We start from the raw sequence: 288,358 nt of genomic DNA, 5'->3' as shown, positions 1-288,358 counted from the left end.
ATAGATAGATAGATAGATAGATAGATAGATAGATAGATAGATAGATAGATAGATAGATAGATAGATAGATAGATAGATAGATAGATAGATAGATAGATAGATAGATAGATAGATAGATAGATAGATAGATAGATAGATAGATAGATAGATAGATAGATAGATAGATTATAAGTCGACTGCTTGGGGTTAGGGTTAATGTAAGTTGACATGTACATGCAAAGTTTATTATAGTCAGTTAAATGTTAAAGGAGCAGTATCAAAATATATTAAGCAGAAAGTCTATATATACTCAAATGAGAAGTAATTGGCATGTAGTTGCAATCCAATTTTTAGTCAAAATGTGCAATAGGGACCATCAAAATAAAATGTGCCTAATTAATAGCTTAAATGTGATATTACTGTTTGTATGTCTATAGTTGAAATTATCATTTTTAGGTTTACTTACAAATGAGAAATGCCAAAAACTTTCATTTCAAGAGGTCACATTTAGCTGATGATTGATTGTAAGCAAGTTTGGCATGCTGTCCCGGGAGAGAGCCCTGAGCTTAAAAGGTCCTTGAGCTCTGGGCTCCCTCTTGTTTGCAGGGTGAGAGGGGAGCTCTGAGCTCAGGTAGGTCTCGTGAACCCCCTTTTATTTTTGATAAGAGCTGATGACAGAAAATGATTGCCATGAAGAGATATGCTGCTGGATGAGAGTTTGACTGTAGTGCTAAATTTAACTTAATCAATTCACTTGTAGTGCATGTTTTTGGAACGTGGGAGGAAACCGACAAGCTAGGAGAAGAACAGGCTAACTTCGCTAAAAAACAACAGCCAGCCTGTTGGACTAGACTAGACTGGACTGGAACCGGTGACGTTCTTCCTGTGAGACAACAGTGTTACTCACTAATCCACCGTGCCACCCTATGAAGGGAAAGGTAGAGGAGAAGGATGACTAGTGAGAAACCATGGCTCTGTATAGTGGGTTCAGAATCCTCTGATTGGGGTTAATGCAGAACCAGCTGTGTTTAATCATAAGTCACGTGATCCTCTCGAAATTAGTTTGTAAATAAACTTCACTAAGATAACTGTTTACTTATGTTCGTTTTTCTTTGACAAAATTTATATTTAATATACTAATATATTTGATTTCATGGTTTTAGTTTAGTTTCCTTCGGCTTATTCCCTTTATTCATCAGGGGTCGCCACAATAGAATGAACCACCAACTTATCCAGCATATGTTTTACACAGCGGATGTCCTTCCAGCTGCAACCCATCACTGGGAAAATATAATATAATATAATATAATATAATATAATATAATATAATATAATATAATATAATATAATATAATATAATATATTAAATGACATGCTCAATTAAATATATAATTTTAAAGTAGAAAAAAATTAACTAGTATTTTTTAGTCAAATGAATCTACTGCATTAATAATAACATTGTAACAATAATAAAAGGGATAACTATGGGCTTTAAGAGTGGATGTGAAAGAGGATAATGATCTGACTCACCTGTGAGAGTATAAATAAGCAGGCAGAAAATCATAGAAGTGACTGAGATGAAAACCCAATGTGTGATCTTTTTGTTTTCCATGCTGCTGTATATAGCAATGGAAGCTTCGTGGCACTGTAATACGAATAAAGATAGCAGAACATCAACATGGTCAAACATAGAAAGTGCTCTAAAGTAAAATGTCAACGTTTTTCTTTTTTACAGAATCTAACCTGGAAACCGAAGCAGATGGTAGGAACCACACTGAACATGGAAGCCCATGAGCCCAATCTGTCACAGACACAAGAACACAAAATCAACCACAGATATAAAACTCCTGGACAACTTTACATCACACATACGCAAAACTCACCCTTGACTGTGCTCAGGTGTGAGGTCCGCTGTGTGTGTGTCTTTTAGGTAATATTTCGCAATGACAGCAACACTCAGGTAAGTCGCAGCCAGAGTTCCCATTACACTGATGAATGAACACAAAGAAATATTCAGAGAACAGACATAATGATACAGCAGCAGAAATAACATGGCATAGCCTCTAACACACCTGGTGTATTTCTGGATGCCGATCTCTTTGGGTATGGAGAGTGGAAGGATGATAATAAGACACATGAAAGAGAGGGCAAACCGGTAATCTGTGTACCAGTGATGTGGCATCTCTGCTTCGGTATTTCCAGTCACCGTCTCGTACAGAGACAGACACACTGAAACACACACAGCAGAAAATCTCTTTTAGTCATGCATAGTACATATACACACATTTATCTGGTACCCTTGCTCACAGTGAAACATAATGGCTCATATTAGAGATGTAACAATATGAAGGTTTCTTTTCACGATTATAGTGACCAAAATGATCACGACTGTTGATATTATGTGAATATTTTGTTAAAATGACCTGAAAATGTTCAGAAAATAAATCATTCATCAATTTTTGTATCTGAGAAACAAAAAATGTGCAGCTTCATGCCATTTTGTAACAAACAACATAAGCATATGTTTGCATTTCATATACATTGTGTTGTTGTTTTTATAGGCACATTTGATTTTCTTACTCAAGGTATTGTTTGGTAAACCTTCACTTGGAAAACTACCCCAGCATGCACAGGACACCAACATGACGTCAGATTGATACCCCAACGTTATGGGATGCTGCATTTTGTTTGGAGATGAAAATCGGGTTAACATCAGAACCCACGCAATCTAAAAACAACAAAATATCAACGTCTAATGATGTTACAGCTTGACGTTGTGTGGATGTTATCAATATGATGTCTATCAGAGAGATTTTGGTTGCCATAACTGACAAATAAATGTCAGAATTTGACGTCAATATGACGTTGGTTTAAGATGTCGGCTTGACGCTGAATTTTGTTCATTATCGAACACAAACTAAATTCAACCAAATATTAACCCCATTTCACGTTGTTATTGGACATCAAAATAACGTTGTCCTTAGAGGATGGCGACCTGAATCTAATCTAATATTAATAACACCTTATAATGTTGTGTGTCTGCTAGGACCTCTTAGGAATTCATGTTACCGTTGTTTTTCACAAAATTGCATAAAAGCTGCTTAATAAAAGACAAAAAGTGTTGTGCGGTTTGATGTACAAAATCTTTGATATTGTGACTTGATTTGGGATTAAATTTGGTTAATTTAAGCTTCAGCTCAGTATTCTCAAAAGTGTGCCGCACACGCTTCAAATCAAAGAAATACAACATTAATAACATTCATTCATTCATTTTCTTTTCGGCTTAGTCCCTTTATTAATCCGGGGTCACCACAGCGGAATGAACCTCCAACTTATCCAGCATGTTTTTTACGCAGAGTATGCCCTTCCAGCCGCAACCCATCTCTGGGAAACATCCACACACACATTCACACACACCCATACACTACGGACAATTTAGCTTACCCAATTCACCTGTACTGCATGTCTTTGGACTGTGGGGGAAACAGGAGCACCCATAGGAAACCCGGGGAGACACGCAAACTCCACACAGACATGACCTAGCCGAGACTCGAACCAGTGACCTTCTTGCTGTGAGACGACAGCACTACCTACTGCGCCACTGCATCGCCGAACATTAATAACAATTACCTACAATTAACATGTTAAATCACACCCACATGACCGATAATAACTTTTCCCCAACACACATAATAATTATAAAAAAATCTTTAGATTTAATTACAATTATAATATGGGAATGTTTAGGATGCCATGATGGACAGAGGCCAGTGGGCAGTTTGGCCAGGGTTAAACCCCTACTCTTTTTGAAGGACATCCTGAGATTTTTAACCACCAAATATATTGGACAACATATAAACACAGTACAAGCTACAAATATACACCCGTTAAAGAAAGAGTAAGGAAAGCGAAAGAATTGGATTGCGAATAGGAAGAACAAATTGAAATAATTACTGATAGATAATGGGGTCAACTTTCCATTAGGATATAGTAGCCCCTGTGTATTCAATGTAGGAATCAATATTTATTTATTAACTGTCAATATAAAGATGCATTATGCTGCAGCCTTTTGTAATTAGCCGATCAATATGTTTAAAATTGTGATAATCAATCATGGTTTTAATGATAATGGCAATTTGATATGGTAATTCTAACCATCAAAAAATGTACCCTGGTTTACCTTGAAACAGGTAATCTTGAATATCCTTGCTCATATTAAATCATACAAAATGCACACAACTTACACTTTTCTAGTTGATCCTGCACCACCACCAAAAAGGCCACCGAGATCATGAAGAGGTTGAAAACAAAGCAGATCTCACACAGATGACCGATCCTCCGCCCACACACATTCCGCACCACATCATGATACGTGTTCTGGCGACTGATCGATGAGGCATAACCAAGAATGACCAGCCCACTTATGAGGAACACCAGACTCACCTGAGAAAGAAAGAAAGATGTTAAACTGCTAGAATTTGTTTAGTTGCATCCACATTAGCACTGTTATGTGAGGCTTTACAAAGTTTGTTTCTTTGCAAAGGGGTTGCATGCACATTAAAAATTACTGACCACCTTTGATTTCATTAGTGCAAGGTTGTGAATAACAGCATTGCATTCTCACTCTAATGAGAAAGATGCAGGATCTAATGAGGTGACAGGAGACATACTATATATTAGAAATATATAAGAACATCTCAATAGATGGTTGATTGATTGAGAAATTACACAAATGCTTGTATTGTATTTATACAATACAAATAAACAGTATATGGATTCAGATAAGTTAACAGATAAGATAAAAATACAGTTAAGTTAGTTAACATCTATGACAGATGGTATAACATCAAGCAAAATTAAAACGAGCAATCAACATTCAGACTTTGGCTGCATCTAGAAGAATATATATATATATATATATGTATATATATATATATATATATATATATATATATATATATATATATATATATATATATTTACATACATACATACATATATATATATATATATATATATATATATATATATATATATATATATATATATATATATATATATAAAAGAAATTTTGTAGTTAAACCCAAGTAACCACACATTATGATTTTGCTACACTAATAATAGTTTTACCTGGCAGTTTGAAGCAAGCTGTGGTCATACAAATGGTAGGCTAATCAATACTCAAAATGTCTGCTACAATTTACAGTAATAAAGCTATAGTTTATTTTCAGTAAGGGTGGCCCCAGATTGATACTTTTTTGTTATTGTATCCAGCCAGCACATGACCACATAAGAAGTTGTTACAATTTTGCAACAATGTTGACACAATGTTTAATGTTGGATGGTTTAAAAACAGCATGTGCATGACCAACTTTCATCACCGAAAAAAAAGATTAAAAATGTCAGTTGTTGTTTCAACATTGAAACAATGTTTAAATAGCGTTATGTGATAAATGGTTAAAGGGTTAACAGAAACATTCATAAAAACGACGTTGACATTTCTTCTAGATCTGCAAACTCCAAAACAACTCAGACAACAAACATAAGTCGATTATTTGTATTTGCTTATACCTGCAAGGGTTAATGCCAGCCACCAATCAAATGTCAACCTCGAATGGATTATAAGGTTTACACCTGTGCACGTGCCCTACTTTAAAAATGAGTAATCTACACGTGTCAACACGCACCATCTCCACGCTGATCGCAGTGTTCACGCCGCCAGCCTTCTCAAAAGCCCACGGAAAGTTGAGCAGTCCCGCTCCGAGGGCAGATTTAAGCATGATGAAAATGGCCCCAAATGAGCCGAGTCGTGGGACGTCCGAACCCCGCGCAGGTTTTGAGAGCAGGCTGATGCTGCGTATACTCTCCCGGGCCAGTTCCTCCATCCTCAGCGCCTCAAGACCTAAAAAATGTGATTAAAATATACTTAATGGAAAAGTATTACGATTCTAAAGTCCCGCTGTGTTCTTGGACGAAACCAATGTGAGAACCTTCTGGCAATAACGGAACTCTTCAGGCCTGTGTCATACGCATCAGCACTTGTCTGGTATAAAACACTGTTCTGAATCGTATAGCAGGATTGTCTCAAGTAAGATCCCTTAAAATGTCATCGCAAGGTGTGAAATATTGTACAGACTTGCTAGCGCTTGTAACGGTTGGTTCCGAGTCAGAATGATTGCTTCTCTGAAGTTGCATGTTAGGAGGAATTGTCTTGATTTGACAGAGGAGCGGCTGCTTCTGTGGCGAATTTGTCTAGAACTGCAGGAATTCACGGCAGGACGGGGATATTTTTGTAAGGACGTGAAACGCTGTGGCTGAATTTAATTAGTTTTACGACCCTCTTCGAACCCTTTGAGCAAACTCTCGTTTGAAGAGCTCACTCGAGGCACGTGTCTCTCTCGATTACTGAAGTTGTTTGTGAATTTTCAGCTTGCTTTTTTATGGCATTTCTCAAATTTTAGAGTACGGATAAATAGAACTTTTATCACTTAATTCATACAATATGCATACAGTTTGCATTATAAACTAATATTAATTTAGGAATATGAAGTCTTAAAAAATAGATGGAAGGGTCAATAATTTGGCCTTCTCAACTCTTAGACCCTTTAGCCTATACTGAACTTTTAAGTACTTGCTGTAATGTTAAACCATGCTTGATTCATTCATTCATTTTCTTGTCAGCTTAGTCGCTTTATTAGTCTGGAGTCGCCACAGTGGAGTGAACCGCCAACTTATCCAGCAGGTTTTTACGCAGCGGATGCCCTTCCAGCCGCAACCCATCTCTGGGAAAACCATGCTTTATGATGCTGTGCAATATTTATACAATCTATTTTATTAAATGTATTGGTATTGGTGGCGGATGTGGTGTTGTCGCGAACTGAAGAGCGTAGTGGTGGACATTGGGGGACATTGTTTCACAGTAATGGGTTGCAGCTAGAAGGACATCCGCTGCATAAAACATACACTGAATAAGTTGGCAGTTCATTCCACTGTGGCGACCCCGGAATAATGAAGTGACTTGGCCTTTTTGCGCTGTGGCAACCCTGAATTGATATAGGGACTAAGCCAAAAAGAAAACACACATATGGGGGTGCTTGGGGTGTTTTTTGTTGCCAGTTTGATTGGGCCCCCAAATAGTAACTCTGGGGGTCCAAAAAGAGTGCATCTTCCCTGCATAGTTCTTAATCGTTCTAACCTTTTCCCCCTGGCGACGCCCCTGCATATAGCCAAGTTTCATGAGTTTCACTCATTGTGATTAAGTATTTTTATAAGATCCAGCTAGAGAGGCCCATGGACTGTACAATTGTAATTAGCCTAAACCTACAGTGCTCAGCTTATATAAGTACACCCCTCACAAATCTCTCTTTTAAATTCATATTTGTAATAGGAAGCTGTACAATATTATATTTGTGCATATACAATAGATTAGTCAGTTCTGAAGCCTATCCAACAAAATAACAAATTTTTTATGATACAGAAAAATATTAAATACAAATTTTAAAAAGAGGAAAAATCAAGAGAAGCAAAAAATAAATAAATTTTGTTGAAATTGTGTAGGTTGTAATTTAATTTTTTAATGTTTCACTTGAATTTAATTGTATAATATTTTAACTTCTAAATATGTTTTGTGACTAATATATTATTTTAATACATATTTCTGTTTATTAAATCTGTTTTGTTTAAAAGCACCAGGATTCATTGCCTATATTCACTGAGAAATGGATAAAATTACAAATTTTCAAATTGGGCTGTACTCAATTATGCTGAGCACTGTATATACTCAACTGCCACTCAAAAATTAAACGAGCTATTTACATACAGTAGAAAACTCAATGCATTTAGTCATGCCGACTTTGAGGGAAAGGGATGTGATGCATTGTTGATGGCAGAAGTCAGAGGACATTTACCTGTTTTGAGCTGAAAGGCAACAGTCAAATAACTCTCTTCAGGCAAGATATGCAGACCATCTCTGAATGAATACACAACATGTCAAACCTTGAAGCAGATGAGCTACAGCAGCAGAAGAGAACATGATGCTACTCCTGTCAGCAAAACAGCAAACTTAACCTAACACTAACATGGTTTACCGAAATTGGACAAAGGAAGCTTGAAAAACTGATTAGGTGAGTCTTGATTTCTGCTACAACTTTTGTGGAGTCAGATTTTTGATCTAAACAACATTAATGCATGGATCCATCCTGTCTCGCATCTTCAGTTTAGCCAGCTAGTAGTGTAATGGTGTGTGTGTGTGTGTGTGTGTGTGTGTGTGTGTGTGTGTGTGTGTTTGTTAATTTGTGCTGCTATGTTGCTTCTATATGCTGTATCGTGTAACTGCTATCATTTTGATTCTGTATTGGGCAAATGTCTTCTGTCCAACTTAATTATCTGTCTTGACTGTCTGACAATGGGAAATGACTGTTCGTTGTGTTGCTGCTATTGTAAAATGTCCACATTATTTCAACAGTTGGTATTTACATTATTAATGGTGTGAAGGATGTTTCTCTGCATACTTCAGGCCTATCAAAAGTAATAATACAAACAGCACCGTGTATTGAGCTATGGTTGCAGACTGCAAGTCACATCAGTGTTCGACTATCTACACTGCAGCAAAATAGTAATATCCAACGTGTTGAAAAATGGCTAAACTAGGTCTACATTACGTCTGTCAAATGAACTATTTCATTCCTGACTTTAAAACATGCACATCACATCTAACAAAGCATAATGTCTTTGCCACAGCACATTTGCCACGTTATCCCTATCCGGCAGAGGGCAGCAGCGCGCAAACAGCATTTGATTGCAGCATCCCGAAGCATTTGATTCCTCGAGGAAGACTGAGTAGTTTCACCGCTGCAAAGTAAGCTATGCTCTCGTAAACACGTGGGTTTATTAAAAATGCCGGTTGACACAAAACGTATTCGTGGACCGGAAGAGTCGCAGTCCCCGTTGCTCTTTCTGTCCCCGGACAAAGCCCCTAAAGCCCCCAGCAGCAGGCAGGGCGTCCGCGGGAACGGAGATGTGCGGCCGGTGTTTGCGCGCTGCGGGCTAGTCAGCCAGGCGAAAGGCTCCGCGTACATCGAGGCTGGAAACACCAAGATCATCTGCTCGGTGTACGGGCCGAAGGAAACGGAACGAAGGGACGAAACGGACATGAAAACCGGTCGGCTGGTTTGCGACTTCAGGCTCGCGCCGTTTTCCTGCGTGAAACGGGGAGCCTGGATCCAGGGCAGCGAGGAGAGAGACCTGTCCGCCACTCTGATGGAGAGCTTGCGGCCGGGAGTTTGCCTACACAGATACCCGCGCTCTCAGATTGACGTGAATGTCATGGTTTTGGAGAATGACGGCTCGGTTCTGGCGCACGCGGTGACCTGCGCTTCGATGGCCCTGGCGGACGCCGGTATCGAGATGTACGACATTGTTTTGGGTTGCACGCTGCGGCAGAGCGGAAACGCGTGTCTCGTTGACCCGTCATACGCCGAGGAGTGCGGGAGCTGGCAGGAGGGCTACGGAGACAACCAGGGGTGCGTCACCTTGGCTCTGCTTCCCAATCTGAATCAGGTGTCTGGCCTGAATGCGGACGGGGAGATGCGGGAGGACACTCTGACCGAGGCTATGAGAACCTGCATGGACGGCTGTCATAAACTCTACCCGGTGGTTCAACAAGCGCTGACGCGGGCTGTCAAGAAGAAAGCGCCTCCGCCTGAGAAATAGACTTTTGTTTGGCGCTTCTTTTTGAGAACAGTTAAAATGATTACAATTGTTGAAATTTTGTACATTTAAATGTGTAATAATGTCGAACCAACTAAATAAACTCCTCTGCAGTTTTATCTCCTCTATGATCTTGTATTTGTTCATTTCAGTGGTGTTGCTGATTTTGTATTCAGATTATTTCCCCCTAAACGAAAATCTCCTGTCGCACCCTCAATGCCATCCATGGTGTAGATCAGGGGTGCCCAAACTTTTTCTTATGAGGGGCCAAAAAAGTTGATTATAGGTGGTGAGCTGAAGTTAAATAAACCAAAGTATTACATTACAGTTGCCATGGTAATTACCTTATTTATTAATATTTAAAATAAATTGAAAGAATACTGAAATCATTAATAATTATATCTTTTTTGCATTTTATAATGAACATCTTACAATAAAAAAACAATCCTCTTTATAACAATAATGTTCACTGCTGAATATATTCAGGACACTTGATTTGCTCATCAAGGACTCTTACTTTTTTTTTTTTTAAATGTGATTCATGCACAACATTTAAGTGAAACTTTTAATTTCAGTTGCTTTTTTTGCAACCCAACAATTAAATGAACAAACAAAAGGTTACATTAAAATTAGAAATGACAAGCGCGCGGCATGGCACCAACCTTTTCATCATTCTCCCTCACTTCTCAGATAGGATGGCAGGCCGTAGTTTGGGCATCTCTGGTCTAGATGGCTTTTTCCTTTAGTAGAATATTTAAGATATTTAGATGAAGCCATTGCCCATGGTCAGTCGTAAAATGCAAGTCAGTAGCTTGCAGCACTTTCATAGTCTGAAAAACACAGGCAAAACAAGTTAATACCCGTGGTTCTTTGGGTTTCTATGAAATGAATCAACTGTTCTGTGCTAGAAAGTAAATGTTATAAGAATATTACCTTAATCTCTGCAAGATGCACAGACTCTGTGTTGGTGGCCGTGACTAGAACTATTATTTGAATCACCATAGGACATCTTTAATTAAGTAGACACCTACTTCTTGGATAACCCAAGTATGAGCAACCAGCACTTTTTTTATTTATGAGGTAACTGCCCCTTTAAACAGGGTTACCACGCTTCCTAAAAGTACTTGAATTTCAGACAAATAAATTCAAAACAGAACAAAACACTGAGAAATTTAAATTCTTTCATTTCAATATTGCACAATAAAACTGACAAATTAATGCACATTCAAGTTTTTTTCAACATCCAAATCAAATCACTTTTATTGTCACATAATGATTTGATTTGTTAAAAAAAAACATGACTGTTAAAAACGATTCATTTTTGAAAATTACTACATTTAAGCATAAATATCTAACAACAAGTCTAAGTGAAATACTAAGTACAGTTGGTGTATGATTTACAACAGCGATTTATTTAAAATTAATGGTGCTTTAAAAAGTACTTTAAAGTCTTTGAATTTGCTGTTTGTGGAAGTGTGGGAATCCTGTTTAAAGAACTGAAAATGAATCAGTAATAAAAAAAAAAAGGTTTAGATGTTACTATCGGTATGTTAGTCTTAATGATATCTGTAATCTAGTGTGCTCCAAAACAGTGACAAATTTGGCAATTAGAAAAAAACAAACAACCAAAAACGAACCTAAATGGATAAACATTTTTTTGACGTCACTTCAAACTCCAGTGTCTAATCGAGAGGGGTCTGGCTGCAGACCTGGTGCAGTGCAATCTGGGCTGCATCCAATGCTTATTAATGGGCTTACCTAACCCCACCCGTCACAGTGACTTCACTAGCTTCATTTGATTGCATTGTGTCTGAAATTGCATCGCTGAGTGATGCAGTCTCAGCTTGCATCATAAAGGCTGCATCCAGATACTGTTGGTCTAATCAAATCTTCTGACCAATCAAATGCTCTCTTGTATCTGACAAGGTCAGGAGCTACTCTATTTCCCACCTTGTCTTCATGGTTCAGTTAAAATGACATCACACAGCAAACAAAAACAGGACCTTCGAAGTTCACAATATGAAGGCATTTTAATTCTTACTGGACAAAAGTTTTTTGTTACAAACAGATGTTTGATGAAATCCCTGATTGACTCACATAAGTGTGATAGTCGAAACAGTGCCCTGAATTCTGATTGTTATGATCTGCAATTAAAATAAATGAAAAGGGCCTGGGTAAAACAGTACAAATACATATAAATTAATAAAAAATCTGGCACTTTTGGAATCTTAATATTCTCATTTTAAAGTGCTTGAGTTTCTGACTATTTTGGCAAACAAATTACAATACCACACTTATTGAAAAACCCAATTCACACAGTGCAGAGAAACGCACAAGATGAACAGATTACAACACGTCACTTCTCAGACATTACATCACCAGACCAACAATTCAGCATTTTTAACTGGCTCCGACTAGGCATGGGCTGGTGTAAGTTTCAGACGGTGTGATAACTTTGAATAAAAATATCACGGTATTGTGATTACTGCTCTAAAATAAGTTCTTTATAGATGTCTTAGCAAAAAAAACACACAACTTTTATCCCCTTTGAACACAATACGTTTCATTTTAATAAACACTTATAATATTTTGGAACAATAAACATGCCAAGCTAAATAATAGATAATAAATAATTGACTTCTGCTCTCTTCATTTGTTTTAAAACACAGATTTCTTTACAATACATGAAAAAAAAACACTTTAAAAAAACCTAACATATACCTTAGGAACGGCATATCATAATTTGTTTGCGGTTTTAATACCTTGACTTTTCCAAACCGCGGTAAACCTTGAAACCAGTTCTCGTCCCATGCCTAGCTCTGACAGACAGCAACAGGGGAAACAAACTCATCTGGCCAAACCGATCAAAATGTCTGTTGCTGGCTGTCAGTGCAGTGAATGAATTGGGCTTTTAAATAACACAATAACAACTAAAACTGTTACACATTCTGTATGTAATGAATCAGACCTGTTATGATATTGTGCTCAAGCAAATCATAGTGCAAACCTGAGCAGATAGTGGTGAATGAGACTGACATGTCAAATGATGATGCGTACATTACTATGCAATACATGAGTGCTTGTTTGTGTGGCAGCATGCAGGGGTAATAAACATATATGAATGAGAATGTGTGTCTGATCCCTGCACTGTACAGTGTGGGGGTTCTTAGGCCTGTTTCAGTACAATGTTTGTAATTTCTGAACGGCTTGCGATTCTCATTGGAATGCCATAATAACCGGTTCCAGGGGTCACGTAGACCATAGTGTGTTCAGAGACACGGTAGAGTCCGCAGAAAAATGGATTCATTAGGAATGCCAGGATGGTGAGGGGGAACAGCTGACCAGCGTGTGTGTGACCTACACAAAAGACAAAATTACATTCAGTAGATTTAGGGTGTGAACACACTTGGCGGGTTTAATTTGATAAAAAAAGCATCCTCTGGCGGGATTGCTCTGTTAGTGTGGTTCATTTGTGAATGTTGCCATCCAAACCCTAGTGTCCACTGCCCACCAAACATGCAAGACCCCTAAAACTAGAACTACCCATGCAGTCATTTAGACCATTTTTAACTCTAGCAATTTATTAGCTTAAAATGAAATCCATATAGTATAGTACCCTGACTTTACTAAATGTGTGTATATTTCCTTAAAACATTAGAGCATTAAAATGACAAAACACAAAATGAGCATATTATATATACCTTGAAACAAACAAATTAACCACATTCATTTCTGGTAAAGTCTAGATGTAGATACTCATCATTCATTCGTTCATTTTCTTTTTGGCTTAGTCCATTTATTAATCAGGGGTCGCCACAGCAGAATGAACCGCCAACTTTTCCAGCAAATTTTTACGCAACGGATGCCCTTCCAGCTGCAACCCATCACTGGGAAACACCCATACACTCCTGCATTCACACTCATACACTACAGACAATTTAGCTTAACCAATTCACCTATAGCGCATGTCTTTGGACTTGTGGGGGTAACCGGAGCAGCCAGAGGAAACCCACGTGAATACAGGGAGAACATGCAAACTCCACACAGAAATGCCAACTGATCCTGCCAAGGCTTGAACCAGACCTTATTGCGGTTAGGCAACAGCGCCACCCATATTCACATCAATACAACATAATTTTTGTGACACTGTACAACAATAATTAATATTTTTACATGACTGTGAGGGCTGGGGTAGAGGTAGACATTAATAAAATACAATTCAATCTGTAGTTTAATAAATAATATTAATAATTTTACTAAGTACTGCTTTTACATTACTGTGAGGGCGGGGGTAGAGGTAGAAATTAAAATAAAATTAATGGGTAATTTAATAAATAATATAAATAATTCTTGTTAACTTCCGGCCGCAGCTATATCCCTTAGTGGCAACAACCTGTATTTCTGCATCCACTACCTTTTCCTGTGCCTTTGAATATGTGTGCCTCTGTTGCCTAGCAAAACAAAAACATACCTTTCTGATAGCAAAACATAACTTTTCTTAAAAAGTTAAAAATCGGTCTTTCAAACTTTCAAAAACACTTTTTTACTGCAATAAAAAAATACATTTGCTCTTCCACTTGCTAGACAAAGTGAGCTGTGCTTCTTCGGGGACAGTCTAATAACTCATACACAATTACAGGCTATGTAGTACAAAACACATTGTATTTTCAGGGTACTGACTCCATATAATATGACGACAGACATTTAAAGTTTAAATCTAAAATCTAAGTAAAAGCTCCAAATGTAAACATGACCTGGCAAAAATACAATTCTGTAATAAGTCTTATATAAATTGTCACAATGGCTGCTATGGCTATTCTAATAGTAACAGTGCATGCGGAAAGTATTCATAGCGCTTCACTTTTTCCACATTTTTTTATGTTACAGCCTTATTCCAAAATGGATTGAATTCATTTATTTCCTTAAAATTCTACACACACAAAAATATTTTTTTAAATTGTTGCAAAATTATTAAAAATAAAAAACCTGAAAAATCACATGTACATCAGTATTCACAGCATTTGCCGTGAAGTTCTAAATTAAGCTCAGGTACATTCTGTTTCCACTGATCATTCTGGAGATGTTAATTGGGGTAACATCTCAGCAGCTTAATTGGAGTTCACCTGTGGTAAATTCAGTTGTTTGGAAATGATTTGAAAAGACATGCACCTGTCTATATAAGGTTCCAGGTTTGACAGTGCATGTCAAAGCACAAACCAAGCATGTAGACAAAGGAATTGTCTGTGGACCTCCGAGACAGAATTGTCTCGAGGCACATGGCTGGGGAAGGTTACAGAAAAATTTCTGCTGCTCTGAAAGTTCCAATGAGCACAGCTTATCATCCATGAGTTGAAGATGTTTAGAACCACCAGGACTCTTCCTAGAGCTGGCCGACCATCTAAGCTAGATGATCGGGGAGAAGGGCCTTAATCAGGGAGGTGATCATCAATAACCTGATGGTCACTCTGTCTGAGCTCCAGCGTTCTCCTGTGGAGAGAGGACAACTTTGCAGAAGGACAACCATCTGTCCTTGAGTGGCCCAGTCAGAGCCCAGACCTAAATCCTATTGAATATCTCTGGAGAGATCTGAAAATGGCTGTACACAGTCGCTTCCCATCCAACCTGACAGAGCTTGAGAGGTACTGCGAAGAGGAATGGGCAAAAATTCCCAAACACAGGTGTGCCAAGCTTGTGGCATCATATTCATAAAGACTTGAGGCTGTATTTGCTGCCAAATGTGCATCAACAAAGTATTGAGCAAAGACTCAATACTGATGTACATGTGATTTTTCAGATTTTTAATTTTTAATACATTTGCAACAATCCAAAAAAATATTTTTTTCAAATTGTCATTATGGGGAATTGTGTGTAGAATTGAGGAAATAAATGAATTTAATCTGTTTTGGAAAAAGGCTGTAACATAAAAAATGTGGAAAAAGTGAAGTGCTATTAATACAAAAGTGAAGTGCTATTAATATTTTCCGCATGCACTGTATATAGAATTTGGGAAGTTCCCATGTTAAATCAGTGGGTTTCAGTGCACGGTCAAATAAACTTTTTTTGTGGTTTGATTGAAATATGCAGACAAAGGGGACCAGAAACATCTAAACAAACTATTAAAAGGAGATGATGTCACAAGATGCAACCATAAAAAGGACAGAAGACTTTTCAAAAGTTCTTTATCTTAAAGTTCAAAATGACACTGTGAATGCTTTACTAACAAGGATGAAACATTTTATTTTTACTGCAGACCAAAGTAATCAAATGAAATGAACTATGAGTGTGAAGACTCCCTAATGCTTCAGCAATACACTCTTAATATTTCATTTGACAAACAAGAAAAAGCATCCAAAACACCACAATATTTGAATTGATCTTTACTTACCTGAGAGCACCAGGCTGATGTCTGGCCGCTGCTGGAGGGCCTGTTTGGCAGCATGAGGCTGATGTGCAAGAAGAATAATAGGGCTTTCTGTGGTGCAGCCGTTGAGAGCTTTCTCAACATCCATGCCATGGCCTGGGTACCTTTAAGCAAAGCAGCACCATTAACGCAGGCCCAGTGTAAGGCACACAATATGCACCAGATTTGTATGTATTCAAATAAGAGTGCTGATGACATCACCATGGACTTACCGTAGCATGCGGGCCTCGAGGTCATCGATACCAGCAAGGCAAATCCAGTCTTCAGTTCGCTCAGGGCGGAAGACTTTTGCATGGCTGTTGTGAAGAGCCTCGATGCCCATTGAGTGTAAGAGCTCAAACCATCCTTCCACATCAGCAGTGTAGTAGTCGTGATTGCCTGAAAGAAATTAAAATTTGACATTTAGTTAAACCCCGTTGATCATGCAACTATGGCCAGCTGCAATAATATGATACAATTTTTATTTTCAAGCGGGTATGGACTTGAACATTAATATCACCAGAAATTAATTATAATTTTTTTTCTGGAAAATGTCTTATTTGTTTTATTTCGGCTAGAATAAAAGCAGTTTTTAATTTCTTAAAAAAACATTTTTGGGACAAAATTATTAGCCCCTTTAAGCTAATTTTTTTTTGATAGTCTACAGAACAAACCATTGTTATACAATAACTTGCCTAGTTACCATAACCTGCCTAGTTCACCTTATTACCCTAGTTAAGCCTTTAAATTACACTTTAAGCTGTATAGAGTAAAATATTATTTACTGTCATCATGACAAAGATAAAATAAATCAGTTATTAGAAATAGGTTTTTAAAACTTTTATGCTTAGAAATATGCTGAAACAATCTTCCCTCCATTAAACAGAAATTGGGGAAAAAAATAAACAGGGGCGCTAATAATTCAGGGGGGCTAATAATTCTGACTTCAACTGTGTGTGTGTGTGTGTGTGTGTGTGTGTGTGTGTGTGTGTGTGTGTATATATATATATATATATATATATATATATATATATATATATAAGATGATTAAAAATACATAGGCCTACATGAAATATGTTTCACTTAAACAATTAATATATTAACAAAACAAATTTAAAAGAAATCCCAGAGGCAAGTATCTGGATGCCATTTAATTTTTAGCATTTAAGTTCAAAGAAACAGGCAAATGCTTTCTCTCTTTAACAAAGGGACAATGTTTTGTTAGATAAGAGTGAAATACTTACTGTTTTGAATCATGTTTTAATTTCATCAGTATGACTTAAGTCTGTTTTTAAATTACATTTTTAATGAATTAATAGTAGGTTTTTTTTTGCAAACAATATAATTTCAACACCAATAAACCCAGCATAGACCCTGCCTTCACTTCTGTGGGAGGCCATGCAGCTTGTGTCACTGATGGGTATGTCATGGAAATCATTAAAGCATGGATGAAGAAAATTAAAAAATGAATGAATGAATAAATGAATGAATGAATGAATTTATTTATTTATTTATTTATTTATTTATTTATTTATTTATTTATTTATTAATTTTAGCTGAGGTGAGAAACTGCACGTTTTGAAAACCGTTATCTTCTAAATGAGAATTTTGCAATCGGTCTGGATCACATTTATAGCAAACCCTAAAACTAACATATTGATACCAACACCCCCAAAAAACGTATATTTTGATTTCAGGGGGACTTTAAGACTGACCTGTAGCAAAATAGGAGCCCAGTCGAGGCTTCATTTGTCCCAGTGGTTCTGCAGCGCTCCTCAACCGAGACACCTGAGAGTCAGTCAGATCACCGACAATCACCACCACATCTATAGCAACAGAGTTACATTCAACGTCAGGTACATGTTAAAATAATTCATCCAAATATAAAAAAAAAGTCATCATTTGCTCACCTTTATTGTCATTCCAAACCTGTATAACTAATGTTTTATGAAAAAACTAAAAAATATAAAGAGGGATACTGGTTTCCTATGACTTTGGAAAAATAAATGCCACAGCTATATCAGCCTGCGGTTCAAGACTGTTTACTCACTGAAGCTAAGTAGGGCTGAGCCTGGTCAGGGCCTGGATGGGAGACCACATGAGAAAACGAAGTTAATGTTGGAAGTGGTGTAAGTGGTCAAGCTCGATCTGCAGTCTGTGTGAGTCCTAATGGCCCAGTAAAGTGAAGGGGACACAATACTGTAAGTGAGCTATGTCATTTTGGATGAGACATTAAACCGAGGTCCTAACTCTCTGTGGTCATTAAAAATCCCATGGCACTTCTCGTAAAGAGTAGTTGTTGTCCATCAAAGTGTATGCTGCACACTGGTGGTGGTGTGAAGAGAGCGCCCTGATGAAGCGCTTTGGGTGTATGGTCATACATGATAAATGTGCAATTTAAATACACATTACATTACATGACATTAAAAAACTTGAAAATAATAACATTAGCCTAATAGCACTGAAAGCCTACATCCCACTCTGCATCCCTACATCCCGCGTGCAGTTAGACAGCATAACTACAATACATCAGGTAAAATTCACCAGAAAGAAAACTTTATATTCACTAAGTAATCACAATGCCAGTCTTAAAAAGAAGGTAGGTTGTTGACTTTTGCCTGTAGCTACTTCTCGATCTGAACTGTGTCCGTGAACACTCAGATAAAGCAATCCTTTCTGCTTAAACAGGGTGCGCAGAAGTCCGCAGTTACATATTTTGACAGGCAGGTAGGGCAGCCTGTCATAACGTTCAGACTGAACATTTTGATAAGACGAACTTTTCTTGGTTCTACAGCTTCCACAGAATATTAAAAATACCTACATTTGAACGCGGTGGCGAAGTATGTAGTGCTGTCGCCTTACAGCTAGAAGGATGCTGGTTCCAGCCTCAGCTGGGTCAGTTGGCATTTCTGTGTGGAGTTTGCATGTTCTCCCCGTGTTCGCATGGGTTTCCTCCGGGTGCTCCGGTTTCCCCAACAGTCCAAAGACATGCGCTATAGGATAGAATTGAATAAGCTAAATTTTCTGTAGTGTATGAGTGTGATTGAGTGTGTATGGATGTTTCCCAGAGATGGGTTGCAGCTGAAAGGGCATCCGCTGCGTAAAACATGTGCTGGATACTTTAGCGGTTCATTCTGCTGTGGCAACCCCCTATTAAAAATAGGACTAAGCCGAAAAGAAAATGAACGAATGAATGAATACATTTGGACCACTGAATTGCTAGAAGGATGTGAAAATGTTTTGAAGGTAATAACCACTTGATACTTAAAGTTAAAAACATTCTTCTACATGTATTAAAATATATTATACATGAGAAAGTACATGACTTTGGGGAATGACATAAGGCTGAGTAAACGATGACAAAATGTCATCCCTTTAACACATCAAAACACTGATAGTTAAGCCTATAATGAGACATAATTACCTGGGTTGAGCTCATTCACCATAGACACAATGCGCTGCAGTTTGGAGCGGCCCACAGTAGGTCCCAGATGAATATCGGACAGAAGCACCAACCTGAGCCCGTTCAGAGACTCGGGGAGCTTCTCTACTGGGATCTCTACATCAACCACTTTAGGAGGCTGGGCTGCATTTACCAACCCATACACTGCCAGCACTGCAGTTATTATCAAAGCCAACACAGTCTGTCTGAATGATCCGCTCGCGACCGCATCCTCCGCACTTCTGCTGCGGGACAGAAGCTTGCCAAGGCGATTTAGGCAGCCAAAAACAAATAGGAAGAACAGCAGGATGACATAAACACCCAAACAGGAGAAACTCAGCAGCGAGAGCCAGTGTGGCTCGGTATCTACGAGGAAAAACATGCACAGGTAGCTGCCGTGCACGAGCGCGAGGAACAGCAGGACAATAATCCTCCAGCATCTCTGCGGGACGGAAGGCGCAGCTCGGGCTCCGCACAGCCGCTTCACCACGCGCTTCCAGAGGTACAGCGAGCCCAGCAGCAGCAGCGAGTTGATGAACAGCAGAAACTGCACGCGGAACAGCAACGCGCGCGTGCCTTTGTCGACCCGCTCCGAGATTAATGTTCTGGATATAAGCATAGAGAAAAACACGACCCCCGATGCGATTCCGACTTTGCCCTCGGCGGAGAGGCGTCCGAATCCGAACATACTGACCGGCATATGCGCCCCGGTCACTGACCCCGGTACAGTCCACAGCCAATATGCCGCATGCAGCCTTATGGCAGCACGCAATGACTTATGACAACAATAGAGAATTCTTCATACCTTCCGATAATAGTCGGTTACTTGTAAATAATAATAATGCGTTATCCTGTTAAGTGGGACAGCACAAAACTACTTCCGTAGACAAAGGCGTGATGGCCGCTGTGATGACAGCAGTACTGTTCGAGGTTCTCTGGTTAAAAAGCTCATAAAGACACTGCTGGAAACTCAAGCTACAAAATCGTCCACTACACAATTTGTAAACAAATTTGATACATACACGTCAGTCATTTGACAGCCTGGGTCTTCTGCGTGACAAGTGTGTGCGATAAAATCATTGGCTTGTCACGCAGCGGGGGCGTGGCTAAATGTGACGCTCTTAAACCAGGTTGGAGGAATTTGAGCAACGTAACGTCAGACCTGCAACATTTTACTACAATAAAACCTCCATTTCCTGCCATGGTTTGTAATATGGTGAAACCGTTGAGCGTTTGCCATTTTGCTCTGAAATATGATTTGGATACGATGAAAAATACATCTTTCCAACTTTTACTTAGGTAATGTTGGAGTAGGCCTACATTAATAAGATTTTTTACTTTAAATATTAAAAGATTTATTGACAAATACAATTTAGAACATCCGCCTCCTTAATTTCAGCCAGGACCCTATATAAAAAGGGCCTAAAGATTATAAGAAATTCTAGACGGTTTTCACCCAAAAACGAAGCCTCTGTCAACATTTACGCACCCTTTGCATGTTTAAAGGCTTTCGCCTTATTGTTTAACACGAAGATATTTTTAAAAATGGTTATCTATTAATTTCCATAATAATGTATTTTTTAATTCTTTACAGCATTTAAAAGTATCTTATGTTGTGTTCAAAAGAAGAAAGTTTTAAAGGTTTAAAACCACACAAGGAAGAATAAATGGTGAGATCATTCTCTTTTTGGGGGTGAACAATCCCTTTAAGCAAGGCACAGAGGTACAGCTAGTTTGTATTTTTCGTTTTTTCTTTATGTACATGTGTTTCTGTCTGTTTCTCAATTATAGTATGCATTATTGAGTATATTTCATTCTCTAAATCCTTATTGTTTATCTTTTGCTCAGCAATATTCTGTTAATGCACAAAAGGAATAAGAAAAAGTTTCCTTATTCCTTATTATTTTCTTGTTGGTTCTTAAGTATGTAATTCCCTTGTTATAATCCTCTAATTACAGCCTTTTTTTTTGTTTACTTTGCTAAAATTTGAAAGCTGTTTAAAGGATGTTTCTTTACTTGGAGGAAATACTTTATTTATTTATTTAGTGTTTACCGCAACAGCTGCACACATCAGGCTTCTGAAGGGCATTCATGTGAATGTCAAAGGGAACCAGCCAGGGGCTGTCTGCAAACATCCAAACTTTTAAAAATAAAGGTTATGTAGTAATAGCCTTAATATCCTATTACATAGGTCATTACCCTGATTTGCAAGTGTTTGCTGAAATGCTTAGGCACAGTTTTAAGGAATAGCCATGTCAACAAAGGCTTTTTAATATTTTTTCCACATTTTTAAGTGCCTTAAATTGACTTTTGCTGTTTATTCTGATGAATCTTTTACCCAAAGAGCATCGATACATTATTTAAGCTACCCCTGAGCACTTTTTGTTTGATTTTGGACTCTTAATAGTTATTTGTTGACTTGATGGTTCCATGAAGACACTTTAACATCTATGGAAACTTTTTATCCCACAAAATAATGTTATATACTATAAATAATTTTTCACACTATAAATGTTTTTCACACTATAAAAAAGTGTTCTTAGAACTTTTCACCAAAACTTTTCTCTGAGGAACCATTACTTTAAAAACACCCTATTGTAACCTTAATTTTTAAGCTGTAACTGGTCACCATAGAAAAAAAATACAGATTATTTTCCATAGATGCCACACAAAAGGATCATCATATCTAAAAGCTCTTGGCATATAAAGCCTGGTCTATGTAAATTAAAAGCATAATGCGCACCCCTCACTTGCATTTTAACCGTTTGCAATTGTAGGAAATAAAAACAGTTGAAAGTAATGTTTCTACATTTAACCACCTGCTCTACCAAACGTCTGACCATGTTTTGACTGTTTTAAATAATAAGTGTTAAACTCATTTAAAGACCGACTGTTTTAAATAATGGTTTAGGCACAGCATTGTTGGTTTAAAAGAAAATCAAACAAACATAATCCTGCTGCACTACTACACTCGGGGCTGGATTTAACCCATAAGCAAGGGAAGCAGCTGCTTAGGACCCCAGGAAATCTGAGGGTCCCCAAATAAATACCTATAAGTATAAATGATACTAAATTATATATATAACATCATATTTTGTACGGTGAGGGTAAACAATTTTTTTATTTAAATATAATTACTATATCTGCACAAATGTGTAACCCACCTTTAATCATATAGCAGTCTAGCAGTCAAATTAGTAAAGATTTCGTTTTAAAAATGATATAGTTCAATTATTATGTTTAGTTGTGAAGTTAATTTAAGAAAACAAATAGTTTTAAAAGGTGCTTTACAGGTTATTGTTTTGCATAAAGATGAAATGTAGACAATGAAATCAAATGTTGTAAAAAAAAAAAAAAACAGCAAAATAACAAAAAATTTTTACACAAGGTGCTTTTTAGAACTTTCGGGCCTCTTGACCGGTTGCTTAGGACCCCAAAATCACTAAATCTGCCCCTGACTACACTTGATTTTGGTTTTATTGTTAAAACAAAACAAGAAAACGTGTTAAATGAGATTCTGAAGTATTTTATAACATACTTAAAAAAATTAAGATGATTTAGTATTCAAAAATGTTTTTGTTTTTTTTAATATACAATTATTTTTCAGGGGTTTTTACCTTTATTAATAGGACAGTAGAGATTTACAGACAGGAAAGTGTAAGGAGCAGAATTAGGGGAAGGATTGGCAAAGGATCTCGAGCCTAGAATCAAACTCAGGTCACCGCAACCACCTTAGTGCTATGTGTCGACGCACTAACCACTAGGCTATTGGTTCCGATCAAAAATGTTTTTTGATTATGTTTTCAAATGAATTGGCCTTACATTTCATATTTTCTAATTTTTAAATTTTTGTATTAATTCAGGTATAAACGGACATATCTATCATTTGATAGAGGCTGATATTTTAGAAATGTTAAAAATTGCATTAAGTGTTTTAACTTGTGAAATTAGGAGTTAAGAAATACAATTCAAACATTTTATTCTTGGCGGGCAGTTAAAGGGTTAAGAACATAAAACATACATGAAAGCTTACTCTTAAAAATACAGGTTTCTTGATTGGTACATAAAGAAATTTTAGCATCAAAGTAGCATTCGATGCCAGATTTCTTATACTGAAAAAATGTTTTGTTTTCATTCTTTACACTAAGAACTAATATGATTCCTTTAATAATAGCCCACTGAAAGTTTTTAGAGGGGCAAAATAGTTCTTGTATAACGGCATCACTGCAAAAAATAAGATTAAAAAAACCTTAGGGCCTTTGGTGTGGTTTATTCCACAAACGCCTCTTTATATTGGAAAATGTTGTTTTTTTTCAGATTATAATGGTTCTTTAGAAGCGCTCACTGAAAGGTTCTTTGTTCTATGTGAACCCTTATGTGTGCAAGAGAAAGAATTTTCAACCAGCTCTGTTCTTGCGGATCATTTTGTCGTCTCAATCTGTTTTAAAAGTATCACCATGGTGCAAAATACCCCCCCCCCCCCCCAAAAAATAAATAAATAAATAAATAAATAAATAAATAAAATAAACAAGGATTGATTCCTTAAGGACGCCAGCAAAAGATGTATGGGAATCAGCCCTTTAATAGTGAGAAATAGTTTTCCCTGATCTGTATCTTCAATAATAATATAAATAATTAAAACTGAAAACACTGAAAACTTACATTTGTCATTAAATAAATATGATGTCATTTCAGTAAATCGATACATTTGATTCACTGAAAACTTACCAAAAATTGGACCCCCCTGATCACCAATGCATAAATCGCACCCTGAGTGCCACGCATGAATGAGAAATGCTGTTACAGCTCAAAAAGCACATTCATAAATAATCAAAACAACCGCGGGAGAACTAGACAGAATGGGTTTTAATATTAAAGGAGCACATGTGGTGTCACAGCGCATTACAGGGTCTTCATTTGCAGCAGTGTGTGGTGCAGGATTTCTCCTTGTCCTTGCACGCGCTCTCGCAGTCCTTCTTGCCCTTACTGCACTCAGACGGACAACTGCCGCAACCTGCCGGGACGAAAAGGGGGAAAACTGACTGAATTCTGCATAACTCTCTTTCAATGATTTAAAGCGTTAGTTAATCGGCTCACTTTTCTTGTCGTGTGCGCATGAGCAGTTAGTGCACTTGCAGTTGTCTCCGCAGTTACAAGATCCAGCTACAACACAGAGATGCAGTGATTACGGTTCATAAATATTTGCTCGTATTACTTATAAATGGCTCATATACTTACATTTGGAGCAGTCACACTGGTCCATCTTTACACCGTAGGTCCAACGATGTATGATGCTTTCGTGGAAGTCTTGTGGAATTAAATGGAATCGCTCCGTCGTGCGTCACAATCACGTGTGACCAATGACCATCATATGATGCGTGTGTGTGTGTGTGTGTGTGTGTGTGTGTGTGTGTGTGTGTGTGTGTGTGTGTGTGTGTGTGTGTGTGTGTGTGTGTGTGTGTGTGTGTGTGTGTGTGAGGCATGAACTGCAATCTCACTCAATAAATGGATTGTTCGCATAAACATAACTACTTGATCAACCTCAGGCCATTAAAGATGTAAGAATATTGAAGATTTTTAGCTTGGCGATATAAGAATGCAAGTCAATGTCGACAGGCTCTTGGCACCTGTCAGTGATGGATGCAGCAAGCTATATTGAAAGATGTTGTGAGTGCAATCTCAATTTGGAAGTCTTTTCACATATTTGAGATATATGTTTTTAATATATGATATGATATTGCCTGTGCTCTGACTATCCTGAAAGCATTAAGGAGCGTTTGCCAAGGCTTTGGATAATAAATCTGTAAAAGAATTGTTGCACAGACCGAGTGTTTCACTTCAAAAGAGCCCAGTGTATCGTCAGAAGCCACAGGTAATCATTTAATATGAACTGTATTTATCATTCATTCAATCATTTTTCCCTGGCTTAGTTCATTTATTAATCAGGTATGTACCGCCAACTTATCCAATTTGTTTTACGCAGCGGATGCCCTTCCAGCCGGAACTCAGGACTGGAAAACACCCATACACTATGGGCATTTTAGTTTATTCAATTCACCTACAGCGTCTTTGGACTGTGGGGGAAACCGGAGAACCCAAAGTAGAAGAAAATGCAAATTCCACAGATAAGCTAACTGGCCCAGTCGGAGCTCAAACCAGCAACCTTTTTACTGTGAGGCAACAGTGCTAACCACTGAGCCATCGTGCCACCCCAACGGTATATTTATTTATTATTATTAATATTTTGACTGAAAGTGGCAGTTAAAATGTTCATTTGTCACCTGTTCACCTGTCATGGGAAATTGACTTCAAATCTTAAACTTTTCCTAAATTTATGACTTTGATATTTTCACAATAAAAAAAATGTGTTTTGTAAATTGAAAATGTAATTTTTGTAGATTTTAGAATAATAAACTCAATAATTAAAAATAAAAATTAAACAATAAAATGGTCAGTGTTTTTTTTTAATAGACCCACATTTAACTTTTAGAGTAAATCTTAAAATGATTAGGGTCCTTGCTCAAAAACAGGAAATAAATAGATAGTGACCAATGCATAAATATAAATTGGCATCATAAGAAAATAAGCTAAATATTACTTAAAGTACTTATCTTAAAGGTGCAGTAGGTGATCTGCCAAAATGCTAATTCTTAACATAACATCTTTGAAACACAGTCCCTCCCTTGCCATCCAAAGCCACGCCTTCTGATGTCATGACAGCAGACAACTCACTAGATCAAGTCATTCGCCAGTAGGAAAACTTTATAATACTCCAATTCAGAACAAAAACCTATTTTATCTATCACGTTTTCAGTTGACAAGCAAAACTTGTCATAATGTGCAATATTTTATGCATGCAAGGATCGCTGCTCTCACTCTCAAACATGCTTTGTCCTTAAGCGACAACTGTATGCTTAATGCTTGGCATGCAGGAATTAAACTTATTACTAAGCCACACTTATATGCTGTTTCAGACCGATTACTAAGAGTAGCATGGTAAACAATGTAGGGAGCACATGAGAAGTGGTCATTGTTCAAAAATGAACCAAGGTGAATATAAACCATCTTCAGCTCATTTAATTTACTATTTACTAAATTTAAATTACTACTATTTACTGATGTTTTGTTGTTAAACTAAATAAAAATCGACATCGATGCTGTAATAGGCCCTTATGAAACTGAAAATAGTCACATCAAACTTTCACTGTAGATTTCAGTGGCTGAACAACACTTCTGTGCATATAACCCATTCATACCAACACAATCTACATCAGCTTTGCGTGACTAAATTAGTTTTAAAACAGAATATTATTTATAATAATTATTATTGTCTAACAGAAATACTTCAGCCATGGTGTGTCATCATTCCTCCAGCGTGCAAAAGTAACTGATATTGATTCAGGACTTTAGGAAGTTTTGATTTAGCTTTTGTATTTACCCTTGGCACTCGAAAGCCACAGAACGAGGCGCGCATTACGTGCAAATGGCGGATCTGCTTGAACGGGGGGCTGCAGATGTACAAATCTACATTTGTTGACAGACAGTTTGGGCTACTTTTCAGAATTAAGGGAATTGTCAGCCTGACAATGTTTATTTGGATGAACATTTTTTTGTCTTATGCCTTACCCAGAATATAAAAATACATATAAATACATTTACATTTAGTCATTTAGCAGACGCTTTTATCCAAAGCGACTTACAAATGAGGACAAGGAAGCAATTTACACAACTATAAGAGCAACAATGAATAAGTGCTATAGGCAAGTTTCAGGTCTGTAAAGTCTAAGAAGGAAAGTATTAGTAGTATTAGTATTTTTATTTTTTGTTTTTTGGTACAGTTAGTGGTATATCCAGAGAGGCAATTACAGATTAGGAAGTGAAGTGGAGACTAAATAGTTGAGTTTTTAGTCGTTTCTTGAAAATAGCGAGTGACTCTGCTGTTCTGATGCAGTTAGGGAGTTCATTCCACCAACGGGGCAGATTGAGCGCGAGCGTTCGCGAAAGTGATTTCTTCCCTCTTTGGGATGGAACCACGAGGCGACGTTCATTCACAGAACGCAAGTTTCTGGAGGGCACATAGATCTGCAGAAGTGAGAGTAGATAAGAAGGAGCAAGGCCAGAAGTCACTTTGTAGGCAAACATCAGAGCTTTGAATTTGATGCGAGCAGCAACTGGCAGCCAGTGCAAACGGACTAGCTAAATACCTTTAGATCACCTACTGCACCTTTATATATTTATAAAATGCAAATGTTCTAACTGCCAGTAAAAAAGCATCAGAGTGGTCTGGTAGTTATATGGGCATTAGACTAATTTAAAAGAAAAAAACCAACATATCTATTAGGGTTGCACGGTTTAATATGGTAGTATCGTGATACTATGTCTCCAAAATACTGCCGGTGCCACTGTTCTTTGTAAACAGTAGTATCGTCATTAACGGTCTATCTACAATACATAATGTTGCATGTGGACATGTCACTAAAATGCTCACACGTTTGTGTAACAATAGACTATTTTATTTGAATAGTCTGTGGAGCACATTAAGGTTGCAAAACTGTGTAGAATTCACGTCTTAATAGTAGCCTATTGCACGTTTTCTAATGCTTCAATTCGAATCTGAATCAGTTCAATTCTGTTCCTGTCAATATGATTTAGTAGCTATAACTACCGCGACAATCTCTTAAAAACAACCGCTCACAAAGTGAAATTTTGAATGACTTTGGTCTCTTACCTGATAAGACAATAGATACAGGACCACTTCATAAAGCCTAACTTGGTTGGGAAAATGCTCCATTTGTAACAAAATTTATTTGGTGTAATTTGTATATTTATTTTAATATAGTATTATATTTTATATAGACTATTTCAATATGCCGATATCGTTGAACCATGAACAGTTCCTGCTAGACATCAAACTATTTAAGAACTGTAACAAGAAGCAATACAGTCATAGCAAGAACGGTCTGGATGCAGACCTGGTGCAATGCAATCTGAGCTGCACCCAATGCTTTTTAATGCACTCACCTAACCCCACCCCTAACCCTACCCCTCACAGTGACGTCACTTGCTCCATTTGAGTGCATTGTGTCTGACATTGCATCACCGAGTGATGCATTCTCAGCTTGTATCATAAAGGCTGCATTCAGATACTATTGGTCATAGCTGATGTTAGCACAGTTGTTATAACATTTCTTTATCATTATGTGGACCTTTTTGGATTTCCGGAAGCTATGGAAATTAAATATCTAAAACAGGAAACACATTAGGAACATTGTTTTGTTTACATCCTTCAAAATGGTCTATGGTATTTCTGACTATATTCTTTATTTCATTGATTTGAGTTATGAATCACAGTTTTGCAATACTTTTGTGTTTCACCATACTTCAGCTGGTAAGTTTGTAACGTAAATTAATGGTATCACGACAACCCTAATATCTGTTTATAAAATCTATTTGTGTAAATCATTGTTAGCTGCATGTTAAAACACCCTCCCAATGTTAGAGGAAAAACAAATCAGTGCACAGCCAGTAGTTGGTGCTAAAGTGTTTTCTTTTTTAATGTAAACATTTCATTGGTCGGTCAGAAGACTAAACCCAGCAGTACAGTGCAGTATCACCCCAAGGGAGGAAAGAGAACATTCAGTGCACTGAACAAAAAAAATCCATCCACAGCAGAGAAAAAAAGAGGAGGAAAACGGGAAAAGAAATCTGGGTTAAGTAACAGGTCATGGTTGAATAAAAGAGTGTGCATGCACCACACACGCACACATCTGTACACACACTCTCGCACATGATCAGTTGAAGAGAGTGAGATAAAAAGAAGCGTTCAGTAATTCACTTATATATGAGTCAGAATTACTGTCTTATCGTTTACGCTCTACAGTCGGTAAGCTAGTTCATTTGTATTCATAGCCCAACATCGATAGGGTGCACAAAGTGTGGGGCGATACAAAAAGATGTAAATACATGCGCTTATTATTATATAAATAAATAAACTACATCATAATTTATACAGAAATGAAACGATTTGAACTATTTGTGCTCATGTTGAGTGAGAATGTTGTCAACGTCACAATTTGTCAAGAGGCTTCATTCGCTGAAAGGCATTTTTACGTCTCAGCCTGAAGCCAACGGACAACTTTGGCTTAAGACATTCAGTTTCTCAAATGACATTCAGCTCTGCTAAAGGATTCCTAGTGTAATGTGCTCTCGGTTTTTAGAAAAGCCTGCTTTTGAGATCATTTTCATTTAGGATCAAGTCAGCACTCACGCAGATGTAACCCTTCGTGCGATTTCACCCGACAAACACTCTCACTCGTCGTGACTGACACTCACACACATGCACTCATGCGTAAAGCATCTATGCCCGGCCGAACGCTCATTTTACACTATACATGCACACCCGTACGTTATTTACTCCAGCAATGTACTGACCAACTACAAAAGAAAACGGGGGATCAATAATCTGAACAAAAAATAAAAATAAAAATAAACTGACAGTGAAATGAAATTAGGGAGTGCCTTGGCCAAAGTCACAGGGGGTGTCAGTTCGGTCACTTGTTACCGTTTTATTTTTGCAGGGCAACAAGTGCATTGGGAGCTCAGTAGAGGCCACAGCCGCGCAGGTTGTTGGCGATGATGATGTCGGTCACAGCATCAAAAACCACCTGGATGTTTCCGGTGTCTGTGGCGCAGGTTAGATGACAGTAGATCTCTTTGTTAGGAGAGCGGTTCTTCGTTTCAAACTGACCCTGAATGTACGAGGCGGCCGCTTCGAATGTATTTGGGCCTGCAGAAGAGATTAAACATGATGTCAGAGTTTATAAATTTCTCATTTTACATCAATGTGAGGTAGGATTGGGCGATGTCGACCAATTTGGCATCGTACAATGTCTAATGTGAAATGAATGTGATAGATGCTGGCATCGTCGTCGTAGGAAGCGGTGAATTCATTCTTTATGATTAATTCATCAATTCATAACGAATTAATTATTTTGTATTTTGCTTACCATTTCAATACCTGATCACCTGATAAATAAAGATAAGTGACACACAAATTACCATCCGTTAATCACTATTTCCACGAGACTCTGGCATGAATAGGCAGAGTGGTCTGTATCGTTATAATGGCGTTGACAAACTTGGTTGGTAAAAAAGGTGCACAACCAACAGCAACCAACAGTATCTGAGGTTTTCACTAAAACTATTACAAAGTACAAGCATGAAAGTGAAAGATTGAAGCAGTGTACTGACGGTGTGACACGTTACCTGATACATTCAAAAGACCGAGGAGTTGTTAGATAGAGACCAGATTAATTAAATATTACGTTTAACAACTATAGTGAGAGGTAATCCAGCAGTACATCCTTAATAAACCGCTCGACGTGCACTGCCCACAGGAGTTTGTGCTCAAAGCACCCGCTGACTGCTGGAGCTCAGACGCATACATACGCTGCAGCTCATGAAAGAGGGTGTGTGTGTGGTCACGTGATCCTTCAGCGATATAGTGTGGAAGGAAGGCTTTTCAGAAATGCTGACGTGGATTGTTTTTGTTCTTAAATGGCATTTTAAAACTAAGACGTATTAGTGCAAACGAGGCCTGAGTGTGTGTTTTTCGTGAGTGGGTTGCTGCTGTGACGGCGTCGGAGGATCGCTCAGCATCGTGATGTCTAGCATCTGGCATCATCTATCAACCCAACCCTTTTGTGAGGTTGATGTACCTGTGTATTCCGGGAAGCAGATACTCAGAGGAGATTTGACAATCTTTTCACCAAAAAGGTCTTTTTTGTTGAGGAAGAGGATGATGGAGGTGTCGACAAAGAACTTATTGTTGCATATAGAGTCGAAGAGCATAAGAGACTCGTGCATACGGTTCTGCAGAGGAAGAGAAAGAAAAGAGGGCGAATCAAACATCTGCATTTGGAATCTGGATATAAACACATTGACTCTTAAAGGAACACTCCACCTTTTGTTTTGTTTTGTTTTTTGGAAAAAAGGCTCATTTTATAAGGAACCTAAATGGTTACATTTTACCATTTTTTAATCTATTCAGCCAATCTCTGGGTCTGGCAGTATCCCTATTATCTTAGCTTAGCATTGAATCGGATTAGACCATTAGCATCCAGAAAAAAAGTTCTGATAATTTTTTTATTAAAAGCTTGATTCTTCTGTAGTTACATCGTGTACTAAGAAAGTTGGAACTTAGTTAAATCATTGGTCATATGTGGCACATTTTTGCAATAATAGGCAAAAATGCACTATATACTTAAAATAAATCACAGAATAGATGATGATATTTAACTGTATCATTTGAAATAATTAAATCAAATGGGTAAAACATTTTATTTAAAGAAATAGTTTTTAATTAGTATTTAAAATGACTATTATCAGTATTTAGATTTTTGATCTCTAAATAGAATCTTTTAATGTAACCATGGACCACAAATTGAGTACATTGTTTGTCAGGAATGGGGATAAGACAATAAACAACCAAGGCTCATTATAGATACACACCCCTGTATATAATTCTGAAGAGAGCAAAATATGTCCCAGCAGGAGGTTCATTTTTTTTTTTGCAGTTTTTGTTTTCGTGAATCCACAAGAGGCCGCTGTTTATGCTTACCATGCTCTTACCCTGTTATTTACTTGTTTTATTTATTTATTTTATTTTTTTTGCCTTTTGATTTTGGTTTACCAGCTTTCTGGAACCGTCGTTGCAGTCAACTACTCTTTGTGTCTGAAGTCCGCCAATGTATGTGGCGAGGCACTGGACAAACTAGTAACAGCAGAAAAAGCCGTCCACATTGAAGTAAGTGGTCAACTGGTAGCATGAAAAGAATCGGTAGCCAGCGCCAAACTGCCCCGTAGCGTTTGTTTTAAAGACAAAATGCAGCCATGCATAGCTATGGCTACATGATTAGCACTCCAGATATGTATACAGGTATAAGTTTTAATGTATGAACGTTTTCACAGTCAGCCTGTGTTACAAATATTTGGCTGAGATACAATTATTAAAAATGTGAGTGTTCAAAAAAATCTCAAAAATTTTAAATGGTCTAAATTAAGCTGATGGCAACGCTCATTCCTAGAGAAAATGACGTTTTTAATTATTTACATTAGGATATTTACTAAATATCTCCATGGAAGATGATGTTTATTTAATAATACAATGATTTTTGACATAAAAGGAAATCAATCATTTTGACCCTTACAATGTATTTGTGTTTATTGCCAAATACCCATACAACATAAGACTGGATTCAATCAAATAATTCATTTTCTAAATGTACCTGACCAGACTTTTAGAATATACTGGTGAAGTCGGTAATTGAGCTAATTTAATAATTCAGATCAGTTTCAGCTTTTTGTCAATGTAAAATTAATTATTATTACAAACAGCAAATTAAAAGATAAAGATGTCTTTTTTTCAAATTAATTTACTGTGAAATGTCATAATGTGAGAAAACAAGTAGTGTAAAAGATCAGGCAAGTGTAGAGAGTGGTAGTTTTCACCGTGGTCTCATCTTCATGGAGCATTTGGTCGTATCCGCTCATTGCCACACAGAAGATAATGGCTGTCACATCCTCAAAGCAGTGAATCCATTTCTTCCTCTCTGATCTCTGTCCTCCCACATCAAACAGCCTGAGGACAAACATCACACACTCTCAGGACACATGTGAAGCCATATACACGCATGTGTGCACACACACAACACTCAAATCAAGCAGGTCAGAATGCATATTAATACACAAAGTAGGTCAACTAAACATGAAACCACACCGATGAAGGGAATTCAAATAAATCACCATATTTTCAGTTCCTTATTCACAAACACACTTTGATGTGATTCTACATCTAAGTCCTCTTTCAACTCAACGAGAGATTCATAATGATCTTTTGCAATGATTTATTTTCTAAAATGTCACTTTTCTACTTAAAATTCATATTAAAAATATAAGATACAAGTCAAAAATGTTTTGATACAAGTTTCAAAAAAGCTTTACATAAATTATATTATTTCAGAAAAACGACTTAATGTATAAGTGAGTGATATGACAATATAGTCTAATGGTGATTATTAAAATGATTCATTAGTAATTATGTAATAAAGGTCAAAGACAGAAATGGCCTTTTAAGCATTAAATGAGAAATGTGTAATAATATTTGCATGTTTAAGAATTCAATCTACAATACAATTTGATCAAAACATGATAAATATTAATATTTATAACTTATTCTTTAATATTTTTAATAAGTAGTAGCTAGGATAAGTATGTTTTTCATTTTTACACTGAATGATGCCGGATCACTGGATTATTCATTCATTCATTTATTTCCTTTTCGGCTTAGTCCCTTTATTGTCGCCACAGTGGAATGAACCGCCTACCTATGCACTATACACTCCAAAAAAACATAATTTTTTTGCTTGTACTTAATTAAAACGAGCTGAAACAACACAATTCTTGAGATTTCATTGAGACAACTTAATTTTTTATGTTCAATTCACATAAATTTGTTAAAAGTGTGAAGTTAACTTAATCCATTTGTGTTGGGTCAACATGAATGATTTATGTAAAACCCTGCATTTTTTACAGTGGATGTTTTACGCAGCGGATGACCTTCCAGCCGCAACCCAACGCTGGGAAACACCCATACACAGTTGCATTCACAAACATACACTACAGACAATTTAGCTTATTCAATTCTATCCTATAGCGCATGTCTTTGGACTGTGGGGGAAAACGGATCACCCGGAGAAAACCCACGCAAACACGGGGAGAACATGCAAACTCCACACTGAAATGCCAACTGACCTAGCCGGGGCTCGAATCAGCGACTTTCTTGCTGTGAGGAGATCGTGCAACCCACTGCGCCATCATGACGCCCCATCACTGGATTATTTCACCCATATTTTGAAATGTTTTGAACAAAAGTCATTTAAATCATTTGTTTAAATGTTTTCAACGTATATAAAATCACAAAGTTTGATACAGGTTTTACAAGGTGATATTAATGTGACATACATCAAGTCAATTTCTCCCTAAAAAATGCAATACTGAATAATAAGTAGTAATTATTATTCAGTATTATTCAAAGTTATTATCCATTTTCTATTAATATGAATTATTATTATTTATTATTAATTCTTCTTCTTACTGTTATTATTATTATCATCATTTTAGGATGCACAAAAAAATGCAATAATAATAATAAAAAAATATATTAAAAAGTTTAATTCACATAAGACAATCCAAACTCAACATACCTAAAGTTAAGATTCTTGAATGAAAAGTGTGTCTCGACAATGCCAGTAGTTTTGACTCGGGTTCGGAGAATGTCTTGTTCAGTGGGCAGGTAATCTGGAGAGCCGATGCGCTGCAAACTATCAAGGTAACTGAAACACAGAAGGTCCATGTGTTATTTAATGACATATAATAGGCCCACTCTTTGGATTATCATGATTGTATTTGTGTGTGTGTGTGTGTGTGTGTGTGTGTGTGTGTGTGTGTGTGTGCGTAGACTAATTCACCTAATTTCACCAAGTTGTTAATGGGACAACAACTGTCTTAGCCAATTAGCTCTTGTAATGTCATCACATTTAAAACAGCTTTGCAAAAGTACTGTTTAAAAATATACATTAATTACAATAGTTTGCTTCCATAGTTTATTATAGTAATAATAATGTGCATTTTGCTTTATGGCTTAGCTTTTTAACACAGCAAAAGAAAGGTCACTCTAGTTTGCCTGGATGAGATAGCCAAGGTGCTAACATTGATTGAGACCGGGTTGTTGTCATGAGTACATCTGTCACTGGTAAAACATTGGTCTAAGAACCTTAACCACTTAGTAATAATGTGACTACCATATATATATGTGTGTGTGTGTGTGTGTGTGTGTGTTTATGTGTGTAGAAACTGACTATTGTGCAGAGTCGTTAAGCTGATACTCTCGTGAGCGGTTGAAGCATGCTTGAGTTCCAGTATCAGTCCACAAACGAATCATTGCAGCCAGCAGCTCTGTGGAGTACGGCTCTGTGTCTTCCATACGACCCACCACATCAAAAACCATCTTAGCATCTGCCTGCAAACACATGGAGAGGTTTAAAAGGGCGAATTGCATCGGCAAGCACGATTTCATACACTAGGTGTCACTGTAGCTCAACGCATTATGCGAGAAAGAGGATTGGGGTAAAGCAAGGTGAGGTCAGTCACCGAGGAAAATCTAATGCAAACATTAAAGAACACTGAAAATCAAAACAAGTGTGCACTGGGAGATTAACAGTAAGAACATTAACTGTTGTGTTCTGCCACTTTGTATTGTTTTTACTTACTCCCACAGCCATTTATATTGAAGTTGATATTTAGCCGCACCACACATCTAGTTTTTATAAGGTGAGTTGCTAGCCAAACGCTCAAGCCCCAATCTGGAGGACCAGGACATACACACATACACTACAGACAATTTAGCTTTTCTATTGTTTTTACCAACTTTAAATTTATATTATTTATTAACTTATACTATTAATAAAAGTATGTGATTAATTATACTTCCATAATAGTACATATTTTAATTCTAATAAAAGTCTAAATATAAACTATTAATTATATTAAACTATTAATAAAAGTCATTATACTATAACAAAAATATATATTATACTATACTATTATACTAATCATAAAAGTCTATATATACTATTTCTATTTTATTATACTATTATAATAAAATATATACATTAGACTATACTATTTTAGAATAATACATACTGTTGTTAAAAGTCTATATATACTTTTAATTACCTTAAACTATTAATAAAATTCATATTATTATAATATTATGAATGTGTGTGTGTATATTATATATATATATATATATATATATATATATATATATATATATATATATATATATATATATATATATATATATATACTATTAATTTCCAATGCTGGGATGTGCTGGTAGGGCATCCGATGCCTAAAACATATGCTGGATAAGATGGAGGTTATTTCCGCTGTGGCGACCTCTGATTAATAAGGGGACTAAGCTGAAAATAAATGAATATACTAATAATAAAAATCTATATATACTATTTATTCTATTATACTCTCAATAAAAGTCATGAAACCCGAACAAAGTTTGTATGGAGTATTTGTATTTGGACATATGTCGATACTCAACAATTCAATATACTGTGATAATGAGTGTGCACAAAACCGATAATGTGGAAAATAAATATTTATTGTGTAAACCTTTGAGAACATTCGGATTGTTGGATTAGTGGTCTTTCATCACAGCAATTGCTTGAAGGCTTAATAGACTGTCTATTGTCAAACGGGAACATTTTCACATTATAATCTGGCCTACGACATAAAATTTCTGTCACTATTTTTAATTGTAATGCTGTTTATGTTAATTTCTTAGTCAATGCCTAATGGCAAACATCATAATTGTAATAAATGGAGGTAAAAGGTAAAAAAAATCCAGTTATTGCGAAATCTACAAAGATTTGCACTACTTTTTAAAATAAAAACTGTAATATGCCTTTTTCTCACTGTTGATTTTAACGCATTACCTAATGTTTACTAACAAGACTTTATTGTAAAGTGTTACCTATTGTACTTCTGCAATTTATTTTATTAAAAACATTTATTTTGAACATCTGAAGATGGCGGTTCATTCCACTGTGGTGACCCCTGATAAATAAGGGACTAAGCCGAAACAAAATGAACAAATGAATGAATTTTGCACTGAACATGTATAGACAATAAAGTATGTTTTGGTTATTAAATCTGTTAAAATAACCTTTGTTATTGCGACAATACTATATATCATGATAAAAACTATAATATTTTGATACATTTGGAGATTTATCAATAAAATTTGATTGCATACTTGGAATCTTCTTCTTTTGCCACACCACTTCATTAGTCAATTCGCAAGTGTGTGCATATATGTTCATGTGTGTATACATACTAATCTGTCCTTGTCTGAGTACTCTATTCCAAGAGTTTCCATGGCTCGCAAGATGGCGGAGAGGCTCTGAATGGTGTTGCTATAGACCACAGGTTTAAACTGCTTTACATCATCTCCAGAGAACCCATCTTCATGGATAATCCTGACGCAGACACACAACAGATGAAAGCCATTATAAACACACACACAACATGCAAACACGAAAGGTCAACGGCTATAATGCATGTATATATCCATATGGCTGGGATGTGTGGTAGCAAAAATAGTATGATTAGAGATTATGCAATGAAACTGCTGCGTTTCTGAAGACTCTATAGTAGTTGTTGGTTGTTTTAATATTTTTAACCACAAGTTAAACTGTAACCATGTAATAACTGCATAACAGTAATAAAAAGTTAAAGTGTAACTAGTGTGAGTGTATTTAAAACCTCAAAATATGCCTACGGTCGGAGATATAGTTGTGTGAGATTTGAATTACAAAAACTTTGTAGGTGGAGTGAAATGAGCTCATGTATGAAATAGATTATTTGTTTATTTAGAACACAATTAATTTGTTTTAAAATGCAGTCACTAGACACACACCCGCACACACACACTTTTAAAAAACAAGAGTTTTATATTTGTATCTTGTTAGTTAAAGTGATGTTAACTATTAATAGTTTTTTATGGTTATAAACAGCTTTTAAGCGAAATATTCTAACGTAAAGAACATTTTAATAATCTTTAAAATGGGTTTTTATTCTATGATAAGGACTTGCTTGTGCAATGACAAAGCTTTTACTGAAATAAAGGTTATAAGGATGGCATTGAGGATCAATCTTTGGTTCCAAAAATAATTTTTCAATGAAATGTTTTTTAAACAATCTTTTTTTTTTTTGTCTTAGTATGAAAACCAAATGCTAAATAATAAATGGAAAGGTTATTTGTATGTTAAACATCCATCATGGAATCACACTCTTAAAAAATAAAGGTTTTATTTTCATGAAGAACATTCAGCATTCACAGAACATCTTCATTTCACAGGTTTCTTAACCCTTTAACTGAATTTTTGGATTGCATTTCTTAACTCCTAATGTCGCTAGTTAACACACTCGATGGATATTTTTTTTATCCCATAATTTCTAAATATCAGCCTCTACCAAATGGTAGATATGTCAGTTCATGGTAAAAGTACTGGAATGATATACTATGAAAAATTAGGGGAAAAAAAAGAAAAGACCAATTGCTTTAAAAGCATAATAAAAATAAAACATTTTTAAATACGAAATCACCTTTATTTTTATGTATTTTTGAAGAAGTATGCCATAAAATATTTCAGATTCTCATTTAATGTTTTCTTTTTTGTAGAATAAAGCCAAAATCAAGTGTAACAGGGTTATATTTGTTGATTTTTTGTAAACCAATAATGCTGTGTGTAAACCATTATTTAAAACAGCCATTCTTTAAATGACTTTAACACTCATTATTTAAAACAGTCAAAAGATGGTCAACCATTTGGTAGAGCGGGCAGTCAAAGGGTTAATAGGGAAGTTTCTTTACATTATTAATATGTTCTTGACTCAAAAACAAAATGTGTCCTCTACTGCAATAAAAAAAAACAGTGATTTAATTTATAAAGCTGAATGGATATGTAAGGTTTGCCATGGAACCAAAGATGCCAATAAACAGTTTTAATATTTTTAAGGAGTGTATATGTGCATCCGTAGTTATGAAATGTAAGGTTAGGTGGCATAGTCCCGGTAAATCCGTTTAATGGGCGGATAACGCTAAACGAGACTGCAGGGATCAGGCACTAAAAGCCACCCATTAAGATTAATACAGAGAAAGATTCTAATGCCTCTCTCTCTCTCTCTCTTACACACACTCAACACAATACACAACACACACACACACACACACACTCATGAACTCTATGTCTCTCAAGCACACACAGAGGACAAAATGAACACAGGCCTTAATGCATAACATGCCACAGCACACAGATTAAATGCGCATGACGAAAACGTGAAACGTTAAGGAAGTTTAGAGCCCCGACCGTCAGAAACAACTGCAAGGTGCACGGGCGCTCTCGAGCTTCACTGCACACATGCGAATAACACACACACACACACACACACACACACTGAACAGCGCTGTCTCATGGGGAGAGCCTGTGTTTCAGCACTACCACACACAGAACAGCGCGAGACAAACACTTTCCGGTCTTCAACATCGCCACGAAGCGAGCAGAAAACACACAGCAGATGTAAAAATACGAGAAGCCGCACTTACTTCATCTGTTTGACGATGGTGCTCTTGCCCGACTCCCCTCCGCCTGCGGAGACACAGCCCGTGTCAGTGCCACACACACACACACACACGCTCACACACACCTGCAGGCAGCATCCTCATTCCCCGATCCCGCTCCACTTACCCAGCAGCAGTAATTTGACATCTTTGGCTGCGCTTATTCCGTCCTCCTTCAGGTTTTTCTCGATGGCTCTGCTGCGATCCAGAGCCGCGCGCTCCTCTGCACTTAACGTGCATCCCATTGCAAGACCGAGAGTCGGGACGCGCGACAGCTGTATCCCAAAAATCCGTCTCTGTCCCACACTCTCTCCTCTCGCGCTCGCCGAACAGTCTGCCGATCGTTGCTAAAGCATCCAAACCGAATCGAGGTCAGGGACAGGCTCGCGCTCCGGCCTCTGGATTGGGAGGAGGTCGTCCTGCTCGCGCTCCGGATCGCGGGTGTCTATTGGGCGGCGGCAGTGACAGCCTGCACGAGCTCGGCTCATCCTGTAGTTCCCTCCTAATGCGCGAGGGGCAAACCCCTCTCATCCTGACGTCACAGCAGAGCAGGGTATGGCGCGAGAACATCTGCTTTGTAGCAGCCGAAATATAAAACACTGAAGGGGTTTGATTTGCTTCTGGGTGAACTGGATATTTGGATGTTTGATTTATTCACAATTATTTTAACTTACTTAAGTGGAACTACTGTAGGATGATATATAATGTATATTTGTGTGTGTTAAGGGTTTCATATTTGTATGTTTCTGATATTTTTGCAGTTTCATAATAATAACAATATGAATTTATTCATCTTTTTTACACATTAACAGAGTATTCCACTCAGCATTTAATCTGGGGTTGTCCATATTTTATACCGTCCATATTAATTTGGTCAAAACCAGTTTGCGTTTCTTTTATTTACTGAATAAATTCATTCATTCATTCATTTTCTTTTCGGGCTTAGTTCCTTTATTAATCAGGGATCGCCACAGAGTAATGAACCCCCCACAGTGTAATGAACCGCCAACTTATCCTGCAGCGGATGCCCTTCCAGCTGCAACCCAGTATTGTGAAACACCCAAACACTTGTATTCACACTCGTACACTACAGACAATTTAGTTTATTTAATTCACCTACAGCGCATGTCTTTGGATTGTGGGGGAAACCCACACCAATATGGGGAGAACATGTAAACACAGATATGCCAACCGACCCAGCCGGGACTTGGACCAATGACCTTGCGGTAAGGCAACATCACTACCCACTGCTCCATCATGCCTCCCCTTAATACTAATAATGCACATTAATATTACTTTTGTACTAATTTACTAATCCTAATGATTAATATAACTTTAAAGAAAGCCGGAAACATGTAACCATTGACTTCTACAGTGTTTGTTTTTCCGATTAAAGACGTCAAAGGTTACTGTTTTCCAACTTGCTTTAATACCTTCCTTTTTGTGTTCAAGGGAATAAACTAAAACAGGTTTGAAAAGTGAAGGGTGAGAAAATGGTCCATTTTCATTTATGGGTGAACTATCCCTTTAAGCTACTAAAGACTGGCAAAAGATAGTCTTCCAATCTGATTGGCTGGCAGCAGGTTTCTCTAAGCAAATCTGATTGCTCCACTCACATACTCTGAATCACAGACCTGCTTCAAGTGTCACTTGCTGACATGAAAAAAAATGTAAATGCTTTAATTTTTTTTTTTTTGCTGGAAAATATGCATGGCCTTGTATGACAATGTTTTTATAATAAATTTTTGCATTAAATAACCCATGATTCCGATTTACATATATTCATGAAAAATACAAAACCCAACATTTCACACGCCAGGCCAATTGTTGGCAATGTCAATTGTAAAGAAACACTAACCGTGTGAGTCCTGTAACCTGTCATTGTTGTTTTGATTGTCAGGTACAATACTTGCTCATGTCTATAGGATCAACACATAATATGTATGCACACAGGTGGCTCTGTGACACAGTGGTTAGCACTGTCGCCTCACAGCAAAAAAGATGCTGGTTTGAGCCCCGGCTGGGACAGTTGGTATTTCTGTGTGGAGTTTGCATGTTTTCCCTGTGTTCACGTGGGTCCAAAGACAGAACCGAATAAACTAAATTGGGTGTAGTGTATGTGTGTGAATGAGTGTGTATTGATGTTTCCCAGTACTGATGCGGCTGGAAGAGCATTCGCTGCGTAATAACATATGCTGGAGAAGTTGGCGGTTCATTTCATTGTGGCGACCCCTGATTAATAAAGGAATTAGGCTGAAGGAAAATGAATATATGAATGAATGTATGCACACAGCGGCACTGTTTTCACTAATTCATATTTTGTAGTTTCCACAGAAAGTAACAGTATAGGCCTATAGTCTTTTAAAAACGTTCACTTTCAAACACGTGTAACCGTTCACATTTTCAAATCCCTGATACTCAGCTGTTGTGTAAATGAACAGCCAGTGCCCATAAACCATTTCCAGTTTTTAGATTTTTTTTACATGCATAAAATGTATCCTGTTTAATTTTTTTCTTTATTTTATAAAATAATGACGAATACTGTCATGTTTACGTAGATGCTTGTTGATTATCATCCCCATTTTCTTTTCCAGTCATTGCTTCAGCTGTTTAGTTGATGTAAAGTGAGTGACTGTGCTTTTGTTGGTCTCCATGGCAACCTATTATACCTGTATATCCTCATTTCTTTTTTTGTTCCTCCCTGTATATACACTGCCCTGACAAAAGTCTTATTGTCCATCCCAGCTGTAAGATCAACAAATAATAACTTGACTTCTCTAATCATTTGGAAAAGTTACAGAAAATAGATTTTCCTGATGAATTATGTTGAACTGCATCCTAATCATAACAAATACTGCAGAAGACCTACTGGAACTGACATAGACCCAAGATTCTCAAAGAAATCAGTCAAGTTTGGTTAAGGAAAAATCATGGTTTGGGGTTACATTCAGTGGGGGCGGTCTGCAGAGTGGATGGCAACATTAACAGCCTGAGGTATCAAGACATTTGTGCTGCCCATTACACTACAAACCACAGGAGAGGGCAAATTCTTCATCAGGATAGTGCTCCTTCTCATACTTTAGCCTCCACATTAAAGTTCCTGAAAGCAAGGAAAGTCAAAGTGCTCCAGGATTGGCCAGCCCAATCACCAGATTTAAACATATTGAGCATGTCTGGGGTAATATGAAGGAGGAGACATTGAAAATGAATCAAAAGAATCTTAATGAATTCTGGGAGTCCTGCAAGAAGGCTTTCTTTGCCATTCCAGATGACTTTAATAGTAAGTTATTTGAGTCAGTGCAGAGATGTATGGATGCAGTCCTCCAAGCTCATGGGAGTCAGACACAATATTAATTTATTTTTCCACTGCACCATGACTTTAAATGTTATACTGTACATTATTTATGTTAAGTGACAATACTTTTATCATAGCAAAGTCAGACTTTACTGTCCTAATTAGATAATTAAAAATCAAGGCATGATCATATTTTATTTTGATAAAATGAGCGTAATCTAGAGGCCTTTGCCTTTCATATAAGCCACTTGTGATACCAAATGATCAACTAGAAGTCAAGTTATTATTTGTTGTTCCTAAAACTTGGATAGGCGACCAGACTTTTGTCAGGTAGTGTATAGCCCTTAGCTTCATTTGCTTCTAGACATTTTTTTTGTCAGTCTAAGTGGGTTGTGTTTAGGTATTATTTAGCAGTTTGAAACAATATATTGTAAAGAAAATAGAAAAACAAAATACCATAACCATTTTCTGTTCATAATTAATTAGACCAACTCAGACAATGTACTGTTTTTTAATTCAACATGAAAAGTTGAAGCAGAGATCGATGTCCCATATTGCAGTTTAAAAGAGTAAATAAACAGAAGACACCCATCAATTATGAGGAACTATTACTTATCAGATATGATTTTACCGCATACTTTAAATCAGGGGTTCCCAAACTCTTCAGCCCATGGCTGCTAAAATAAGTGGCTCGCGACCCCCAAATTCCTGAGAGGTGGTTATAAATATAAAAACGTTGCTCACACAGGAATAGGCCTATATGAACACTAGCATTCTGACAATAAAAAAATGTGCAACAACCATATAGTGTTTATAGTCACTTAATAATTTGTTTAATACTAACCTCAACTAATGAAACTGGTGGGTACAATGTTTTCAGCACAAGTCTATTCTTGGTTTGATTTTGGACATCGCCACTCAGAGAACATCCTCAATATTCAGTTGTGGACTGTATTTATTTTGGATGTATTTGATTGCCATAAAGGTGTCAGAAAGTTTAACCTAGTGCTATAAAATCAATCCGCTGCAGCTGACGCTATTGCTGTGTTGTTAATATAACGTAAACACACCAATCCAAAAATAATTTACAGGCTGATGGATTTTCATTTGCATGTTGTCGTTTTTATACAAATAATTTTTTTTTTTATCTTCTGTGTGCTATTACCAAAATTACCAAGTGACCCTGTCATTGTCCCACAACCCCAACGTTGGAAACCACTGCTTTCAATCACTATTTGATTTTAATAATTCTCATATGCATTACATTACATCATACATTTTTTGCAATTGGCGAAAAAGTCCATTCAAATTTCTGGGAATCCAACGAATGACCTTGGTGCAGTAAGTTTAAATCTCAAACAGTCAAGTTACATGAACATCCATGGAGATAGAGCCCAGATATTCTAATATTCAACACAAATAACCCCCCCCCCCCTAATCCACTGCCAGTCTTACAGCTCTAAAAGATTCCTGTGGATTTCTCTAATGCGTAACCCCTGGCATACGAGCCAGATGTTCTGCTGCTGGATTTTTGACAGCAACACACATAATAACACTTTAAGAGTTTGTGCTTCAGCAACCGTTAAATGGGCGAGACGCTTTGAGGGATGAGATCACTCAGTGAGTTTTTAATATCTAGTAGTGCAAATCTCCGGAGATCTTAGAATATCCTTTAAAACACCACCACCGTTTCACACATAACAAACTGTCATTCTACAGGATTAGCATGCAGACGGCCAATGTTTGCACAGGAAAATAAAGCACATTTTAATATTGGAAATGTTTATGACACATGAACATGCACACATAGCCGGAAAAACCCAGAGAGCTCCAGGTAGAGATGACTATCTGACTGATTCTTTGAAATGTGACAATGGGGAGGGGAAATGTAATACATAACTTCAGCTTTGATTTTATGCCTAACCCAGCCCTGAATGCAAAGGACCCTTCGCTTTGTGAACACACACACACACACACACACACACACACACACACACACACACACACACACACACACACACACACACACACACACACACACACAAAACACACACACACACACAGGTCACTCTGATGGATTACTTTGCTAAGATAAGAGCAATATCGAGCCTGCTTAACATGCTTTTATCTTTATTACCAGGGTGGAGACAAAATCACAGACCCTCCTCCATAAGCTGGAACGTCACAAGTATGTTGAAATATCATTACATAATCACACGCAAGTGGCGTTTTCATTCCGAGCCGACTAAATTAAGAAGAATTTTAATGAAAAGAAACGTCAAGCGGCTGACCTAAGATGTTCGCGAACAGGTAACACAGGAGCTGTTGAGTAACATTTCCCCTGGTATTTAATCACCAGGTTTTTTCCTAATTGAAAATGTTAGATTTCACTCTAGAAAACGACTAGGAGCTTCTAAATCCCCATAACTAAAATGAATGTGATCTCTTAACCATGTAATACTTTAATGGCAGGTCGGCGTAATGCTTTAATGGAGAAAGGCCTCATCCATTTCATTAATCTGACCGCCCTCAATAGATACCATTAAGCTAAAATTAATTTCTAAGAATAATGGCATCTCATAGCGTATTAGAACACAATCAGATCCAGATGTTGACTTTTTTATTTTGCTCCCTCTCAACCCCCCAAATGATTATTTGACTAATGACACAACTTCATTAAATCTACACCTTTTTCCGCAGATCAGCAAACGGCAGACAAACACAAAACCGGAAATCCTCAATCTTTCCTCCAAATGTTTCAGCTTATCAAAAGTAATATCCAACTGTATGGTTGGAGTTTATTTATAAGACCTGCAAGTATTGATTTCAGGATTGAATTGCTAAAAGCACTACACATTCCACAATGGTTCTTTAATAACGCCTCATCTCATATTTATCCTGTGAAAAAAAATGAGATCAATATAGGTGACCTATACTCAGTGGACCGCTTTTATAATCAGATTAAGCATGCTTTTGGACTAGAAAGCAGTTTATTTAGTCACATTATTATGAAAGTAATCTATAGTTCTGTAATATCCTTAATATGCATGACAGGTATTTGGTGCGCACAATTTAATTTTTAAAGTGGTGTCAAGCTCTGTATTTCCAGTTGTCTTTAATGTATGAGTGATTTCATGTATTGTGCCGATTAAAAGTCAATCCATATTAGCTCTGCTGTAGCGAAAAGTGTTTTTTGTTCAGTTGTAAAAAACAGAGTAAGCTTTATAAGGAAAATGGCTTTTTTTAAAGGAAAACTGTGGATGAACTAGTACATCAGAAATACCACTAAAATTAACATTCATTCATTCACTTTCTTTTTGGTTTAGTCCCCTTATTAATCTGGGGTCTCCACAGCGGAATGAACCGCCAACTTATCCAGCACGTATTTAGGCAGCCGATGCCCTTCCAGCCGCAACCCATATCTGGGAAACAACCACATACACTCAATCTCACTCATACACTATGCACAATTTAGTCTACCCAATTCACCTGTACCACATGTCTTTGGACTGTGGGGGGAAACCAGAGCACCCACAGGAAACCCACACAAATGCAAGGAGGACATGCAAACTCCACACAGAAATGCCAACTGACCCAGCCGAGGCTCGAACCAGCGACATTCTTGCTGTGAGGCGACAGCACTACCTACTGCACCACCTCTAAAATTAACATTTGAAACATTAAATATTTAAATTAATTGACTCTAATGAAATATAAGAGAAAAAAAGACCAGCGATGAATTGAATTGAAATATCATTAAATAATCATATGCGAGTGCCGTTTTCATAACGAGGTGACTAAATTAAGGAGATCTTTTGCGAAAATAAACGCCAAACGGCTGACCTAAAATGTTTGCAGACAGGTAACAAGGGAGCTGTAAGAGCCATCATTTGATTTAATATAATTCAAGAGGGTAGATTTGCTCTTGCCATTGGTGGGGACATACAAAGCGCATGCATAAAACAGCACCAATTATTTTTCGTACTTTTAAAATTTAAATTAAGGCTTTAAGCACTTAATAATACAAATAACAATTAATGAAGCATGTTCCATGCTGCAAAAGTTAATTTACATGATTTGACTGCAATCTGGCTTTGAGGAGATATGAATCTAGAGATAAATTAGAGAGACATGACACAAATTAACCATTTCATATTATTGTTCATAATCATTTAGGACAAAATCTAAACTGAATTTAAATTAATTGCACAGCCTTGATTAATATTTCTATGGTGGACTACTAGCACACTTGACTTAAAGTGACTTGCAATTTTCTTTGAAAAGTAGCGCCTTATGTCTCAAATCCAAACAAAACTACAGAAAAAGGCCCAGCCAATCACACTGTCCTTGTTTTTGGGGAGAGGAAGGACCCAAAAAGGGAACATAATTTAACTCTTTCTCCACACCCAGGTTACTAAGGGTTGAGGGAGCTTTATTTTATATTAAAGATGATTAAATTGGTGGTGCATATGGACATTTTAGTAATTGGTTGGGACACGTCCCCTCAGTACATGCCAATTCTACTCTTAACATAATTTATTAATATTGCTGTAATTCATGTTTACACAGTTATATTGTATACATTTGTTGATTTCACCTCTTCTCTTATGTTTGTAATGGTTTGCTCTGCACTTATTAGACTTCATTGACAAAACTTTTTTTTGTCTCACGTTAGATAATAAATTTGAACACGATCATGCTAAACTATTTTCAACTAAAGATTGGTTGTTTTAAGGCCTCTAAATATACCTCATATATCTTTTCAAACAGGCCGAATAAAAGAAGAGAAATGAAGACTGCCGACCAAGGAACCTGTAAATTAAGACGTCCTTTGACAGAGCTTGATAATGTGGCAGCCTAGATATGCAGCCTAATTAGGATGCAACCTTCTAGACGAGAAGCACCCTGACAGTCACCTCACCAGCATGCTATACCTTTTTACATGCGGAAAAACTATCATCACACATATTGCATATTAAATAAATGTTTTAGTTTAACTTAAAGAGATTGTTAATGTACTAATGTTTTACAGTCAAATCAATAACAAATATTATTTAAAAATAATTACACAATTGTTCTTCCAATGTTATATACAGTTTAAGCCAAGATTATTAGCCCCCCTTTGAATTTTTTTTCTTTTTAAAATTTTTCCCAAATGATGTTTAACAGAGCAAGGAAATTTTCACAGTATATCTGATAATATTTTTTCTTCTAGAAAAAGTCTTATTAGTTTTATTTAGGCAAGAATAAAAGCAGTTTTTAATTTTTTTAAACCATTTTAAGGTTAAAATTATTAGCCCCTTTAAGCTATATATATATATATATATATATATATATATATATATATATATATATATATAATTAATAGTATTCAGAACAAACCACTGTTATACAATAACTTGCCTAATTACCCTAACCTGCTTAATTAACCTAATTAACCTAGTTAAGCCTTTAAATGTCACTTTAAGCTGTATTGAAGTGTCTTGAAAAATATCTAGTCAAATACTTTTTACTGTCATCATGGCAAAGATAAAATAAATCAGTTATTAGAAATAAGTTATTAAAACTATTATGTTTAAAATGGTGTTGAAAAAATCTTCTCTCTGTTAAACAGAAATTGGGGGAAAAATAAAGAGTGAATAGTAGTACAATAAGGTTTGCAAAAATTATGTCTTTGATAAACTGTTGATAATCTGTCATGTTAGTACTGCTATTAATCGTTCACTAAGTTGATATGCTAGAATCCTACCTATTGTAACAATTGAAGCTGTTAAATAAAAAAAAATATTTAATAATAATAATAACAATAATAAATGATTTCATAGGGCCACAGAGGTGCCTTTTCAGGAATGCACTGCTCCTTTCAGTGCTGAGGGCAATTCAACAGTTCTGGACATTATGACTCAACTGCAACTTTTCCTGGCCTGACAAGGACAATGTGGAGGACAAATCTGCATGAAAAATGCATGAAAACACTTTATTTAAAATGTGTTTCATTCTGGGCAGACGACAGGTGATTGTGAAACAATTTCAAGTAGGAGACAGAAATTACAAGGTCATGATGAAAAAACAAATTCACAAAAATCAGAGCGCATACTCTTCAAATGTATCTATATATATATAAACTGGAAACAATCACATGTACAACACACGCACACACACACATAATCACAGATATACACACACATACACTTCGGTCATTCATTGTCTTACAGTCTTAATCTCGTGGCTGGATCCCCAACATGATCTCTGCCATGCTGGTCATTTTTGTTTCCTCAAGTGCACTAATAAGACGACTCAGTTTGGCACTCCTGCCCTCTGATTGGATGAAACGTCCCAGCAGTTGATAGGCCTGTTCGTAAAGCCCTTCCCTCTCATACTCATAAGCGAGATTGTCGATAGCAGGGCCTTTCAGTGCACGGCAGTTCTTTTGTAAAGCCCGTCCCACCCGCTTCCAATCCCGTCCCACATGAGCAGCAAACCGCTGCTGGTCGGCAGGAGTCAAAGGCCTATCGTCTGAGAGCACAGAGGAGGATTATGGATATTACATTAGGAATGTACTGGTTGGTGATAACAGAGATACAAATGTAATAATGCTTTTACAAAACTTGTTTAACATGAATGGAAATTCATGTTCTTTTAAAATGCATATCATATGTGCCAATCTGTTTATTTTTTTATTAAAATAATTTTGTATGTCATGTCCTGTTATTTATTTGTTTTTTCTTTGTTTGATTATTTATTTAATTACAATTTATTTTACTGATTATTATAATTTTTGTTATGTTTTCATGTGGGGCTCAGGATTCAAATTATATGAATGATGGATATTATCTTATTATTCAATGACGTTTCTCACATGTTTTGCATTAAAAACTTTTAATAAAAATATATTTGTAAAATAAAAGCCTGTTATAATATTTTTGTTGATAATGTTATTTTGTTAAATGCTATTTAAATTTTGTTTTGTCATAAATTCTTCCTCAAAGTCAGGATAAAAAAACCTTTATCATGACTGGATATCACCGGTTATAAAATGCATGAACAAATGAATTAATTAAACTAAACTTCTGTGTTGAAATATTGTAAGTAAATGGATTTTGAATTGACTCAATACTCAGCAGCAGAAAAAAAAAACTGACTTTAAAGGTGCCACAGAGCACATTGATTCAGTAATTTACATTGTTTTCTAATATCTAATACATAGCAGGCATGTGGCTTAGGTAAATGTAAAAAAGTATCCAGATATAAATGTATATGCTCATTTATAAACACAGCAATTACACCTAGAATGAAAAGCTGGTTTTGACCATATTTGGAATGGTCATGAATATTAATGAGCTCTGGCTCTGAGCTTGTGTCAGTGCCTGACGCTCACACACACACCATGATTTACTTTAAAATACACGTGCAAAATAATAATATTTAGTTGTCAAGAAACATTTTGAATAGATACCTCGTTTTTCTTTTTAATTTTCAATCTGTTTAATTGAAGAAGCCGAGAGGTTTATTTTAGCTAGAGTTAGTAAGTAAATGATATTACCTGAAATTAAAGTTGCTCATGAGTTTTGTTATGGATGAAACAGCGTAATTTAATGTAATTATACTGTCAAAAGAGATGTATTTATAGTGGTATCTTGTAGTTTTAACATATATATAAATATATATAACATATATATATATATATATATATATATATATATATATATATATATATATTATATATTATATATATATATATATATATATATATATATATATATATATATATATATATATATATATATATATATATATATATATATGAAAATATAAGCAGCAATTAATATCAATCTCTGCATAAACGGATGAGTATGATTAAGTTTATTATTGGCTTCTTTTCACTTCAGAAAAAAAAAAATCACAGTAAGAGCTCTGTGATATGACACGATGCATAGACATGCATTAAACACTTATATTCAGCAGTCTACATGTGTTTGTTGCAAGATTAGAAACATACACAGCAAATTTGACAATATACAAGTTAAACTATCAAATAAATAAATTTATACTAGGTGATGAGATATTTTACATTACCTAAGAGGACTAAAATTGCATATTTTCAAAATAAGAGTCCCACATACATGGTAAGTATTTGTATTATATTTACTATGTATGTGTGGCTCTTTTAAAAGATATATAAAAATAGACAAACTTAAAAATAAGGGAAAAATATGAAATTGTTGTAATTTCATAAGGAAACATTGGGACAATCAAACGCTGCCTTTGGTGTGCATATTGATAATTCTGTGTGGATAATGGTGCTTTCACCGGGATTTTATACTGATTAACATGAGAACAACGTCGTTTGAGGCTCACAGTATGTCATAAACATTTACTGAACTGTTATTATTCAGTTATGCCTATATCCATATTTTCATTCGATGGCACCTTTACACTAAAAAGACACATCGATTTGTCATTCATTGTGATAACTGTGGATATCCACTGATAATAGTTTTTTGATTAATACTGTGAAGGCCTTAACAATCAAAAGCAGCTTTATTATACGCTGCACAACAGGAACACAATATGAGGCATTTTAACAGACAGAACTCACCAAATACTCTCTTCTGAAAGAGAAAGCAGTTTCTGGGCAGCTCTTGTGGAGGTTGACTGGGAGGTCCGTAGCTGTTCTGCAGCTGCTGCTCCAACTGTGTGACCTCATCATCTCTCAAACGCACAGGCTACAAAACAGCCACCCGTCAATTCAACTAAATGAACTGCATTCATTTAAAACAACTGAGGAATATATATATATACACACACAACCCCAGAAAGTAAAGCTCACCAAGCAGCTGTTTAGCTCAAAGAAAAGAGGTTTAAAGTAGTTCCACTGGGAGCCTCAAAATTATGATTTTCAGAGCAAGACTAGATTGGTGCAGATTTTACCTGTAGATCTGAAGAATTTGACCATAAGAAGATTGTGCCATGAGATTATTTAACCTAAAATCTGAAATCTGTCTCTAAACACATACATTTTTGATTTTTGGTGAGTAAATGTAGAGAGAAAAAGATTTGAAAAGGCTATAAAAGCTAATACTTTCTGTTCTGATGAGGTTATAGACAGCATTTAATATGCTTTATAAAACAAATAGGCTCAGTGCCTTTTAAAGGCAGAAGAGAATGCTGATTTTGTTGTTCAATTGTTGTGAATGTCAATCAAGCCAATGCATCCAATTAAACTCTACAGCACTAATTAAGCTTTTCAGATGCCAACATGTACAGGCGTGACAGTTGTGTGACATTCGCCCATCCTCCAAAACATTGCAATGAATTACTTGCTGCCAAGAGCAATACACATCAATTTAGAAAGCAAATCAGCACATAAGCATTATTGTTTTAACTACTATTAAAGTGCTGTAGGGAAAAAAAGTTAATCAATATTTGCAATACTGCAGATGCCAAATACACCACATTTTGTAACCACTGCAAAAAGAAACCATGTTTCAACATTACAAATGTCTCAGCATCTTGTGTGATTCTGTCCAAAAAAAACAAAAAAAAAAAACATGACAATCAACTGCAATTAACTTATCTTAGATCTACAAAATTGTAGTTTCTTCCAAGAGCTAAAAAATGCCACCCTGGACCACAAAACCAGTCATGAGCGCTTTTTTTTCCAACTTGAGAAGCTGAAAAAATGTGGTTTGTTAGAGGACAACATTTGGTTGAGATACAACTATTTGACAATCTGAAATCTGAGGGTCCAAAAACCTCTAAATACTCACTTAATACTTACTTTAAAGTCTTAACTGAAGCTTTTTTCCTGAGCTGAGCACTTTTTTTTCAGTTGTTGTCAATGAAAGTGTGCTTTTAAACGCCTACAGCATAGCCAGTGTGCACTTTACGCTCAGTGTGGAGTGATCCCTTTCAGAAGAGTGTCGGCTTTTTCAGTGTTTTGGTGGAAAGTGCCCTACAAGAAAGGCTTAGCAGTGCATGTTACTTATCAAAAATAAAGATTTAATATTGCAGCACAGCCAGGTTGCTAGTTCGAGTCCTAGGTGGGCCAGGTGTTATTCCTGTGTGGAGTTTGCATCTTCATACTCTGGTTTTCCCCACAGACATAAGACATGCAGATCAGATGAATTAAATGAACTAAATGTTATGAGTAGTGTATGAGAGTTTCCCAGCACTGAGGATTCACGAGTTTTGAACTCTGTGCTGGTTTGCGGATATATGTGCCAGAGAAATTGGTGTTTCATTTCAACTCCTATTCCAACCCCTGACAAATTAGATTCTAAACATGGGGTGTCAAACTCAGTTCCCGGAGGGCAGCTGCCCTGCACAGTTTAGTTCCAGCCCTGCTTCAACACACTAATGTCGCGGCCACAATAGAGTTTGAGCATGTGAAATTCTGTCGTACGGTGCAGCCGAAAGGGGCACAATTAAACAAGATGATTTCACATTTTAAAAAAATGAGCAATTGGTCCATATTTTACATCTCTGTCCAGAAAGGTCATGTTTTGATTTGTGATTGGTCTCATGCAATCACGTGATGTCAGACAGGTCAGAGTTCACAAAGCTTAAACTCTCCAACGCAGCAAACTGCAAAACTTGTTGAACGAGCTTGCATTTCCAGTCTACCGCATTCGCATGGGTATGAATGGAAGTCTATTGGGTGAAAAGTGCAGTGTGACCACAGCTTTAGCTGTAATTTTCAAACAAGTCTAAAGGACCCAATTAGGTCAGTCAGGTTTGTTTAATTAGGATTGGAACAAATCTGAGCAGAGTTGTGGCCCTCCAGGAACTGTGTTTGACACCTGTGACACCTGTGCCCTAAGCCGAATGAAAATGAGTTTTGATATAGTTAATCTTTACATGATTACATGCGTTTCAGCATATTAAGAGAAAGTGAAGCAGGAGAAAGACTGGGATGGGATCAGGAAAGATACACAAGTCAGGACGGGACTGCTGTTTTAGGATGCCTGCAGCGCTATATGTTGGCCCGCTGTCCACCAGGTTATCAATGCAACAATATTCTAATGATTATTGCCATAAAAAATCTATAATTTTGAAATTGCCAAAAACATACAAGTGTAAAGTAAGATTGCTTTTGTGGTCCAATGTCACAAATGTAAAAGAACATGTCCAATTAACATTATTATTTGTTACACTTGTTGAAGCTGTGAATATTCAATCAAAATCAGCAGACTTCCCAGCACCATTTACACCAATGACACTTGGGTTTAAAACTAAACTTCGCTTAATTATGAATCCTCATGAACTTTAAGGTCAGAAATAGCAGAATAGCAGCCTCTCTGAAGTAGTAGTAAAATGTGATTTATATCTGTTATCTGAGGTGTTATTAGCCACTCATAAATGTTGTCACATACCTGTGATTGGCGAATGTGATCCAAGCAGATCTCTATATCCTGAAGGCTGTGGTCCAACGTATGTACTCCTGCTTTGAGCTGCGTTTCTATTTCAACCCCATCAGGAAGCGCTAGAAGACGTGAGGCATGCTGGGATAGAAACTGAGTGAGTGAACCACATGCGTAGCTCTCCAGGAACCTCTGACAGGGAGGCATAGCCATGAATTTCAGTTCCACCCCAAGGTAGGGATCAGCATCGTGCAGTTTCAGGATTTCATACCCTTCCAGTCCACCAACAGAATCTGGATCAAAGACAGGGGAATTGTACAAGTGCAACACACTGATTTTGATAAATCTACAGTATCTGTATTCTTTGAAATGGTCAACCCAAGGGTCATCCCAAATTCCAATAAACTGAATCCTGGGTTATCTTGCTTCATGTTTAACATTGAACATACTTTAGCAGTGAATAACAATCCTAGGTATTGAAAAAAGGTAAATGATAATGTTTCACACTTTAGTTTAAACTTAATAATTTGGCACTGCATTGCTGGGTTAGCAGTTCAGGAGTGGTACTAAACATAGGTGCCAAACCCTCAAAAAAACACTGCATTATTCACTTATTGTGGAAAGAGTGTTTGTAGACATAATGAATTGGACAAGTGCAGCTCACTGACCGTGAAGAACAATGTACAGCTAAAAGAGGTGTGTAATTATTAGAAATATGAGCAGGGTAATTGTTATAAGTTGTCATTTGGAGGGCTGAATTTAAAACAAAGTTTAATGTAATAAAATGTGTATGTTTAAAGCCAGGTGTGTGTAGTTTCTTGTTTAAGCTAAAGATCTGGGAGCAATGTGAATCATTTGTTAGACTATTGAGGAAAAAATGTTAAATATTTGAAGTTACTATTTATGTATAGCTAAATAAAGCAATATTTGCAGGCTTATGCGCTTCTAGGCAATAATAAATTAAAGGTAATATACAGTTAAATTTTTAAATATTTGGACATTGACACAATTCTAACATTTTTGCCTCTACACACCAACACAATTGATTTGAAATAAAACTAACAAGATGTGCTTTAACTGCATACTGTCAGCTTTAATATGAGCTATAATAATGCTGTAGGAATTAAAACCATTTGCATATGTGCCTCCCACTTGTTAAGGGTCCAGTAATTGGACAATTGGCTTCTAAGCTGTTCCATGGCCAGGTGTGTGTTATTTCCTCATTATCCCAATTACAATGAGCAGATAAAAGGTCCAGAGTTCATTTCTAGTGTGCTGTTTGCATTCGGAATCTTTTAATGACTACGTTTACATGGACATCAGTATTCAAATTATTAACCTTAATCTAATTAAGACAATAATAAGATTAAGGCGTTTACATGAGCTGCTTTTTGAATGTTCCTTTTTATGATCCCGTTTTACATGTTACAGCCCATAATTCGATTAACGTCATTGCGTCACCATGCTATCTGCATTTCCTCTGGAGTTTCATGTAATTTCGGGTGTTTCATTTTTAATTTGTCGACTTAAACTGCAATTTGGCACTTTCATTTTCATTTGGGAACATTTTATGCATGCCCCTGTGACAAACAAGATATTGGATGCAACTATGAACTGCTGGAAGAGTGTTGTTTTAATGGAAGTTCATACCATGCTAAATGGAAGAAAAAAAAAAACTCTGCATTTCATAATGCAGGTGTCTGTGGTCTCCACTGACTCGGTTGTTGCAAAGAGTGTCAAACAGCTGTGTGTGTTTGTGGGTGGACTATTCTGTCGCAAAACGCGGCGAAAGTCCTACATGACAGTAATAGTTCAATTAAGGTGTTGACATGTCTGTACTGCACTTCAATAATACCAATAAGATTGGCATACTCCACATGTCTTAATTTCATTTCTCTTTAGTTCGATTATGACCTTAATCTGATTAAATTAATCAAAATTCACTGTTTATATGGTAGACTCTTAATCAAAGTATTGTCTTGATCACATTAAAATCGCATGATAGGTGTCCATGTAAATGGGGTAAAAAATGGAAACGTCATGATTTTGCCAAGTACGATGTGATCCAGGATTAACATCTATGTTGATCCTGGAACATAATTTTTGTTCAAAAATGTAATCCATAGCTATTCCCTACCCCTAAACCCAACCATAACTGTAAATTATACTCAAAATCAGTAGGGAATAATAGTTGGATAACAGTCATGTAAAGTGCATAAGCCTAAACTTGACACTAAACTGTTAACATATTCCTTTATTTTGATAGGCTGATTGGAATGTTGTTCCAGGATCATCATTGATGTTAATTCAGGAACATGTCCAGTCCTACTTGGTGAAATCAGGTTAGGGTAAAAAAAAGTGCTAACCCTGCTTTATATACCAAGTGTGAAATATTACATGCAGCGTTAAAACCAGTGCTACAACTTAACGTTAAGTGCAGTGGGAAAAGAACTGTATTTTCTGTATATTTTCTATGAAATCTTACCTGATAGGGTGAGTTTAATAACCTTAAACACACTGAATTTCCCTCTTTCATCTTTGTAAAGAGATAAAAAGTTGTGTTCTAGACTGCTACATCCCAAGAAAAGCACAGCACACCCTGACAACGCACGGTCACTGGCATTGCTGTCATTTAACCTCTGTAAATGAAGATGAAAGCATATACACTTTGTTAATTTGCATACAACAACAACATCTGGAGGGACAAAAATGTAAACACTGTACCTTTGTGTCTATACTGTCCATCTTCAGATCAGAATGCTCTCTCAAGTCCTGTGAACATAAACAAATGAGCAGATAAATACAAAGACAAATAAATCATGACATTTAAGTTATTGGAAGAGTTAAATAGGCTAGACAAAACAAACAAACAAACGTTATTTCTGTGTTTTCCCAACAAGTAGCCACTTCCTTTTAAAGCTGTGAGCTTAATGGTCGACAGTGTTATTAAATGGGGTCAGACGGCAGTTGTGATTGTTACAGATATGCGATGCACATGTTTACCGGTAATATGATGGTTCACATTTCAAAACGTTAACTTTTTTATATTTATGAGAGGTAAATCGATAAAAACAACAACAATCGCTCGCTCGAACAAGTCTCGTAGCTTTTATTTTTATACATTTTACGTTACTTCTCACGTGAACTTCTCAAAGTTTAACAAAACACAATTCTGCTTGCCCTTAAATCACATTACAGAAAATATGAATGACGCGTTTTGTTATATATTACATGTTACTTACACAACGATATGATGAACTCTGTCTGAATGATAAGGAGGTCTAAACAGGCCTACAAACTTGAAAGAAGGAAACTTTCCAGTTTCGAGGTGTCGAAGCACTTTCTTGGTTGCTACTAAAACACACCCACTACAATACCCAGGGATCTGATTGGCTAAGAGTCTCACTTATTCTACTGTGATTGGTTAAAAGCTCAGAACTAGTTGTCTTCGCTGCGTTTAACAACGGAACTAGTGACGCAGGAGGAAGTGCTGAAGTTTGAGAACGTATGTATGTTTTTTCCTGAAGTCTGACAGACTTACAGTCAGCAGAGTCACCACGAACTGCCCTGGATTAAGAGGTTTTCAGTTACTATATCAGATAACCTGCTTCAATCCTGTGTTTAACCTAACTTACTGCTGTCGACAGAAGATTGATCTGGAATGGAATGGATCTGCCAGAAGAGATCCTTGCACATATCTTTTCTTTCCTGCCTTTACAGGACAAATGCAATGCATTTATTGTTTGTAAGGCTTGGTCTAATATCATGACACATCCAAGTTCATGGAAAGATACTGAAGTCAGGTAGGAACTGTATGTTTCTGTTGTTTACATGATGAAATACAAAGAAACCCTCTCAGAGGAACATTTTTTTATCTGATCTTACCTTTTCTGTCTTGAGATATGAATTAATTGTGCATCCAAGTATTTAATTTTTTAATAAAAATTATAGGTAAAATAATTATACAGAGTACAATATAACTATATAATTGTAAATAAAAGAAACTCTGAACTCTAAAGATAACTTAATGAGAAATTTTATAAAGTTACATTGAGAGTGTTTTTTTAATTACAGACTTTTATCAGATCTAAGCACACTTTGAGACATTGTTGCGATTGTAGAGGAAACAATCTGAGATTTCTGGATTTGGAGAACTTTGATTCTCCAATTTGAAGCGTTTACTTTGCTTTACAATATTGTTACGATTCAGAAACGTTTAAGTATTGAAAGAGATTTGCCAAGCATTTTTTCTTCTCCGTGGCTTCTTTTGTGACCAAAGGTTGAGTTCTTATCAAGTGCCCTGTTAATCGCAAAGTTTATTATGCAATAAACCATAAAAAAGATGGACTATGCTTCTCCACTTTATTCCACTGTTGAAACGTGAAGCCAAAATTCCAACTCTAAGGCCACCGTCATCTTGTGCTGATGTTGTCATTTGGAGCCAGAGTCTGTGCAGTGGTGACCATGAAATGGGGTTGTGGTATTAAGGTATAGACCCTTTACACATTTCCGGGTTTCTTAAAAGCGGAAGGCGTCATGTTTGGGTAAACTCAGAGCACAGTGAATCGAATAGTACAACATATATTTATTTACAATCCTATTTGCTTAAACAATAAAAGAAAAACTCCAGAATGGTGTTATAAAGGCTTTCAGAAAAAGGAAAAAAAAATGAGCCTGATGACGGCAGCCAGGAGAATAATATCAAGTTTACTCTCAGCCCAATAGACCCTGCATTAGAAACATCTTGCATGCGCGGTAATTCGTTTTTTGTAATTTGACCCAAAGTTGATATAATACATACATAAATCCATATACATTCATAAGACTTAAAAAAAATCTAAATATTGAAAACTTTCAAGAATTTAGGATTATGGTCATTGTTAAATGCATCATAACAGTCTTGTTAAAAGGGTCCATTGCCCAAACTCTTAAAGACCAATTGAAGAGACCAATTCAATTCTTGAGCACACAATTTTTACAAAACACCCCGTTTTTATTTCAGCTAACAAAATGCAAACACTTAAACTTAACATACCTGTGATAAAAACTACCTAAAAGGATGAAATTTATTTTTTTTATTGATTTTAACTGTAAATAAAATACATTTAGTTAACATGGGTAGGGGAGGCTTCACAACTTATTCTGAAGCCAGCAACCATGAACAATGCAAATGTTTTGGCTCCACTTTTCAGGACCCTTGTCAGACTAATTTTATCCCACTCATTTGATGTCATAGGTCCAAACTCCAACCAACAATTTACCAATACATGTCTATATTTTGCTTAATTATCCAAATCATAACCTTTATATCCCAAAATCTCAGATGGGCAAATATGATTTAATATTTTATGATTCATAAAAATATAGGTGTGTACAATACAGTGAACATGCAGACTGTGATAGATACTGAGTTAATGAATGTGTGATCTGAACAGACAGTGCCAGAGCATTATGAGGGTCTGTTTTTAGACACTCACTTGGAAACTTCCCTAAGCACTAAGCACCTCCCCATGGGGGAATCCCTGCTGCTATTCTGAACTGCATTCTATTTTGTGAAGCAGACAAAGGAAGTTTAAAATGACTGCCCCTCTTTTTCTGTGTAGTTTTCCATGATGGTCAGTAGTGCCTGGGGGTGTCTTTTTTTGAAGTACCATTTTGGTTGGTCCAAGTGCCGTACCAATACAAAATTTAAAGTGTAAACAATGGAGAACGCTGATTGGTCAGAGGTAGGGCTAGACAGAATCTGCGGATATTTTCTGCTATTTCTGTGCAGAATATTGTTAAAAATCTGCAGATTTATGCAGAATGATTTTGGGAGTATCAGAACTAAAAGCTTAATATATGAAATTAAAAAGCAATACCTTTTTAACTGTTTACAATGCAAATCCAATTACATCCACTGTATTTGGTAAACAAAGCCAGTCTCTCAAATATCTCTACTAAAAGAAAGAAAATATTACTTTACAAACTGTAAAGTATTGTAAATAAATCATATAAACATTTTAACATTAATATCAATATTACTGAAATTAATTAAAAAACTTAATAAATATAAATGTTCACACATCTACACAAGTAAATAAACAGAAATATTCATTCATTCATTGGCTGTGTCCGAAACCGCCTACTACTCAGTAGGTACTGCATTTGAATTTACTACTCGGCCGTAAGTACAGTACGTTCTATACAGTATGAATGTGAAAAGTATGAATGGAATTCGGACGTACTACATCCGCCATTTTGTCATGGTCACGTGACCTACCTGCATCAGTTGCGTCGCCTCACTTCCATTCATGATTTCTCTCAAGGGGCATTATGGGATAGCGCAGCGTGCATGGAATGCGCACTTCAGAATCTCGCCGGAAGTAGTAAGTCATCTCGGTACTTCTTGCCTACTGATTTTCGAATTCTATGAATTCGGACATACTACTCGGCTCGCATACTGATTTTAGCGTACTATATAGTATGGAAGTATGCGGTTTCAGGCGCAGCCATTCATTTTCTTGTCAGCTTAGTCCCTTTATTAATCCGGGGTCGCCACAGTGGAATGAACCGCCAACTTATCCAGCAAGTTTTTACGCAGTGGATGCCCTTCCTGCCGCAACCCAGCTCTGGGAAACATCACACACATTCACACACACACACACACATGATAATTTATCCTGCCCAATTCACCTATACCGCATGTCTTTGGACTGTGGGGGAAACCGGAGCCCCCGGAGGAAACCCACGCAAAGGCAGGGAGAACATGCAAACTCCACACAGAAACGCCAACTGAGCCGAGGTTCGAACCAGCGACCTTCTTGCTGTGAGGCGACAGCACTACCTACAACACCGCTGCCTCGCCCTAAACAGAAATAATGATGGGATAAAAATCTGCACGTGCAGATTCCGTGTGGGCCTAGTCAGAGGCAATTGTCACTACCTGCTTCACTGGATTTGCGACATGAGACAACAAACCTGCTTATTTATTGTCTCAAAATTGTCAATGCTATACGACCTCATCTGGATAATTACAAAATAATAAGCGACAATAAGAAATGGTGTCAATCTTGCTACATTTTACTAATGTTATCTCCCTTTTAGGTGCGAGTCGGGAACCAGTGTCCCTGACAGATATTCTGATCTTCTCCCACTGGTCAGAAACTTGAAACTGAGGATAAGTCTGACAGATCCAGCCAATCGCAAAACTGCACTTTGGGTGCTGCAGCAGGCAGTTGCCGGAGGTGATGGGCGGCTGGAAGGACTTTCCATCTGTTGTGTGGCAAACACTCCCCTCTTTTATGCTGGTCAGGACCTGCAGCAAGGATTGGTGGACATATTGACCAATGGGTCATCCTTAACCATTTTTGACCTGAAGGGTGTGCCCTTCACCCTCAGCGACTCCTTCGTCAGGAGTGTAGCCATGCTGTGCCCTGCTCTGAAAAGTCTTTACATTAACAATCAGTCTCTGGTGTGTGGCGTCACATCTGAGACCCTGAGGCATGTGCTGAAGAGTTGCCCATCGCTCAACGTTCTTGGAGTTTTTCAGGCCAGCCTATCACAAGACGTCTTCCAAGATCTCATGTTGCCCGAGCGGCCAGCGCTCAAGAAACTGGAGCTGCGTTGCGAGCGCTCACTCAAATACACCGTGCCTCTTTGTGATCAGATATGGTTAGAGGTAAAGCGGAGACATCCACGTCTCTGTGTGGAACTTGAGCTGGACCACACCCTACCTGAACTGCACGTCCCCGGGGTTCTGCAGCCCAGCATCCCTGTGCGCTGTCTTCGGCTGCTCACCTGGACGCTTCTTCTGGATGAGGTTCGGATAGTCGGGCAGTGTTATGCAGACACGCTGGAGGTCCTGGAGCTGCAGACCGTCCCGTCTCCTGAACTCAACTCTGAGCTGATAGTCTTAGCACAGCGGTGTGTCCGGCTCCAGGAGGTTCACTGTTATTGTGTGGTCTCGCAAGAAGTGATAACAGCCTTCATCACAAACTGTCCTAATCTCTGCAGATACACACTCAAAACACATAAAGGGCCTCACCCCTGGACTTGTACTAAAGTTCACTAAACCTGATCTCAACCACGTATGGTTTGATAATGCAAGTCAGACACTATTTGATCTAGTTGTTGAGTTGAAGATCATTTTGTTGTCCAACATCGAAGTCTGGTTAACGTCGAAATCTCTTCCAGTACGTAATTAAAGTGGCTATATTATGCTACATTGAAGGTTGACACGTTTGGTTTGGAGGTCTCCTACAGTAGCTTAACAGCCATCCATGGTTAAATAAAAAAAGTTTTTTTCATAATATACATTTTACATCACATTTTGAAGATTCCTAAAAGGTTAGTTCACCCAAAATTTGCATTTCTGTCAAGATTTACTCAAATTTATGTCATTCCAAATTGACAAATCTTTTGATTTTTGAAAGATCTTTTACAGTGGAGGATTAGGGAGCTTTTGATTTCATCTAAAGACAGCAATGGTTATGGTCCAAAAAAGTCAATGTGTCTTCAATAGCTCAATCAGAACATTGTCGGGCTATGAAAATATGTTTGTGCGCACATAAATCCAAAATAAGTTGATTTAAAATCCGGGACTGAATTTTATTATAGATTTTTTCCATTATACTCTATTTATTTGGTTGATTCAAAATGTACACTGGAAATGTGGCACTGAAATGCCATCTATACTCAAGCTGTTTTAATGCTGTTCAGATATCACAAGTAGATTTGCACTAAAATCACAACTGTAACTGTAAACTTTGATACTTTTGACTGCAGTTGGTTACAGCAGACAATTTAATCTGGCTTTAATGTGGTATTCACCTTGAATTTAGAGCATCATTAACTCAGCTGTGTGAAGATGCTTTGATTATACCATTTGGGAGTTTTTTTTTGATTATTCAGTGTGAACACAATGCACACTGGGATATACATGTTTGAGAACACATTAATAATCTGTTTATAACCGGAAATAAAGGCTTATGGTTTTGAAAGCGTTTCAAACTAAGAACTATTTTCAGGCCTAATCAAATAAGTAGATTTGTGGCACTCATGTTGAATTCCTTTTAAAGACAGTTGAATGTTCTTGTTTCCATTTAAGCTCAAGATGCTCTTTGGATTATTTTAAAATAACACCGGAGAACATGTGACTTAAAAAGGAGACAAATAATACATTAAGAGATTCAGAAATGTTCATTTTTAATTTATAATTTTCTCAGAATGAAGAATGCACCATCCAAGAATAACAATTTTCCTATCGGTTCCTCACCATCTTGTCATTTAAAACCTGTAGACCAGGGGTGCTCAACCCTGTTCCTGGAGATCCACCTTCCTGCAGAGTTTAACTGCCACCCTGTTCAAACACAACTAACCAACTTAAGCTGCGGTCACACTGGACTTTTCTCCCTATAAACTTCCAATCATACACACGCGAATGCATCAGACCGGAAAGGCAAGCTCCTGCGGCAAGTTTTGCACGAGCAAAATGGTATCACTTGACTGCGTGAGACCAATCGAGGATCAAAACATGATCTCTCTATACAGAATTTTAAAATATGGACCAATCGCTGGCTTTTTTAAATGTCTAATCATCTTGTTTAATCCCCCCCTTTTTCGCAGCAATGTGCTACAGAATTCGCAAACTCAAACTCTAGTGTGACCGCAGCTTTAGTAGTATCTAAAGGAGTGCTTGGTAATTAAAGACAGGTGTGTCTGAGCAAGGTTGCAACTAAACTCTGCAGGATGGTAGATCTCCAGGAACCAGGTTGGGCACCTCTGCTGTAGACCCTATGAAATAATGTCATGAAGTGTTCATTCTTTAACATTTATTGACATACTGCAAGAGAACAGATGGTGTTTTTTTTACAACCAAATGATTACATTTCATTATGAGCAGATTTGACAATGTATTTTTGTGCTTGGAGGTGAACACCTTAAATATTGAAAAATGAAAGTGCCTTGTTTTTGTTTGTTTGTGTGTATAATGAGCTCACTGTGTTCCAGAAATGTATGGTCAACGCATGTTCCTTTCACAAGCTCGCATATGGCCAGTCAGCCAATTTGGTTCTCTCTCATGATTCGAAGTAGTTGAAAGAGAAGTCATAAAAGGCTGTGGTGTGGCTGGTGCTGCTGTTGTTGATATGTTTGATGAACTTGAGGGTGTCTTTGTCTCTGTAGACCAGAGCGAGGGAATTATCTTCAGGGTACACTGTCAAGAGCTACACAAAACACACAGTGTGTCAACAGAAGGAATGATGTGCACCGGTCTGCTGTTTGTTAATGTCATAATATAATAAATCACTGAATGTAAACAAACTAAGATGTTGTGTCATCATCACCTACCTCCTCATCTTCATCATGAGCAATATAGGATGTAAATCCTCCAAACTCTGCCTTCCACCCTGACAGAGAAGAAGAACATGCTGATTTCTAACTCTTTTATTGCTCATTTATAATTCAGGGTATTAGATGACTGTCTGTTTAATATCTGACATTGCTTTATTTGATGGTCTCCCGAAAGACATTATACAGACTATAAGTGGCTTTATAAAGTATGCCAGCTTCACTAAAGTTAAAAGTAAGCCCCATTTACACCCAGTAAATTGTGAGCAGATTGTATTACTATTAAATAATGGTCGCACTTTATTTTGATGGTCTGTTTGTTAAATTTAAATCATATTGCATCTACATGCCATCTAATTCTCATTAGATTATAGGTAGACTGATAGGTCGGGGTTAGGATTAGTGCAAGTTGACATGTACTTGCCAAGTTTCTTATGGTCAGTTACATGTCTGTTTAGCAGAAGTATTAGCAGATATTAAGCAGACAGTCTACTAATACCAAAATGGACCTTCAAAATAAAGTGTTACCGAAATAATTTTCCTTTTTATAGACAATTTTATTTTAAACCTGCATGAAATATGGTACGACAGTTTACTAATACTATGCTGAGAGTTATTATACATTGGCAACAGGATGTTTAAAAGGTAACATTCGAATAAAGTGTAACAGAGACCTTGGGGGCTTTAGTTACAGGAACTCACTGGGTAATTAAAGTCATAGGAACTAGCCACTAGACCCAGTGCCCCCGAGAATTTATTCCCTAGGATAATTTTCTTGGTTGCATTCACACCGTGACTACAGAAGGAACCAGATAGTAGCATAAATCACATTTGCTAAGCCTTGTGACAAAGCGGTAACTATTGACATCCATATTAGTAAAACTAAGTACTGGTCAGTGTTACTGGTTTCCAATGTTTTTTTAAAATACATATTTAAAAAACAACAACCTCAAACTGGTTTGAAACAAGTCAAGGGTGAGTAAATGATGGCAGAATTTTCATATTTGAGTGAAACATCACTTTAACTGCAGCAATCAACAAAATCAACAATTGGAAGATTCTGTGTTCAAAGCTGTGTTTCCATCGCATATTCCACGATAATGGGAATATCTATAAGGTATGTGATTGAAAGAGTAGAAAGGAAGACTAAATTACCTATGATGATTTAGGTGCTTTGGGCATCAGGTTAACGGCACAAATATTAGCTTGTACCAGTGTTCTATATCAGTGCACACTTACATCACTGTAGTTCCTATTGTGCTGGCTTAGACCCTGTTCATAAGTAGAAGCTAATATAGCTCCCCAAAATGGAGTGCCTTCTATAAAACTATTTGTGGCGGTTCTTCCACCAATCAGCTTGTTAAGTGCAACGTCACGCGAATGGCCTTCCGGGTCCAAGAGCCATTTCAAACTGTATGGGGAGACTCTACAAATAGTAATCATAAACATTTACAAAGTGATGTAATACTTTCGGAACTCACAATCGCAATATATATATATACACAATGCCTAATATCCAATGGCCAGAAAGTGAATTTTGTATAAATTGTTAAAATATTGATGTCTGTGATGCAGCAAGTCCAGAGACTGATGTGTACTGCCTGATTTTATATAGAATTCATATTTTATATAGAATGTGTGACTAAAAAAATGGTCCTAAACAAATATTTTCTCAATTCAAATGAGTAGCGTCCTTGACCCAGAAACAGTATTCCATACATCACGACTTAACAAGCGTATAGTTCTAGGAACCAAAAAAAAAAAGGTTCTCCTGTGCAAAAGCCCTAATTCAGTAACATCAATTTCAAATGACATACCCGCACAGCCCATGTGGAGCTGCAGATCTAATGCATACTCTCTTTTGACGGAGTCATGCAGCAGTGTATAGTCCCCATGCGCCCAGCGACGCACTTCTCCAACACAACTAGGAGGTCCTGCAAGAATTCAAATTTAATGATTGTAAATGTAAGAACTGATCTGAAAGCACACCACCCATACACACATGTACTCACCTTTGTCTTTCTTGTTCTCACGTGAGGAAGCATCAGCTTCAGTGCTGGAGCCCCCAGCTTGAGCATCTCCCTCTGTGTCTCTATTCTCCGTCTCGCTCTTTCCCTCTTCATTCTCGCCGTCATCCTCGTTGGTGCACAGATAGTGCAGACTGAGGCCGGTCAGGTTAGATAAGAGGATGAAGAATGCCTCAGACGAGAGGAGTTCCCAGCACTCCTGAACACAAGACGGGATGCTCTGCAGATCTGCACAGCTATAACACCTAAACACAATGATAATCTTTAACACACCAGAGCATAAACAAATCAGATGACAATTAACAGAATGAGGAAAAACATGCAAGTGCAGGAAGAGATTAACAGCTGAAAATGATCAAACCACATGACAGATGTTCGGATCTGACCTCTTATTTGGCGGCCCTCTCTTCTCCCACTGGATCTCAGAGGACTGCAGTGCGCTGCGCACCTGCCTCAGTTTCTCCTCCTGACAGCAAAAAGACACAATGCAGGATATCAGCAGTGTAACTGTGGATTTTTGAGGTTTATACAAATACACTTTACAATAAGGTTGAACTAACATTAATTAATGCAATAGGCACGCTATTTCCAGCATTATTAATCTAGATTCAAGACAATTTATGTATGGGTAAATAATGGCCAATTTAAAATCCTCTAATTTATACACTCAGTAGAAAGTACTAAGATAAAATTTGAAATGAAACAGAATTGCTGATATAACTTCTTTAGTGGAACACTTTTAAAAAATATTTTGTTTCAGATTCAATCACTCACTAAATCCCTGTTGCCTAAATAAAGATCTGAATGCGTACCTGTGGTTAGTCAAGTTTAAACTGGTGACATTTAATGATAAATTGCAACTAAATATGCACATATACCGTGTATACTATGCATGTAAAGTATAAATGCACACATATACATGTATATACTAAAGAAATATACACAGCGCTCACCTTATACACAAAAAAAGCTTGTACACTCCTCACAAATCTCTCTTTTAAATTCATATTTTTAATAGGAAGCTATACAATATTATATTTTTGCACTTAAATTATTAATTATTATTATTAAATTATTATTAGTTTGTACTGAAGCCAAACCTGGAGCTTATCTAACAAAATAACTTACAATGACAGTCCAAAAACTAGTACATCCAAATTTATATGTTATATATTTATATGGCAAAAAATGTTTCATTTGTTGAAATTTTGTAAAAAGTATTTTTTTTATTTTTTTTTGCAATATTTTGCTTGAATTTAATTGTATTATTTTTCCATTTCTAAATATGTTTGGGGACTAAAAAAAAAACTTAATATATATATATGGATGTGTGTATTTACACAATATACATTCATTAATTTTCCTTCCATGTCTTTGGACTGTGGGGGACACCTTAGCACCTGGAGAAAACCTAGGTGAATGCAGAGAGAACATGCAAACTCCACACAGAAATGCCAACTAGACCCAGCCGAGACTTGAACCAGCGACTTTCTTGCTGCGAGGTGACAGCGATACCCACTGCACCACCGTGCCGCATACAATATTCAAAAACATGTAAATACAAACTTTTATTTTGTATGCAATTAATCATTAAATCGCAGCAGATACATTGTTATTACTTCCTTTAATTGAAAGATAAGTGACTTATATACATAGAAAGTACATTAAATTCAAGTGTCTGTTGTTTCCAAAAAACTCTAAATATGATGATGTAATGTTTAGTTGAAATTCAGCATAACAGGTACTTTAAAAATGACAAAAAATTACTTTGCTGGCGAATAATAATAATAATATTAAATAAATAAATAAATAAATAAATATATATATATATATATATATATATATATATATATATATATATATATATATATATATATATATATATATATATATATATATATATATATATATATATATATATAAAAATAAATAAATATAAATATATATGAAGGTACTTTGACAATCTGTTTCACTGAAAGACATTTGAGTGAGTGTCATACAGTGCTCGGCATAGCTGAGTACACCTCATTTTGAAAATAAATATTTGTATCCATTTGTCAGTGAATATGGATCATACATATTGGTGCATTTGAACAAAACAGATTTATTAAACAGATATATTTATTAAAATAATAGTTTAGTCACAGAACATCTTTAGAAATGGAAAGATAATGCATTTAAAGTCATACAAAACATTGCAAAAAACAAATTACAAACTACAACAATTCAACTATATTTTGTATTTATTTTGCTTCTCTTGATGTTTGCTATTTTTGATAATGTTATTTAATATTATATTACAGATTTTTGAACTCTTATTGTGAGTTATTTTGCATCCTATAGAAAATATTCATTTAAATGAGAGATTTGTGAGGGGCGTACTCATATATGCTGAGCACTGCAAGTAAATCAAATATTCAGAATAAAAATAGTATTTAACAGAACACATAAATGCATAAATAAAAAGTGTTTCAGCATATTGACTGTAATTCTTATGTCATGTTATTGATCATACAGCAAGACAACAGCATATTCTTGCATGTGAAGTCAGCAAACGTGACTCTTTTATGCGCAAAAATGATAAATAAATAACTTGGACAATTAATTATTTACCACATACCCGGACTACATGCCTCTACTGTGGGCATGGGACATGTCACTAAATTTCACATCTACAGGAATTTCTCCTTTGCATCAATTATAGATGAAGCTCCACAACAGCGCAGACAGAAAAAGCCTCTTCTGGCAGAGTTTATTTTATCCAAGTACAAATCCTTCCAATTGTGACCCTGCGCTTTATAACAACATGCAAAAATGCACATTGTTGGTATACTACTGTGTGTACATTAAGCACAGTGTAAAAGATAATAATGATGACTAACCTGTAAGAAACTAGGCAAGCAAATCTCTGAACTGTCCTCGAATTCCTGTTGTACCCGCGCCTGATAGCGAGGATCCAGGTACATCTCGTTCACCCATTCGAAAAGCAAAGTCTCCTGTATAAAACACATAAATACGCAGGTCAGGTTATGGCCATTTGGTCATGACACACACTAAAAAATGTGCTGTCAGGCCAAGTTGACTTACGTCTCTGGGGATGTGAGCGTGTCGGGGAGCTGAGGGCTCAATGTAGCGTGAGGGTCTTGGTAAGGAAGGGCCATGAAACCAGCCGCTCAGAGATAAACGACACTTCTCCTCTGAAAGCACCTCCGCCACCTAGGTCAAGCTCACAGGTCAGATCATTCCCACGCATGTAAATACTTGCAAATAATCATACTAAAAACAACAAGAATTTTAATTTTTAGCTTAGTCTCTATTTCAGAGCTCGCCACATCGAAATGAACCACCAACTATTCTAGCATATATTTTATGCAGCGGATGCCCAAACAGTCGCAACCCAGTATTGGGAAACACCCAAACACACTCATTCACACACATACACTAATGTCAATTTAGTTTATCCAATTTACCTATAGCGCATGTCTTTGGTCTGTGGGGGAAACCGGAGCACCGGAGGAAATCCACGCCATTACAGGGAGAACATGCAAACTTCACACAGAAACGGCAACTGGCCCAGCCGCGACATACAATGAATAAATATGCTAATCCAGCAGGGGGCGCACAGTGTTGCCTTGGTTACTGCAGTAAACAAACCAGCATGAAGTCAAATCTAGCAGGATTTGATCAGTTTCCTAAACTACAAAAAAAATCCAGGCAAACTTTAGCATACATTTCAAAATCCATACAAAATTTTATACAAAGTAAACAAGCATTTTGGACATTTTAATACATTTTAAAGGCCTTAATTATCTCTAAATTGATTTACCAACTTTTAATACTTTAAGACCCCGCAGACATCCTGTTCTTGCTGTGAAACAACAGTGCTAACTACTGAGACACCATGCCGCCCATACATTAAATCTTTATAAACAAAACATATTAGTACAAAGGGGGTAGTTAGAAAAATTATACAAAAAAATGTAATCTTATAAATTTAAAATCGAATAAATTTATCACAATTTTTATACAAAAAATTTAATACAAAAAAGTAAAATAAAAAATCAAATAAGTTCAATTTCATAGAATTAAAATCTAATAAATTTAAAATACAAATAATTGATATATATATATATAAACATTTAAAATAATAAATGTTAGATTTAAATTAATAAATTCTGTTTTAATATTTCAAAGTAAAGAGTGTATCAAAAAGAATTTACAATAAATAAAAATGAACAAAATAACTTGTTAAATAGGTTGAAAATTTACACAAAAAACAATAATAAAAAAACAAAACAATAACCATAATAATAATAAAAATAACAAACCTACATTTAAACTAAAATAAAAAAAAATAAAAAATAAATAAAAATAAATGAATGTTAATAGCATAAAAGTACTAAAGATACTTGTTTAAAAGACGACAGCTTCTGATTACCTGATGGAAGGAGACAGGAGAGACTTCAAAAAACACCAGACTGTTGCAGCAAGGAAGCAGAGACTTGACAACACTCATTGGCTGACAATGTTCTGTGAAACATACAGAAGTACAAAGATTCAACTACTAAAAGAAACAGATAAAAGTGATCGCCGTGCACAATTCTTCAGTAAATATTACTACAAAGGTAAGCTGGGGCCAGTAGAATGGAACCAGATTAGCGGGATGGCTAGTAAAGCTTAGTTTAGTTGGCACCAATAGTTGGTTTTAGATCACTTTGTGATAGCTGATTATATACAACACAGGTAATGTGCTCCGAGACAGGTTATGTTCCGAGTTAGAAAAAGCAAACTTCGTTTCAACCGATCAGCTGTGAGCAAAGTGAAAAATATATGATGCAATAAAGCCACTGCTCTGGTTTCTCTTGCTCAAAATTAAAGGTCATCATTCAGTAAAACACTTTTAAAGATAAAAAAAAAAAGTCTGATTTGAATGAGGATTATTTATTATAATTATTTTAGACGATTTAAGCTCAACTATATCCAACTACAATTTACAGACATACACCATACATACATACAGCTGAGAGCAAAATTATTAGCCCTCCTGTGCAATATTTATTCTGTTTTTAATATTTCTCAAGTGACGTGTGTGTGTGTGTGTGTGTGTGTGTGTGTGTGTGTGTGTGTGTGTGTGTGTATATATATATATATATATATATATATATATATATATATATATATATATAAATAAAGGATAATTTTCACATTATTTCCAATAATATTTTTTCTTCTGGAGAAAGTCTTATTTGTTTTATTTAGGCTGGACTAAAAGCAGTTCCTTTTAAAAACTATTCAGGGTCAATATTATTAGCCCCCTTCAGCAATTTTGCTTTTCAATTGCCTACAGAACAAACCACTGTTATACAATGACTTGCCTAATGACCATAACTTACCTAATTAATTTAGTTAAGCCTTCAAATTACACTTTAAGCTGAACACTAGTATCTTAAGAGCCCTGAGCTCAGAAGATCCTCGAGGCCGGGGCTCCCTCTTGTTTGAAGGGCGATAGGGGACTTTGAGCTCAGGTAGGTCTCGAGAACTCCCCTGCTTGCTATGCAAACTCTGCACAGAAACATCGACTGGCCAGGTAAGGACTTGAACCAGTGACATTCTTGCTGTGAGGCAACAGTGCTAACCACTGGGGTGCTGTGCTGCCCTGTCTAGGAAAAAGACAGGAGGAGTAGGGGTAGAAGGTGGGATTCTTTAAGATGAAGATAACTGGGGTGAGAATTATGATTATTTATAGTGAGTTAGGAATCATCTGATTGGTGCATCTTGTGTTAGCTGATGAAGGACCAGCCGTGATCAATCATAAGCACGTGCTTATCTTGAAATTAGTTTAGAAATAAGCCACACTTACTGTCATCATGGCAAAGGTACTAAAATCAGTTATTAGAAATCAGTTATTAAAACTATTATGTTTAGAAATGTATTGAAAAAAAAATCTTCTCTCTGTTAAATAGAACTTGAGGACAATATATAAAAGAATTAAAATGTAACAGTAGGGTGAACAATTCGGACTCCAATTGTATATACAAAACTGCAATTCAAAGCTATTTTAAAACGATAGATAAAAGATGAAGATAAAAGATGAACATATGAGCTCAGAATCTGAGTCTCTGTATATCTAAACAGTACTCAACATTACAAATTTCACATCTTCACTTGCACAAAAAGCAAGCTTTTTCTTATAGCTCTCCTCTATCATACACAGCTGTTTTCAATTAGCTGTGCAAATGTTTTCAAATTATTCTTGTTTTTAAACCTTTCTCTTTGTCTGCAAATTGTTGAGTCTCTTTTGAGAAGTCAGTCACAGTATCTTTGTTTCAAGGCATGTGATTGGCTGTTTTCTACTGGTTATGGTACCTTTATCTACACTCACTCACAAACTCAGGATTAAAGCCAGGGTTAAGAGAGAAAGTTGATGAACAGCATCATGGAACCAACAAAGCCTGACAGCATTGGTTGGTGTTAACTCCAAACTAATCCTTTAATCCTGAGTTTGTTCAGCCACCATCATGGTACAGGCTCAAGATGTCCAACTATCTTGTTTGAGTATCTTGCTTGCAATAAAATGCACTTAGTGCCGATTGGATTGAAAGCATAACTGTAGACAGAGTAACACAATTTGGGGGATAAAACCAACTTATGCTGTTCTATCATTTAGGGGTGAATTGATGCTCTTCTATCACACACACCGTCAGTGTTGAACAGGTCGAGGGTCCCTCCATCTTTACATTCCCAGGGAGGAACCAGATAAAGGATAAATGCGACTCTTCGCCCCTCCAGCTCATCATCATGACACAGCAAAACATCTGGAAAGGAGCAGCAGAAAGAGAGAGACGTCAGGAAAACCACTGAGAGAAACACGTCATCTAAAACCCCGGTGAATGACTGCTCCAGATGCTTTACCCGTATGCTCATATTTGGCACAGGATATGTCCACAGTCGCCTCCAGATCCACCTGCAGCACTTCTGACAACCACACGCGAAACTCCCCGAAAATGATTGACCTGAGATCCAAACAAACAACACATCTATGAGACAAACAATCACAGAAATGCAGATGTTTAAATGAACTTTGACGCACCGTATTTGTGAGATATGATGCTCTTTTCTTTCTTTCAGATCATCTGACTGCAGAAAAAAGAAAGAGAAAAAGAAAGAGAACTCAGACCTTTCATCCATTTCATTTAAAACATATGCTGCAAAAAGTTTTTGTGGAGTTTTTGTCTTGTTTATAGTCTAAAGATTAATAAATGAAGAGCATTTTCTAGACAAGTAAAAATTATAGTCTTGTTTTCATTAAAAAAAATCTAAATTAAGTGACATTTTCCTTAAATCATGCAAAATAATCTGTCAGTTGGATAAATAAAATAATCTTGATGTTGGGTTGAAATACGATTTGTATACTTACCCCACTGGCAGATTATTTTGATTTAAGAAAAAAACAAGACAATAGATTTATTAGTCTAGTACAGAGATGCCCAAATCAGGGCCTGCAGGCCAAAGTTGGCCCATGGTAACCTTCGATTTGCCCCGCCATCCCATCTGAGAAGAACGGGAGAATGATGTAAGGTTGGGGCCGATGCCTTCAACATTGCTCATCATTTCTAATTTTAATGTAACCTTTTGTTTGTTTGTTTGTTTGTTTGTTTGTTGTGTTGCAAAAAAGCATGAATGTTGTGCATGAATCATATAAAAAGAAAAAAGTAAAGATCCTCAATGAGCAAATCAAGTGTATTGAATGTATTCAGCATCGAACACCATTGTGTTTTAAAGGGGATTGTTTGTTTTTATTCTAAAAAGTTCATAATAAAAATGCAATATATATATATATATATATATATATATATATATATATATATATATATATATATATATATATATATATATATATATATATATTTCAAGTTATTTTTAAATATTATTAAATCAGGTAATTACCATAGCAACTTTAATGCAATACTTTGCTTTATTTAACTTCGGCCCACTGTTTTTTGGACCCTGATAAGAAAAGGTTTGGGCACCCCTGGTCTAGAAAACTCTCCTTGGTTTAAGAATTTTGAGATATCTGGACTAGAAAGAAGACAAAACCTCCAAGTAACAAAAGCTTTTTTGTAGTGTACAGAACACAAACTATTCAACCCCTGAAACTGAAACGATTTGTCTTTTTTAACGGCATCTGTTACAATTTAGTGGCAAATGATAACGTAAGAATGTAAATGACATATTTTTTTGCTTTTTAATGTAGTTTTTACTTTTAGCAAGTTATTTATTTGGTTAATGCACAAATTGTGTTAGGCCTTTGGAAACTTTAAAGAAAAGTCATTAGTTTGAACTGATAACATGACGCATAAATAAATTTAGCCCGTGCATTAGGGCTGTAAAATCTGATATAGTGAAATTTTATTTTATTTTTCTGGAATAAATATTGCGATATGAAGAGTTTCACAAGACAGTTTGTATAGCTCTATTTGATGTTTTTCTGGGAAGTCTATCAGTACTAAGGTGTATATATATTGAATTATCACACTGCAAAAAAATGTTTTTAAATCAAGTAAAAATATTATTTTGTTTTCAGAAGAAATAAATCAGAATTAAGGAAAATATAATATTTTCCTTAAATAAAAAAAAGGTAAAATTTTTTGCCAGTGGGGTAAGTTAAACAATCTTGTTTTCGCTTTGAAATGTAGATATTTGGATTTAAAACAAGGCAAAAATTCTAAGGGAGAAATTTTTATTTTATTTTATAAATCATATGCATTCTATATGAATACAGTAACTAAACAAAATTCTGTAGCTCCTCGTCAACTATAATTCATATTGCGAATATGCACATTGTGATATCGATGCTGAAACGATATATTGTACAGCCCTACCATGCATGTCAAAACTGGTCTCATAAAAGCTCCAGATTGTTTTATTACATTAGATGGTCTATAGTAACAACAACACTTGATTTTCTTACTTAGAGGCTTTGTCTTGCTATCTTAAAGAAAGCTTAAAAATCAAGAAGCATTTTCTACAAAAGTAAAAAAAAAAGTCTTGATTTTATATATAAAAAAAAAAAAAACCTAATTTAATAATTTAAGTTTTTAGATAAATTTGCTTACCTCACTGATAGATTGTGTTGCTTGTTTTAAAAAGAATCTCGCTTAATTTTGACTTTTAAACTAAAAACAAGAATTTAGAGATATTTGGACTAGAAACAAGACAAAACCTTTTAAGATTTTTTTATTCCTTTTTTCCAGATAGGATTACACTAACAGTTTCTGGATGAACTCATTTATCATTCATAAATCATAATTAAAAATTATTATAAAATACAATTTTTTTCATTAAAAAAGTCAAAATTAAGTGAGATTTTCCTTAAATCCAGCAAAATAATTGGTCTGTTGGTAAATAAAATAATCTTGTTTCTGGGTTGAAATAAGATTTTTATACTTACCCCACTGGCAGATTATTTTGCCTATTTTAGGAAAAAACTAAAGCTTGTTATAATTATTCAACCCCTATTTAGCAGTAGCGCATTATTTATTTGTATAGTAGGACACAAACTGTGTTAAGCCTTTGGAAAATTTCTAGAGACATCATTAGATTGAATTAATACACAGACAAATTTAGCCCATGCATGTGTGTTGATGCAAAATTAAGATATGGCCTAATCAAAACAGGTCTCATAAAAGATATAGATTGTTTTATTACATCAGATGGTCTATGGCAACAACAACACTTGATTTTCTTACTTAGAGGTTTTGTCTGCTTTTCTAGTTTAAATATCTAAAAGAATTCTTAAATCAAGAAACATTTTCTAGAAAAGTCTTCATTTCATTAAAAAAATGCAATTTAATAGGTTAAGATAAACAAATGTGTTTTTAGATCATTTTACTCCTTGATTGAAGCACTATTTTAGATATTTAAACTAGGAAACCAGATACAAAAATAAAAATTAAAAATAGCTCGAGATTTTTGCAGAGATGATGAAACTAACAGTTTCTGGAGGCACTCATTTATCATTCATAAATCTGTGAATTGTGTTACCAGAAACCATTTGAGGAATTGAAAGAAAACACACAATATCATTAAGAATACAATATTTGATTTTAATAATAGTGATATAATAGTTTACTTGTTTCAGGTCAAGGCGGTTAAATAATTTTGACTGCTGTATAATTCACACTCATACCTGTTGAAACTTGTACAAATCATTGGACTTGCTGTTGAAGTTCAGCTGCAGGAGCTCAGCTTGCAGACCCTCCACAAAACTCGGACTCTGCAGGAAGTCTGTGATCTGACAGTGAGGAAAGGGCTCACAATCCAGTTGGACACAACCTGGACAGAAAACAGGAAGAGTTTACTGTTCTGACAAACACTCAAACCACTCTGCTTTATGTCTATAAACCAAATGAAAGCTGCATGCAGCCAGGAACTATGCTGAAGCCAGCTGAAGTAATGTAAACTCTGTGTCACATGGGTGAGCAAATGAACACACACATACCATTAGAGAAGCTCCGTTTCTTCTGCCAGGCGTCTCTCATACTCTTCAGGACAGAGTCTTCCTTCAAGTCCGCGTTTATCGCCGCGAGCTCACCTCTTTTCTCTTTTTTGTTCTTTTTGCCTGTTTCTGAATCATTTTGTCGCTTTTTAGCTGGCATGACAGGACCATGAGGGAAATAAACCCAGGGGGACTTTTGTTTTCTTTTCCTTTTGCTCTTCTTCGTTTGGTTTCAGTCGGAGGCGCGTCGGATCGTCACTGCTCCTGCAGGTGAGCTGAGGAACAGTTTCTCAAATTTTATTTATACCGTGAACAAAACTGTTATTAATGAGTCTAAATTCAATTATCTGAAATTGTTCTTTTAGTTAAGTTACATTACAACTTTGCCTGATGATTATAGTACTGTATTCATTCATTTACACTTCTTATTGTTTATTTTGTTTGTTTTAAGCAAAAATTAATTGTAAATATAAATTATAAATGTAAATTAATATTTTGAATATTAGTCAATATACTAAATCGTATACACACACACACACACACAAACATATTAGACATTTTTCAGATTTTTTATTTTAAAGATCATCCATTCATATAAATCTTTTACGCTTATTTGCTGCGTTTATGACCATAAATAAATAACTTTGTGGTTATGTTGACTTCATTATCCTAATAATATTAGACTTTATTATTCAGGCTCTCACATCCAGACTGTGAACAGTTTTTTTTTTTTTTTTTTACAAGCCATCAGACTTCTCAACATGAGAAATTGGATAGACACAAACACACACACACGCAAAACTTAAGACAACTACAGAAATATTTGCACAACTGCTATTTTTACACTTGTCTGTACAGCATTTCTACCTCAGTGACAAATGTTTACCTGTACAGTATTTATGTTTAATCCAATATTTGCAAAACATCCGTAGTGTACTGGTTAGCATTACTGTTTCTTGTCGGTCCTGTTTTGTTTGCACTAAATGTTGTACAAACCGCACTCTGCGCTCTTATTCTTATTTTATTCTTTTAAATTTTTAGCGTGTAGTCCTGTGTTATGTTGTCAATTTATGTTGTTTGATGTAGCACCTTTGTAGGAACATTTTTTTGTTTCACTGTGTACTGCACTCAGTGGTGTAAAGTAAAAAATTACAAACACTCAAACTACTGTAATTGAGCAGTTTTTCTCAGGAATTTTAATTAACTAAGTAGTTTTAATAATGTGTACTTTTACTTTCCCTTGAGTACATTTTTAGTGCAGCATTGGCACTTTTACTCCACGACTTCATTTTTTCCTTGCCTAAGGGGATTAGAAAAACTTGAAAAAATCAGTCTTGCGATTCCTGTCCAATCAAATTGCACATAGAAGGCAAATCACATCACAATGAACTACCTCAAGACATGAGCGCTTTATAATTATAATTGCAGCAAACTGTTTGGAAACATTAAAAGTGTCCAAGAAGATGTCCAAAATCTTTACACGCATTGACCCAGAGACTTTTAGATGCATGTCACTTATGAGATGACGACGATGTTTATTGTACTACGTTATTACTATGACGTCTATCAGATGTTGAAGTTTGGTTGCCATACCTGACGACGTCAATATTTGACGTCAATTTGTCATTGGCTTTAGATGTTGGCTCAACGTTGGATTCTGGTCACTTTCTAACACAACCTAAAATCAACCAAATATCAACATCATTTGACCTTGTTATTGGACATCAAAATAACGTTGTCCTTGGACGCTGGCTAGACATTGAATTTTGGTCCCCTAACATCACAACCTAACCTAATATTAACGTCTTATGGCGTTGTGTGCCTGCTGGGCAATAACTAAATGCACTACAGAATGTTACGTTTACACAAATTACATGTAAATGCCTCAGCTTTCACAGTGTAACTCTCACTACACTTGAGTACTTTTGAAAGGTCTACTTTTACTCATACTTTGAGTAATATTTACAACAGATACTTGCACCACACTTTTAAGCAGGTACTGGTACTTTTACTTGTGTAGGATTCTTTTAGTACTCTTTACATAACTGACTGCACTGTATATTGTTGAAATGAAAATAAAACCAACTTAACTTGCAAGACAAAACAGCAGCTGTTTCACTCGAATTGGTTGTTTAATCAATCTGAACAAAGAAAGTATAAAAGTAAATAATTAACCAATATGTTTTTTAGTCACACTGATTCACTATACATTACCAGTATATGTTGTGTATATTCATTCAGTCATTTCACCTCACCTTTATTTTGCCTTCATTCTTTTTTCAGTGACAAATCAAACTTTCTCTTCAGTAAAAAGCATTAATACCATGGCTTAAAACAGATAAACATGGTTATGCAAGTCAATTGTGATTACATTATACAAATTGCAACTCAGGTCACAGTATTTGGACGTTGACATTTATTACAATTACACACCCTTACTAAGGACAGCAGCATCCATGAACAAGGGAATTCATAAATATATATATTTTTATTTGGATTACATCCAAAACTTAAATACAATAACAAAAAACTGTTTTGTACAACAACAAAAGACTAAAATCATGGCATTTGAGGTAACAGATAATGGCTCATGAACCCGCTTCAGCATTGATATCTGCACAGTCAGAGGTCCCCAGATAACACACCGCCCATTGGATCAGATGCCCTGGGACCCTACACACACACACGCACGCACGCACACACACACACACACACACACACAAAGAAAGAGATCCTGAATGTAAGGTGTGTTGGAAACAGTGGTAAGGAAAAGACAATGGCTTGTTTCCCCTGGTGATGATTTGCTTGTACTGCGATTACGATACTGCTAATTTTACAAATGGTTTTTGAAATGAAGAAGTCTCATCTGTTAACCAAAGGCTGAATGTGTTGTGTGATTAAAAAAAGCAAAAATAAAAATAAAAAGCGAAAGTGTTATATGACTCTTCAGAAATTTTCCCAATATGCTGATTTGGTGCTAAGGAGACAGGTGTGCTGCTTAATATTAAGAGAAAACATAATTTTTAGGATAATTTAATAAAAAGAAAGTTTAAAATAACAGCCAATTGTGAATATTAAACTTATGTTAATCTGTAGATTTCAATTACAAAACATCTCCTTAAACAGGGTAGGTTTACAGGCTTCATCAAGTCAAATTTAAGACTCTTTAAGACCACAATGAATGAAATTTCAGACTTACACAAGACAAAACACTAAAGATTTGTTTATTGGCCAATTTAAAACAACATTAAAAACAAATGTTAAATCATTTTAATAACTAAATAGAGTTAATAAAAACATTTCTTAAAACCTTTATAGAAATATATTGTTAGTTTTTGGGTGGGTGTTGGGCCAATAGGGTATAGCTTTACATGGACAGGAAAATTAAGATCTGTTTAAAATGAATAAAGACCAACAACATAATAACACAATATGTCAGTAGATTTAAGACTTCAAGGCCTAAAATTTAGTTTTTGAAATTTAACACATAAAGGCCCAATCCCAATTCTATTTATTTTACCCCTAACCCTTCCCCTTGGTCCGTAAACCAAGTGTGAAGAGAAAGGGCTTTGAAATTTACCCCTAAGAATTGGGAGAGCACTACAGCACCTGCACACGTCATCGCGATCTCTTGCTTCATATGAGATCAGACGATCGCGACAGCTGTAGTTATTCCAGTTGTGCTATTATTTGGTATTTATCTTTAGGAAATCACTGAAGTCATATATTATGTCATCATAACGATCTAATGTGGCAATAAGATCGTAAGTGTACTCTGTATTTACACTGGGGCCATATTCATCTATGTAAACACACGAAAACAACATTAACATTATAGCAGACACTGCAAAAAGGTCATTCTCAGCCACTAGACTTTTCTGACAGGATATTCCAGTATCATCGAGTGTCAGAATGTTGTGGTACTGCTGTACAGGAGTTATAGAGAAATTTAGCGTTTTTTTTTTTTTTTTTTTTTAATGCATGATGGTAAACCATAAACGCCGTTATGAATATATTAAAATGTGTTTGTTTGTCGTAAAAATTTGTTATAATGACAAAAAATACTAATTTGTGGATCTCTTTACTTCCAAGTGCAGCTATGCTGACGTTGTGGCTGGTGTATTCTGGGAAATTTTCTTACCCCTTGGTTTTCGAGTGTGGTCCTGAAAAATCTTCGTTCAAAGGGGTATTCATCCCTTCTCCTTAGCCCTACACCTTCAAGCTAAAGGGAATTGGGACACCCCTACCCCTTGGCTTGAACGTGCAAAACGAGGGGTAGGGGTAAGGGGAAGGGCTAAGGGGTAGAATTGGGATTGGGCCTAAGACCCTGTTTAAAGACTACTTTCTCAAAATACGATTTCTTTTCTTCATTGAGTGTTGGAAAAAAGGAATTACAAAGGAATTTTTTAAACATATTTTTGTCTCTTTTTCTTTTCATTAAACAATTGTTTTTGTATTGCTTAAAGGTGACATATTACCTGAACTACTTCTCGAGTGTAATATGTTTTGCATACTAATGAAGCATTTTTGCACAAGTAGATGAAGCGTGTCTAAAATTAACTTCCTGTGGGTACAGAATCTGAGGTTGAGAAGTCTTGTACTTTTTAATGTTGTGCAGAGAATTAGTAGAAAAAGAGGACGTATGTATGGGTGCGGCTAATGGAGGACTAGAGAATGATCAACAATTGACGAATTTCACTTAACTCCAACTGTTAATATTAGGTAATGATAAAATGAAATCTGCACGCACCTCCTAAATGTATTTTTTGCATTGCATTAAAAGATACCAGAATTCTGTGAATTGAATTATTCATTTAATAAACTGCTAATATGTTAAAACCTTGTGTGTTAACATGTAAAAACTCTCCTGACCTTTTTATTGAACATGCTTGGAATTGAGTAAATATTCCAACATAAGCCATAAGTCTCCACTTCAGCAGCACTTACACACCAAACCTGACTGTTTTATTCCTCTCTGTATTTGGGAGGTTTTTACAGAGGGATTTGTTCATACTTAGTCTAAGATTGTGGCATTTTATTCTACTACAAGTTACATATTTAAACTAAATTTTTTTTTAAAACCTGTAATAAAAAGTTTATGCATTTTTTAATTATCAGCTGGATAAGCGAGTTTTTCAATTGTATTTATATTAAACTTGTCTTGATAATTTTTTTAGCAAAAAAGGATATACACATCATATTACAGCCCTTTTATAATCAGCACGTCTCAATAGGGAATTCCTCACACTCACTGGAAATGGCTGAGGGCTGAGGCGACCTGAGGCTTCGGATGATACAAATAGGAAAAAGGCGCTCCATCTGAGTGCACCTGCAAGAGGGAAGATCAGACGGTGTGACAACCTTTCTGATGCAATACACTAGTACACATATGTTTTAAGATAGACTAGATCTAACCAGATCATATAACATAAGAACACTACCAAAAATCAGTGATGTCACTGACACTCACTCTCCTGGTTTTGCTGGGTGCAGGTGTGGAAGGTTTTGTCCTGGGAGGTGGAGGTGCTGAGGGTGGGGCTGTGTTATGGATGAGCCACGAGGGAGGACTCTGTGCTGGCTCTTTGTCCTGCTCCTGACTGGGGTCTCTGATGGACCTTCCAATGGAGCGGGACAGGCTAAACTGGGTCGGCTTCGGTCTCTGGCTGAGTGTAATGCCATCCGCTGACGGCCCTGCTGAGACCTGCTTTGAGAATTGGGTGCTTGTTGCTATGAGCAACGGGGGGACTTCCTTTAAAAGAGATTGGCTTTCCGAATCTGGGTCTGTGTCAGCACGAAAGTTAAGTATAGCATTACTGTACATTCTGTCAAAGAGCACAAATGTGTCGTTGACATGAGGTCAAACATGAAGAGGTTTTTTTTTATTCTCAAGCATCAAAATATGTAGTTAGAATTATTAGCCCCCCTGAATTATTAGCCCCCCTGTTTTTTCTCTCCTAAATTTCTGTTTAACAGAGAGAAGATATTTTTAACACATTTCTAAACATGATAGTTTTAATAACTCATCTCTAATAGCTGATTTATTTTATATTTGCCATGATGACAGTAAATAATATTTTACTAGATGCTGGTCAAGACACTTCTATACAGCTTAAAGTGACATTTAAAGGCTTAACTAGGTTAATTAGGTTAACTAGTCAGGTTAATTAGGCAAGTTATTTTATAATGATGTTTGTTCTGTAGACTATTGGAAAATATTAACCCTAAAGGGGCTAATAATTTTGACCTTAAAATGTTTTTTAAAAAATTAAAAACTGCTTTTATTCCAGCCGAAATAAAATAAACAAGACTTTCTCTTGAAGAAAAAATATTATCAGACATTCTGTGAAAATTTCCTTGCTCTATTAAACATCATTTGGGAAATAAAAATAAATAAATAAAAAAAATCGAAGGGGGGTCTAATAATTCTGACTTCAACTGTATATGTATAAATATGTATGAAAATATGTTTATTTATATGTAATATATACATATAACACATAAAATACAGATGTAAAATCTAAGTTTAATATAGAATAATTATGTAAATTGGACTGTCCCATTAAAATTTTTTCCTGAGCAAACAAATATGACTAGCGTACCTTTTGTAATGATGTAGGTAAGTACCAACAACTGTAACAGTAGTTTATACTCCAAAAACATATTCTCAGGCATATTTACAACAGGAATAATATGAGGACACATTAAACAACAGTGCACACAATATACACATTATCATTTTAAATCCAAAATCAAACAAAAAGTGCTAAGAGGTACCTTAAATAACGTGTCAGTACTCTTTGAGCAAGGGATTCATCAGAATAAACAGCACAAATCAGTCCTAAAGGTATTTAATTTTCTTTTCCTGAGTGCCTCGGTCTGATTTTTGCTGTTTATAATGTTAAATGTTTATACTTGGCCTCTATTCTCCATACAACTATGCTTTATCCAGTTGTCAGTATGAAAGTTTACACTGTGTCCTAACAACATGCCACACAACAAGATTTTAGCAACAAGCAAACTGTTTGTCTGCGCCAAAATTGACATGACAGAAATATTTAAATACCAGCCACTGCTTGCCCAACAAAATGGTAAAGAGCTTTAATCTAATTAATACAAATGAATCCTCTTTAACATTATCAATAGGCTACTGAGTGGCTGATGTTGTTGGTTTGCAGTGTCAGTTCTGAATTTCGCCTGCTAGTTAATTTGTTTTTCAAGATCTGAGGTGAACTATCTGCTGCTGCTTTCAGTAGTATGGCAATAAATGTAAAGTAAACATGTATTTAAAATTATTTTGGGAGCATTTAAAACGGAATAAAGCACATAATCTTTACCTGAGGTGATTCGTCATTATTACAGTATATGCTTTTGTTCTGCTGTGACATTGCAGAAATAGAAACTGTCTCTAAAATATACACACATTTGCACATCACTGTCAATGATGGTTAGGACAAAAACTCCTCTTAACATGGAAAAGGCACCTTTTATTGTGGTGCAGCATGTAGTTAGGACACAGTGTTATTATGTGGCAAGTATGTAAGGCTGAAACATAATTGGTTTGGTGTTGTTTGCTACAGCTGTAATCTCAAGTGATTGAGAGGTCGTTCTATCCTCACACCAGTAAACGGGGAGGGGAAGTTATTAAGCACAAAAGTGATGTGCATGGATGAGTTCGTTATATTACGTGGCTCCCTTGAATACTTGATTCTGATTGGTTAGTCGGGCTGCACTTTGTGACTGTTTGGCACCATCTTGTGAATGAATAATACCAAAAATATTAGGTAGGATTTTCTTTCTGCCAGCTTTAAGTTTAATTAAAGAGCTAATATACTATTACAGCTTAAATCAATATTTTGTGTCTAATTATTTAGTTTTGTGGCAAGTAGCCATGTAATAAGTGGGATAACATACATTCAGCTGGATTCTCACACACACAAAAAACAAAGTCCTTCAGCTTATTCTGTAAGAAACTGACTGGATGTACACTACCGGTCAAAAGTTTGGGGTCAGTAGGATTTTTAAATGTTTTAAAATGAGCCTCTTCTCCTTGACAAGGCTGCATTTATTTAATCAAAAATACAGTACAAATTGTAAAACTGTGAAAAGTTATTGCGCTATAAAATAACTGTTCAAAAGTAGTTCATCATTTTAATTTAATAATTTATTTCAGTAATATTAAAGATGAATGTTCAGCTTTATCACTTCAATCACATGATCCTTCAGAAACCACTCTTATATTAATTACTATTGTTATTATTGTTATTTATGGTAATAGTAATAAAAGGTACACATTTTATTTTTAGATCAGGTATGGGAGATCTTTATATTGCCTTGTAAAATCCTTATCACCAAATGATTCATTGGAAATTGCTGCATAGGTTTTACTCGACTCCAAAGAAACATTTTTATATGAATCTCTCATCATCTTCTAACTGTAATCTCTGTTCAGAAGGTTCTTTAGCCACTTTTTTCATTTTTGAGGGGGAATGTCCCTCTCTCTCACCTTTCTGGACCTCTCACAGGATCTATTATATTTGTTGGGAACTGAGTTGTGTGACCCCATTGAATGTTTGACTCCATGCTATTTTTTCATTAATGTCTTTCGGGACCTCACTTTGTCTATTCAACAAAGATATCTTCTGTCTAAAAAAAGTTGCTGGTCAACCGCTGGAATCCTCTTCACACAATGGATAGACGAACCTTGACTGTGTATTTGTTGAACATTCTCTTAATGGAACTCTCAACTTCTTGTATACATGAAGCTAATGCAAAACTGTCAGTATGTGCCTTCCAGCTTTTAATGTTGGGTCATCCTTTTTAAAATACTTGTACACTTTTTTGTAAAAACTATTTTATTTATTTTTTTATTTTTTTTATCTTTTGAAGTCTACCAGGGGTGGGATGGCCGGGAGTGGGTTTTAAATTTGCACCTTTTTACCCTATATTATTGTTTCAGGAAAAACTCAAACAGTTGTTAACGAAAAAAAAAGGAATGAAAGCAGTAATGACTGGAGTAATAATTTCATTTGAAACTACATACAATACGAAATAATAATTATTTAAAATTTTAATAAATATTTCACAATTTTCCTACATTTAATAAATGCTGCTTTGATTAACAGAATAATTTTTAAAAATGAAGAAAAAGAAAAAAAAAAAGACCCAAAACTTTTGACCTGCAGTGTACATTATCATTTAAATAATAAATACTTCAATATTGTAATACAATAAGAATGCTAGACTTTGATTTCATGGGGACCAACAGTATGGTTGGTTGTCTCTGCTAAGATTTGAGGATTTCAGATTCACGTTACAATCTAATATTGCAATATTCTTTTGTGATATTAACATTTGAATGTGAAATGGAACATGATACAGAGAGCCGCCACTTTAGTTTCTGCTCTGCAAAACTATGCAGAATGTAATGGATTTGTGTTCGAATTGGGACTGGTGTGAGAACAGTTTTTCAAACCAAACTCAGACGGCAAATTTTAAATTCTGTCTGACATGTTTAAACATCCCATAATATTGATCAATCAAGTCAAGTAATTGGCTAAACAGAATGAATCAAGTTACATGCATTTTGATCATGAAATGTTCTAAACTGGACAAGCTAAAGTATTTCACACCAGTATTTAACATGGCCTACTTGTAATCAGTGCAAGTGAAGAGTTCAGATGCAAAAACCTCTAAGGGCCATCTGAAATACTCCAAAAATCTGATTTTTTCTTAGCCTCCAATGTTTTTGTTCAGTTATTTCACATTAAAGGGAATGAAAATAACTTGTCACTATAAAATTAAAATTACTGAGCCTACACACAGGAGTCGGTCAAAAATGATAATTTTAGAAGAAAATATCAAACAGCATTTAGAGGTTTTTGCATCTAAACTAAAGTGGACAATAATGGACATTAACACTGGTTGAAAACATGTTCTTAGACTGAAATGATTATTAAAATGTTGTGTGCACAGAAAACATCTGCATTACCATTTGAGCCAGAGGAAGTACTTCTACCTAACAGACCAGGCTCTTCTGTGAACATATCCCATGGGCTCGTTGTATCCCTAGACAGATCCCCTGTTCCACACAATACCTCTGGGAGACGAAGAGAGATAAGGTTTAGTGACACATCATCTACCTGGAACACCTCTGGCTTTCTTCTGCAACATCTCACCTGGTCGTGTTTGCACTAGAGTAGACGGCCCTTCATCCGGACACAAGTCACTTATAGCATCATCCTGGACGGCCACTGCTTGATTTGCACTCTGTGTGCTGATTGGATGAGGTTCTTCATAGGGCGGAGCCAAGCCAGTTGGCGTCTCACTGTCTGCACCTGCGCACATTTACGTACACGAGACAACAACACATAAGCACAGTGCGCCACATGCACTGCGAAATCTGCTCGAATGCCCAAAGGGTCTTTATAAAAAAAAAAAAAAGCAATTAATTAGTCGGCAGACAGTACCGGGATCAGCTGTCATCAGCTCCCTCTGTTCCTCCGGGATGAGAAGAAAAGGCACGGGGATAGCGAACTGCTCCTGTGCCTGGAAATAAAAACACACCCATACGCAATGATAATTTATTTTGTCAACAGCTGGTGCCTTTAGGTTGCCAAGGAAGCAGCCTTACCCTCCGCTGAAGCCTCTCTCTGTGCCAGTGAGTTGGTGTCGCCACACTTGGAGAATATGTTGCAGATACATTTATTTTCTCCATTGCATCATTCAGGATACTTACTATAATGTCACTGTGCCAAACATCCAATAGAGACGAGAGCGAGACACCTGGGAAATTAGGTACTATGCATGTTAGGCAGTTAGGCATAATGCATGTTTATTGTTAGGGCTGGGCATTTCATATTGTTATGAAAATCTCTGATCGCGATATAAGGCAGCTCATATCATGATAACGATATACACTCACCAGCCACTTCATAAGGTACACCTGTCCAACTGCTTGTTAATGCTAATTTCTAATCAGCCAATCACATGGCAGCAACTCAATGCATTTAGGCATGTAGACATGCTCAAGACAATCGGCTGCAGTTCAAACAGAGCATTAGAATGGGAAAGAAAGGTGATTTAAATGACATTGAACAAGGCATGTTTGTTGGTGCCAGATTGGCTGGTCTGAGTATTTCAGAAACTGCTGATCTACTTGGATTTTCACTCTCAACCATCTCTAGGGTTTACAGAGAATGGTTCTGTTGGTGCAAATGCCTTGTCAATAACATGAAAGCATGAATCCATCCTGCCTTGTATCAACGGGTCAGGCTGGTGGCGGTGGTGTAATGGTGTGGGGGATATTTTCTTGGCACACTTTTGGCCCATTAGTACTAATTGAGCATTGTGTCAATAACACAGCCTACCCGAGTATTTTTGCTGACCATGTCCATCCCTTTATGACCACAGTGTACCCATTTTCTGACGGCTACTTCCAGCAGAATAACTTGCCATGCCATAAAGCGTCGATCATCTCAGCTTTTTTGAACATGACAATGAGATCGCTGTACTCAAATGGCCACCACAGTCACCATATCTCAATCCAATAGAGCACCTTTGGGTTGTGGTGGAACGGGAGATTCGCATCATGGATCTGCAGCCGACAAATCTGCAGCAACTGCGTGATACTATCAGGTCAATATGGACCAAAATCTCAGGAATTTTTCAGTATCTTGTTAAATCTATGCCACAAAGGATTAAGGCAGTTCAAATGGCAAAAGGGGGTCCAACCCGATACTAGTAATGTGTACCTAATAAAATGGCCTGTGAGTTTAAATCATGATATAGTACCATTTCGATAAATTTAATCAATCAGTTTATATTTATTGACCACATGTAAAAGACTATAGTATGTACTAGAAATGTACTCAAATGTTTGATAAAAAAGCGCAAATTCAAAAGGATCATTAATAAAATGTAAAACACTTACGATTACAGGTCCAACATAAAAACAAAATTCAAATGTAAAAATAAAAATGTAAACTGTATTTTCAAGATTGCAACTTTCTCACAATGCTATTATTGATGTTTCTGTGTGCATCATGATAATGGCACGTTATATTACGCTTATTTAAATCATGAAAAAGTATTACTTTAAACAATGTATTTAGTAACTCAACTAAATAAAGGATAGAGCATAATATGAAATGATAGACTTTTTATTTTGTCTATACGATATATATTGTTATTTTGCACAGGCCTATTAAAACGATACATATATAGTATCTTCACTTTTTAAACCCAAACTGCAGGCGTTTACAGTTCAGTGCAAGTGTATAGAAGCTATTTAAAGAAGAAAAAAAGTGTGACACTTACCAGAGACTGAACTTTCTGAACCCCCCCCGCGGGATCTGACAGAGAGCAATGCAATTAACACTACCCGTTAAACGCATCATTATAAAAACACATTCTGTCCGAGATGTGTTCGCATGTTATAAATAGGGTTTACACACCTCCACGTCTTCTCAATCTGGTCTCTGACTGACTGGAGAGTTGTGCTGTAAGATGATTAGAGGTTAAGACAGGTTAACCAGCAGTGATTGAGTGCGATTAAGAGGCATCATTATGAAGGTTACAGCGATCAATGACTTGCCAGCTGGGAGGTTGTTGGCGCTTTAGGGCGATGCAAAAGGTGTTCATTTGATTAACTTTCAAGTAAAACTGACAGGATCCCTGAAAAAAATAAAACAAAAACAATAGATGAAACATACACTGCATAAATATTGGTCATTACTTTCTTTGGACCAGAGTTCCTTTTATTGATAAAAAATGTGTCAATTTTTGTGACGAAAAAGTTTCTGCCAATGAAAACTAAATAAAAAAATTGGGTGATGATGACGACAGCTGTTATAAAAATATACTGACATTTTCGTTGACTAAAAAAAAAACAAGACGAGAATGTGATTCAGGGATGTATTTTGGTAAATATCCATTCAGAATTAATCTTGGTGTGTCTGATGCATGACGCACATACACACATATTTGAAAAGTAACTGATCCACAGTAGACGCGGGGTGCGATTGCATCTGTCTGATTAAACTATTTATAATGAGATAGCAAGAGCTGAGAGAGAAATCCTGCATTTTCACTAGTCTACTGTGCTTGCTGACACATAATTTTACTTATTACTTATGATATAAATCATCAATGCATATCTAATTTTTGGTCTTCGTTGGAAACGCTACAGTATATTCCACATTTTAATGACACAGTTTTTTTCATTTTAGGTTAGAATATTTTGTATACAATATTTTCATTAAATTATACTTAAATTAAACCAAATATATTTTAGTCAACTAAATCTAAAATAGATTTAGTCAACTAAGATCTTATGAAATTCAGTCAACTAAAACTAAAATGATTCAGAAGACTAAAATATGACAAATTAAAAAGGAATTTTAGTTAAAAGACTAAGACTAAATTAAAATTTGCTGTCAACATTAACACTGGTTTGGACATCAACAACATTTAAATAAACTTTTCATTTGGTATTGTTAAATAAATATTTTCTTTATAACAAGCGATAATTCACCTAAAAACTAAAATTGTGTCACTCATCCAGTTTTTTCCAACTCTTCATCTGTTGAAGACAAAAGAAGATAATTTGAAGAAACTGCTAGCCATTGACTTCCATAGTAATTATAAAATAAATACTGTGGATGTCAGTGGCTACTGTTGTCCAGCATTCTTCAAAATACCTTCATTTGTAGTTAACAGGAAAAAAACTTTAAAAAAAAGTTTAAACCACTTGATGGTGAGTAAATGATGAGTACATTTTTATTTTGGGGTGAAACAAGTTGAGAACTACTTATTCAGATGCATTAAAGGGACAATTCACCCCAAAATGAACATTTACTTACTATTTACTGACCCTCAAATAGTTATAACCCTTTATTAGTTTATTAATTCTGTTAAAAACAGAAAATCATACATTGAAGAAAGCTGAAAACCTGTAACCATTGACTTCCATAGTAGGTTTTTGATATTTGCAATGCAGAATCGCCGAGTACATTTAAACCATCTCTTAAAACTTACTTTTTAGGGTAGCTTTTATTTAACTTTTAAAGGCGCTATATAAAAATAAAGTTTATTATTATTATTATTATTATTGTTATAAGTGAAGGGTAAGTAAACGACAGAACTTTAATTTTTGGGTGAACTATCTTTTCAATAGTGCTCTACATAAGTGTTATTACAGGTTAAAGCTGAAAATGTAACACTTAAACTGAAACATGCCAAAACATTTGATCTGTCATCCCATCCAAAGGCTGCCTGACCTTAAATAGACCCCTGCTTTACTGGCATGACATATTAAAGTCAAATCACCAAAATGAACAGTGCTCAAACAAACAAATGTTTAGGGAATGATACAGCAACATCACATACCAGATCAGGCTTCATGTCAAACTCCAGCTCAAAGCTACGAATAAATGCAACATGATTGAGCAGGGATGTAAAAGAATCCAAATCCTCCAACCTGAAGAGAGTATTAAACAGTGAATTACTGCCATCATTACATTTCTAACTTATTGGGGTAAAGTTGGTTTTATATTCGCACATTTATTCATTTTTTAAGTAACAATTTGGCCCATGCTGCTTTAAATATTTGATCTACTTGGTTTTAAAATGAAAAGAAAACACTGCTTTATATTAACAAATACAGTATTCTGTTTTACATTTTATAATGAAGTTATTAAAGTAAAAACAAAACATTTATAACAGAATTGAACTAGTTTTTGTCTTGATTTGCTTGCTGCTTATTACTTCTGCATTATCCTCTATGCATTGAGTGACAGTATTTCCATTTTGAAAAGTCAGATTCATTTACAAACTTTAATTTCAGTTTGCTTTTTTGTAGCTCAGCAATAAAACTAATAAAAAAGTTTGTTAAATTAGAAATGACGATACCTGTTAAAGGCATTCACCCCAACCCTCTCCATCATTCTCACTCTCCTCTCAGTTGATGGATGGTGGGCCAAATCAAAGGTTACAATGGGCCAACTCAAGGCATCTCTAGTGTAGACAAAGTTGTGTTTTGCTCATATATAAACTGCTCATATTTCCCTATTTAGGATTTGCAAGGAACACTTCTGAAATTATATTAAGAAGGTTAAAAAGTAAATATAAAACCAACTTTACCTCAATTTCTAACTTACAGCAGTGTCACATGTAGTCAGGTACCAAAATTACAATCAGGCCACAACACAAGTTCACAGACTTAAAACATAGATTGTGCTTATTTCAGCATGATTTTTCACCGGGCCCGATTATTCAGATGAGTAGGATAAAAACAGGGGCTCAGGTGTGCAGTGTGTGGTGACATAACAGAGGTTTAATGGGTCCCTCACTCCTGCAGACGCTCCCATGCGGCGTCGCTCAGCACTGCGGGAATCATCGCTATCCCGTCGGACAGGAACAGCATACAGGCATCTGTGCGATCCATCCGCTGCGAGTCCGAGATTTCACACGTCTAAAATACACATATAATTGCTGACACGACAGCTTAGAGATATAATATTCGCCAGTGACGAAACTAACGTTACTCACGCCAATAACGCTCGCTTTGACGACAGTTTCGGTTTGGTTTTGGCCGAAGTTCTGGATGAGCTTCTCGATCCAGGGCTCCAGCTCCGCCATTCGGCGACGTTTCATTTTAGGTGGATTCATTAATAAAGCTGTTCACTGGTGTAAATGCAGAAAAAGAGCTCATCTGCCTGTTCGCGCTCCCTTATTGAACATGGAAGCTTTATTTTCGTTCCGTGTAGAAAACAGACCGGACGTTTTGAGTTCCGTTATAAACCTTTACATTTGAGTCGACAATGCCCCCTTGCGGCAGCTGTGCACAATGAATAAACACGAGATAAGTTTTGAATGCAGATGTTTATTTTAGTAATGGTTGCTGCACAAAACAGTTGATTAAAAACATGGGAGAAAATATGAAAATAAACCCCCTTTTTAACATGAATATGGTCTTTCCTAAAATATAAACCTATAACAACAAACTTGTCAAAACCAAGAAATGTGTTTTGTTGTGTCAAATCCGAGAAATAATTTTTTGTATAAAAAATAGCTCTGAATTCACCCTTATAACTAAACATACCATCATTATTTCAAAAGAAAAAAAAAACATGAAACCATAACAAATAACAGTGATTCAAATCTAGAAGAGCAAACAAGCATGCAAAGTTTACACTGCAACTATAAAAACCACAATAAAAGCACTTTTAAAAACATAAAAGCCCTTTTAAACATTCCATAAAACGATCAAATCCAATTCCCACACCAGTTATCTCTCCTATGGTTTCACCTGTGAACAACAGAAAAAAAAAACATCAGACTTGAGATTTAAGCCAAATCAGCTTTTACCCACACCCCATGCACTGATCATGCAAGACGAGACACCAAACTGTAGTTAAAGCTATAAAGCAGAATTCAGTAGTTAGGTAAAACTAGGTGATGGGGGAAAGTTACTTTTGAAGATGCTCTACAACATTGAGTTACTCCCCCAAAAAGTAACTAGAGGAACTACTTAGTTACTTTTTATGGTAAGTAATGGGTTACATGTCATAACTTGCAGGATTTATTTTCATTGAAAAAACACAAAAAAATAATAATAATGTAGGATAATCTTATCTTCTGAGAACTTCCTGACCCTTAAGCTACAGTTTATGCCATATATACAGATTAATAAAAAGTGTGAAAGCAATGCGCTTCCCATTTTTTGTACGTTGTCTTAATAGTGAAGTAAAATCCCTGTCCACTGAGACGATCCTCTTTCTCCATTCTTTGATCTGTTCAAAATAAAGAAAATACTTCCACTGCAGAAATGTAAAGCTCTGCCATCTTGATTCCTGTCTGTTTCTACATTTTCTGATTGAGTACGGTATTCAATGTGACTACATTCATTATAGTTCAGCTGTTTATTTTTTATAAGCTAATTACTTAAACTAAAAGTAACTCTCATTACATTTTGAAAAAATAACTCAATAAATATTACTTCATTTTTAAAAGCAATTCCTTACTTAGTACTAACAAAAGTAATATTATTATGTAACTCGCTTGTAATGCGTTACCCTCAACACTGGGTGACTTAATGATATAAATTTATATGACTCAACCATCAACCATCCAACATTAAAGGAGATTTAAAAGAGCAAAAATTACATTATATATATATACATCAAACATAATAGTGATTTCATTTGAGTGAGTCATTTTGACAAAATCTTTCATTCGTCTCTTTTAGAGATATTGAAGTAAACACTGATAATAGGGGTTAGAAATGAAAGAACAGGTGACATTAAGCATCTGTGGCAAAAAAAAACAAAAAAAAAACTGAAAACAGACACGAGAATAAAAAAATAAAATAAAATCTATATCCTTAATTAAATCAGAGAAGCAGGCTGCAATTTATTTCAGTGTTACATCGAAACACAAAGATAAAATTAGACTAAAAAGGAAAAAAATAATGCAAATGACTGAAAAGTCACATTAAAATACCAAGTGTTCACATTTTTGCCTGACCTCTGAAAGCACAGCATGAAAGAAATTGTACAACTGATAATGAATTTTGTAGTGCAACGTTCAGATTAGAAATGATTTATTTAAGTCTTTTTAAATGTAGCTTCTGTGAACTAAAAGTGCCTCCTACCATCTAAATCGCAGAGTGTTTGTTAGGAAAAAGGTGTCTTTGATGTTGAATGTAAACATTCTTTAAAAGTGTCATTTTAACTAGAGACTTTACAGTAAATAAATAAAAATACTGTGGCAAAGCGGATAGTTTCAAGAGCCGTTGCTATCATCTATTTTCAAAACAGAGCTGATTTAATAGCAGTTGCACTTTTAAAGTCCTCCTCCTGACCTCAAAGCTGTTGAAAGTGTTACTCGTTTTGTAAGCACAATTAAAAAGAAAGATCTTCGCCAGAAAAAAAACCTATGAAGGCACAATATTGCGCAGACTGTATATATGAATATATGAGTTACCTGCCGGTTGAGTGATTATTTCAGACTGCCACCCATCTTCTGTAAGCTCTGCTGAAGTCCTCCTTTCAGAAGTGTGTAATCTGGTTTTTCGGTGTACTGCAGGGCCATGACGTTGCACAGGTATTCCTGCAATGCACCTAAATTGCACAAAAACACATTATATACACACGCCTTCACTAAAATAATACGTCTAATATGAGCATAGAAATGTGCAAGCTCACTTGAAGCTTTCTTCTGTTTGTAGCAGTAAGTCAAAAGTCCAGGGACGTCAGACATGTACCTGTAGACAGGCAGACGACATGTTAAACATTAAGGAATGTAACTAGTTTTATATTAATGAAAATAATACAATCATTAGCCATTCTTTATGGTAAAGGTATGTGGTGCATTAAAGTGGCAAAACTGAACTGTACACTCATCAGACGTACAGAAATTTTAAATTTCTTTCAATAAATTAAAATGATTCAAACAAAACTCAACAAAATCAGCTGTCCAATTTTCAGAGTAGCAGCTAGTTTCAATTAAACAATAAATAATTTTTAATTTCAATCTCACAATTATAAAGGCAACAACTTTTATATACATGTTTGATCAAAATGCACATAAAATTGTGAATAAGGCTCATCAGAGACTTTTTAATTTTTTTACTTTTTTATTGAGGAACTCAACTCATTTAATGTTGAGAGAGTTATTCTTAAGACCTTTTATAATTAGTTTGTTAGAAGTATTTTGGCCTTTTGCTTTATTGGCTGATTTTTCTCACCGTCTAAAAAAAAAAACAAGAATCATCTTCAATGAATTGTTCATTTGTGCTCCAAAATTTTAGGGGTTCCCCTGCGAAGTATTGCATCCGATTATGAACAGCAGGTGATATGGGTGACACATAAAATATTAGGAGATAGCACACAACCCTTAAACAAATATTTTGAGTGGATGACCCTTGGGTGACAATAAGATGTTCAACAAATCATTAGAAATTTACTTTTGTGCCTGAAGCAATTCGGTTACGTAATAAATGTAGTTAATCGATGAAATATTATTGTTTTATTATCATTTAATCATTTTTATTACTTATTTTTTATGTTAATAACAATTTTTCCTTCTTCAGTTTTTGTTTGTGTACTTGATGTTAAGTGTTGGTGTTTATTGTGTTATGCGAGTCATTTTTGTTATATGTGAAGCATCACCATGTCAGAATGAATTGCCCCAAGGAGAATAATAAAGCTTTAAACTAAACTAATACATTTTTTATTTTAAAAAAGTACAGATAATAATAATGCTTTATAATATCAATGTTTTAATGTTATTTATAATAACTTTTATTTAAAAGGCAATGCTCTTATAGGTGAGATTTTGTTCATGCCATTAGTTCAGTTGTGCTTCCACAAAATATTTTGAAATTAACAATAATTATTTTAAGATATCACTCTAAACATTTAAAAAAAAAAAAACTTAGAACATAAATGTCATTTATTTAACAGTAAATAAACATGTCTACTTTTGGTCTTAAAATAAATAAATACCTATACATACTGTAGATAGACAGACAGACACACCGACAGACAGATGAAGCTCATCAAGAGAATGCCAAAAGTGTGCAAAGCAGTAATCAAAGCAAAAGGTGGCTACTTTGAAGAACCTAGAATATGCCGTATTTTCAGTTGTTTCACGCTTTTTTGTTATGTAAATAATTTTACAAGTGTTAATTTATAGTTTTGATGCCTTCAGTGTGAATCTACAATTTTCATAATCATGAAAATAAAGAAAACTCTTTAAATGAGAAGGTGTGTCCAATCTTTTTGCCTGTATTGTAGATAGATAGATATAAATAAAGTTCCCACGTAACAGTTCAAAAGCCAGTTTTACAAATATCTGTATTAACAACTAGTCTGACCAAGTACAGTAGCAGTAAGAATGTAATCAGACTTTAGACAAATATGACCAAAAAATGACTAGGATTTAAGACTATATAATAATGAAGTTAGTTTATCATTATAAAAGAGGTTGGATGAAATAAGCTTATATTTCTGGACTAATTTATTGCATCCGATTATGAACAGCAGGTGATATGGGTGGCATATAAAATATTAGGAGATAGCACACAACCCTTAAACAAATATTTTGAGTGGATGACCCTTGGGTGACAATAAGATGTTCCACAAATCATTAGAAATTTACTTTTGTGCCTGAAGCAATTCGGTTACGTAATAAATGTAGTTAATCGATGGAATATTATTGTTTTATTATCATTTAAAAAATTTTATTATTTATTTTTTATGTTAATAACAATTTTTTCTTCAGTTTTTGTTTGTGTACTTGAGTGTTGGTGTTTATTGTGTTATGCGAGTCATTTTTGTTATATGTGAAGCATCACCATGTCAGAATGAATTGCCTCAAGGAGAATAATAAAGCTTTAAACTAAACTAAACTAATACATTTTTTATTTTAAAAAAAGTACAGATAATAATAATAATAATGATTTATTATATCAATGTTTTAATGTTATTTATAATAACTTTTATTTAAAAGGCAATGCTCTTATAGGTGAGATTTTGTTCATGCCATTTGTTCAGTTGTGTTTCCACAAAATATTTTGAAATAAACAATAATTATTTTGAGATATCACTCTAAACATTTAAAAAAAAAAACTTAGAACATAAATGTCATTTATTTAACAGTAAATAAACATGTCTACTTTTGGTCTTAAAATAAATAAATACCTATGCATACTGTAGATAGACAGACAGACACACCGACAGACAGATGAACCTCATCAAGAGAATGCCAAAAGTGTGCAAAGCAGTAATCAAAGCAAAAGGTGGCTACTTTGAAGAACCTAGAATATGCCGTATTTTCAGTTGTTTCACGCTTTTTTGTTATGTAAATAATTTTACAAGTGTTAATTTATAGTTTTGATGCCTTCAGTGTGAATCTACAATTTTCATAATCATGAAAATAAAGAAAACTCTTTAAATGAGAAGGTGTGTCCAAACTTTTTGCCTGTATTGTCGATAGATAGATATAAATAAAGTTTCCACGTAACAGTTCAAAAGCCAGTTTTACAAATATCTGTATTAACAACTAGTCTGACCAAGTACAGTAGCAGTAAGAATGTAATCAGACTTTAGCCAAATATGACCAAAAATGACTAGGATTTAAGACTATATAATAATGAAGTTAGTTTATCATTATAAAAGAGGTTGGATGAAATAAGCTTATATTTTTGGACTAATTTAACTTATTTTTGGACACGCATAACCTAATATAGTTCTGTTTTGTCTTGTTTATTAGTTTCCATTGCGTGATTTTTACAAGTTACAAAGTCAAAGACCAGTCCAAGCCATTTCTGCTAACAGCCGCTCTTGACTACAACCCTAATCAAGATGTTTGAGTATTTTTTGCTGACCTCTCCTTCTCTGCAGCAACAGAAGAGCTATTGTGCGAGAGGTGACTCCAGGGTAATGATCCTGTCATCCAGCACAGCATACAGTAACCCAGAGACTGCAGGTCACTACGTCGAGAGGGACCTGCCAGAACACACACATACACTTACTGTATATCACACGTCCATTTTTATTATATAGATAAAGCAAATGATGTGATGGATAACAGGCACTCACCAGCCCCCTTGTGAGAATCCAGACTGATGAAGCTGATGTTACCCTGATGAGCAGTGCGGCTTCCCTGTCGATACTCCACATGCTTCCCACCAGGACAAAACCTGAAGGCATGACCAAAGCCAGACAAGAACACCTGCAAACACAAACAAACATCTCAATACTCTGAATAATGTATACGTGGGGCTGTGGTGGAAATTTATTTTAATTATCTTATATGCCACTACAGGGGTAAAGTTGGGTTTATACAGTCAAGTGCAAAATTATTCATACCCCTGGCAAATTTGCACTTGAAACAAAACATTTTTGTTCAAATGTAAATAAAAGTTGAGAAATATATTTTCAAAAATTATCCCTATTGTACATAATCTTACTATTTTTTTTGGGAGAAGCTTCTGTCAAAAGAAACTTGCTGGTTTATTAGAAAGAGAGAGACATTTATTTATTTATTTAAAAATCTACAAAACTACATTTTATAAATATCACTTTTTTATAATTATAAAAATATTCTAACAAATAAAGGTCATCAACAGCAATAAATAATACACAAGATAAAATATAATAATAATAATAATAATAATAATAATAATAATAATAATAATAATAAAATATAAGATAAAAATCTAAAATAACTGAAGAAAGATTGATGTTTTAAAGAGCCCATATTATGGGTTTTTGAAAATTCCCCTCCATGTAGTGTGTAACACAGCTCTAAGTGAAGCGAAGTATCCAGCTAAGGCTTAAATCTGTAAGAATACAGTGTTTAAAACGGTTGATTCATCTATAAAAGAGTCGACTCATAGTGCTTCAAACGAGTCGCCTTGATACCGACTCATTAGGTGTTTCGCCATGACGTACGAACGAAACCAAGTTATTCACGTGCACGCGCAAACCCGGGAGATTTCAAACCTGAGGCCCCGCCCTCTGACGCAGAAACCCAGACACACACACACACCCACAAACACACGCACACCCACAAACACACGCACACAAACATGCCGGTCGATTGAAGTCACACTGCAGATGGATATATTGAGTCTCTACCCAAAGATGAAACCTCAGCATTATAACCAAGCAGTTGGAAACTTCTGGAAGCTACATGCTACAAAGAATACTTCATCTGAGTTTGTTAAAGGAAGGATCAGTAAAGAGTAACTGATGGACGTCAGGATGGGTTTCTTCCATTTCTCAAGTGTAAGTACGTGCGGTTAAAGTTGTTGCCTCGTTTACTCTTGCTTGCAAATGTATTTAGTTGTGATTTGTTACTTGTAACCGCGTGTACTGTATCAGGTTAACTGGATATTTTATCTTATCGCGTGCAAAGTCACGTTAAAAACGCGACGCGTGCTGTTTGTTTATGGAGCTCCGTGCTAGAGTTCTGCTCCCGCGATTTATTCGGAAATTTATTCCCGCGCCGCAGAAATCTGGCGCGGGGACAGCCGCGGGAATAAATTTCCGAATAAATCGTGGGAGCGGTCGGTAACGGGTTTAATTTGGGACGGGAGCGGGCTGTCTAGCAATATCACGGATATTGCTATGCGAATTAGAAAGAGAGAGTCTGCGTGGTGCTTGTGTGTGTGTTAGTGCGCGCACGCGCGCGTATGAGAGAGAGAGAGAGAGAGAGAGAGAGAGAGAGAGAGAGAGAGAGAGAGAGAGAGAGAGAGAGAGAGAGAGAGAGAGAGAGAGAGAGAGAGAGAGAGAGAGAGAGAGAGCGAGCGAACGAACGAACGACAGCTTGGCTGTCTGGACTGTATACTGGGTGATTTTTGGTTGTGTTCTCCGCTCTAGCGGGACCGGGCGCGGCGGGCAGAAAACGGAGCGGGTTCTCAGGCTAAAACCTGGCGGGTGCGGGCGGAAGCGGGAGCGTTGTCATCCGGAGGTGTGTGTGTGTTTTTGTGTGTGTGTGGTATGGCCAGTACACGACTGTCTCCTTCGTTCGGTTATCCGTGGCACTATCCACTCGCCATAGTGTGGCAGCTAAAATCCACGTCTGCACTATCGAGCGTGTATGAACTGTGATTACTTTTTAAATTGCTGATTAGCTATTGGCCATTTCCCTCTCTGACTGAAGGCAGTCGACCAATCGCGACAGACTGTCATCGGTCCAATCAGCGCAGATTGAATCACTGGACGATTCATACAGGAGTCGCTGGGATAATTAGGTAAAAATAAATGCAGATTATAAGACCATGAAAGTGTTTTTTGACCTTGCATGCATATTAGACTGTTGTTGGAGACCCTTACAACCAGGATATGACCCTATTTCATGTATAATATGGGCTCTTTAAAATATTTTCTTTAAAGTCTCTCCAGATAAGAATGGTTGTCTGATAACATTAAAAATAGGGCACTCCACAAGAATGTTTTGCCGGTTAAATAAAAGTGACTGAGTCAGAATTTGCCAGGGGTATGAATAATTTCAGGCTTGACTGTATATTCGCACATTTGGTCTTTCACCTTCCTAATATCATTTCAAATAAACATTGTTTGCAAATTCTGAATAGAGAAATCACATTAGCAGCCAATGACTATTAAAGTACAACATTGTTCACAGTCAATTAAATAGTGCTGATGCTTTTTTAAAGTCATACTTGCATGTGATTTCAAACCAAATATTGATAAACAATATAGGGACCAACCGTTGCATTTTAGACAAATACAGCTGTAAAAGCACATAGGACTCACATTACGCATTCATATGGGATGTTATTATTGAACACAATGTATTTGAAATTTAATTATAGTTTTAAAGAATATGTACAAATAATTTTTTTCTGATTGAAATAGCTAATTTGGAGATGGTTTCTCACATAACCGATGATGTCACAAACTTTTATAGACCTAAGCCTGTTTTATAATGCAGAGTTACAGTTTCAAATATAACGTATGTTGTGCTCATAAGAGTATGTTCTGATAATCTCCATTAGCCTTTTAAAGTTCTGCTTAATTATTTCATTGAATTTGAAAGTCTGAACGTGCAAATATAAACCCAGCCTTACCCCAATTAATGACATAAAACATCACTGACCTCTGTGTGACTGCTGGACTTGATGTAAATATTTCCTGCATGGATGTCAGCATGGGCATATTCCTTCTCATGGATAAATTCAAGTGAATCCAGCTACAAAACATGCAGAAATTAATTCTATGACTTATCAGCAATTGGTGGCACATTTAAATTATTTTCCATTCATTTTCTTTTAAACGGTAATGGCATACAAAATGTACCCGCAATTCTAGTATGATTCTAGTATTTTTTTTTTTTTAAAGAGAGAATGTCTATGGACATAGAAACAAGTGTGAGGGTAAAGCCATTAATTGGGATACTTACTAGTCTCAGTGCAAGCTGGAGAACATTTTTCTCGGATAGAGAACCGGTTCCTTCATCTAACTCGGTTTGTAGAGGTTGTCCCATGCAAGGAAAAACTAAAAACCTGCAGACAGTTGTATGTAGAGTTACAAACAAACTCTACAGTGGGGAAAACAAATTCACTTTTCTTTATATGTGCAAGATATACACAAAAACTAATAAAGTGTCAGTCTGTGCTAAGACCACCATAAAAAAGTAAACAAGGTGTTGTTGTCTGTGAATAATATATATATATATATATATATATATATATATATATATATATATATATATATATATATATATATATATATATATATATATATATATATATATATATATTGGCTTATTAACATTTTACACTGTCAGTTTACTTTATTATCTATGTGTCAAAATTTAATGTTAGGCATTATTTTTATTTGAAGCATTTTCCAGGCTTCTCCTGCTTTCATGTAAAGCAAATTCAGACTTTTTTAAGGACCATTCATTTTGAATCAAGCTATTTTGTAATTCATACCCCAGCATATGTAGCAGCATGAAAGTCCTTGCCATGCTCAACATTTTACTTACACTTAGTTTTTAGATTAAAAATGTCAGAGTAATTTTTACAAATTTACCATTTAAAAAAAAACATGTTGTCCAAAGAACTTTATTAAAATGGTTCATAAACTGTCCATTATTTGTCCGTGTTTTTTAACAAAAGTCAAATTAAAGATTTTTTTTAATATCTGTTTTAAACCATGGAGTACAACTGTTAAAATAAAACCATAAACAACTTCAATTTAAGCAGTTTCAAGGGCCTCTGTGTAATTTAAGTACTCTTCAGGCCTTGAATCCATTTGTCTGAAATTCAAGTACTTTAAAGAAGTGAGGGAACCCTGATTTACTTTTTATGTAGTGAAATCTGTGATTATAAACATTTGGGGTCAGTAAAACCTTATAAAATGCTTTTGAAAGAAAACTTTTCTTCAAATAACAGAATTTTTACAAAACAAAGCTCTTTGTCTTGTTGTTAAAAATATCTGAACTGTCATATTTTTATCAAATTAATGCATCTGGGGAGTGAAATAAGGTTAATTTCTTTTAAACAAATACTGACCGCAATTAACTGTTTGAACAGTTGTGCAGGTTTCTGATCAGAAAAATACAAATCCACATACCTATACGTTTCATGAAGACCAAAGCCTACACAGGATGGAATCCCAAGGAAGTCCAATTTGTGCAATTTCCCCCATTTCTCCACTATTGATACAGAAAAAAAAACTGTGATCACAAGCACAGATGCACTAAACTGGTCTATCATAGATTTTTATTAAGTTCTAATGGCTGACCTGCATCAGGTTTGGCTGCTCTTAGATGGAAGTTCTGCTCATTAAACAAATGTCCTTCTTTAGCACCCTATAGAAAAGATCCCAAAGCCATGAGGCCCTTTACTCACAGACACAAGTGCACACTGATAGACTATATTGTGAACACTCACCAGTCTCAACATGTACTTGCATTCATCAGATTCTGCGTGCTGATTTGCTTGGCACACTGGATAAAGTAAAACAAACATGATTTAATAGCAACATGTATTGTATTGCTATATCAAGGAACTAATACAAAATAAGAAAATGAGATTTGGGATGTGTAGATGACAGCATTCATCTTAATAATGGAGAAAGCATGATTTGATAGTCAAATATCTTACCTCCATATGTCACATCTAATTCAGTTTTCCACAGAAGTTCGATCAGCTTCCATTTTTTGCCTGACTGGTCACAAACCACCGTCCCCTCCAGAACAGGGTCAACACTGCTCACCCGCTTCTTACTTTTGCATTTAGCTTAAAAACAACAACATTCTGCCATTTAATACAAAGCACCACAAAAAATTCGATACAAATCACTTTTAAACTATATAAATATATATATATATATATATATATATAAATATATATATATATATATATATATATATATATATATATATATATATATATATATATAAAACTATATAAATATATATATATATATATATATATATATATATATATATATATATATATATATATATATATATATATATATATATATATATATATATATATATACATACAGTTGAAGTCAGAAATATTAGTCCCCTGTTTATTTTTTCCCCAATTTCTGTTTAACAGAGAGATTTTTTCAACAAATTTCTAAACACAATAGTTTAAATAACTAATTTCTAATAACTGATATATTTGATCTTTGTCATGATGACAGTAAATAATATTTGACTAGATATTTTTTCAGGACACTTCTCTACAGCTTAAAGTGACATTTAAATGCTTAACTTGGTTAATTAGGTGTACTAGGCAGGATAATGTAATAAGGCAAGTTATAAAAAATATATAGCTAAATATAGTTAAAAGTATATAGCTTAAACGTGGAAATAATTTTGACTAATAAGTGGGGCTAATAAGTTATTAAAAATTTAACACTGCTTTTTATTCTAGCTGAAATAAAACAAATAAGACTTTCTCCAGAAGAAAAAATATTATCAGACATACTGTGAAAATTTCATTGCTCTGTTAAACATTATTTAGGAAATATTTTAAAAAGAAACAAAAAATAAATACATAAATAAATAAATAAATAAAATCAAAGGGGGGTAATAATTCTGACTTCAACTGTGTGTGTGTGTGTGTGTGTGTGTGTGTGTATATGTATATACATACACACACACACACACACACACACACACACACACACACACACACACACACACACACACACACATATATATATATATATATATATATATATATATATATATATATATATATATATATATATATATATATATATGTGTTTTTTACAAAGATATGAGCAGTATTTGAGAAATAAAAAAGTACACTTATTAATTTTATTTGAGGAAATTGTAAAAAAAAAATAACGCATAGTGAGATTAGTAGTAGTGAGATAGCATCCTCATTATAAATGTATATATAGAGAGATATATAAATAGATATATGGAGCAGTTAATCCTCTGTGCAGTCTCTTACATGGGCTTTGAATAGCTGGAGATGTTTTCTTTGCCTCCTCGTCTTTAATCAGGGGAGAAGCCTTATACTTTTGAAGTGACATTGAAGACATCTTATCTGAAATAATGAATGAATACAACTTGTAATATTGTGTTTAAATGAGCACATTTGTTATAATGTGCTCGTATATGCTATTTGATTTATGACCCAAGATGAAAAATCTGCTTTAATCATCAAAGCTATCTAAAATATCAACTTAAAAATATATGCTTAAAATATCAACTCTTGTCTCCATCCACTGTATATCACCTGGAGTTTGAAGTGTAGACAAATTAGTTTGCTTTATCTCATCTTGTTCTTTAATCTGAGGGGACGCCTTTCCTTTTCGAGGAGGTGTAAAAGATGTCTTATCTGAAATAATAATAATAATAATAATTCAATATAATAACAGAGTTGATTAGCATTTAGCAACTTCTTTAAGTGAATGTGATCATTTTAAAAAGTAATGTTGGCTCTAATAAAATGGTATTTTATAAGTAATTGACTAGTGTTTTAGTAAAGCATCTCTACCTGGAGTTTGGCTTAAAATTGATTGGGTTTTCTTTGCCACTTCTTCCTCCTCTTTAACCAGCTGAGATGACTTTCTCTTTCGAGAAGACGGAACCGGCTTCTGTTCTGAAATAAAGCAGTTGACAAACACACATATTATTTCTGTCTCTCCTATAGGGACACAGAACAACTTCAGAGTCAGTCTCTCTCTACAATATGAACAGATAACAACCTCAGACTCACCTGTATATTCTGTGTTTGTGTTACTCAAGGTCTTTCGCCGAGTTGTACGTAAAGGTGGGCGACTCAGTGCAGATGGAGAGGAGTCCCCAGCACAATCCACTACAAAACAATGTGAATTAATGTGCTGCCATTACTCATTACAAAAGCAGGAACTGAGGACTGAAGCACAGTCAGGTCACATCAACAAATATTTGCATCAATTAAGTGTGCATCACTGTAATGCTTGGAATCGGAGTTTTTTATGCTGACTTTTTTTTTTTTTTTTGGAAACAGTGATGAGTCTTTTTCAGGACTCTTCAACAAAAGTTAAAATGAACCTCATGAAACTGAAAATAAATATTTCATCACAGTATTGAGCTCTTTATTCACACCTTCGATCAACTTAATGTGCCCTTGCTAAACAGAAATAACCTTTTACTTTATTTCAAATCATTTTTATTCATTTTCATCCGCTTTTCCGGAGCCTCAGACTGCCCTCTTCCCAGACACTTCCTCTAGCTCCTCCGGGGGGATCCCGAGACGTTCCCAGGCAAGCCAAGAGACATAGTCCCTCCATTGTGTACTGGGTCTTCCCCAAGGCTTCCTCCTCGTGAGACATGCCTTGAACACCTCCCTAGGTAGGCGTCGAGGAGGCATAGGAAACAGATGCCTGAGCCACCTCAGCTGACTTCTCTCGATGTGGAGAAACAGTGGCTCTACTTCGAGCTTTTCCCAGGTGACAAGAGCTCCAAAGCTCTATGAGGGTGCGCCCTGCCACGCTGCAAAGGAAACTCATTTTGGCTGCTTGTATCTGAGATCTTGTCTTTTGGTCATAACCCAAAGCTCATGACCATAGGTGAGAGTATGAACCTAGATTCACCAGTAAACTGAGAGCTTTGCCTTTCAGCTCAGCTTCACCTTTACAACAACAAACCAGTACATCGACCGCATTAGTGCTGCACCGATGCACCTGTTAATCTCACGTTCCATCCTTCCCTCACTCCAAAACAAAACCCTAATATACTTGAACTCCTCCACCTGGGGTAAGGACTTTCCTCCAACTTGGAGATGGCAAACCACCTACTTCCAATGGAGCACCATGGCCATATTAATTACGAACAGAATTGGTGACAAAGGGCAACCCTGCCAGAGTCCAACATCCACTTAAAACAAGTCTGAATTGTTGCAGGCAACAACAAAAAATGTACTGAGCAAAGTTTTAAATGGTTGGGTTTTTAAACCCTTCAGCCCACTGCACAAAACAAATACTTTATAAAGATGTAATTAAACAGTAATACCAAAAAAATACAGAACAAATAAGACACACTTCGTTATTCAATATCTCCTTTACAACTCAATTCTAACACGGCTGTCTGGTTAGGTGTTCAACTGAATGTAAAGTCTAGATGCTCTCCACAATCCGCGCATGGACGAGTAACGCGTTTTATTATAATCTGAATTTGAAGGATGAAACCAGTAAACATGTAGCCCATATTAAGGTGTTTAACGTAGCGTTAAGCCTATGTTATCTTTGACTTGCTGTGTAATGATCAAATATTGGATCTGTAGTCTGTATTTACCCTCCATTGCGCTCACAGAAGAAATCACAGCGTTTATATGTGATTCTTGTTGCGGTGAAGGTTCATCTTCATCTGTTGGGTTTTCTGGCAACTTTTCCCCACATGAGGGACAGAATCTGAACCCAGCCTGTAACTTTGAGCCACACTGTGGACAGAAATTCAGCATTTTGAGGCTCCGATAGACGCGGTGCTTGGAAATGTCCCTTTAGCAAAATACGCTGTGCAGTCAGGGACAGAAAGGAAAGCTCTTCCGACGATGTGCTGATTGAAAAATTAGATATGCATTGACATCTCAAATTGCTGTGCCCAGTGTTGTGGTTGAAACTGACGGAAATCACGTGATTCACTACACTAAAAACTTTTTACGGCAAGCGATGAGGGCCATAATATGCATAATATACGCGTACACTTTTTTTTACTCCTCCTTCTCTTCTTTTAAACCTGTTTGAGTTTCTTCTGCTGAACAGAAAAGAAGATAATATAACCATAAATTAAATAAACAAACTAAGAAATTACTTGTAAGTCTTCAGTGCCAACTCGGAAATCACTGTAATATGCTGGTTTTATTATTATAAATCACACAAATTAACTTTCCATGTCTCTGATTTATCAGGGGTCCCCACAGTGGAATGTACCTACAATAACTCTGACTTTAACCCAGTGCTAGGGGGAAACCCATACACGCTTTTATTCACACACAATCTCAAACACTACAACCAATTTGGTCTATTCATATCACCTGTTGTCCTTAGATTGTGGGGAGAGCACCTGAAGGAAACCTACACAAACATGGGAAGAACATGCAGGACTCCTGGAGGGATTTACAGGAAATCTGAAGCATTAGTGTACAGTTTTTAATAGGACTCTTTTTTATAGGAATCCTAATAAACTACCAAACTAGTACACGTATGTATACTACTAATCCTGTTGGACTGCTGAAGAGATCTATTGTAGTAGAATCAGAACCAGAATTAGCTTTATTGCCAAGTATGTTTACACATACGAGGAATTTGTAAAAATTCAAAAAAGGACAAAAAACTACGGTGACACATTGCTGCCACACACATATTTACATATTTACATACATAAAAAGTATGTGTGTGGCAGCAATGCGTCACTGTAAAAAACAGATAATAAATATATTTTAAAAATAGAAGCTATCAGTGAATGCAAATATACAAATTGACAAATGTATGTGCAGGTATATTACTATATACAAAGTTATATGCTCAGCTGTTATGTGCAAATTGACATGTAAAGTATGTTGTTAAATAAGTGTATATGTGTGTAAAAAGTGTATAGCAAGTAGTGATGTTTGTTAATTATTATCATCGAGTGTTTATGAGATGGATTGCCTGAGGGAAGAAAGTGGGAAGTTTCTTGGTCGGGATGTTCTGGTGCCCAGTGCCAGAAAACACCTTCTTAAAGAAATGTATGGGTCTCAAATTTTAATTCCAACCAATCAGTAAATTAATAAATTAATCAGACGTATAATGTTTATTATTAATCATTTATTAATCAAAACAGCTTAAAGTGACACAAAACTGAGACAAGTGAGAAGAAAATGATACACTGAACAGAACATGGACAGAACATTCTGCAGAAACCAAATACTCCAGACTCTGAAAAAAATATTAAACTTATAATAATACAAAAGTATAAATTTGGTATAAGTGTAAGCATGTTAATTGTTTTTCTCACCTCTTCCCTGAGTTTTACAACATATCAGTGTCCTTATGTTGCCTGAGAAATATAGATATACAGAACATATGTAAAAAAATTTAAATTAAATATACTGTAATTATATAAGAACAAATAAAAATAATCATCTTGCAGATTAGCTAATATGTAAAACTAAATATGCAAATAATCACATTTAAAATACAAAAGAAATAAAACTTGAATGTCCAACCTGTTGAGTTTATGTTCATCATTCATTTTTTTTCTCGTAAAGCAGCACGAAGAAACTTTCGAGAAGTTGTTGGAAAACTCTTTAGAATGGTGTCTGAAAGAGAAATATCAGTTTCACCTTCTACCACAAAACCACTGGTACAGTTAAGAAAAAAATAAAAAATAAATACATTGTACAGGACAATAACTGATTTTTGTTTTTATGTAAAAAATTATTAGTGTTTTAAGTAAAGATCATGTTTTATGAATATATTTATTCAATTTGCTACCTTATAAATGACAAAATGTATTTTTAATAGTAAGATGCATTGCTAAGAATTATGATATGGAGCATTTCAAAGACAATTTTCTTAATATTTCATGTATACTTTTAAATTCTCATATTCCAGATGTTCATATAGTTGTTTATATGCCAAATATTGTCCTATCCCAACAAACCATACATCAATGGAGAGCTTATTTATTCAGTTTGATAAATGAATGCAAGACTTATAAATTGCAATTGGTTTTGTGGTCAATGGGTCTGAACAATATATCGTTTGAGAATTGATATGGCAATGTGTGTATCCGCAATAGTCACACTGCACGATTTAAATGTGCTCTAAATTTATTAAAGATTAAAAAATACAGATATTATTAATTTAAAATACTTTTTACATCAATGACAATGTTATTATATGTTTGATTGTTCAATTTCTATACCTAAATTTTGCTAGACGCTCCATAAAGCACTGTTGATTGAACATTTATCTTTGCTCGGCTGTATTTGTATATGCTTGTAATTTATTATGAGTTATGCAAAAACACTTGATAGAAACAGACTTGATCATGAAATATTTCCAAATATAGCTATTGGATTCATCTGATGAAAGTATATTTATGTCAAAATATACAGTTATAGTCAGAATTATTAGATCCCCCGTTTATTTTTCCCCCCAATCTCTTTAACGAAGTAAAGATTTTTTCCACACATTTCTAATCATAATAGTTTTAAAAACTCATTTCTAACAACTGATTTAATTTATCTTTGCCATGATGACAGTAAATGATGTTTGACTAGATATTTTTCAAGCCACTTCTATACAGCTTAAAGTGACATTTAAAGGCTTAATTAGGTTTATTAGTTTAACTAGGCAGGTTGGGGTAATTAGGCAAGTTATTGTATAATGATGGTTTGTTCTGTAGATTATTGAAAATATATATTTAGCTTAAAGGGGCTAATAATTTTGTCCTTAAAATAGTTTAAAAAAAATGTAAAACTTTTTTTTCTGGGCCTTTAAGCTGCCGATTCTCTGCTCTAAAGGCCATTATTTCTTCTCTAAGATCGTGTAATGTGTCATTTTCCTCTAATCTTTTAAGCAGCAGCATGTCATTTTGTGCCTTTTCAACCTGAGTTAACAGACAAAACTGAAGTCACAGAACAGCAAAAACACACACGTTGTCAAAACGTTAGATTTGACCTTTTTAAATCTCTTCTGGACGTGATCTGGACTTTAAGATGGGCTGTTTTCTGGACTAACATTTTTGTTTTTTTATTGCTCTCTTTCAGCCAGCTTGCTCTCCTCTTTAGTTCTCTCTGACTCCATCTGATTTAGAAAGTTTAGTAGTTTTTCCTTGTTTTCTGTGTAGGAAGGGTTTATTACTTCAAATAAATAGTTCAATAAATAAATATTTAAATATTCATGCATTCATTATTAATCTCCCCATTAAACTTGAAAATAAGAACAGGGGAGCTTTTATCTTCATACTTGACCTCAACAACATCCTACTCAGATTGAAGAATGTTATCTCTCTTCACAATGTCCAGAGAAGTGTCCATTTCTGTCCCTTTATCTAATGCCCAAATATTGTCTGTAATACCAAAAATACATAAAAAATGAATAACCAAAAGTGTTTTGATAATGGCTAACGGAAATCGCGTTTTATGGCAAGCAAGGAGGCCCAGAATTCACCGGACGCGCATCTTTTCCTTTCACTTAAGGGGATACTTCACTCAGAAATGAAAAGTTCTGACATCATTTTTAGGTAAGCTATCACTTTCACCCTTTTGCATCTTTATGGATCATTTTTCAGTCTTTTTAATCTATTATGTGATTATTTTGGCTGTTAATGCAAACAGCATTTAACATTTCACCCTTATTACATTTTACAAAATCTATTTTCTTATAAATTAGGCATGACTTACAAGGACTTCCATTTTGTTAGTAAAACATCAAAGAATTCACGTTTTTTTAAAGTTTGTTTTATTTAAGCTTTTGAGCACTGCAGGCCAAATAATTACAAATGATGTAATTATAATACTAAACTAAGCACAAAAACAATATTTATGCAGTAAAATCATTAATCAAGAGCGTATTAAACAAAATCTGTTCAGCTTTAATTATATGGGAATTTAACTAACTGTAAAGAGCTAAATCAATTAATTAATTCATTTAGGTAGTTATCTGTTTGTGACATTGTCCCCTCTATGGACCTATGTGTAACTTTTTTTAAATGAACAAACAATGGTAACGGCTGATGAAAACTATTTAATGCAAATCAATTAAACTCCTTTTTAAAATAAATTATAATTCAAGTATTCTCATATTAAACATACAATTATAGATTTCTTTCTTTTGCAAAACATCGTTGGCTAGTTGCGACCAAACAGTTTTGGGTGGCTTTTGACTTTTACTGAAGTAATTTGATTAGTTTTTGTATTAAAGGCAGAAATAAAAAACTTAAACTTCCCAAGCACAGAGAAAGAAAAGGCTGAAAGTTTTCTTTTTATTCCCAGTGCAGAAATGTACAAAAACACTGAATACACTCACACACTGGTCAATTTTGTAACAACTTTGGAACAAACATGAATCTTTTTTTTAGTCCCGTGTTAACACTAACATAGATACATTTACATCATGAGAGTAAATTGGATGAAGCTGAAGTTCTAGTTATCTGACACGAAAAGCTTCTCATTACTAGTCTCTATTTTAAATGGCAGGTAATCTATTATTTGCATGCATGTACATGTTTGAATTCCTGGTAGGTTAAGTTAAACTTTAATTTAGCTAAACAAAATACAACATCCCCAGCATTTCCCCCGCTCCCACAGCCCCATCCCCCCGCAATTCCAAATCAATCTTGTAAAAATAAAAAGGGTAAAGAAATAACTATTTCCATAAAAAGGAAATCCTCATTTCCTTGTGAATTAGGCATACTGTAGTCTATCAACAACTGTAAAATCCAGAGGTCTGTCCCTGTGCGTGCGAATTTTTCCAGGTGTCAAGTTCCTGTTTCTGCTTCTCCAGCTCCTCTTTCTCCTTCTGAAACTCCTCTCGCTCCTTCTGGATCTCCTCTCGCTCTCGCTGAAGTTCGCTCTTCTCTTGCTGAAGGTCTTCTCTTTCCTTCCGCAATCTGGCGTGCTCCTGCTCTTGTTCACATTTCTGGTTTTGAAGCACTCTGCGCTCAGCATCCATTTCACGGAACTGCTGCAGTAATTCCTTCTGCAGCTGAATGCTGCGGCCCTCTTCCTGCTGCACGCGCCTCAACGCCTCCGTCAGCTCGCGCTCTCTTTCCAATATACGCACACCCTCAGACCACTTGGCACCTAAAGGGGGAAAAATTATAAATTAGAGCTTTTAAATCAAGCAACAAACTGCAGAAAAACAACAAAACACTAGGGATGACATTTTTGGTTGGATGAGAAAAATGGACAAAAATAGGAGGAGCTGAAAAATGAATATGCTGTGCTGCAGAGCTCAGTCAAGCTGTCAGTATTAGGTGGAGTTAAGCAGCCTTGATACCGGATGCAGAAAGCACTGCAATATGAACCCATTCATTTTATTGCACTATGCAAAGGCCAGTTTGTTGCTGCATTGAGCAAAGCGCTAGTGATGGGAAGTTCAGATCACTTTACAGACTCAAACCTTGAGCCTCCTTCGCAGAGATGAATGAATCTTTTTGAGCCATTTTGTTCCTTTCGTTCAATTTGCCAAAGTATAATTAAAATGGTGGAAGTTGCTTCCAAATTCCCCTACAATTACACCAAATGTTGATCACACTACAGACAAGTCATAACTAGAATGCTATGAGAAAGAGAAAATAATCATTTATTGTTTCCTGGACTTTTGTCTATGATTACGTCAGCTCACCTCTTCTGACAGGTCTTCAAATTTGAGTGGTTCGTTCACGCCACACTGACAGTCCCATTTAAGCTCAACCAATGGACACAGTCTGAGCTAAAAGGAGCCATGATTAGTTCAGCTTTCGAGTCTTCTTCTTTGTAAAGCGAGATGACTCAAACCCGAGGACTCGAGAGATGAACGGATCAAATCTTTTTCCTGCTCTAAATGCATGTGATTGGCTTCTGTCTTTCAAGTGATGAATGAACAACTCAAACCCGATAGGAGACTCTTCTATCTAATCTTCTACTCCATCTGCACAAATGTACGTGTGCACAAATGAAAGAAGCACTTTCTGAGAGGACTCATCGTTCTCAAGTCATACAAAAGATTTGTTCAAAATGAACAACCCATCACTACAAAGCGCATGAGCAGCAGAGTGCACACACGCCACAGTCAACGTTTAAAATAGCTCCATGGTCCACTCAGTGGATATTACGTTCATGAACTTGTATACTGATCAAAGCATGAACCACACATTCTCAGTGGAAAAGCAAAGTCGACTCAAATAACACAGGACATTTCTAATTTATTATACTTGTTCCTACTGCTTGCAGTAGAGCTACTGTGCTGTCATAGCAGCAGAGGTAAAATAACTCCTCTTGACTCTCGATGTAGTTATTTTATTGGGCTGTGTTTCTTGAAATGTGGTTAATCAAAGTGATTTTATAAAATTTTTAAAAGTCTAATATTATTATTTTAATAAAATGGTAAATAATTATTTTATAGCCTCTTTGGCGGTCAGCTTTTTAAGTGCATCCAGATTTTTACTATTTTGTTTTTGCATAGTAATTTAGCCATTTTTTTCATATAAACTTAAAAACCATATTTACCTTAACATCAAATAATTTTTATTACCTTACAATTATTTTTACATTAACATCAAGTAGTTTTACAATTATGTTGTGGCTTTGATAACCTTATTATTTTTGGCATAGGCATAGTTCACCTAAAAACAGACATCCAGTCATCATTTACTCATCATTCTCCTCTTGGTTCAAACCAGTTTGAGTTTCTTTTTTCTGTTGAACACAAAAGAAGATCCTATAAAGAATGTTGGAAAAACAGCCCTCTACTTGTATCCTATTTCAGAACCAGTAAGGCTGTACTCACACTAGGTACAGTTTCCTCGAACCGGGCCAAAGCATGCTTGTCCCCCCTCCCGTCTCCCCCGACGGCCCGCACTCACACCACAAATGGGCCTGGGCACGCTTACATCATCGCTGCGGCAATGTTCAGTGAGAAGCGCTTTCTCACTCAGCAGCACAGTGGAGATTTCTCTAGTTATATTGTTTCAGTCGTTTGTTATGCAGTGACATGCAGTCAAATATTTCGCCAAACAGTCCTTAGGGATACGGTGACACGCAGTCAGATATTTCGACGAACAGATCCGCCACTTTTGGCGCTCATAAACAATCCTAAAGCTATTGTGCTGCAGGAATGAGGAGGTCTGCTGAAGCCGCGCAGCTGTCGTGCTGTGAGAAGTTTGCGTTCACTGAACAGTAAGAAAGATTAATAAATCCATATGAAACAGCCCCTTAAAAGTCACGTCTCGCTTCCAGTTTCGGGCTTTGGTGCGTTTTGCACTCACTCACAAGCGTACCGCGCCAAAGCCTAAGTAAACCGCACTCAGGCACACCTCTTCCAACCGGGCCAGGGCCGGCCAAGTGAACTGTGCTTGAGCCTGATTCAGCGCACTCACACTTCTCAAACGATCCAGGAAACGGGCCTTGGCACGGTACGGATGGCATAGTGTGAGTACGGCCTAAGTAAATGAGAAAATGAGGAGAAATCAAATTTTAGGTGAACTTAAATTTTAGGTTAAAATAAATGAAAATGTTTAATTGTTGGAAAGGAAACAAGCTAAAAAGGAAGTACAGTTAATACAGGGTTTCTGCAAGACTTTTTAAGACCATTATGACTGAAATTTTAGACTCCAAGCGCTAAAGCCTAGGGAATTTTCAAATGGCCCAGATGGAAAAGATTTTTATTTGCCCTATCAAATTTTTTTATTATTATTTAATACATTTAATAATAGAATAATACATTTATAATTAAAAAAATTTATATTTTAAATTCTAAATATTTTACAAGCAACAAGCAAGCTCTACTTTTATCCATACACTTTTTTTTCAACATAAACTTTCGTTAAAATAAAATAAACAAATGTTTTAAGTTTTAAAAACTATAATAAACTAAATCTACATAGAGAACTTTTAAAGAAGTTTTAGGGAAAATAATTAAACCATTATAATAAATGGAGTTAAAAATGCCCTTTTTAATAAAAATTTTAAAGTTTTATGGAGATGGATTGTTGATGATTGTATGGGTTTTGGCCAGATTGCGTAGCAATTTCTGAACAAAGGAAACTTAAGCCCTGTTTAAAAAAAGATTTAAGACCTACAACACAATATTTCAGGTAATGTAAGACTTTTTAAAGGCCTAAAATTTGGATTTTGAGATTTAAGACATTTTAAGACTTTTTAAGACCCTGCAGAAACCCTGTAATACTTCCGCCGAGAGCGCACGGTATGTCCAGTGTAGCCTTCATAGTTATACAGTAGCACACACTTCGCAGTACACTGACCCTGCACCTCTCAAAAAATTGAACATGTAGCTGTGATGCAGAGTACAAGATCTGTGATTGGTCAGCTTGTTGCTGATGCATATGTGGGTGACTGGGGTTGAGAGTGAGTTTAACAAGTCTTAAGTCCTGTTGAGGAGGACACTTTTGTTTTGGGTTGACTTTTTACTTCCCGATCCCGCCTCTTTCTTCCTTGAACGAGCATGAGCTTGAGCTACTTCTACAGTAGCATCACATGGATATTAGGATTAAACTCACTAGCACATACGCTGGCAAAAAAACTCGGCACAGTGGTACTGTGTAAATGCAGAGCAGCACAGACATAATGCAGGAATGCTCGCAGCGATGGAGGACATGTGCAAGGTATGCACCGTGGGGTACCGAGATCACTTGACGCAGAAGTATATATCAGGCTGGACTCAACATCCTTTTCACATAAATAATGTTAATATGCACATTCCCGATAAGCAAACCGTACCTGAGTATCGGTCTAGGCTGGTACTGCAGGGTGTTCGCATGTCACGCTTTGGCGACACAATAAGTGATCTGGTTGGGTTACTGGATAGTGTGGGAGAGGAAGTGAGGCGTGTCGGATCGTCAGATTTACGCTTGTTTGGCCGCTTCTGCGGGTGATCCTCCAGCTGAGCGAACTCATTGGGATGCTTGTGCTGCAGATGTCTGATAAGGTTACTCGTGCTGCTCCGGTGCTGGATCTTCTCCATGCAGAGCAAGCACAGTGCTCGCGGCTCCTGGCCAAGCTTTCGATAGTGCACCCACACAGAGCTCCACTTACGAGTGTTACCCGGAGCTTCATCCTCCTGTATGTCTTTCCCATCTCCTTCATCAACAGGCCCCTCGACCTCCTCATCAACCACCTCTGCCTCAGTCGTACCTTCCCCTGCTGCAGCACGGAGGATCCCTTTGATGGCACCATCCATTTCTCCATCTTCACCCACAGACTCCACCTCCACCTGCTGCTCGTCCATCAACACCGTAACTTCACACAGAAAAGGAGAGAATTAGACACTTCTGGTATTTAAATGTGAACATTTGACACACTTGTGAACTGCATTGAGCAGAATATGCTAAATCCATAATAAACTCAATAAACCTGCAGATAACAGTACAATAACCTGCTGTAAAATCATCACAGCCCTAAACTTTTCATCTCAGACGTTTAGACAGCGATTCATTTGTTAAAGAATCATTAGGAACACAGCTTAAACAATCAGGTATGAATAAATAAGTGGTTATTAACAGGTATATTGAGTTTGTATTCTAAATTAATGCAAATCCTAAATTCAGGGTTTCTGCAGGTTAACAAGTCAAATTTAAGACTTTTAAAGACCCTTTTAAGACATTTAGAATTAAATGTTAGACTTCTGCAGGGCTAAAAACTAAGGATTTTTATTTTTATGGCCTGGTTGTTGTTGCTCTTTTAATACTATTTGATGTTTTTTATTAGCCAAATATTTTAATGTCAATCTAATGCATTTCTGTTATAAAACCTTTGCATGCCTATTTATAAATATCATGTCTACTTCCCCTTATTTCTGCACATCATTTTTGTATCAACTGGATGATTATGTAAAGGGAAACATTGCTCTGTTATCATGAGGAATTGTGTAATTGTTTTTAGTTTTTTTTCCCTGATTAGAGAATTAAATTTGGACAACTGTTGTTAATTGTATCTATTTCTGATACAAAAAAATATTGGATGGATATTGGACTGATTGGCTAGCTTTACTTAAACAGATGAAAATTAAGACTGGTTTAAAATGTTTTAAGACCTACAACACACAGTTTTAGTGAATTTAAGACTTTAATGACTAAAATTGTGCTTTTGAAAATAAGACTTAAGCGCCTGCAGATATTCTGTAAATTAGCAAGGCTTAAACCTGGAAACACTGTAGGGTGCATTAGGGCCTGTTCACTTTTACAGCAATGCGTCTTTTATTTTTCCAATATGGATTTTTTTTTAAATAAAATTATTATAATACATAAATCAAAATAATCAGATGTGAAGTGAGTCACAATGTTAGAAAAGTGAAGCAAATAAATGAAAATGAGACAAAAAGACAAAGGTACATACAACAGTGCACTTAAAGAAATAGTTTGTCCCAAAATAGAATTTTAATCATTTACTCAACCTCAAGTGGTTCCAAACCTTTACGAGTTTCTTTGTTCTGTTGAACACAAAAGAATATATTTTGAAGAAAGCTGAAACCCTTTGCACACTGACTTCTATGGAAGGAAAAACAAATACTATGGAAGTCAATCGTGACTGGTTTCCAGCATCCTTTAAAGCATGTTCTTTTGTGTTTGACAGAAATTAAACACATTTAGACGACAAGAAGGAGAGTAAATGATGACAGGATTTTCAGTTTTTGGTGAACCATCCCTTGAGAACATAATGAGAGACTGACTCATTCAAGGTGCTTCATGGGCGTGGACAGAGACAAATATACCTTTGATGCAGTTTGCTCACTTCTACTCTGACTGATCTGAATGATTTTGATGAAATTGAAAATGATTTTTTTAAATCACACAAATAGTTTTTTTTTTAAATTAGGCTGACAGGTGGATCAAAGTCTCTTTAAGCAAGTCATTTCACTCGGAGACCATCTTTGAAACGCCTCTAGGCATTCCGTTTGAATGGGGAAACATCAAATTCTCCAAAATTACCCGCCAAACTTACAATTACATTTCATATATGAATTACCATTCAAATTAAACAACAACTGTCTATTAAGTTTAATTTCTTGATGTTTGTATCACACAAAATCTGCAGAAACTCACGAAGGTCAGACCCTTCCCTGGAGAATTGTCAATCTATAACAACCGCTGATTGATTCCTGTACTAGAAGGCGGGCTTTGTTCGTCATAAAGCTACCGCTGATTGGCTCCTGTACTAGAAGGCGGGACTTCATTCACACTTTTGACAGTGACATTTTTCCCCATTCAAGTATTGTGTATTCTAGTCACCTTTAATATAATAATCTAATACAATATTTTGAACTCAAGACTATACTTTTTTAAATCTACTATTTACTGTATACTATGTTCTTTTTAATGTAAACTTTATAAATGCTTTGGCAATACATTACAACATTTGTCATGTCAATAAAGCAATTATTAAATTGACTATTCAGACGTTACTAACCAACAAATGTAGGAATTTTACGTGGAAGCGGAGTACTGACGTGAATAAAAGTGTTGTACACACAGCAGCTGCCTCCATGATCATCCTTTACAAAACATTTTAATGTGATTTTTCTTAAACATACATAACAAATAGCTCTAGCCAACTGCTTGCTAGTTTTATAATTTAAAAAACGCGCCAATACGGGAAACTGGCAGATGGTATATCACGTGACGGTTTCGGATCGAATACAGTTTAATACAATTCAAATTTCAGGAAAAGACAAACTACATAGAGCTTACTAACCATAGATCATCCGAATATGAAGATTTGACAGTTCATTCAGCTAGCGGTTGACACCGAAGGCTTTCTGCCCTGGTTATTCTGGACGAGAGGGGGCGGGGAAGCTCTTTCACTCAGAGCACCGTATATAGCTGATCCAAATCAGCGACACGATTCAAAAGATTCATTTGTTTGACTGAACGAGTCGAATCGAATCGACTCCAGTCGGAGAATTTCGCCTAACATGCTGCAAATTATGCAAAAACAGCCTTCTATCATTGAGCGATGTAATTTGACATTTGTTTAAAAAAACAACATGGCGTCGTTGCGACATCCACCCAAAACCATGGCCTAAGCGAAACTCTCGTCACTTTGACAAAAGACTCTGTCTGACGAACCCGTTCTCAACGAGGAGTCGATAGTGAATCACACAATCACAACGAGCACTGTTTTGAACGATAAAGCGCATTTGTATCGGCTCCTGAACACACTTTTTGTGAGATATAAGCACGTGTAAAGTAGGCCAAATGGAAGGAAAAAACGCCAGAAGCTAAAGACAAAAACACATCAGGTTTGCAAGTGTCATAGCCAGCCAGTTGTCAGTCAAAGATTATGGAGTGCATCATGTTAAACGCAAGAGTACAGTACTGTAGCCTCTCGTACCTTCCACACAACCGCTGTCGTTGCGTTTAGATACCGCATCTGTCGCGGGCTTCCTTTTGTCCAGCGAGGAAAAATCAGAGGGGTGTTTCGTTCGTAAATGGCGAAGCATGTTTGTCGTGTGACCAAAATACAAAACCGTCTTCATACAGAGAAGACACAATACTCTCCTGTCATCCTCCGCTTGGAAGAATGACCAGACTATACTTCGCTTTCGTGTCGCCATTTTCGAAAGAGTCGACTTTGAATACTGACTGACTGATTGCCTGATTCTGGATGGTAACCTTCTTTGAGTGAAATTCTCGCGCATGCGCGCTGTCAGTGATGCTTCGGTCTGTTGAACACAGAGTAAAAGGTTTTAAAAGGGAGTCGTGAACAATTCATCGTTTTGTTTTGTGTGAGTGACATTAATAATATGTTTTTATATTTTTGTGCTGTCCTGTACACTCCCTATGTTCTGGAGTGTTAAACTGTACGATATGAAACATTTAACCTACTTTGTTATTGGCTTCATTAATTTGTTTTGTTTATTGTTTTAATCGTAGTAATATTAAATATGACGTATTGAATACTGATTTATGTTCGCATGAACAACCAATAAAACAGAACAACCGACTAAACATACTATTATCCTATAAGAGTTATTTCTATATAAAATATGGTCGTGTTGAGTACATTATTACTTTTCTTAAACATTTAATAAATCCTAAAATTCAGCACATAATGACCAAATGTACGTTAAAAAATTATAATGAAATATTGTCAGAATAATCAAAGGTTTGTGATTCTTTTAAAAATGCTATAATACAGCTTTTGTCCTTTCCACTGATTTATAATAAAGAATATACCACATAGACTAGTGTATAGACTAGATAGGTCAGTGGCCCATAGTAATGATTTTCCTATGTAGCTAATGTAAATCTCGCGAGAATTTCAAACGAGGGTCAACATTAGCATGCAGACACGAACCTTTGGCGCCCTCTTTCGAAGGCCAGCACGTATTCGTGTCAAAGCCACATTTGAAATCATACAAGGTAAGTATTTATTGTTATTCAGCCGGTATTTGTGTAAAACTCAGATTAAAAAATGCTCAACTACATTAAGTAAATATTTATTAATAATATTTCAATGAATATAAAGCACCATTCAGACACAAACCCATCACTCTCACTTAAACAGTGCACAGACAAAAGTTTAGCAATAAAAATATAATTCAATAAACTTTTGTGCAGCTTTGTAGAACCGTTAAAAGTCTATAAGTCACGAGAGGTTTATTACAGTAAATGACATCTGGTGTCCAGCATAGTAAGTTCATCAGTGCCTTAAAAATCGTACATACATACAGAAAAAAATAACAAGCAAAACATAAGCTTATTATATCTACCACTCAAGTAAAAACAGCCTCACAATTAAACCCCAGTGACTCGCATAAAAACAGGGAAAGCACTGATAAAATTCACAGCTAAGCTTCACACATCCATTTTTTTTCTTACAGTAAATAAGCATTAAAACACTATTTCTCAACCATGTTCCTGGAAGACCACCAACACTGCATGTTTTGGATGTCTCCTTTGTCTGTCACACCCATTACAGGTCTTTCAGTCCCTGCTAATGAGCTGATGATCTGAATCAGGTGTGTTTGGTTAAGGAGAATGAAAAATGTGCAGAGCTGGTGGTCCTCCAGGAGCGTGGTTGAGAAACACTGCATTAAAACAACCCTGAAATGAGGATTCCTATCCAGTGACTCATCTCCAGTGTTTACAACTCCTTAAAATGTCAGTTAGTTTGCTTAAACATTCATTTAAATTAAGCATTTTCCTTCGCACTCTGTGTTTAAAATGAAAGCACGGCTTTAGTACTTGTAAAAGAAGCTGAGTGACATTAATAGGCATCTGGTCTTGAGATCGTATACATGTAGAATGTAACAGTGTGTGTAGTGTTAGTTTGGCAGGGTTCTGTGGTTATGATTTGGGTCAACCTCCTGAATCTTGACCTCCACTGACTCCCACTCTCCAGTGCGGTTTGAGCGTTTGATGGCATCCACAACTGTCTGTACATACAGTCCATCCTCAAACGAGGCTGCCATCGAAACAGGATGCCGTGCCCAAGAGCGCCTGTCCTCCTGTGCCTGGAAAGAGAGTCTGAGCTGCGTCACCATGCTATTCAATCCTCTGACCGACGGTCCTGTGGCTTCTCCACCATCACTTAGAAGTAGCTCCTCTGCTTGCATGTTAATTCGTTGGCCAAACAGCTCTGTTCCTCGAGCAACGAGTCGTCCTGATGATCCCACAAGCATGATCTCGTGCACATCTGTGCCAGGTAGATTGAAGTTCAATGTGACGCTGCAGACTGCGCCGCCGCTCATCAGCAGCTGAAAGCACGCATAGTCATCTGCGGTTACAGAACGAATGCCTCCAGCTGGGCCACCTTGACGTACGAATGTCCGGAGCATTCCATGCACGCGCACAGCCCGGCATCCTGTGAGGTGGCTGAGGAGGTCAATGATGCAGGAGCCGACTGTATGCAGGCCACCTCCACCCATGAGCTCCTCCCACGCCCATCCATACGACTGGCTGAGCAAAGAGCCACCGTAGACACGTGCTTCACATACCTTGAGGAAACAAGGTGAAAAAGCTTTAAGGCAGTGGGTTTGATATTGTCATACTGTAAGTGTGAGTTAAGCAAATATCAATATTTAGAAAGAAAAGATGTCTAAAAGTTTTGGATTTTAAAGTGGGCCTACTTTAAAGATTCCTAATTTTGGTTTGGAGATCTTCTTCAAAAGTTTACATCCATTCATTCATTCATTTTCTTTTTGGCTTAGTCCCTTTATTAATAAGGGGTCGCTACAGCGGAATGAACTGCCAACTATTCCAGCTTATGTTTCACTCAGCTGATACCCTTCCAGCCACAACCCAGTACTGGGAAACGCACATACACAATCATTCACACACATTCACTCATACACTATGGCCAATTTAGTTTATTTACATAAACATGGGGAGAACCTGCAAACTCCACACAGAAAACCAACTGGCCTAGGCAGGACTCAAACTAGTGACATTCTTGCTGTGAGGTGACAGTGCTAACCACTGATGCACCGTGCCGGCCTTTAGTTTAAATCTATTCACAGTAAATAAAAATATCATTTCCTCATAACACACATTGCAGCATCACCTCTTCCCTCACAGTTTGGTTTGTTCTTTAATTAAAAGCATGATGTTATAAACTCACACACACACACGTTTCTTACAGAAGAATGACTGGAAATACTGGTGACTCATATCAGATAAAATCGCATCTTTTTTTAGGGAGACAATGAATCGGTTTATCTTGGACTTTGATCTTTAAAACTTGGCAGATAATTTCCATTCACAAACAGCCTCAATACACACTACATGAAAGGTCATATATATGCAAATGTATTCTTGGAATTTACTGATTACAAAGTCTTAACATTATAAATGACTTGTCCTTTTTAGTATATAAATTTAAAATAATGTTAATGAATTAAAAGCATTTTTACAAAAAAAGACAACAACAAAACAACAAAAACGAATCACAATTAATTGCATCTAAAAATAAAAGTTGGTTTTGACATAATATATGTGTAGATAGATAGATAGATAGATAGAAAGATAGATAGATAGATATAAATATACACACACAACAATTCTACTACTCCGCCCACATAGAGTGTAATATAATATTATTATATAATATTTGACTAGATATTTTTCAAGACACTTCTATACAGCTTAAAGTGACATTTAAAGACTTAACTAGGTTAATAAGGTGAACTAGGCAGGTTATAGTAATTAGGCAAGTTATTGTATAATGATGGTTTGTGCAGTATAGCTTAAATGGGCTAATAATTTTGACCTTAAAGTTTTTTTTTAAATATTAAAAACTGCTTTTACTCTAGTCAAAATAAAACAAATAAGACTTTCTCCAGAAGAAAAAATATTATCAGACATACTTTGAAAATGTCCTTGCTCTGTTAAACATCATTTGGGAAAGTGTCTAGTTTAATGTTTTATGTAGTTTATTAATAAGACAGATAGCTGAATAAAATGTCAAATTATGGAACTATGAAATAAAAACAACTGTAATACCAACAACATTTAAGTGGGTGTAAATTATGATTCAAAACTTATCAAAAGTCACTATTTTATGCACATTATATTGTACCGAAAAAACAGATCTGTATTGTTTTGATTCTTGAACAACCCTCACCTGCAAGCTCCCACAATATCCCTCTCCAAGCAGACGTTTCATGTGGACAAAGGCAGGCAAGAAGCGCAAGGAATTTCCCATGATACTCATAAGCTGTGGGTAATATCTAGCCGCTGTCACCATCTTGCAGGCATCCGTCAGCGTGGCGGCTTGCTCGCTGATCACATTTTTACCTATACCTACCAACAAAGGGACAACAAACAAAATGAGTACACAATGGTGATCAAAACTGAAAACACTCTGTCAAACACATTTCTTTTTAAAGCAAGAGCTTTATCAGCAAATCTTAAAGTGTTCCCTGTGATCTGGGAACGTAACATTTGATCAGCCCTCTGTGGCCTGCGCCAAGTTGTAAAGTAAACATGAGCACAGTAAACACTCCAGTTGAGTTCAGGAAGGAACCCAACCCAATCCCCTGAGAGACCACATGGACAATCAAGATAACAAGCAAAAGAAAATGAATCTCACCTAGAGCTTTAACTGCAATCTGCCGCGTGTGTGGTGGCGGTGTCAGTATGCAAACAAGATGGACCTCCGGATGAAGCAGCACATCATCTGTCTGACTGGTGGAAAAGGGAATGTCCAACTCGCTGGCTAGTGATTCAGCTTCCTCTTGCGTACGACCCCAGACCGCCTGAACAGGGAAGCCTTCCTTTTGGAGTAAAGGCACCAAGGCTCGTACTGTCTGCCCTGTCCCAAACACACCCACGCCTGGCAACATTATTCCAACAGAAGACACTTAAACACAAGTCTGTCTCTCATTACAGTCTGAAAATCAGAAATGCCCAGCCTGAGGGAAAAAAAAGAGAGAAAAAAAGTGTTTTTTATTTGTTTTTATACAATTTTATTTATAAAGCACATTTAAATGTGGCCAAAGTGCTGTACAGACTAAAAGGATACATCATTAATAACACTTATAACAGAGAAACGTGTACTAAACTCAGACGACACTCATTATAACTTAAAAACAATAGAGGATAAATGAGTTTTAAGAGTTGAACACTAGAACAAAGTGTTCACCAATATTTAAACAGATAGATTATTATGATTATTATTATGCTTTAAACAACAGAACCCCCCCCCAACTCATGACTGTGAAGCACTTTGGGTGTAAGGCCATAAACCATAAATGCGCTTTATAAATACACATTACATTACACTGTAAAAATAATTTGATCAATTAGTCATGACAGCATGTTTTTTAGTTTTTTGTAACTTATTAAACTAAGTTAATAATGATCTAACATAATTGTATAAGTTACACAAACTGTTTTAAGTCAGGTTAACATAATATAAGTTCAATGGACTCATAAGGTTAATTTAATTCGGCTTAAAAATCTAAGGCAACCAGGATTTTTTACGGAGTACATTTCAACAGATACATGACAATAGAACAAACAATATAATGCCAGGGTAATAGAAGATAAATAACAATAATAAAAAATTAAATAAATAAGAGTATAAATAATTAAATAAAATTCTTACAATTACAAGCAGGCAGGACCTTTACATTAATCAACATTTTTTTTAATAGTGCACAAATGGACTGTTTTAATTGCCTTTCTATTTGCACTATGTTAAATATTACAAAGGTATTTTTAGTTCCTTATGAAACAGGGTAAAACCGTTTTTTTTTTTTGAAAATTCTACACTTCATTGCACTGTTGTACACTTCGCACTATTGTTTTTTTATTGCAATAACAGGCAGTTACAATGAAAATAGAAGTATAATTCAAAATATGTAAATATTACTTTTTGCACAACAACAGAATGACAAATTTTAAAGAAGTATTATAATGGTATGGCGAAGAGAAAGGTAGTGAGAAAGAAAAAAAGACATAAATAAAATTTGAAACATTTATACATTAATAATATTTTTGCCTCATTTTCAAACTTTTTTGAACATTTTCAAATTCAACCTCCCTCCTCCTTATTTCTTTAGGTACCTTTAGGTCAGAAACTATGTTCGTCTAAATATTCCAGATTTTGATGTTTTAACTTTAGAAGGCAAATTATTTGATTTATTTTTAAACACTCCAAATGCTAAGGGAATAACCTCTTTATTTGTTAATGCTTTAAAAAATAGATTTTTCTTATTTTCATTTAAAAAGTACTTGGGAGGAAGACCTATGGATTTCAATCTCTGAGACTGATTGGGATCAATGTCTTTTATCTGTTTATTCAAATATTCATGTTTATTCTCTAAATTCTAGACACAACCTTTTTCAGTACAAAGTATCACACAAAGTTCACTATTCTAAAACAAAGCTTAGTCAATTGTATCCTTCAGTTTCCCCCACATGCTACAGGTGTTAAACTGCTGAGAGTACCTTAGCACATCTTTTTTGGTCCTGTGTTCAAATTCAGATTTTTTGTTTAGAAATATTTCAGTTCTTTGCTAAGGTTTACAATTGTGTTTTACTCCCTGACCCCAATGATAGCAATTTTTGGCTGGTCAGATATTCAAGAGACTCTCGACCAAAATGTACGGTTACCTGTCCAGTGTGGCATGATCGTAGCTAAAAAGTTATTCTTTGTTTCTGGAAGAAAAATATTAGGCCTCTCTTTTCTGACTGGCTTCTTGGACTCACCTCCACTTTACATTTGGAAAGAATTAGGTATACTACTTCTGGGAACTTCAGTCTTTTTTCTAAAACCCCATAAAGACTAATGGTGTTGTTTAATTTCTGAAGATTTGTAAGTTTTTTCTCTCTCTCTGTACATCTACTGCTGAGTCTTTTTGCAGGTCATATACTGTGTGTCGCCATTTTCCCTTGTTTCATGTTTTATTTTACATTTTGCACAGATTATTGTTTTATGATGGGTTTGTCTTTCTGTTCATTGTTTTTCTATATCTGCAAAAACTATAAAAAAATAACATAAAAAAGTTTAAAGGAAAAAAGGCAAATTAAAGTAGAATATCAAATAAAGCACATGTTAAAAGTTTTAACTGTTTTCTTGTTATGGGACTGAAATGGTATTCAAGTACAGATCCAATTCTCGTCTAAATCGTTTTTATCTTCTTATACTTATCTTTTTTATGAAAGTTTATGTAAAGCACTAAGAATTACCATTGTGTACGAAATGTGCTATTTAAATAAACTTGCCTTATGAATATGAACTTAGTCAACAAAATGAATAGATTAATAACAAAAACTTCATTATTCAGATTATCAGAACTAAAATACCCCACAATTACATTTTCAAAATGCAAATTAAAATGAAAGAGTACCTTTTGTTTTTATTAAGACAGAGGCATCATACCAAAGCTTTTTAACATAACCACAGTGCCAAAAGATGTAGGCAGGCTCCAAATACAAAGAACAATTTACAACAATACCCTTTTTTAAATTCACCAAGGAAATGTTTAAATGGATAGAATTTATGAATTAGTTGAAAAGATATACATTTAAACAGAGATGCTTAATTATCTCCAGACACAACTGTATGCATGGAATGGAAAACATGTAGATGCTAGGCTCTGTTATAATTAACCACAAGGCCACTCCGGGCTATCACAATCAATAGACAATAGAGATAAGAAGCTGTTTGACCCCTCTGTTATCAGTGGCACGAGTGACAGCTGTCAGATACAAGGTCTGTGGTTGCTGCTGACCTGCCAGCTGGTTTGCAAATTCATTTACATCCCAAAGGCTGTGCACCTGCCCGGCAAAGGCAAATGAGAAGCATGCTTGTATTTCCTCTATGGATTAAACACAAGGTAGTTTCTATTTATATCTGTATTGAGAAACTGACATGGAGAAATTGGAAATGGGAAATAAAACTGGCATGGGGAGTAAATAATGGTGCTTTTACTAAACAAATGTCAAGTATATCAATTGTGTGGGCCATTTTAAAGGTATACTAATGTTAGCATCACTTCCCCTGATGGAGGTTTAATGATGGCATCGGATGCCTGTTGTTATAAAAGCAATATAAACCATTCCGATACACTTCAAAAACTAGATATGTCTATTATCAAATACACAAACGTTGTAGCTTAGCCGAACCACACACGGTCACAGACACACATATTCCTCCATACAGAGCTTTAACCTTTGTGCTAATTCAGTGCCTTTTATTTGTATTTCTCCACAGGAGGTTACTTACCGCAACACAAAGCTCCGGGTCGGGATGCGATGGCGCTGGTGCTGTGGAGAATGATGATGAACAGAGGATAGTGGACGGACACCTCCCTCCCTGCCTTTCTGATCAACACTAGACAGGACTCGGAGCTCTCATGTCAACCAAACGGCTTGAGGAAACACTGGGCAAACTCGTCACACCTTAAGCCCTCTCAACCTTACGTACGGAATATTCTTGGTCCGTGTTGAAATCACAGTGCGTTGTTGTTCCATCTACAAACCTACAGTTGTGTCTGCTGCTGCGCTCTTGCCTACTGCTGTGTAGGCTGATCTCCAATGCGAGACTTTCGGTAAACTGCGCATGCGCCACCCTGTCGTGTTCTTTTTCTGCCACGCCCATATGTTGAACTCTCACATTCCATTCAGTCCCTCCAGCTAGAGGCACAAACACGTGTTTTCGCTGTTAGGTATTGTTTTGCTAAACAAATATAGGACATGTTTGAGAACAGAGCAAAAAAAGTAGTTTGAAACACATTTCGGCATGCCACATACATCTAGTTAATATTCTTTTACTTGCAAACTTTCATAAACACAAATGTGAGTAAATCTGCAAGAGTATACTAATATTTTACACACACACACACACACACACACACACACACACACACACACACACACACACACACACACACACACACATATATATATATATATATATATATATATATATATATATATATATATATGTGTGTGTGTGTGTGTGTGTGTGTGTATATATATATTGACAAGTATCTGTTGGCTCGCCTCACAGCAAGAAGGACGCTGGTTTGAGCCTCGGCTGGGTCGGCTGGCATTTCTGTGTGGAGTTTGCATGTTCTCCCCGTGTGGCGATTTTCCCCACAAGTCCAAAGACATGCTGTACAGGTGAATTGGGTAAGCTAAAATTGTTTGTGAACGAGAGTGTAAGTATGGGTGTTTCCCAGTGATGGGTTGCAGCTGCATAAAAACACAGCTGGATTAGTTAGCGGTTCATTCCGCTGTGTCGACCACTGATTAATAAAGGGACTAAGCTGAAAATAAAATAAATGATCATACAAATCAGTTATTATTTTAAATGTTTCGGCAGTGTGGCTACAAATATTCAAAACATCACAGAAAGTTAAGGGAAAATTAAATATTTAATGTTATCATTTCTTTAAAAGGTTTTAATCTCTAAAAGAACATTCTGTTTATCTTATGTACAAACGCTTATTTACACTGTGTTTGGGGCTTATCGTGAAGATAAGCACCTTAGTTTGACCTTTGAGTGATGCTTTGGACCCTCTGTCTGTCATATGATCATAGGCTAAGGCTACATAATACTTTTGTGGGTTATGTCATTATGTGCAGCTGTTAAAGAATATGTCATAACTTCTTTGTGGCTTTTCTCTGTTGATCATGCTTTTGTGTCATGATGTCCTTATTTTCAGTCTCTGAAAAAGACTGAGACATTATTCACTATTATTATTAATTAACTATTACAGATGGGGGCGAGGCAGTGGTGCAGTAGGTAGTGCTGTCGCCTCAGCAAGAAGGTCGCTGGTTTGAACCTCGGCTCAGTTGGCGTTTCTGTGTGGAGTTTGCATGTTCTCCCTGCCTTCGGGTGGGTTTCCTCCGGGTGCTCTGGTTTCCCCCACAGTCCAAAGACATGCGGTAATGGTAAATTGGGTAGACTAAATTGTCCGTAGTGTATGAGAGTGCGTGTGTGAATGTTTCCCAGAAATGGGTTGCAGCTGGAAGAGCATCTGCTGTGTAAAAACTTGCTGGATAAGATGGCAGTTCATTCCGCTATGGCAACCCCAGATTAATAAAGCCGACAAAAAAATGAATGAATGAATGATTACAGATGGACTGTCTTGTTTATATTCCAGACTTACTGAGTCTCAGTATCAAAGTAAGCTGTGCTATTTCTTTAAACTGGCCCCCGTGTAAATGTTACATTACAGTAGCACGAGGATATGCTTTTAATGTTTTATATGCTTTATGTATTGTTATTAATTATGTTTTGTTTGTTTGTTTGGCTTTTTGGAGTCATTCTGTATAAAAGGTAGACTCTACATTTTATATTTAAACGTTGGAAGTGGTGATGGACGGTACACCATCGTACTTTACATTGATCAACACAATGTGGTGATAAAACTAGTTCGGTTTATTGCATAAACACGTCTCATTTTGATGCACACAGTGCACGTTAAAGACGTAAACACAGTATTGCGACACTGGTGTTTTTTTACACTGTGAAGTGCTCAAAAGGCGCCAATCTGCGCAGACGCGAGATCGACAAGCATTTGAAACCAAAACAGGAAGTTGTAAGTATTGTGGGACGTGTAGTTCCGCTTGTAGGCCGCTGGTCTGGATAACAGCACACGAAGGAACCAAACAAAACTAAAATAGGTACACTTGTAAGGCACTGCAGTATTACTGGTGCATCTTTTACACAATCATGCCCGGCTTCACTTGCTGCGTGCCCGGATGCTACAACAACTCACACCGGGACCGCGATCTGCGATTCTACACCTTTCCAAAGGATCCCACTCAGCGAGAGATATGGCTGAAGAACATTTCGCGGGCCGGGGTGAGCGGCTGCTTTAGCACTTTCCAGCCCACCACCGGTCACCGGGTCTGCAGCGTCCACTTCCCCGGCGGCAGAAAGACCTACACCATCCGCGTCCCGACGCTTTTCCCTCTGCGCGGGGTGAACGAGAGACGGAGCAGACGCGGCCGGAGCAGGAAGGTTTCTGCGGTCGTGCCCATCATCACCAGCGTCGTGTCCACCGCTAACGAGACCGCTCCGCTGGAGGAGGACGAGGAGGAGGGGGACATCGAAAACACCACCGTGGTGCAGATCGGCCAGAACGGCCAGTACATCGCGCCCGTGGACCTCACGTCGTCCGGGGACGGCTCGTGCATCACAGCGGTGGTGTCCGGCGGAGAGGAGTCCGCTGTCCACGAGTCGTGCTCCGTGGCCGATTTCGCGCTGTGCGGGGCGGATCATTCGTACTCGCTCACCACCGGCACAACGTCCACGGAGCTGCTGCGAAAGCTGAACGAGCAGCGGGACATAATCGCGCTGATGGAGATCAAAATGAAGGAGATGAAGAACACCATCCGGCAGCTGCGAGTCACCGAGGCACGGCTGCAGGACGAGCTGCGGCAGCGCGAGCAGGAGCGCGAACGGCTGATCTGCGCCAACACCATCATCAAGAGGAAACTCTGACGAACAACCGGGACCTAAGATGGACTGGAGACGCGTAGGACGGTCTGTGCTTCTGTGCGACGACAATTGAGCATCATCGTAGTTCTCATTGAAACTTCCTCCAGGACTCGGATAGGGCAGATGAGCTGTGTGTATGTGCGTGTTTGAGCGCAGAAGCACGAGCTGTCAGGCACAGCACTACACGGAGACTGACGGGAGATCAGCGGACGGGTCCTACTCATTTTATATTTAATGTCGTTTGTTTGTTTGTTTGTTTGTTTGTTTGTTTGTTTGTGCGAGGAAGGCGGCAGACTCGAGGTTTGCCTTCTGCCACACTTCATGACCATGTAACATGCGCGCGCACACAGAGACTGCTTCATGTTAGTGCGTAATAATCAAATGCTTCTCATTTGGTTTTTCTTTCCTTGTTTTTAATATCCGAGTGCATCAGAGCTTCTGGCACAGGTGAACTATTTCTATACATGCAGGTTAATGCAGTTAGAAAAGGTAAATGGTTTGAAGTAAACTGCTTTTGAACTATATGACACGTGAGAGTGAGACTCTTTTTTTTTTTGGTGTGATATTTAAGCAAACAATGATTGTTATATTTTTGTAAGACACTTTTCTTTTAGTTTTTATTCTTGTGGTAGCACATTTTCCATCACATTTATGAATTGTCTTCAGTAAAATAGAAGCTAATTGACCAATGATTCTAACATTTAAATATTGTGGGCAGATGATATTGACTCTTAAAAGTCATCATTTACTAATCCAGCATTTGTTTTAATATGTTTGAGGTTTCTTTCTTCTTTTGAACACTAAATATATTTTGAAGCATGTTGGAAACCAGTAGCCACTGACTTTAGTATTTCCATCCTATTATGGAAGTCAAAGGCTATATGTCAAAAACATTCTTCTTAATTTTATCAGAAAAAAAATCTCTAAAGGTAAGGACCATTTTACTTTTGGGGTTTTTGTTATTAGCAACACTGGTGGCTGTTAGGTGAACTGCAGCCACCCATTAACTTGTTGCTCATCTCTCTCTCTCTCTCTCACACACACACAATTAAAATGCAATTCAATGACCCAGCATACTCATGTCAAGGTTAATTTTCATTCTGTCTAGAAAAGGAAAAAATAACAATATATAAATAATATATATATATATATATATATATATATATATATATATATATATATATATATATATATATATATATATATATAAACAGAATATTAGGGCTGGGTTCTGATCCAGATTGCACATAGAAGGTAAATCGCATCATAACAAACTATCTAAAGACATGGGGGATTTATAATTATAATTGCAGTAAATTGTGGAAGCATTAAAAGTGTCCAAGATGTCCAAAATCTTTACACGCATTGACCCAAAGACTGTTTAGATGCATGTCACTGATGAGGAGATGACAAATGTTTACTGTATGATGATGTAAACAAAATGGCAGTAAAAAAACACCCAGCAGGCACAAGACGTCAACATGATGTCAGAATGACGTTGTGGCGACGCTGCATTTTGTTTGAAAATGAAAATCGGGTTGGCGTCAGAACTCAATGTCAGGCCGACGTCAATGTCCAACAACCAACTCAAAATCAACCAAATGTCAACGTGTAATGATGTTACAGCTTGACGTTGTGTGGAAGATGTTGGCTCAATGTTGGATTTTGGTCCCTTTCTAACACCACCTAAAATCAACCAAATATTAACACCATTTGACGTTGTTATTGGACATCAAAATGACTTTGTCCTTGGACGCTGGCTAGACATTGAATTTTGGTCACCTGACATCACAACCTAACCTAATATTAATATCTTATGGCGTTGCGTGCCTGCTGGACAATACCTAAATGCACTACAGAATGTTACAATGTTACAAATTGCATGAAAACGGAGTACTTTGAGTAATATTTACAACAAACACTTTTACTACATATTTGGGCAAGTAATGGTAATTTTACTTAAGTATGATTTTTCAGTCCTCTTTCCACTACTGCTAATTGACTCAGTTTGATTCGATTCATTGACTACAGATTTAATAAAAATACTGCTGACAGCTCTAAAAATGAACAGTGATCAGGAGTTTACATATGATGAATTAGTAAAAAGAAAATAAGAGCCATATAGCTGTATACTAAATTATTCATGCAAACTCTAATTGACGTTTTATTGAAACATGGAGAAAATAATTTAAAGCTTTTTAAATATAATAACTAAATCTAAAATAAGTTGAAACTTTTTTAACTATTTCCCCCAGCCCTAATAAAATGTGTTGCTCAATTTAAAAGAAAGAAAGTAATAAAACTGTTGAGAGAATGAATTGGATTTGTAGCAATGTGGGTATTTTTGCACATGCTTTGCAATCTAATGGCATCCTGTGAACAGATGACAAGACTGTAAATCTTTAGAGGTCAGAGAAGGATCACCGTAGTGTGTAAATGTCCATTTGTTATATATATTAAAAACACTGCTTCAAATGAAAATCCCTCTACAGACTTTCACAGTCAATGGCAAACTAGAAATTCTAAAAATATCTTGTTATGTTTCATTATAGTCTCAAAACCCATTTGTTAGTACTTTACACTAAAACCTTTTCAATACTAATCAGGAACATCTTCGAATCTTAAACATAGTCTATGATATATAGCCCCTTTAATTCTAAGGGCTGATAATTTAAGAAAAGTACAAGCTTTAGAATAGTTCACTGACAGAAATTGAGCCAAAAACTTGGCTGGTTATACATTTATTACATAAAAAAGCATGGCCAATATTTTGTATACAAATGTTGAGATAACATACCTCCATTTAAGTACTCCAAACACCAAGGATAAAAATCTCAAGTATATATATATATTTTTTTGTTAGAGTCGTAATCTTTTAATGTCCTCACTGCGGAAATCTACCCTTAGAGCCAAGACCTGGCGAACCTCAGCCGGGGTCAAACGCCACGTCAAAGGTCCAGAGTTGGGTCCCCAATAATCCAGGATCTCAGACACCTGAAGGAAGAATAATCAAACACGATCCTTATAGCCATCGACCAGTGCCATGGAGGAAAACATTTTCAAAGAGCAAAAAAAGTCACACACCCTCTCTAGATTCAGTATAGTTGCCATCTGTGTGAGTCGGGCAAACTTATCCCGGATGGTCCAAGAAGTGACGGAAGACAAGTATGCGACCAAAGCCCGCAGCTCCTTATCAAACTGTAATCCACCGAGCTACAAGCAAGAATGAAGATGACTGTTAGAATGTCTGTGATTTCAAGCAATTAAGATGTTATACGCAGGTTGGTTCCCACTTACCCTGCTGAAGGTGCATTTGAACACAGTCTTCTCCATCTCCATTGCAATTAGGCTGGTCATCAGGCTAGTCAGAGTATCATAGATGACCGGTGACAGTCCGACCTATTGAGAAACGTTTAATAAACGGGTTTGTATGCATGTGTGTTTATGAATAGATGTGTGTATTAAACATTATATACCTTAAACTCAGCCATAAGCTGCTCCAACTGGACAATGAGTTGCTGAACAAAGGGATCATTGGCTTCATACTCACTAAACTCTTCCTAAGATAAAAAAAAATAACACAAAACTTTATGATTGAAGGTACTGTTAATATTTCCATTGCTGTTATTGTCAATGGTGAAGACATGTGCTTTCACTCTGTCAAATAGCAGGTATGGTATTGTTATCACATACCTCTTCAATATTGTGCGAGACAGACAGGAAGCTGCTGATCCAGGGCTTTACTTGTGGCCTGATAGCAGTGTTGTTAAGCTCCTGTAGACCCTCCTGTACATATACAAACCATTAGCACAAACAAACAAGATCATCTTGCCTTTTAAAGTGGTCATAAAGTTAAAATTTACAACGATTATTTCTAGTGTAGTGTTATATGTTCAATTCAATTCATCTTTATTTCTATAGCCCTATTACAATGTAGATTGTGTCAAAGCAGCTTAATATAGAAGTTCTAGTAAATTGAAAATGTTAGTCCAGTTTTCAGAGTTGAAGTTCAGTTTAGTGTGGTTTAATTTTCACTGCTGAAAGTCCAAACACTGAAGAGCAAATCCATCGATGTGCAGCTCCACACGTCATATGTGATGATTAATGTGTGCACTTCAATATTATGAATAAATTCATGTGCCCCCATGACCTTTAATGAAGTATTGTAACCATCCCTCCCCCCTTAAAACTACTTTTCTTCCCGTCGTGTACAATCATGTTGATGATCCAAGCAATTCCCAAAGTATAAAATTAGGCGTAAATTATTTTCTAATTTCAGAAGCTGTTTCAACACGCCATTGAATGTGGACATAAAAAGAGACAGGGAATGAGAGACTTTCCTTTAAACGTTTTAAAATAATTCTGTATATTGATGTGATGACTATAGAAGCAGCAAGAAGTAGCTTGCAAAATACACAGCTATTTCCTATTCGCTTGAAGAAATCATGAACAGTAGAAGGCAATATTGTGCTGTGTTTTCATGGTACATTGACCTGGATGCTCACACGCTGATTTCTGTCTCTGTACAACAAAATGATTAGCCTTCTGGTAAAATTTTATTTTGGACATTTCAAATATTTCCCAAGTGAGCCTTAACCTAGCAAGTTAACCTAGCACTTTTTCACAGTATTTCCTATTTTCATATTATTTCTATTGTCTTATTTCTTTTAGTTTGGCTGGAATAAAATATAAAAAAGTAAATAAAAATACGATCAATATTTATTATCAGCCCCCTAAAGATTTTTTTTTTCTGATTGGATACAAAACAAACCACTGTTGTCCAATTACTTGCCTAATTAACATAACTTGCCTAGTTAACCTAATCAAGCATTTAAATAGCCCTTTAAGCTGAATATTAGTATTTGCAAAATAGTTATTAAAATTAATATATTATCATCATAGCAAAGACAACATAAATTAGTTATAACAATTATTGGTTAAAATGTCTTGAAAAATATTCGCTTTGATAAAAAACACAAAAATAACTAATTGATAATATAATTGATATTGTTGAACTGTAAATATTTGATTCTTCAACTGTAAATCACAATAAAACGTCTGTTTCATGCCGACTTTGTGCAAGTATTTTTTTAATTCAAATAAAATGTTACAAAATCCCCATTTCAACCATTGAAAAACACAATTAATAAAGAAAAGCTTACAATTAAAAAGCATATTATCGCCTAACTGTTCAATGATAGTACAGAAACAGATAGCCACTGACCTGGAGGAGGTCTTTGAATTTGCTGGAGGTGTTGACCAGATCCGACAGACAGCTGTCGATCTTCTCCTTGGCATGATCTGAGCTGGCTCCCTGGCTGAACAGCTTGGCACAATCACTCTGAGATGAACGTGTAGAGAAGAAAGCATTTTAGGACACTTGGAACAACACTGTGTCAGCACTAGTCAGACAGATTCAACATATTTTAGTTGAACCATAAGACTAAATTAATGGTTTCTGGGTGGCATGTCAAATTTTTAGGAACAGTAAACTACTATATACAAGCCATTGATGAAATCTTACCCAAAATGTCTGAAAATGTAAGTAAGTGGCATCTTAATCTTGCCATTTAAATATTGTAGAAAATATATTTGTACATGCAACAGATTGGTTTGTAAAAGGTCTTATTTGCATCAACTATAAATGCATGAAAAAATTATTTTGAATTGGATTGTTGCATAAGGGTGAGCAAATAACTTGAGTATGTACTTATTAGGTTGGCTGAAAGAAAAGAAAAATGACACAGACCTCGAGATTCTTTTTCAGGGTGCTGATATTCTCACTGCAGACCTCCACATTATTGAGGGTCACCTGAGAAACAAATACATCATTATTTTCACACTTGTGTGCTGTTGGGGATGTTCTCATCCATTTCGAAGTCTTCATTTCTAATTTTACTTTCTCTGCGTTTCATCTGCAAAAGAAATGGTTTTTGGTGATAAATCTTATTTTAACACTTGATGGATGTGGGTTTGATGAGGGGGGGTCACCTTTAATTGGACAGGACAGTGTAGAGTAGACAGGAAAGCATGGGGAGCAGACACATTTTCAAAAACTCGAATACACTCTGGGCAAATTTACAACCTTTTCTATATGCTTGTGGCTGTACTTGCCACATTGACTTCAATTATAATGACATATTTTAATAGCAAAGCCATCACAAAATATAATTATGCATTCTTCGTTGGAGGCATTTCCTGTTGGGAAGGGGGGACAATGTGTAATTCATTTTTACTGTTCATCATTAGTTGCAGTGGAAAAAAGTTTAGCTGATCACACTTTACAATAAGGTTCATTAGTTAATGTTAATTATTGCATTTACTAACATGAACAAACAGTGAACAATACATTTACTACAGTATTTGTTCATGTTAGTTAACGTTAGTTAATGAAAATACAGTTGTTCATTGTTAGTTCATGTTAACTCATGGTGCATTAACTAATGTAAAAAAGCATGGACTTAGATGTTAAAAATGCATTAGTAAATGTTCAATTATGATTAATAAATGCTGTACATGTGTTGTTCATGATTAGTTCATGTTAGTAAATGCATTAACTAAAGAACCTTATTGTAAAGTGTTACCGTTTAGCTTTTGGTGTTTATATGGAGTATAGTGTGTATATATGTATGTGTGTGTGTGTGAGAGAGAGAGAGAGACCTTTAAACAGCCACAAACATAACAATCAGGTTAAAAAATTTGTGAGAGTGTGACAAAATAGGTACAGGTAAGAAATAAAAAAGTAACCATGAAAATCCTATCCAATGGAGGATGAGGGAGCTCTCAGATTTAGTCTAAAACATCTTAATTTGTGTTCTGAAGAAGAATAAAGCACTAAATTTACATTTTTGGGTGAAGCAATCCTTTAATCCTTAAAGGAAGTCAGTCACTTAACGGATTTGTTTTGAAAAGCTTTGTTTCTCCTATCACTATGAGAAGAATCCAAGTGCAGGAGATTTAATAAAGAGCGCAAATACAGAACAAGGAACAGAAAACTCTAAAATGAGCAATCAAACAACAGATAAATGAAACAAAAGGGCTAAATATGAACCCTTTTCATATTTCTGGGTTTTCAGGAACGGAAATCATCATAGTTGGGTAAACTTAGAGCCCAGTGAATGGGAGACTACAACCCTTAATTTTTTTACAATCCCATTTGCTGAAATAATAAAAGAAAAACGTCCCAAAGGTGTTATCAAAACTTTCAGAAAAAGAAAAATAATAATAGTGTGAGACTGATAACAGCAGCCAGAAGAGAGAATAACATCAAATTTACTGTCCTGCCCCATAGACAGCTGCATTAGAAACACTTCGCATGAGCGGTAATTCATTTGTTGTAATTTGATGCAAGATTATATAATACACACACCTAAATGTTCATACATTTAAAAAAAAAATTCTAAATAATAAAAGCTTTCAAGGATTTAAGATGCGGATGAAACGCATCATAACAGTCTTGTAAAAAGGGTCCGTTCAGACTGAGCAAACAAGAAACATTTGTGAAGACGATCAAAGGAAACCGATTAAAGCAACTCCAAAAACTACAACAGAAAACACATCAAACTGACAGTATAAAAGTATAAGATGAGACAGGTCGGCAGACTGGATGCTCACCAAGTATGCGCTCTTGGCTTGCTCCTGGCTCTCAATGCCGAGGGTTTGTGTGAGGTTCGTTATCTTGCCCTGCTGCAGGCTGCTCTGCATCAGGCTGACGGCACTGCTGACCCCTCGCTGCAGGTCCTGCAGAGCACTGACGGGATATCCCGCCCGCAACTTGCATACTAGCACCTCCCTGGACACAGGAAAATAGAAGAAAAAATTTACAGAACATTTCTAGATATGAATTTTCCAACAGTTCACATTATTTGATGTTTGTTCGTTTATTTATTTATTACTAGATTGGCAACTTATGAGTATTTCCATATTTGACCAATATAGATAAAAATATAATATAACAAAATATAAAATAATATAATATAATATAATAACATATAATATAATATAATAACATATAATATAATACAATAATATAATATAATATAATAACATATAATATAATATAATAACATATAATATAATCCAATAATATAAAATAATATAATATAAAATATATTAGAATACAATACAATATAACATAATGTTATAAAATATAATGTAATATTATAAAATATAATATAATATTTTAAAACATAATAAAATAAAATATAATATAATAATAAAAAACTACAGTATATACATTATATTTATACATGATTAAATAACTTACTTATATTAAGATACATAATACTTGTGTAAACATATAAAATATAAAACTTATAATAAATTATTTCCAGGGATATATTTGTAAAAACATCAATCCAAGTGGTCTCAGAATAAAATCTTGTTTAGGAGTTGTTCTACTAAAAAACTTTACATTCTAATAAAACACATTTTATGGTGAGGAAGACATGTTATTTGACAACGGTAAGAAAAGGATAACTGTAGGTGTATGTCTATGTACCTGAAGTCTGTCTCCAGAACACTGGTTGCATGATTGATCATGGCACACACACAGTCAGAGCTGCTGCTGGTGAGTGCCCGACTGATGCATTTCTTTACAATGTAGAAAACATCATCCACCACGCTTGAGCTCAGCTGTCCCACCTCAGCGGTGTCCATCGCAACGGCCTATGAAATCATATTAAACATTCCATAAGTACATTCATTCTGCCAAAAAGATGCACAGTTTAAGGTGTTACAATGTTTTTATTTTTATTTTGAAAGAAGTCTCATCAGGGTTAGCATTTATTTAAACAACAATTTAGCTGTTTTTAATTAGAATATATTTTACTTTATAATGTTTTTCTATGATTGCATAACATTATCTCCAATAGTCAAACAATCCTAAACAAATCATGGTGATTTGGAGCTTTGGAAAGTATCATCACAACTGAAAAGTATTGTGCAGCCTAAAAGATTTGTAAAAATCATGATACCACTTTAATAAATGAATATTATACAAAATTTTTTTACTTGAAAAATATTTAATAGTAACACTGGTAATTTCTTTACCATCATTGTATTTTAATGTATCTCTATTTAAATATTACTTTCCTGCTTCTTTGCATTTTAAAAACAACTGACAAATTCCAAACATTTGAACGGTTAACATTCGTAACTGGAGTATAATGTACATTCACACATGAAAGTCTAGATTTATATACTGAATACACGAAGCACCTTGTTGACAGACTCTCTCATGTAATACTCCTCCATAGGAATGTAATAGCCAATCAGCTCCTGCATAGTGCGACTCAGCTGGCAATTCTTCAGTAACTGTTCTAAACTCTGCTGATGCTCTAGAAATAAAAAAAGTCAAACAACAATAAACAATACAAGCAAATGTTGTTAAACTGAAATTCCACCGAAGTAATAATAAGCATAAATCAGTGGATGCATTGAGCACTGTTTTTTTGCAGTCATGTCTAGTTTGTGTAGCCAACAAGAGTATTACAATTAAATCTGGCTGTGTTATTCAATATATGTGCTGTCAAACTAGTGAAGTAAAGGTTTACATATTATTTACGTGCACACTGTGAATATATATGTATAAATACGAACACATTCTGTACATGAAATACAAAAAATATGTCAGCCCTGAGCAGAAGAGATACTAAACAAAAATGCAGTCTGTTGGAGACTATGCGGCTCAAATGAAGCGAATTATACACACATACTCTGGAAATGTTTAAAATTCATGGCAAGAAATTCATAAATGCTTAGAGATTATATCCCATTTCCCCATCGGTTTTTCTTCATCAACACTATACTTGGGCCTCAAATATCCTATGTTAGAAGAAAAATCTAACACAAAACTGGTGAAAAATTTGCTGATAGCCTGTAAAAATTCATAACCAAAAATAGTTACAGCTCAAAATACCTCAATTTAGTGATTGGTTTGAAATAACGTATGATATCTATAAAATGGAGAGGCCATCAATAAATGATTGTTTACAGACAGGAGTTTAAGGAGATATTGAGAAAAAGGGTAGAATATATTCTCCCATTAAAACCAGACTCAATATAGACTGTACAGTAATCAGAAAGATGTGAATTTTATATTGTTTATTTTATGTAAAAATAATAAATTATCAAAAAATAGTGAGAAGAATAATACTTATTTAAAAATAAATCCATTCAAAATTAACATTTAACCTGCTAAAAGCACCAGTCTCTCAATTTCGTACGTATAGTTTTAAAAAAGTACTCAATCAGTACACAATTGAATAGTAATTGTAAAGCAACAAATAAGTTTGATCTGTTTTCATTTCGATGATAACCAAAAAAAATTATGAGTGTATTGTTTTGATTGTTCTTATAATGTCCCTGAATCATTCATGTTATTTAAATATTTATGGGATTTTTGTATTTTACATTATCTTTCATCTGTACAATTTCTGAATTTCTATGTTTGGTTGCATTGTGCCCTATGTACCATACATCTCTATGTAAATTTGGAAACTGCAATAAAAAAAAAAGAAATACAAAAATGAACTTTGTATTAAATATAAATATTTATCTGTTAATATTAACAAGCAATTTATACAGTACTGGCACGGATCATTTTAAATACACAAAAATATATACAGTGTACAAAAATATATACTTTGGAAATACCTTCAAAATAACATTAATTTTGGATGCGACTGATCACGATTAATTGATTGACAGCACTAACATATGTAATACATTTGAAAATTTGAAATCTGCCTTTTGTAGAATAAATATTATAATATGTTGATCTGGCGCTCAAAAACAAATTATGTGTTACCTTGTATAACCGCTTCATCCGCCATGGCATCTGCAACCTCGAAGTCAGCGACTATACGCCGCCTCAAGAATCGGAAATACAACTCAGCTCTTGAGTTCATTAAGGTAACCTCACATAACACAGGATCCAGGTCTCTAGATAAAACATACAACCCCAAATAAAACCATTCACATTCTTGAAATGCTCAAATAATTTCGATGACAGAACTAGAACACAGACAGCACCTGGGTTCGATCTTATCCGTAGTCATGCCCCTCATCATGTTGCTCTGGACAACCTGAAACTATTAGGAAAAATGCATTTATTTTACAGGAAAGTTCACACCATGGGATATTTACTAAACAAGGGACACTATTATGAATAAGAAATTCCATAAAAGCAAAGATGGTAGGTAAAATCTTGTAGCAGAGATAGGGTTTGTGTAAGTTTTAAAGCATTTTAAAGGATTTCTGAAGCAGACAGTCTACTAATACTCAAATGGACTATCAAAATAAAGTGTCACCAATAACTCTGTTCCCAATTACTATAATATGAAAGTAACAGTTTTTCTTACCTTCTGATCGCAATGTAAAAAAAGTTTACAATACTTCTGTACTTTAGCCTTGTTTTTTCAGAAAAGATGTCTAAAGATTGTTAAATCAATATACTTTGGAAGCAAATTTACCTTCTTTTAGTGATATTGATAAAAGGTACCATGAAGTGCTTTAAAATAAGTAGTTTTATTCCATGTTTGACGTAATCTTTACTAAAAAATTAAGAGAAGGTGGGACAGAGTAGCCCCTCCCCTTTTGAATAAGTAGCAAATATCTTTTTTTGTTTTAACACAGCTCTACCAGTGAGTGGTTGAGATCAAGCATATTAAATGAAAAGCAAATTAGAAGTGTTTTGAAGGAGGAGGGACATGTCAGACGTTAGAGAGCATATGATTGGTCAGGATTTGATGAGAAACTGAAGCATGAGGCGACATAAAAAAATCAGTGATCTAATTAGATGGAAATGACAAACTGCAAGTTTTCAAGTTTATATCAGATTTATATCTCCTAAATGAGTGAATTTTGGTGCACTTTTTTTGGGGGAGTTTTGGAGCAAACCAACATATAAATGTCCTTAAAACTAACAGACTGAAACTAATATCTAATTTTTTTTTATTTTAATTTTATGGGGCTTTTAAAATTAAAGTTAATTTGATAATTATAACAACACAGCAACTCATTTTTAATGCAATTTACAAACAGCAGCAGTATTGGGATAAAGTTTAAGAAGCATTACAAATAAAGAAAACTGTGTCCCTTTTATCAATGCATTTCTCCTCCTAGAGCAACTATTACACCATATGTGTATATTAATATTATTATTATATTATTTAATATTGTGTTACATAATGGCACATTTCAGTAAACTGACTGATGCAAGCCTGAGTAAATCTTGTTGCGTGAATTGTTTAAATACTGTCCTATCCTACATTCTGTGTTTAAAGGAAACTTATTTGCGATAAGGTCAAACATAAAATTAAACCTTTCTGCACCTTTTCATTATTAATTCAGAAAAATGCCATAGTAGGTTTGCACTGGGGCAAACTGTTAGTAAATCTAGTAAAATGTAAAAATGAATTTTTTATGCATGTTGCAAAAACACAGAAACAGTGGATACAAACTGTACACAAACCTTATTGTTGTAATCCCTCTGTTGGATGAATTTGTCCACTATTTTCTGAGCCTGTTTGTCACACTCTTTCTGAAGGTGCGCGAGAAGTGTGTGCAGGCGGCCCGGTCCATAGTATGTCTCCACTATTGGCTGATGGGTTTCTACAATGCGTGCAATGCCTAATAGATACAGACAAATACTAGTTGATGTCTATTCTTCTCAGTCCATTACAAATATTGTTTGCATTCATAACACTGTGCATCGTACCTTCGAGCAGCAGTGTAAGAGTGTCAGCAAAGATCACAGGTGCTCTGCGTTCACCGAGATCAGAGCCAACGGCCAAGATTAAATTCTCCTCTGCCTTACTGGCCAACTAAAAGAGAAGAGAGAAACACATTAGCCTTCAATTCTGTGGGATTCTGGACATTGCTGCAGACTTTAATTCTAGTATGATGATTTAGGGCTGCATGTTAAATTGTAATTAAATCGAAATCACGGTTTAGCAAAAGCTGTGATTGTCATGCAGAGCTTGTCCAGGAAGCAAAGCTCTGTAAATTTACTGTAATTTTTACTGTAAAATTTACTGTACTGTACTACTGTTTACTCTGTAAAATGACGCAAACAGCTGTCAAATCACAGAATGGGAGCATCTCAATCATCACCCTAGCTTCCGAGGTCATTCTTTAGTAGGTTGTGTGCACTAATTCAGGAACAGATAAAGACAGTGATGAGCTTGGTTCACTAAATATTGGGACACACTGAGTGTGACATCAGAATGTCCTCGTTGTACATAATCAAAACTGTAATTTATACAGATAATTTCTATTTATTAATTTTACCATGTTTTTAAATATGCAATTCAGCTAAAAAATTTACCAGCAAAATTACAACCATTATACAATTACAGTTGTTTAACAGATATTTATAAACCTATCTAGCCATGTTCATTCATGTTTAAAATAAAAAACAATGCATTTATCTTAGAAAAACGTCTCTCTTTTGTCATTTTGTTTGATGATTTGGGTCACGTGATTCATATTTCATGCTTCCGAATCAATGTATTGTGGGACTTTTTAGGACGCAAACGTTTCAGTGCACTGAAAGAATTTTGCAGTTGGGACAGCACTTAAAATTGCCTGATGCCCTGATCAGTGCACTGACTATTGAACAACAAGGGCTGATTGAGATGCATTCAATGATTATTTTCGATTAAATCATCCCCAGTTTTTTTCTGTAGATTGTCAGTAAACCATAGCTAGTAGACATGCATGCTCCATCTTAAAGCAGGTGCTGGAGAACTGGCTTCACTGACCAAATGCGCATAAAAAGCCACCTTTGATTAACAGTGCACCCCTATGATGATGTATTTTCAATTAAAATAGAATACCGAGTAGGTGGTGGGATTTTATTTTTTGTGCTCCTGATCTCATCATTCAGCTACAGCAAAATAATGGATCGGAGAAAGACTGCCATTCCAGAACAGAAGTAAATGGTGAGATTTTAATTATTTTACCAAAACAAAAAAGTTTTTTTTTCAGTGGAATAACTTGCATGGATTAATTGTTAATTTACAAAAGAAAAATCACCCAAATATAATTTCCTCATCATTTACTCATACTCAAATGGTTCTAAACTTTTATGAATTTCTTTCCTCTGTTGAACACAAAACATATAGATATTCTGAAGAATGTAAGGGGGAAAAAAACATTTGTTGACATCCATTGTAAAAACCAAAAAACACCATGAAAGTCTATGGCTGTTTTTTTCCTTTACAATATCAGAATATCAGAATAAAGAAACTTTTGGGTGAACTATCCATTTAAGGTTAACAACATGCGGTAGCAAATAAACATTCTAAATTTTGATTTCATGGCGACTTTAATACTCCAACCCATATAGTCTAACCAAACAATTTTTACTGTAATGTAGGGTGGACATGCATACATGCTCCTACCTGACTGCAAAGGTACTGAGCAAAGCGTGCAAGTCCCTGCTCATGGAGTCCTAGTAAAGGAAGGATCTTGAAAAAGCGCTCAACTTGAGGCAAGTCGCCTGTGGCAACTGCTTCCTCCAGACGAGTGGTAACCAGTGTCTTCAGATTGCGCTCTGCCTCCTGAAGCAACGCAAGGCTGGCTTCAACTGCACTGCCTGTGCAATGTATAGCACACATAGAAATAATTCAATAATGTAAGCACATGATTTTGAGTACCTTTGTGAGTAAGATTTGCACATTGTACATTATTTCTACGCAGATTCACCACTACCAGCTAAAATATTAGCTTTTTAAGCTGTTTTTTTTACTAATCCCATTAATTATTCAAATAAATCTACATTTTTTATTTGCCTTCAAGTTCCAAATAAATCAAATAAAGTATATATTTTTGGCAAGCATATTTAATATCCTTGATTATTCACCAATATGCAAGAAATGTGGTTACTGAAATAAAATCAATTTCTAAATTTTGCTCAGCAACAACCACCATCTCAAACCATTTATTTAATTTCTCCCACAAAAGCACCATTGTGGCAAGACAATATTTTTAAAAACAATAATTTCAACCAAAATTTGCAAAGGTAACCCTACTCGCAGGAAAAAAAACATCTTGGAGTCAAAAAATGGCTCACCCTCTCCACCCTGCTTGCTGAGCTCGATCACAGACTGGTCAAGAGAAAGGTAGCGATGAATGTGGGCAGCGGCCTGTTCATAGTCCTGATTCCGCAGGGCAGTCTGAACACCATCTGTGCAGAATTTCAAGTCCAGAATATCATCAGCCCGCTGAATCGCTTGGTACAGCCTTTTCTGAAAAGGAACCACACAAAATTGAAGGGGACTGTTTGACACAAACCTATGATCATGAAAATGATGTTGGCACCTTGGTGAGATCCAGCTGTCTGACTTTGCTGCTGACATTTTCTGCCAGGCTGCATGTGAAGTTGATCATGCCAGAGAGCTGCACAGCGTCTCCCTCGATCAGCTGCAGGTTGGGTCTGAGGTACACACACATTTTATCATCAGCACACTGACATATTTATTTATTGCAATATAATACACTACTGGTCAAATGTTTGGGAACAGTAAGATGTCTGTTTATTTGATCAAAACAAAGTAAAATCATAATTAAAGCTTAAAAATACATTTATTACAAATAATACAAATGTATTACTGAAAGTGTCAATCAATCACACATAATTGCTGTTCTATTTTGCTTGATTATTATTGCCACTCCGCCATTTGTGATGACTGTAATAATTATTTTTTCAATTTCATTTAAACATATGGACAATACTACAGAGAAATGACAAATATTTAAACAAGGAAAAACAACAAAATAAAACAACATTTCCCAGTTTAAAAGAACCCCCAAATACCTCAAAACATTGTTTGTTTATTTATCTCTTAAAATATATGTTGGGCAGCACGGTGGCGCAGAGGGTAGCACAATCGCCTCACAGCAAGAAGGTCGCTGGTTCGAGCCCTGGCTGGGTCAGTTGGCATTTCTGTCTGGAGTTTGCATGTTCTCCCTGTGTTCGAGTGGGTTTCCCCCGGGTGCTCCGGTTTCCCCCACAAAGACATGCGGTATAGGTGAATTGAATAAGCTCAATTCCCCATAGTGTGTTTTCCAATGATGGGTTGTAGCTGGAAGGAAATCAGCTGCGTAAAACATATGCTGGATAAGTTGTCGGTTCATTCCACTGTGGTGACCCAGATTAATAAAGGGACTAAGCCGATAAGAAAATTAATAAATGAATATTTAGGTTATGTTTTCCATAGTCACATTCGTAACCATTTCTTTAAGCCAACATCCTATATTTGGTGTATGCAGTTTTCCAATTTAAAGAAATTAACCTTTTAGCCTGAAGAATAAAGACTTCTAAATATAGATTTAGTTTTTTTTTTAGCTTGACTTTGGCTCCAACTTGCTTCAGCACACTTGCCTGAAAGTTTCTAGTATACCTAATAAGAGCTTAATAGGCTTTCTTCAGGTTTGTTTGATTAGGGTTGGACCTAAACTCTCTAGGACACTGGCCCTCCAGGACAGAGTGTGGACACCCCTGCCTTAGGGTATTAATTAAATATAATTACAAAAAGTTACAAATAGGTTTTCCTACCTCATATTATTGTTGAAAACAAATTGATTGTGACAAATTGGACTTTTTAGGATACTTTGATGAAAAAAAAGATGAAAAATATCTGCATTTATTTGAATTTACTCTATAAATATATTTACTTTCTTTCTTGAACAATTTAATGTGTCCTTGATGAATAATACTTTTTCTTTAATGGTACTATAGCACAGCTTTAACAAAAATTATGAAGCTCAACAGTTTGTAATTTTTAGAATTAAAATTTTTAGAGCTTTGGAAACAAGCTGCTTTTTAAAACAATTGTTTTCTTGTGTTTAACACAATCCTTAAGAAGTCATTATAATATGTTGATTTCTGTTTCCTATGGTCAATTATTGTTGCCACTCTCTCTATATATACACAGGTTATATATGTATATTTTAACACTTCTACACACAGGTCTCAATACTACAGACAAAAATCTTTTTAAAACACCAACACTACTGATTTCAAACATTTGACTTGTGTTGTCAGATTGTCCTACGTCCCATTCAAAAAGTAAGTAGCACATTTCGATGACCATCAGATTTTGCTACCAGATTTTTAATGCGGAGCAGTGTGATATGAAGTTGTAATATCGCCCTAACCTACCTAATCCCTTACCCCAACATCAGAACCATTCAAATACTGTGTTGGTAGCATAATTCTGATGGGTAAGATAAAATGTCAGGACACCTGTTGTGGTGAAACGTTAGGTTAGCTGTAATCAAAAGCACTCACCCCATCCTCTGCAGGGAGAGCATCTTTGTTTCGATGTTGTTCTGTTGTCCCACAAGAGCGTCCAACTCCACCTGCACTTCCGCCTGTCAGAGAGGTGCGTTTGTTTACAGTTCATGCCAGCGTATGTCAACACTCCAAATCTCATTGTTGACGCACACAATCTTTTTTAAATGTCAAACACTATCTAGAACACATGATAAGAGTTTTCATAGTAGTCCCTGAAGTAACGAGCACACCCTTTTTCCACTGGTAAATATTTACCTCTTCGGCACACAGCTGCGCGTAGACCCGCTCCAGATCCTCCAGCTCAGTTAGAGCCTCGATAGTGTCGGTCTGCACGGCGGAGACCCCCGCCGGACCACCGCGACGACGAGCCGGTGAAGCTGCTTCTTCCATGACAGCCCCACATACACACAAACTGCGTCACTTCCGTTGAGTAGCAACGCGTCATACAACTGTAGCTAATATGCGACGTTACTCCCACCTAGTGGTAGGTTTTTCTTAAGGCAACTGAGTTAAATAGATGTCAAAATCTATGACAAAAAATGACAAAAGCTGTCGCAACCATTAATCTACAACTAACGTAGTAAAACTATTTTTATTAACGTTTTCTTTCTTTTTCCGTTTGTTGTATCATTTAGGGGAGAGTGGGGCAGCTGCAAGACTCCATTTAAGTTAGGAATAAGCTAAAGTATACTATACTACAACTTTCAGTTAGACCGTCTGAGAGAAATCAGCCATTTGTGAGCATTCCTTCAGCATACAATTCATTTTAGGTGAAAAAATAAATAAATAAAAAATAAAATAAATGAATGTTCAGAAAATTACTAATGTAATCTGTTTTCGTGAAATATTGTTCATATTGTTCAAATATTGTTCATTGTTCAAATACTTTAAATCACTGTTATCTAAGTTTTAAATAAGTTTATCTATCAAGAGTTAAAGCTATTGTCTCTTCCTAGCATAGATTTCAATTTTAATTTTATCACAGTTTCAAAGTAATTTACTTTGTAAACATGAATTCTTTGATTAATGTATTAATTTCAAAGTTCAAAGAAGTGGTTTTAGTAAAAAAAAAAAAAAAAAAAAGTTCAGTTTCTTAAGACTTGATTGTTGGCCGTGGCTTGTTCTTTTATTACTCTGTATTTACAGTTGATGTCAGAATTATTAGCCTCCCTTTAAATTATTTATTTATTTATTTATTTTTAAAATATTTCCCAAATGATGTTTAGGAAATTTTCACAGTATGTCTGATAATATTTTTTCTTCTGGAGAAAGTCTTATTTGTTTTATTTCAGATAGTATAAAAGCAGTTATTTCTATTATTTTTTATATTCAGTTATATATATTTAAAAAAAAAAACATTTTAAGATCAAAATTATAAGCCCCTTTAAGCTATTTATTTTGTCTACTGAACAAACCATCGTTATACAATAACTTGCCTGATTACCCTAACCTGCCTAATTAACCTAATTAAGCCTTTAAATGTCACTTTAAGCTGTATATACGTGTCTTTAAAAATAGTCAAATATTTTTTACTGTCATCATGCCAAAGATAAAATAAATCAGTTAGAGATTATAATAATTCAATAATTCTTCAGACTTGAACTGTATATGGCAAATTTAACACATTTAACAATTTAATGAATTTAAATTGAGTCTTTTTACCAAAAAAATTGATAAAATTGAACCTGATGTTTTAGAATGTTTTAATATTACATTTTAATAAATGTTGCAACTGTCCCTGTGCGTTGTTGCAACCCTCCCCCCGATCGGGGTCAGTTGCAACGTTTGACTTTGTCTGTTCAAGTTTAAATTCTGCATGTTTTATCATATGTACACATATAATAGCACTGTGGGTGGGTGTCAAATAGATGTAGGTTTAATGTATTTAATTTTGTGTTTCCACAAACTGAAGTCTCAGAGAAACTGAAGGAAATGCAAAAAATGTTGCAACTGTCCCCACTTCCCCCTTCTTACCATTCACTTGTTCCATACAAGTTAAAGTGTATATATATCCTGCTCACCAAGGCTGCATTTATTTAATCATAAATACAGTACAAATTGTAAAACTGTGAAATATTATTGTGCAGTAAAATAACCGTTTAAAAATAATTTATAATTTAATTTAATCATTTATTCCAGTGATTTTAATGATGATTTTTCAGCTTCATTACTCCAGTCTTCAGTCACATGATCCTTCAGAAATCACTCTTATATTAATTATTATTATTAATGGTAATAGTACCAAAAACAATAATGACTGGAGTAATAATTTTATTTGAAACTACATACAATAAGAAAGCAGTTATTTAAAATTGTAATAAGTATATATATTTTTACATTTAATAAATGCCACCTTAATTAACAGATTGATTTTCTTTAAAAAAAAAAAAAAGAAAAGAAAAAACATGAAAAAAAAACTGACCCCAAACGTTTGACCGGTATTGTAAATAATTAAAAGCAAAAAAGAAATTAATATATTTAAGCACTGAATTATTAAAACGTCAATAGAAGGTTTTGAGTATATTGAATAAAATACTGTGAAAAGCAAAATCTATCTCCACTTAAAGGATCTCATCCTACTTAAAGAAAACCATGATACCACCATTACTCCATGTCCAACAACAAACAAATACTAGGAAATAGTGAGCAGAGAAAATGAGGGAGTGAAGCTGATAGTAATGGCTTTATATAAGAGGTTGTAATCCGCCTTTACTCTGCTCTCCCCTTAGATTTACGCAATGACATAATCCAAGGCTGTCAATCAAACCGAGTCCTGTCCACTGTGTGTTTATTAGAAAGTACCATGCTGGAATTAAAATAACAGTCCTACTGGAGTTATTCCATCTGTTTGTATATTGTGTTTGTGTAGTAGAGAAAGTGAGTGTGTGTGTGATAAAAAAGAGAGAGAGACAAAGACCAATAACTCTTAAGCATATAGAAGCATTGTAATATAAGGTACACACTTTGATATAATGAACGCTGCAGCCGGAAATGATCTTTAATCCCACAGTTTTCCCCCCTTTTTAATAATCAGATGTTGCATTCCCCTTCATCCATCAGCCTCAACAGTTGACGACTGGAAGGTGAATGAAGCATCCGAAGAAGCAATGGATGATTCATACTCGACTATTTGTTGAAGTGTTAAAACATTAAGGTGTTCCAGTGTGTGTGATCTTCAGTTCAAAACTCTGGCTGCTCAAACGGAATGCATCTGCTGCTGTTCATTTCAATCTGCCTCAGTGAGTAAACCTCTATTTTTATTTCATTTCTTTTTATTTTCAGGCTTGTTTTTGAGTGTGTATTAATGTGAGGTGTCATAGTTTGTCTCATATATATGACATATATTTGTTTTCAATGTTATTTTACATACTTAAGTATCAAATTACAAATAACTCATTTTAATTAAATCTAAAATCAAGAATGCTACATATGCAAACCTGTGTTTCTGTACGCTCTTTCAATTCTTCTGTCATTTATCAGGGAATAAAAGTGAAGTAGTAGCCACAGTCATGGTATATAGTGTGCTGTACAGTACATATACTATGACATAGCATTCAGAAAGCAAAAAACCTGGCTAAACTACTGAATATACTAGTATTTCTCATTTAAGATAAACATATCAAATGGTTATAGTTGGGAAACGGTAAAATGGAGGAGATTTGTTCTGAACAAGATTAAACATGGTTTTTGCTCTGGGTCTAATCCTCAGATTAATCCATGTGACGTACAGCAACTCACATAGATATACAGACACATATATTAACATACAGAAACAATGGACTTTTGCAATGTAGCTTACACAGTATATCTGAATAATGAATAAGGCAGTATTAAAGATAAATGTAACAGTAAGAAGAATTATTAATGAAAATAAAATATGTTAGATTGACTTCACTTAGAATTCGCTACTAAATTCTCAAATAATTACTAAGAAACAGCAAAAAATTCAATTAAACAAAAAAGTTTTCACCAGACTTGTTCATTACCTCTTCTGTCCATGTATGTCATACTGGTTTATATGCAATATGAGACTTGATTCTAATTGGATGGGTGTACATTCCGAGCTGATATGCAATTATATCAGTGAAATGCACAAATGTGTTTCCAATACTCTTGATCATAAAATAGTTCAAGATCACTTTGCCAAAAGATTTCAGTCATTTCAAAATAGTTTACAGCATACAAGAGTAGAAAAAACGAAATAAACATGTACATTGAGCCTTTCTCCTGTTATTCTCTTTCTCTCTCATGAAAAAATATACACTGATACACAACAAATACACACTCGCACAAACATGGAAGCATACACAGAAATGTGTTGTTAGCACTGCCTGGTCACTTGTCAATCAAATAGTTTGCAAAAAAAAAAGTTATTTAAAGTAAATGTTTTTAAACTATACTATAGTACTTGAATTAATCTGTTGTGGTAAATCTATATTTGATATGGTGATACAACACCTACAGTAATTTGAAACAAATTACTCAATACGCCTAAGTTTTCGACAACTATAGGGCATATTATACTACAATACACCAGTTTATTGCAGTAAAACCTTAAAAGTATACTATAGTATTTATTACAGTTTATAAGTTCAGTATATTAACTACAATATACTGTAGCATTAAATGGAAAAGTTTTGTAAATACTATAATATAATACACTTTACTAAAGTGTTTTAAAAGCACTAGTATTTACTATATCATTTTACACTGTATGCCTACATTTTCTACAACTAAAGAGTATATTTTACCACAACACACCACAGTTTATTGCTGTATGCACTAAAGTATATTCCAGTATTTATTAAAGTTGATCAATTTAGTAGAGCTACAGTAAACGTTAGCATTTGCTAACAAAGTGTTGAAAATCCTATAGTATAATACGCATTACTATAGTAAGGTTTAATACACTATTTCTGTAGTATTTCTTCTTTACCAACTCTTTAGATAAATCAGTTCAGACCCGATATTTAATTTTGCCCTCAAGCTGTACATATTGTGAACGCTGCTTTGTGACATCATAAACCATGGAAATGGATGCTTGTAGCCCAAATGAGCTGTTAGCTGTTGTTCTTGAAAATTTATATTTTTATAACCAAAATACCTCCCTTTAGAGTGAACTTTGAGATCTGAAACTTTGTCGATTTTTTTATGCTGAAACATACACACAACACACTGACTAACATTCAAAAATACAAAATCCTAATAGGGTCCCTTTAAAAATGTAGTTTCCCTATTGGAACAAATACTGTACATAGAAGCACAGACTCTCTTATTTACTCATTGGCACAAACCTCAATTATTATTAGCACTAAAATTATATTTTAGTATTAGAACCAGTGGGCGACAGGCTGGGTCAGTTGGCACTGCAGCTGGAAGGGCATCTGTTGTGTAAAACATTTGCTGGATAAATTGGCGGTTCATTCTGCTGTGGCAACCCCTGATAAATAAAGGGACTAAGCCAAAGGAAAACAAATGAATGAATAAACAAATCAGAACCTGTGGCTTGGAATTAAATCGGTAAGAACCTATACTGCGTACAAGACTATTTTAAGGGTAACAATTGAACAAGGTCTTTAGGTGTGATACCTGTAGTTTAAGTGGAATAACTGATGATGAGCCATTGAACTATTAAAAAATAACGCACAACTGTCACTCCATTCCACATCACTACCTTGGGTGTGCATTGTTTTCTAATAATTCAATGGCCCATCATCAATTGTTACTTTAATCATGACTTCATTAATGTCATGTGCTTATAATAGTTGTGATAGAGAGTGAAGTTCCTGAGATAAATTTTCAATTTTATATCGTCAAAATCTGTTACCGTGAGTAACAAGGCAGACATGACATTAAAACTGACAGAACTGAGCGACAGAATTGAGCAAACAGTTTTTTAAGGTAACCTATTGTGCAAAAATTACTTTTATAGGGGGTTTAAACACAGTTGTGTGGCAACTGTCTGTGAATATAACCAGCTGCTAATGGTAAAAATAGATTAACTTTATTTTTTATTATCACACTTCATAAGAACAGTCAACAACAACAAAAAAAGTCTCCCTTTGTACATGTCATAAGAGAGTAAGTGGAGCAGTGGGTAGCACGAGCGCCTCACAGCAAGAAGGTCGCTGGTTTAACCACCAGCTAGGTCAGTTGGCATTTTTGTGCGGAGTTAGCATGTTCTCCCCATGTTCATGTGGGTTTCCTTCAGGTGCTCTGGTTGCAGTATAGGTGAATTAAATAAACTAAATTGGCGGTAGTGATGTGTGTGCTTGGGTGTGTATGGGTATGGTCTAGTGTTGAGTTGCAGGCTGGAAGGGCATCAGCAGCATAAAACATATGCTGTGTAAGTTGGCGGTTCATTCCGCTGTGGCGACCCCAGATTAATAAAGGGACTAATCCGAAAAGAAAATGAATGAATGAATGCCGGCATTTGTAGCTTTGCCCTATTTGAGAGTGCTGGGAACACAATCTCATTTGAATTTAAAGAGAAAGTCATCAATATGGCCCAATTAGGATCAAAAAGGGGCAGTTTACATCTATTTTACACTAATTTTAAATTTTAAACATTGTTATCATCTTCACTTGTGCTCCATTCTGTTAAATAATTAAATAACGCACACCAAAGTCCTATCAGAGGTGTTTTGATGTTTCCCCAGGTCTCTGTTGGTGTGTGCTGAGTGCAGCAGTGACACCTCCATGTAGTGCTGTGTACAGGGGCTTCGCTGAGTGTCTGCTCACTCTGGGTGACAGTGTGAGCTCCAAGACGGATGAAAACCCACAGGACATCAACTCCATTTGCAAGTGAGACACATGAAAAACACGTCTTTATTGAATACAGATTCATCTCATTATCTTATTACATTGCACTTTCATATCCACAGGTCATGGGACGCCTTCCAGGTGTGTGTTAGTGGAGTGTTGTCAGGTTGTCGTGGCGATGCAGCAGAAATCTGGGAGTCTTTGAGGGCAGAGTCCCGGAAAACCGCATTTGCAGGGAACCTCTATGATATATGTGCCAGTCGTACTGAAGCTGTGTCTGCAACCACACCCCTGGTTCCCAACACTGATCAAACCAATCAGGAAACCCTCAAAGCACTCGCTCATTCTGTCAGCAAAGACCTGCTCCTGATATGCTGCTCTCTTCTCCTACTGTTTCGGATCTAACTGATCCACACAAATCCGAACTGACGGCAATGTCGGGTCTACAGGCACACATCTGCATAGACTCTTTTTCTTTGAATATGTTCTTTAATTTAGTGTGTGAGTTTACATGAAAGAGATGTGGTGAGACTAATTATGTGTTTGCTTATTTGAAAACTATTTTTTTTCTATAAAAAACAGTAATGAAAAACGTTGTACACTTTTAAATATTTGTAGATTGTGTAAAAAGATCAGGTAAAACTGTATACATGGTATTTCAAATGTACAATATCTGCAATAAAATTCAAAGCAAAGTAATTTATTTTAACATTTTATTAAAATGATTAAAATAATTTTAATCAAATTATCTATATGGTAGACGTCCCATTTGTTTTAAATTTAATGTTTGTGCTGAAAGGCCATCAGACGCAATATAGTTTAATCCATTCCGTTCAATCATAAAGACTCAGTCCAGTTCCTCAATCAGAACAGTCTTTCTTTTTTCTGCTGCCTTTGGGACGTCATCTCCTGCCTCTGCCAGACTGATGCCAGACTGTTTGACTGAGTTTCTTGTAGTGGAGACACTGATAAGCTGCTGAGATTGGTCAAGGGCCACAGCGTCTGAATGAGGCCAGGGATACAAACTCCTAACAGCTTCTGACTCTGTGTCAATGCTGGAGATCACCTCAATCTTTGGACGCATCCCACTCTAAAAAATGTAGCATTTAAAAGTAGGAAATTTGCTGAATAATATGGTCACAATTTTTTATCACAACTGTGAAGATGACTTGCTTTCTCACCAAGTGATGTTTTAGTATCATTGAGATACTGTTCTAGTTTTAATCTATATATGACATTTTTATTCATTTGAATATTCAAATCAAACAACTTTAGATTAAGTTAAAGGGGCCGTGTGTAAAATTCCCAGGTGTTTACGGCTTGTAACAAGACATTCTCTGATCTACCTGGTTGTCAATGAAAGCTTGATTTTCTTATATGCAGGACTTTGTATGCTATTGCTAGAAATTAAACAAAGTTACATTTGACTTCATGTGAAGTACTTTTTAATTGATCTATCGTTTTAATAACCTCATCTGTTGAAATGATGCCGGTGAATTGCAAAGCTTGTGCAAACATTTCCACATCACTACGTTCATTTGTTTTAATTTTTACAGATTCTCTCTCACCACTATGTTTTTTTTCGATGTTGTGTTTAGTACAGCTCTCAGCAAAATGGACGATGTTTGAATGTTTGTTAACAGTATATTACTGTACATTATTGAAGATTTTTTTAATTAAAGAATGAAACAGAACTTCATGACTACATCAGGGCCTTAAATAATATTCTGTCTCATGTACAATGGGGTATATGCAGAGGTAGGGACTTTTAATTTTAGCAAAGCAGCTCAAGTGCTTCTGGTGACCTGGCATGCCTTATAAAATCGCCACATTTAAGATCTGGTTTCTTTAAAATCAGTTATCTTTGTTGCCTGATTGAGATACAATTATAAAATGGGTCTGAGACCAAACAAAATGTACTGAATTTAGTTACACTGTTCTGTGGCATCTCTTTAAATGATGGAAATTAATTTTACCACATTATTATTAACGCTCCTGCTGCCCCTGAAGGGGCTTGTGTTTAAATGGCTTTTCATATTTTTATCATTGTTACGCAAACTAACAACTAAATAAAAGCTTAAGTCTATTTAACGGATTATATTAATTTACATAATCGATGCTGTAAAAGGAACCATGTAACAATTTTAAATAGTCACATTAACCATTCAACAAAAGTTTATCGGTGGTTAAAAAAAAAAAAAAAAACTTGGCATGAATATAGCTTATTATGTGCGAAAAAAATGACACTGCAGTTCACAAAATGGCCATTAGTGTCGCTAATAACAAGGGTTTCTGAGATATACAAAAAAGCACATGTTCTTACCTGTGATGTTATTGGTAGTATGTGGCTATTTTCTTCATCCTCAAGATCTGGAAGATCCTAGGGAGAATCCAAAAATGTTATTTGTAGCGAAATACTATAAGAATTATAAGAAATGAAAATTTATTCTAAAAACAAATGAGTTATAATGAGTTACAACGGTGTAAGGACTCACATCAATTGTTAATACAGGTTCATCTGAAAGGTTGATAGACTCTATTTCGTCTTCAGAGATCAGTTCAGTGACAAGAGCACCGGGACCTGAGACTGAGATTAAAACTCTCTGATCAGACGGTGATTGTTTTGTGTAGATGCTCAAAATTTGATTCTTCTCCTCTTTAGGCTTCAGTCCCCATGTTGCTGATTGGCGAATCTGTTCCTCGTCAAATGATGAATGAACACTTTCATTCGGTTGTGGTTGTGACTGGTCTGAATCATTTTGTGTTTTTTGAATAATCTGATCTTCATCAGATGCAGAGTTGAAATTGTGGTCCATCTCTGATGGCGATGGAGATGCATCAGTTTGTTCTTGTGTTGTTTCACTATCTGAGTCACTCTCTGCAGGTTCAATATCTGATATTTCATCATGTGGGCTCTGGTCCTCAGCAACTGGACTTGGAAACTCTAGAATTCCTGGGGGTAAATCGTAAAAAAAAGTTTAATGATATTGTATGGTAAAACCAAAGTAAGAGAATGTGAGTGCTTGTTTACTCTTTGAATTGGCATGAACAGTAATGTATAAGTAAAGCGAATGTGTGTTTGCCTTTCTCTGAAAGCTCTCGGTCCTGCCGCCGTTTCAGAGCAGTCTCTCGAATGGCAGTCATTGCATCCAAACTTTCCTGGATCTTCCTTCTCTCTCTTGTTTGCCACATTTCCCTTTCTTTTTGCTCACCTTCCAAACCACCAGCTGCCCAGGCCTCGGCACATGCTCTGTGAAATAATAAAATATAAAGCAACACCCTCTATAATCAGGGTTGCACAAAGTCTGTCATAGAGGGCTGGTGTCCTGTAGAGTTTAGCTCCAACTTTCTTTAACACACCTGCCTGGAAGTTTCTAGTACACCTAGACAAAGCTTGAATAGCTGGTTCAGGTGTGTCTAATTGGGGTTGGAGCTAGGACACCAGCCCTCCAGGACTGAGTTAGGGGACCCCTGCTTTAGAGTAACGGGTTACATATAAGCTTTGTGGAGAAAACTGCAGATAAAAATCTGACAATGCTAATTTTTAAACAGTAAACACTGCTGCTAACCTATCTTTTGGAAAAACAGGCCGATCATCTAGATAGGTCAGCTGCTTCAGACGCACAATCAGAGTCTTCCTGTAGTTTGGGATTTTTTTGATGACTTCATTGCCCATTAGATTTAACACCCGCTGGAAAGATCAAGCAAACATATATTAACTAGCAAATTAATCAAAATTTACAAGAAAGCATAAATGAGGAAAGAAATGCACTGTAATTTACCAAGTCAGGCATTTTCTCTAGAATATTAACTAGCGCTGGATCACTGATGCGGTTGTGGGACAGATCAAGGACACTGATGGATGGACAGTGTGAAAGCTCCTCCATGTCACAAACATTCTCCAGTGTGTTATGAGAGATCTGTAGAGTGGACAAGTCGCTCAAACTAGCTGAAAAACAAAACCTTAATGTGTAAATAAATGAGAATGAAAGACTGGGGCCAAAGTTTGACAATGAGTTAAGTACTTACAAATGTTCTCAATGACCTTGATATAATTGTTTGAGACATTAAGCGTGCAAAGCTTGCTGAGTGGTTCCAGGTTTTCCAGAGTGTGAATGAGATTCTGATGGAGGAACAGACAGCGAAGCTCTGTCTGATTCTCCAGATTTTCAATCTTTCGAATACCATTACACTCGAGCCATAGGCAGCGCAGGCCAGTATATTCTTCCAAACCCTCTATACAAGAAAAACCTACAATGGAGAATTAACAGTTTCATTAAAAAAGTTGAAAAGAAAGATGAAGATGCAAAATTAGTCTCTTTTGTTTAAGCAATTTCAAACCTTTAAAGTGAAGATAAAGTGTGTCATTCAGCCTTGGTGTCAGGTACAGTTTGTTTTTCTTGCAGTGCTCCCTTAAGAAGTCTTTGGTAATTCTGAAGAGGATACAGGAAACATAAATCAGTATTTTTTATTCTCAAGCAACTGAATCTGAGCAAATGTCATTTGGATACTATTAAAAAAACTGCACTTCATCACCTGGGGCCTGAAGGCTTTATGTCACTCTCTGACACTTCAGCAGCTGCACTCTGAGAATCCAGATCTTTCAAAGGAAAAATATTTCTCCATTAGGCATTTTACATGAAAAGCTATAAAATAAGACTACATTTTTCTTTCCTTTTTGTCAAATAATGGGTAAAAGGAGTACATATATTTATCTGCAGTACTCTTTTTCTCTTGTATATTTTCCTGTGGAAAAAAATCATATCCTTCAGCTTTGGCTACGCACTTTCAAATAGCACTGTAAATAATGCAAGTTTTTAAATATGTGAACAGATACACCTCTCTATCAGTTAAACAATGTATGACACAGGAAAAAACATATTTCAAACCTTTAAGAATATTTAATCGTGTACTTTGTTTATGTCCTTATTTTAAATTAGAATATTAAAATTATTAATATTTGGTAAACCAATTTCCTTTGACCTAAAGTAAAAATACAATATAATATCTTATATCAATATAATATCTTATAAATATCTTATAAACCTCATAAACCTTAGTCATAAAAATACATTACCTAAAATAAGTAGTCTAACAAATCTATCCTAACAGATCCAACACGTGTATTTTCATTTAAGTTTAATTTAATTTATTAAACAATAACCCGTTTAATTTTCAATTTATGTACGACAATAGCTTGCTAAAGGTAATATTTCTGACAAGAAAACATGAGATAACATATGATGAGTTCAATGCAAAAACTTCTAAATGCCATCTAAAATTTTCCTCAAAAATTAGCAATTTTGTCAGGCTCCTGTTTGTAGGTTCAGTAATATCACTTTTATGGCAAAGTATTAGTTATTTTTTATGGTCTTTAAAGTGAAATAAATGAAAAAAATAAAGGATGAACTGAAAAAAAGGTTCATTTTCGATGGAAATTTCAGATGGCACTCTGGAACTCTTCTTCTATGCTTAAAAGTTGCTATTGTTTACTTTGTAATGCTAATATCTAACGTTAACTTAATAACGTTAGTCAGAGTAGCAAATAAGACCAATACAGAACAGTGGAAATTAACGATAATATTCCACTATATTTCGAACTGAATAATGCAGCAATGGATACGTTTATGTTGGTAACGTTAAGTCTGTATTGATTAATGTTATTTTAAAGATGAATGTAGACACTAAAGTTACCTGCTAAAGACGCAACACCTTTACTAGTGTCTTCAGCCTCAGTTCTTGTTCCTTCTCCCGCGTTCATCGATGTGGATACGATCATTTTTGTCTTCATTTCGCAGTGATATTAAAATACAACATTAATTAGAACTGAAGAAACTCACGAATGTGTCCCGCAATCAACTGTAGCTTACGAGTTTGCCTGAAGTTTGCTTAGTTTCCATAGGGACTGACAGCTACACCCATTTGCGCGTGCTCAGGCCAGTGTTGCCAAGTCTTCAGTTTTCCACCGAAATTGGGCAACTTTTTTGATCTGCGTCCACTCTCTGACAAATTACTGACGTTCTTTCTTCTGTTAATCTCAAAATATTTGATATTATAATATTTGAATATAAAGAAATTCTGAAAAAAGCTGAAAACCTACTGACCTCCATTCTAGAAAAAACAAAAGGAGTTGTGAGCCTACAGGTTTTCGGCTTTCTTCAGAATATTTTATTTTGTGTTTAACAGAAGAAAGTCAACCAGGCTTTGAACAAGTAACAGGTCAGTAAACGAAGACTAAATTTTAAGTTTTGTCTGAACTGTCAATTTAATGTTATATAAAAGGTCACTGAGATTTTTTTACGCACATAATCTCAGTGGATGTAAGGATCAGGAATGCAGGGTCTGTGCATTTGATTTAAAACAAAAGTTAATTCTGCTGTGGTGACCAATGATGATAAATAATGAACTAAGCTAAAGGAAAATTATTAAATGATTGAAAGGGCAATTGTTAAGAAACTACTTGTAAAAAAACACACACATTATGAATTTTAACACATTTAGCACCACTCCAAAGATGAATGGCATCAAAGTCTACCTTTATTATAAAAATATTACTTATTTTCACTGACAGCTTTAAAGATCCATTAATACAGCATTTTTTTATTCTGTGAAAATATATACATTCATTCATTTTTTTGTCGGCTTAGTCCCTTTATTAATCCGGGGTCGCCACAGCAGAATGAACTGCCAACTTATCCAGCAAGTTTTTACTCAGTGGATGCCCTTCCAGCCGCAACCCATCTCCTGTCAAAAGTTTGGGGGTCAGTTTTTTTTTCAAATGTACTTTTTTTTTGAAAAAATTATTCTGTTCATCAAGGCAGCAGTTATTAAATGAAAAAAAAAATGATTAATTGACTCTGAAAATTCACCTTTAAAATCACTGGAATAAAGGATTAAATTAAATGATAAACTACTTTTGAACAGTTCCTTTGTAGTGCAATAACATTTCACAGTTTTACAATTTGTTCTGTTTTTTTTTATTAAATAAATGCAGCCTTTATGAAAAGAATAAGCTTTTTTAAATTTTATTTTTAAACATTTAAAAATCCTACTGACCCCAAAATTTTGGCTGGTAGTGTATTAGTTTTCACCCAGACTAGCCACAACATTTACTTACATTACCTCTGCTGCTAATGCTGGTGAATTAAAAAAAAAAGTCTGCCATTTATTTTTATACTCAGCTATGCACTGATAAAATGTAGTTTATTACAGTGGGTCAGGGAAGAAACAACACAGCCCAAAAGTTAATTTTCATTTTTCCAAAAATAAACACATTCTAATAATCAGTTTGATAATCACAAGTTTAATTCAGGTGATAGCAAATTCAGTGGAATAGAAATGCTTGTGTACTGTTTTTATAACATTGTTAAGTTTACAGAGATATATAGCAGAACATTTTGTTTTGATAGAGCCCTTCCGGGGCGAACGATTAAACCTTATCGTAATTATCTGCATTTAGCAGTAAATACAAGATAAAGATATCTATTCACAACAGAAATGCAATGGCACCAACGTTAAGTGCAGTGTACAATATTAATATTTAGGATACAGGTATATCAGTCCATGCCTAAATTCCAGATTAATGACAAATGGTATAGTAAATATGTGCAGTAATGGGCATTTAAACAATTACTCAATAGTTTTAAACGCACAAATCACATTTAAATAAGTTTTAACGACATTTAAATCATTTAACAACACATAAAGGCATGTTTACAATTGCAAAAATGTGAACATCTGCATTAGGAGTCAACAAACCTATGCAGACCAGTGATATTTACTCAGATTACAGCGGTTAATCTGTTTGGACACTGATTTGCACTTCACTCCTACCAGAAAAAGAATTGACGGAGTTTGCTCTCTGCGTCTGATCTTCATGTGACCTTTCACAACATAAACATTTAAACATGCTGTTAGCATCTTTCCTTAAGAAAATATAGAGCAAAGTGTCAGCAAGTGGATTTAAGTACACTAGGGTTTCTGACACTGAGTGTAAGTAAAAAGGATTTGACTGACCGCTCTCAAAGGATAACGACAAAATGCTGCTTTCGACAATGCTTGGCATGAACAACACAGTGTAATTGAAAAGCACAAGAGCCAGAATCCACAGAATCCTCTTCTTTTCATCAGGAGTGACTGAGATTGAATGAGAGAGGGCTCTCCAGGAGCCCACAAAGGAAAACACAACCAGTGGATAAGGCAACAAAAAAAGAAAAACACTTACGATAAACAAATGTTCCAGATGCCCTTTAAATGCAATAGTCACATCGATTACTACACATGCACATGGTACTGCCCAAACAAAGACGCATATCAGAATTGTATTCTTTGACGTGTTATGAAGTCTGTACCAAACAGGGTATTTGATCATGATGTATCTTTCCATAGATATACAGACCATAAAACCTATGTTAGCTACTATGCCCATTGAATAAACATAGTAGAGAATTCCAACTACAAGATTGAACATACCAAAAGTGATGATGGGTCTGAAACAAATCTGTATGACATCAGCGATGAAGAGGTTTATGACAAATATGGGCACAGTATGGTTAGGTTTAAACAGACAGCACAAACCATAGAATGCGAGACACAATAGAGAAAGGTTAAATGAGAAAATAATCCAGATAATCACAGCTTCAGTTTTGGATATGCAGAAAACCTTTTCCAGGAATTTCAATTTGGAGACATCGATTTCCCATGGAAATTGTCCTATTTCCAGTCTGAAAGTCTTGTTATTCGAAAGTCTTGTTATTTCAGTACAAACCATTTCCTCTCCTGGATAGGCTCTGGTATGAACTAAAATGAAAACAGTTAATTTGTTGAGCTTTATAGTTTACACAGTGTCACCAGATGCAACACAAATTGGTTGTCAAGATTGTTAGTGCATCACTGATTACTTAAACTTCACTATTTCACGTCTATTTTTAAAAAAATAAAATGTCATAAATGAGAATTTGCTCATGCAGTCTAAGTGGATGAATGATACAGACAGCAAATGGTAAGTGTATCAGCAATGTTGCATGAAAATGAAAGCCAGTTGGAAGGAAAATACAATATGTGAAATTAACAGCAGTGCACAAATGAATGCCATAAAAGTCTAACTTTACAAAAATCTGATATTTTTTCCTTAATAGTTTTACATATCTCATTATTCAGTTGTTTATGGCTAAAAGAGACTTTAGAGAGCTGTGCAATCCATATACATGAACATTTTCAGCAGGAAGCTTTTGTATATGAAAGATCCATTTAAAAAGCAGCTAAGAAAGTCACACTTTACAATACGGTTTAATTAGTTAATGTTAGTATACTTACTAACATATCCTAATAATGAACAATACTTGTACACTTTAAGAAATTCTGGGTTATTTAAACCCAATTTGGGTTATATATGGACTAACCTAGATGTTGGGATAAATTTGCCCTTTTAATAATAATAATAATAAAAAATACCTATAGGAGTTGATTTGGTCCATATTACACTCAGAATCGGGTTGAAATAAACCTGCATTTTATGACGGAAGTATTTACTTATGCACAAATAAAGTTCTTTACTTCTTAAATAAAGTTGTTTCGTTCTTTATTAACATGATGAACAAATTTAAATGATGAACATTTTATTCAATAACTAATGTAAACAAATCCATTCATTCATTCATTTTCTTTTCGGCTTAGTCACTTTATTTATCTGGGCCCGCCCCAGCGGAATGAACCGTCAACTTATCCAGCACATGTTTTACACAGCGGATGCCCTTCCAGCTGCAACCCATCACTGGGTAAAATGTAAACAAATGATGTAAAAAATAATTGTTCATTGTTTGTTCATGTTATGAACTAATACAACCTCATTTTAAATTTTTGAAACAGATAAGAGGAGCTTTAATCTTAAACAACACAAAGGCTTCAGCTGAGATTTCATGCACATCATTAAATCTTGTCATTAGATAATGCATTGTAAACTGCTAATTAAACTTGCCATTTAAAAGTGGTGGTGATTATAAGGTGTCCAATTGGTTTTTAACATTTGTATCAAGCGGAAATACATGACGATGATGATGATCTCTGCATTGTCAGTGTACAATCATGCATTTATTTCCTCCACAAAAATGCTGTATAAAATACCTTATAATAATTTACAACACATAAAATAATGCACTAGTAACATCTGAAGAGAACAATAATCTGCAAAAATAATAATAATAAAAATCTGACAAATAATTCCCAAGTGAGCAAAGGAAAAATGGATTTACCTGACAATGAGCTGCTGCTGGATTACAGTTGAAAGCAAGTGATGAAGAAACAGCAAAGAGAGGAAGAAGCCACTAATGCTTCACTAGATCCATCCACCAAAAGCTCTGTGTTTTTGTCATACGATCACACAATCAGAATAGTATTTGCCTAGCATTATTATTCGCTAGCATTAGCGAAATTTAATTACGCTCACTGGGATTGACAGAAACGCTGTTGCATTTAAAACATGAGTAATGATGACGAGCATACAGTAAAGTGGTTAAATGGGGGTAAATTGTTTCCTGTGATGTCCTTGATCATTTTCAGTGACATAAAAGAAACAGTATGAACATTTGTGGTCTGATGTTTAAAACTCTCAAACATACAGTTGAAGTCAGAATTATTAAACCCCTTTGAATTTTTTTTCATTTTTTTATTATTTTCCAAATTATGTTTAACAGAGCACAGAAATTTTCACAGTATGTCTGATAATATTTTTTTCTTCTGCAGAAAGTCTTATTTGTTTTATTTCAGCTAGAATAAAAGCAGTTTTTAATTTTTGTAAAAACCATTTTAAGGTCAAGATTATTAGCCCCTTTTAGCTATTATATATTAGCTATATATTTTTCGATGGTCACACTTTACAATAAGGTTCATTAGTTAATCTTAAGTAATGCATTTACTAACATGAACAATACATTTTACTACAGTATATATTCATGTTAATAAACGTTAGTTAATGAAAATACAGTTGTTCATTGTTAGTTAATGTTAACTCATGGTCCATTAACTAATGTTAGCAAGCATGGACTTGAATGTTAATAATGCATTAGTAAATGTTTAATTATGGTTATTAAATGCTGTACAAGTGTTGTTTATGATTAGTTCATGTTAGTAAATGCATTAACTAATGAACTTTATTGTAAAGTGTTACCTTTTTGATAGTCTACAGAACAAACCATCGTTATACAATAACTTGCCTAATTACCCTGACCTGTCTAGCTAACCTAATTAACCTAGTTAAACCTTTAAATGTTACTTTAAGCTGTATAGAAGAGTCTTGAAAAATATCTAGTTAAATATTATTTACTGTCATCATGGCAAAGATAAAATAAATCAGTTTTAAGAAATGAGTTATTGAAACTATTATGATTAGAAATGTATTGAAGAAATCTTCTCTCTGTTAAACAGAAATTGGGGACATAAATAAACAGGGGGGCTGATAATTCAAGGGGTTTAATAAGTCTGACTGCTGGTTCAACCTTCACAAGAACACAGCAACTTTAGATTTGGACAATCAGGCTACACATGATTTTCGCTTTGCTCCTTACAACATGAACATCTAAGCATGCGATTAGCATCCTTACATACGAAGACATACAGCAAGGAGTCAGCAAGTGGATTTAAATACAACAAAAACCCTGCCACTGAATGTAAACGTTGATAATAACCACTTAATCCAAGCTCAAAGGAAACTGCGAAAATGGAATTTTGGACAATGCATGGCATAAACAGCACTGTGTAACTGAAAAGCACTAGAGCCAGAATCCTCAAAATCCTCTTCTTTTCATCAGGAGAGACTGAGATCGAAGGTGAGAGTGCTCTCCATGAGCCCACAAAGGAAAACACAACTACTGGATAAGGCAACAAAAAAAGAAAAACAGCTAAAATGAACGAATGTTCCAGATTCCACTTAAACGCAACCGTCACATTAATAATCATAAATCCAACTGCCGATGCCCAAACGAACAAGCATATCAGAAGTGAATTCCTGCTGGTGTGATGGAGTCTGTACCAAACAGGGTATTTGATCATGACGTATCTCTCCATAGATATACAGACCATGAATCCAATATTAACCACTATGCTCATGATATAAATATAAAAGATAAAAAAGATGAAAGCATTCATTGAACAAATATGAAGAAAAGGCTTGAAACAAATCTGTATGATATCGCAAGCGAACAGGTTGATGACAAACACAGGAAGAGCGTGGTTAGACCTGAGCATATAGCACAATCCACAGATGGCCAGGCTCAGGACGAGGACATCGATGAAGAAAATAATCCAGATAAGCATCATTTCAGATCTGGATGCACAGAATGCATGTTTCACAGATGTCCAGTTCAATCCTTCTATCAACCAGTTTAAGTGATTTAGCTGGCCTGGTGTTGTCATTTCGGCTGGGGTTTCAGCATAGGTCATTTGCTGCGAATTGGTCATAGAATGTTCAAGCTGAAATCAAAACAAGTGTGTTTTCAATTCAGACTAATCAAATGATATATAATGTTACCTCAAAGTATAACGAATTACATGAATGTGATTCTAGGCAAACCTTAGAGGACCTGCAAATTTATTTTACTCATTTTTGCACAATGGCACTGCATGCACTGCACCAAGTCAAAGTACACTGCTTATTCAAAAAAAGTCACACACTAATATTTTGTTAAATCCCCTTTAGCTTTGATTACAGCATGGATTTGCTGTGCTATCATTTCAATATGTTTCAGTGTTCAATTTATTCCAATCCAGACTTGCATAGATTTTTTTTTTTTGCCAAGAGAGTTGGACTACTGCAAAGATTACTGCATTAAAAGGGTTGAGGTCTGGACTCTATGGTGGCTAATTCATGTGCTAGAAGGATGCCTAATGCTCCCTGAATCACTCACACTTTGAGCTCAATGAATACTTGCAATATGCCTGTGCCATCAGGGAAGAAAACAAATTCTGTGATGGATTAATCTGGTCATTCGGTATATTAATTTAGTCGGCTGACTTTACTCTTTAGGGACAAAACAGTGCTAAACCTACACTGTAAAAAGCAATAGCAGTTCTCACTAATAAAAGTAAGTGCAGTTAACTTATTATAAATAAGTTTGTTCACCTCACATTATTTAAACAAGTAATTTACTTACTTTTTTACCCAACTTACCCAACTTTTTAGCACATTAAGTTTTTGAATTAAATAGATTTAAGTAATCTTGACTTATATTTACAACTTTTGAGTGGTCATGCGTCAAAAGCATGTTAATGATAGAGAAGGATAATGAGGGAATTGAAAAAACAGGTGGCGCAGTGGGTAGCGCTGTCGCCTTATAGCAAGAAAGACGCTGGTTTAAGCACCGGCTGGGTCAGTTGGCATTTCTGTGTGGCGTTAAAGGTGAATTGGTCAAGCTAAATTGTCTAGTGTATGTGTATGTTCTGGTATTGTTGATTAGGGGTTTAGCATTGCGCTAACGACCAACCTTGTAAAAATGACATGTTATGAAACACCAATATGATGTGGCTAAATATTAACTTTGATATTGATGGCCCTGGGAGTAAGTAAGGCATTTGTTTTTGTCTTTACTTAAATGTTTTAGTTCAGCTTACTTGATAATTTTAAGGCAATTGGCTTGCTAATATTTTCCTATTAATGTGAACACTAATATGAAGTTAACACTAATTATTTTGAGTCAAAATTACTGAACTTTATTAAGAAATTGTAAATACAAACTGATTGAAGTTATGCTCCTTTAAAATGAATACACTATTTTACTCTGAAATGTTAAGGTAATCAGTTTTCTCAGTTTTTCTAAGTAAAGTCAACTTATTACATTTTACAGTGTAGACCTGCAGCATCCACAGACCACAACACTTCCCCCACAGCCACTAGGAATGGTGGGTGCATCCTTTCATCTGCTTACCATTCATTCATTCATTCATTCATTCATTCATTCATTCATTCATTCATTCATTCATTCATTCATTCATTTTCTCGTCGGCTTAGTCACTTTATTGTTCTGGGGTCGCCAGAGCAGAATGAAACACCAACTTATACAGCATATGTTTTACACAGCGGATGCCCTTCCAGCCGCAACCCATCACTGGGGAACACCCATACACACACAAACACTGTGGACAATTTAGCCAACCCAACTTACCTATACCACATGTCTTTGGACTTGTGGGGGAAACCGGAACACCTGGAGGAAACCTTTGGGAACACGAGGAGAACATGCAAACTCCACACAAAAATGCCAACTGACCCAGCCGAGGCTCGAACCAGCGGCTTTTTAGCTGTGAGGCGAGAGTGCTACCCACTGTGCCACTGTGTTGACCCTCATCTGCCTTAGAACTTAATTCAATTAAGGAAAAATTTTCCAGGAAATTGAATTATTTTAACTTATCTCAATTAAATTATTTCAACTTATTTGAATGTTGTTATTTAAACTTATTTTACTTAGACAGAACCCCTAAGCAAAACGCATTTTGTCAAATTATTTTCATTTGATTTTTCAGAATTTTCTGCTTTTTGTTGCAGTTCAACCTGCAATTGTTTTAATACTGCCTACAGTTGATTGGGACTAATCTCAAAACTGGTTTTAGCACAGTTGTGGCTCACTGAATGAAGTAACATTCAGTGTTATTGAAGCTGCCAAAAGCATAAGCGCTACTCTTCTTCAATGTTGTAACCTCAAAACTCAAAACCTTACATGAAATTCATTAAAAACTTTCAACTAAGTGAGGGTTAAAATCTATAAAGTCTTTTTTGTAACATAAAACAGCTAAGATTACTTTTATTTTTAAATTCCCCCTTAATGCGATCTCATTAACAACACAATTAATTTCATGCTGTCCTACACAAAACAATTAAGTTAACAAATTTTATTTTGGGGTGACACGGTGGGCATTGGTTAGCACCGTCACTTTACACCTTACAGCAAGAAGGTTGCTGAGCCCCCGGCTAGTCACTTGGCATTTCTTTCCATGTTCTTCCCATGTTCGCGTGGGTTTCCTCCGGGTGCTCTGGTTTCCCACACAGTCCAAAGACATGTGGAATAGGTGAATTGGGTAAGCTAAATTGTCCATAGTGTATGTGTGTGAATGAGTGTGTATGGATGTTTCCTAGTACTGGGTTGCAGCTGGAAGGGCATCCGCTGTGTAAAACATGCTGGATAAGTTGGCGGTTCAGTCTGCTGTGGTGACTTAAGACTACAGCTGTTTAGTCCCACTACTTTGAGTTCTTTTTGCATTGTGCATGAAGGAATGCTCTTGCACCATTAAACAGAGAATTTAAGTGATTGTCTATCTTGATCATTCAAGATTATTTTCGGACCATGTTTCTTCATCCGTCTGAATTTTAATAATGTGTTGGACAGTTCTTATTTTAGTAGTTTCGTCAATCTAATTGAATGTTTTCTTTGCTTTATGCCTGCAAAGACTCCTCTGAAACAGAATAACATCTTTTGCACATGGGCTTTCCAACATGGTTGTTTCATAAATGAGAAACTTCTTCCTGCATCAGTTACGGTTAAATAACTTGTTACCAGCTGAAACATTATCATGCGAAAAGCTCTTAATCCAGGTGGTCCCACAGGCAGTGTACTTACATATAGTAAGGATATCCATGTTAAGTAAATTTCTTCATCGGCACGGTAATAGCCTGCTTTTCTACATATTGTTCATGCAATTTGTAAATGCTCATTTTGCACTATTTTGTTTGTCAGCAAAGCGAGAATTAAAAGGTATGCATGACATCAAATTCAAAGTATATATTTTTATTGGTCATAACTTCAGAAATTAATAAATTAGGCACCTTTAAAATGGTACTTATTTTAAATGGCTGCGTACACAGCCAAAAATAAAAATACATAACAGAAATTGCTTTAAAGTGACTTTGAAGGAAATTGTTAATTAAATTGTAAAATAAATAAAAAATGTGTAGTAAATGGTAGAATAGTTTGGCAGTAAATTACCTGTACCATGTCTGTTACATTTATGGACATTTTCTTCAACCCTATAACACACAAACAATGAAATGCAGAATTCAAGATACAAGTAACTCAACAGAAAAAAAAGGTAATACAAGAAATTGCTTAATATTACAATACATCACTTCATATTTTTATGTTACGCCATCTTTGTGTATAAATATATGTGTATCACTTTACAACAAGGTTCCATTTATTTACATTAGTTTCTGCATTAACAAATAGGCTACAAAATTTGATATAAATATGAATTAATAGAACCAGGTTGACATGAACTAACAATAATTCAGTGTTTATTAGCTATGATTTACTAAGAATAATAACCACTGCAACTGCATTGCTAAGAGTTAACTATTGTTACCTAATGCATTATTAATGTCAACTAATGAACCTTATTGTAAAGTGCTACCAGTTTTCTACATTCACATTACAGTGGAGTTCTTATAATAGGTTTTACTATTTATTATTACTATGAGTAACAGCTATACCACCAACCCACAGAAGTCAACTATAAATATACTGATTTTATGAATATGCACATTAAAACATGTAATCATACCTTAATGGTATACTGAGTTTTCTTTTTCCTTTTGAGTTTTGTGAAAGTGACACAGCTGCTCAAATCTGAAACAAATCACCAATTAAGCATCATCCACTTAAAAGCAGAAATAAATTATTGAAAAGTATAGAGAAGATATAGATATATGGCTTACTTCAATAATCCGTTCCACATGTCTAATTCTAGAATTCAAACTCTACGCTGACCATGGAGTGAAATGGAATAGTATTAAATAAAAAAGCTATATTCTATGATGATAATAATGATAATAATGATAATAACAATAACACTCTAGTTTAAGTATCAATTCTCACTATTAGTGGCTTATCACTTGCCTATTATTAAGATATTGGCTTTTTATTTGTACTTATAAACATCCCAAATTCTAAATCTAACCACTACCTTCATAATAAGCAAAATATTAAAAGATTATTAAGCTAAAGGTCATAGTTAATAGTTTGTTAACCATAGTGAAATTGTACCTTAAAATAAAATATGACCAATAAATAAACAAACAAACAAACAAACATAAAATCTGATTTGCTGCTATAACATTAATGATTCACATACAGATTCTCTGCCGAAAACATTATCATAACTATCTATTTATAATAAATTATCGAATAATACAACAAACACAAGATAATAATTAAATGTTAACCACAGTATATAAGGAATAAACCTAAACATGCATGTGTACTCAGATAAGTAAAAAGCCTTGAGACATGAATAATGAGCTGATGAGGTAAGACAAAGTACAGAAAAGCTTTTACCTGACACAGAGGCTGTTGTCTGATTATGGCTAACTCTAACTGAGGAAGAAACAACATTAGAGGAAAAAGGGAGGAGTTAATAGCTAAATTGCATCCATGCCTTATGGCTTCTGCTTTTTACTTAATATGGGAGAATATTATGAGTGATAGTCAGCTAAAATGTTGCAAAATATAATTACGCTAACTCTGCATGACAAAAGTGAGCGATTATGCTGATAAAATGGCATCAGTTTTTTAGTACATGATTTACAGGCTGTTCTATCCTTTCAGAATCAAGTATAATCATTTTTTTTTTAAATCTGTAAAATTAGGTTATGTCAGAAGATTGACATCCATTTGACAACTAAACATTGATGTCCTTTTGTCCACCAAAGTAATAAGAACACAAAAAGTATTATAATATTACAAAAGCTTATTCATCTGAAAGCTTCAGTTCCAAATTCACACTTTATTATGTATCCATGATATGAGTGTAAATTACCTTGATGTCAAAATGACATCAAATTGACATCTAACATTGGCAAAACACACCAAACTTGACTACAGAACTGTCCTGTAATTGATTCTTGACACCGATTTTACATGTTAATGTAAGATATTGTTTAATTTTAATGTGTTTTTTTGACATCAAGACATCCACTGGGATCGTATTGTCAACAGAAAAAGTAAGTACATAAGTAAGTAAGTAAGTAAGTCATGTGTATTTATAGAGTGCATTTATCATGTATGGTCATACACCCAAAGCACTTCACAATCATGAGGGAAGGTCTCTCCACAACACTACCAGTGTACAGTATCTTCTTGAATGATGCGACTGCAGCCACAGGACAACTGCGCCAGTGTGCTCACCACACACCAGCTATAGGTGCAGAGACAGTGATAGAGCCAATTGTGTAGATGGGGATGATTGGAAGGTCATGATGGGTAAGGGCCGATGGAGGAAATTTGGCCAGGACACCAGGGTTACACCCCTAGTCTTTACTAGAAGTGCAATGGGATTTTTAATGAGCACAGAGAGTCAGGACCTCAGCTTAACTTCTCATTCAAAAGACGGCGCTCCCTTTCACTTTACTGGGGCATTAGAACTTGCATTGATGACAGGTTGAGCGCCCCCTGCTGGCCACACGAACACCACTCACTAACACCACTTCCAACAGCAACCTAGTTTTCTCATGTGGTCTTCCATCCAGGTACAGACCAGGCTCAACCCTGTTTAGCTTTAGTGAGTAACCGGTTTTAGGCTGCAGGGTGATATGGCTGTGACTAAAATAGAAAAAGAGCAGTGTTATGGAGGGTAATATGGGGAAGTCACTTTCTGGTTATTCATTGTATATATTAAGGAAACTTACTGTTAATCAGTTTGCAGATTTTTTCTGTAGCATTAAAAAATGTACTATTGAATCTCAGCCATTGCCATGTACCTCTTGACTTAAGCGATCCTAATTGTCATTAAAATGATCATAACGACCTGCTGTTTTAATAAAAAAAACTTTATTGAAAAAAAAATCTGTAAAATATTTTAGCACAAATATTACAGAACACACATGTTATTTAGCAATTAAAACTCATGCAAAGGGTTTCTACTCATGCTCAGATGTCAGTCAGAACTGAACTGGCGAAGCATCACTGTAAATATCTCTAGGTTCCACACAATTCCTTCATAATGTCCCAACACAAATCCATTAAGTAATTTTTTCAAATTTAAGTAGACTAAACATAAAACAATTAAGTTGCCCCCTAAAAAAGCTCAAAAATTGTGTTGATTCAGCTCATTTTAAAAAAGAAGTGTGAACAAGCAGCAAAAATAATGTTCATCACGCTTCTCATTATAAATACAGAGCACTGAAGCTTTATTTATGATGCCATGTACTTTATTTCTTAAGGATCTTAATTACTAGAGTCCTTGTGATTTTACCACATCTTAAATCATCAATAATTTCAGCAGTAGTGCTGCTGTCTCATAAAAAGGTGAAGGATATCCTTGTTTTGTTAAGCATAGTGTCAATAAAGCATACCCTTAGGTCCAGAATCTTTCCAGTGAACCTGCTGGCTGTTTATTTACAAATTTAGATAACACTTTATTTTGATGATCCACTTGAGTATTAGTAGACTGTCTGCTTAATATCTGTTGATTCTGCTCCTTCAACAGACATTTAACTGACTATAAGAAACTTTGCAAGTACATGTCAACTTACACAAACCCTAAACTCAACCTATCAGTCTACTTATGACCATGTAGATGCAATGTAAATTAAATTTAACAAACGGACCATCAAAATAAAGTGTGACCCATTTATTTCAAGCTGGATGCTCAATTACAAGTGAAATCAATTATTTTTAGAAGAATAATAATAAATCATAAGGAATTGTGCACTATTAATGTGTGGATTACTTAGCAACAACTTAAGAAAATCCTGTTGTTTTTGTATATTTGTAAAATACAGCAATGTAAAGCAATTGTTAGGAACAAATGTGCAAATTGCAAAACAGAGACATAGAGGAAAACATTTCTAGAACAATCACCCCGTATACGTTTATAAGTTTTGATTTGATGTTTCTGTCTCTTACCAAGGCAGCATGTATTTGCCCAAAATGCATTTTTACAGTACCATCGTTGAGAATAACGATTGTGATATAAAAACGTTGATCTTTTTTTAATATATTTGAAAATGTGATTCATTCCTGTAATGTCAAAGATGATATACCAGTTTTACTCTCATGTTTTATCAATTTAATGCATCCTTGCTGAATACATTTCAATAAAAAAAGAATCTGACACTGAACATTTGAATGGTAGAGTACAGTTATTTATGTGGGCAGAGTTTAGCAACAATACACACTGATTGATGACTTGGCAACCATTAAGAAAAGAATCAAACAATTATCAAAAAAATTTAAATAAACTACTGATGAAAACAAATGTTCACAATGGGCACCTGGCAGAATCCTCTGTTTTTATGATCAAAAAATAAAATCATGACAATCAGATCATCTCAAGTCCTTTTAAATGCGCATGACGTCATTTATAGACCATTTCAATGTGGTGATGTCATTGGCTCATGAACATTTCCTGCTTGTTATCAATCTATTTCATAACTGTAACAAGAGGCAACTCAATCATAACTTTAAAACAGCTATTAAAAAATCATTTATTAATATGAAGACCTTTTGGGATTCTCAGAAGCTATGGAAATCCATAATGTAAAACAGGAAATACGTTAGGCTCATTGTTACTGTGTGCATCCCTCAAAATGGTCTATTAAATCCTAGCACTGAACGACAGTCAAACCCTCAGGACTGAAGCTCAATCAGAAAAGGCAACAAAGTTAATTCTGTTGCAGACAAATCATTTATAGATCATCTACATTAGCCAATTTGAGTTTATTTATGACCTTTGGGACACATATTAATGATTCGACACAACAGAAATGAGCAGAATAGCTTAACTAGCAAAGGCTAACCAGCTTGATCAAACTCCAACAGATTGCATGAGAAACTTGGCTCAATTTGTGCTAACTGCTTATCTGCAGATCCATCATAATGGGTTTCATACTGAGAATGAATGCCTTAATGAGAAACTTGCCAGTGAGCTACACAATATTTATGTCTGCTGAAAAAATAAAAGCAATTATGGCACCCTTAATTTCATGGAAATCATTGGAAAGCAAGAAACATGTATCGTTTGAGGCCTACCACTTTATTTAAGATACAGTAAGGCTTTTCACACTCTGCTAATACCCATATTGTCATTCTCAATCTCGGATTGGAAACCCTGGATAAAGGTTAAAGAAACTAGAATAGAGTTAGTTGTCAAACATCAGTGCTGCTAGGGTGTATATCATTATGTAATGGTCTTATGTAATTAATGGTGGATGTTTTCCATTAAATTAGTGTGAAAATTGTCATTAATTTACAAATATTTAAGAAAATGTTACTGATTAAAGCTGAATATTTTCTGTGAAAAGCTTGGATAAGTTGATGTCTTCTGCAATTTAATGGCAGTTTAGAAAATCAATGGTATTCTGATGCCTTGGATCAGTTCTTTTACTTCAATATGCAAAGATCTAGACATAATGTAACACATGCGTATTTGATAACTGTTTTGTTTTCTAATTGATTTAATGTATACGCACTGATTTTAATAACCAACTGCTTTTTTCCAAGACACCATTAGATGCTATTGTTCATAGCTAATTGTTTTATTTCGAAAACACTATCATAGTGATCTTTGTTTTACCTCAGTGTGATCTCAAGGCTGAAAATTGGCTGCTGAAGTCTGAATTTGAGATAGCTGTGCTTTTTTTTATAGGATTATTATCTTAATCAGTGTTGAGGGTGATGCATTACAAGTAACCCCAGTTGTGTAATAATATTACTTTTCTAAGAAACAAGTAAAATAACGCATTACGTTTTTAAAAAAAGTAATAATATTGAATTTACTTTATTTAAAATGTAATGCAAGTTACTTTTTAGTTAAATTAATTAGCTTTTTAAAAAAAAAATGCTAAATTAAAATTAAAGTAGCCACAATGAATTACGCAGTCAATAAGAGAATGTGTTCATTATTTTGAACGCATCAAAGGAAAGGAAAAGGGGAAATGTCTTGATGGAGAGTAAGTTTACCTAGGACAATAGTGGAAAAGAAGCAATTCGAATTCCAACAATTTCATTTGTACATTGTAGTTTATTTGGTTCCACGCCTCCTTTTAAAAATCATACATTTTGTATGAATTAGCCACTAAACTGACAAAAAGTTAAATAGTTATGTTTCCTTTGAGATCAGGCTAAGGCAACATGTAATCTTTAATACTTAATCTACATCTAACTTATGACTAGGCCTGCACAGAATATGCAAACGCAGAAATCCACAGATTTTGAGGCCATCATTGAGTCTATGTATGAACTTCTGTAAATGTGTGTAAATTTATATTTACTCAGTTTTTTTTATTAATTTCACTAATATTATTGTGATGTAATAATAGTAATATTAAAATGATTTATTTACAATACAGTTCCTAAAGTAACATTTTTTGTCTTTTAGTAGAGATATTATATGAGAGACTTGCTTTGTTTACCCAATAAGTGGATCTAATTGGATTTGCAATGTGAACATTCAATAAAAGTATAAAAGCTATTGTTTTTATTTCGTATATTACGCTTTTAGTTACGATACTTCCAAAATAATTGTGCATAAATCCGCAGATTTTTTACAAAATTCTCAACATAAATAGTAAAAAAATGTCTGCAGATTCTGTCTGGTCCTACTTATGAGATCCAAAACTTGTTAAAATTGGCAAACTTGTGATACAGTGTTAAACAACGCAATTGTATTTTGATATGGGTAGATATTCAGCAAGTGATAGCAATCAAGTGTCACGATCTTGTGCCTTGGACAGTCACAGATACATTACAAACTGCCTCGTTTTTCAGGGAAAACAGTCAAACAGTCAAAATAGATAATAATAATCCTAAAAGTCCATTCATTTTACATAAAAATGTTAGCTTGGAGTAATATACAACAACAGGAACCAAAACCTTAAAGACTTGTGGTCATGTCATGTGCTGCATTCATCCAATCATTGAAGAAATAATGCAGACATCAACTCAGGGCTAAGCAATCATACAAATCCCCCAGGAGTAGTTGTTTACCTAGTATAAATAATAAGCAGCATGAAACGTGAAGATTTAGAATGACTCAGGGTTAACTTGATAAGTGTGAAAAGCCCTGATGTTTTTCTCCTCATTCACAATGCCAGTACAAACCCTTTTACATACAGAACTGCTGAGCTGCTAAGGAAAACCCTACTAATATACACCGCAATCTGTCTTGTGCTTTGTTGGTAAACTTCAATAAATAAATAAATAATTCATTCCTCCACCTCAGATGGGTATAATAATCTTTGTTCCCCTCTAAACGCGGATCTCTGACCCTCAAAACATTGTCCCAATAAAACAGTGGACCAGCGAGTCTGAAAAGATCAACAAGTACACAAAGTGCACAAGCGAGTCCCTCACCTCCGTCCAATGGCTTTCTTCATAATGACAAGGAGAGCGGGACGGCATTACAGCTGTCCATTAAGTCACTTTAACAGAAGAGAAAAGGAGAAACAAACCAGACGACCAAAATGCCACTCTCAGAAACAGCTCCCAGTTCCACAGAGTCCTCCGTCAGACATGCCAATCAAATGAAAATTAAAGCATCTGATCAAAACACACTTTGGATTTCTACTCACACTGGAGAGCAGGAGTGTTATCCTCTGAGGGCCCTTCCACCAGGGCTGCAGTGGTTGTGTCTTAGACGTGTAGGGCTTTCTACATGTGTCTAAGCTGTTTACCATGGGGGACCATGCATAGGGTTGAAGAGCGTGCACGAGATTAAGAGTTAGAATAAGAGATACTACTAAGAAGAACCTACAGTGGAGTTTCTACTCCCACCAAGAGTGACCATATTGCACTGTGAGCCGGTTCCATCTTTTTTTTTGTGTCTGTATGAAGGGTCTGTGCGCCCTTCAAACTTCCCAGTGCGTTCCCTCTTTCCACAGTGCGTGCCCTCGGCGTCGCTGGCAGGCTCAGGGGGAACCGAGGCAGCATGGATCTTCCCCTGCTGAAGGAGAGCTGATGGAAAAAACTTAGGGCAGAGTGCAGTGTGGAGGGAGGTCAGGAGGTGAAAAACGTGAAGGATTCACTGCGGAGCCGCTCACTCGCTGGGGTACGAGGGGTAATGTGTCGGGGGTTGAGAGCAGCCACGGCCCATAGGAAGTGTGGAGTGTCTTTCTGGAGGAAGGCGTTTAGAGAAGAGGTCACTGTCCATTCCTGGTTGAGGATCACCGTAGAGGTCACCTGAATGAGGGGAAGACGTGTCAATTAGATGGTCTAATGTTTAAAATAATTTCTTTTTTTGAGAAAACAGCCCTGCATCAATTTTGAGATTTTTAAAAATGTATTGCTATTTGCTTTTGAATAGATTCTGAGCTTCATTTTTAACAGCAGGTGGCGCTCTAGGCTACTTTTTAGTGTTTGTGCACATGTTGTTAAGCAGTGATGTGCGATACCACTGGTTTCCTATCTGATCTGATACCAAGTAAAATGAAGGCGAGTATCGGCGATACCGATCCGATACTTTGCTCTAAAATGACAGTTTGTGAAATTAAAGTAACAAGTAGTGTACAGATTTTACTCCAAGCTGAGCTATTGCAGACATTTTGGTCATTTATTTAGTTCATTACTTATTTCATAAACAAAGTTCTAAAACAAATTTGTTTCAAGAATTCAGGGAACTGCCGTTGTTTTATCATTGTCACAAAACCCCCAAAATACTGCCATATCGCCACATTTTCTCCCTCTGTACCTGAATAGTGCCTGCCTGCTAGCGATGTCTGTCTCGCCCTAGCAGCACCTGTGCCTTTCCTGCCCTTCTCTTCTGACCGCCTAGTCATGATGTTGTCATATTCTGCCTTGTGATTTATTTGTTGATGTTTGATTAGGTTTGTGGTATTTACCACAGTACCTCACTGTTTTGTTACACGTGTCACAAACCGCATCGTTAAAGTTTATGGAAGTGAAGAAGCTCCACACAACTTGGCTTGCGGTCACCCAATCCAATGACAGCATGACTGAACAACATGTGCCAGCGGACTGAGTGGCTACCTAGTGTGCTCTGCAGTTGTACAGTACCAAATTACGCATTTGAATCAGCAGGCGGAAGGACAAGTAGTTCTGACTAAGTTGACATTAATCAGATAAACTAGGGTAATTGTGGTTCCTTTCCGCTGTATTTCTATTTCCAATAAACTACATATTTTCTCCAAATTACTGAAATATCGATATTTTGATATGATAATCGATTCTAAAATATACAAAGCTGGTATCGAATCTATTGATATTTTAATATTGAAGTGTAAGAGCCATAATTTGGTATGTTTAGTTGTGTACATTTGCTGATTTCCCCCCACCCCTTTTGTTTGTGATGGTTTGCTCTGCCTTTATTGGATTGTTTTACTTGTATTACAAGATGCGAAAGTAAAAAGACAGAGCAGCACAGTTTTTTTTACCAGAGTTTACTGTTATACTACATGAGCAACTAGTAAACATTTTTAATGTGAATAAAACCAGAGTCAATAATTTGGCTGACTGATTTCCTAAAAATTCTGATTCCACAGTCAGGTATATAAAGGACACAGGTGAAGATACTTGGGCACATCAATGTAGCACAATTTTTGGGATATTCATTCATTCAAACATTTTATTTTCAGCTTTATTAAACAGGGGTTGCCCAGCCAACTTATCCAGCATATGTTTTATGCAGCAGATGCCCTTCCAGCTGCAACCCATCACTGGGAATCACCTATACATTCTCATTCTCACACTACAGAAAATTTAGCTTACCCAATTCACCTATAGTGCATGTCTTTGGACTTGTAGGGGAAACCAGAGCACCTGGAAGAAACCCACGTGAACACGGGGAGTAAATGCAAACTACGCACAAAAATGCCAACTGACTAGGGACTCGAACCAGCAACCTTCTTGCTGTGAGGCAACATCGCTACCCACTGCACCGCCCCCATTTTTGTGACACTATACACCTCTTCCTATTTTTATGTTAATGTGAGGGGTAGGTTTAGGATTGGGGCAGATGTTAATAAATGTAATAGTAATTTGATAATTAATATAAATAATAACTCTCATTTACTTCATGCTGGAACTGTATCCCTTCAAGCAGCAACTATATTCAGGTGAGTTATGCAATTTGGGTTTATCAGGGTTGCCAAGTTTGTAGTTTCTCCTATAATTGGGCTATTTTTGACAGATGCTGTTTTTGACAGATGCTTTAAGATGCTGTGGGGTTGTTTTTTTATTCTGTGAGTTAAAAATCTGACAAGTTGCATTAATCATTTTATATGGTTGCATTCAAATATTTAATTAGACTATATTTATATTCTACCATTGATAAAACTGTGCTAGGATGATGAAACGGAGTAAACCCACTTTTGTCAAGTGCAGAGGCAATCGAGGAGGGACGAAATAAATGGCTGTTTTTGTTTCTGTAGGATTAGATTGGTAGAACTCTCCAGCATTGTTACAAATACATGCAGATTTATCTGTTGATTTACAAATCAGTTAACATTTTGATATTTTAATTGTTTAATTTTTAAATATATCTTTAAATGTTTATGATAACAAAATTGTATAATTACTAATATTTAGTTATCTTCAAAGAAGAAACCCTGTGTATAATTTATACCAGAGGTGTCCAAAACTCAGACCTGGAGGGCCGGTGTCCTACATATTTTAGTTCCAGCCCCAATTAGACATACCTGAACCAGATAATCAAGCTCTCTCTAGGTATACTAGAAACTTCCAGTGAGTTACGTTGAAGGAAGTTCAAAAGCTAAACTATGAGGGACACCAGCCCTCCAGGACCGAGTTTGGACACCCCTGATTTATACAATGATTTAAAGTGTTAAATTGATAAATAGGTAGTGGCATAATTTGAGTTTTAAAAGGCACCCATTTTACCCCTTTTTTAAGATTTAAGATAAGTCTTTTGTATCTCCAAAATGTGTCTGTAACGTTTCAGCTCAAAACATCCATCAGATTATTTATTATGCCTTTTAGAATGTTGGAATTTTCTGCTCTGAAGACTATGTAGCTGTTTTTGTTGCCTGTGCCTTTAATGCTAGTTCACCGTGCCCACCGTTCCCATGTGCTTGTCAGAGTGTGCCTCAATCTCCGCCTCGGCTGTGTCAGATAAACAGCACAGTGACAGACATGAAGGAAGCTGATCTCATGTAATGTTTGTGAGAAATACTACAGAAAAAAGCACACACACACAGTCATACACACCACTGTTTTTGCACGGCAAATGTGACAGGATAGACGCTAATATCCACTGTTGTATGGATGTTAATGTATAAAATAAACCTTATTTACGTACACAAACCGGGATTGAAGCGTCTTCTTTTACAATTGTACTGACATGCGGCTGTGGTAATAAAGACATGCTCTGTTTAAAAAATGTTTTATACTTGTAAAACTCATTCTTGATCACATTTGATGATGATTGATGATCACAGAGAGCTGAACAGATCTTTTAATAACAGTTGCTTTGTGCACATCCTGTCTGGTTGATATGATTATACCCGTTACTATGGTGACATGTTTAAATGTGGCTGTCAATCAATCCAGTGGGTGGGGAAACCACACTCCTATGTCACGTTGTGGTGGGCCTCAAAATGGGAGAGATTTGGATTCTATTTTAAAGTCAGGAAATTTAAAAAAAGAGACAAGCTGTCTTTATATCACCCCAGTATGACTGTGGATACACTATACCTACACACAGTTCTCTCCAAACAGCTTACAAAAGATGATTTTCATTATAGGTGCCCTTTAATGTTATTGTGTTAGCTTTTGTGCAAAACCCTGGCAACCCTGTTTTTTTACATCACAAGATTATTATAACCACAGCTCACTAAATGAACACTTTTGTAATCTGTTTAAAACTTTCCTAACTTTATGATGATTATTTTAGGTTTGAGTGGTACATGTAAAGAATTAGAATAAGAAGCAGAGTATGGCTGTTTGTAAAAGGTCTGAATCCATTCAAGAGAGAATAACGGTGAATTTTAATAATCTTAGAATCAATGCAGAATAGTTTACTTGACCATATTTTTGTCACAGATGTAAAGTTTGTGCTGCTTAATATTTTTGGTGGAAACCATTAAAAATGATTTTCATATTTATTTTGACAACAGTTGTTGCAGCAGCTGTGTTTCTGCTATGCATTGACAGCCTCCTCAGTGAGAAAAATATAACCTGTTTATAAAGATGATGAAATAAATCAACAAGATGAAATCCCACCATTAGCAGAGTCCACTCCAGCCTGTGATCCGGTGATGTGGTGCCAGAAAGCACTTCGTGGTAAGATTGCTGTTGGGGTGCAAGGGTAGGACGTCCCCTCTGGACCCTTGGATAAAAGCTAAAAGAGATTAAAAAAGAGAAAACGGACAGAAATTGCATTAGTTTAATTATTTTAAAAAACATGGCATTAGCTGTTGTATGACAGGAAGAAAATTAGGTTTTTTGGACTGTAATCTCTGCAGCCCTGTTTTAATAAGCGCTGTGTGTCTATAATGAGACATGAGCGGGTTTAATGTGTTCTTAAATATCTAAATAGCTTAAAGAACATACCAAACTATGCTTAAAGACTGGCATAAGTGTTCTGTGAGTGCTATGTTTAGGGGATAGAATATACACTTTGTACAGTATAAAAAACATTATTTCCATGGAGCATGTAAAATACATGTGTGTGTGTGTGTGGGCCTTTTACGTTACAAATAAATGCATTTTTGCAAAAAGCAAAAATGTTAAGCACAACTGTTTTCCACATGGATTATAATAGCTTTGTCATCACAGAAATACATTACAGAAAAGAAAAGAAAACCTTTTAATAGCAACAAGTTACATAACTTTAAGTAAAACAGTTTTAAATAGTTACAGTATTTTACAATATTTAATATATACAACAAATGTCTTGATGAGCAAGAGTTTTCTTAATGTTATTTGAATTATTATTGCACTGAACTCCAACAATAAAATATCATTATGAATCATCATAAATGTTATCAAATTTAATATTCTGAGTATATATAGAAATCAAAGAGTGAAACTAATACATTTTAATGCATTTTTAAGACTCTTTCCAAACATTGCTGGTTCGAGTCCCTAGTCAGTAGGCATTTTTGTGTGGAGTTTGCATGTTCTCCCCGTGTTTGCGTGGGTTTCCCCCGGGTACTACGTTTCCAGAGACTTACTACGTTAAGTCCAGAGACATGTGGTATAGGTGAATTGGGTAAGTTAAATTGTCCACAGTGTATGTGTGTAAATGAGAGTGTATAGGTGTTCCCAGTTATGGGTTGCAGCTGGAAGGGCATCCGCTGCGTAAAACATGCTGGATAAGTTGGCAGTTCATACCGCTGTGGCGACCCATGATTAATAGAGGAACTAAGCCAAAAGAAAATGAATGAATGAATAAAAATGCTAATAATCACCAAGAGGCGACACGCTGGTGCGATTTGGTAAACAGCCACTAGATGCCACTAGTTCCATGCGTCTGCCATTTCGGAATGAAAATTCTAATAGAACAACAGCATATTATAAGTCTGTAAAATAAACTATTAAAAGTGCTGATGATTGTGATAGTGAGTGTTGCATTGTCATCTTTCAGGTTGTATCTTAGCTTTAATGGCCTTTTTAAATAAATAAATAAATAAAAAACAAACGTACAAAGCAGCTGCTTGCCATCGCGACAGCAATAAGATTCAATGGATGGCCGATCGCTTTCATTCCAGGATGGCGGAATCATGGGGCTGTTGCTCGGCGCAGCTGTTACAATGGAACGTTCTATTAAGTGTCGCCTCTTAGTGATTCTAAGCTCTTTGAGAACAGCAGGAACAACAGCAATGCCTTGGTTACAACAGAAAACAAAGCAGCGTGATGTCAAATCTAGTAGGATTATCTTGATTTCATGCATGCAAGTTCAGGCAAACTTTAGCATACAATTATACATTGTAAAATAAAAAATATACTAATTTAATACCTTGCAAAACAGCATTCAGGACGTTTTAATGCTAATTTTAGAGTGTTGAATTTCTTTAAATTGATTTATCAATTCTTTTATTACTTTTTAAGACCTCGCGATCACCCTTATATTTTTGCCAGAATTTTTTTATTAATAGTTAATCTGAGACTTTTCCTAAAGAGCATCTTTTGAACATTTCTACAGACATAGTTGAAGTCACGTGTTTATAACATTGACCTTAAAGTTAAGGTTTAAGGTGCGACTGTTTTTTTGTTTTTGTTTTTTTGTATTGTGACGTAGTTTCTAGAGAAACTGAATATTAAACGATAAAACAGCGGGTGTGGCTTATTTTTCTACTGCGAGCTGAATAGATGTACTAAAGCCGGCATTTCATTCAGAAAGATGGGGAAAGGGTTTGGGGAGAGTAATTACAACCAAACAGACTAACAAACAGTTTTGATTTCATGGGCACTTCAATATAGCGCAGCTTACTGTGAAGGTTTTAATGAAAAGTGTTTCAAATGAATCCAAACAGCCTATTTCCAATTTTAAATTAGAGATTTTTAGGGTGGTCTCATTTTCTTTCGATTACCTTGCTGTTTTTCTCCATTTCCATGAGGACTCTCTTATGCTGCTCAGCTATAGCCAGCGTGGAAGAATGGACCCTTTGGTAGATCTGCTCTCCTTCCCGTGTCTGGAAAGTGTACAGGCCCTCCCCACTGTCACACATCCTAAAAAAAAAGCAAGATTAACACTCAATACTCAATTCAGCATAGAAAAAACGCATACACGCTAAACATTTGTGTGATTCATATTAACAGCCACTAGGGGTCAGTGCGATATCAAACGCCGAATTTTCTCTCATCTTTTCCAACAAAGGGCATCCAGCTGGTGATGTGAATCGTCTTTTATTATTTAATCAAAGCAAAGAGACAGATAAGAACACCTAATCTGCCACTGAACTTCCTGTAATCCACTCAATAAACCCTTTTAGGAGGTCCACCATGGTTCAATAGCTTCCTCCATGCTTTCCCTACATGACCACATCAGACTGAGATTCACATTTTACAAGTTCCTGTGAATTGTCTTTCAATTTTTAATGGTGTTTTGATTATTTTTATACCTGCCAGCCTCGAAGGTGAAGCGTGTAGCGTCTCGTCCGTATCGGCGTAGCGAACAAAGCGGCCAGGTTACCAGCTTGGTGCGAGGGTTGTGAATGTCCCACAGGTAGATGTTTTCATGTGTGATCTGCATCATACACTCACCGTAGATGTCCAGATTTGGGCAGGGCAACAGGAACACATTAAAACGCTCTGAGAGGAAAAACGGTGAGAGAAAGATCAAGGTAAAAGTTTGTTTAAAGGACTGAAAACTGTTTAAAGTTATAATTCTGACAGAAAAAATGCAATATATATGCGGTAACATGTTTACTGGTTAACAATATGTACAGAATAGTTTATGGCTTTGCAGGTGAAGCTGAATCATTGTTTATTACGGTAAAAGAACATTCCTATAAGACACAGCACATCATTATTATTTTTTATACAAATCATCTGGTTTCCCTTCTTAACTGGTTTTAGTGTCATTTTATGGATAGGTCACATATAATCAATTTTATTTATACTACTACTTTCAAGCCAGTTTCCACATGTAAAGATAAAATTTTACATTCAGACATATGAATAGGGTTTGGTATATAAAATAATATCCATCCATCCATCCATCCATCCATCCATCCATCCATCCATCCATCCATCCATCCATCAATCAATCAATCAATCAATCAATCAATCAATCAATCAAGTTTGTATGTTATCAGAAACATTAAGGTGGCTTGTTGAAATGCTACCTTATTATTATTTTTATTTATCTAATTTTCCTGTTTGAGGTCATTTTTACGAACAGGTCACCTACAATCAGCCCATTCTCTTCATGTTATTTTCTGTATCAACAATTCTATCTTTAGGGTAGTTTAATTCCCCTTTGTTTATATTACCGGAAAAGAGCAATAGGGTGGTTTGTGTTCATATGTTAAATGTTTTGTTTATTTATTTATTTATCTGTGTGCTTCATTTTATAGAAAGGCCTCTTATAATGAAGTCTGATTCTACACTCATCGGCCACTTTATTACGCATAACTTACTAGTTAGTACCAGGTTGGACCCTCTTTTGCTTTCACAACTGCTTTAATTCTTCGTGGCATAGATTTAACAAGGTACTGGAAATATTCCTCAGAGATTTTGGTCCATATTGACATGATAGCATCACACAGTAGTTGTTGGTTGCACATCTATGATGTGAATCTCCCGTTCCACCACATTCCAAAGGTGCTATATTGGATTGATTTCTGGTGGCTGTGGAGGCCGTTTGAGTACAGAGAACTCTTCAAGTTCAAGAAACCAGTCTGAGATGATTCACGCTTTTTGACATGGCTTATCCTGCTGGAAGTAGCCATCAGAGTACACTGTGGTTATAAAGGGATGGACATGGTCAGCAACAATACTCAGATAGGCTGAGGTGTTGACAAGATTCTCAATTGGTACTAATGGGCCCAAAGTGTGCCAAGAAAATATCCACCACACCATTACACCACCACCACCAGCCTGAACCATTGATACAAGGCAGGATAGAGCCATGCTTTCAAGCTGTTGACGCCAAATTCTGACCCCACCATTCGAATGTCACAGTAGAAAATGAGACCAGGCTATGTTTTTCCTATTTTCTGTTGTCATTCTATTGTAATATTGTGCATGAAAATCCCAGTAGATCAGCAGTTTCTGAAATACTTAGACCAGCCCGTCTGGCATTAACAATCATGCCACATTCAAAGTCACTTAAATCACCTTTCTTCCCCATTCTGTTGCTTGGTTTGAACTGCAGCAGATCGTCTTAACCATGTCTACATGTTCAAATGCATTGAGTTGCTGCCACGTGATTGGCTGTTTATAAATTTGCATTAACAAGCAGTTGGACAGGTGTACCTAATAGAGTGGCCGGTGAGTATATATCTTGCTTCACCTTTTTAATTTTTAACAGTTTTGCTCATTTTTTATTGTATTCTTAAATACATTTTGAAGTTATAAAATATAAAGGCATAGGTAAGTCATCCCATGAAACATGTTAAGGTGTAAACATGGTTTTAGGCTACATTTTTGGCATCTGCAACTAGTTTTTTTTTCATATTTTTTTAAAGATATTTGTGATTGTAAGTGTACATTAACCACTACCATATTTTCATAAAACTATAAAAACATAAGGCTCTGTCATTGAAGAGGAACAAGCCACAGGAGCCAAGCTTATATGCAAGCAATAGTATAAATGTCTGTATACCTGTGTGTTCACACTGAACTCCAGCGGCCAGGAGGTCTGGCTCTCCAAGACTAATGTCATTCAGACGCGTCCCCAGGCACTCGATAGACAAGGTCTTAAACCACTCCTCAGCCTCCAGCTCTGAGAGAACAAGCAGATTCAATCATGTCAATAAATTCAAGCGTGATCTTTCAATCTACCTTCTACATGAATAAAACATACGCTAGAGGACAGTAAGAGATCAGACTGTAATGTTAATGTCAATAACGAGAGCTCCTTTAAAGGGCTTCTATTTTACCCCTTTAACAAGTTGTAAGATAAAGACTTTGGTGTCTCCAGAATGTCTTTAAAGTTACAGCTAAAATTCCCATCAGATCATTTTTACATCCTGCTGAATACTGTATGTGAATTTTAAGCTTAGAGGACATTGTAGTTGTTTTTGTTGCTTGTGCCTTTAAATGTAAATGGACTGGTTCTCCCCACCCACAGTTTTCACATGCGTGTCTGCTTCTCCTGCGTTATGTCAGATAAACAGCAGTCAGTGACAAAGACAGACATAGATAAAGCAGATTCAGTTTTAGTCAAAATACCAAGTATGTTTATTTGATGTATTTGTTGTGGAGTTTATACATGCTTTTCTAAAACTATGAATGAAACAAATGCTGATGCATGTTCGTAGTACAAATACAGGCGCACACACATACGTTTAACTTTTGTTTTTGCATGTCTAACACTACTTGCAGCAAATCCATTATCCTCGCATATAGTTGACTGTTGACTATATAGCTGAATGTGGTGATTCCAGCGGCTATGAGTTACATAGCAATTTTACTGTCTTTCCTTTATTACAAACATGCACTGTTTGTACACATTGTACACAAATCATTACATTTAATGACTGCAGAACAGTCTAGAGTGCATGTCACTGATGAGAAGATGAAGGATGTCTGCTGTACACTACCTGACAAAAGTCTTGTCGCCTATCTAAGTTTTGGGAACAACAAATAATAACTTGACTTCTAGTTGATCATTTGGTATCAGAAGTGGCTTATATGAAAGGCAAAGGCTTCTAGATTACACTCATTCATTCATTCATTTTCTTGTCGGCTTAGTCCCTTTATTAATCCGGGGTCGCCACAGCGAAATGAACCGCCAACTTATCCAGCAAGTTTTAACGCAGCGGATGCCCTTCCAGCCACAACCCATCTCTGGGAAATAGATTACGCTCATTTTATTAAAATAAAATATGATCATGCCTTGATTATTGATTATTTAATTAGGACAGTAAGGTCTGACTTTGCTAAGACAAAATTCTTGTCACTTAACAGAAATAATGTACAGTATAACATTTAAAGTCCTGGTGAGCTTGGAGGACTGCATCTTTAAATCTCTGCAATGACTCAAATGACTTTTTAATAAAGTCATCTGGAATGGCAAAGAAAGCCTTCTTGCAGGACTTTATCAAGATTCTTTCTTCAATGCCTCCTACATCTTAACCCAGACATGCTCAATAATGTTCATGTCTGGTGACTGAGCTGGTCAATCCTGGAGCACTTTGACCTTCTTTGCTTTTTAGGAACTTTGATGTGGAGGCTGAAGTGCTATCCTGCTGAAGAATTTGCCCTCTCTTGTGGTTTGTAGTGTAATTGGCAGCACCAATGTCTTGATACCTCATGTATGATGTTGCCATCCACTCTGTAGATATTTTGCATGCCCCCATACTGAATGTAACCCCACATCATGATTTTTTCTTTACTAAACTTGACTGATTTCTTTGAGAATCTTGGGTCCATGCAGGTTTCAATAGGTGTTCTGTAGTATTTGTGATGATTGGGATGCAGTTCAACGGATGATTTTACCTTTTGCCACTTTTCCAAATAGTCAACAAGAAGTCAAGTTATTATTTGTTGCTCCAACAACTGAGATTGACAGCAAGACTTTTGTCACGTGGTGTGAACTGAAATCACCAAATGGCCTAAAACAATAAGTACATGCATTACAGAATGTTATGTTTTCAAACACATGCACAAATTGCATGTATTCTGTCAGTGCTGCACAAGCTTGGTTTGTGGTGCCACCTGCTAGACACTTGTAGTTTGTTAGTCAGGGTTCAAAATGCAAAACCCAAGCCTTAACATATCAGCACAACTACAGTAAAGCTTTGCTTTACTGGTTACACAAGGTTATACAGATTTCCTCCTGCATGTAAATGCATCAACCTGTTTTCTGTCAACATGCTTTTCAGGCTTATTATAGGTGCATATATTAATGGCATGTGTTCTCATTCAATTAGATTTTCAATTTATATACAATACAAATGCTTGCAATCCGGCACTCAAACACCAGGTTGCTCTCAAAAATCACCCCCAAATTTTTGACTGAAGATGAGGACTGAACTGAAAATCCATCAAGGATAGACAGTGTTCTAGGTTTTTGCGTGTGAGGTTTTTGGGTCCAATTAGCAAAGCCTCAATTTTATCTGAATTTAGTAATAAGGAGTTTTAGTTATCCAATTTTTAATATCGGCTACACAAACCGTTGTAAATTCGTACAAATTATTAGGTTGAGAGTAGGGTTGGGCGATGTCTATGTGAAACATCGAGATGGACGATGACATCGTCATCATGCGAAAAGCATGGGTTTGACAGAGTGTGCGCGATGAGTCTGAAGAGCAAGGAGGAATCCGGTGGTGAGAAGAATGCGTGACTTATTTGAGGACCGGGAGGGAGACGATTTTCGGGAATTTATCACTCGTTTACGCACATTCGGGAGTCTCTATGCATTTGCGGGAGACTCCTGGAACTCTCGGGAGACTTGGGATGTCTGAATATCACGTTTAACAACTATAGTGAGACGCGATCCAACGGTACATCCTTGATAAACTGTCCGATGTGCACTGCTCACTGGAGGTCAGACGAGCGCATGACAGTGTGTGTGGCTATGTGTGTGTATGGTCGCGTAATGTGCATTTTCAGTGGACGGAGGGCTGTTCAGAAATGCTAGGTAAAACATTGTGTGGATATGGATCATTTTCGTTCTAAAATGCCACTTTAACACTAAGACACATAGGTGTAAATGGGGAATAAGTATGTAATTTTCGCAAGTGGGTTTGCGATGGGGGCGGGGTGGTGTTGTCTATGGATGATGGCAATCGGCCCAACCCTGGTTGAGAGGAGATATAAAGTTGTGTATCATCAGCATAACAGTGGAAGCTAACTCCATATCACCAGTAGCATATACAGTGTGAAAAGTAAGGGACCAAGAACTGAGCCTTGTGGTACCCCACAGTGTACTTTTGATGTGTATGATGCCTCTTCATTAACTGAAGCAAATTGATAACGTTCAGATAGATAAGACCTGAACCAGAACAATGTGGTTTCTTTAATACCAACATCATTTTCAAGCCTATCAAGGAGAATATTATGATTGATTGTATCAAATGCTGCACTTAAGTCCAACAACACTAAGAGAGAAATGCAACCAGGAGCTGTTCATTTGTAACTGTGCTGTAAAAGTGCTGTTTCTGTGTTATGAAATGCTCTAAATCTAGATAGAAATTTTTCATAAGTATTGTTTCTTTGTAGGAAGGAACATAGTTAAGCAGATATGACTTTTTCTAGTATCTTTGATAGAAAAGGCAGGTTTGAAATTATAGTCCATGAATGAAAACTAATTGAACTTACACTTAGAAACAGCATTAAAAGAAAATGTCACTGACGTTAGCTTCATTTTTCATTCACAGGGTATAAGGTGGAATCATTTTCAGAGCATAATACTTGCTATTCACTATCTTGATTACTTTAGAAGAGCTACTTTTCGCTCATACTTTGAGTAGTATTTAAAAAATACTCAGCAGAGAGAAAAACTTTACTTGTGCTTATTTGTTTGGCAAGTATTGGCACCTTTGTTTAATATTTTTCAGTACTTTTTCCACTACTGTCTACCAGTACCACTCAAATTAGAAAACATTATTACAAGCTTACCACTGTATATTGGGCTGACCCTGCGCTTTGTACTTGCTTAAAATATTTTTGGGATAATCTTTAACAAAACAAACTGCAGCTTTTAGTCAAGCATCCTGCAGCAAAACAAGTCCCAGTAAAAGATGACGTACCTGATTCGCAGGTGAAGGTTCGAGAGGTGTCGTCTGTAAAAACGATGGCCACGGCCTGTCGCTTCGTGTCACGAGGCAATCTTGTGACGTTCTTCACATTACTAATCTCTGTCACCTGTGTGAACACAAGAAAAGCACTCAATGCAAAGTGAGAAGAAACTGACAGAGCCCAGTTATACAGACTAACATCATTTGCATCATTTGGCAAGGCACTTGTGCTCTCTTAATCATCTAATTTATCATTCACGCTCTACAGCGGCTTGTGGGAGCAAAAAAGTGTAGTAAAGAAAGGCAAATGAGGCCAACGAACACACAGAAATAGGAGGCCTGTGAGTCAGCAAAGTTGCATGGATACATTTATTCAAAAATGTATCTGTTTACACACTGCCGCTTTGGTAATCTCGGCCGGCAGCTCGCGCTGTGTGAATGTGCTCTACGCGGCTGTTAGTATAATTGGAGAACTGAAGTGACACTTGAATGTTTTCCTTGAATGTTTCATTTCTCCTGTGACATTTCCGCGGCTCAGATTAGGCCTCGGCTGAACTGTTGGGGTGAGAAGTGTACCTTAGGACAGGCTCTGATGTAGGCTGACTTCTCATCAGGGTATTTTTCCAGTCTGCGAGGTCCTTTACTGGATGACTTCTTAAACACCAGCCAGCAGCGTCGATAGATCTAAAACACACACACACACACACACACACACACACACAGACAAATACACATATGATCACACAGAGGCCAAAAATAACACTCGCCATGTGCCAGAGGCAAGGAGAAATTGGCCTTCATGAGAAAATCAATGGACTAATTGTTGAGCAACTTTTTAAAGACTTGCAGCATGGTAAAAAAAGTTTCACAGATATTAATGTTTTGGCTGATACAAATAAGATAGACGTTATTAGGATAACCAATTTTATAAGATAACAATATAATATAGGGCTGCATGATTCTGGCTAAAATGAGAATCACAATTTTTTGGCATAAAATCAAGGTCATGATTTTTTCTGACGATTCTGTCAATGTAAAATAAAGGTTAATATGAGGGGGCTATTATTGTTATTTTCAAACATATGGTAAAACAACAACAATAATATTAGATCTAAGTGTACGTCCACTGTTGGTTAAAATGCTCAATTTTGTACAGATTGTGAATGGTGGGCTTGAACAGACTTTAAATATGTCCTGGTTGTTAATTCACATTAAGTTGAATTAGGATGGATCCATACATGTATGCATGTCATTTGTCATTGACAACATAATTAGGCCGATTTATTTCACTGATAAAGAGAGACATTTGTCATCATCAGATTCTCTCCTGCATTATACCCAACATTAAATAGGCTAAATTAGTTATACTGACACTGTTAAACATTTATTTTCATGCGCAACACTTTGTGTTCAAATGCTTGTGGTAATTATAACTCTAAAATGTGATATGATCATTTAAATTATGTTTTTGGTTTACTTTCACTGCCGAGTGCAGCTAATGTCATGGCTGCCGTCACTTTGAAAAAAATAAAGCATAGCCTACATGCAAATCATATTTTCCGTGCGGCTCCCAAACAATCACTGTGCAACAAACTAAATGTTATTTACAACTTTATTATACAGGTTCTGTTCACTAAAATACACATCATTCATGGGCATGCATGTGTCCTTTCAGTAGTAAACATACAGTGTCAGCTGACCTGTCACTTCCAGGCAAAAATACGTCATTACATTAAGGCAGAAATTATTATTTTTGGGTAAATTCATTCATCCATTTTCTTGTCGGTTTAGTCCCTTTATTAATCTGGGGTCACCACAGCGGAATGAACCGCCAACTTATCCAGCTAGTTTTAACGCAGCGGATGCCCTTTCAGCCGCAACCCATTTCTAGGAAATTTTTTGGGTAAAGTATACCTTATAAATACAGTATGTGACACTTTTAACACCATTTGGAGGTGTCCATGTTGCTGAGCATGACTTGTGCGGTTACCTTTATGCTTCTTTCCTGACCATACATATACAATTGGCTGAATCGTAGAAAAGCTGAATTAAGATTGTGTGTAGGGACGAATCGAAATCACGATCTTTTTTTCAATTAATCGTGCAGCCCTAATATAAGATATTAAATAAGAAAATCGTTTTTAATTATCAAAACTTGTTGTTTGTTCTAACTATAAAATGAACTGAAACAAAACAATTGGGACAACTTCATTGTTTAATCTACTTAAATTTGTAGCAACTAACTTAAATTTGTAAGCTAACTTAATTCCTTTATGTTGTCCCAACACAAAGTGACTGTGTGGTACCCAGCATCTTTTACAGTGAATAAATGTATGGTATTTTAACCATTTGAATTAATGGTAACAAATTTAAAAATTCCTTTTGTGATTTGCTAAAAATTGCAGTAATACTTTATAAGGTTCCATCTGTTAAGATTAGCGCACTACATTTGATAATTCCAGCTAAATTGAAAAATGACTCCTTTATTTAATAATTGAATGTTTTGTTGCTTTATGTTTTTTAAATGCACCCTAAACTGACATGAATTAACAATCAATTGTACTATTTTAACTAACACTGAAATAGATTAATAAAGACTTTTAAAATGTATAGCAAAATGTATATCAATTACATTCGCTATTGTGGACTCTAATACTGACCAATATTATATTTGTTTAAGAATATTACAGTAAAACCTTGAAATTATTTAATATTACAGTTATTTATTACATATTTAATATATATTGGGGGAAACTATATTAATGCAAAAAAAAAAAGTGCAGGTTTTTTCAATTTCAAAGCAGAATTTCCAGTAGCCAGAGTCAAAATTTTTGTATGTGCAAATGTTGTACTATTGATTCTCAAATTAATAAATAAATGAATACAATTGTTAGCAATATATTAACATACATGGATGCGCACACACAATGGATCTATGGAAAAAAAAAATCTGTGGATCTGTGGTAAAACATTTGGAAATCTGGTTAAACCACCAAAATAAACATTTGAATAATAAAGAAAAAAAACTCACAGAGTAATGTATAGCTAACTATCCACAAATCTTAAAGGGTGGAACAGGATCTCCAAAAATGGACGTCGATGCCTTTATCATTGCATGCTAGAATAGCAAGTGTTAAAATGAACATCTTGCCGTTCATTTCCTTAGTTTTACGATTCTGTTACTCGCTCCAAAAAGTTTTGGCACAAACTTAACTCTATGATTTGTAATTTCTTATGGATTGGTGAGCAACCTCAATTGAAATTTGAAACTCTACAATGTACAAAAGATAATGGGGGACCAGCTCTTCCAAATTCTGAATTATACGATAGGGCTTTTCAAATAAAATGTATTCATGTTTGTCTTAACCCATTCTCTAGAGTTCCTTGGAGAGAAATTTAAATTAAATTAGCTGATAAATATAGATTACAAGATATTCTGTTCTTCAGGAATAACAAACAAGCTTTTTTTTGTGTGCAAGCTTTTGGTCCAATCATTGACAATACGATAGTAAATTTTAGATTAATGGAAAAAGACATTCATCACTCACATGGCACATCCATACACTTATTTAGAATAACAATGATTTTCGATTTGGTGGTGCAACATTTTTTCAAGGAATTGGATGCAGAAAGGCATTTATACGCTAAAAGATATTCTGGTTTTAATGGCATATTAGGTTTCAAGAACTTTGTGAGCGGTTTGAAATGGAACCTTCTTCTCATGAAGAAAGCCATGAAGGCCTATGGGGTTCCCTGGGGGGACAATCTACCCACCCAACCAATCATTGCTTGGTTTGATCTGTCCACTACTAATCATTTGACCTCATGGATGTACAGAAAGGCCTTAGAGGCACCAGCAAAGCATTAAGCTATACAGCACAGTTGAGAAATTGACTGTCAACCAGAAGAAGGTGTCACAGAACGGGGAGAGAGAATGGCAAAACATTTTATTAACCTAAAAATCCCAATCACCAACTCATTTACTATAACTTTTATCATAGAACCTACTGGACCCCACTCAAAAGACATCGTATCAAAGCCCCCTTTAGTCCTTTTTCATATAATGTGGGAGTGTGGAAAAGTACAAAAATGTTGGAATGAGGTGTGCATTATCCTATCTTAAATGATTGAATATCCCATACCGTACCTGTATTACTGAGCGATGATTCTACGTTGCATCTTACCAAGCTACAAAAAGCTGTTTGGCGTGCTGGCTTAACTTCTGCAAAAAACTACTAGTTGAATTGATATATTTCATTTTTTCAGCCTGTATGTTTTGTTAACAATAAAAAAAAATCATGCAAAACATGCTTTGACTTGACAAACGACGAGATAAAATTTTCATTTTGCAATAATTGTTGCTACTTTTATCATGATATTGAAATAAGCTGAATGATTTGACTGAAATAAGTTGAAAAAAGGGTTATTATAACTCTTTTGTGTGTATTTCTTTACTAAATATAAATGATTAGAGTAAATTGCAAAAAATACAAAGTACACTTCACAAAAAGCTGTCATTAGATTCATAACTTGTTCATTACAGTCATCAAATAGACTGACTTCAAGTGCAGTCATTCATCCCTGAGTCTATTTTTGTACTATTGTTATACGTCTATTAGATTTTCACTGACAGCCCAAATTTTGCCTAGTTTTAGGCAAGACGTCAATGGTTGTCGATAAGACGTCTTTTTAACATGAAAATATTTTGTGTTGACAATTATTCTGATATTGAAGTTTGCAATAAGATTATTGTACTTAAAACTGTTAAATTATTGATTTTTTAAGAACGGAAAGGAACTAAAAATCATTTTTATAATGTCAACAAATGTTTCATTTTAGTGGGGCAACCAGTAGCCTGACTGAAATAAAAATGATGAAAAGCAACTTTGTGTTTATTCACCACAATGCTTATTTTCTGCAAATTCAGTACAACATTGAATTGAGTTAGCTGAATTGAGTTACAAGGAAACAGTGTATCCCATCCTTTACACCAAAACACCTCGTAGAGGGAAGTAGAGAACTATTTGTCTTCATTGTCTCAGTAACACTTTAGAGTGAATTAAAGTCAACATGTTTTGACTCTGAACAAATCCCCTGGTGTTTCGACAGTGTTTTTAAATACAGTTACATCCTGACTCACATTTATAAACACTGCATTAGTCATCAGGCTTGAATACATGACAGGCATTCATTGCACCTCAACTACCATACAGTCTAACAAGCAAGACCACACATTTCTAAACCTATTGTCCATAAATGAACATTTTGATAGAGTATTTGAACAAAAAAATAAACCCAACAAAAAATAAACCCTTAAGATATTTCAAGCAACTTAAAGCATGTCCAGTTTCCTGCTGAGATGATTGATAGAAAGACGAACTGAGCTGATGAGCTTTTGTTTTTGCCATCTAAGCTGACCTTAATGTCATTGCCACTTGAACGATTGAACCTGCCTTATGAAGAAATTGAGAAAGGTAGCTGCATGGTTTTTTATTCACAGCAGGTAAAAGATTGATCCCTTGTTTGCATCATATTGTCCCCTGAGGTTCCACTAATCCTCTGTAAACAGACTGTGCAACAGGATCAGCAAAGAGTGACTGTGTGTGTGTGTTTGAGATGTGCCCTTTTCCACTGCTGCTTCACTGTTTATATACCTGCCTGTCTGCACAGCATTAATACACAAACACTGATGCATATGCATACACAAACGGAGAACGACCCATTCTGGTGGCTTTCCTTTTTTTTTTTTTTTTTTTTTTTTTAAAGTATAATGTTGAGCATAATTCCTTCAAAATATTGTTAAAATGTCTACAGCCATTAACCCGCTCCGAGCTGGAATCGAACTGGCGGCCTTCCACACATGAGTCAGTTGCTCTAACAAGAAGGCTAAACACCAGTGTCTGTCGCTAGAGCACCTTTTAAAAAGTCAGAGGAGTGAGGTTTACCTGCACAGCACTTCACTAGCTGGCCTCTACACTAACCCCCTAAACCTCACTCCCATCTAGGTCACGGCACCAATGTAAACCCACCGGTCCTACTGCAACCAACCGAACCGCTAACCTTCCACATGGGAGTCGGTTGTTCTTACAAGGAGGCTAAAGCACTTCACTAGCTGGCCTCTACTCATAAACGTGTGCAATATACTGATAGAAAGAAGTTCAAAAAGGCTGAGCGAATGTATTCTGTTTTTGAACCTTCCGACATCTCTGGCTGCAGTAGGCAGGTTGTAAATGTGCCATCCCCGCTCGTGCGGACTCCTAAACACAACAACAATAGTGGCTGAGAGAGAATAACAGTTTCATCTTGTGCTTATCATCGATAAGCATCGATATTGCAATGTGATTATCCTCAATAGTCACATCGCTAGATATAATTGATCATTTACATGCGTTTTGGTGCCTGTGATTGTATAATGATTTTAAAAGCATTCAGGAATAAGAAATTGTCCCATTTGTGACCTTAACTACAGGGGGACCTCAAAAAGATTATAGATTGTTTATTAGATTTTATGGAGATGCAAATAGTATACAATAATTCATCAATCTCTGACTGAACACGTGCATGAAAATACAGCACATGCAAATACAGGAATACACTGCAAAAAGCACAGAACACAACAAAAATGTGTCAGATGGACCCCAAAGATTTTATAGATTGTTTATTAGATTTTATGGAGGTGCACTCCCACTGGAGAATCATCCTAATCACTCCAAAATTATCAATTGTTTTCAAATAGAGACATTAAAAGGGCACCTATGGTGAAAAATCTACTTTTCAAGCTGTTTGGAGAGATATGTGTGTAGATATAGTGTAAAAACTGTCATATTGGGGTGATATAAACACATCCAGTCCTTTTTTTAAAATTTGACAAAATAAAAACGGTGGACCAATTGAATCGGTTTTTAGATCGACCGCAACTTGACAGAGGAATGCGGTCCCCCCGCCCACCAATATTGATTGACAGGCGCGCATTACCATATCCTCAGTTTGTTGTTCCACGTCCGCCATTTTCAGCGTGTGAGTCAAAGCGATGTCACTAAAGGAACACCCTTGCTCTATTTTTAGACGTAAGGGTCATTGGGCTCAACACAAGATCAACATTCACCACATGATCGCTGTAATTGGAATTATTGTTTGTAACTTTAGATGGGTTTGCAAACATGTGTACTTTTCATTGCGTCTACCATTCGCATTCAGCGGTCACAGAAGCTCCCTGTGATCTTAACTAGGTGCAGCTGGAAAGTGCGAGCGCGTTGCCTCACATGCGTGTCCCTCCACTGGAAATAAAATAACGAACTTGCCTGCAGGCCGCACACCAGAAGTGCTGCTCGGCGACGCTCAGCGTCGCATCACACAGCACCATGCAATTCAGAATTCTAAACATAGGTTTATCAGTGTACACACAATGGCGCTTCAAGTCGGCGCCTGTCTGCAGCACCCAGCCACAATTCGGGACACTTCTTATTCCTGCCGCGCCACAGAGCTCCATCTGAATAGTTTCATTTTAAATAACATCTGAATGTGCGTGTCTGGTGTGCCGTGTCGTGGCTCTGAGCGGTGCATCCGGTGCCTCAGTCAAAGTTAATTAAGCGTGCGTGGTTATTAGTCTCGGTGTACAAGCTCGGAACTTTAAACTAGCACACAGTTGGCTGTAAAACTATACAAAGACACAAATGATTGTGTACTCTCTGCTTGGTCTGTGTCCGAGTCGTACATGTACAGCTGAATGCTGGTCCACTCACTTATGTTCCTTCTCTCTGTCAGGCTGTCTGTTGCCAAACACAGAGCGGGGGAACTCTAGGCTCTGCCCCCTTGTTACATTGGGCGGGAAACTAATTTTCATGTGAAGCGACACACCCTCAAAATGAACATACTGTAGTTTAGGCTGGATTTTGTTCGAAATTTTATCATTTCAGTTCTTTTTTGATTGAGTTTGAAGTAAACCTTGGATCTTTAATAGAAAAAGTGTGCAGTGACTTCTACAACATCACATTTTTCTAAAAAACAGCTTACGAACATCTGAACAATTCTAGTCTCTGTTTTTATTTTAGCTTCATGAGACGATGCATGTTACAGGAATATTCATTTTACTGGCATGTACTGTCATGTAACATATTAACTTGGGGTGCACCGATACCCTTTTTTAGGCCGAATATGAATATATGACAACTTAATTTCTTGTACTTGCCATGTTTCCACGCAATGACTTAGTGAGGCCAATTATTTTAGGACAGCTTCTTTATAGTTATGAAAAACTTTAACTTAATTTTTTTTCTGCTTAAGAAAAGGCTGCCAAAGTACAAACAATTTTCAAAGCATTTTTTAATTTTAAAACTTTTGCTCATATTAAACATGCTGCTTTTTATATAGCAGTCAGAACAGGGACGAATGTGTAAAAACAACAAAATAAAAAAGATTGAGCAACTGAGTTGATACTAAAACTGATCTCCTCAGTATCATGACCCATACCGATACCAGTATTTGTGCATCCCTAATATTAATAAATGTATTTTTGCCTTTAACACAATAAAAGCAAGTAAAATCAAGTATTTGAGAGCATACAGTTTCATATCCATACCCTTATACTGTGACTCATTCACAGCACGTCTTCTTGTACATTGCTGCAACATATATGTATATGTGTACTGTTTCAACATGAACAAGAACAAAAATATTTCTTATGCTCAAAATCATCATATAAGTATGTTTTCTAGAGGATCACATGACAGAAGACTTAAGTAATGATGCTGAAAATCCAGCATTGTTGTAACATAAATAATGTTTTTGAACATTAAATCATCTTTTTTTTTATTGCAATTTTTTTTACACCTTTTACTGTATTTTTGAATGAATGAATGCACAAGAGTGAGCACAAGAGTCTAATTTTAAGAAAACAAAAGCATATAACAACAATTTGTATAATTCCACTTGCATGCAATGGGCCCTTTTCATATTTCCGGGCTTCTCAGTAACGGAAGGCATAATAGTTTGGTCAAATTAAAGCACAGTGAATCGAAGAGTACAACAAATCTTTTTTTTTTTTGAAAAAATAAAAATAAAAACCCAGTGGTGTTATTAAGTGTTTCTGAAAAAAGAAAAAAAATAGAGTGAGACTGATGACGGCAGCCAGAGGAAAGAATAAGATCAAATTTACTCTCAGCCCCATAGACGCTGCATAAGAAACACCTCACAGCGGTAATGACTTTTTTGTAATTTGACGTAAAGATGATATAATACATACATAAATGCATACATGTTCATACATTTTGAAAAAAAATATTAAAAACTTTAAAGATTTAAGAATATGATGGCTGTTAAAAGCGTCCTAACAGTCTTGTGAAATGGGTCTATTCCATCCTGCTTATAATTGCGATCCTGCTTTGGCTTCTTTTTTTGATATTAACAAAATAGCAACATTGTATCTGAAATGACATTTACCTGACATTAATTGAATGCTTTTAGCTGCAGCACACAGACACAGCAACAACAACAGTGTGACATTTTTATGATATTTTGTTCAATTATGCTCAACAGCACTAACACCATGACTGAAGTAACAGATTTTTTTTTTTTTTTTGGGCCGAAACCATAGCAACCATGCTAGTTTTGTTTCAGGGTCAATCTTGTTTTAACAGCCTGCATTAACATGTGCAGTTACCTTCAAATCGTCAAATGAAAACATCCATAAACCCTCAAACCTCTCCGTAGAGCATAAATCAAAAGCAAATGTTACATACGTGGGGGAATAATCCATAAGAAGAAACCACAACACTTATCTCAAGTGCTTACTGTAGGTCAATATCAGACAAGAGGGAGGAAAAAGAGAACGAAGGAAACAACAACAGCTTATGGAGGCACAGGGAAAAAACGGAGCTTAAAACGAAGCTTCAGTTATTGGAAGAAAGAAAAGAAGATAAAACAGAGGCAGAATATGCCAACATTTCATAGCATAATAAGCCTATAATGAGTCTGTTTGCCCTTGGTATGAATCCATTTCAGCGTTTCTGTCAGCTGTTCATCTCTCATCTGCTCTTCCTCTGAGATTTGACAGAGCTCCGCTTGGCACTCTGTGATGGTCAAAGGAATAATGACACTATTGCAACAACAGTTGCTATGCTTAAAGCTAAAATTAAACTACTTCCTCTCAGGCAAGACTAAATTTAAAACGCCGGCTTACAGACTGTGACCACTGCAACCTGTTGGGGATTTTCTGAAACTGTTCTAAAATTCAGCTCCTGTCTGTCCGTATCACAGCAGCTTCTGTGCCTCAGAACTGAATATAAATGAAAAAGAATAACATCGCAGTGCGTGTCCATTAAATGTTTGCCCTTTATCACCAGCATCCACCAACACCCTCCCCATCTGGGTTTGTTTCATAATTGTGATGCCCAGTGTTGGGCCGCTTACGATTGCAAATGCACTCAAAAGGGCTGGCGGTGGCTGAGGAGCAATTAGGGTAATTCCGGCATGGCAGTGAGGCTGGCAGTGCGGGGCTCCGCTACCCGATCTGAATGCTAAACAGTGCTCTGATTAGTCTGATTGGGGCTCTTGGTCCCTAAGTGGACCGCGGAGATAGACAGTGAGAAAGGGTGGGAGAGATAGAGAGGCATACAGTCTGGCTAATTAGCATCCCTAGAGGTGCGCAGGGAGCTCGGAGAGAGAGGTGAAGAGGAGGAACGGGAGGAGGGACGGAGGGGGAAAAGATATGGAGACAGTCATCCAGAACAGTGTGACGAAAGGCTGACGAGACTCGCCTTGCTGCTTTATGCCAAACATATATGAGGACAAAACAGTTGGGACAGCTCATAATTTATAACTATGTTTTTGAAGGGATGTATACTATGCCTGAGGGATTCGTTGAAATGACACTGCAAACACGATTGAGCAAGGCTGCGATTGCCATGCACATCTTGTCAGGGAAGCAAGGTGTGAGCTTGCACCAGACGGCGCTCTCATGCTAAAACAGTGAATAACCAGGATATTAAGATAGTGTTTTGTTATACAGTAAACAACGTTTTAAAGGGATAGTTCACCAAAAAAATTAAAATTTGATCGATGTTTACGTGCCTTTAGTTGGTTTCTGAGTTTATGAGTTTCTTTTATTCATTCATTCATTCATTTCATTTTCTTGTCAGCTTAGTCCCTTTATTAATCTGGGTTCGACACAGTGGAATGAAACGCCAACTTATCCAGCACATTTTTACGCAGCAGATGCCCTTCCAGCCGCAACCCATCACTGGGAAATATCCATTCACACTAATTCACAAACACTTATATACTATGGACAATTTTAGCTTACCCAATTCACCTGTAGAACCTGTTCCAAGTTTCTTTTTTCTAAACATAAATACTTTGGAAGTTAATGGTTACAGGTTTCCACCTTTCTTCAAAATATTTTCTTTTGTGTTCAACAGAAGAAACTCAATCAGGTTTGGAACAAGTGAAGGGTGACAAAATTTTGACAATTTTCAGGTTTGGGTAAACTATCCTTTTGACTGATTCAACTGATTCAGACTAATGATTAGCGATGGTGAGATGAAGGGTAAATCCTAGAAGGGATACAGCGGATTCTATATGCACATCAATATAACTGTACACTGTACAAAAGTAATTATTGTGAGGGCTAGGCTTAGGGTTGAGGTATGGGTGGATGTTAATAAAATACAGTTTGAAGGGTAATTTAATAAATAATATAAATCCTTTTAGTTAACTTCTGTCTGGAGCTGTATCCCTTCTAGCAACAAAGATAAAACCTTATGAATGTGTGGCAATATTATCATTATAAAACAGAAAAGGGGCTGGGCTGGGCTTAAATGGGCAGAGGGCAGTAAATGTGCTTGTTTAACTCAGCAGAAGACGTCACACCAAGATTCAAACAGATTCCTGAATTCATTCATGCAAAAATGAGGCTTCAGACGTCATCAATGACATTATTGTTCCAAAACAATAAAAACCTCAATATGGGTTTCACTGAAAACTTTCTGGATTTCTTGATACACATCCTGAAGGCTCGACAAAGAGCGTAACATAGCTGCTAATAATTTCAGGACTACGAAATGATCTCAGATAAGGATTTCAAACCCTCGACTGAAGTAATGAAGTAAGTTTGGAGCAAAACTATAACTAGAAACTACAAATTTTGCATGGAAATTGCTATCGATTCATCTCATAGCCGTAGCAACAAATCTACAAAATCTGTATGATAGGCAGAAAAATGCTTTTCTGTTTATGAACTGGACATAGGATTTAATCCGGAGTAATTTAGGTATACAAGTGGCTCACAAGTAGCGTTTCTTTCTGTTGAACACAAAGGAAGGTATTTATACTTGGATAAAATATGTTACGGATGTCAATGGCTATGGTTTTTACCACTTTAAAAAATATATAATTTTTTCTTCAACAGAAGAAATAAACTCCAACAGGTTTGGAAAAAGTGGAAGGTAAGGTGAAATAAACTTTCAAAAGACCAGTTATTTGTATCCAACCCTCATTCCATTCTACATTTTTGTAACTTTTTATTTTGTATAACATAAAATAAGAAATTATAAGACAAAAAATGTGTTTCGGTCCCCCTTGACAATGCATGTCAATGCTAACCAAACCTGCATGTGTTTCTCCTGGTCAACTATAACCATAACAGAACATTGCACATCCTGGGATGTGACTATTGCGGATGTGCACATTGTGATATCGATGCTGAAACGATATTGTGCAGTCCTACTTGGGTGTGCACTTGGATACATTTATTAACGCATCTGCTCATAGAAACCATAAGCATCTGTCAAGAATTTCCAGGGTGGAAAGAAAGTTAGAACCAAAACCAAACATAAACAAGACCTCACTGAACAAACCTCTTCTTTTACAAACAAGGCAATGACTAAATAATCCTGGGTGGTCAGAGCCTTACAAATATTTACCACCCGCACTCAATACAAGCCTCAGATGGACAATACAATGAAAATGTTGTAATGCAGCAGCTTTAGCCAATGAAAATGGACTGGTTAGAACACAATCTTTCCTCTAATCTGTTGTAGGCAAGTTCCTTACAGCTAGAAAAAAAAAGCAAGCGAGAGAAAGAGAGATAGGGCTTTGTCACCAATCAGACACAAATGCAAATGCCGCCACGCATTCACTGCTTCTGCCAAATCAGAGCAGAGGCAGCGGCGTGGATGTAAATAGTATTAGCTGCGCATAAGCAGGGATTTACGATATTGTGCTTGCATTACGTGCACTGGCATAATATTAAATAGACGGAGGAAATTGACTTACAATTAGGGAAGCCATTTGTTAAACAATGACGGTGCTCGTTTCGAGTTTGCACAGCACAGGAAAGCGAAAAGGAGACACAAAGACAAGCACATACAGACATGAGATGTGAAAAGAGGAAAAGAAGGAAAATGGGAGAAAATATAAACTCCTCTTAGATTATTTAGCACTGGGTTCCCCTGGGGGAGCATGTGTCACAACCCGACCGCTTCCACAGTAACCGCAATCCTGCTGACTTCATAATTCAGCCATCGACGTGTGCACGAGCTCCAGAGGCACTCAACACTAGAGCTAGTTATCGCCTGTATTTTATTTGCAAGATACTGGTGTCGATACCAGTGCTTAAGCGGTGCCTGAAACATCATTTTCAAAATAGCCACAAAATAACGCTGGATGACATAAAAAAAGGCTTTTTTAATTGAATTTTCTATCTTAAAATATTCAATTATTTTGTAAAAAAAAAAGCCTATAAAAATATAACACAAATGTACAGAAATTCACCAAAATTTTGATCCGACTGTAATTATTTAACACTAAATATTAATGCAGTATTACTAACAGCAAAGTAGTCTGTGTTTTTGCTCTGTATCCTACAACCTACATCTAAAAAGAGATTTCACCATGTTTGCCCTCTTTGGCAAAATATCCCAGCAAGCTCCAGACATCACACAGACTAAAATTGACGTTGGATGTCAACATCAGACTAACTTTGGAACCTTAAGTGCAGAAATTTGGTTGTATATGAAAATCGGGTTGATGTCAGAACGCAACGTCAGACTTTAACGTCAGGATGAATTTTAGGTAGTTCACGACACAACATACACTGTAAAATAAACCAAAGATCAACGGCTAATGATGTTAGCTTTTGACATTGTATGGACATCACATTATGACATTAAAGTGATGTTGAAGTTAGGTAATTACACAACATAAAACCAATCAAAGATAAACGTCTACTGATGTTAGACTTTGACGTTGTATTGAGGTCGTATCATGACGTTAAAATAATGTTGGATTTTAGTATGCCACAGCCTAAAAAACAAAATATCAACGCCAGATGATGTCGGTATTAGATGTCAATAATTATTTAACACTAAATATAAATGCACTACTACTGACAGCAAAGTAGTCTGTATTCTTGCATTCTATATCCTACAAACCAGCATCTAAATAGAAATATGATCATGTTTGCCCTCTTTGGCAAAATATGCCAGCAGACTCCAGACATCACATAGACGTAAAATTGACATTGGACTCCGACATCAGACTAACTTTGGAACCTTAAGTGCAGAATTTGTTTGTATAAGAAAATCAGGTTGAAGTCAGACTCAGACCCAACATCAGTTAGAGGTCAAACTTCAACGTCAAGATGTATTTTAGTTAGTTTGCGACACAACATTAAATCATCCAAAAATAAACGGCTAATGATGATAGCTTTTGAGATTGTATGGATGTCACATTATGACATTAAAGCGATGTCGAATTTTAGTTAGGTAATAATCACACAACATAAAACCAATCAATGGTAAATGTCTACTAATATAAGACGTTGACTTTGTATGGATGCCATATCCTGACGTCAAAATGATGTTGGATTTTAATTAGTTAATGCAACAGCCTAAAACCAGATGGTGTCAATATTAGATGTCGGCTGATGTTGGTATTACACAGGAATTTGACGTTAAATTGGAATCACCTGATGTCACAACTAAAACAGAACAAAACATCAATGTCATTTGACATTGTGTCCCTGCTGGGATCATTCCTCTCCTGATTTATTTCATGCTGAGGCCTATTACGATGAAGTGTACAATACATTTCACTATCAATGTTACATTTGGATAGACAAGATGATGATGTAACCTCTAATGCAATAACTTGCTGTGTTTGCAATTTTTCACAAAAGTTACGATCACTGAGATATTCTTTGTAATTATCTGTGGTTTTTGCTGTCTTCAGTAGTGCTGTTGTTCTTCTTTTTTTTTTTTGACTGTAAAACAACGGCCTAGTTTACAAATTACATCTTGTGGACAAGTTATGTAATGCAACAACGATTCAAAGCACATGTGCAAGCTGCTTATACATTGTTTGCATATAAAAATAAACCCATAGGAAGCTCTAAAAACAACTTTGTGTGCCAAAAACTGTATAAACAAATTTGTCTTCTGTCCCCTGTCAGGTCAGGTGCGTATTCACTACAGGAAGAAAACAGTTTTGCTATTAAAGTCAGCAGCACAACAGTCAAGCGTTGTACTGCATGTAGTAATATAAAGAAACTATAATCTAATGTTGAAGACATACTGTAGGTGAACAAACCCAGCAAACATTTTTGTGTTTAATAGACTTCTAATAGACTTCTAAATGTAGACAGCTTGGCGAAAACGAGGCTAAACTTGGGCTGTCGGTGGAAATCTAAGAGACATCTAAGAATAAGAACCCAAAACTAGACTAGTCGTCAAATAGACAGATTACACAGACTTTATATAGTCATTCATTTCTGTTTATTTGTTTTGCCCAAATTTATAGCCAAGATTACTATGTTTAGACGTCTATTAGACATCTATTAGACATCTTTTAAAAAATGTATTTTTGCTGGGAAATAAATTCTTTTCAATTTTTTGGCACACAAAAGTGTTTTGGGGGGCTTCAAATGATTACAAGGAAACCATTGAAGCTTTGTGGAATGTTTTGACAATGGTTTTGATTCCTTTTCTGAACTTTGAATATTTTGTTGCTGTCTAAGAGAGCTCTCTGATTTAATCTAAAAAAGCTTTCAGGGGTTTGAAATTACATGCTGATGAGTAATTAATAACATCATTTTTGTTTTTGGGTAATCTAAACTATTAATATAAAGAAGTAAGTAAATGTTAGATATAAAGGAACCGAGACACAATAATGCTGAGACTTTTTGAATAGCTTAAAAGCACATGCTTGTAATAATAAAAGCATATGCAGAGCAGGAAAGCTTTTAATGGAAAGGGATTGTAATGCCCAGACAAACACACTAATGAAAAACGACAAGTATAATGACAACAAGAACATGAAGGAAGAATGAGATTTTACTGAAGGCATTTGTAAGTGGGACAGCAGAGGAGATTCTCTTAAACCCACTGAGGCTAGCTGGAGAAAGAGTCAGAGGGAGATTGTAAAGCTGTAATGAGGTCTCCAGGCCAGGGATGAGGTTAAATTAGTAGTATGAATGTATTCCCCCCACGTCCTGCACCATTATGTGTTCACAAGCCTCGTCCAAGAGAACAATTTGCTCAATCTCTTTAAAAACATACAATTATCCTGTAAAATGGAGTCAACATGTTGTGTAAGACGTCTAGTTTGATCTGGATGAAATGTTAAACAGCATGTCTATCACAATCTAGTCTCTTAAAGAAAAATGCTAAACAACAAACAAAAGGACGATGTTTGGTTCTAGTATGAAGGCCATCATATACGTAAAGTGAAAATGAAGAATGTTGGTGTGACTTTAAAAGAAATAAGGCTAAATGATTCATCAATGATGATGATTGTTTCAGCGAAACAGACTGTCAAAGCAAACTTTGCTACTCCTTTGTTGATGTTGAAATCTTCTCTTCATTTCCTCAGTCCGTCGAGGTCAGACATCCACGAGTAAAAACATAAACGCCAAAGAGCAGCTTTGAAGTGAAAAGAAAGTCTTGCTGAAAGCAGCCCTGACAATGTTTTTCATGTTTAATAATGCAAAGCTGCTAGATTTAAAGCAATTTACTGCCTATATAAATAAATGTTACATGACTTTACTTGACTGGATCTGGACCTTACTTTTATACAGTCCTGTTTTATACTGTAATGTCAATGAGTTTGTCAGTTACTTTAAGTCTGAGTTTTGTCGTGAGCACTCCGATTGCTGCTCTCCGGTGATTTGAAGTGCATCTTTTATCCTCATTTGTAAGTCGCTTTGAATAAAAGTATTTCCCAAATAAACAAATATACACTACCTGCCAAAAGTCTTGTCGCGTTTTAGTTTTAGAAACAACAAATAAAATTCTGACTTCTAGTTGATCATTTGGTATCAGAAGTGTCTTATATGAAAGTCAAAGGCCTTCAGATTACACTTATTTTACCTACGTAAAATATGATCATGTCTTGTTTTTGATTATTATATTAGGACAGTAAGCTCTGACTTTGCTTAGACAAAATTCGTGTCACTTAACAGAAATAATGTACAGTAAAGAATATAAAGTCATTGTGCAGTGGAAAAATTATGAATAAAGTGTATGACTCCCATGAGCCTGGAGGACTGCATCAATACATCTCTGCAATGACTCGAGTAACGTATTAATAAAGTCATCTGGAATGGCAATGAAAGTGTTTTTGCAGGACTCAGAGAGTTCATCAAGATTATTTGGATTCATCTTCAATGCCTCTTCCATCTTACCTCAGACATGCTTAATAATGGTCATGTTTGGTGACTAGGCTGGCCAATCATGGAGCACCTGGACCTTCTTTGCTTACAGGATGTGGAGGCTGAAGTATGTAAATATGAATTTGCCCTCTCCTGTGGTTTGTAATGTAATGAGCAGCACAAATGTCTTGATACCTCAGGCTGTTGATGTTGCCATCCACTCTGCAGATCTCTTGCACGCCCCCACTACATGTAACCCCAAACCATGATTTTTCCTTCACCAAACTTGACTGATTTCTGAGAGAACTTTGGGTCCATGTCGGTTCTATTAGGTCCTCTGCAGTATTTGTGGTGATTGGGATGCAGTTCAACATAATTCATGAACAATCTACCTTCTGCCACTTTACCAAATGATCAACTAGAAGTCAAGTTATTATTTGTTACTCTTACAACTGAGATCGACGACAGGACTTTTGTCAGGTAGTGTATATGCACCTCCTCAGTGTAATTGAGCACATGACAAGTAAATGACTCTTGACAAATCCACATCTCTTCTTTCAGATGCTTTCTTATAACTGCAGTTTTCTCGATGTTGTCATTGTAGTTGTGTTCATTTTGTAATTGAAAGAAAAATGTGCAGCATATTTTTGGACATTTAATATCTGTGAATTTTGTAAACGAAAAAAGTTTTAAAGCAAGTCCTACAGCAGACAAAATAAATAAATAAATAAACAAAAAAACAGAAAGCAAAAAAGTAAAGACATTGTATAGAATTGAACAAAGGGTTTAGTCCCTTTATTAATCTGAGGTCACCACAGCGGAATGAACTGCCAACTTATCCAGCATATGTTTTACGCAGCGGATGCCCTTCCAACCGCAACCCAGTACTAGAAAACACACATAGACTACGGCCAATTTAGTTTATTCAAATTCCTTACCTGATTCACCAAGCTTTACTCATTTGACCATTACAAAACTTTTAGGCAGCAAAACATGCCAGAAAGCATGTGAATGGTTAAGTATCATGTGCTAAGAGTAAAACAGAGAACACTGTTTTAAAATGAAAACACAGTAGTGTAAACAACACCTTAGTGTTAAAGTTGCTACAAATCTGTTTGTGTTTCTTCCTTCTATTGAACAAAAAAGAAATACTTTAAAGCAGTGGTCACCAAACTTGTTCCTGGAGGGCCGGTGTTCAACAGATTTTAGCTCCAACCCTAATTAAACACACCTGAACAAGCTAATCAAGGTCTTACTTGGTATACTTGAAACATCATGGCATGTGTGTTGAGGCAAGGTTGGAGCTAAACCATGCAGGGACATCGGACCTCCAGGACCAGGATTGGTGACCCCTGCTTTAAAGAGATATGGAAACTAGGGGTTCTAACATGATGACGAGCTAGACAGGCGTACAGCTCAATGCTACACAGATTGCCAGAATTTGAACTTTAGGACACTTTGAGATATTCAATTGAAGAAATAGCCTCAGAGTTCAACCGTGGTCACAAAAAATATTGCTTCGCCATGGCAAATCGAAGAATTACAAGGAAGATTGCAGGTACAACTGAGGAAAATCCTGACGACCACGAAACAGTAGCACCAAGCTAACATGTGAAACTACAATAAACAACTAAGAGAACGAGGTGATGTGCAGATATGAAACACTTTTCACATTTCAATTCGAAGGGGTTCTGAATACTATTCAACAAATAAAAATTAAAACTCTGAATCTGGAGGCAGATTATCAGAGGCTGAACATTGAATTAGCAAAACCGAGGATAATGTGGAAAAGCTACAGAAAACGGTGGATGTTCTGGAAAGTCGAGTCGTAACACTCAGAGCGGACCTGGATAACTTTGAAAACCTACCTGAAAAAGCGGTAGGGACGGACTGGAAAAGTGACTTAACGATGTGTTTGGAGCATCTGCTTTTCCGAGCCCAGTAATTATTGAAAGAGCGCACAGAATGCTGGAAACTGATACTATATTTTTCCTACTATGGAAGTCAATGGCTACGAGTTGTGTTCATGTGTTCAACGAAAGAAAGAACATCTTAAAAGTTTGGTGTCATCTGAGGGTGAATGAATCATAAATAAACTCTCATTTTTTCCCCTCCTGATCTCACACTGCTCTACTTTAAGGACAGTCTGGGAGGGGCTTTTTTACCTCCTTTCCCCCCAATGTGTCTTAATTCCTCTTTTCTATGCTAGCTCTCTTCTGACCTGTCTTCCACTAAAATGTGTGATGTTTGTGTATGATCGGAAGGGTCCAATTTCACTGCATGTAAAAGTGACAAATAAAGGCTAATCATCATCATCATCATCATCATTTGAGGCTGAACAATCTCTTAAATCTCAAACAATCTCTTAAAAGCAACTGCTCACCCCCAGTTTCCTGCTCCGCATGCGGACATAGCCCTGCTTGACAATGTCATTGAAGTTGGAGGCCATCTCTGAGGAACCGGCGAACTTCTAGAGTGAATGAAGGCTCGCATCCAGCCCTTCGGTTTCCCCCTTCAGCCAGTCCAACCAACCCTTTCCCTCCTGCTTTTACTTCTTCGTTTCTCTTCCAGTTTTCCTCGATCCCGTCTGCTCTGCAACTTTACATCCAGAAGACCTTCTAGATCTTCAGACCAGGTGTTTCTTCACTCCTTCATGACCCCTAAGAGATGTGGAAAAATAACACATACAGTATATATTTGATTCATTGTGTGTGCAGACACAGACTATTTATAACAGATTATGCAGTGATTTATTATTATGCAGTGATTTTGATTTGGCTGAAAATCTGCCCCACTTTCCGTAAGAATATAGCCTGTGTCGACCATTTTTTTCCTGGAAAATGTCAATGATAAATTCAAGAGAGTGAGTTAAATAAGCATTAAAGTTGCATATGAAACATCTCTACCCAATGGCTGCTTCAAATGTCCTAATGGCCTAAATTAAAATGCATTTGGATTGCAAACATTATTCCCGCACTAAATAACTCAAGGCTCGTTCTTTAAAGGATGACCATGATTAAATATATCAGAGTAACAGACTTGAAACTTTTTAGACAATCCTTAAAGGAAATTCATCCAACAACAACAACAACAACAACAACAACAACAACAACAACAACAACAACAACAACAACAACAACAACAACAACAACAACAACAACAACAACAACAACAACAACAACAAAACATCCCTGTCTTTAAATTACATATATATAATAAAGGCCAGTAGGATGAAATGTAGTTTATACCTATGTGCCTCAAGCTATTTTATCTGTTTAAAACTTGGTATGATTATTAAAAAAATATGCAGTATTATTAACTCTTAAAATGGCAATAAAGTTCTAGGATTGTAAAAAAGTTAATGAGTTTTAAATATAAAGAAATGTATTATAACCATGTTAAAAACAGCAGTTCTTGAGGGAAAATAAAGAAAATAGAAGGGAAAAATATTGTTTTATTCTCAATTATTTAAAATCATCTTTGAAGATTGCTGAGGCCTTAGGTGGCATCTGGAATGCTTGTTTAGAATCACTAATGTAATCCTCACTCAGTTTCTACTGTATGAGCACAAGGTTGAACTATTTCTCAAAATATTAGTCTAGGTATAGAGCAACATAAGGGTGAGCAAATTAGCTTTTAATTGCCTTTAAAATGCCTCTCACTCAACCTTCTACAAACCTTCACTTTATAAAAAAAAACAAAGAATAACTGCTGACTTGTACTAAGAAACAGAGGCACAGTTTGCTAAACCCGCAATTTGGAATGAGAAGTTTTTAAGCATTTATAATAATCCTCTGAGCTGCAGCCCTCGGGCAAAAACCCGAGAGATGCTTCGCTTGTAAGAGCAAAACTAACAGCATCATCATCAACAGAAAAGCTCGACATGGCACACACTTAAACACATATCCATAAAAAATATATATGGTTTAATGTAATAAAACAAGCATCATACACTGAAACACAAATTCAATTTAGTAATGTTTAACTTCATTTGTTTGTTTAAATTTAGCCCAAATGAATTGTTTGCAATCACTTAACTTAAGAAATATGGAATAAATAAATAAGTAAACAAATAAGCAAACAAATAAATACATAGAATAATTAATAAATACAGACTTTCATATCACTGTCCAGTTTTTTCCGGACAGCGAGAACCATGATCCTTTTAAATAAATAAATATATAAAAACAGGAATATAAATCCATAAAAACATGTTTAGATAATACAAATAAATAATAAATAAAAACACATATTAAAATAAAATAATGAATACATTAAGAAAACACAATTGTTGAGGGGACAAAAGAAATAGAAAAAAAACCCCCAAAGCAAAACAACACACACACACACACACACACACACGCACGCACGCACACACACACACACACACACACACACATAAATAAACATATATAATAAATAAACATATATAATTTATTTATAATAATATTGTATAATAAATAATACAAATAAATCAAACACAAATATTAAAATAAATATTAAAATGAAATAATGAATACATAAAAAAAAATATTGTTAAGGGGACAAAAGAAATAAAAAAAAAACAAACAAAACAAAACAAACGAACAAACAAACATTTATAAACAATACAAATAAAATGATAAATAAATACATTGATTAAAATTAAATAATGAATAAAATAATAAAACAACAATTGTTAAGGGGGAAAAAGAAATAGAACAAAACACATACACACCTTTTCCAGATTTTTCAACACAGTGGGCAAATGGGTTAAAATGAAATAATGAATAAATAAATAAATACAAGAACAGAAATAAAAAAACATGCATAAATAATACAAAATATGCAAATAAATGCAATTATTAAAATAAAATAATGAATACATAAAAAAACGACAATTGTTGAGAGGACAAAAGAAATAGAAAACAAAACAAACACACACCTTTTCCAGATTTTGCAAGAAAGTGAGAAAGTGGGTTCAAATAAATAAATACATAAATAAATAAATGAATAAATCCATACATTAATTAACTAATTAATTTATCAATAAATTGATGCATAAATAATTTCACTCTCTAGGTTTGCCAAAACTGTGATAACCTTGATTATTTTAAATAAATACAGGAATAGAAATCCATTGAAAAAATAAATAAACGTATAAATAATACAAATAAATAAATACAATATTTAAAAATAAAATAATGAATACATTAAAAACATAATTATTGAAGGGACAAAAGAAATAGAAAAAAACTCAAAAAACAAAACAAACAACAACAACAAAACATACAAACACCTGTGAGAAAATGGGTTCAAATAATTTAATAAATCAGGAATCCATAAATAAATAAATACATGTATAAATAATAAAACAAACAATAAAGCAACTACAATTATTATAACATTTATTAAAATGAAAATTTAAATATATTAAAAAAACTATTGCTGAGGGGACAAAAAACAGAAAAACAAACCAAACACACACATTTGTTTTGCAGATTTTTCTAGAAAGTGAAAAAATGGATTGAAATAAACTAACAAACAAATAAATAAATAAAACACACAAACGTTTCAATTATTTCATAACAATAATCCTCTGAGCCCTTGGGCCTGATAACTCTAAGACACTTGTAAGTACAAAACTATCAGCATCATTATCATCATGAGGCTCTGAAACAACAGCTCGACGTGGCACACACTTCCCCACAAGAGAGCCGGCGTTTAAAACTCTTGACTGCAGTGGAACACAGACATTAAACTTTAACAAGGAGCTCATTAGGCAGGACAGAGCCAGGCTAATCGTCGGCGGCGCTGTTGGTTTTAAAAAGCGTCTCGATCAGGGAAGGAGGGGCCGTTTGCTCCACTAGAAGATCAGTGAATCATAATGCCATTATTATGTGCTCTCATGACCCTGCTTCAAAAGCCCTTGTCAGAAGAGTGAATGCAGAAATAAAGATAAAAGGCAGAACAAGAACAGTTGAGGAAGGATATGAGCGGTGGAAGAAAAGGCTTTTTGAGAGGACCTCTCATAATGAAGGATCAAAACAAACCACAATAGTCTGAAAATCAAGACGTTAAGTGTCAGCCGGGGCTCTTTGTACAGACAGTTTAGGGCAAGACACTGCAGGTGAATCCGGTAAATAAAAGAAGCTAATAGTTCTCACCATGTCTTCCCAGTTGATTGATAGATACATTAAGAATTAAAACATTGTTGTGGTATACCTTTAGTGAAATGTCATGTTCAACATTCAAATCAGGCATATATTTATTAAATATGTGCTGATTTCCCTACATTTCTTGCACAAAACTGATAATAAAACCTACTGGATTAGATCAGGCTGAAATTTCAATCCAGGCTCATTCTGAAATGTACCACTATATACATTTCTGGAGAGCAGAATCCACCAGAGGCCACTGTGTATGCTTTTTGAGATCTCAAATTTCTCTCACAAGTGCCATTTGCACCTGCTGTTCTCGCGTAAATCCACCAGAGACTGCTTTTGACTGACTGAATGACTGACTGGCAAACTGACAGAGCTTTTTTCAAGCATTGTGCTAAACTAAAGCCACGTTTTACGAACATAACTCTTAGCCCTCCTATACAGCTTTTACATTCAGAAAACATACGTACATTTCATACATATCGCCTAAAAATACTGACATTACAGTATTACATATATTAACAACTTTTATTTTTGAAATTTGAACACATTTGCAGGTACAGTTGAAGTCAGAATTATTAACCACCTTTTAAATTTTTATTTCTTTAGAAATTTTTTCCCAAATGATGTTAAACAGAGCAAGGAAATTTCCACAGTATGTCTGATAATATTTTTTTTCTTCTGAAGAAAGTCTTCTTTTTTTATTTCGGCTAGAATAAAAGCATTTTTACATTTTTTTAAAAGCCATTTTAAGGTAACATTTTTTAGCCTCTAATTACCCTATCCTGCCTAGTTAACCTAATTAACATAACAAGCTGCATGATATTATACACAATATGAGATATTGTTGTTGAGTATTGCAATAATGACTTCTCATGACATAACATTTTCCAAAAAAAAAAAATAAAATTTAGTTTTGTTAGCTTTTTAAAATTATTTATTTATTTATATACTGATAATAAAATAAACAGGTAAAATACATTTGTTTTATATGTAATTCATTTTAATTCAGACTAAAAAACGAGGTGAAAGTGCAACAAAGTTTTATTTTAATAACAATGAATGAATGAGTGAAAACAGAAAACGGCACATATTCTGACTCTGAATGGCTGTTGCCATTTTCCTCTCTCGCCTCGACTCTGCATTGTTTATTTTCAGCTCTGGGTTTACCTTTGGGCTGCTCCGGCAAATAGCAGAAAAGCAATTACAGGGGGGGTGGTGATTAAGTTAGTATCAGATTGGACAACTTTAGATAAACAACCAATGCATAATTAAAAGTATTTTTATTATTGTGATAGCGATAATTTTGAGATGTAGGTTGTGCAGCCCTAGTAAAAACTTTTTTTAGCAGTAAGAACTCTTCAGCAAATATTTAAAAAACAACAAGCTAGAGAGGCAAACAAAATTGCTGTTCAGTCTACAAGATGGTAGATGTAAATGTAGTCATCGTATTGTACACACAATACATACAGCGGAGAAAATAAGGATTGAACACTTCACCATTTTTTATCAAAACATATTTCTAAAAGTGCTGTTGACCTGAAATCTTCCCCTGATGTTGGTAACAATCAGTGAAATCAATATATGAAAAAAGAGCAATCCAATTAGTTTACAAATGAAGTTACAAATGACACAGGGAAAAAGTATTGAACACATGAAGGGAGGTGTAAAAAGGCAGTAAAAGCCCAGACTGAATCCAACATAAAATACCAATTAAAGATCAGATTTGATAGACGAACCCACAAAACCATCAAAAATATTACACTTCTTTCAAGTCTGTGAGAAACACACATCAGAGCAATTTACGTGTCTTCGTTCTTCATATGAAAGGGGTCTTTAAGCTGCCATCACTAAAAAAAAGATTTTTATATCAAAGTATTAAATACGCTTCAGTAGATCAGCACTTTCTCCTTATGACATACAACTCACTTTTCAGATTTTTGTTTTGTTCCAAGTTTTTGTTTGTATTGTTTGGTGTTTTATCGAAATCTGGTTCATGTCAACAGCTCCATTAAAAATATTATTCCAAGAAAAAACATGATGCATTCAATACTTATTTTCCTCGCTGTAAGTTTCATTATCATCAAAGGATGCTGTTCTCACTTGTTTTGTCATACTATTAATGAGACTGTGAAATAGTGGACAATTCTCTCTGAATGACAATCCATGGTTCATAAAATTGTCAAAAAAGTGGCTGAAAGTAAAAGTGGGCTATCAGAAGAAATCAGAATCAGCTTGGAAAGATTATGTCACTTTCTCTGTTTCAAAATAAACATGACACAAAATGCATGACCTTTATCATCAGCCAGTTTTGAATTTGTTGTTTTGAAATAAGTTTGTTAGCATGGGAAAAGTGCACTGAAAATGTACAGTTCTTGGAAAAAGTAAAAAAATGTGTTCATTTTGTGTGAAAGCAATGAAAAATGATTTACAGTTTGCTCTGCAAAGACTTCTGTTTGGCTGATTGTGTGAAAAGTTTTGAAAAGTAGCTTTAGTATTGCACAATGCTTGTTAGCAGTTGGAAAACACTGTAATCACTCCATAATTCAGACTGCAAACAATCAGAATAAAATTGAGAAATAAAATGTAGTATATAATCAGTCAACTTTTGCATGAACATATCCATCTGTAAAAAGCTTCAGAATACAGAAATGAACAAAACTGTGAAATTGGTGTGTAGTAAGAGCGGAGTGCTGAAGTTGAGTTTATGGCTCAGTGCGGGAGAAAAGAAAGCTCATTTTGAGAAAACAGCCTTCAAAACGATGTAAATACAGACACAAAGAGACAGAGTGCAATAAAAGAAACTTGTTTTTACCATGTTTTCTTTACATTTGTCTGAAAAACAGCTATAAATTCCCAAAAAGCCCCAAATCTCAATCTCAAAATTGACAGGAGGATGAAAAATCAGTTTCTGCCTGCAGGCTCTCGAAGCAACCATCTACAGAAGTCCCTTGTGACACTGTTGTTTTAATGTAAATCTGCAGTGGATTTACAGCAGTCAATAAGCATCAGTCACCTTCAATGCCCTGGAATACATTAGACTATGGTTAAATTTGAATTCACAGTACATTCACGTTTATTTTGAAGACAGGTTTTACAGCATAGTGTTAGGAGATGTGTACATTTGGTTTGTATTGTTATTATTGCTGTTCGGAAGGACGGAGAAGATACAAGTCAAGCATAATGTTAAAGCTGTAAGTAACAATTTCATATAAGAGCTGTTAAGAGCCTTCTGCTGTATGATGAATGGCTGTATTCAAGCTTGAGCGTACAGCAATATGCAGAGCTGTTAAGTATAGGCAGAGGATGGATATGAAAATGTTTTGTGTACCACAGCAAAATACCACAAAAGGACAAAGAAAGCAAACGGATATTGGCCAAGCTCAACAATATTATTTTATTCTCAATATTTAAATGTTTGTTTGTCTGTTTGTGTCTACAGTCATTTTAATGGAGAGAAAATGTTTAGTTAAATTATGTGTTTTTCACATTTATTTTTTCTAGAATCTCTTCAAAAGAGTGAACTGAATAAAAAAAAATATTTTCTTATAAAACTAAAATCGACAAAATTTTATAAAATATGCTATATGGGTTGTGTTTATCAATATTTAAACAATGAATGTATTATATACACTGCTATTCAAAAGTTTAGGTTCTGCAATGCCTCTTATTTTATTTTGAAAGAAATACTTCACATCAAATGATCAAAATCGGCAGCAAAGACATTTGAATAGTTACTTTTTTTTTCACCAAAATGTTTCTGTTACAAAAATAAAATCATTTATAGGTTATGTGAGTTTTTTAATATTCAGCACAGAACTCTTAAGAGGCCATTGATTATTATTTTTCTTTAATTTTGACAAAACAAAAGTTTAGGTAAAGATGTAATCATTGCTTAATACTATTAATTTTATAAACATTTATATTATATATGTTGTGCGTTTTGTTTTATTTATATCATAAAATAGGCTGAGTGTTACATGTAGGATCAAAAATTGCAATTGAAAGTAATCGTCACTTAATAATTTTAGACAGAATCAGAAGCATTTTAACGAGATTTGTCTATTTCATCGTTTTATTCCTGACAGACAGAAAACAACATTTGCAAATATTGAGATCACAAGAAAAGTCAGGAGAAAGATAAAAGAATTTTAATGTCAAGCCTCTTAGGGTTTCTGTAAAGATTGGTTTGCTTTGCTAACAACATAAAAGTGTCAAAACGATGATTTCAAAACGACACTTAAAATAACAAATCAAATAAGTCAATTGATTTGATGTCAAAAAAATTGATGTGCGTTTGACATCCACACACTGATGCCCTTTTGACCACCAAATTATTCATTAATTTATTCATTTTCCTTTGGCTTAGTCCCTTTCTTCATCAGGGGTCTTCACAACGGAATGAACCACCAACTTATCCAGCAAATGTTTTACACAGCAGATGCGCTTCAAGCTGCAACCCAGTACTGGGAAATACCCTTTCACAGACACTCATACACTATGGCCAATTTAGTTCATTCAATTCAACACATGTCTTTGGTCTGTGGGGGAAACCGCAGCACCCGAAGGAAGCCCACACGAGCACAGGGAGAACATGCAAACACCACACAGAAACGCCAACTGACCAAGCCAGGACTTGAACCAGCCACCTTTCTGTTGTGAGGCGACTGTGCTAACCACTGAGCCACCGTACTGCCACTACCAAATTAATAACAAAAAGTATTATCATATTAAAATAATTTTTATTCATCTTAAAGCTTCAAATTACAAATGTACACTGGATTTTGGATCACTACAATGCATGCAATATGTCAAAACATCAACAAATTGGGATTGGCATCAAAAGACATGTCAAAAATCCATTACAGGACAATCCTGAGATCAATTGTTGACTTGTTTTTTGATGCCAATGATAGTCAGTTTTTGATCAAGGTGTCCACTGGATATGACTTCTGAAGGATCATGTAATATCGAAAACTGGAATATTGATGCTGTAAATTCAGCTCTAAAGTCTTCGTTTATATTTTAAAAATCAATTCACACAGCAAACAGACTAGCTGGATGAATAATATTTTTAAAATGCTTTAAAAATGTTGAAAATGTGGCTCAGTGGTTAGCGCTGTCGCCTCACAGCAAGAAGGTGGCTGATTCGAGTCCCAGCTGGGCCAGTTGGCATTTCTGTGAGTTTGCATTTTCTCCCCGTGTTTGCGCAATAGGTGAATTGAATGAACTAAATTGTCCATAGTGTATGAGTGTGTATGTGTGAATGCGAGAGTGGGTGTTTCCTGGGTATGGGTGTTTCCCAGAACTGGGCTGTGGTTGGAAGGGCATTTGCTGCAAAAAACATAAGCCAGAATAGTTGGCGGTTCATCCTGCTGTGGAAACTCCTAATAAATAAGGGACAAAGCTTCAAAAGTTTCTATTCATTCATTCATTCATTTTCCTTGGGCTTAGTTCCTTATTTATCAGGGGTCGCCACAGCAGAATAACCCACCAACATATCCAGCATATGTTTTACACAGCGGATAGCCTTCCAGCTGCAATCCAGCACTGGAAAACATTCAAACACACTCATTCCTTGTGGGGGAAACCGGAGCACCTTGAGGAAACCCACAAAAACACAGTAAGAACATACAAACTCCATCCAGAAATGCCAACTGATACAGACGGGACTCGAACCAGCGACCTTCTTGCTGTGAGATGACAGTGGCAACCATTGAGCCACAGTGTTGCCCCATTTTCTAGACAGGCCAAACATATTTTTAGAAACATGTTTTAAGAAGCAAGCATTATAATCTGCCAATGGGGTGAGGACATTTATCTTATGTCAAAAGGAAAAACAAGATTATTTTGCTTACCCCATTGGCAGATTATTTAGTTCAAGGAAAAACTCAAATAATTTTGACGTACTATTTCATTTTTTCGCTTGTCTAAAAAAGGCTTTTATATATTTTAGACTAGAAACAAGACTAAAAAAAATCTAAGTAAGTAAATCATTTTTGGCAGTTTATTTCTAAATGTGTACCTATCTAAAATGTATTCACATATTTCTTTCAATAAATGCAGAAAAAGAGAAATAATTTATTAACATTTGTTTATCGACCTCAAACTTTTGAACTGCTTAGAACAGCGGTCACCAATCTCGGTCCTGGAGGGCCGGTGTCTCTGCAGGGTTTAGCTCCAACTTGCTTCAACACACCTGGATGATTCAAGTATACCAAGTAAGAGCTTGATTAGCTTGTTCGGGTGTGTTTGATTAGGGCTGGAGCTAAAATCTGCAGGACACCGGCCCTCCAGGAACAAGTTTGGTGACTACTGGCTGAGAATAAAAATAAAATTGTAATATATAAAAGTGAATGACCATTCACATAGGCATCTATAACTATGTTTTAGTCATTCATTGCACATCATCTCAAGCTTGAAATCTCTTCTATCTTGAGAGCGTCATAACAGAAAATAGCGGAGAAACACTGTCCTTGCTTCACTCCGTGTTTGTGGCAGGGAGGAACAGTGGTGACTCAGGAATCCAGGTGTGAACACGACTAATGAATACAGACACCAGAATATCCCCGCAGCCCCGGCGACAAACAGCTTGTTAAGACGCAGGTGACACTCGACGTGGGAGGAGGGATGTAGAAGAACATCTGTTTTCAACGTTAAGTGCTGGTATTGACAGAGAGCAGAGAGCAAGAGGCAGACAGACGCGTCTCTGGCTAATGATAGGCCTGCGATGCCGCGTCGCCAAGTCTTCGTAATCCCTGACAATTGGCCAGTTGCACCACATTGTTATGGCTTTAAGTCCCATTTGGAAATATGAAGCTTTGTTTCTTACACATGTCAGATTTTTGAGATGGTAAAATCTGTGCTGTTATTTTATGTAAGCATGAAAACAATAGCCTCCTATAGAGCGGACTCAATGTTGTGTGGTTTGGATCAGGAGACGTGTCGTACAGCTGAATGAAACGCTGACAAGTATACAATAGCAATAAAATTGTGCACAATTACTCATTCTCCTTTTATTGTTATGAACATGATTAGTGCATGAAAGCATTAGTGACGTTTATGAATGACTCAATGTGTGGGTGATTTCTACTACACTGAACATTTTGTGTAAAGGTTTACAAGTTAAAGAGACTATTCACTCCCAAAAAATTACAGTTTTGTCATTATTTACTCATCCTCCATTTGTTCCAAAACTGAGTTTCTTTCTTCTGTTGAACACAAAAGAACATATTTTGAAAAATGTTGAAAATCTTTAGCCATTGACACCAATTGTATCTGTTTTTCCTACTATAGATGTCAATGGCTACCCATTTCCAACATCTCAACAGAACAATGAACTCATAATGGTTTGAGTACATTTTTATTTTAGAGTGACTACATTACTTATTATTTCATTCAAGGAGAGATGTCCTGATCAGGTTTTTTCGCCCTCGAATCCAAGTCATTTGATTTTGAGTATCTGCTGATACCAAAACCTGATCTGATACTTTTATGATTAATAAAAAAAGAATAAAGAAGAGTGAAAAAACAGATCCAGGATGTTCCTTATGTTTTATTTAATTCACCTTATTTTAACATTCAACAACTCTGTTAAAGGGTCACGAAACACCAAAACACGTTTTTTGAGCTGTTGACAGTTGTATATGTGTCCCATGCTGCTACAAACACTATTAGGACACCTACATTTCACTTAAAAGTGTAAATTGGTTGTTTTTGCGTTATTTCAAGCAAATTCGTATTTCCGGTTTAAAAACGAATTTTTGAAGCTGCGTCACGGCCATGACATAATAGCGTTGTATTCCAGCGTGCAGACTGGACGTCTGAGCCAGAGTGTGTCTTATTACGTCTTACAGTGTGATGCATTAATGCATGAGTAAAGCTTGGTTCAAACCAATCAGCGCGCTCTTTTGTGCAACTTCATTAATATTCATTAGTCACAGTGCTTACGACACTCACACCACGTTGTATTGGCAAAACAAGCGTGAAGAGCACTTCAGCGAGGGAGCTTGAACAATCAAGTGATAAATAACATTGATTCTTCACTTTTGGACTTTAGTGCAACAGCAAACACAAAACAATTTACTACAAAAACAAATACTGTAGCACCTCAACTTAAAATACCCAGCAGGCAATCCCAAGTTTACGTTTCTCACAGTTTGCTCGGGCAATGTTGTGGTCATCAACTTTATAATACCTCCAGACCACAGACAATCTCGCACTTTTCGTTTCAAGCTGCTTCCGTGTTCTATATTGCCGGCATATAACCAAAAGCGTATTTGCAGCAAAGAGATGTCATGCTGCAGGCGTTGCTGTTTCTGTGTGAAGTCAAGAAAGAGGTCTAACTCTGTTCCACCGCATAACTATAGATGTGTTAAAAAATGATGAGAATATATATTCGAGTCCTGATCAGGAGGTGACGTCGATTCCAATAAGAGTCCGTAACCGCGATATCGGGGCCAATTTCCGATCACGTGATCGGACATCCCCAGAAATAAGATTATTTAAAGTTATTTTAATTCATTTAAAGTTTATTGAATCACAGTAAAATGAAGTGAGTTTTCATAAGCCAAATATTTTTTGATGAAAAATGTATAATTATTCAAAAACATGAGGGCATTCTTATGTAATGTGTAATGACTCATTTTGGAAAAGTCTGTTGGACTGGCGGCAGCAGATTACTATGTTTTCATTCTAAAACATGAACATACGAACACATAATCTAAAAGAGAATAAGTTAATATTGTTAAACTTATATTTAATTATGAATGTCCACCATAGAAGCCAAAACTTGCTTGATTCTTCACAGATAATGAATGGACTAGTGAGCATAAAGATAGGAGAGAGCCTGAGGCTCGTGCAGTTTCATATTTTCTGATTCACGATCATGTTAACCGTTTTTCAATTTGTTTTTATATGGAATCTATTTTTACATTTATTTATTTATTTATTCAATTTACAGAGTTCTTAGGTGCAAAACAGCAGGAATGGCACAGAAAATTTGTAGTATGTTTTGGGTTCAGGGCTGAAATATGAAATGCAGGTCAACGGCTACTTGGAAAATGTCCCCCTAAAATAGCTACTCGCAAAACTCAATTCTTTCAAGGTACAGGAGATTTTCAGTCACATATTTTTCAAAAACCCCATGCCTTAATCCCTTGGGGAGCCCTAACATATACACCTTTGACTGGAAAATAGGCATTATGGACGGAGTGGTTAATTTCATGGCTGTGGTCTGAGTTTGCAAAAGGAAAAGCAGTAGTAAAGAGAAAAAAAGAGGATCAGCAGTGTGTTGATTGTCAGTTTTCATGAACCCTCTCAGTGGGAGTCCATCAGTAGTGTAAGTGAATTGAAAATTGAAAGCGTGTTGCAGTGACTCATACAGGCTAGGAGTCCAGTACAGCGGACAGTGAAACGCTTAAGTGTGCTTGAGTGAAAGAGAGAGAGAGAGAGATGGAGAAACAGAAAGAAAGGTCATCGGTTGCAATTGTGTGCATTTCAGGGGTGACTTATATTGGATAGAGACTGAATGTAAGAGCAAAAATGGCACTCACACATTGTCAAAGAAAAAAAACATCCAAGAAATTAGCCATTTTTCTGTGAATTTTCCACTAGACTTTCTATGAATCTACACAGTCGGGTATTCTGTGTGAAGGTGAACGATTTGTTCACATATACTTCACTACAGGTCTGTGTATTCGCTGTGTTTACCAACAGAAAGCTGCTTTGTTACACTATTGACAATAGATAATGGGTCTTTTTGCTGGCATTTTTTGCCTAATCATGCTAACCTGGTGGTGTTTTAAATCAACAAAGAAGTCACTATCTTCAAAGAAATTCACAAGCTAAATAAAACCTCTCTAATAGAAATCCACACAATCGGGTATTTTGTGTGAGTGTGAATGACTCCTCGCAGAGGTTTTGAAATGGAATCAGCAGAAAGCTGCTTGGCTTTTTTTTTAACTAGCTGCTAAATTACTGACATTGATATTGTGCTGTACTTTAACTAATCAGACTACACATTAAAAAAATTTAAAGTTTTACATGTTTACAAGTTAAATCTAGTAGTTTCAACGAAAAATCTGCATTGAAATAATTTCTCATTAAAATCAATCATTATTAAGTCTTTGCATTAGATTTGTGATTTGCCACAATTGTCGATTCACCAAAAGCAAGCACCTTTGCTACACTACTGACAGCCACTAGCTGATGCTAAATGATCTAGAGTAATAACATTGCATAAAAATAGCAAATAAGGGTGCTTTCACACCTGTGAATCTATTCAGTTGTTCCGAAACAGAGATTACAAATGTTACATTGTTGCTCTTTGCTCTTGAAGCAGTTCGCTTTCACACTGCAAAGTTTCTAATCGGACCAAAAGAGCTAAAACAAGTCACGTGCGAGTAAACTCTCCTTACATTGGTCAGAGTGTCAGGGTTTATTTTGCAGCGACCCGCTCAGCTGTCATGAGAGTTGGTGGTTTGGTGGTGATTGACAGGGTGTGCGCACGCGACGTGTCTGAGGAGAGATGCGGTGGGGAGGGGTGAGAAGGGTGCGCGACGATGCCTATTTAAGGACCGGGAGGGAGACGCGAGATTACCGGGAGATCATTACTCGCTTGCGGGCATCCGGAGACTTGCGAAACTTCCCGCCACACTCATAATTCTCTCTTCATATAGCCGTAAGCCTATTACATATCAATAAAACACTGTGATATAACCGCGCTCGGATCGGATTGCTTTCTCACTGCAATCGAACCGCTCCAGGGTTCGTTTCAATCGAGCCGAGACCACCTCATTCAAGCGATCTCGGAGCGATTACTTTGGCGCGGAACAGAGCGCGATTGCCCTGTTCACATATGCCAAACGAACCGCGCTAACTGGGCAAACGAGACACGTTCCGAAACAAAAGTGTAGGTGTGAAAGCACTCTAAGGCACTGCATCAATTAACATCAGAACTGATGTTGAACTAAACTGAATGAACAATGAACGAATTAAAGCTGAGACATGACATTGCTACATTGTGTATAGCTGAAGAATTTTATGAAATTCTGTCATTTAGTCAACACTTAACAGTCTTAAACTGAACATTAGCCCCTTACACAGAGTAATACGAGTAAAGATGCTGCATGTACATTTTTGACTCTTCTAAAGCATAAAAATACTGTAATATGTTTGCAGATATTTAAAAAACATTACAAGTGAACATTCTTGTTTATCTGAAAAACAATGTTAGAGACAGATATTCAGCTTTGAAAATGTGAGTTACGTGTGGGAAAGTCTGTCTTTGTTTTGGTCCTTTTAACCCATCTAATGGCAGTTTAGCCAATTACATATCAGCACCAGGCCGCCTTGCTGGAAAACAGCATAGCTGATTAATTCAGTCAAGAAGCCTCTGAAAGTATGCATCAACGACTGAAATGCGACCTACGGGGACAGTAGAAGCCCTAAAACGAGACACAGATTCAGAGTTCTACATTCACAGGTTACATTGTTACCCCGTGTCCAAACAACATGTTATGTAATGAGATTTGCAGTGATAAGCAATTTGGCTGTTGTGAAGCAGCATGAGAGAAATTTAAATACAGCCATTTAAAGCACAGCCTAACTTACTGCACCGCACTCCAGCAGAAGGGTAAGGTTTACAATCTAATTAATACAAATTAAACCTCCTTAACGGCGGTTCATTCCGTTGTGGCGACCCCGGATTAATAAAGGGACTAAGCCGACAAGAAAAGGAATGAATGATTAAACCTATTTAACAGTATTATATGTGCATGCTCAACGGTTGATCTATGTTGGCATTAAATATCACAGTTGTAGTCACAGTTTTGAAGTTCAATTTTAAATGGTTTATTTTATTTTCATGATCTGAGGTGTACTATCTGCTGCTGTTTTCAGTAGTATGGCAATACATGTCATGCAAAATGGCATTTAAACTCACATTGTTAACATTTAACACTGAATAAAGCACATGAAGTGTACCTCAGGTGATTATAGTTTATCCTGTTGTTCACCTGTGAGAAACAGAAGCCGTTTCTAAAATAGAAATTTCAGGTATTGTTTAGGACAAACACTCCTTTTAGTATGGAAACAATTTCTTCTATCACTTGCCGTTGCTTTTAGTAAGAAAACAGTTCAAATCAACCTTAAATCAACCTTTAGGCTCAATAGTGAGGCACACAACTGTTGTTGTCATCCATCTGGCAACCTGCACTTGTGTGGAGCTGTCAGAGGAGGAGCTGAGTGAAAATGTGTTTTGATCCAGGAGTGCAATACCTAGTTCAACCACTGGGTGTCAAACTTTAATACTGCACATTTAACAGTAAAATTACAAGAAATACATTATCTGTAATTTTTAAAAATCCACTGTTCTGACAAGCAAGGACATTCCAGAAAAGCACCATTCACACAACTATTCAAAAATACTAATAAAATACAAAGCAAAAAGGACCTTTAAATGGCTGCGTTTGTATTTTTTAACATGAAGGGTTATTTTTCCAGCAATTTTTCTCTGCATTCAATCACAGCAGAATTCTGGCAATTCAGTTACAAGTTCTCATTACTGAAAATTGCTGTAATTTTTTCAGTATTTAAAATAAAAACGGCCTGTTCACACATGGTTTTCCCAAAAAGTTTGTATGTGTGAAAGGACAATCGTACATCGTACACATGTTTTTTTTTTTGGAGTGGATTTGCTGTAGAATCAATAGTCAAGCTTCCATTTTGCCACTTTTCCATTTATTGCTCTGAAGCCGCTTTTGAGTCGGCATTTTAAAAAGGTCTATACACCGCCTGACCCGACAATTGATTTGTTTGCAAAGTATTCTAGTTTAGTTTTCTATCGTGACCCCACTTTAGGGATACTTCATGCTAAAATTTAATTCAAATTTTTCATTCTTCCGTTGAGCACCAAAGATGATGTTTTGTAGAATGTTGAAAACCTGTAGTCATTAACAGCCACAGTGTATGTATGGAAGTCAACTGCTACCGGTTTCCAAAACCCTTTAAAATATCTTCTTTTATGCTCAACAACAAAATAAACTCTTTTGGAAGCACTTGAGATTTAGCAAATCATCACAGAATAATTTTGAGTAGATAATGGATATTTTAACCAATGAAATCAAAACATATTACAGTTTTTCTCAGTCGCTTTGGGGCATTTCTCACAACACTATTTACATATATAACAACAGATAACTGTCATAATGAAAACACAACAAAGCCATTTGACTATCTTGTTCATAAACAATGGTGTCAGGATTCTTCATCTTGATGACACTGGCACTTTCATTGACATAAATACTTGCTTTTGAGGAATGAGCCATCCATTTTGAGCAAGTGCCATGCTTTGCAGGTTATCAACTAGGTTTAGCATTTGTACTAATTGTTTTGAGAAATGTATTAACTGTTGTGCAAATGTAAATGGTGTTGTGAGAAATGCACTAAAGCCACTGAGAAAAACTGTAAAAAGCTCAATAGCATACAAAGTGTCATTTTTATCAAGTAACACTATACAGTGTCCACACAAGCAGATAAGCTTTCAGCAGAAGGCAGCATCTTCTTTCCCTCCCTTGAGATCACTGCAGTTCTAGAGGCCCTAATACGTGGCATGAATGTGATGAAGCAACAGCAAAGTACAGATGAAAAGTCACAGCTAACTTTGAAACGAAATATCAAATGAAACTGAAACATGAATTTATATGAGAAAACAATAAGAAAGAGGCCACCACACACCAGTGGTCTGAAACAAACGTTGTTATTCTTTAACCTTTCATCCTCCTATTCTACCCTCCTAACATCCTATTCTCATGAGGAGCCAATGAAAAGGCACATTATCTAAAAAGCATTAAGCTAGTAAGAGGAAGGCTGTCGGAAAGCCTGATAGGACCGCTGGTTCTTTTCTGCTTCCTAAGGGCAGACAGCTGTGCTGAACACCTACAGTAAAGCAGCAGCTGACACGTACCGTATGAACAGAGAAAAAGAGAGCAAAATAAAAGCCAATGCATGCAAACCATGGTATCATGATGTATTCACCCCAGGCTCAATGAAAATACATACCTCAGCCTAGATATTTTTGCAAAATGTGGAATATATTTCTCAGAGTACATTTTGCTGCACGTTTCAGAAAACAAATCTAATAAAGGGCGGCGTCTACATTTTTGTGAATATGAAATATGTCTCTTAGGGTATGTTTTGTTGTATGTTACAATATCTTCTTGTACATGTCTTGTCAAGTCATCTAGACCAGCGGTTCCCTCCGCGTGCAACAGCATACAAAATGAGCTATTGAGCAAACTGGTCAGAAAAGTTGTAAATATGGAGATAGACAGGTGAGGCAAACACATTTGATTTCAAATCATGAACACCATTGAGTTGTTTTGTGGTATTTATTTGGTAATGTGCAAATAAATCATTTAAAAAAGCTGTATCGTATTGGAAAAGCCTGATATTGCAATATTCTATTTTTCTGCAATATAAATTGTGATATTAATACAATTTCACCAGATGGTTTGAATTACTAGTTACTCAAACATTCTGAATTACTCAAACTAATTAACATTTTTCTTGGGAGTCCAACAGGGATTCAGGTACAGAAATTATTAATCACAAAGCAAAAACTGCTATTCCAAACATCTAAAATCTTAAATCAAAGAAACATTTTCTAGACAAGATAAAATTGATTTGTTAATTAAGTAACATTTCCTTAAAACAAGCTAAATAATCTGCCAATGGAGTAAGTAGAAAAAAATAAAATTGAAATTTGAAATTTAGATAATTGGACTAGAAACAAGACAAAAAAAAATCTAAGAAAGAAAAGCTTTGTTTTGATGTGCAGTCCACATCATAAAAATAAATTAAATACAATTAATCTTTCTTAATCCTCTAAACGTCATCATTTTTTGCGCCCAAGTGTATTAAACTCTCTTCAAGTGCTCAGTCACAGGCCTTAATTATGATTCACCTTTGCAGTGACTCTACAAGACACATTGCGTTCTGTGGCTCCAGGTCAACTATAATTTAGTCTCCACATTGCAGATCCTGCAAATGGGAATATTGCAGCTGTGCACATTGCAATATCGATGTTAAAACAATATATTGTGCAGCCCTGTCAATATTATCATTATAGTGTGAAAAGAATCACAAAAGTTGTTGGTCATAGAGCTCCATATATTTCATTTTACCCAGATACTGCAGTCAAACATATTATGTATTTCATTTCTGTGGTTTCACAAAAATGTAGGCTGAAGCAGGCATATCCTTAATTCAGTTTAAAATCTGCATGGAAGTGAATGTAAGCAGTAAGCTATCTATAACTGATTGTGTTTGGAGTTTTGATTATGGCAACTAGCGTCAGTGTCATCTGATATTAACTCTACAATATAATAAATACTACCTTGCTGGATTACTGTATACTGAACAGCATAACATTTTACACCCTACTGTTATCTTTGTCAAAACACCACAATCTTTCATACCTTATAGCCTAATTAAATATTTAAATGGTGAGAAGAAAAATTAGAGATGGAGGAATGAGAAAATGTGCCAGTGACACTTTCATTTATGTTTTTTCCCCTCATCATCAAATATTTAGCAGTATAATAGCAGCAGCTCATTTAGCTTTTTTTTGCTGGCCTGGTATATAAAAAAACATCTTATAAATGATTTAGTCATGCAAATTGGCAAAATAAAATTAAGAAATGGGTCTATGTTGCTTGTTAGCGTCAGAGCCTTTATAGGCATGTTGCATCCCTCGCTTTCACTGAAAACAAAAGCCCAGTGAAATCAATTCAGACCAGCACAAAAGGGTCAGGCAGAACTTAATGACGGGAGCAGCACTAATACAGCAAAGCAAAGGTTGTTAGCGACATTGACCCTCAATGTCTACTGCTAATTAAAAGAATTGATCAGGATTGAATCGAAAACACTCTTGAAAATCAAACAACATGGATTGGTGACCACAAGCCAAAGAACAATAAAGGTGACAAACAATTGCGCACAATCATTTCCCTTATTAAAATTTTTCATAATAATACTTTTAACAACAACTTTATAACACATTTGTCTACATGCTTGGTGATCAAAACACAAAAGAAGGATTTCATTAAATAGAGTCTAAAAACAACAGCAAAAAATGTTTGCTATTATTTCAAAATTTATGAGAAATCATTTACTGCATTTATTATATAATAATTATTATTAACCTAACTGCACTAAACTGAATTTAATTATGTGTATTTGTACAATACAAATATAATATTTTTTTATATAATAGTGCAGACATGTTCATAACCTGGACCAAAAATAACCGATGTGTATTATGAGGGTCTTAAAATACTTGAAATGGAATAAAAGTTGCTACTTTTTTTTTTTTTTTTTAGTATTTTTATACTTTTTTCTTTTTTATAATATATTATGACATATATTGAAAGGTGCAGTATGTAAGTTTGACACCCGGTGGTTTAACTCCTGGTGGTATTGCACTCCTGGTTCAAAACACACAAGAGCAGGTTGCCAGATTTATGACACTAACAACGAAAGAGCCTAACTACCGAGCCTAAAGACTGATTTAAATTGTGTTTAAAAAAAAGCAACAGCACACGATAGATAGAATATTTTTATATTAAAAGGAGTTTTCGATTTAACCAACTTCTCCAATTGATGTATTAGAAATGGCTTCTATTTTTTTGCAGCTGAACAACAGAAAACTGACCTGAGGTACACCTTGTGTGCTTTATTCAATGTAAATGGCAACAATGTGTGTTTGAATGCCATTTTACATTACATTTATTACCATACTACTAAAAAAGCAGCAGCAGATAGTTCACCTCAGATCTTGAAAATAAAAAATAAATGGTTTGAAATTGAACTTTTGAACTATGACTGCAAACCAATACATTTTAGTGACTGAGCATGTAGATTTAAAAATGTTTAAGAGGCTTAATATGTATGAATTGTATTATAAACCTAACCATTTTGTTAGAGTGCAGTGAATGCACTATTCTGTGCTTCTGAATGGCTGTATTTAAATTTCTGTCATGTTTCGTCTGGTGCAAACTGCCCATTTGCTTATCACTGCAAGTCAAGCCTGTTGTTAGGACACAGGGTTATAAAGTAACCTGCTCACCTAATGTTTATGTTTGTTATATTTATGTTATTTGCTAATTAATAACCACCTCATGTGAAACTTTGAATTTGCATCTCATTTCACAATTTCGATCGCGGTCGCATTCTTTGAAAACTTTCCTGACTGAATAAATTAAATACTCCGTTTTCCACCAAGGCAGCCCAGGGTGCTGAAAATTGGTTAAAGAGACAGTGGGCGGTTTAATAGAACCAGAACAAAGACAGAAGTTCTGGCATGTAACTCACATTTTCAAAGCAAAATATCTGTCTTCAACATTGCTTTTCAGATAAAAAAAGAGTGTTTACTTACAAAGTTTCTTAAATGTCTGCAAACATATGCTATTTTTATGCTTTAGAAGAGTCAAAAACTTGCATACAGCACCTTGAAGAAGTAAACAGCAGGGTATATTTAGCTTTTGCAATGATTTTATGTGACTGACAGGTTGTCCTGGCCTCATAATCAAAGAAGAAAGGAGAAGTCATTGCAAGAAGGAGGGATAAGTTATTTTGATTTACGAATACGAGGACACACACACACACACACCAAACATCATGCTCACTAATAAATAATTTATAATAAGCAATACTCCACAAAAATCTGAATCAGCTATTATTATTTTATGGTCACTTTAAAATGATTCCTAATTTATTTTAGCAAAACAGAACTGACTCATAATATTGCCCATTTATCTTTAATCAGCCATTACACAAAAACTATTATTGCCTGCACTGGAACCGACCGGAATTTTAATATCAGTGCATCCCTACAGAGTTTAAAACAAGTGAAGAGAGAGAGAGAGAGAGAGAGAGAGAGAGAGAGAGAGAGCGAGAGAGAGAGAGAGAGAAAGATTTGGCTTCAGCAACATGCCACTTTGCAATACTCCACTATGCAAATGAAAGATAAAGAAAGCAATGAAGAAAGAAAGCAAGCAGACAGAGAGCTGAAATGGTCTCATTTCGCTCAAGTTAATATTGCTTCTGCTGTCTCTTCTAATAAGTCACTCAGTCACAGAACACAGAAACGGCTCTATTCACGTCACAACACAGCTGGAAATACAGCTCAACAAACCAAATTTAACAAGAACTCAAATGAGGAGAAAGACTGAAACAGAATGAGATAAAGAGTGGTATAGAATTCAAGAAATGTAGAGAGTAGTGTTTTTCCCCCTCTCTTTTGTCGAGCGTGTCATTCATTTATCGTTCAAGGACGATGGATTTCTCTTGAAAAGTCTTTTCCTTTTTTTCTTTTGTAGGTTCGGCTCCTTTTTTGTCTACATTGTCAGCACAGTTACTCAAGGCCTGTGACATTGACCCCCAACCACCAGGTAAAGGAAAAACAAGAGCGTGAAAAAGCGAGTGGGAGGGATGGGACTGAGGGGACGGCAGGACGCAGAGGAGGCTCAGCTGGATTCATGATTGGCCAATTGAATTTCCTCTCCTGCGGTGCTGCAACTGCGCCAACCGCCTCCACACTGATCTCTCCTGGCTGCCTGAGTGTGTGTGGGTCAGCCAAACGTCCCCAGAAGGATACTAAAACCTGAAATCGCCTACTTTGTGAAAACAGCTCCCATGAGGAAGATGGCTTAATAAACACACTAAATAATCTGGAATTGGAAATGGATCACGAATATCATTAGCTCGGTAGAAGAACAATAAAATCCCCCAGCTGTGATAGAAAATGTGTGCAGATTCTAATGAAGTGCATACATACATACGTCTACACTCGAACCCAATTTCACACTGAATTAAGGGCTTTGTTGTTGTCTGGCTGCCTTAGGTTGCTGCAAGGACACGTCCCGGTCCCTCTCCACCTCTGTCTTTCCATCATTCTGTCCTTCTTATCCTCCTAATCCAGCTGTCGTATCTCACATAAAGCCCTCCATACAACCCACATATCACATCCAATTACAGGCCCACGCTGTCCTTTCAGGCTCCGCCACAATGACATGCAGAATTACTTATTCGGTTAAGAGAGGAACGCAAACGAGGAAGAATGAAAAGTGATTCTCACTGCATTTTTTATTCATTCACTATCATGGGCGTTTCTTTTGGCAGAGCACTGGGAGATGGGTAGAGCTTTATAACCAGCTTGAATCAATGCCTGAGGCTCAAGAAGCCCCGCTGGGTTCAGATTAGGTCAAAGGGCAGCTTTAATTAATACACTATACACTGCACTGGAGGCGATCTGACCTTATATGCACCAGGTTGTCTATTAGCAATAGGATGGACGCAGGTAATTATCAGTGGGAGGATGAGAGAAAAAGAGCTGGAAGAACGCATGGTACATTTACCGTTCATTGATGCATCTTGAACAAGAGGCCTTTTTACATTTAAAATAGTTAACCCTGGGTCATTTTAAACTCTGGATTATCATGCTTCACACTGCTCATAATTTCAGGGGTAAATTAATCCTGGGTGTTTATTCGTTGATGTTTCACACTGTACAAATCTTAAACACTGGGTCCTTATTTGTATATTTGGGTTTTCACTAGCTTTTTGCATCCACATCATTTTTGCACATTTTGAATTATTGCTCAAAAAATGCTCATAATGGAAACTTTATAAGACAAAAACATGTATAAACTACAATGAAAAGACATTTATTGAATAAATTCCAGAATGCCCATCAAATAAGTGATTTTGTTTTAACAGATTATGTGCTAACAAAAATGGGCATGTTGGGATGACATTAATGGACAGACAAACCACATTGGCCAGCATCTGAAATGGTCATCTAAAATCCCTTGATTAAAAGTTCTTGATTAAGGTTGGATATCGTTTGGGGTTATTTTGATACTGGTGCTAAATCGATACTTTTAAAATGGTACCGGTGCCAAAACTGTGCTAGAACCGATACTTTTGAGCGACAAAATTAGGGTGGATGACTCTAGAAAAATCTTTTATTTGACAAAATCTTTAAAAAAAAATAATTTTAATAAAACCATATAATTAAAGTTTAAAGTGAACATCAATTCATATTTATATATTTAAATTACATTAATACATTTCCTTTGATCATTTGTTGGTTAGCATGAATTTAAGATTTGCATTATAAAATTACACTAGCTTACTACTAGCCTGTGGAAAGGCTGTCATCAAAATACTGAACTCCTTTTTTGTCGGGTTGGGGCTTCTTACTATTTTTACATGGTAATCAGTAATCTAATGATTTGCCTTAATCTGAATAAGACAATTATATGATCAAGGTGTTTACATGAGTGGCTTTTTGAATGTTCCTTTCATTATCCCGTCTTACATGTTATAGTACATAGATCGAGTAATGTCATTGCGTCACCACGCTATCCATGTTTCCTCCAGAGTTTCATGTAATTTCAAGTGTTTAATTTTAAATTTTTCGACTTTAACAGAAGTTTCACTTTTATTCAGGAACATTTCATTCATGCCCCCATGACAAACAGGTATTTGAATCCTTGCTTGTAAAATACTCTTTAGAATGCTTAGTTTAAGCAAATTTGATGAACGTGATCATGCATGTTGATCTAAAGAGATTCGCTCTCAATTACCGAATGCACTCAACTGCGTGCGTCCGTTCCCTAAGCAACAAGAACCAACGCATCGCCTGTCCGTATTCCTCAAAGTTGAATTAAGTTAGAATTAAATGTTTAGAGATGGTGTGACAATGTGTACATATGTGTGCCTTTGATGCACCCCTTGATGCTACTTGGATTTTTGTTGCAGCACCAGTCGCACCGAAAATAGGCATCGAAACTCATATGCTGATTTGGTGCAATACATAACGGTTAGAAAGGTACCAGTGCTATAATGGCACCGGGTTTTGGTACCCAACCCTATTCTTGATCAAAGTGGCTGAGTATTATTACCTCTCAGAATTGTTTTGATCAGCTGTGCTCCCATAGTGAGTTCTCACACATCTAAAAGTCACAGAGTGTTCAATGCATTTCATCTTCATCTTCTGAGGCACAATAAATGTATTACTTAAGTTATCTTTTAGCCAATAAATAGAGATAGACAAATTATGCAATATTGCAATTTTGCGCAAAAGTCCTATTCTCATCTTTGGATTGAAACATAGCTATTGCTATTCATTGGATGAATGAATTGCGCTTCCTCATATTATAAATTGCTGACTACTATAGTTATTTTTCAAAATGAACAAAAAAAGGAAGAATTAAATGCACTCTTCACTCCAAATGATGCGTTTTCCATCCCTATTTTTATATTTTTCCTCTCAAAAATTGACTGCTTGTATAGCTGAAATAAAAGAAGAGAACAGTTTTAAATCAGAATTCATGTAATCTTCATTGTCTAACATTTTAAGAAGTTTTAGTTGTAGCTGAATCACTGCTGAATGAAGGATAAACACAGAGAAGGAATTGCATATTGCTAAAGAAGCTTTTGATAAACATTTGCAGATCTCCTGCAGCAGAAAACATCCACTAAACCATGATACCATACTTCACCTATTACTTCTTAACACACTTAGGGTTCAGTCTTTTTTTCAATTTGATGACAAACATAATGTTTCCATGCATACTTCAATAAACTCACACTTTTCATCTATAAAGTGAACTTTGAACCAGTTTTCGGTCCACACAACACGCATTTCAGCAGTGGTCAGTCTAGACATTTGATTCTTTCTGCTGACGAGAGGTTTGGTCAATGCAGACAAACTCTGTATGCCAACTCCAGCCTGCAATGTTGACCCAATTGCCTATTAAAATTCTCTGCATTGTCTTGTGTGTTTGTCTTTCACAGACAACCAGTCTTTTTTGGGGAACTTGAATGTGTTAGTGACATTGTTTTACACTGTTACTGGAATCCAGGGTTGGCACTGGGTAAAAAGTGGTGCCAGCCACACTTCCAAATGGTAAATTCTCTTTTATGTGAGGGTAAAAGGGGTGTCAAGAATAGTAACATGGTGAGGAGGTGTGATTGGTGTAAAAGTGACAAGGCAGATTTTTCCATATGTTCTGCGCTTGTCAAAAGTTGAGTGACTGTAGGATGTAAATACGTAAATATATAAAACCTGATGTGGAAACAGCTATTTTTGGTGTACCTGAACAACATTATTGACAAATAAAGGGAAAAATGTTATTCCCTTTGCTACTTTATTAGGAAGGAGAAGAATATTATTTGAGTGGAAATTGGCAGCCTCACCCAAAGCTTTGATGTGCGATCTGGTTTTATCGACCATTTTGAGGGATGTAAACAAAATCAACGGTCCCAATGTATTTCCTGATTTACATTTTTAATTTCTATAGCTTCCAAGAATCCTACAGAGCCACATATTGATAAATAATGTTATGAGAGTGGTTTTAACATTTAGTTATGATTGAATTGCCTCTCGTTACAGTTAAGTTACTAGAAATAGTTTGATAACAAGCAGGAAATGTTCATGGGCCACATTGAAATGGTCTATGATTGAAATTAGAAAAAAGTATACATTTAGTAAGTTTTTTTCCCCCAAAAAATCTGATGAGGTATAGCAACCTATCTTCACATACTGTGAAAAAATGAAGACTCTGTCTTTTAACTGATCTACTAAGAAATTTGTGTAAACAGGTTTAAATGTGATCACTAATATTGTTTGACTCCAAACGTATGTAGAAGACCACTAAAAGGTGTTATAAACATTATTGATTGTATTATCATGTAAGTATTAATTCATTTATATTATTATTTTTACAATTGATATTGTCTGACTGCAAATTTATACCATTTTAAAATTTATTTTCTGTGCTGTAATTTTATTATTATTTAAATTCAACTTGTTTTTTTTGGTGGCAAGGGTTATTATGTAAAAAAATACAATCTTGACTGTACAAAATGTTTGTAAATTTTTTTATTTTTTTTATAATATATATTTTTATATTTTGTATTTACACTTTATTAATCAGGGGTCGCCACAGCGGAATGAACCGCCAACTTATCCAGCAAGTTTTTACGCAGCGGATGCCCTTCCAGCCGCAACCCATCTCTGGGAAACATCCACACACACATTCACACATACACTCATACACTATGGACAATTTAGCCTACCCAATTCACCTGTACCGCATGTCTTTGGACTGTGGGGGAAACCGGAGCACCCGGAGGAAACCTACACGAAGGCAGGGAGAACATGCAAACTTTTCACAGAAACGCCAACTGAGCCAAGGTTCTAACCAGCGACCCAGCGATCTTCTTGCTGTGAGGCGACAGCAATACCTACTGTGCCACTGCCTCGCCTTATATATATAAGAATAGTACCATGGTGTTTGAAAAGCCCTTTTGACATCAGTCATGCAGCAGTAAAATGTAGCTACTTCATGCAAACAAAAAACACTATAGTCATTATGCACATACATCGCTTTTTTCCATTTACAGATTTTTTTCCCTTTTAATCTGTATTCTTATATGAGCTCAGAGCTCCTTTAAACTACAGTTTATTGTCAAAGTTGGGCAATAAATCAGAATTAAAAAAAAAAAAAATTAATTCTTTTCTTGTTTTACTCCACCTCATGCCTTTATTTAAGCTCAACGTCTGCTGTTTTTTAGCTAAATCAACTGTTTAATTTGTCCTCTAGGAAAGCCAAACAAAAAAAGCACAAAATCATCAACAATTTCAGGACCAACAAAGCTAAACACACAGCGCCCACACACAAGTGTTAATACACACTGTCGCATATATAAGTGAATGAAAGTATTTAAAGCTGACGTGACCATTCATTTATGAGGCGGTGGGTGGTCTCCAGGTTTCCTGAGGCCTGACCAGGCCTTAAAGATTATTGGAATTGAATGAAAATGGTTTAGATTAAATAGTCTCTGTTTAAGCAAATTAAAACATACTGCGATGTTGTTTGTGTGGTTGTTTGATTTCATGATCATACTACCCTGTAATACAATATTATTAATATGTCAAGACAACATATTTTTTAAGTTACTTTAGTGTACATTAAAATGATGATCAGTTACTAACTTTAAGTTGATACTTAACTTGATATTTTAAGTCAATTTTATGTGACAATTTGATTTAACTTAAATATTTAGGCAGCAACAATATATTGTAACATGTACACAATTTAAAGAGAATGATAATTTAACATCAAATGTCCATCCATCATCCTAATTTTTCAGCATTGATACTAGCATTTTTAATATCTTATGCATTTATAGAACTCATCTTAAATCAGCAGTTGCCTATGTATTTCCTGAAAAACAATACAGACATTATAACTCACAAGAATTGCAACATTGATTTGACACTAACAAATAATTGACTGATTTTTCCAAGGTTACATTGTTATTTGTGCATATAATTAGTCTGAAATAAACTAAAATAACAAGTCTGTGAAGTTTCACCTTAAAATACTGCACAAATCTGTTATTTCTGTTAAACTTAAACTGTTATACTTAGGTCTGCATGACTCTGGATAAAACAAGAATTACAGTTTATTTTTGCTTAGAATCACAATTCTCTCATGATTCTGTAGAACTTCAATGGTTTTGTGCTGCAAATGTGTCATTAACTTGAAGACAGAAATGACTTTTTTTTTTGTCATATTAGATTTTGGGTGAATTATACTTTATTAATACAGTATGCTGACTCTTTGAATTTCATTCAGAGTCTGGCTGTGCCCACATTGCTGAGCAACACTAGGCATGGGACGATAACCGTTTTCAAGGTATAAGCAGGTCGCACACCAGAATCTCTGCTCGGCGACACGCAGCAACATGCAATTCAAAATTCTAAACAGATTTCTATCAGGGTACACACACCGGCACCGCTCAGCCACGACTCAGGACACTGTTCATATTTCTGCTGTGCCACAGAGCGCCATCTGATTAGTTTCATTGTAAATACCGTGCGAATATGCGCGTCTGGTGTGCGATAGCTTCAACTGTCATGTACGCGCCGTGTCACAGCACTAAGCGGCACATCTGGTGTGTGACGCCCTATACCGCAGTTTTGAAAAATCTTTTTTTCCAAGTTTTAAATCTGACAAAATTGTCTGCTATACTGTTCCTTGTGTATGGGTAAGTTTTTAGGTTTACGTTTTTTGTTAGTTTATTTACGACAACAGTATCTTTAGCAGAAAAGATATCCAAATATGTCGTTTTAAATTGTAAAGAAATTTGTGTTTTTAAAACTAATAAAGACAGCAGAAGTCAATGATTTATTTGAATGATTTAGTCTGACATGTTTACTGCTCAAAAATACTTAAAATGTTTCCTAAAATAAAATATATTGTGTTCACTGGGGAAAAAGCTATTTGCTTTTTACCCAAACATTTAAAATGAACCTATTTTAGAGCAGTAATCACAATACTGTGAAAGCGTAATATTTTTTTCCAAGATAATCATACCGTCAGAATCTTAAACTGGCCCATATCTAGTAATGACTTGTGGAATCACCTTAATGCTTCGCTCCTGACCTTGAAAATATAAATCAAATCATAGAAAACCTGGGTTAAGACCATAGGAGGGGACTGAGTTGTTTGCAGAAACACACTACTTTGTGTGTTGCTCTTTAAATGCAAATGAGCTGCTGCATCTTGCCTCTTTAGAAGAAGGCAGAGCTTTATAGCCTTTGAATTTCAGAAAAAAAAACATTCTGGTTTTGACTAGTATGTCTATCACACTCAGATGATATTGCAGTCATTTATGATACAATTTCAAATCTTGTCAGTTTAAACCCATGAAAAACTATTTACACACAGACCCGAAGAGCACGCACAGAAAGCCGGCTGTCAGATGGCACATGTTGTGTGAGTATTAAATTAAGTTTTCTCTCGAGTCCTACTGTGCATAAGCTGTCAAATACACACAGTGTTATGTCGAAAACAAACAGTTGGATATGTTTGTGAAGGTACAAAAAAAAAAAAAATATATATATAAGGAACCTTTTTTTAGCAAAATATTGTGTTGAACCAGCATTATTATTTGCTCTTTTATTTGGATTTTTTAAAACCAATTCCTTGTTTTATATCTTTATTACTGTCATAATCACTTTTATCTCTGGACATAAAACTGCTAAATATATTTGTTACTTTGATTCACAAGTGTTTTCCATTTATTCATGGTGGTGGATTACATTATGGGAGGTTGATCTCTGCTCTGTCGACTTTTGATGTTGAGAATTCAACTCTATGGTTTAATAATATGACTTGATTGATTTCATAGTCATAAAATATCTAATAAAATGTGTAAAAAAATTTTTTTTAGAGGTTTAAGGCAGCCCAGATTAACCATCAGGCCACCGGGAAACAGGTGCTTCCTATGGCCAGTCCACCCCTGCTGGCAGTTTATTACAAGGTCCACAGCCATGTCACCCTGCAGCCCAAGACCGGTTACTCACTGAAGCTAAGCAGGGCTGAGCCTGGTTAGTACCTGGATGGGAGACCACTAGGGAACACTAGGTTGCTGTTGGAAGTGGTGTTAGTTGGGCCAGCAGGGGGTGTGGTCTGTGTGAGTCCTAATGCCCCAGTAAAAGTGAAGGGGACACTACACTGTCAGTGGGCGCAGTCTTTCGGATGAGACGTTGAACCGAGGTCCTGACTCTCTGTGGTCATTAAAAATCCCATGGCACTTCTCATGAAAGAGTAGGGGTGTAACCCCGGTGTCCTGGCTAAAGTCCCTCTATCGGCCCTTACGATCATGGCCTCCCAATCATCCCTTGCCACCGTATTGGCTCTATCACTGTCTCTCCACTCCACCAATAGTTGGTGTGTGGTGAGCGCACTGGCGCCGTTCGCACCATCCAAGTGGATGCTGCACACTGGTGGTGGTGTGGAGAGACCCCCCCTCATGATTGTGAAGCGCTTTGGGTGTATGGCCATACACAATAAATGCGCTATATAAATACACATTACATTACATTACAAGGTCTTTGTACCGTAATATGCAACACTAACCCAGACAATATACTGTATCCCTTTAAACATTTAAAAATGTTAAAAAAAGTAAGGTTTTTAGGTTTAGGGTCTCAAGGTTAAAATGTTGTTGGAATAAAGGTTAAGGTTCCATAACGCATTTTAAAAGCATAAATAAACGAAAAAAAAAAAAAAAAACATGAACTACAAAATATGCAAAACTGCTAATTTACAAATATTTTTACAGTGTACTATTGCTATTACTTATAAAAAGCCAGTTAGATTCTTTTATGCAGATTTTTTTGGGAAAGATATGAAGTAGGGCGGCACAATATATCATTTCAGCATCGATCTTCAATATTCACATCGCAGATGAGTTTATAGTTGACAAGAAGCCATGGTTTTTTTTTTAAAGCTCCTATTATGCATTATAAATGGTCATACTTGGGTTTTGGGGGTCTCCAACAACAGGCTGATATGCATGCAAGGTCAAAAAACACTTTTATTGTCTTTTAATATGCATTTATTTTTACCTAATTATCCCAACGACTCCCATATGATTTGTTCAGTAATTCATTTGTTCCCAAACCCCGTCTGTTGTGATTGGTCGACTGCGTTTAGTGTGAGACAGAGAGAAATCCCCATCATGGCTTATCAACATTGTTGAAGTAGTCAGAGTGCAGAGTGTATGTGTATGCGCAACAAACAGGCGAAGCTTGAGTTCCTTATTGCCGACTTGGCTAAAGGTTTGTTACCCTGACGATTCATTTGAGTCACTTTGAGTCGACTTTTTTATAGATGAATCAATAGTTTTAAACACGGCGCACTTTCAGATTTAAGCCTTAGCTGGATATTTCACTTCTCTTCGAGCTGTGTTACACACTGCATGGAAGGTCCTTTTCAAAAACTCATAATAGGGGCTCTTTAAAGTGGAAGTCTGCCTTTATTAGTCTGCCTGTGTTTTTAAGGCCTGTAACTGTACGAACATTTCAAGAGAGGTGAAAGCATTAAGAAATTGACTTTATTAAAGATACATTTTATTTATTTTTTATACAATGAAGAAGATGCAGTGTTATTTTACAGTTGATTTTTTTCCCATTTCTGTATCTGTCTGAATACTGTCTTATGAATTCGTAATTGTTGTTGTTCGTTTATTATATTTGTGGTTCAATCCCCTATTGCAATCAATCTGACTATTCAAATAGACTTATTAAAGGCATCTGATGAAACTGTATTCATATCGCAATATTTAATAGCAAAAAATAAAATATCGCAACGTCAGATTTTTCTAGTATCATGCAACAATAATCTAGTGTGTCAAAGACTTTTGCACAGCACTACATGGCATATTAGCATCCGTATATCAACTCTCTAAATACCGTATTATACAACAATTTTTCAGCCACTTTAAAACAATGCTTCATTGTTCAAAAAGCATCATTTCCACCATTTAGTAAGCAATCACCAGAAACCACAAACACATCACAGCACTCAAGAGACATCATAAATGCACCACTATTCAGTGAAATGAGATGGAGGAAACAGCCTCTCTGAAATCACATCCAGAGCAGAGCCACTCTCCTTCAGAAGAGGCCAAACGCAAAACAAGAAAACGTCTGAATGGGGATGAAAAAAAGATATGTCAAAAATAGATTAAAAAAAAAGAGTGAATAAAAGCCGGAGGAACAGAATGAAGACGCCTCACTCTAGTTTATATGCCCCGATTCTGACCTCCTGTGGAAAAATTCCAGGCTCTACTCTACACAGTCCTAACAACAGCTTCACACACACAAACACACAACTGGAAAGCACAGGCAGATGAGACATGATGTCTGCGAGCCTCTATCTAACACAGATAACAGAGCAGCTATAAACACAGACGCACACACAGACAACTGGTTTCAGCAGCCCTTCTACAGCCTGACGCGACACTTTGTCTCCAGTCCTTTTACCAGATCGACAGAGATAAAGCAAACAAAACACACAAGTATGCAAATACACGCTCACCGTAAAAACAAGGAAGATTTATTACGGGAAGCCTATTATTCTTGTTCATGCGCTTGTTTCTGACAAGATAATGATCAAAATTGAATGAAAGGAAAGAATTGTTTTAAAAACTCATCGTGGTGGTTTCATGTATATGGAAAATTAGCTGAAATGTAATTTTACAGCTAATGTTTTTTTGAAGAGGATTTTCATCTTTGGGGAGTTTCCAAGCATGCATTCTGCCAAACTTTTGCGTGACTCATGAGCTCTCGTATATATTTCTAAACTCAAAAAAGAGAAGTAATTATGTCTCCTGGCTTAATTATGGCTCCTGGACAAGTTCTGATGTAAGGAATATTCCTTCACTGGATCAACTAAATCAAACTGAACAGAATGCGGCATTTTGAGTTATATGCTTCAGTACTGTATTACACATAACTTAAAACTTCATGCCACTAATTCGACTTTAGGTTTATGGAAATAAAACTAAATATTAGCATTTTCATAGTCATTTTTTAAAAATAATATTCTTCAATGATATATACATTGACATCAGCCACAATAATGTATTCAACATTTGTTCATGGACTAGTGGAAATTGAGATTTGACTTATTAAAGGCACTTTTGTCATTTTTTGTAGATATGTTTAACCAAAGCCACTTATATTTCATTGATGGTATACGTTTAATCAACACAGACATAAATTAGATTTCTATTAGGGCTGGAAGAAATAAAAAAAAATGTAGCATTGTGATGCTTTTAATTTGTGATTATATTCATATATATATATATATATATATATATATATATATATATATATATATATATATATATATATATATATATATATATATATATATAAATTAAATATATATAATAATTCATATATATATATATATATAATTATATATATATATAAATATATATAATATATAATAATTCATATATATATATATATATATATATATATATATATATATAAATATATATATATATTCTCAGATTTATTAGCCCCTCTGAATTATTTTTTTCCCAATTTCTGTTTAGCAGAGAGAAGATTTTTTTCTTTTCAACACATTTCTAAATATAATAGTTTTAATAACTCAGTTCTAATAACTGATTTATTTTATTTTTGTTAAGATGACAGTAAATAATATTTGACTAGATATTTTTTCAAGACACTTCTCTACAGCTTAAAGTGACATTTAAAGGCTTGACTAGGTTAATTAGGGTTAACTAGGCAGGTTAGGGTAATTAGGGAAGTTATTGTATAATGATGGTTTGTTCTGTAGACTATCGAAAAAATATAGCTTAAACGGGCTAATAATTTTGTCCTTAAAATGTTTTTTTTTTGTTTTTTATAAAAAACTTATTTTATTCTAGTCGAAATAAAACACATAAGACTTTCCCCAGAAGAAAAAATATTATCAGACATACTGTGAAAATTTCCTTGCTCTGTTAAACATCATTCGGGAAGTATTTAAAAAAGAAAAAAAATTGAATAGGGAGCTAATAAATCTGACTTCAACTGTGTGTGTGTGTATATATATATATATATATATATATATATATATATATATATATATATATATATATATATATATATATATATATATATATATATATATATATATATATATATATATATATATATATATATATAAAGTGATATGAATACAACTACACCTGATGACTTGATATCTGTATTTTGGAAATAACTTATAATGCTAGGGTGCTCTCACATTTTTTTTGGTTTTTTTTTACACCACACTAATTGCTTCGGTCCGAACAAACTGCAGTCATGTGAATAAATCCACATCACTCATTGGCCAGATGTTATTTAACAAATTTCCTAAAGCCAGAAAAAAAATGCCAATGGAACTCCCGCAAGTAAACAAACTGACAAACACAAAATGTTTTTTTATGGAGGGACAACTGTGCTAGCTGACTGTATCCCTAGTCAGTCATATAGTATACTACATAATTTGTATACATCACTTTAGACAAACTATTAATTTCAAAAATGAAGCACGGCTGCAGCTGGAAAACAATGTTTTAATGCATTGCAAACGGTGAAGGAGCATCGCAAGACACTTCAGGACGAGGCACGAATTTAGCTTAACTGTGGCATGGTTATCTTTTGGTAATATTACCAATGACCCATCAGGTAATGTTTCCCCCTCCCTCTCTCTCTCCGTTTAAAATTGTTGGCAAATATTTTTCCTCCACATCTTATAATATGCAGCACATGGGATTACGGCAGCAGGATTAGTCCAAAAAGGTGAAGTACTTTTTGTGGTTGGGTCTGTTTTAGTTTGAATCATGTTCTCATCACAAACGAACCGCTCATTGAACAGGTGGTCTAGGTACGCTTTTTTTGTTACTCTAATAAACAATCAATAAAACTTTTGGGATTTATAGAGATCAACTAAAAATGAAACATTTCGTACCATTTACTCTCCCTTAAGTGGTTCCAAACCTTTATGAGTTTGCTTTTTCTGCTGAACACAAAAGAAGATATTTAGAAAAAAGTTAGAAAACTGTAAGCATTGACTACAATAAACACTATGGAAGTCAATGGTTGCAAGTTTGCAGCATTTTTCAAAATAACTTATTTTGTGTATGAGAAAAAACTGGTTTGTGACAAGTGAAAGGTTGAGTTATTAATGACAAAAGTTTCAGTTACATGAGAACTATCCCTTTAACATCATGAGAGGTGACGGAAACTTGTGTGTGCACAAGAAGTTTCAGAATCATATTGAGTTGAATTTCACTTATTGAGTGGGAATAAAAGGCTCTGCTTTCTGACACAGTGAAGCCACTCTGAGTAAAAGCCCATCTGACTTCAAGTGTCGCTCTTGTTCTAGACGGCCTTCAATAAACAGGACACACACACACACACACACACACACACACACACACACACACACACACACACACACACACACACACACACACACACACACACACACACACACACACACACACACACACACACACACACACACACACACACACACACACTTCCAAATCTCCCTAACACTGCTGCAGAACAACAACAAATAAAAAACATTTATAATTCATAAAACCCCCTCAGGCATGAACAGAGAGGGAAAGACGTAGTTTGCTATCATCTAAGAGACATTTATGGGTTTTTAACTTTATAGGGCTTTCTTTATGCCTTGGAACCATTAAACACATTTAAACATTGTTAATTCTGCAGGGCAATGAGATGTTTCAATAACGTGCGAGCCAGTCCCTGTCTTCTCCTTAACAGCGCTCCAGTCTTTACACATTGCAAATAGTGAGAGGTGACAAAGTGTAAAGGCTTGTCTGGGAAAGAATCATTATGACAGATCTTGTACGGCCATCTATCCTGATCTTCTCTGCTTTACAAACATCAGTTCATCAGTTTTTATGTAGAAATTGATACTAAACCACACAAAAGTTGTTTTGGTGTCAGTAAAAACAAATATGGGAAGGTATTTAAGTGTTTTGAGACATCTCAAATGTAGGAATGTTTCTGAGATATGAACATTAAACTGTTCCTGAATGCTAGTTTAAAGGTTCCTATACACTGTAAAAAATGTAATAACAGAAAGCTAAGACAACAAATATTTTTATGTTGCTTTAACTTATTACAAGTTAAAGTTAATCGGGTTTCAACTCATTTTTTTAAGTTATACAAAGTTTAACTTAATATTATAGTCACTGATTGATATAGGTTAAGATGACTAGACAAGTTAATTTGATTTAACAAAAAAATTAATGCAGCAAGAATTATTTTAAACAGTGCAATAATACAAAAGACTTCAATTTTCTAATAATATACACTTCGGCAAAACATATTTTTCTCAAGAATGTCTGAAACTCATTTAAGGATCTAGTTTCTCTAAACCACACCTTTTTGAGAGCCAGCTCTGCTCTGATTGGTCAGGTGCCCCAGTCTGTGGTGATAAGTCCTCTGCTTATAGTGCATGATGGAAAGGAAGGTGCATTACCATATCTAGAAATACACTGATTGACTAGCCAAAAACTGGACCAGACTTTTTTTAGCCTTGAGTGCAGTGTTTGTGTACATAAAAAGTTTAAATGTTTTTTAGATGATCTCTGTATAATAGTTTTTATGAATTTTTAAAACATTGATGATGCAATAATGATATTCATAACACAACTGGCTGCACAATATATCGCTTCAGCATCAAAATCACAGTTATCATTCACAATAGTCACATAGCAAGTAGAGGTGTCCCTCGCCATAAAGTGGTTCACCTTTCACAGTCTCACGGCACCTGCAGTGGTACCCAAGAGAAAGAGGAAGATGCTAACCATCGCACAAAAAGTTGGACTTCTGGACATGCTAAAGGAAGGTAAATGTAAAAAATATAAAAACATATACTTAAAAAAAATATACTTATATAACTTCGTAGATTTCAACTATTGCAAACTATTTTTAGAACGTTAATCCCGCGATTAACAAGAGACACTACATGCAATGTTGAGTCTGGGTTATAATTTATCACTTCACAAGTGTTTTGGGGATTTTAAAAGCATAAACACATAAGAAATTGTACGATTTGTAACTAATAACAATTAATTTTATTGAATTGTTTACACAACGAAGACTATGCAGAATTTATTAACATTTGATTATTCAATTACTGTATGCTGAATACAGTTAGACTCATCGGAAAACAATCAAATGCTGTTTATTTAATTAGATTTTTTTCTTTATCATCTATGCTTGTAGATTGTTTATGATATTTTATCCAGATGCACTTCCTTATAGAATCATCCCAATCAATCTTAAATTATAATTTTTTCCAAATAGTTATTCAAGTCATCTAGCGAAATTGTATTTATAGTTGCAATATATCACAGAATAAAAAAATATTGCAATGTTCGATCTTTCCAATGTTGTGCAGCCCTAAACACAACAGTCTCATGATGATCATGTTTATGACAGACTTATGACAAGTTATGTTGTCTTGGAAATTGTCAAGCTGTCATGACAAAGTCATGTATTTGATTGTCAAGTTACCATAACAAAGTCAGCTCACACAATATCACCTTTTGATTTAAAATGACAACCAAGCTAATGACACTTAATGACAGTAGTCATAAGCATGCATACAATCTCATTCATGTGCCATGTCATGATACTATAGGTGTCAAGATAGTCTTACAATCAGCCTATTCAAGTTTTACCCAACTAATATACCCAAGCAGATTTGTACAGGAAATAATATTTACTGATAAATAATTGCTTATAATTAAAGTCAAAAATGTGCCATTATTTCAAGACTATGTAATTATACACAAAGAACAATACTACACAACGTTTAAAGCACTGTTTCTCATTTGCAGTTAGCCAATCTTTTATCTTTGCCTTTCATAATCGGCATTTATGACGCAAAGAAAGCAACTTGACAGAAGCCATCTCTACTTGCATCTGTTTAGTCTATTCCCTCTGGAAAGAACTAATGAAGGGGCAAATGAAGTTGTTATGACAGCCTAGAATTTATCACGTCATCTTACAAACAGCATGAGACGAACGAACAAAGAGGTGACGGCGAGAAAGAGACCTGGACTCCGAGCGAGAGAAAGCATATTTCAGTCGCATCCAAACCACCAGCATTGTTGTCACACAAAGCAGGCATTTGGCTGGGCCATCAGCCTCGTCTAGCTCATGTGGAGCCGAGGCATTCTGTCTGAAGTCTCTCCCTTGTTTCCTTTCTCATCTCTTGTGAGCATTTGCTTTGACAATTGAGACACAACCAAGTCTAAAGCTATTCCGAGCGAGTCTTTTCATTAAAATTGCCTTACACACAAATCTGCCGCTACTAGTTGAGTATTCATGATCAAGCGATGAATAAGTCAGGAATACTGAGACAGGCCAGATCCAATAGCAAATTCCAAGGGACGTTTTCAGTTAACTAGGCCTAAAGGAAGAGTTATCCTAATTTGCCAGCTCTACGGGGAGGATGAGCGAAGGAAGAGGTTTGTAGGGCACTTTTGTGAGACTGCAGAGACACTCTGCTGATGAGTCGACGGCAGGTTTCATTCTCACACAGCAGCACCCAAACGCCTAAAAAACACCTCAGAATAACAACCTTTCTGTCTGTCTGCGCATTTCAAGAGTCAAAGTTTCAGAAGCCTGTTCAGAAGCCTGTCTGTTCTTAGCATGAAAGTGTCTTGTTCAGCTGCTGCCAAACTAGATGTGTGTCAGTTTGATTTTTATGGTAACTTCTTTCATGAAAGAAGAATTTGTTTTGTATGGTATATATTGTAAATAGAATTACACAACATGAACAATGAATGATTAAGGATTTGCTTGCACATGCACAGACATAATGACAATAAAATGAAGAGTTTAGATGTAAAAACTTAAAAGTGCCGTGTAAAGTTTTTTTTTCTCAAAATGAGCATTTTTCTCAGCCTCCTATTAGTTATTTCACTTTAGTAATCACCTTAATTGTAAAAATATTAATCTTACACACAAAAACCTGAGAAAAATGCTAATTTAAAGTGAAAATAGATGGTACTTAAATAGTTTTGCATTTGAACTCATTTATTTATTCATTCATTTTGTTTTTGACTTTGTCCCTTTATTAATCAGGGGTTGCCACAGCGGAATGAACCAACAACTTATCCAGCATATGTTTTATGCAGCAGATGCACTTCCAGCTGCAACCCATCACTGGGAAACACCCATACACTCTCATTCACACACATGCACTACGGACAATTTAGCTTACCCAATTTAGCTTACCCAATTCTCCTATAGCGTATCTCCTATGTCTTTAGACACCATACAGAAATGCCAACTGACCCAGCCGGGACTCTAATCAGCAACCGTCTTGCTGTGAGGTGACAGCGCTACCCACTGCGCCACCACGTCGCCCACATCTGAACTCTTCAAATATAATTATACATTTATTTTTTTTCCTTCAGCTTAGTCCTTGATTTATCAGGGGTAGACAGTGGATTGAACCTCCAAAATATAACCATAAACGAAAATTTTGTGAAAATATAAAAAAAAATTGTAAAATGTCAAATAATGTGGGGATAGTAAAAACATGAATGGAATAATATGGTAATATTAAGGTACAACTTTATTGCCTAAAAAAAAAATCTACATATTTTGTCACATTTTTTTGCTATTACCATGTTACATTTTAAGCATACAATAATAAATGAAAAAAGAAAAAAAAGTTCAGAGAAACAGAAAATATTCTAGTTATTGTTTTCGATTGAATGTTTCATTCTTGCATTATGAGGTTTAGCTGACTATCAATGCAAATGCACATGTATAGTACACAGCAGAGAGGTGTGCAATCTGGCTCTGTATAAAAGGTGTTTATTGTGTTTGAGCTAGTTTTGAGAACGAAACACTAGGCATTGTGTGAGGATGTGATGAAAAAGCATCTGTATATAGTGCCATATGTTACACATGATCAACAAATAGTTGTAAATTAAGACTTGTAGAAAGCTCTTAAATGATGATTGTTTGGCGTCTGTTTTATGCAAATAACTAAACATGTGGACACACCCACTGATTTAGACTACTCCTAATTTACCAACATTAGAAGAAAGCTTCAGAAGAGATTCATGGAGAGCATGAGAGCATGATTCCTGAAAAGTGACAGACAAGTCTCCACATTGATCCATGGGCCAGCCTGTACCCCCGCCAGAGACCAATTCAGACCTGGACCTTCTCCACAATGGACGTCCAGCGTTCTCCAGCCTTAGACACCTCTGCACAAGAAGTTTGGCCAGAGGTGTTGCCCAACTGAGCCTGGTTTCTTTCTAGCTTTTTTATCCTTCACTTTCGCCAATTGGTGAAGTTGTTCCTCGTCACTGTCGCCACAGGCTTGCTTGGTTTGGGACTTGTGTAGTTGCGCCTCCATGGATTTGCTCTTCAGTGTTTGGACTCTCAGAAGTGAAAATTAAACCATGCTGAATTGAACTAAACTGAACTTCATCTCTGATGTTGCATTCACACCCGACTCGGATGAAGCATCAAGCTTGAAAAATTTCCATTTTAAGTCAATGCAAAGATGTAAATAGACATCCTGCCGCGTGTTTCACACAAATGAGGTGGCACGAATGATGCTCTTGTAGGAGAGTGATTATGACTTAGTGCCTCTTGTTGGTGTCCCGAGGGAAAATCCTCTTGCTTACAATGGACAACAGTTTATCAAACTGGGCTCTGCTCAGTTGGAAGCACCGTTAAAAGCCTCAATCATCCAGGTATAATACTGAAGGAGTTGATGAATTACAAAGCTGGGTGCTCCTCTGAAAGAATCTAGTGGCCTTAGACATGATGCTGAATGAATCTACGCTGTTTTTCAGCCTTCCTAAAGCCCATAAACATTGCTATTCTCTCAATAAAATCCATGTTAGCCACTTAGCACCATGGCTAGAGTCACTGGGCAGACAAAAGCCCTGCCAATGACACGAATTTGTGTCTATTGTGAAGTGAATTTGACGTGCGAATGAAGTGAGTAAACTCAAAATGTTCACGCGCCTATTAATTTGCGCGTTCCATGACTGGTGTGAACACAGCATGAAAACTGGACTGACACAGTTTTAATTTACTAGAACTTGTATGTTAAGCTGCTTTGACACAATCTACATTGTAAAAGTGCTATAGAAATAAAGATGAATTGAATTCAATGTTTTTATGTACATGTTGTAAATTAGGTAGAAATTGATCAAGTAAAGGGTTTTTTATATACAAATACATAGCATTTAATGAAATTATTAGTCAATGAGACTCATTTTCTGAATATTTAGAAGTACTCCCATCATATTCCCATGTTACTCCTAACAAAAAGTCCTAAAATATGGAATTACTTTCAGTGTTTCTTGATGGCTGTATGGAATGATTGCAGTTGTTCTCTTAAAGAAACAATCTGTTCCTCTTTTTCAGGTAGCTCAGGCAACAAATTAGTCCTATTCCTTGAAAAAACGTCTATCTTCCTCAAACAGTGTTTCTGTCTCCTATTCATGTTCGCTCTCTGTCTTACACAGATGTGCCCTGACAGCCTCGCATGACTGAGGGTGAAAGAGAAGGAGATGGGGAAGATGAAGGAAGCAGAAATGAGACACAGACAGATTGCGAGATACAGGAACAGGGGGCTGAGGGAAAATGTCAGAACTTGGGAGATTGTTCGTGTCAGCATTCTGGAGCTTCTGGCTTTGAAGATTGTCTCTCATGGCGGGCAGAAGTGACAGACGCGCATCACGCAGGAAAACGCTCAAGCCACAACAATGCGGCACTCTCTGCTAAAAATCAATGTGTCGGAAAAATGGGGGAAAGATGAGGAGAACGAGAGAGCGCGAGGAGGAGACATTTACATGCGCACTATTTAGCCATATAGGCAGACTTCAAATCTGTGCAGTTATTTCCTCACAGCAGCTTAGAGCATCTGTGATAAGAAAACCTTAGCAGTAACCTTATCTGAACCTGCAGCCGTCATATACGCACAGGGCTAGCCAACATAATTCTATATTGCAAAATATACACAAAGAACATGTTTGTAAATAAAGTCTCACAAAATTTTGCTTTGTGACTTGTATATTTGAATGTTTATACAGTACTTTACAGGCACAGTATGCAATTTGTGCCACTAGAGGGTGCATGTTCACAACAAACAAAGAAGTAGTTGGATGACTCTGTAACTGAGTGGGGAATCATGTACGTTGATTTCTTCATTAAGCCTAAGTCTAATTCACACTAGAGCTCTGCATTCGCAAATAAATTTCTGAATAAACACGGTAGCAGTCGGTAACTGTAATTTGACCTACAGATAAGTATCACAGATATGCTGATCCAAAATAACGGGACTCTGAAGCGCTATATTGTTAGACCGCCCACTCCAAAGTTCCGAAATTATTTCGCAACATATCTGTGATTTCCTCATTCTAGCACGGGTAGTGAACCCATGTACCAGTGCTTTCTGCAGATCAATATTTAGCATGAACGGACGGGTCGGGTGAATAAATAAAACCTGCCGGCAGCACGAAAAAAAAAAAAAAATCTGAAGGGGGGGGGGGGGGGATGGGTAGGTTATAATTAGTCACACACTACATGATCTGACAACAACTCTTAAACCCAACAGCTCTATCCAGCCCCCAAATCACAGCCAATGAAATGTTGAGGGAACAGCTGTCAAAAAGGGCTGAAGACTATTGGCTGCTTGTGTTTTTGAAAGATCTCCAAAAGCATCACAGGAGCGTTTGAAAGCATCCTCAATCAGCCGATCTGTCAGCAGATTGATCACTCATATATCTGCAAGGCTCAGCTGATAGATGTGGCTTTAATATGCCCTTGTGTCCTTGTAAACGCAGGGTAAAGCAATTTTGCCAATCACAGACATTTCTGTTGAGCTCTTGAAAACAACGGCCATTTAGCTCATGGATTGCTTTCTCATTTGCTGTAGCTCGTCACTACATCTGATCCCACATGGGGTCAAGTTGGCTGACTGGTCTGGAATATTTAGCATGCCAGATATTGGATTTTTATCTGTGACGAGTCAGCAAGTCTCTTTGACGCGCCGTTGAGTCGTTCAAGTGATCAAGTGGGGAAGAAGCAGTGCTGTTTTGTTATACTATCATTCTGAAGTTGATAAAGTAGTCTAATTAAATGCACAACATATTAAAAGCATATTTAATTGCTTCCTCGTTCAAACTGGAAATTGAGGGGGCATGATGTTATTAGGATGGTGACAAGGAACACAATCTATGTAACTAGTTAAATTGTTTATTCATTTGGATTTGAACCTTCTTTGAAACATTTGTCATAATGAAAGTGCATAAGTCAGACAAATATATAACACTTTTCATGGTTTCCGCTACAATTTTCTTCTATGGCAGGGCACCACACCAAATTTCATCCAGCCACGGCTACATTACAGCTTCTCATTCAAAGCATTCAGTCGTTGTTTTTTTGTTTAACCTTTTAAAGTGACATGCTGACTGACTAACTGACTGACAGATGCGTGATGTGTGAGGCTAGCAAACACAACGTAGCTTTCAGTTGAGATGAGAAGTATAGTACTTAAGGGCAGTATACTTCGGGGCGCATTAATGCCACTCTGTAGGTCTATTGGAGACATTCATAAATATTCTTAGCAAATCTAATAAATGTTGGAGACATACTTGTTTCATAAAGCACTAAATTGCACTTCAGCATCGTTTATTTAAGAGCGTGCAAGAAAATCGGCGCTTGAGCAGTTTATATTTCAGGGGGCGTGGACGAAGTTTTGAGCACGAACAGAAGAAATCGACATGTAAACATAGAGATTCACATGCTCGTATTACATGAATGTGATCCCGTAATACTGCGGTCATGACATTTGACATTGAAATAATGCCATAGGTAGTTGTAGATCTGTGTAAAAGGCCTGCCGTCACAGCTTGAAAAAATCCTAGAGGAAACACGGCTGTTACAATGGTTTTTGGATATTTCAGAGACAATTTTAACAAATAAGGTCTGTAATTCATCATTTTTTAGTAAACTTCAAACTAAAATCCAGCCATATGTATTACATATAGCCAAAACAAAAGAGGTGAAATTAACATTTTGCTAAATAAATGCATATTTCGGTATATTTTTTACATTGTGCTCAACAGTAACCCATACTGAGAGATCAGTGCACTCTGACAATGTATTGTCGAGCACATCTTAAACATCACTGATGGGCAGTGAAACCATGACCTTCAGAGCCAATCACATTCATGTTGAACATACCCAACAATGCTGAACATTTGGTGGGAAAAGGACTTTTTTTTATATTGATTGGTTTTGATTGGTTTGCAGCTATAGCATTGCCAAATGACCAAATAAATGTTATTGAGTAAAAGTTTCACATTTCTAGTTCAATCCTTCTTCAATCCTAACTGTGTAAATAAGTGCAGTCAGAATAGCAAAATATGTAGGAAAGCATTGCTATTGTGTCACAGTACTGTATTGCACAAAGGAGCAGTTAAACCTTAATGTTAAATCAAAAGTAATTCACAAAATAGTGACACTTTCCCACATATTTTTCTATCATAACTGCGCTTATTTGCATAATTGGTATAGAACTGCAGGCAGTTGGATTAGAAATTTTACACAGTTTCTTTAGTCATTGAGCAATACTACAGCTTGTACCACTGCAGAAATTCACGGCCTTACAAATTGGTCCCAAATTTGTTACTTTTAAAACTACTCGCACGTAACATGGAGGACACCTTGATAAACAGGGCAAAACCTGTTGCCGTAGTTCTATCGTTACTCATAATTTCTTCAATTAAATAAAGTTATAAACTCTATGAGGAAAAGAGGGCCTAGTGTCAAATTGTAATCTTATAACCTCCCAGCTGATTTATAGGCCGCACATAACAGCGGTGCACGAGGGAACAGAGAGAGATACGGAGGGAAATACAGCAGGAGGAAATGCGTTCACTATTCATTTGTTACAGAGGGAGTGCACCAGGGCACAACTTAGACACAAAAACAAGCCGCAAGCCGCATCTCTATCTCTGTCATAAATTATGGATGTTGTCTGATGTCTCCTAACTGCTGTGGGGCTCTCGGAGGGCCCAGGCCTGGCAGAAGAGCTGAACTTATAATGTAGAGCCTTTCCCTCTCAATGTCAGATGCAGCACGGGGAGAGCTTTTCAAAAGCTCGGGTCACGGACCTGAGCTCTGCTGCTAAAACACATTACTGGAAGATCACTTTAGTCACTGTACGCTTTTTGTATGCTTTAAATTATAATTAGCAGTCCTTGCAAACTTCATTATAAAGAGTGTGAAAAAGCTTAATTTCAATACTTAAAGGAATAGCTTAGCGGAAAAAATACTCACTGTTTACTCACCATCATTCATTCATTCATTTTCTTGTCGGCTTAGTCCCTTTATTAATCCCGGGTCGCCACAGCGGAATAAACCGCCAACTTATCCAGCTAGTTTTTATGCAGCGGATGCCCTTCCAGCCGCAACCCATATCTGGGAAACATCCACACATTCACACACACACTCATATACTACGGACAATTTAGCCTACCCAATTCACCTGTACCGCATGTCTTTGGAGCACGGGGGAAACCGGAGTACCCGGAGGAAACCCACGTGAACGCAGGGAGAACATGCAAACTCCACACAGAAACGCCAAATTCTGTTTTATTTAATCTTATTTCCAGTTTAAAAACCTGTACTTTTCAAAATTCAGTATACATTCATTTTTTTATTAATTTGAATTTAACTTGAATTTAATTGATTCAAGTTAAATTAAACATTCATTGTGGCAGGATATTGTAAAAACACTGTAAGCTCCAATATGTACATGAAATGATGACAGTCTTTCCCACATTATGAAATGATGGTAAAAGTATCTCTGGAGATGAAGCTCATGTAATCCTGTGCTCATTTAATGAAAAAGCAGGTGCTAAAAGGAAAAACAAGAGCATTGCGTGTGCTTGAGTATATGTATAGTGAAACAAAACAGATCTGTTCTTATATGCAGAACATGCAGGCTTCATATTAGGATAGCCTTCCTGCTGTTTAATATTCAGCAACTCTAGTCCTCGTCGGAGTCTAATTAGATGTAATTTTGATTTATTATTCTAAAAAATGGCCAAACTCTGAGATCACACGTTATACAACTAATTACATTTTCATGACTGGATTCTGTAATTACAACTGTGTTTCCCACATCACACAGCTTACACATTTTACAAGTATGAAACAAATCTAATAAAAAAGCAAAAAAATAAAATAAAATAAAATACTGAAATAAAAATTATTACCGCAAGAACTTCTTGAACAACCTACAGCAAAGCATAATCTATCATGGTAGCAATTTTAAATGAGGCTGTTTTTTTTTAAATTAGATAGACTAAATGATATTGATGGTATCTTCAAGCATCATTGTTTATCATCAGCTGGTCCTTTACATTAATAGCAAGATGTAGTTTGTAACACAGGAAGTACTGACATAAACAGGAAGCTGCAGTTCGCCAGATGAGACCATAAAGAAATAACATTATGAACGCTTTATATTTGAGTCTGGGTACAGAGACATACAATAACAAAACAGTGCTCAGCCTGAAAATACAAACAATACAGACACTCTATAAGACGGACATATACAGTATGTTACATAAGCATAATATTGATTGATGAAATATAGGCATGATGTAATAAAACATACATTTATTTGACCATATAAAGTAGACATCCATCACAGAAGTGCTACTTACTGACTGTACATTTTATGCTTTGAAAGGTAAAAAAACGTAGTTCAGTATACAGTATGTAGCAAGATCAAATCAGCACATGGTTTAAGACAGAAGGATCAGGGAGGTCACTTGTCCTATATGGTGTGCTGTCCCACAGGCACAAAAACACAAACCTGCACTTTATCTCCCCTTACACACACACACACACACAATCTCGCAAAGCTCATTTGGTCCCTCAGCTGGGTCCTCTGTCAGGGTCACAGCCATTTACTGTGTCCCATCCATCAGACTACAGACTACACATGATATGTCTCACACACGCACGCACACACGCACGCACGCACGCACGCACGCACGCACGCACGCACGCACGCACGCACACACACACACACACACACACACACACACACACACAGCTACTACACATTTTTGCTGAGCTAAGAAATATATATATTTTAATTGTTAATAATTTATTTTAATATTGTTAATAATTTAATCAAAATAAAGACCACGTTTTTGTTTAGAAACACTTAAAAATGAACTAGAACTCGTTTACTGCAGTATCTATACTTGCTGCAGTCTATTTTTACAATTATTTAATTAATTTAAATGAATAAAGATCAGGTTGACTTAATAAATCATTCAATGACTCGCTTATAAAGACCAATTGGTTTGTTGACCAGGCAAATCAAGATTAAATAAAAAGAATAAATACGTGAGTCACTAAATGATTCATTCAAAAATGCTGATTCATTTCATGGTGTGTCTGAAATAACTAATATTCTGATTTGCTGGTCAAAAGAAAACTATTTGATTATTACTTTGTAACAGCTGAGAATAATCTTTTCAGCTTTCTCTAATGAAGATTTGGCATAAAAATATTTTGTGGCATTATAAACGTTTTTGTCATCCCTTTGATCAATTTACAGCATCCTTGCTTAATAAAATTATGGATTTTTATAATCTTTTTACCAAAAATAAAAATTCTACAGGGTCCAAGCTTTTAAAGAGCCCCTATTTTGCCTTATAAAAGGTCATATTTTGATTTTGGGGGTCTCCAACAACAGGCTAATATGCATACAGGTCAAAAACACTTTTATTGTCTTATAATATGCATTTATTTTTACCTAATTATACCAATGTGATTTATTCAGCGATTCATTTGTTTCCAAACCCCTCATCAGCATGAGGCTAATCTGCGGTGATTGGTCCAATAACCCAGCCTGTTGTGATTGGTCGACTGCATTCAGTGCAAGAGACAGAGAGAAACAACCAGCATGGTTAAGCAGTCAGAATATGTGAGAGCCCAATGCAGGAATGCATTAAAGCAATACTGTTAAACACCAGCATATTCCTCTATTATTAACCATAACCCCAAGTATAACCAATGACATACATTCAGTATTAATCTGCACAGAAGCAAAAGTTATTTTAAAAATTGACTGTGTCACGCGTGTGTGAGAAACAGCTGATGATGTCCATTGCAACAAACAGCAGGAGATCTCAAGCACAAAACGCATTTTAATCGGTAAATGAAGAAGAACCCACATTTTCAACACGGTTTTGTCGTGATATGTGAAATAGCCCATACAGATTTACCCTAAGAAATACATTACAAGTACTAATCTATAACAGATAAATGATTACAAGTTGTGTTGAGGGATTACAAGTTGCAACAAACAATTAAATGCATATTTTGCAAACTACAGAAAATGAGGCAACCATTTTAAATCACACTTCACGTTGTGTTGGAAGGAGAAACAATTACAGCATCTGGAAGAAGAAGAAACTGATCCATACAAACTGTGTAACAGTTACTGACAAAGTCCCATACATTAGTAATCTTTGCTGATCCTTAATTTGTTAACAAATGACCAGCAAATTCTGCATTGCAAGATGTGTTATTGTATCAATCATCAGAAAAATGAACGGAACAAACACAGCACGCGGTTGGCTATACTCTGGTTTTGTTGTGAAAATGAACCTTTTATTCCCCATAGCCACATGTCTGGTCATCTCACAGTGATAGTAATCTTCAAGCCATAATCAATCCCATGATCCCTCCCACTCCACTAGTGTCTGAAGGGAAAGGCGCATGTCATGTTTTACCCGATCCAGCAGTTCATATTTGGTATTGTTTCGTGTTGACGTTGATATGATCAAAAGATCTGGACGAACGACGAATCATTTAAAGGCGTCTGAATCTAGATTTTTTTTAAATTGTGCACTCTCAGATTTAAACTCAGCTGGATGTTTTCATTCACTTAGAGTTGTGTTACACACTGCATAGAACCCATAATAAGGGCTCTTTAAATGGTACAGTATATAATGTTACAAAAGCTTTTTATTTCATATAAATAATGATGTTTGCATCATCCTATTCATCAAAAAATCCTGAAAATGACACTTAATAGTAAATAAATGATGATAATAACACTACTAATATCAATGATTTTAAATACTATTATTATTATTATACATGATTAATGAACAGCAAATCAGCATATTGGATTTGTTTGTGAAGAATCACCAGACAATGAATAAGGATGCTGAATAGGGTTGTAACAATATACCGGTATGACGGTTTACCACGATTTGAACGTGCACGATTATCATACCATGAACAATTGCATATCAACGGTTTTAACCCTTAAAGACCGAGACAGCCGCCCGCGGCTAAAAATAAGTATTGCTCTTAAATGTTTAATAACTTTTGATCCGCTGATCCGATTCATACAATTCAAAGATTGGCATAAAGAAGAGAATCTCAGCTTTCCAGTGCTGTAGTTCTGTAACATTCGCGGACTTTCAGAGGCTCCGGAATCAGTGCGGTTACGTCATCAACATTTGACAACGCTGATTTGACAAAGAAACGCTCGTCACTGTGTCTCCGGACAAATCAGACATGATACATTGATGCATTGTCCCTCCTCCATGCCCAGATTGGTTCAAACTCGCTATATCACAACCAATAAGCATAGGTTTCGCTTTTGTTTGCGGACCAAGCTTTTTGAACAACACAGAATGAGAGATAGGCATACATTTATGCGCGGCTAAATAAAACGCAAAAAAAAAAAGTTTTGCATGAAATAATTCTCATACTAAGTACTTTTGCATGCACAGCAGCACAGAAACATGACAAAACAGTGACACAGCAAAGACGAACTGCTGCTCTTGCTGTTTTCAAAAGACGCAAATGAAGATGCAGCTGTTTGTCTGCATTGCAGACAACCATATCCATGCTGGCACATAAAACCTAAGGATGTTCCATATTGAATCTAGTTTCGTTATGTAACTATTTATAGTATAGTAAATATTTATATCTATTTTTTACTGAGGATTTGCACCATGTTTATTTGGACTTTATTTGGACTTTGACACATTATTTATTATTTTCTTATTTTTATTTGTTCATTGTAAGTGGTGTTGTTTATAGTAACTAAAAATATATTATTTGGAAAAAGTCAAATTTGCTTCACTGTTCTATTATTTTGTAACATTTGTAACATACCGTATACCGCGAAACCGTCAAACCGTGGTATTGTTTTAGACGATTATCATACCGTGAAAAATTCATACCGTTACAACCCTAATGCTGAAATAATTCAGCTTTGAAATCACATTCTAAAAACATAGATAGAAAAAAATTATTTTAAATATTTTAATAAATAAATATAATTACTTTGGAATATAATTACTTTCAAATAAATGCAGACTTGGAAATATATATTATAATGTATACATTCTGTCTGTCCATCCGTCCGTCCGTCTGTCCGTCCATCCATCCATGCATCCATTTCAAATAAATGCAGACTTGGAAATATATATTATAATGTATACATTCTGTCAGTCCATCCGTCCGTCCGTCCGTCCGTCCGTCCGTCCGTCCATCCATCCATCCATCCATCCATCCATCCATCCATCCATCTATCTATCTATCTATCTATCTATCTATCTATCTATCTATCTATCTATCTATCTATCTATCTATCTATCTATCTATCTATCTATCTATCTAGCTCATAAAAACGTTAGCTAATGAAACATCTATGATATAAATATCTATGATTAAAGCAAGAAAGAACAGCGTATATTAGCAGCATCAAGAACATCTGATTATTAAACCTGCCCTTCACAATGTCTATGGTGGTTACTTACAGTACATTCCAGTTTAAACTCACTCATGGGCTCTGAAGAAAGACCCCTTTGCAGGCTCAATATTTTAACACCTTCAGCCTTGCTGAGCCCCTCAAAACAAAGCCCATTTTCAAACCCAAATGCTTCTTAATCCCACAAACATACAACTCAAAATCCCACTGCTCTGCATTTGAGCGTATGTGCAGTTCAATAAACACAAAAACTCTTTAAATATGCCGCTCAGACATGACAGACAGCAGTGTAGGGAGTCTGTGGCGCGTATGTACGCCAAAGCTCCGGGGAGGAGAGCAGAAATCCAAACAAATCAATGCAGGCCGAGCCCCGGAGAGACGGAGCCTCCACCACCGCCAATTACTGCAGTACAGAAACAAACATAGTGGAAGTGAACTGAAAGAGAAGGCAAAGTTGGCTGCTAGCAGGTAAAGCTGTAGTTCTTTTACATGTGTGTGAGGCCGAGGGAGGGGAAGAGGGGGGTCTGGATCCACTCACACAGGCAGGTTTGCTGGGTCTGGCAGAGCAAGCAGGCCACTCTGTAATTTACAGAGGTGGAATGCAGCATGCAGCCGCGGGTGCTAATTACAGAGTGTTCATCTTTCTCTCTCCCTCTCTCTCTTTCTGACTGTGAGCCAGCCGACCAAAACCAGCCGACTCCCACACTGCTCCGCTGTCAGCTGCAACCTTCAGACAAAATGCAGAAGTGCACACACACACACACGCACACGCACGAGGACAGATGTTTGGATAACATCTATGACTCAGGTGACTATGCACGCTGCAAAAACCCACAAAAGCTTTAGTAGTACGTAAAGAGCAATGTAATAGACCTCATTACAAAAGCCAATGGACTGCTTGTACTTATAAAGCCATTTATCTCTCTTGACTGCAATCTTGGCCTGTTATGTTCTCCTTTTTTTTAAAGCAGCTAATGGTCAAGAGAGCTATGTTTTCCAGGGTGATGCCAATCTCTCCATTTGTTGCATATATAATATAATATAATATAATATAATATAATATAATATAATATAATATAATATAATATAATATAATATAATATAACAATAATAATAATAAGTAACACTTTACAATAAGGTTCATTAGTTAATGCATTTACTAACATGAAGTAATCATGAACAACACATGTACAGCATTTATTAATCATAATTGAACATTTACTAATGCATAATTAACATCCAAGTCCATGCTTGTTAACATTAGTTAATGCACCATGAGTTAACATGAACTAACAATGAACAACTGTATTTTCATTAACTAACGTTAACTAACATGAACAAATACAGTAGTACATGTATTGTTCATTGTTTGTTCATCATAAATACATTAATTAACATTAACTAATGAACCTTATTGTAAAGTGTGACCATAATATAATATAATATAATATAATATAATATAATATCACATAATATAATATAATATAATATAATATCACATAATATAATATAATATAATATAATATAATATAATATAATATAATATAATATATTATAATATAATATAATATAATATAATATAGGCAACGTGGTGGCGCAGTAGGTAGTGCTGTCACCTCACAGCAAGAAGGTCGTTGGTTCGAGCCTCAGCTGGGTCAGCTGGCATTTCTGTGTGGAGTTTGCATGTTCTTCCTGCATTTGTGTGGGTTTCCTCCGGGTGCTCCGGTTTCCCCCACAGTCCAAAGACACGCAGTACAGGTGAATTGGGTAGACTAAATTGTCCGTAGTGTAAGAGTGTGAATAAGAGTATATCATGTGTATGGATGTTTCCTAGTGATGAGTTGCAGCTGTAAGAGCATCCGCTGCGTAAAACATATGCTGGATAAGTTGGCGGTTCATTCCGCTGTGGTAACCCAAGATTAATAAATGAACTAAGCCGAAGAGAAAATTAATAATATAATATAATATAATATAATATAATATAATATAATATAATATAATATAATATAATATAATATAATATAATATAATATAATATTAGGGCAGAGCAATTTGGCAAAAATGCATTCTCAATTATTATTTTACATATTAAATGATAACAAAATATATTTCGATTTAAGTGACTAATGCTTTCAGATAAAAAAAAAAAAAGAGAGTACCCCAACAATGACTGAAGCCACAAAAATTAGAGGCTCCATTAACATTTTTGGCCGATAAATGTTCGGTTGCCAAAAATTCAGTACATCATTAATATCAACACACTTTTAGATTGCCTTTTTTGTACATTTCTGCTTTGTGATTGGTTCTTAGATCAATATAGAGTAAAAAAGTCCAGAGCTTATCATTGTTATTGTCATAAATTTTATAGCAATTCAATATAATATTGTTTATCGGCCCCAGCCTTATATAATATAATATAATATAATATAATATAATATAATATAATATAATATAATGCAATGCAATGCAATGCAATGCAATGCAATACAACACAACACAACACAACACAACACAACACAATACAACACAACACAACACAACATAACATAACATAACATAACATAACATAACATAACATAATATAATATAATATAATATAATATAATATAATATAATATAATATAGGGCGAGGCAGTGGCGCAGTAGGTAGTGCTGTTGCCTCACAGCAAGAAGGTCGCTGGGTCGCTGTTTCTGTGTGGAGTTTGCATGTTCTCCCTGCCTTCGCGTGGGTTTCCTCCGGGTGCTCCGGTTTCCCCCACAGTCCAAAGACATGTGTTACAGGTGAATTGGGTAGGCTAAATCGTCCGTAGTGTATGAGTGTGTGTGAATGTGAATGTGTGTGTGGATGTTTCCCAGAGATGGGTTGCGGCTGGAAGGGCATCCGCTGCGCAAAAAACTTGCTGGATAAGGTGGCGGTTCAATCCGCTGTGGCGACCCCGGATTAATAAAGGGACTAAGCCGACAAGAAAATGAATGAATGAATAATACAATATACAGTAATATAATATTCATTCATTCATTCATTTTCTTTCCGGCTTAGTCCCTTTATCAATCCGGGGTTGCCACGACGGAATGAACAGCCACCTTTTTAAGCACATTTTTACGCAGCGGATGCGCTTCCAGCCGCAACCCACCCCGGTTATATTATATTATATTATATTATATTATATTATAATATAATATAATATAATATAATATAATATAATATAATATAATATAATATAATATAATATAATATAATATAATATAATATAATATAATATAATATAATAACTTAATGGGACAGTTAGCACTTGTTCAAAACCTGATTGAGTTTCTTTTATCTGTTGAACACAAAACAATATAATTTGAAGAAAGCTGAAAACCTGTAACCATTGACTTTCATAGTATTTGTATTTCCTACTATTGAAGTCAATTGTTACAGGTTTTCAACTCTCTTTAAAATATCTTCTTTTGTGTTCAGTTCAACAGAAGATAGAAACTCATAAAGGTGTATAACCACTTGAGGGAGAGTAAATAATAAATAGTAATTTGTGGGTTAACTATCCCTTTTAAAAAACTCTATTTGGAAAGAATTCATCCCTTTAAAACATAAAACATAATAAACTAATTACAAGCATAGATGATTACAATAGAGCCATAACTCCTTGTGGCCAAAGGGTTTAAATTAGCTTGAAAAACATAACTAAATGACTAAACATTTCTAAATGAAAATCTTTCACTCTGTTGAACTTTTCAATGAGTTCACACATCATACGTTTTAAAATGTGGTTACTTATAATCCCGATTCAACATTGCAGATCCTATGATGTGACTATAGTGGATGCACACATTGCAATATTGATGTTGAAACAACATATTGTGAAGCCCTAATGGAGAGAAAATTATATAAGGGGTTTGCATCATTTGGTTACAAGAACTTAGGTATAAGAACTAACCACTAGACCCACTTCCACGAAAACAAACTACCCTAGACAATTTTGTGGTTGCATTCACACAATCACTATAAATTCTTCAGTGACTTCAGCCTGCCGACGGTGACATCAAGCACTGTATTCAACAACTGGAGTAGAGGACACTTTGATGAAAGCTGTTTTCATTGTGTGTTTTGTGGTAATGAAGATGGAATATAGGCGTATGTTATGTGATTAAAATAGCAAAAAGGAAGACTAAATTACCTACTTGTAGTGCTACAAATCAGAGAGGCTTAGAAAAGAACACAATGCCACAGACAAAGGCAACACATAAATGGTGCTAAAATTAGCTTTCTGAATGTGTGTCTTGTAACACTTTAAAATACTGTGCCGGTGCTTCCTGTACACTTACACCACTGTAGTTCCTATTGGGCTAGATTTAACTCACCGGCAACTTAATTAGGTACACCTTACTAGTAAAAGGTTGGACACCCTTTTGCCTTCAGAACTGCCTAAATCCTTCGTGGCATAGATTCAACAAGGAACTGGAAATATTCCTCAGAGATTTTGGTTCATATTGACATGATAGCATCACACAGTTGCTGCAGATTTGTCAGCTGCACATCCCTTATGCAAATCTCCCGTTCAACCAAATTTTTCCAGTCTTCTACTGACAAACCTTGGTAAGCCTGTTTGAATTGTAGCCTCAGTTTCCTGTTCTTAGATAACCAGTGTGGTCTTCTGCTGCTGTAGCCCATCCGCCTCAAGGTTCAACGTGTTGTGAGGTTAGAGATGCTCTTCTGCATACCTTGGTTGCAGTGCGTGGTTATTTGCTTTACTGTTGCCTTTCTATCTGCTCGAATAAGTCTGGTCATTTTCCTTTGGCATCAACAAAGCATTTGCACTCACAGAACTTCCGTTCACTGGATATTTTCTCTTTTTTGGACTATTCTCTATAAACCCTAGTGATGGTTTTGCATGAAAATCCCAGTAGAACAGCAGTTTTTAAAATACTCAGACCAGCCCATCTGGCACCAAAAAATCATGCCACGGTCAAAGTCACTTAAATCACCTTTTTACCACATTCTGATGCTCGGTTTGAACTGCAGCAGATCGTCTTGACCATGTCTACATGCCTGAATGCATTGAGTTGCTGCCATGTGATGGATGATAAGAAATTTGCATTAACGACTAGTTCAACAGGTGTACCAAATAAAGTGGCCGGGGAGTGTATACCGTGCTTTGAATTTAAAGATATTTAATCTAAATAAATGGCAAATAAAGCGCAACAAAATCTCATATTTCTGCCTTTAGTTCTAGGAACTGCCCTTTTGAAAGTCGTCAATAGACTGCTATCACTGCATCCCTTCTAATAGTAGAAAATACACTTTGTTTCCTAATTATGCACAGCACACACGCACATTACTGAGAAAACCCACGCAAAAGTATTAAATTCCGCCACATATATAGTATGTTTGCACTATGCAACTCCCCCACCACAGCAACAGTGTCTTTTCAGCCCACTAATCAAATTGTGTTTAATTACATGAGTTGGATTATACAGGAGAAAGCCTAGGTCAGCAGGACAAGAGCCCAGACTCACTTAGGGAAACATCAAACCCTCCAGTGTTGAAATTCAATGTTACAGCTTTCACGAATGAAGTAGGGAAAACTGAAAGACAAAGCCTTTTCGCTAAAATGGAGCCCTTGGCAGGCTGAAAGTATATCTCATCATGTCAAATTAGTTATGAGGTTCTAAAGGCCTCATAGACTGAGATGAAGTGCTAATTCCAGTACTTGCTGTCTCAAGCAAGCATGGTGTTTTACTTACTAATGTTATTTCTGAATAGGATTATAGCCTAAAAAATGCTTCTGCTGCAAAGAACGTTACTCCAAAAAATACTGCAAACAACGGTCAAAAAGAAGAGGAACTGAAATCAAGTGTCAAGAATGGTTGGCATTTATCTAACAAGCTTCATTTGGTGACTGCCAAGCATTTAATCAGCAGAGTTGGGTTCAGTTTAAAGGGGTTATAGGTTAATAAGTGTTTATCCACCATAATCTTTATTGTGCTCAAAAGCAGTTTACCTATGATAACACCATCATGCTAATAAGCTAGCACATTGACCGATAAGATGCCTTTTTTTAAACTTTCTATGTTCTCCACAGTCGAGGAGGATTTGCAGACTAATTTATTATGAGCTTTAGCGAAGCTGTTTATGTTCAGACAGATAAGGCTCAGATTAAACACGGTCCTTTATCAGCATGCAGCACATTCAAAAGACACTGTTTCAATTTAATTAATTGCCCAGAAGACAAGGTGCAAGGCAATTATTTTCCATACTTAGACATTGCTGCGAAAATATGGACAAGAAGGACCATAAGTGGGAACAGATCCAGGAACAGAGCCTCTTTAGCCTCTTGCATCTCTGATCGGTCTACCCAGAGAGCTTTTTAGCCGTCAGATGAGCCAATCTGGAATATGCCTATAAACCTAAAATGCAACTCTAGAGATTTATTGACTTAAGCTGTGTTCAAAATCGCCCACTCGCTCCCTCATTCACTAATCCCCAAATAGTGTATGCTGGTTGAGTGCACTACATCAGCAAGAGGAAAACAAAAAGAAACGAGTGAACTCGGATGTTGCTGACGTTGCCTGCTGATCCAGGATAAATCGAGTCAGATTACCTGATCATGACCCAAGAAAATAATGAATGAATGCCTGACAATCTAGACAGAAACTGACCTAGCAAAAAGACATTCAACCATAATGAGATGCAAGTATTATTTTTATAGGTTATATATTAATTATCTTCAAATTAAGTAATTAATTGGGGAACATTAACTAAAATATTCATATGAAAATATTTCTCCCGTTTAAGAAAATTGATTTTTTGATTATTTAACTTATATTTTACAGTTTACTAATATAGTAATAACTGTTTTGTTAAGCTTTGTTTTACCAATAAATTGGAGACTGCGAAGTGACAACGTGTCATCATTTTCACAATAAAACGTTTGTGAGAGAGTATTTCAGGGAAATGTTTAGTTTATATGTCTCCTTTTCTTTTAAGTGGCACAACAATTGACAACAGTGTTCAAGTGTGCAGTACAACATAACAACACATTGAAACAAGTATAAGAGATAATAACAGTGATTATCATAAATCTAATCATTTAAATTATTAACTAATAGAGGAATGAAAGACTTTTGTACCTTTCCACAGCGAGATTATAAAACTGATGGCAGGGAATAAGTAGCTTATTACGTCAGAAACATTTCTAATGCTCAATGTCACGACCAACTATTGGAAATGAATGTTATAAAGCAATGCAAAAAAGGAAAAAACTATTAATATCTACGCATCACAGATTCTTTTATTGAAATACCTGAGCGTAATAAACATCAAGAGCTTGTCATTTGAGAAGCTGAATGGACCAACAGAGCGCACAAAGCTTTATTAGGCATTGATGCATTTCTCAACTAAACTATAGGCTATCCTTTAATACAAACACTCTCACATCTGACAGATGTTTTATTAAAACATCCACCCCTGGGATGCTGTTGCACAAAAAGTTCATCAAAGGAGTAAATGGTGTTGTGATGAACATAATTCAATTACAATTCACGTCTAAAGACTATCGCTACTCTAATCAGTGCTTGTCAAAATAACCCATTTCGTTCACTAATATTTCGCATTTTAGACCAACGGTCTTTGCCTCGATGAAACACATGAACTTTCGTAAACCTACCTGGATGCTGATCAGCTGAAGGTGCGGCCCCTTCCGAGAAGACTGCTGCTTTTATAAAGGTGAAAATGCGATGTTTTTGCTTTTACCCTAACAGAGGAAAAACGCCGGCAAGTTTTCTCAGGAGAAAATTGTGTCGGGACCTGCTGTCAGTAATCCAAGTGAGTCCTCTCGGTTGTCGTCTTGGGTTTCTGGACGAGACGCTTGTGCAGCGCGTCTGAATGTGAAGCAGCAAACACACACACACACACACACATACATATACACACACATACACGGCTGTTCACTCTCAGCTGTCTGTCTCCAGCTCCAGCAGACAACAAAAGTCCACCCATTACCGTAAAGCGTCGGAGAGAAGCGCATTAAACTAGCGTCATCAGGGGTAATTGTTTAATGGAAAATACTATAGTGTTTTTGAACCATACTATAGTAAAGTGCTTGAACGTATATGCTGTGGTAATTTTAAGTTGCTGTGGTAAATAGTTATAGCTATAGTAAGAAAGAAAAAATTACCCACAGATGTAGTTTTGTACAACTACAGTATTCATTCATTCATTCATTCATTCATTCATTCATTCATTCATTCATTCATTCATTCATTCATTGGTTCATTCATTCATTGGTTCATTCATTGGTTCATTCTTTCATTCATTCATTTTCTTTTTGGCTTAGTCTCATTATTATTCTGGGGTCGCCACAGCGGAATGAACCGGCAACTTATCCAGCATATATTTTACGCAGCAGATACCCTTCCAGTTGCAACCCAGTACTGGGAAATATCCGCGTACTCTCATACAGTATGGACATTTTTTTAACATACCCAATTCACCGATAGCGCATGTCTTTAGACTTGTGGGGCAAACTAGAGAACCCAGAGGAAACCCATGCGAACACGGGGAGAACATGCAAACTCCACACAGAAATGCCAGTTGACCCAGCAGAGGCTCGAACCAGTGACCTTCTTGCTGTGAGGCAACAGTGCACCCACTGTGCCGCTGTGTCGCTCCAACTACAGTATTACACAATAAAAATAAATACAGTACAGTATTTATTAATTTATCACTTCACTATAGTTACTACTACAGTAGCCTATATTGTAGGTCAATCATTCATTAATAAAGTGGTAACATTGTATAGAATACCCTTTATAGGTTGGATCATAAATGCATATACTATAAATTTCTCTTTCAAGTGGGCATTGATGAAGTGTATACAAAATAAAAGAGAGATAAAGAAAATAAAACTGGTTTTGACTTGTTTTACAATTGTTACATTTTTTTTTGCAATTCTCATTTAATATTGCACAACATTCTCACATTTTTTTCACCATTCAGAACTGTGAAAACTAAACACGGAATTTTCAAGGCTAAAGGTATTATTTTTAGCCATCGCGCAAGGGTTTATATGTTTTAATTCTGATTCTTTTTCTGACAGAATTGCAAGTTTATCCTGTTTTCAGGTTAAGATGATCCCTATGACATCAGATGCATCAGGTCAGCATTACCATTTCAACATGTTAAAATGAAGGGTGTCACGGTGGCGCAGCAAGAGCATGATCCTCTCACAGCAAGAAGGTCACTGGTTCGAGCCACGGCTGGGTCAGTTGGCATTTCTGTGTGGAGTTTGCATGTTCTCCCCATGTTCATGTGGGCTTCCAGTTCAAAGACATGCGCTATAGGTGAATTGGGTAGGCTAAATTGTCCGTAGTATATGTGTGTGTGAATAGGAGTGTTATGGGTGTTTTCCAGTGATGGGTTGCAGCTGGAAGGGCATCTGCTGCTTAATTAATATATGCTGGATAAGTTGGCAGTTCATTTCGCAGTGGCGACCCCAGATTAATAAAGGCACTAAGCAGAAAATGAATGCATGAACGTTAAAGTGGCACCCAAAATGGAAAACTCTGTCATAATTTTCTCACCCTTAACCTGTTCCAAATCTGCTTGAGTTTCTTTCTTCTGCTAAACACAAAAGAAGATATTTTGAAGAAAGCTATAAACCAGTGACTATATTCTTTCATAGGTTTCCACCTTCCTATTATCCCTTTCATTTATTTCTTTCTTCAGTCAAAAAGAAATGAAGGTTTTTAAAAACATGCAGGATTTTTCTCAATATATTGGTTTGAACTTTCAAATGCAGCATCAAAGGGCTCAAAATGATCCCAAACAAGGAGCAAGGTCTTACCTATAGCAAAACAATTGGTCATTTTTCAAAAGAATAAAAAAATAAAATTATATACTTTTTACCACAAAATCTTATCTCATACTTGCTCTTGGATGCAAGTATTCAAATAGATTTTTTTAAAGAAAATGATTAAAAGAATCTTATTCCTCATCTGGGTTGATTTAGAGTCCTTTGAAGCTGCATTGAAACTGCAGTTTGAAAGTTCAAACCACCGAGCGCCATAGAGGAAAAATCTTGCACGTTTTCTTATAAAATCTTAATTTTTGTTTTGAATTAAGAGAGAAATTGGCATCTTTGATGATGAAGGTGTGAGTTAATTATGAGAAAATTTTCATTCTGGAGTCTGAACATGAACTGGCTCTTTAATATGCATATTTAATGTGCTCTTGTGACTTGTGTTTCAATTTTGATGGGTAACTTCTACATTATTTTTTCACACCTACCTACAGTAAATCACTTTTGCTAAACACGTAAATGAAAAAATGCAGGTTATGGAAGCTAAAGTGAAAGACTTTATGGTTTTTGTGGCACTGTAAGTGTTTACACTACAAAAGAAATCGAGCCGAAATTTCAACTTTATCTGGAAGTGTTTAGAACAGAAACATTTACACCTGTATTTAGTGTTGTCTGCTTTTGATCAGATTGCTGGATTGGTGTTGTCAGATAAAGTTTGAAATATACTGTAAACTTGCAACAGAGATTAACGTTTGTAAAGATGAAAAGTCGTAACAGTGGGAACAAACAACAGCAAGAAAAAAAAGTAAAAATTGTGACTTTTAATTATACTATTGTGAATACTCAACTATATTATTTTATTTAAAACATTTAGAACATTTTTATTTCTTATTGACATAGTAAATGTCAAGAGTTTCCTTCAAAATCTGTAACTGAGAAATAACTTTTGTAAGGCCACCATGAATACAGATTTAGTTGAAGCCAGAATTATTAGCATCCCTATGAATTATTATTTTTTTAAGCATTTCCCAAATGATGTTTAACAGAGCAAGGAAATTTTTACAGCATGTCTGATAATATTTTTTTATTCTGGAGAAAGTCTTGTTTGTTTAATTTTGGCTAGAATAAAAGTAGTTTAAAAAAAAAAAAAAACATTTTAAGAAAAAAATTATAAGCCCCTTCAAGGCTAACAATTCTGAATTTCACCTTTATGTAAAAAAGAGTTGTGTAAGACTTTAAAATATATTATTTTCCTTATAAATTCAGTCATTATAATCAATCAACATAACATATCAGACAAGTATCTTTATTTCCAGTAACACTGATAAGAAAACTTTTACAAATAATGTTACAAAACCTGTCACTAGGGCCTTTTCAAAAGATACAACTTTTGTACCTAATAGGTGCATACTGCTACTTTAAAAGTACGCTTTTTTACCTTTAAGTTAAAAAGTTATACCTTTAAAGGGCACCTATCCATACAGCAGTGGATATTAACATGTATCATTTAACATTTGCCATGCAAAAACAGTGCGAAGTTAAACACGCATGCTGTGTGTGTGTCTATGTGTGTGCGTGAACTTTGTAATGACACTGCGTGTGACTCATCATTGCAGAAAGGCTTGATTTAACTTCACAACAAATAATCATTGGGAAAGTTCTTACTGTAGTATTTCTCGCAAACATTACTTGAGATCTGCTTCCCTCATGTCTGTCACTGTGATGTTTATCTGACGCAGCTGAGGTGGAGATTAAGGGACACTCTAATAGGCATTTGGGAACGGTGTCCGAGGAGAACTATAGCATTAAAGGCACAGGCCACAAAAACAGCTACATTGTGATCAGAGCAGAACATTTCAACATCCGAAAGATATAATAAATAATCTGATGGGTGTTTTGAGCATTTTAACTACTGACACCTTGAAAAAGGGGTAAAATAGGTGCCCTTTAATGTACGACGGTGTACACATTTGTACTTTTTAGGTATTTTTAAGGACAAAAGTGGACCTGTTAGACACAAAAAAATTGTAAAAGATTTAAAAACATACCACATCAGTAATAGGTTTAGAGTGTGTGTGCTTTTACTCATGGAAATAGCCCAAAAGTCAGCCAATCAGTTTAGAGTTTACTAGGCTTTAAAAGTGCTTTCCGGTTTTATGTGCAATATTCATCAGACGGTCAGTGAACGGTCAGACCGAGGCTGAGATTACCACCGATATGCCCTTGAGCAAGGCACATAAACCCAAGTTGCTTAAGGGGATGCTATAAATTGTCTACAAGTCTACAAAAATCTCAAATAAAGTAATCAATTTGCTAGTAAAAGCAATTAATTTAAATCAACCACATTTTACTGCCGTTATTTGCATGCAAATGATTGTTAGGTAACAAAACATCATGCAAACACAAGATATGGATGTGTTTTCGCAATAGAGGTGTTCAGCTGGTGCATTAGGCCCAAGAGAGTCACTCAACTGCAGGGTAAATGATGGATCTTAGGTGGGAGCATTCAAGGGTGTTTGCTATTGCTGATGCTAGAGTTTTTAGGCTAGATACGTCATCATCATCATCACTCACAATGAATGCTGATCTGTTTTTTGGAAATGAGTTATGAGCAAAATGTGTCTGAACACCAAAGATTTTGGTGATGCTGAAACTCAGAGTTTTTGGAAAGAAGATGCATGAAATATTTAGTCTGTAATCTCACGTCAAATTAAGTTTTGATGTGAGAATTGATTGCCGCCGGCTGGTTTGAAGTGGGGCACACATATGGACCACTTGGGGTTATCGAAGAATGATGACAGCAAAAAAGAAAAAAAAAAGTCAGCTCTGTCCTTGTCATCCGTTCTCATGGTAACAGAGGCAGGAAAAGTAATGTTCAGCAAAGCAGCAGAGAAGAATGACAGCGGAGGATTACGCACCAGTATGAGGCATTAAAACATCTTTACAGCAACCAGCAAAAGAGTCAGGCTGTCATGTTACATTTCTTGGATTGTCGAGAAAAAAAAACTGTAAAGCACTTTTTAAAATCTTAGTCAGGTTTGCTAACAGTCAGTTTAAATATTATTTTTTTATTTAAAAGAGGGATGCTGTGAAAATTGTGCAATTACCAAGTCATGTAAATTTTGTGATTACCTTACTTTTGCATTTTGAAGGTTTTTTTTTTTTTTTGTACAAACTTTTTGGGAGGAGAGTATTTAAATGTTTTAACCACATTTCTTGAATATACACTTTATTAGATAGACCCTTTTTTGCCTTCAGAACTGCCTTAATGCTTTGTGGCATTGAGTCAACAAGGTCCTGTAAATAAATCTCAGATAATTTGGTCCATATTGAAATGATAGCTTCATGCAGTTGCTGCACATTTTTCGGCTGCCCATCCAGGCACGTGCACACATAGGGCTCAACCTGTGCAGTGCACATGCCCTTTTTTTTCTTGGATAGAAAGTGCCCTTCCAAAATTATCTGAAGTGCCCCCGCTACAAAAACCGTCAACTGTAGCCGGTTTCCTGTTCTGAGCTGACAGGAGTGGCACCTGGTGTGGTCTTCTGCTGCTGTAGCCCATCCGCCTCAAGGTTGGACGTGTTGTGTGTTCAGAGATGCTCTTCAGCATACCTCGGTTGTAATGAGTGGTTATATGACTTACTGTTGCCTTTCTATCAGCTCAAACCAGTCTGTTTACTTATAAAGCCAGTCATAAGTGTCAATTTTTGACAAATTGGGTTTATACATTACTTGAAAGATGAATAATTAAGCTTTCTATTGATGTATACTTTATTAGGATATGACAATATTTGGTTGAGATACAAATAAAAATACTGAGAAATCACCTTTTCTCTCTAAATGAAGTGTTTAGGGATACATATTACTAATCATTAATTACATTTTGATATGTTTACAGAATGAAATTGAACATATATGTTCAAGGAACATGATCTTTATTTTATAACAATTTTTGGCATGAAACAAAAATAGACCATTTTGACCCATACAATATATATTTTTGGCTAAGTATACCTGTGGACTGGCTTTGAGGTCCAGGTTCACATCTGACTATTTCTAATTTTTACTGATCTAATTATTATTATTATTATTATTATTATTATTATTATTATTGTTGTTGTTGTTGTTGTTAATAATTCTGCAAATACTAAAGAATAAAAAAAGTTATTATTAATAGTTATTATTGTTCCTAAGTTCAAAACAATTTCCTTCCTTCATTCATTAATTTTTCTTCAGCTTAGTCCCTTATTTATCAGGGGTTGTATACAGGGGTTCCGCCACAACGGAATGAACAGCCAACTATTTCAGCATATGTTTCACTCAGATGCCCTTCCAGCAGCAACCCATTACTGGAAAACCCCCATTTACACTCATACACTCCATCCAATTCACCTGTAGTGCATGTTTTTTGGCTGTGGGGGAAACCGGAGCACCTGGAGGAAACCCATGAAACACGCTGAGAACATGCAAACTCCACACAGAAATGCTAACTGGCTCAGCCAGGATTCAGCTACTTTCTTGCTGTGAAACAACAGTGCTAACCACTGAGCCACCACATCAAAATAATGATTGACTTATTTTAAAGTTCAGTTGTTTAACTGAAATCTTGGTGTGTTCAATAGTATCTGGAAGCAGCCTTGATGATGCAACCTGAGATTGCATCACTCAGAGATGCAATGTCAGACACAATGCACTCAATGGAGTGAATGACGTCACTGTGACAGGTAGGGTTAGGGGTGGGGTTAGGTGAGCGCATTAAAAAGCATTGGATGCAGCTTAGACTGCACTGCACCAGGTCTACATCCAGACCCCTCTCGGAGAGTTACTGATAGTTATAAAAAAACTTTTAAACTTTTATGACTTGAAAAAACAAACAATATTTTGCAGTTAATATAAATGAAGTTACCATATTTGATTCTTGTGAAAGCATCTTTGTTGCCAGCTTGTACTGATGGAAACTCATACATCAGTCATTCTATGTCAGAGGACAAACAAGTAAATGAGAGCTGATTGAGAATGCAGGTCCATGTATGGGGGAGGAGCATCGGGGCCGGAATTTGCTCAGAGAAGCGGTGCCGCCACATTGATAAGAGTGTGTGATAATGTTGACAGAGGGAGACAGCAGGGGACAAGAGGCAGACATGAGGGCAAGTAATGACAAGCAGAAGCTCATGCCCACATGTGCTTGCATTTATTCACATTCACAGAGACAAAGTGCAGACAGCAAATATACTTCAAGTCTGAAGACATGAAGGTTATTTTCTTCAGTTCAGTAAGCCATAAATCAACACATGATGCTGAGAGTATATGTCCTAAAGTTTTGAGAGTTGTCTAAACTGAACTTTTCACTCTTACTAAACTGAATTTTACAAGCCAACATTTGTTTTAGAGATGAGGAATGATAAGCATAAAATGTGACAAAACACTCTAAATGATTACTGTTTGATTATGTTGGAATATCATGCCAATTCCATGCGTGTTCAATAAGAAAAGGTCTGGAGAGTTTTTTCTTCAATGCCAAAAATATTAGTAATTTATTAGATACAAATGAATAATTCGATGACAGAGCTCTGGGTTACATTACCCCAATGCAATACAAGAATTACATTCAAGAGGTTCGCAACTAACATACATTTCTTTACTCCAGCATATATACACAACTGATCTTAACAGGTGGAGTTTTGGTGTAACATCATTTGTCAGTCATTGTTCAGTCCTCCATTGGCCGCACCTTTGACATACTTCCTCTTTTTCTACGAATTCTCTGCACAACAACAAAGTATACATCTTTCTGTGTTCTGAGTTCAGTTTTAACACCTCTCTTCAGACAGGAAGTTTCTGCAGAGCTGAATTTAATTTTGGACCCGCATATATCTACTTCTGCAAGAATCCTAATTAGTATGCACAGCAACTCACACACAACATTAGAAGTTCAGTTAATATACAAATAGACCGATACAAATAATTGTTTGATTAAAAGAAAAAGAGACAAAAAATAATAAAAAAATTATTCCTATTTTACAACAATTATTACTACATTTATTATAAATTTATAATTTATTAATTGTTTGTTTGTTTGCTTGTTTCTTGTTTGTTTTGTACAAACTTGTCCATATTAATACCTCAAGGGTACAGATTATTAGTACCTAAAAAGTACAAGTGTCCCTCTTAATATTTTAGGTACTAATATGTACCCTTGAGGTATTAATATGGATCTTCTAGGTACAAATTTGTACCTTTCCAAAAGGTATCACCCTAGTGACAGATCGCATACCTTTATTTCTGAGAGTGTAGAATAAATCCAAGTTGCCACTTCGTCTATAGCAATGGACCCAAGATGTTCAAAGTCCATGTAGGAACCACAAACATTCTATGTTACTTCAGTAGCTCAACTGTAATCATTCAAAGCTTTAAGAATATTTAAAAAACTGTTAAAACAACTTTGTTCACCAGATTAGTGTGTGCATTTATTATGGGCAATATTTACTAATGGTAATTCTTAACAACTGTGCATACTGATGACTTGACATGGCAGAGAATATATACTGTATGTGATCAGTCACATTTGAGTAATTCCATGCAAATATCAGCTTTCCATGAAAAAAAAAAGTTTTCATTAAAATAGCAAAACCCTTTCAAAGTTTTTTAGGCTTGTATCTTACAGTAATGTAAAAAAATATCTCGTCCAATGTTTTGAAAAAATTATATCCAATTTACCAAATCTGTCACATCCATAACAAAGCTTCTTCCTCATAAATAGAAAAATGTTAAATAAAATAAAAATCAACATTTTTTATTCTTTAGTGAGCCAACTCTTATCTTTTTGGTTAGCATCATTTATGTTGGGTTGTGTGGTTTAATTCACAAATTATGCTGTAAACTGTAAACTTGCATACTCTTTTGGTTACATCCCCAAAAGTGTTCTTGGAGCATCATGTGATGACGATTGAACTGAACATGTACTTACGATGAATATAGACTAATGGGATTCTGTTTAATAGCAGGAGAGCTCTTGGATTGGATTGATCACCAATACTAACAGCATTTACATTTGAAACATAAGCATTGACAATAATAACAATGACATGCATTTAGACCAGGGGTGCTCAATCCTGTTTCTGGAGATCTACCTTCCTGCAGATTTCAGTTGCTACCCATATCAAACACACCTGAACCAATTAATTAGGACCTGAACACCACTTGATAATTACAGGCAGGTGTGTTTGATATGGGTAGCAACTGAAATCTGCAGGAAGGTAGATCTCAGGAACAGGATTGAGCACCCCTGATTTAGACAATAAAGTAGGCCTACTTTCTATTGCTGACATCAAATAAACTGTTCTTTGAAATTTCAGTAACACTTTATAATAACTACACACTATGAATCATCTGTTAAAGATTATTAAATAGATTAATTCATTATTTGTTATGCATTAACTTTACAATAATAACAATAACTCTGACAATAATTCTACAATAAGCAGTTTAAGCAGTTGGTAAATGATTAATAAACTATTCAAATCAACATTTATATATTTTATTATTCAGGCATATAGTAATGGTTACTATGCATGTTAATAAATGCCTTAGTTACTCAACTTCACGTAGATTTAAATTGTGACCTAATCTAAAGTGAGGACTATTTAAGCTTTATAAATCCCTTATTAATTTAACAATATATTATGATTTCAATGTTATTTAGTGAAGTTTAAACTGTACATTACTTTTGTTTTACATAACATTGAAAAGATTTATTTTTCATTTGATACAGTTTCAATTGTGTATCTTTAAATGTATAGAAATTAAGTCCTTTATTATTTTTTCCTGTTTAGAATATAAACGAGCCTTTAATTGTCATTTATAAGAGATTTATAAAGCATAAATAGTCCTCACTTTAGGTCACAAAACTAGATGAAGTTGAGGTAATAAAGCATCTATAATGTGAAAAAAATAAACATTAACAAAGCATAAAAACAAGGCACATTATAAATGTGCTTATGTCAAGAATACAGCATTTGTAGTGGTATTTATAAACAACTTACTAACATCTGTTAAAGTTAATACTTAACAAATGATGAACTGTTTGCTAATCCTTAATAAATGATTAATAGTGTGTAGCAACTGTAGTATTACCGACATTTCTTTTGAGTTCAATTTTGAACAGCATGGCATATCAATTTTGTAAGGTAGTTGCTTCATGCAAAAAAAAAGTTTAAAAACAATTCACTAACTGAAGTAATGTCCTAGAAGTGAGTACAGCAAAATCTCATTATACTGAAAAAAAAGATTAATTTGTTTTTGTCAGACTAAGTGCAGAGATTGGCTGTAAATATACAAACTTTTAACATAATGATACATTTTTACATAACCCCAAACGCCTGCCTCTCTCGCTCTCTCTGCATTGCACAATCTCACATACACAGCCCTCTCTAGTTTAATTGAGTGCAGAGGACAAACACTTAGGAGACACAGCAGCAGTCTAAAAGCATCCAGTGTGAGACGTTTCATAAATGAGTGTAATCGTGGCCATATGGCAGCTTCTGAGAGCCTGAACCACATGTCTGGAAAAAAATATCACTGACTCCTCATTTCACACAGCTCTGCCAGCCCAGCTCTCCTGAATGCATTCAATAGGCCTACCTGTTTATCTGCAGATCACAGTATGGCTATATATATATATATATATATATATATATATATATATATATATATATATATATATATATATATATATATATATATATATATATATATATATATATATATATATATATATATATATATATATATATTATATTATCAGGCATACAGTGATCTGCAGATAAACAGGTAGGCCTATTGAATTCATCATGTTCACAAGCAATCACCCCTGAGTTAATGCAAGTAATCATGTTTAGCTGATTTCTTTATTAGACCAGTTTTCATAGTGACATCAAAATTTACAACTTTGTGTAACTAATTTAATATATTTAATTTAGTATATTTTTTGTAATTTCTGAATTTCAGTTGACAAAGGAAGTATTATCCAAAACTGAATGACTATATGCAGCATTTGACGGAAGAACTTTTATTTCTGCAACACAGGCACAGAACATATTTTTTTATAATTCCTTGAGTCAAGAAAGTGTCTTTAATTTGTGGTATATTTCTTGTTCCCTTTAATTCAAAACGGTTGCTCTGTCTGAACCCTTTTAAAGTTGGAATGAAATCAAAGTTGCTCATTCTGAAAATGTGCACCTGTATACATTTCAGGGAAAGCACTAAATATGTCCCAGGAGGTTTTTTTTTGTAGTTTTTGTTTTTGGGAAACCACCAGAGGCCGCTGTTTACATTTTTTCAGATCTCAAATTTCTCTAGTGAGTACTATTCGCACCTGCTTTTTTCACTTAAATCCACCAGAGGCCACTGTTGACTGACTGACTGACCGATCCCCCCACCACCCCCTTTCCTAAACCCAACTAATAGTATTTTAAAAAACAGAGATTGACCAGTGCCCACCCACTTCCCTAAGCCCAACCGACAGTGTTTTCAAAACCAATGCAAAAAAAGATAAGTCCTCTGATTTTACCACATTCTCATTCGGCTATTTAAATTTTTGGCTACTGTTTTTGTCTTACCCCCTTTCCGGAATCCTTCTTCACTTGACTCAAACCCCGTCGTCACGTTCAACTTCTACGTCTCATGTCTGCCGATATACGTGGCAAGCTACTGGACAGACAAACTGGTTACGGTGGGAAAGTTGTGGTAAACAGTCAAATGCTAGGAATGGCGTCATACTGCCCTGTAGCGTTTGTTTTAAAGCTGCAGCCATACGTACTTCTGGCTACATAATTCGCAATCTCCAGAAATGTATATAGAAGGATGTTTTCAGAATGAACCTACAGTATGTTGCAACTTTTACTTTTCTTATTTTTATAGGAATTTAGTAGTGCTTGGTAAAAAGGATGTATATGTGACCTTCAGTCATATAGAATTATCTTCCCTCCTACATCCAAACAACTCTTTTTCATTTCTGGTCACATGAAATGCCTTTCGGTAGGGATCAGTGCTTGTCTCCTTTCTGTTCTACCTTCATTACCTCATCAATCTTTTTTTAGTTAGCAACACCCATCTCTTCCAACAATCCAATCGTTTTCCAAATCATGCACCTCTACTACTACCTGTACTACTAGTGACTTGAAAAGTAGTCCCGAAAGTTTTTGACAGTTCTAAAGCATAAAAATAGCATAATATATTTGTAGAAATTTAAGAAACATACCAATTGTACATACTTGTTATCTGAAAAACAATGCTAAAGTCAGTTTCTCCTGTGCAATCCATGTCAGAATGTCTTTGTTTTGGTCTCTATAACCGGCCCACTGCAAGTTTATCTAATTCAATTTCAATGCATTCATGTATTGAATGGTATGTAATGTAGGCCAGCAAGCAAAGTGCCATGCAGGTAAACCTTACTCCACTGGCCTTAAAAGGTGCTCTAGCAACAGATGCTAGAGGCCATGGCCTGCAGCCTCCTTGTTAGAGCAAGTGACTCCCACACAAAGAATCGCCGGTTTGATTCTAGCTCAGACCGGGTTGGGTGCAGTAGGACTGGTGGGTTGCATAGTCAATCAGTCAAAGTTTATTATAATTAAAAGTCCGTGACTGATATTTGTTACTTTGTACTGAGCCAACATTCTAATTTCTGAGGTAAACTATCTAATACAGCACATAATCAGTACCTGAGGTGATTATTATCATACAATTTTTTGCTGTTAAAAAAAAAACTACTTCTAAAATAGAAATTTCAGGTCAAAGTTTATATTAGCACATTTACTTCAACATCAATTTAATAAATCTAAATAGACCCCCAAAAATGTTTTTGTCTCTTGAAAGCATTTATGCCTATTTATAATTTCCATTATGCTGTACAATCATCATATAATCATTACTCATCACACTAATTTCTGTGAAATTATATCACAAAAATATATATTTATCACAATAGGCTTAGCTGTGGCGACTGGTTCATGCTGTTTTTCCAAAAAGGAAAAACCATGTAACATTGTTACTTAAACATAAGCAATTCTGGCATAATGGCGCAAAAACCTTGGTGTGATTATTGATTTACACTTTAGCCTTTTTATGACCTTAAAACCATAAAGGAAAATGGTTTAATACTGATCATGTGCATTTGTATTTATGTATACATAAGCTTACCTATTAAATATAATAATGTGAAGAAATGCACAACTAGATCTTTACAGCTTACAGAACTACTTTCAGATCAGATTGTACGTGCTGAAAAAAAAACTGCACTGAAAAAATCCACCTACATTTTCTATAAATATTTAAGAAATAGATTATGATTGAAGCACCACACTGCTTTGATATGGCTGACCAAAAGCTAGGCAGGTTTAGGAAGGAAAATCAATACTGTAGAGACCTTCCTATAATCATATCTTGTTCATATCATGTCTAGAAGCCTCACCAATTCCACATAATCTTTATCACAGCCTTTCTTCTGCCGGATTTCTCCACAAAAAAAAGCTTTTTAACACATTTTTTCCCCCCACCATTGCCTTTAGCATGTTGTCATTTTACAACCTTTTATAGGAGTGCTAGAGATGCAGTCAGTCATAAATTTTCATGTCACTGCTAATTATGCTATCACTCACAGCAGTCCTAATGTACTGTTTACTGGTCCAAGCCCAATGTTTTCGCAAGCCTCACAACTTACAGCCTTCTATTTCAGTACTCGATATTATCAAGTAGAAAATAAAACCTGAGCGCAGGCATACAAAATTGAAATAATAATCACCATAAAGCAGAGCGGCTTGCAATTTATGACCTCATTAAAAAACAGAGGCACATCAGGGGAGTGATTTTTATATAAAGAATTTTATTTAATCCATAGTTGTGAACAAAGGAAGCTGTTTAGCTCAGAGAGCTGCAACAACAGCAGGATATTTTAATTTAGGTGCAATGCTATTTTTTGTTCGACCTTCACGTAGTTGTATAGAGACAGAACAGAGACAATAGGGGTTTAAAAAAGGATGAAAGCACACACATGTATTTTACTTTAATATTCTCTTATGTTGACTAAAAATAACAGTATAAAATACTTTATTTAGGCTAATTAGTATTGGCTGATGATTAGGGTTTTAATAAGTAGAATAAGCTGACATGTACAGTACTTGCAAAATGACAGTAGTGCATAGTGTCAAAATATAGTGGTAGCAGATATTAAAGGGCACATATTTGGCCCCCATTTCAAGATTTATGATAAGTCTTTTGTGTCTCCAAAATGTGTCTGTAAAGTTTCAGCTCAGAATACCCATCAGATTATTTATTATACCTTTCTAAATCTGTGAAATTTAAGCTGTGTCTCACGTAGATAAACAGTAGAGTGACAGACAAAAATGAAGTAGATCTCTCTTACTACAGTAAGAACTTTCCCAATGGTTATTTTGATGTATTTGTTGTGAAGTTAATTCAAGCCTTTCTGCAATGATACATGCATACACACGCGCACTTTGCACTGTTTGCACGGCATATGTAACAGGATACACTTTAATATCCACTGCTGTATGGATATCCATTATGTTAATGCACAAAATAAACCTTGTTTAACGTCCACAAACCAGAATTAAAGCATCTTCTTTTATAATTGTACTGACATGTGGCTGTGATGATGAATTACATAGGGGTTTTACTGTCTTTTCTTTATTTGCACTGTTTTAAAAACGTTTTAATCTTGTAAAACTCATTCTTGATCACATTCGATGATGATCGGTGATCACAGAGAGCTGAACAGATCTTTTAAACCCAGTTGCTTTGCTCAAGTCCTGTCTTGTAGATATGATTATACATGTTAATATGGAGACATGTTAATAGGCAGCTGTCAATCAATTTGGTGGGTGGGTAAAAAGCGCAATCCTACGTCACGTTGCAATGGGCCTCAGAATTGCATAGATTTGACTCCCATTTTAAGGTCAGGAAATTAAAAAGACTTGCTGTGTTTCTATGACTCCAATATGACTTTGGTCACACTATACCTACACACAATTCTGTCCAAACAGCTTACAAAACTTGATTTTCATCATAGTGGCCCTTTAAACAAACAATCTACTAACTCTGCTAGATGGCGTGTAATAAGAGAGTGAGTCTTAAGCCCCTTTCACACACTGATACCAGTAAATATCTGGAAAATTACCAGAACGACTTTACCGGTAAATTCAAAAAAGTGCTGTTCACACAGGCGAGGATGTTACGGAATTTTTCCGGTAAAGAACATTCACACATCCATTCCAAAATACCGGTAAATTCTGACATCAATTACCAGAAACGAGCTCTAAATGGCTGGGCTTGTGTTTGTAAACATTTGACTACATTCCAAACTCTGTGGATGGATCAGTATTGTGAACAACTTCAATGAAATATAGAGAAACACTTTTGCATGTCGAGATGTACATGAAATGTGTGTGTGCTGGCGCTCACAGGCTGTTTCACGGGCACACGCAAAGCTTGAAGGTAAACAAACAACGGCTTTTTATAAGCATCTTATCGATAATTATTTACACAGTTGGCATTAAGATGAACATATAAGCGTTATCTGATTAACATCTAGCAGCTAAATGTGTCTGGTAAAATATTCAAAGGCTTTTATTCTCATAAACCACGTGCGTCTGATTGTTCTGATTGGCTAAAGCAGGCGTCTCACGTCAGCACGTTCTAGGTGTGCAGGCGCTCTTTCCGGTAATCTTCCTTCTGCATTCACACAGCGCAGTATTCCGGCAAATTACCGGTAATGTTACAACTTCTCTTTCCGGAAAATAGCCAGAATGAATTTACCGTATTTTCAAAAAGGGCCAGTTCACACAAACAACCTTTGCGGAAAATTGGCGGTAATTTTTCGGAAAGGTGTGTATGTGTGAAAGGGGCTTTAGTCAACAGATTTTGGACCACCTAAGTGAAGTTTTACCCTAACTGGTCTAAAATGTATGAAAACCTTTGTTGTCTAAAAATTGTAATCACAATTTGAATGAATATGAATTCAGAATTTTAATTGGCTGCATAACACAGGAAGTTATGTAGAGTGTAAAGTAAAAACCCATTCGATTTCTTTAAAAAAATGTATTAACATAACTCGATTAACCATTGAAGACAGACCTGAACTCTGAGGTTGCTAATTGATTGCATAGTATATGCATTTGCATTAATTCA

At 35.8% G+C, this 288,358-nt stretch overlaps 18 protein-coding genes and 1 long non-coding RNA gene across 38 annotated transcripts in view; 4 read left to right on the top strand and 15 right to left on the bottom strand.

Annotated features, from left to right (window-relative positions):
* slc38a8b (solute carrier family 38 member 8b) overlaps nucleotides 1-11,408 on the bottom strand; it is a 13,790-nt gene extending 2,382 nt beyond the window's left edge. Inside the window, exons 1-8 of one of the 6 annotated variants that reach the window (XM_068218406.2) lie at nucleotides 10,621-11,408; nucleotides 10,350-10,517; nucleotides 5,667-5,881; nucleotides 4,224-4,422; nucleotides 2,052-2,208; nucleotides 1,863-1,967; nucleotides 1,723-1,780; nucleotides 1,510-1,624 (exon numbers count right to left, since the gene is read on the bottom strand). In XM_068218406.2, the coding sequence (XP_068074507.1) occupies nucleotides 1,510-1,624; nucleotides 1,723-1,780; nucleotides 1,863-1,967; nucleotides 2,052-2,208; nucleotides 4,224-4,422; nucleotides 5,667-5,864 (832 nt within the window). In that variant the 5' untranslated portion in view covers nucleotides 5,865-5,881; nucleotides 10,350-10,517; nucleotides 10,621-11,408. Of the gene's footprint in view, nucleotides 1-1,509; nucleotides 1,625-1,722; nucleotides 1,781-1,862; nucleotides 1,968-2,051; nucleotides 2,209-4,223; nucleotides 4,423-5,666; nucleotides 5,882-5,969; nucleotides 6,042-7,886; nucleotides 7,990-8,454; nucleotides 9,638-10,349; nucleotides 10,518-10,620 lie in introns of those variants that run through there. The other 5 variants (XM_073908541.1, XM_073908543.1, XM_068218405.2 and 2 more) reach the window with 5 other exon arrangements.
* On the top strand, nucleotides 8,801-9,815 carry exosc6 (exosome component 6). The gene is given in 1 exon segment (NM_001020486.1): nucleotides 8,801-9,815. A coding segment is annotated over 1 exon segment (816 nt). The 5' UTR covers nucleotides 8,801-8,874; the 3' UTR covers nucleotides 9,691-9,815.
* Nucleotides 11,409-11,682: 274 nt separating the features above from the next.
* On the bottom strand, nucleotides 11,683-20,637 carry tmppe (transmembrane protein with metallophosphoesterase domain). Its single transcript, NM_001080043.2, has 5 exons — nucleotides 19,512-20,637; nucleotides 17,803-17,913; nucleotides 16,321-16,486; nucleotides 16,073-16,212; nucleotides 11,683-13,044 (listed from the first exon to the last, which is right to left on the bottom strand). Exons 1-5 carry the CDS (start codon nucleotides 20,215-20,217, stop codon nucleotides 12,854-12,856), a joined length of 1,314 nt encoding a protein of 437 aa, NP_001073512.2. The 5' UTR covers nucleotides 20,218-20,637; the 3' UTR covers nucleotides 11,683-12,853.
* A 3,740-nt stretch (nucleotides 20,638-24,377) lies between these two features.
* Nucleotides 24,378-24,891, bottom strand: mtbl (metallothionein-B-like). Its single transcript, NM_001201469.1, has 3 exons — nucleotides 24,768-24,891; nucleotides 24,627-24,692; nucleotides 24,378-24,543 (listed from the first exon to the last, which is right to left on the bottom strand). Exons 1-3 carry the CDS (start codon nucleotides 24,790-24,792, stop codon nucleotides 24,443-24,445), a joined length of 192 nt encoding a protein of 63 aa, NP_001188398.1. The 5' UTR covers nucleotides 24,793-24,891; the 3' UTR covers nucleotides 24,378-24,442.
* Nucleotides 24,892-29,058: 4,167 nt separating this feature from the next.
* On the bottom strand, nucleotides 29,059-40,233 carry gnao1b (guanine nucleotide binding protein (G protein), alpha activating activity polypeptide O, b). 2 transcript variants are annotated; one of them, XR_012382333.1, is made up of 8 exons: nucleotides 39,914-40,233; nucleotides 39,772-39,814; nucleotides 37,501-37,642; nucleotides 35,447-35,607; nucleotides 34,793-34,921; nucleotides 33,039-33,168; nucleotides 30,632-31,400; nucleotides 29,059-30,480 (listed from the first exon to the last, which is right to left on the bottom strand). XR_012382333.1 is itself a non-coding variant. In NM_200828.1 (8 exon segments), coding segments are annotated over 8 exon segments (1,065 nt in total). In that variant the 5' UTR covers nucleotides 40,032-40,109; the 3' UTR covers nucleotides 29,059-30,127.
* An 8,800-nt stretch (nucleotides 40,234-49,033) lies between these two features.
* Nucleotides 49,034-57,814, bottom strand: tradd (tnfrsf1a-associated via death domain). 2 transcript variants are annotated; one of them, XR_012382511.1, is made up of 6 exons: nucleotides 57,687-57,814; nucleotides 57,169-57,216; nucleotides 56,930-57,083; nucleotides 52,863-54,737; nucleotides 51,681-52,755; nucleotides 49,034-49,597 (listed from the first exon to the last, which is right to left on the bottom strand). XR_012382511.1 is itself a non-coding variant. In NM_131607.2 (6 exon segments), coding segments are annotated over 5 exon segments (882 nt in total). In that variant the 5' UTR covers nucleotides 57,190-57,216; nucleotides 57,687-57,774; the 3' UTR covers nucleotides 49,034-49,298.
* Nucleotides 57,815-57,922: 108 nt separating this feature from the next.
* Nucleotides 57,923-63,023, top strand: fbxl8 (F-box and leucine-rich repeat protein 8). Its single transcript, NM_001037422.2, has 2 exons — nucleotides 57,923-58,247; nucleotides 61,531-63,023. The coding sequence occupies exons 1-2, from the start codon at nucleotides 58,111-58,113 to the stop codon at nucleotides 62,495-62,497; spliced, it is 1,104 nt and encodes a 367-aa protein (NP_001032499.2). The 5' UTR covers nucleotides 57,923-58,110; the 3' UTR covers nucleotides 62,498-63,023.
* Nucleotides 63,024-64,213: 1,190 nt separating this feature from the next.
* On the bottom strand, nucleotides 64,214-77,522 carry ogfod1 (2-oxoglutarate and iron-dependent oxygenase domain containing 1). Its single transcript, NM_199689.3, has 13 exons — nucleotides 77,302-77,522; nucleotides 76,990-77,135; nucleotides 73,891-73,937; nucleotides 73,713-73,813; nucleotides 73,499-73,615; nucleotides 71,239-71,330; nucleotides 69,888-70,016; nucleotides 69,683-69,796; nucleotides 67,187-67,266; nucleotides 66,786-67,045; nucleotides 66,591-66,707; nucleotides 64,774-64,832; nucleotides 64,214-64,649 (listed from the first exon to the last, which is right to left on the bottom strand). The coding sequence occupies exons 1-13, from the start codon at nucleotides 77,456-77,458 to the stop codon at nucleotides 64,503-64,505; spliced, it is 1,566 nt and encodes a 521-aa protein (NP_955983.2). The 5' UTR covers nucleotides 77,459-77,522; the 3' UTR covers nucleotides 64,214-64,502.
* Nucleotides 77,523-79,411: 1,889 nt separating this feature from the next.
* On the bottom strand, nucleotides 79,412-93,051 carry acd (ACD shelterin complex subunit and telomerase recruitment factor). Of its 2 annotated transcripts, none has more exons than NM_001431059.1 (13): nucleotides 92,845-93,051; nucleotides 92,646-92,767; nucleotides 91,684-91,774; nucleotides 89,891-89,970; nucleotides 89,751-89,795; nucleotides 89,614-89,648; nucleotides 87,929-88,080; nucleotides 87,765-87,843; nucleotides 87,474-87,632; nucleotides 87,287-87,394; nucleotides 82,769-83,079; nucleotides 82,551-82,627; nucleotides 79,412-79,971 (listed from the first exon to the last, which is right to left on the bottom strand). In NM_001431059.1, the coding sequence occupies exons 1-13, from the start codon at nucleotides 92,962-92,964 to the stop codon at nucleotides 79,887-79,889; spliced, it is 1,464 nt and encodes a 487-aa protein (NP_001417988.1). In that variant the 5' UTR covers nucleotides 92,965-93,051; the 3' UTR covers nucleotides 79,412-79,886. The 2 variants fall into 2 exon arrangements, with proteins under 2 accessions (NP_001417988.1, NP_001124265.2); NM_001130793.2 differs by having other exon boundaries at nucleotides 82,769-83,025.
* Nucleotides 93,052-93,158: 107 nt separating this feature from the next.
* vrk3 (VRK serine/threonine kinase 3) lies at nucleotides 93,159-107,939 on the bottom strand. The gene is made up of 16 exons (NM_001013568.3): nucleotides 107,605-107,939; nucleotides 106,046-106,144; nucleotides 105,824-105,928; nucleotides 105,563-105,664; nucleotides 105,275-105,370; nucleotides 103,940-104,074; nucleotides 103,727-103,782; nucleotides 103,578-103,644; nucleotides 103,407-103,488; nucleotides 102,229-102,331; nucleotides 101,926-102,018; nucleotides 98,901-99,033; nucleotides 98,687-98,807; nucleotides 95,502-95,560; nucleotides 95,281-95,417; nucleotides 93,159-93,604 (listed from the first exon to the last, which is right to left on the bottom strand). Exons 1-15 carry the CDS (start codon nucleotides 107,768-107,770, stop codon nucleotides 95,296-95,298), a joined length of 1,539 nt encoding a protein of 512 aa, NP_001013586.2. The 5' UTR covers nucleotides 107,771-107,939; the 3' UTR covers nucleotides 93,159-93,604; nucleotides 95,281-95,295.
* A 1,157-nt stretch (nucleotides 107,940-109,096) lies between these two features.
* On the bottom strand, nucleotides 109,097-111,479 carry LOC141375376 (uncharacterized). Its single transcript, XR_012383321.1, has 4 exons — nucleotides 111,269-111,479; nucleotides 109,517-109,609; nucleotides 109,306-109,347; nucleotides 109,097-109,226 (listed from the first exon to the last, which is right to left on the bottom strand). It is a non-coding gene; the product is annotated as an uncharacterized lncRNA (long non-coding RNA).
* Nucleotides 111,480-112,259: 780 nt separating this feature from the next.
* LOC108179061 (Uncharacterized) lies at nucleotides 112,260-120,674 on the bottom strand. Of its 5 annotated transcripts, none has more exons than NM_001386784.1 (3): nucleotides 120,347-120,665; nucleotides 116,738-117,256; nucleotides 112,260-113,101 (listed from the first exon to the last, which is right to left on the bottom strand). In NM_001386784.1, the coding sequence occupies exons 1-3, from the start codon at nucleotides 120,651-120,653 to the stop codon at nucleotides 112,722-112,724; spliced, it is 1,206 nt and encodes a 401-aa protein (NP_001373713.1). In that variant the 5' UTR covers nucleotides 120,654-120,665; the 3' UTR covers nucleotides 112,260-112,721. The 5 variants fall into 5 exon arrangements, 4 of the variants coding, with proteins under 4 accessions (NP_001373713.1, NP_001373714.1, XP_073762179.1 ...); NM_001386785.1 differs by having other exon boundaries at nucleotides 117,152-117,256; XM_073906078.1 differs by having other exon boundaries at nucleotides 112,268-113,101; nucleotides 119,708-120,607.
* A 764-nt stretch (nucleotides 120,675-121,438) lies between these two features.
* On the bottom strand, nucleotides 121,439-129,020 carry gfod2 (glucose-fructose oxidoreductase domain containing 2). Its single transcript, NM_001077746.2, has 4 exons — nucleotides 128,690-129,020; nucleotides 125,048-125,369; nucleotides 124,580-124,758; nucleotides 121,439-122,954 (listed from the first exon to the last, which is right to left on the bottom strand). The coding sequence occupies exons 2-4, from the start codon at nucleotides 125,298-125,300 to the stop codon at nucleotides 122,283-122,285; spliced, it is 1,104 nt and encodes a 367-aa protein (NP_001071214.2). The 5' UTR covers nucleotides 125,301-125,369; nucleotides 128,690-129,020; the 3' UTR covers nucleotides 121,439-122,282.
* Nucleotides 129,021-131,023: 2,003 nt separating this feature from the next.
* On the top strand, nucleotides 131,024-132,441 carry thap11 (THAP domain containing 11). The gene has a single exon (NM_213102.1). It carries the CDS (start codon nucleotides 131,147-131,149, stop codon nucleotides 131,918-131,920), a length of 774 nt encoding a protein of 257 aa, NP_998267.1. The 5' UTR covers nucleotides 131,024-131,146; the 3' UTR covers nucleotides 131,921-132,441.
* Nucleotides 132,442-132,473: 32 nt separating this feature from the next.
* Nucleotides 132,474-149,627, bottom strand: cog4 (component of oligomeric golgi complex 4). 2 transcript variants are annotated; one of them, NM_001039823.1, is made up of 19 exons: nucleotides 149,478-149,627; nucleotides 149,217-149,299; nucleotides 147,245-147,359; nucleotides 146,997-147,171; nucleotides 146,326-146,519; nucleotides 144,639-144,744; nucleotides 144,393-144,550; nucleotides 142,952-143,010; nucleotides 142,728-142,861; nucleotides 141,137-141,255; nucleotides 140,418-140,584; nucleotides 139,532-139,709; nucleotides 137,667-137,729; nucleotides 137,142-137,258; nucleotides 135,611-135,703; nucleotides 135,394-135,477; nucleotides 135,215-135,316; nucleotides 135,002-135,130; nucleotides 134,643-134,911 (listed from the first exon to the last, which is right to left on the bottom strand). In NM_001039823.1, exons 1-19 carry the CDS (start codon nucleotides 149,610-149,612, stop codon nucleotides 134,777-134,779), a joined length of 2,346 nt encoding a protein of 781 aa, NP_001034912.1. In that variant the 5' UTR covers nucleotides 149,613-149,627; the 3' UTR covers nucleotides 134,643-134,776. The 2 variants fall into 2 exon arrangements, 1 of the variants encoding a protein (NP_001034912.1); XR_012382485.1 differs by lacking the exons at nucleotides 134,643-134,911; nucleotides 135,002-135,130; nucleotides 135,215-135,316; ... (2 more) ...; nucleotides 137,142-137,258; nucleotides 137,667-137,729 and adding an exon at nucleotides 132,474-132,950 and having other exon boundaries at nucleotides 138,589-139,709.
* Nucleotides 149,628-149,641: 14 nt separating this feature from the next.
* On the top strand, nucleotides 149,642-157,678 carry nrn1lb (neuritin 1-like b). 5 transcript variants are annotated; one of them, XM_073906987.1, is made up of 5 exons: nucleotides 149,642-149,706; nucleotides 149,858-149,992; nucleotides 152,283-152,461; nucleotides 155,882-156,026; nucleotides 156,107-157,678. In XM_073906987.1, exons 3-5 carry the CDS (start codon nucleotides 152,428-152,430, stop codon nucleotides 156,387-156,389), a joined length of 462 nt encoding a protein of 153 aa, XP_073763088.1. In that variant the 5' UTR covers nucleotides 149,642-149,706; nucleotides 149,858-149,992; nucleotides 152,283-152,427; the 3' UTR covers nucleotides 156,390-157,678. The 5 variants fall into 5 exon arrangements, with proteins under 5 accessions (XP_073763088.1, XP_073763089.1, XP_073763087.1 ...); XM_073906988.1 differs by lacking the exon at nucleotides 149,858-149,992 and having other exon boundaries at nucleotides 149,651-149,706; XM_073906986.1 differs by having other exon boundaries at nucleotides 149,674-149,992.
* Nucleotides 156,684-161,882, bottom strand: dnaaf1 (dynein axonemal assembly factor 1). Its single transcript, NM_001319131.1, has 10 exons — nucleotides 161,679-161,882; nucleotides 160,521-160,584; nucleotides 160,326-160,417; nucleotides 160,014-160,235; nucleotides 159,767-159,933; nucleotides 159,554-159,675; nucleotides 159,068-159,234; nucleotides 158,480-158,937; nucleotides 158,308-158,364; nucleotides 156,684-157,074 (listed from the first exon to the last, which is right to left on the bottom strand). The coding sequence occupies exons 1-10, from the start codon at nucleotides 161,773-161,775 to the stop codon at nucleotides 156,832-156,834; spliced, it is 1,689 nt and encodes a 562-aa protein (NP_001306060.1). The 5' UTR covers nucleotides 161,776-161,882; the 3' UTR covers nucleotides 156,684-156,831.
* A 765-nt stretch (nucleotides 161,883-162,647) lies between these two features.
* On the bottom strand, nucleotides 162,648-171,987 carry LOC141375374 (G-protein coupled receptor 4-like). The gene is made up of 2 exons (XM_073908558.1): nucleotides 171,953-171,987; nucleotides 162,648-168,449 (listed from the first exon to the last, which is right to left on the bottom strand). Exons 1-2 carry the CDS (start codon nucleotides 171,980-171,982, stop codon nucleotides 167,517-167,519), a joined length of 963 nt encoding a protein of 320 aa, XP_073764659.1. The 5' UTR covers nucleotides 171,983-171,987; the 3' UTR covers nucleotides 162,648-167,516.
* Nucleotides 171,988-174,771: 2,784 nt separating this feature from the next.
* dok4 (docking protein 4) lies at nucleotides 174,772-272,267 on the bottom strand. Of its 3 annotated transcripts, none has more exons than XM_692273.8 (9): nucleotides 272,024-272,267; nucleotides 213,312-213,588; nucleotides 193,864-193,971; nucleotides 193,300-193,414; nucleotides 189,207-189,326; nucleotides 187,000-187,189; nucleotides 186,469-186,607; nucleotides 184,157-184,274; nucleotides 174,772-180,139 (listed from the first exon to the last, which is right to left on the bottom strand). In XM_692273.8, exons 2-9 carry the CDS (start codon nucleotides 213,375-213,377, stop codon nucleotides 179,997-179,999), a joined length of 999 nt encoding a protein of 332 aa, XP_697365.2. In that variant the 5' UTR covers nucleotides 213,378-213,588; nucleotides 272,024-272,267; the 3' UTR covers nucleotides 174,772-179,996. The 3 variants fall into 3 exon arrangements, 2 of the variants coding, with proteins under 2 accessions (XP_697365.2, XP_073764658.1); XM_073908557.1 differs by lacking the exon at nucleotides 272,024-272,267 and adding an exon at nucleotides 248,469-248,519; XR_012383318.1 differs by lacking the exon at nucleotides 174,772-180,139 and adding an exon at nucleotides 182,450-182,562 and having other exon boundaries at nucleotides 182,733-184,274.
* Nucleotides 272,268-288,358: the final 16,091 nt, after the last annotated feature.

This window comes from Danio rerio, chromosome 7, assembly GCF_049306965.1.
Source record: "Danio rerio strain Tuebingen ecotype United States chromosome 7, GRCz12tu, whole genome shotgun sequence".
In the NCBI taxonomy this organism is placed as follows: Eukaryota; Metazoa; Chordata; class Actinopteri; order Cypriniformes; family Danionidae; genus Danio; species Danio rerio.
Note: the sequence above shows the minus strand (reverse complement) of the source record. Positions and strands in the feature narration are given on the sequence as shown.

Excerpts from the sequence above, each read along its gene's own strand:
- tmppe (NM_001080043.2), bottom strand. The coding sequence starts at position 20,217 with ATGTTCGGATTCGGACGCCTCTCCGCCGAGGGCAAAGTCGGAATCGCA. Across the intron at positions 16,213-16,320 it reads CTCGAGGCCCGCATGCTACG|GTACCCAGGCCATGGCATGG; the intron begins GTAAGTCCATGG and ends CTTTGCTTAAAG. Across the intron at positions 13,045-16,072 it reads CATCAGCCTGGTGCTCTCAG|GTCACACACACGCTGGTCAG; the intron begins GTAAGTAAAGAT and ends TCTTTTGTGTAG.
- mtbl (NM_001201469.1), bottom strand. The coding sequence starts at position 24,792 with ATGGACCAGTGTGACTGCTCCAAAT. Across the intron at positions 24,693-24,767 it reads CCAGTGTGACTGCTCCAAAT|CTGGATCTTGTAACTGCGGA; the intron begins GTAAGTATATGA and ends TCTGTGTTGTAG. Across the intron at positions 24,544-24,626 it reads ATGCGCACACGACAAGAAAA|GTTGCGGCAGTTGTCCGTCT; the intron begins GTGAGCCGATTA and ends TCGTCCCGGCAG.
- fbxl8 (NM_001037422.2), top strand. The coding sequence starts at position 58,111 with ATGGATCTGCCAGAAGAGATCCTTGCACATATCTTTTCTTTCCTGCCT. Across the intron at positions 58,248-61,530 it reads TGGAAAGATACTGAAGTCAG|GTGCGAGTCGGGAACCAGTG; the intron begins GTAGGAACTGTA and ends TCTCCCTTTTAG.
- ogfod1 (NM_199689.3), bottom strand. The coding sequence starts at position 77,458 with ATGCCAGCTAAAAAGCGACAAAATGATTCAGAAACAGGCAAAAAGAAC. Across the intron at positions 77,136-77,301 it reads GAAACGGAGCTTCTCTAATG|GTTGTGTCCAACTGGATTGT; the intron begins GTATGTGTGTGT and ends TTTTCTGTCCAG. Across the intron at positions 71,331-73,498 it reads CGACCTGTTCAACACTGACG|AACATTGTCAGCCAATGAGT; the intron begins GTGTGTGTGATA and ends TATGTTTCACAG.
- acd (NM_001431059.1), bottom strand. The coding sequence starts at position 92,964 with ATGAATCCACCTAAAATGAAACGTCGCCGAATGGCGGAGCTGGAGCCC. Across the intron at positions 89,796-89,890 it reads CGCCAACAACCTCCCAGCTG|CACAACTCTCCAGTCAGTCA; the intron begins GCAAGTCATTGA and ends ATCATCTTACAG. Across the intron at positions 87,395-87,473 it reads TCTAGTGCAAACACGACCAG|AGGTATTGTGTGGAACAGGG; the intron begins GTGAGATGTTGC and ends TTCGTCTCCCAG.
- vrk3 (NM_001013568.3), bottom strand. The coding sequence starts at position 107,770 with ATGCTGAATTTCTGTCCACAGTGTGGCTCAAAGTTACAGGCTGGGTTC. Across the intron at positions 105,371-105,562 it reads GTCTACACTTCAAACTCCAG|ATAAGATGTCTTCAATGTCA; the intron begins GTGATATACAGT and ends TCATTATTTCAG. Across the intron at positions 103,489-103,577 it reads AGCAGCCAAACCTGATGCAG|TGGAGAAATGGGGGAAATTG; the intron begins GTCAGCCATTAG and ends CTGTATCAATAG.
- LOC108179061 (NM_001386784.1), bottom strand. The coding sequence starts at position 120,653 with ATGCGCGAGAATTTCACTCAAAGAAGGTTACCATCCAGAATCAGGCAA. Across the intron at positions 117,257-120,346 it reads CGACAGCGGTTGTGTGGAAG|TTACGGTGTTGATGGACGAG; the intron begins GTACGAGAGGCT and ends TTCTGTGTGAAG. Across the intron at positions 113,102-116,737 it reads CAGCCTAGACCGATACTCAG|GTGCCAAGTGGTCTGAGGGT; the intron begins GTACGGTTTGCT and ends TTCCCCCTTTAG.
- gfod2 (NM_001077746.2), bottom strand. The coding sequence starts at position 125,300 with ATGTTGCCAGGCGTGGGTGTGTTTGGGACAGGGCAGACAGTACGAGCC. Across the intron at positions 124,759-125,047 it reads GATTGCAGTTAAAGCTCTAG|GTATAGGTAAAAATGTGATC; the intron begins GTGAGATTCATT and ends CTTTGTTGGTAG. Across the intron at positions 122,955-124,579 it reads GATATTGTGGGAGCTTGCAG|GTATGTGAAGCACGTGTCTA; the intron begins GTGAGGGTTGTT and ends TGTTTCCTCAAG.
- thap11 (NM_213102.1), top strand. The coding sequence starts at position 131,147 with ATGCCCGGCTTCACTTGCTGCGTGCCCGGATGCTACAACAACTCACAC.
- cog4 (NM_001039823.1), bottom strand. The coding sequence starts at position 149,612 with ATGGAAGAAGCAGCTTCACCGGCTCGTCGTCGCGGTGGTCCGGCGGGG. Across the intron at positions 146,520-146,996 it reads CAGCAAGCAGGGTGGAGAGG|GCAGTGCAGTTGAAGCCAGC; the intron begins GTGAGCCATTTT and ends TACATTGCACAG. Across the intron at positions 141,256-142,727 it reads GGATGAAGCGGTTATACAAG|AGCATCAGCAGAGTTTAGAA; the intron begins GTAACACATAAT and ends TTTTATTTCTAG.
- nrn1lb (XM_073906987.1), top strand. The coding sequence starts at position 152,428 with ATGCATCTGCTGCTGTTCATTTCAATCTGCCTCA. Across the intron at positions 152,462-155,881 it reads GTTCATTTCAATCTGCCTCA|GTCTCTGTTGGTGTGTGCTG; the intron begins GTGAGTAAACCT and ends ATGTTTCCCCAG. Across the intron at positions 156,027-156,106 it reads GACATCAACTCCATTTGCAA|GTCATGGGACGCCTTCCAGG; the intron begins GTGAGACACATG and ends TCATATCCACAG.
- dnaaf1 (NM_001319131.1), bottom strand. The coding sequence starts at position 161,775 with ATGAAGACAAAAATGATCGTATCCACATCGATGAACGCGGGAGAAGGA. Across the intron at positions 159,235-159,553 it reads CCTGTTTTTCCAAAAGATAG|AGCATGTGCCGAGGCCTGGG; the intron begins GTTAGCAGCAGT and ends ATTATTTCACAG. Across the intron at positions 158,938-159,067 it reads CCGAGAGCTTTCAGAGAAAG|GAATTCTAGAGTTTCCAAGT; the intron begins GCAAACACACAT and ends ATTTACCCCCAG.
- LOC141375374 (XM_073908558.1), bottom strand. The coding sequence starts at position 171,982 with ATGTCCATAAATGTAACAGACATGGTACAG. Across the intron at positions 168,450-171,952 it reads ATGTAACAGACATGGTACAG|CTTGAACATTCTATGACCAA; the intron begins GTAATTTACTGC and ends TTTTGATTTCAG.
- dok4 (XM_692273.8), bottom strand. The coding sequence starts at position 213,377 with ATGGCCTCCAACTTCAATGACATTGTCAAGCAGGGCTATGTCCGCATG. Across the intron at positions 189,327-193,299 it reads AACCTTCACCTGCGAATCAG|AGCTGGAGGCTGAGGAGTGG; the intron begins GTACGTCATCTT and ends TTGTTCTCTCAG. Across the intron at positions 186,608-186,999 it reads TTCACCTTCGAGGCTGGCAG|GATGTGTGACAGTGGGGAGG; the intron begins GTATAAAAATAA and ends CTTTTTTTTTAG.